The 288,358-nt window shown below is 38.7% G+C and overlaps 1 protein-coding gene across 1 annotated transcript; it reads left to right on the forward strand.

Annotated features, from left to right (window-relative positions):
- The first annotated feature begins 28,523 nt into the window (after nt 1–28,523).
- LOC139036963 (uncharacterized) lies at nt 28,524–186,857 on the forward strand. Its single transcript, XM_070472811.1, has 4 exons — nt 28,524–28,910; nt 29,009–29,112; nt 59,251–59,803; nt 186,019–186,857. Exons 1-4 carry the CDS (start codon nt 28,524–28,526, stop codon nt 186,097–186,099), a joined length of 1,125 nt encoding a protein of 374 aa, XP_070328912.1. The 3' UTR covers nt 186,100–186,857.
- The last annotated feature ends 101,501 nt before the right edge of the window (nt 186,858–288,358 follow it).

Raw genomic sequence — 288,358 nt, forward strand, 5'->3', positions numbered from 1 at the left:
ATAAGGATATTTATTCTGCTCTATACCAGTGGCAGCACCTTGACTAAAGGTGAGTTTTTACACTCACATGAATCAGCTGTTAGCTGCTGGCTTTTCCCGGTGGGGTATTGTGGATAGGTCTCCTGGGGAAAAAATGTCTCCTGCTCAGCAGAGGACAACCCTCTGTAGAAGAAACAGCCATGAGTCTCAGCTGCTGTCTTTTAGCAGTAACAGCAACTGTGGTATATTGGTGCACTGGTGAAGGGGATCTAGGGGTGGCAAAATGACTAACCCTGGGCAACAACTTGTATTGCCTGGTTCTACTTCTTCAGTTAGTTTTCAGTAACCAGGCACAGCTTCTCTAGGACTCTAATTCATCACAATCTCTTAAAAACTTCTCAAAGTTAATGGCACGAATTACTGCTCCCACTGGTATAGATGGGCCTGAGACTATAACTGATGCTTATTATCTCCCTCCTTCACTACCCATATTGGATTCCCCTCCATCTTGGCTAGTACTTCTGCTAGTTTATGTGGTTGACCTAGTGGGACGACCCAGATCCTCTATCCTCATAGTCCAGGCCCAAAGATCTGGTTCTTTCCAGATCATAGTTACTGTACCTTTCCATTAACAGGTAAAAAAAAATCCCAGTAGAACTTTGAAGTCCTAACCGTACTCCTCTATGCTTCAGTATGCAGTAGCAGCAGTTCCCCTTCTTCATGATAATCATATTTAACTACTTTTGTTTAGTGGTCTTCTAACACAATGATACCAAAGTAACTGGTTGTAACTATGTCTTTAGGTTTTATTGGCCTCTCGCTATATCCTGAGGAATGTGAACCCTCAGTGTACTCTAGGTCTTCAAGGGACACAAAGTTACAGGAATAAAAACCACAAAGTTTCTCTGATGAGTCACTGGAAATCATGGCCAATGGAACCACTTTTATTTCAATTCCTTCATTACTGGATTTGTGAACTGGAGACACATTACCATACAATGGTCTAAGAATTAGGTGTATCCCATATTCTGAAAGAGAACATCAGATTCTCATTGCTGTGCCTTTAAAAAGCCCTTCTAGATATTGTGTTAAGTGGAAGGACCAGCAATTTCCTTGGCCACATGCTCACTACCATAACTCCTTTGCTGTAAAATGATTCCTTGAGCTGAGACAATGTTAAATAGCATATCACTATAGACATTTTGTGAGGCATCAGATAGTAACATTGGGCTGAGGCCTTCCAGGAGGAAGGCAAACTCATACCCAAAATGTGTGTCAGTCTAAATCAAAATAAAACATCTTCCTTTCTAAGGAAGTTGACTTTAAGTTGCTATATGGTCTCCTTAAGGTATGGTATTGTATCAAGGAGGTCACTTTCTGTTACTGGAAGGCCAGAATACTATATAACAGCAGAATTTAGGTCAGCCCTAGTGAGAAGAGGCCCATGCAAGGCTTCTCTATCTCACACCTTACCTACTTCATTTGTGAACCTATTGTGCAAACACAGGAAATTCCGGGGACAGATGCTGGTTGACATCTACTGTGTATATCATCCTGTTCACTTGATTGTTTAGGGGTCTTCTGCAGGAAATGTTTTCTGGTGAACATTAACATACAATACAAAGATCCTCATAGATTGTGTCCACTCCTATAGGTCACTCTATATCTTTCTTCCCCAGACCTTTTTGTCTCTGAACTTCCTGTCTTGCTCCTCTTCCAGGATTCTGATCAGCCGACCAAGACATTCATCACAGTCAAAGAGTTTAGGCATCTTTATCCTGGGCCACTTCTCTCTCCACACAAAGTAGATTATCAAATACACTGCTCAACATTTCACCCACTGGGGTAATGTCCCTTCCACTGTCTGTTATGATACCCCCAGGTAAGACCACAGGGCTGCAGCTGTCCATTTTACCCTGGATCACTATACATAAGACTACTCCTCTCTCCTTTAGTCAATTTGGTCCATCATATCTTTTAATAATCCCTTGAAACTATGCTTGTTTGTAATCATTTCCATTTCTTTAGTCCAAGCCCTCATATTCCTTACTTGGGCTATTAAATAAGGTCTTAATGTGATCGCTATCTTGTCTTTCTCTTCTAATTTGAACTACAGTTTCTTAAAAAACAAAACAGCAAATATTGTCATATTATTTCATCAACTGAAATCACTTAATAATTCCTCATTACATATTGAATGAAATCTATACATGTTCAGTTCAGTTCAGTAGCTCAGTCATGTCCAACTCTTTGTGACTCAATGGACTGCTGAATGCCCAGCCTCCCTGTCCATCACCAACTCCCAGAATTTACTCAAACTCATGTCCATTGAGTCAGTGATGCCATCCAACCATCCCATCCTCTGTCATCCCCTTCTCCTACCTTCTATCTTTCCCAGCATCAAGGATTTTTCAAATGAGTGAGTTCTTTGCATCAGGTAGCCAAAGTATTGGAATTTCAGCTTCAGCATCAGTTCTTCCAAACATGTTAGGGCAATATATAAGATCCTTCACATTCTGTATAACATTCTCCTTATTTAATTGTAACTATTATTCCCATGAACATGATGTCATAATTACAGTCAATTTGTTGTTACACAATTAGGCTACACACTTTAATACATTCAACTTTTCTCATGTATTGAAAATGCCCTTTGATGCCTAGTTCCTTAGAAAATGTCTATAATTTCAAGACACACTTCGGAAGTTGCACACTCTGTTGAAGATGTCATTCTTTATTCTTTACCTGTTTATACCTCTTATGTTGCATGGTATAAATTTTTATATAATTATATCCTTACCAGTTTGTGAGCTTCTGGAGGCTAAGAACAATGCCTTCAATATAACTCTGTCCTCTGCACCTAGCAAAGTCTAGCCTTTACTGAGATTAATCAGTTGTATGATTATACTATCCCCTATGGAGGTGAAGCCTAGAATCATCAGGCAATGAAATCACTGGGTCCTGGGGTGAAATTATAATGGATTGTGGAGACTTTAATCAGAAATTCAAGTTCAAATGTCTTCAGGGATCAGGAAGGTCACAGAATGGTGTGAACCAGCTATAAGTGATGATCAGAGAAAAATGAGACCAGGGACAAATTTATGAGAATATCTGTCCTGCCTAACAGTAATTTCAAAACTAGCTAAAGCAAACATAAGCACACCATATTGATCAATTAAAGCACCACCATAGCCCTGATGTCTCTTGAGAACCTCAAATATGAGATCCCCAGTCTATAAACTGCTAGGACTTTTTTTTCCATTTATTTTTATTAGTTGGAGGCTAATTACTTTTAGTAATATTGTAGTAGTTTTTGTCATACATTGATATGAATCAGCCATGGAGTTACATGTATTCCCCATCCGGATCCCCCCTCCCACCTCCCTCTCTACCCGATCCCTCTGGGTCTTCCCAGTACACCAGGCCCAAGCACTTGTCTCATGCACCCAACCTGGGCTGGTGATCTGTTTCACCATAGATAATATACATGTTCTGATGCTGTTCTCGGGAAACATCCCACCCTCGCCTTCTCCCACAGAGTCCAAAAGTCTGTTCTGTATGTCTGTGTCTCATTTTCTGTTTTGCATATAGGGTTATCATTACCATCTTTCTAAATTCCATATATATGTGTTAGTATACTGTAATGGAAGGAAGCTGTGGTACATATACACCATGGAATATTACTCAGCCATTAAAAAGAATTCATTTGAATCAGTTTTAATGAGATGGATGAAACTGGAGCCCATTATACAGAGTGAAGTAAGCCAGAAAGATAAAGACCATTGCTAGGATATTTTTATGTGCAGTTATGGGCAACTGTCATTTGAAAAGACCCTGATGCTGGGAAAGTTTGAAGAAAAAGGGGGAAAGCGGCAGCAGAGGATGAGATGGTTAGATAACTTTACTGACTCAATTAAAATGAACTTGAGCAAATTCCAGGAGATAGTTAAAGAGGAGTCTGTCATGCTGCTGTCTGTGGGGTCACAAAGAGTCGGGCACAACTTAGTGACTAAACAATACCAAATGGGCAACTGTGTGAGTTCACATGCTCTGAAAGATTCTCTATCAAATTCCAGTCACCTTGTGTGACTTAAAATTACATGATTCAAACCCCTGCTTCATTCACATGAGAAACAGAGCGGTAGAACATCATACTCACTTTATTTCAAGTGGTTGTTGGTTTACAGCTGGAAGAGAACTTGAATTTCATAGGATTTGGCATGCTTGCAAGACTTTCTCTAGGATAGCATGAAACAAATAATGAGACTTGAAGTCAAATAACATGCGTCTTCATCCAGGAATCAGATTCTTACTAGATATCTTTGACAAACTGCATAACTTTTCTGAGTATCAATGCTGTTTCTGTAAAATGGGAATATTAATATCTACTTCACAATGTTGCTGAAAAAAATTACATGAAAGTCACAACTGTAAAATCAGCACAGTGTCTAGTTCGTGGAAGGTGTTAGACAAATTTTATTTAAGTCTGAATATGGACCTTGTTTGTTTACACTCCCAATCTGAGAACAAGCCCACAACACATGATTCTTCTGCCAAAAAGACTCAGTAAATGTGACAGCATATGCAAAATTCTTGGAGATCTTTAGAGAATGTTTGGCACTGAATACTAAGGTTGATACTAGAGAAAATATTGCAGAATGCATCTCTATGCTACAGTGTTGAAATCCAAAGACTTTTTCACTTCCAGACATCTCCCAGGATATCTTCATTTCCTTGGCTATTATCAGAGGAATCAGGACATTCAATATTATTTCTGATATTCACTATTGGTTGGTGGACTTGGGTGGATAGCCAGCACTCACCAGCAGAAACTGGTTTCCCCTCAGCCTTCTCTTCTGAGAGCCAGCACAAGCTTTTCTGAATCCAACACTGAATCACTCCTAAGGTAAGTTGCTTAGCAAAAGTAGGCAACTGTCATCCACTGTGCTCAGCTTGAGTTTACCTTTCTAACCTTCAAACATTAAAACTCACCCACACAGAAAATGATTCTAGGTGCCTAATCAGAATTTCTGCTTCCTGTTCTGAGACAGGCTCTTTATCCTCATCATGCCTGTTCTTTTCAGTAGACATTGACCCCAAGAGTAATTGGATTCCAATAATACTTCCACTTATTTTTCCTCTTTTAAAAAGAAAAAGGGATTCCAAAATGATTACAAAAGAACAGTCCTAAACATTTACAAGAGAGAAATTTCTTTTAATAGAAACATTTAAATCTTCTCTGTAATGGGATATTTTTTAAATATAACTTCAACAAGATGAAAAGATAATACAGTTTTTTTATGTTTGTTAAATAATTCTCATTTTATTTCTATGAGTTCAAAACAAGACAATGAGGTTTAACACTAAAAGAAGGGAGTATGCAAAGGTATAAGGAAAAACTTTCTGGGAAAAAATGACTGAAAGAGATTGCTCTTTTCTAGAAGGTTTTTTTTTTTTTTTTTCCATTTATTTTTATTAGTTGGAGGCTAATTACTTTACAGCATTGCAGTGGTTTTTGTCATACACTGAAATGAATTAGCCATGGATTTACATGTATTCCCCATCCTGGTCCCCCCTCCCACCTCCCTCTCCGCCCCATCCCTCTGGGTCTTCCCAGTGCACCAGGCCTGAGCACTTGTCTCATGCATCCAACCTGGGCTGCTGATCTGTTTCACCTTGGATATACATGTTTCGATGCTGTTCTCTGAAACATCCCACCCTCGCCTTCTCCCACAGAGTCCACAAGTCTGTCCTATAGGGTCCTAAGGGAGAGGTATCAGATTAGGGAGAGCTATAGAAACTGGACTGAAGTATCTAAACAGAGAAAAATTTAGGGTTCAATTTTTAGCTATTGAGTAAAGGAATAATGAATATGGAGATTTGAAATCACTGACAGGTTTTCAGGAAGACATCTGTGTGTATATATATACACTAGAAGGGAAAGAGAGAAAGACTGGAACCAGAGCCAGGGATGAGTAGTAAGAAGGCTGATGGTATAATTCAAGCATGAAGTGGGAGAGTCAGTGCAAGAGGAAAATGGGGAAATTTTGGAAGATTTTTAAATAGAAGAAATAAACTTGTACAGAGAATTTAGAGGAAAGAAGGAAAAGGAAAGATCCAAGAGTTTCTGAACTTCCAATGATTTCCAAGAGTTTTGAACTTGGGAAGAGAAGAATGATGATGGAAGGAAATGAAGATGTCAAGCATGATTTTTAGCTTTCTGGTTTAAGGCACTGGATGAATATATTATTAGAAGACTGGAACTAAAAAGTAAATTGACCAGGATTGAAAAGGTAAGTTACATTCAATTTTGACATGGTGAATTTGAGATGTCTTTGAAACATCCAAGTGGAAATGTTGATTAGGTGGTTGGAAATGCAATCAAGTATCAGACGAGAGGTCAGAGTAGGGCAGTGATTCTCAACTAGGAGTGACTTTGCCCCCCAGGGGACAGTTGAAAATGTTTACAAAAATTCCAGTTATTACAGTTGGGATAGAATTCTTGCTACTGGTAAGTAGAGGCCACAGATGCTGCTAAATATCCTACAATGCCTAGGACAGCTGCTCCCTTCCACAGCAGAGAATGATCAGATATCAATGCCAAGGCTTAGAAATGCTGGGGCAGTTTTAGGAAACACCAGCATCTATATGGAACTTAAAGCTGTGAGCATAATGAGACGAAAGGGGGAGAAAAACTTAGGTTGGAGTCTTGAGAAATTTCGAATGGCCAGGTGGAAGAAGATGAGCCTGCAAAAAAAAAAAAAAAAAAAAAAAACCCTAAAATAGGAGATGCCATTGAAATAAAAGGAAAACCAGTAGGTGGGGGTCACAGCAACCATGTTAAGAATTGTTTCTGAAGGAGGGAGATATTAATCCAGAAAAAGATGAAAATATATCCATTGGATTTAGAAAAATGACAGTAGCTAGTAGTCTTAGGGAAGGCAGTTTCTCTGACATGTGAGTGATAAATGCTAAATTTAAGTGAAAGGAAGAGAAAGGAAACGGATCTCCTTTGGCCTATGATGAGACTAGAGATTAGGGGAAGAGGGGTTGAAAGATTTGTTTGTTGTTCATACTGCCTCTTTTAAGATTGGAGAGTTATGCTTAAATAAAGACTAAAAGATCTGGTTAGAAATAAAAGTTTTAATATATAGAAGAAAGCAGGTTTTTCAAGACTGAGTAATACAATATTAGTAAGTCATGAAATCATTTTAGTGATTTGTAAGTTGCATTTTTGGAAACATGAAATACAACAGAGACTATCCCATAGAGTGGAGTATTACTTCATGAAACTATTGTTTCAGTTGTGGTTTGCAAGTATGTGTCTTTAGCTGGCAATTTGGGTAACTAAGTGAACATGGAGAATGAAACTGTAAGCTGGATGCATAAGACAAGTGCTCGGGCCTGGTGCGCTGGGAAGACCCAGAGGAATCAGGTGGAGAGGGAGGTGGAAGCGGGGATCAGGATGGGGAATACATGTAACTCCATGGCTGATTCATGTCAATGTATGACAAAAACCACTACAATAATGTAAAGTAATTAGCCTCCAACTAATAAAAATAAATGAAAAAAAAAAAAAACCATAAGCACACCACTTTTTCCTAGGACAAAAATATTGATAAGACAGCTATTTTGGTTTATTTTGGGCCCTTGGATTAGTATAAAAATCATGATGCTAATAATTATCAATATTAAACAATACAGTTATTAAAAAAAAAAAGAATTATCCTCCAGGTGAAGGTCTAGGTGACCTGGAGAATAATGGTATTATAATGCAAATATAATAATAAGGAAATCAAGTAATGGGGCAGAAGATAGAAATAAGACAAAAATAGAATATTCAACTGCAATATTTATAGCAGTATTATTTACAATAGCCAAGACATGTACACAACCTAAAAGTCCATTGGCATATAAATGGATTAAAAAGATGTTTAAAATATGTGATATATATATGCATATACATATATGCAATAGAATATTACTCAGCCATAAAAAGGAATGAAATAATGCCATTTGCAGCAACATGGATGGACTTAGAGATGATTGTACTAAGTGAAGTAACTCAAGCACAGACAGATACAATTTGCTATCACTTATATTTGAAATTTAAAATGTGACATAAATAAGACATAAATGGATTTATTTATAAAACAGAAATGGGCTGACAGGCATAGAAAACAAGAACAGGGGAGAGATAAGTCAGGAGTTTGGGATTAATAAATACACACTACTATGTATAAAATAGGTAAACAAAAAGGCATGCTGTATAGCGCAGGAAACTATTTCAATATCTTTTAATAACGTATGTGAAAGTCACTCAGTCATGTCCGACTCTTTGCGACCCCATGATAGTCCATGGAATTTTCCAGGCATGAACACTGGGGTGGGTTGCCAGACCCTCCTCCAGGGGACCTTCCCAACCCAGGGATCAAACTCAGGTCTCCTGCATTGCAGGCAGATTCTTTACCAGCTGAGCCACGAGGGAAGCTTATAATGGAAAATAATATGAAAAGGAATATGTATGTATATATGTATAACTGAATGACTTTGCTGTATACCTAAAACATTATAAATCAGCTAGACCTCAATTAAAAAAAAGTAGAACATTCAAGTAAGATACATTATATGCAGCTACCCAGTTCCTTAGAAAGATTAGATAGATGATATTGCATGGGTGCTAAGTTATTTCAATCATGTCCAACTCTTGGCGACCCTATGGACTGTAGCCTGCCAGGCTCCTCTGTCCATGGGATTCTCCAGTCAAGATTACTGGAGTGGGTTGCCATGCCTTCTTCCAGGGGAATCTTCCTGATCAAGAAATGAACCTGCATCTCCTGCATTGGCAGGTGGGTTCTTTATCACTAGTGCCACCTGGAAAGCCCAGATGATCTTAGGTGTTCATAAAGCCCACTGTCCTTACACAATAGCTCTAATGTAACTGCTCATTTTTTTTTGTCCATCTCCCTTTTCACACAGTGAGCATGATGAGACGAGGAGCTACCAGTTATCCCAGCTTCTAGTATAGTATCTGCATGTAATAGGTGTTCATTTAATGTTGATTTTGTGAATAGCTTAAAGATGTGACATTCAAATCACAGAGTTTAAAAGATTATGATGATGAGCTACTTATAATGTATCTATAGACTTTTTCAGAGATAAATTATATGTAGAAAAACCACAGGCCACAAACTTGATTCCAGAAAGCAATTACCATCAGAAACCTGAGTATGCATCGTGTATCAGTCAGCTTTATAGAAACCAACTCTGGCTGACATAAGCAGAAAACAAATTTCTTGAAAGGCTACTGAGTAGTTCATAATTGCCAGGGAGGCCAGGTTTGGCAAACAGTCAAGAACAAGAGAAGTTAATGTATTAACCTAAATTACAGCCAAAATCCCCAGACCACAATACCAGTCCACTGAGGATACTGCCACATCCCAACCTCAGACTCTCCAATACAAACACCACCACCGAGGGCACCAACCAGTGGATACAGCCATTGTGCTGCTTTTGCTGTTGCTCTTGAAAATCTGCGTTACTGTTCCTCATGTTCCTCCTTCCCAGCCAGTTAGCACTTCTATTAATAGTATATGACACAGTTGCAAGGTGGCGAAGCCTAAATTATGTGCATGCATTCTAACTGAAAGGGAGCCTGGGAAGCTAAAACATCTCAACATCTTACATTTTAAACTTTCATAAAGAAAGACAGGCTCATAAGGCATTTCTAAACAGAAGATTTTAAGCTGTCAAAATAAGTGACAAAAGTTTATTGCATAATGAATGACATATAATCCAATAGAGTCCAAAATTACTGCCAGTCACTAGCCCCTAATGCCACAAAGTTGAGTGCAACAGAAAGTTGTTAACTGAAAATGTGAAAGGCACAGTTTTTGTACCATATCTGATTAGATTTCCTGAATGATGAATACGTGCTAGATCACCCTGAAATGATAGGTGGATGTCACCTTAAATAGGAATCACTGACCCTGAGATTTATGTCTTCTTTCCTCAAAAATGGAGCTGTCACAATTTTAGGTTATTGGTAGATGATTCTGGTCTCTTAATTTAAACAGAACTAGTCACTTCAGTAATTGTCTTGGAGTCAATGCTGAGCATTTCCAGCCATCTGTACCTGACACTTGTAGTAACCCTCATGAAGATGTCCTGCCTCTCTGGCATACACTTGAAATGCTCCTGCTCATGTCAACCCTGCCTTCATCTCTGCTAGTTTTCTGGTAACACGTTTGTAACCAGGCTGCTGGCTGCACACTTCACTAGGCATTCTTATTTATTTCATTTAGGATAAGAATGGATTTTCACCACAAAGACATACATCCATTTACCTTTCCTAAACCATCTTTTAAAAATCTACATGAGTAGGAAACTACTTGGCAAATCTCAGCATGCATATAAAATGATTCAATTACAGTTCTGCCTTATTTGTACCCTCTAAATTCACCATTCCTCAGTAATCCTCATCAAAAATGGGACATATGATAAAATCTTTAAAGGACTTCATCAAATGAATGGTTATTAGAACTTATTCAGGAAAAGAATGATGTGTTTTGCATTAATAAATCCCAGGTACAAATAATTATTCTGTTCCAAATAATTTTACTCTAATAAAAATTATGGACTTCTTCCTTACAGTCAACTTAAACTTCAATTCATTTAGATTTCTAGATACATAAAAGTTTCCACATATTAGAAACACATCTGACCAAAAAAAAAAAAGAGAGAGAGAAAGAAACACATCTGATAAAGCAACTATATATCCATTAAGGGGCATCAATGTGATATTTTCATATGTATTTTTAGAATTTGTGATAAACATAGGATATTTCAGCCTTAAAGCCATCAATCCACTGCAGACATCCTGGACAGTGGACGCTGAAGGGAAGTGGGATGGAAGAAATAGGATATTGGCCCCAGACAGTTAGGGCATGTCTTGAAAGAATAAATAAGCACAGAAAACTCTCACATCTTCCCATATAGAGAAAAGTGCTAAAATCATTAACTTGAGATCTCTGTTTTTGTGATTAACAGTAATCTTTTGGTGTTTGACTGCATGGAGTTTTGTTTTTAGAAAAAAGCCTAAGTATCTAGGCTTATCCCTTACCTCTACAAAGAGGCAACTGTCCCTCAGAGCTATCTGAGAAGCAGTATCCCATGCATAAGTCCTCAGTAAGTCCAGCAAATAAATACACTTCTCAACTTTCAGGCTGTGCATTTTTTTTTCAGTTGATAAATTTAAACCTCAAAAATTGGAAATGCTAGATGTTAAAAACCACATCCATTTGCTTCTTTTAAAAAGATTTTTGGGTAGGGATTTAGCAAGATGGATTTCCAAGGTGGCTCAGCCAGTAAAGCATCTGCCTACAATGTGGGAGACCCGGGTTCAATCCCTGGGTCGGGAAGATCTCCTGGAGAAGGAAATGGCAACCCACTCCAGTATTCTTGCCTGGAAAATCCCATGGATAAAGGAGCCTGGTGGGCTACAATCCAAGGGGTCGCAGAGTCAGACATGCCTGAGTGATTTCATTTCTTTACCAAGATGGCAACATAGGCTCCTGAATTCCCTTCCTCCACAGACACAGCAAATATACAACTACACAGAGAGCAATTACCTCTGAAATAAATTCAGAAAAGAGCTAAATGACTCATACACATCAGGTGAGTGAGAACATACCCACACTGAAATAGCTAGGAAAGGCTGAGACACACTATTGTCAGAAAGCCCACATTGGTTCAGCATCATACAATCAAGGAAGAAGTCCAAAATCCCAACTTCTCCTTGAACAATTTGAAAAGTTTGGACTCCACATTTAGCACTCCAACTTTTAAGACTTCCACCCAAATGGTGAGTCCCCAAACAAAGCTCCTAACTTTGAAAGCCAGCAAAACTTGCATCCACAAAACCACAAAACCATAGCAAAGAGAGAAGCAGCTGTTAATGGAGGGGTGGGGGAGGAATAACCACAGAAGAGGGCCCAGTGCCCTGGGAGTAGGAAAGAGTGCCCACCTCCCAGTCTTTCCCTGAAACATATCTATCTCAATACTTCTGAAAGCTGCTTCCTGAGAGTCACGCTTCTCATTTATTAGCACACATACAAAGACAGGTCTTAATCATTTCAGAGCCAAGGAAAACCAACAGATATTTCCCCTGCCATTTCTCTCCTAAGTCGACAGTATCTCCCTGAGAGGAGCCTATAAACATGTATGCACCCACTCACCAGTAGACATATTGTCTAAAGCCATAATGAGCTCACAACCACCTCTAAACACACCACTTGATGTGTCTCTGCCCACTAGATGGACAAGATCTAGCTCCACCTAGCAAGGGGCAGGCAGCAGCCCCTTCTACCAGGAACCCTGCACAAGGCCCAGGATGAACCTCACCCAGCAGAGGGCAGATCCCAGAAGCTAGAGAGACTGTGACCCTCCAGCCAGCAAAAAGAGACCAAAAACACAGAAAGTTAGACAAAATGAGATGGCAGAGAAGCATGTTTCAGGCAAACATGATAACGCACAAGAACAAGTAAATGAATTAGACAGGAAATTTACCTGAAAAAGAACTTAGAGTCATGATAGTGAAGATGATGTAAGATCTTGGAATAAGATTGGAAGCATAGACCAAGAAGTTACAAAAGATGTTCACCAGAGAGTGAGAAAATTTAAAGAACAAACTGACATGGCCAGTATAATAACTAAAATGAAAAATGCACTAGAAGGAAGCAATAGCAGAAAAACTAAGGGAGAAGAACAGATAAGTGATCTGGCAGACAGAATGGTAGAAATCACTGTCATGGAACAAAAAAAAGAATGAAAAGAAATGAGGACATTTAGTTTGAGAGAATTCTGGGACATTAAATATACCAACATGCACATGATAGCGGTCCCAGGAGTAGACTAGAAAGAAAAAGGGCTTAAGAACATATTTGAAGATGTTCTAACCAAAAACTTCCTTAACATGAGAAAGGAGACACTCAGGTGCAAGAAGCACAAAGAGTTCCAAGCAAAATAAATCCAAGGGGGAACAATTGCTGAGACACATATTACTCAAACTGAAAACAGTTAAAGACAAAGAAAAAATATTAAAAGCAGCAAGGGAAAAGCAACAAATAACATACAAGAAAATCTCTGTAAGGTTATTAGTTGACTTTTCAGCAGAACTCTGCAAGAACTAAAGGAGTGGCAGGTTATATTTAAAGTGATAAAAGAACCTACAATCAAGAAGGCTCCCATTCAGGTTTGACAACAAAGTAAAAAGTCTACAGACAAGCAAAACTTACGAGAATTCAGTACCACCAAACTAGATTTACAATAAATACTAAAGGAACTGCTCTATGTGGACCAGGAAAAGCAACAGCTAAAATCAAGAAAATTACAAGTGGGAAAGCTTAACAGTAAGACCAAGCATACAGCAAAGGTAGGAAATGATCCATATAAAAATGTGATATAAAACTCAGCAATCATGAAAAGAAGAGAGCACAAATGCAGGATATTGGAAATGCACAGGAAATTAAGAGATGCATAACTTAAAACAACTTTGTATACTCAAACTCTTCCAGAAAATTGCAGAAGAAGGTAAACTTCCAAACTCATTCTATGAGGCCACAATTACCCTAATTCCAAAACCAGACAAAGATGCCACAAAAAAGAAAACTACAGGCCAATATCACTGATGAACATAGAGGCAAAAATCCTTAACAAAATTCTAGCAAACAGAATCCAACAACATATTAAAAAAAATCATACACCATGACCAAGTGGGCTTTATCCCAGGAATGCAAGGATTCTTTAATATCTGCAAATCAATCAATGTAATACACTACATTAACAAATTGAAAGATAAAAACCATATGATTATCTCAATAGATGCAGAAAAAGCCTTTGACAAAATTCACCATCCATTTATGATTAAAACTCTCCAGAAAGCAGGAATAGAAGGAACATACCTCAACATAATAAAATATATATATGACAAACCCACAGCAAGCATTACCCTCAATGATGAAAAATTGAAAGCATTTCCCCTGAAATCAGGAACAAGACAAGGGTGTCCACTCTCACCACTCCTATTCAACATAGTTTTGGAAGTGTTGGCCACAGCAATCAGAGCAGGAAAAGAAGTAAAAGGAATCCAGATAGGAAAAGAAGAAGTGAAACTCTCTGTTTGCAGATGACATGATCCTCTACATAGAAAACCCTAAAGACTCTACCAGAAAACTGCTAGAGCTAATCAACGAAGGCAATAAAGATGCAGGATATAAAATTAACACACAGAAATCCCTTGCATTCCTATACACTAACAATGAGAAAACAGAAAGAGAAATTAAGGAAATGATACCATTCACCATGGCAACACAAAGAATAAAATACTTAGGAGTATAACTACCTAAAGAAACAAAAGACCTATACATAGAAAACTATAAAACACTGATGAAAGAAATTAAAGAGGACACAAACAGATGAAGAAATATACCATGTTCATGGATTGGAAGAATCAATATTGTCAAAATGGCTATACTACCCAAAGCAATCTATAGATTCAATGCAATCTCTATCAAGCTACCAACGGTATTTTTCACAGAACTAGAACAAATAATTTCACAATTTGTATGGAAATACAAAAAAACCTCGAATAGCCAAAGTAATCTTGAGAAAGAAGAATGGAACTGGAGGAATCAACCTGCCTGACTTCAGACTATACTACAAAGCCACAGTCATCAAGACAGTATGGTACTGGCACAAAGACAGAAATATAGATCAATGGAACAGAATAGAAAGCCCAGAGATAAATCCACGAACCTATGGTCACCTTATCTTCGACAAAGGAGGCAAGGCTATACAATGGAAAAAAGACAACCTCTTTAACAAGTGGTGCTGGGAAAACTGGTCAACCACCTATAAAAGAATGAAACTAGAACAGTTTCTAACACCATACACAAAAACAAACTCAAAATGGATTAAAGATCTAAATGTAAGACCAGAAACTATAAAACTCCTAGAGGAGAACATAGGCAAAACACTCTCCGACATAAATCACAGCAGGATTCTCTGTGACCCACATCCCAGAATTTTAGAAACAAAAGCAAACATAAACAAATTGGACCTAGTGAAACTTAAAAGCTTTTGCACAACAAAGGAAACTATAAGCAAGGTGAAAAGACAGCCCTCAGATTGGGAGAAAATAATAGCAAACGAAGCAACAGACAAAGGATTAATCTCAAAAATATACAAGCAAATCCTCCAGCTCAAGTCCAGAAAAATAAATGACGCAATCAAAAAATGAGCCAAAGAACTCAACAGACATTTCTCCAAGGAAGACATACAGATGGCAAAAAAACACATGAAAAGATGCTCAACATCACTCATTATCAGAGAAATGCAAATCAAAACCACAATGAGGTACCATTACACGCCAGTCAGGATGGCTGCTATCCAAAAGTCTACAAGCAATAAATGCTGGAGAGGGTGTGGAGAAAAGGGAACCCTCTTACACTGTTGGTGGGAATGCAAATTAGTACAGCCACTATGGAAAACAGTGTGGAGATTTCTTAAAAAGCTGGAAATAGAACTGCCATATGACCCAGCAATCCCACTTCTGGGCATACACACCGAGGAAAGCACATCTGAAAGAGACACGTGCACCTCAATGTTCATCGCAGCACTGTTTATAACAACCAGGACATGGAAGCAACCTGGATGCCCATCAGCAGAGGAATGGATGAGGAAGCTGTGGTACATATACATCATGGAATATTATTCAGCCATTAAAAAGAATGCATTTGAATCAGTTCTAATGAGATGGATGAAACTGGAGCCCATTATACAGAGTGAAGTAAGCCAGAAAGATAAAGACCATTACAGTATACTAACACATATATATGGAATTTAGAAAGATGGTAACGATAACCCTATATGCAAAATAGAAAAAGAGACACAGATGTACAGAACAGACTTTGGGACTCTGTGGGAGAAGGCGAGGGTGGAATATTTTAAGAGAATAGCATCGAAACATGTATATTATCTAGAGTGAAACAGATCACCAGACCAGGTTGGATGCATGAGACAAGTGTTGGGACCTGGTGCACTAGGAAGACCCAGAGGGATCGGGTAGAGAGGGAGGTGGGAGAGGGGATCGGGATGGGGAATACATGTAAATCCATGGCTGGTTCGTGTCGGTGTATGACGGGAACCACTACAATATTGTGGAGTGCTTAGCCTCCAACTAATGGAAATAAATTTAAAAAAAACAAAACAAAAAACTTTGTGTATGTGTATAAAGTGCTATATCAAAACCTCATGGGAACCACAAAACAATAAATCTACAATAGGTAAACAAACAAAAAAAGAAAGGGCAATGTAAACACAACTCTAAAGATAGATATCAAGTCACAAGTGAACAGAGCAAAAGAAGGAAGGGAAGACCTTCAAAAAATCCAAAACAATTAACAAAATGCCAATAGGAACATTCATATTGATAATTACCCTAAATGCAAATGGATTAAATGTTCAACCAAAAAAATAATACACTGGCTGAATGGATACAAAAGCAAGACCCACATAAACACTGTGTACAAGAGACCCACATACAGACTGTAAGTGAGGGGATGAAGAAAGGTATTCCATGCAAATGAAAATCAAAAGAAAGCTGGAGTACCAATACTCCTATCAGACAAAATAGACTTTAAAATAAAGACTGTTATAAGAAATAAGGAAAAGCATTTCATAATGATCCAAGAAGAATATATAATCATTGTAAATATATATGAACCCAACATAGGAGTACATCAATATGGAAGGCAAATGGTAACAGTCATAAAGGGGAAGATCCACAGTAAGACAATTATAGTGGGGGAATTTAACACCCTACTTACACCAAGGGACAGATTATCCAGACAGAAAATTAATAAGGAAACAAAAGCATTCAACAAAAGTCAACACAGTAGAGCACTTGATTTTAGCTGAGATTTATAGAGCATACCATTCTAAAGCTGCAGAATACACTTTCTTCTCAAGTGTACACAGGACATTCTTCAAGACAGAGTACATCTTGGATCACAAATAAGCCTCAGTAAAGTTAAGGAAATTGAAATCATATCAAGCACATTTTCTGACCACAACACTGTGAAATTAGTTACGAGGAAAAATCCTACCAAAAAAATAAATAAATAAACACATAGAGGCTAAACAATATGCTGGTAACCAATCAAAGTATCACTGAAGAGATCAAAGAGAAAATTTAAAAAAATAAAAATAAAACCTACTGACAAATGATAATGAAAACAAAACACTCCAAAACCTATGGGATACAAAAAGAGTTTGTATACAGCAAAAAGAGTTCTAAGAGGGACGTTTATAGCAATACAATTATACCTATGGAAACAAGTGGAGAAGGAAATGGCAACCCACTCTTGCCTAGAGAACCCTGTGGACGGAGGAGCCTGGTGGGCTGCTGTTCATAGGGTTGCACAGAGTCGGACATGACTAAAGCAACTGACCATGCATGCATGCATTGGAGAAGGAAATGGCAGCTCACTCCAGTATTCTTGCATGGAGAATCCCAAGGACGGAGGAGCTTGGTGGGCTGCCCTCTATGGGGTCACACAGAGTCGGACATGACTGAAGCAACTTAGCAGCAGCAGCAACATGAAAACAAGAGAAACCTCAAACAACCTAACCTTACACCTAAAGCTACTAGATAAAGAACAAACAAAGTCCAAAGTTAGTAAAAGGTAAAAAATCTTAAAAATCAGAGGAGAAATAAATGTAACAAAGAAAACAATAGAAAAGAGCAATGAAACTAAGTTGGTTCTTTGAAATGATAAAAATTGATAAAACTTTAGCCAAAAAAATTGCAGAGGAAATAACACTCCCAAGCTTATTCTATGAGGCCTCCATCACCTTGATACCAAAGCCAAAAATATCACAAAAAGAAAATTACAGTTCAATATTGCTGATTAACATAGATGCAAAAATCCTCAATAAAATACCAGGAAACCAAATTAAACAACACATGAGGAGAATTCTATACCCTGATCAACTGAGATTTATCCTAGTGATACAAGGATTCTTCAATAAATAAAAATATATCAATTTGTTACACCATATTAACAAATTGAAAATAAAAAACGTGTGATCACATAGATGGAAGAAAAGTTTTTGACAAAATTCAATAACATTTATGATAATAACTCTTGAGAAAGTGGGCATATAGGGAAACTACCTCAACTTAATAAAGGCCATATACAGCAAACACACAGCAAACACCATCCTCAATGGTAAAAAGCTTAAAGCATTTCATTTAAGATCAGGAACAATATAAAGGTGTTCACTTTCACAACTACCATTCAGCATAGTTTTGGAACTCCTAGACAAGGTAATCAGAAAAGAAAAAGAAATGATATGAATTCAAATTGGAAAAGAAAAAGTAAAACTGTCCTTGTTTGCAGATGACTGAGCACGGAAGAATTGATGCTTTCAAATTGTGCTGAAGAAGACTCTTGAGAGTTCCTTGGATTGCAAGGAGATCAAACCAGTCAATGCTAAAAGAAATCAACCTTGAATATTCATTGGAAGGACTGATACTGAAGACCCAATATTTGGCCACCTGATTCTAAAAGCTGACTCACTGGAAAAGAACTTGATGCTGGGAAAGACTGAAAGCAAAAGAAGAAGAGGGCAGTAGAGGATAAAATTATTAGATAGCATCACTGATGCAATGAATATGAATTTGAGCAAACTCTGGGAGATAGTGAAGGACAGGGAAGCCTGGTGTGCTGCAGTTCATGAGGTCACAAAACATCAAAAGTGACTTAGCAACTGAACAGCAACAACAACATACATTGAAAATCTTAAAGATGTCAGCAGAAAAATACTAGAGCTTATCAATGAATTTAATGAAATTAATACATTTAAAAAGGATACAAAATTAATACATAAAAATATTTTGCATTCCTATACACTAACAACAAAAGACCAGAAAGAGAAATTAAGGTAACAATCTCATGTACCATCTAATGGGGAAAATAGGCTAGGAGTAAACCTATCTAAGGAGGCAAAAGATCTGTATTCATAAAAGTATAAGATACTGAATAAGATTAGGAGACTGGGGCTTCTGCTTCAAGATGGCAGGATAGAAGGATGTGTATTCATCTCCTCCTGTGAGAGCATCACAATTGCAACTAGCTGCTGAACAATCATTGGCAAAAGAATGTTGCTACCCACCAAAAAAAGATTTCCAACATCCAAAGACAAAGAAGAAATTGCAACAAGATGGTAAGAGAGGTGCAATCATGATAAAATCAAATCCCATACTCTCTGCTTGGGTGACCCACAAACTGGAGAAAAATAATGCCAGAGAAGTTCTCCCAATGTTGTGGAGGTTCTGAACCCCACATCAGGCTTCCCATACTGAGGATCTAACAAAGGGACTGGGAATCCCCAGGAAATCTGAACTTGAAGGCCACCAGGACTTGATTACAGGACTTCCACAGGACTTGGGCAAACAGAGACTCCAGTCTTGGAGGGCACAAACAAATCTTGTGCACACCAAGTCCGAGAAGAAAGGAGCAGTGACCCCACAGAAGACTGAACCCAAACTATCTGCTGGTGTTGGAGGGTCTCCTGTGGAGGTGTGGGTTGGCAGGGGCTCACCACAGGGAGATAGCTTCCCTGGTGGCTCAGACAGTAGAGAATCTGCATCCAATGCAGGAGACCTGGTCCAGAAGGTTCTTTGGAGAAGGAAATGGCAAGTATTCTTGCCTGGAGAATTCTATGTAAAGAGGAGCAAGGCAGGCTACAGTCCATGGGGTCACACATAGTTGGATAAGACGGAACAATTCACACTTTCACTGTTCACCACAGGGGTGGAGGCACTGGCAGCAGCAGTCCTGGAAGGTCACTTGGAGGTCACTGTTAACCCTACCATAGAGCCCAAAGGCCCCAGGTCTGGGCCACCTCAAGCCAAACGACCGCCAGGGAGGGAGTGCCACCCTACCCGCCAGCAGTCAATTAGATTACAGCTTTACTGAGTAAGGCTCTGCCCACCAGAGCAAGGCCCAGGTTTTCCCACTGCCGATCCCCATCTTGAAGCTTACACAAGCTTGTTAGTCTCATCCATCAGAGGGCAGACAGAAGAAGCAAGAAAAAAACACAATCCCACAGTGGCTAGAACAAAAATCACATTACAGGAAGTTAATCAGGATGAAAAAAGCAGAAAGTTATCTCCCAGATGAAGGGACAAGATAAAATCCCAGAAAAACAACTAAATGAAGTGGAGATAGGCAACCTTCCAAAACAAATAATTCAGAATAATGAGTGAAGATGATCCAGGATCTCAGGAAAGAATGGAGGAGATGCACAAATTGTCTACCAAAGACTTACAAGAACTAAAGAACAATCAGAGATGAACAATACTCTAGAAGGAATCAATAGCAGAATAACAGAGGCAGAAGAATGGATAAGTGACCTAGATGACAGAATGGTGGAAATTACTGCTGCAGAACAGAATACAGAAAAAAATAATGAAAAAATGAAGACAGCCTAAGAAACCTCTGGGACATGAAATGCACCAGCATGTGCATAAGAAGGAGAAGAAAGAGGGAAAAGACCTGAGAAAATATCTGAAGAGATAATAGCTGATAAATATTTCATCACTTTAAATAGATTGTGCCCTTCTGGCTTGAGAGTTTCTGTTGAGAAATCAGCTGATAATCTGATGGGAGTCCCCTTGTATGTTATTTGGAGTTTTTTCCTTATTGCTTTACTATTTTGTCTTTAACTTTTGTCAATTTGAATATTATGTGTCTCAGTGTATTCCTGCCTGGGACTCTCTGTGCTTCCTGGGCTTGGTTGACTATTTCCTTTCCCATGTGAGGGGGGAGGGGAAATATGAAAATATGAAGGTGAAGTCACTCGACTTCTATTTAAAGTGATAAAATATATAGGGCACAATATATTTAAAGTGATGAAAAGGAAGACCCTACAGACAAGAATAGTCTACCCAACAACAGATTTGATGGAGAAATCAAAAGCTTTCCAGACAAGCAAAAGTTCAGAGAATTTAACACCTCTAAACCATCCTTACAACAAATGCTAAAGGAACTTCTCTAGGCAGGAAACAAAAGAGAAGGAAACAACCTACAGAAAATAAACCCAAAATTATTAAGAAAATAATAATAAGATCATATCTATAGATAATTACCTTGTAAATGGATTAAATGAACGAACCAAAAGACACAGACTGGCTGGGTGGATGGAAATATGTGCATATATGCATTTCCACTGATACAATCACTCTGAGACACCCCCAAAATTGCATGCAATTACTTTATATTATTGGGTTAATCATGATGTCATTATGGCTCGCAATTGTAACTATCTTCTATTTTCTGTCTGGATATTGATTGTGAAAACTGATAAAAATCTTTCCTTATTGTGATTATGTAACTATAACTTAATAGCATTGTAACATGATTGGTCAACAGAAAAATAATAGAATTCTATTTCATTAAAACTACCATTTAATAGAAAAACCTGTGGTCACCTTTCTTTTTTTTTTTTTTTCCATTTATTTTTATCAGTTGGAGGCTAATTACTTTACAACATTGCAGTGGTTTTTGTCATACATTGAAATGAATTAGCCATGAATTTACATGTATTCCCCATCCCGGTCCCCCCTCCCACCTCCCTCTCCACCCGATCCCTCTGGGTCTTCCCAGTGCACCAGGCCCAAGCACTTGTCTCATGCATCCAACCTGGGCTGGTGATCTGTTTCACCCTAGATAATATACATGTTTCGATGCTATTCTCTTAAAACATCCCACCCGCGCCTTCTCCAACAGAGTCCACAAGTCTGTTCTATACATCAAGTTGCTTTTTCTGTTTTGCATATAGGGTTATCATTACCATCTTTCTAAATTCCATATATATGTGTTAGTATACTGTAATGGTCTTTATCTTTCTGGCTTACTTCACTCTGTATAATGGGCTCCAGTTTCATCCATCTCATTAGAACTGATTCAAATGCATTCTTTTTAATGGCTGAGTAAGACTCCATGGTGTATATGTACCACAGCTTCCTCATCCATTCGTCTGCTGATGGGCATCTAGGTTGCTTCCATGTCCTGGCTGTTATAAACAGTGCTGCGATGAACATTGGGGTGCACGTGTCTCTTTCAGATCTGGTTTCCTCTGTGTGTATGCCCAGAAGTGGGATTGCTGGGTCATATGGCAGTTCTATTTCCAGCTTTTTAAGAAATCACCACACTGTTCTCCATAGCGGCTGTACTAATTTGCATTCCCACCAACAGTGTAAGAGGGTTCCCTTTTCTCCACACCCTCTCCAGCATTTATTGCTTGTAGACTTTTGGATAGCAGCCATCCTGACTGGCGTGTAGTGGTACCTCATTATGGTTTTGATTTGCATTTCTCTGATAATGAGTGATGTTGAGCATCTTTTCATGTGTTTGTTAGCCATCTGTATGTCTTCCTTGGAGAAATGTCTGTTGAGTTCTTTGGCCCATTTTTTGATTGGGTCATTTATTTTTCTGGAGTTGAGCTGGAGGAGTTGCTTGTATATTTTTGAGATTAATCCTTTGTCTGTTGCTTCGTTTGCTATTATTTTCTCCCAATCTGAGGGCTGTCTTTTCACCTTGCTTATAGTTTCCTTTGTTGTGCAAAAGCTTTTAAGTTTCATTAGATCCAATTTGTTTATGTTTGCTTTTGTTTCTAAAATTCTGGGATATGGGTCACAGAGGATCCTGCTGTGATTTATGTCGGAGAGTGTTTTGCCTATGTTCTCCTCTAGGAGTTTTATAGTTTCTAGTCTTACATTTAGATCTTTAATCCATTTTGAGTTTATTTTTGTGTATGGTGTTAGAAAGTGTTCTAGTTTCATTCTTTTACAGGTGGTTGACCAGTTTTCCCAGCACCACTTGTTAAAGAGGTTGTCTTTTTTCCATTGTATATCCTTGCCTCCTTTGTCGAAGATAAGGTGACCATAGGTTCGTGGATTTATCTCTGGGCTTTCTATTCTGTTCCATTGATCTATATTTCTGTCTTTGTGCCAGTACCATACTGTCTTGATGACTGTGGCTTTGTAGTAGAGTCTGAAGTAAGGCAGGTTGATTCCTCCAGTTCCATTCTTCTTTCTCAAGGTTACTTTGGCTATTCGAGGTTTTTTGTATTTCCATACAAATTGTGAAATTATTTGTTCTAGTTCTGTGAAAAATACCGTTGGTAGTTTGACAGGGATTGCACTGAATCTATAGATTTCTTTGGGTAGTATAGCCATTTTGACAATATTGATTCTTCCAATCCATGAACACGGTATATTTCTCCATCTGTTTGTGTCCTCTTTGATTTCTTTCATCAGCGTTTTATAGTTTTCTACGTATAGGTCTTTTGTTTCTTTAGGTAGATATACTCCTAAGTATTTTATTCTTTTTGTTGCCATGGTGAATGGTATCGTTTCCTTAATTTCTCTTTCTGTTTTCTCAATGTTAGTGTATAGGAATGCAAGGGATTTCTGTGTGTTAATTTTATATCCTGCAACTTTACTATATTTGTTGATTAGCTCTAGTAATTTTCTGGTAGAGGCTTTAGGGTTTTCTATGTAGAGGATCATGTCATCCACAAACAGAGAGAGTTTCACTTCTTCTTTTCCTATCTGGATTCCTTTTACTTCTTTTTCTGCCCTGATTGCTGTGGCCAACACTTCCAAAACTATGTTGAATAGGAGTGCTGAGAGTGGACACCCTTGTCTTGTTCCTGGTGTCAGGGAAAATGCTTTCAATTTTTCACCATTGAGGGTGATGCTTGCTGTGGGTTTGTCATATATATATATTTTATTATGTTGAGGTATGTTCCTTCTATTCCTTCTTTCTGGAGAGTTTTAATCATAAATGGATGTTGAATTTTGTCAAAGGCTTTTTCTGCATCTATTGAGATAATCATATGGTTTTTATCTTTCAATTTGTTAATGTGGTGTATTACATTGATTGATTTGCAGATATTAAAGAATCCTTGCATTCCTGGGATAAAGCCCACTTGGTCATGATGAGTGATTTTTTTAATATGTTGTTGGATTCTGTTTGCTAGAATTTTGTTAAGGATTTTTGCATCTATGTTCATCAGTGATATTGGCCTGTAGTTTTCTTTTTTTGTGGCATCTTTGTCTGGTTTTGGAATTAGGGTGATGGTGGTCTCATAAAATGAGCTTGGAAGTTTATCTTCTTCTGAAATTTTCTGGAATAGCTTGAGTAAGATAGGTGTTAGCTCCTCTCTACATTTTTCATAGAATTCAGCTGTGAAGCCATCTGGTCCTGGGCTTTTGTTTGATCGAAGATTTCTGATTACAGTTTCGATTTCCTTGCTTCTGATCGTTTTGTTAAGATCTTCTATTTCTTCCTGGTTCAGTTTTGGAAAGTTATACTTCTCTAAGAACTTGTCCATTTCTTCCAAGTTGTCCATTTTATTGGCATAGAGCTGCTGGTAGTCTCTTATGATCCTTTGTATTTCAGTGTTGTCTGCTGTGATCTCTTCATTTTCATTTCTAATTTTGTTAATTTGATTCTTCTCTCTTTGTTTCTTAGTGAGTCTTGCTAATGGTTTGTCAATTTTATTTTTTCAAAAAAACAGCTTTTAGCTTTGTTGATTTTTGCTATGGTCTCTTCAGTTTCTTTTGCATTTATTTCTGCCCTAATTTTTAAGAGTTCTTCCCTTCTAATAATCCTGGGGTTCTTAATTTCTTCCTTCTCTAGTTGCTTTAGGTGTACAGTTAGGTTATTTATTTGACTTTTTCTTGTTTCTTGAGGTAGGCCTGTAATGCTATGAATCTTCCCCTTAGCACTGCTTTTACAGCGTCCCATAGGTTTTGGGTTGTTGTGTTTTAATTTTCATTCATTTCTATGCATATTTGGATTTCTTTTTTTATTTCTTCTATGATTTGTTGGTTGTTTAGAAGCGTGTTGTTTAGCCTCCATATGTTTGAATTTTTAATAATTTTTTTCCTGTTATTGAGATCTAATCTTACTGCACTATGGTCAGAAAAGATGACTGGAATGATTTCAATTTTTTTGAATTTACCAAGAGTAGATTTATGGCCCAGGATGTGATCTATTCTGGAGAAGGTTCCGTGTGCACTTGAGAAAAAGGTGAAGTTGATTCTTTTGAGGTGAAACGTCCTATAGATGTCAGTTAGGTCTAGCTGGTCCATTGTGTCCTTTAAAGTTTGTGTTTCCTTGTTCATTTTCTGGTTACTTGATCTATCCATAGTTGTGAGTGGGGTATTAAAGTCTCCTACTTTTATTGTGTTACTATTAATTTCCTCTTTCATACTCGTTAGCGTTTGCCTTACATATTGCGGTGCTCCTATGTTGGGTGCATATATATTTATAATTGTTATATCTTCTTCTTGGATTGATCCTTTGATCATTATGTAGTGTCCATCTTTGTCTCTTTTCACACCCTTTATTTGAAGGTCTATTTTATCTGATATGAGTATTGTGACTCCTGCTTTCTTTTGGTCTCCGTTTGGGTGGAATATTTTTTTCCAGCCCTTCACTTTTAGTCTGTATGTGTCCCTTGTTTTGAGGTGGGTCTCTTGTAGACAGCATATATAGGGGTCTTTCTTTTGTATCCATTCAGCCAGCCTTTGTCTTTTGGTTGGGGCATTCAACCCATTTACATTTAAGGTAATTATTGATAGGTATGGTCCCGTTGCCATTTATTTTGTTGTTTGGGGTTCACGTTTATACCACCTTTCTGTGTTTCCTGTCTAGAGAAGATCCTTTAGTATTTGTTGAAGAGCTGGTTTGGTGGCACTGAATTGTCTCAGCTTTTGCTTGTCTGTAAAGCTTTAGTGTTCTCCTTCATATCTGAATGAGATCCTTGCTGGGTAGAGTAATCTAGGTTGTAGGTTATTCTCTTTCATTACTTTAAGTATGTCCTGCCATTCCCTTCTGGCCTGAAGGGTTTCTATTGATAGATCAGCTGTTATCCTTATGGGAATCCCTTTGTGTGTTATTTGTTGTTTCTCCCTTGCTGCTTTTAATATTTGTTCTTTGTGTTTGATCTTTGTTAACTTGATTAATATGTGTCTTGGGGTGTTTCGCCTTGGGTTTATCCTGTTTGGGACTCTCTGGGTTTCTTGGACTTGGGTGGCTATTTCCTTCCCCATTTTAGGGAAGTTTTCAGCTATTATCTCCTTGAGTAACTTCTCATGGCCTTTCTTTTTGTCTTCTTCTTCTGGGACTCCAATGATTCGAATGTTAGGGCGTTTCACATTATCCCAGAGGTCCCTGAGGTTGTCCTCATTTCTTTTGATTCTTTTTTCTTTTTTCCTCTCTGCTTCATTTATTTCCACCATTTTATCTTCTAACTCACTTATCCTATCTTCTGTCTCTGTTATTCTACTCATGGTTCCCTCCAGAGTGTTTTTGATCTCATTTATTTCATTATTAATTTTTAATTGACTTTTTAAAATGTCTTCTAGGTCCTTGTTAAACATTTCTTGCATCTTCTCAATCTTTGTCTCCAGGCTATTTATTTGTAACTCCATTTTGTTTTCAAGATTTTGGATCATCTTTATTACCATTAGTCTAAATTCTTTTTCAGGTAGATTTCTTATTTCCTCCTCTTTTGTTTGACTTGGTGGGCTTTTTTCATGTTCCTTTACCTGTTGGGTATTTCTCTGCCTTTTCATCATGTTTAGATTGCTGTGTCTAGAGTGGGCTTTCTGTATTCTTGTGGTCTGTGGTTCCTTTTTATTGTGGAGGTTTCACCCAGTGGGTGGGGTTGGACGATTGGTTTGTCAAGGTTTCCTGGGTAGGGAAGCTTGTGTCAGCGTTCTGGTGCGTGGAATTGGATTTCTTCTCTCTGGAGTGCAATGGAGTGTCCAGTGAGTTTTGCGATGGGTCTTTGTGTTAGGTGTGACTTTGGCCAGCCTGTATGTTGACACTCAGGTCTGTGTTCCTGCGTTGCTAAAGAATTTGCGTGGTATGTCTTGTACTGGAACTTATTGGCTCTTGGGTGGTGGTTGGTTTTGGCGTAGGTATGGAGGCTTTTGGATGGTCTCTTATTCCTTAATGTTCCGTGTAGTCAGGAGTTTTCTGGTTTTCTCAGGTTTGGGGCTTAAGTCTCCTGCCTCTGGATTTCAGTTTTATTCTTCCAATAGTCTCAAGACTTCTCCAACTATACAGCACTGATAATAAAACTTCTAGGTTGATGGTGAAAAGATTCTCCACTGTGAGAGACAACCAGATAGGTTCACAGAGTTACATGAAGAATAGGAGAGGGAGGAAGGAGATAGAGGTGAGCAGGTGGAGAAAAAGGCGACTCAAGAGGAGAGAGACAGATCTACGCAGTTATCTGTTCCCAAAGTGTTTTCCGTAGCCCAGACACCCACAAAGATTAACAGAGTTGGATTGGGAAGAGAAGGGGAAAGGAGGAAATAGAGGTGTTCTGAGGTAGAAAACAGAGTCAAAAGTGGGAGAGTAATCACCACACTCCTGAATAGAAATGGGAACTGAATATTGGATTCTTAAATGTCCAAAATCTATATCACATACTGAAAAACAAAGATTAAAAATCTAGTGTAGAGGTTGGACTCCTTGAAATACAATATTTAAAAACAAAAACACACAAAAAATTTAGAAATGTATATGAAGTTTGGTTTAAAAATAGGGTTTCTCTCTCTCTCTCTCTTTTTTTTGGCAAGGTTATAGTGAAATGAAAATGAAAATTAAGGAATAATAGAGGCGTATTAGAGGACTTTAAAATGAAATAGGAGAGAAAAACAAGAAAAAGAAAAAAAAATTTTTTTTCTCTAATTAAAAAAATCTTAAAAATATATGAAAATGAAAGTTGAGGAGTAATGGGGGAGTAATAGGGAATTTTAAAAGAAAATAAAAGAGAAAAAATAAAAAATTAAAAAAGGAAAGAAAAAAAAATTTTTTTAATTAAAAAAAATATATACATATATATCTAGGAATTTCTCTGGAGTTGTTGCGGTCAGTGTAGGTTCAGTTCAATTTCAGATAGCTCCTCTTCCCAGCTTACACTTCTCGATATCTATAGGCCCCTTCCGGTGTAGTTGGTGTTACCTTCAGGGATTTTAATTCGTTGCACCGGTCCTTTCTGAAGTGGTTCCCTTTGTTTATTTGGCTTCTGTTTGCCGTCTCTTCAGTGCCTAATTTCCGCCCCGACAGAGGCGGGCGGAGGTGATCTCTTATTTAGGTTCGCTAGTTCAGTTCAGTCCTGCTATGGGGAGGGCGGGGCGCTGCAGACAGATACTGCTCTGTGTGGATAGCACTCACCGGCCACACTGGGTTTGCCCAGCTCACGGGTGTCAATGCTTTCCCCGTCTACACTGCTCAGGCTCCCGGCTGCTCTATGTGGAGCGGGCCCTGCGTTGAGTGTGGTTCCAGTTTTCAGGTACTCCACAAAAGCGCGGATTCGGTTGCGCCTGCGTTTTGTGCCTTTCCCGGCCTGAGCGGTTCAGGCAGCCAGGGTCTTGGGTGTACTCTCCCCGGATGCAGCCCGGCTTTTCTCTCTGCGTCGAGCGGCCCAGGCAGCCAGAGGCTTGGGCGCACTCTCCCCGGATGTGGCGTGCCTTTTCCCTCCGCGGCGAGTGGCTCCGCGTCGAGCGGCCCAGGCAGCCAGAAACTTGGGCGCACTCTCCCCTATGCGGCGCGCCTTTTTCCCTCTGCCGTGAGCGGCTCAGGCAGCCAGAGGCTTGGGCGCACTCTCCCCGGGTACGGCGTCCTTTTTCCCTCCGCGGCCCCAGCACGTGCCACCAGTCGGGTCTCAGGAAGTCTTTAGATAGAACCCGGATGCCTGTTTATAGTGTGGGAGGGGTGGCTTCTCAGGGGCTGAGTTTGCCCTTTTCCCCTCCCCCCTGCCTCCTACCTCCAGCGGGGGTGGGCCTGCTCTTCTCAGGAGTTTCTCAGTCCCTTTGTTTTGCAAACTGCTGACAGTGTGTTCCAGCCGGTTAATTTTGTCCCTTGCTATCCCACAGTTTAAAAAAGCTCCCTCCGATTGCTCTCAGGGTCTTCGGGCCGGTCCTTACCCTAAGCAATGCCGCCTGCTCCTCTCCGTTCCGCCCCTGCTTGCTGCTGGAGGGTGCGGGCTTTTGGGGTACTTTTCTGCTGGGAGTTGCTTTTAGGCACGTAATCTGTGGGCCTTATTAAATTTTTCCTCCCAGTTAGATTGCCGAAAACTTCCCCCAGTCCCGCAAGTGCGAGGGTTTCCTGGTGATTGGAAACTTCCTCTATTAAGACTCCCTTCCCGGGACGGGTCTCCATCTGTAGCTCTTTTGTCTCCCTTTTATCTTTTATATTTTGTCCTACCTCCCTTCGAAGACAATGGGCTGCTTTTCTGGGGGCCTGATGTCCTCTGCTAGCGATCAGAAGTTGTTTTGTGAAATTTGCTCAGCGTTCAAATGTTCTTTCGATGAATGTGTAGGAGAGAAAGTGGTCTCTCCGTCCTATTCCTCCGCCATCTTGGCTCCTCCCTCTGTGGTCACCTTTCAAACTCCAGATGCATATCAGAATTATCATGGAATTTTTTGAAAAATATAAATACCCATTGCTCCAGATAAGTTTTTAATGATCAGCCATGATTAAAAATAATTGGATTATGTGATGATCTTTTACTACTACTAGTTTGTTTCACTTTTCTATTTCATATTTAGTACTCCCATTTCACTTAGTTTCTGTTTTCCAATTTCTCTCTCTCTTCCTCTTTTTATTGATAGTCTTTCTTAGTGTTTATCAAGCACAGCAGAAAAGTTTTTGTGTATGTATATATACTCCACTTTTTTTCCTTACTATGAATAGAATGCTAGATTTTCAATTTAAAAAATAGATATTCAACAAGTAACAAAGGTTTCAGTTCAGTTCAGTCGTTCAGTCATGTCTGATTCTTTGCAACCCCATGAATCACAGCACGCCAGGCCTCCCTGTCCATCAGCAACTTCCAGAGTTTACTCAAACTCATGTCCATTGAGTCAGTGATGCCATCCAGCCATCTCCTCCTCTGTCGTCGGCTTCTACTCCTGAGCCCAATCCCTCCCAGTATCAGGGTCTTTTCCAATGGGTTAGCTCTTCACATGAGGTGGCCAGCGTATTGGAGTTTCAGCTTCAGTATCAGTCCTTCCAATAAACATCCCGGACTGATCTCCTTCAGGATGGACTGGTTGGATCTGCTTGCAATCGAAAGGACTCTCAAGAGCCTTCTCCAACACCACAGTTCAAAAGAAGCCATTTTTTGGTGCTCAGCTTTCTTCACAGTCCAACTCTCACATTCATACATGACCACTGGAAAAACCATAGACTTGACCAGACAGACCTTTGTTGGCAAAGTAATGTCTCTGCTTTTTAATATACTATCTAGGTTGGTCATAACTTTCCTTCCAAGGAGTAAGCATCTTTTAATTTCATGGCTGCAATCACCATCTGCAGTGATTTTGGACCCCAAAAAAATAAAGTCTGACACTGTTTCCACTGTCTCCCATCTATTTGCCATGAAGTGATGGGATCAGATGCCATGATCTCCGTTTTCTGAATGTTAAGCTTTAAGCCAAATTTTTCACTCTCTTCTTTCACTTTCATCAAGAGGCTTTTTAGTTCCTCTTCACTTTCTGCCATAAGGGTGGTGTCATCTGCATATCTGAGGTCGTTGATATTTCTCCTGGAAATCTTGAGTACAGCTGTGCTTCTTCCAGCCCAGCATTTCTCATGATGTACTCTGCATATAAGTTAAATAAGCAGGGTGACACTATCCAGCCTTGACGTACTCCTTTTCCTATTTGGAACCAGTCTGTTGGTCCATGTCCAGATCTAACTGTTGCTTCCTGACCTATATACAGGTTTCTCAAGAGACAGGTAAGGTGGTCTGGTATTCCCACCTCTGTCAGAATTTTCCACAGTTTATTGTGATCCACACAGTCGAAGGCTTTGGCATAGTCAGTAGAGAAGAAATAGGTTTTTCTGGAACTCTCTTGCTTTTTTGATGATCCAGTGGATGTTGACAATTTGATCTCTGGCTCTTCTGCCTTTTCTAAAACCAGCTTGAACATCTGGAATTTCATTGCTCATGTGTTGCTGAAGCCTGACTTGGAGAATTTTGAGCATTACTTTACTAGTGTGGGAGATGAGTGCAATTGTGTGGTAGTTTGAGCATTCTTTGGGATTGCCTTTCTTAGAGATTGGAATGAAAACTGACCTTTTCCACACCTGCCGCCACTGCTGAGTTTTCCAAATTTGCTGGCATATTGAGTGCAGCACTTTCACAGCATCGTCTTTCAGGATTTGAAATAGCTCAACTGGAATTCCATTGCCTCCACTAGCTTTGTTCGTAGTGATGCTTTCTAAGACCCACTTGACTTCACATTCCAGGATGTCTGGTTCTAGGTGAGTGATCACACCATTGTGATTATCTGTGTCATGAAGATCTTTTTTGTACAGTTCTTCTGTGTCTTTTTGCTACCTCTTCTTAATATCTTCTGGTTCTGTTAGGTCCATACCATTTCTGTCCTTTATCAAACCCATCTTTGCTTGAAATGCTTACTATATGACAAAAGGAACTGTAGTCAATATCTTGTAATTAACTATAAGATAAAATAATCTCAAAAATAATATATGTGTATATATATAACTGAATCACTTTGCTGTTAACCTGAAATGATGCAAGTCAACCATACTTCAATAATATACATATTAAGAGAAAAAAACTTTAAGATACTGATTAAAAAAGATGACACAGATGAAGGCATATACCATGTTAGTGGATTTTAAGAATTAGTATTGTGAAAATGACTATACTAACCAAAGCAGTCTACAGATTCAATGCAATCCCAATCAATTATCAATGACATTTTCCATATTATTAGAATGAAAAGTTTTACAATTTTAAAACACAAATGACCCCAAATAGCCAGAGCAATTTTGAGAAAGAAAAGTAGAGCTGGAGGAATCAGACTTTCTGATTTCAGGCTCTACTACAAAGCTAGTCATCAAAATACTATGGTACTGGCACAGAAACAGAAATATAGTTCAGCAGAACAGGACAGAAAGCCCAGAGGTAAACTAGCACATCTGTGATCACACAGTCTGTGACAAAGGAGGCAAGAATGTACAATTAAGAAAAGACAATCTTTTCATTAAGTGATGCCGGAAAACTGGACAACTACATGTAAAAGAATGAAATTAGAACACTACCTAAAACCATACACAAAAATGAACCCAAAATGAATTAACTACTTAAATATTAAACAAGATACCATGAAACTTGTAGAGGAAAACATAGGAAAAACACTCTGACATAAAACACAGCAAGATCTTTTTTGACCTACATTTTAGAGTAATGAAAATAAAAACTGAAATAAACAAATGGGACCTAATTAAACATGAGCTTTTGTACAGCAAAGGAAACTATAAACAAAATGGAAAGACAGCCCTGAGAATGGGAGAAAATATTTGCAAATGAATCTATCAACAAGGGATTAATCTCCAAAATATACAAACAACTCATGTGGCTCAATATAAAAAAAAAATTCCAATCAAAAAATGGAGAGAAGATCTAAATAAACATTTTTCCAAAGAGGTTCAGTTCAGTTCAGTCGCTCAGTCATGTCCGATGCTTTGCGACCCCATGAATCGCAGCACGCCAGGCCTCCCCATCCATTACCAACTCCCGCAGTTTACTCAAACTCATGCCCATCAAGTCGGTGATGCTATCCATTCATCTCATTTTTTGTCGTCCCCTTCTCCTCCTGCCCCAAATCCCTCCCAGCATCAGGGTCTTTTCCAATGAGTTAACTCTTCACATGAGGTGGCCAAAGTATTGGAGTTTCAGCTTCCGCATCAGTCCTTCTAATGAACATCCAGAATTGATCTCCTTTAGGATGGACTAGTTGGACCTCCTTGCAGTCCAAGGGATTCTCAAGAGTCTTCTCCAACACCACAGTTCAAAAGCATCAATTCTTTGGTACTCAGTTTTCTTCACAGTCCAACTCTCACATCCATACATGACCACTGTAAAAACCATAGCCTTGACTAGATGGACTTTTATTGGCAAAATACTGTCTTTGCTTTTTAATATGCTATCTAGGTTGGTCATAACTTCCTTCCAAGGAGTAAGCATCTTTTAATTTCATGGCTGCAGTTACCACCTGCAGTGATTTTGGAGCCCAGAAAATAAAGTCTGACACTGTTTCCACTGTGTCCCCATCTATTTAAAAATGGTTAATAAGCATATGAAAAGATGCTCAACATTGCCAATTATTAGAGAAATGCAAATCAAAACCACAATGAAATATCACCTCACACTGGTCAGAATGGCCATCATTAAAAAGTCTACAAGCAATAATGCTGGAGAGAGTATGGAGAAATGTCAACCCTACTACACTATTGATAGAATGTGAATTGGTACAACCTCTATGGAAAACACTATGAAATTGCCTTAGAAAACTAAGAACTGAAATACTCTATGATCCAGCAATCCCACTACTGGGCATCTATCCAGAGAAAACCATAATTCAGAAAACTACACACATCCAAATGTTTATTTCAGCACTATTTACAATAGCCAAGACATGGAAGTGATCTAAATGTCCATTGACAGAGGAATGGATGAAAATGGTGTGGTACTTACACACAATGGAGTATTACCTAGGCATAAAAAAAGAATGAAATAATGCCATTTAAAGCAATATGGATGGACCTAGAGATTGTCATACTGACTGAAGTCAGTCAGAGAAAGACAAATGCAGAATATCATTTATATGTAGAATCTTTAAAAAAAGTGGTACAAATAGACCTATTTACAAAACAGACTTGCAAATACAAAAAAAAAAAAATGAAAAAGAAAAAAAAATGTATCACTGCTAAAGGGGAAAGGTGGTGCAGTGAGGGGTAAATCAAGGTCTTGGGACTAATATGCATACACTACTATATATAAAATAGATAACCAAAAGAACCTACTAAATAACACAAAGAACTCAACCCAATATTCTGTCATAATCTATATGAGAATAGAATTTGAAAAAGAATGAATATATCTGTATCACCCTAGTAATATACATGTTTCAATGCTGTTAACATATATAGCAGATTCATTTTGTTATATACTTGAAAACTAACACAATGTTGTAAATGAATTGTGATCCAATTTTTTTTTTTAATGGTGTTGGGAAACTTGACAACCCCATGCAAAAGAATAAACCTGGATCCCTGTCTTATGCCATTCACAAAAATCACCTCAAAATGAATTATAGACTTGAATTAAGACCTGAAACTATAAAACTCTTGGAGAAAAATACAGGGGAAAGCTCCTTGACATTTGTCTTGGCAGTGATTTTTTTTTTTTTTATCTGACACTGAAAGTAATGCAACAAAAGAAAAACATAAACAAGTGGGACTACATCAAACTGAAAAGCTTCTACATGGTGAAAGGAGCCATTACCAAAACAAACAGGCAATGTATTGAGTGGAAGCAATTAGTAGTAAACCACATATTCAATAAGAGGTTGATATCCAAAATATAGGGTTCCCCCGGTGATTCAGTGATAAAGGATTCGCCTGCAGTGCAGGAGATGCATGTTTGACCACTGGGTCTAGAAAATCCTCTGGAGAGAGAAGTGGCAACCCACTCCAGTATTCTTGCCCTGGAAATCCCATAGACAGAGGAGCCTGACAGGCTACAGTCACAAGAGCATGACACAACTTAGTAATTAAATGACAGCAGCACCCAACATATATGATACAAAGAACATATACAACTCAATACCTATAAAATATGCAACCCAATTAAAAAACAGGCAGATACCTGAATAGACACTTTTTCCCAAGGAAGATATACAAATGGCCAATAGCAAAAAAGTCTGAAATGCAGTACTTGGATGCAATCTCTAAAATGGCAGAATGATCTCTGATCATTTCCAAGGCAAACTATTCAATATCATGGTAATCCAAGTCTATGCCCCATTCATTAATGCTGAAGAAGCTGAACGATTCTATGAAGACCTACAAGACCTTTTAGAACTAACACCCCAAAAAGATGTCCTTTTCATTATAGGGGACTGAAATGCAAATGTAGGAAGTCAAGAAACACCTGGAGTAACAGGCAGATTTGGCCTTGGAGTATATAATGAAGCAGGGCAACAGCTAATAGAGTTTTGCCAAAAGAATTCACTGGTCATAGCAAACACCCTATTCCAACAACACAAGAGAAGACTCTACACATGGACATAATCAGACGGCCAACACCAAAATCAGGTTGATTATATTCTTTGCAACCAAATATGGGGAAACTCTATGCAGTCAGCAAAAACAAGACCAAGAACTGACTTTGGCTCAGATCATGAACTCCATATTGCCGAATTCAGAACTAAATTGAAGAAATTGGTGGAAACCACTAGACCATTCAGGTTTGACCTAAATCAAATCCCTTATCACTATACAGTGGAAGTGAGAAATAGATTTAAGGGACTAGATCTGATAGACAGAGTGCCTGATGAACTATGGACGGAGGTTCATGACATTGTACAGGAGACAGGGATCAAGACCATCCCCAAGAAAAAGGAATGCAAAAAGGCAAAATGGCTGTCTGAGGAGGCCTTAGAAATAGCTGAGAAAAGAAGAGAAGTGAAAAGCAAAGGAAAAAAGGAAAGATCTACCCATTTGAATGCAGAGTTCCAAAAAATAGCAAGGAGAGATAAGAAAGCCTTCCTCAGTGATCAGTGCAAAGAAATAGAGGAAAACAATAGAATGAGAAAGACTAGAGACCTCTTCAAGAAAATTAGATATACCAAGGGAACATTTCATGCAAAGTTGGGCACAATAAAGGACAGAAATGGTAGGGACCTAACAGAACCAGAAGATATTAAGAGGTGGCAAGAATACACAGAAGAACTGTACAAAAAAGATGTTCATAACACAAATAACCATGATGGTTTGATCAATCGCCTAGAGCCAGACATCCTGGAATGTGAAGTCAAGTGGGACTTAGGAAACATCGCTACAAACAAGGCTAGTGGAGGTGATGGAATTCCAGTTGAGCTATTTCAAATCCTAAAAGATGATTCTGTGAAAGTGCTGCACTCAATATGCCAGCAAATTTGGAAAACTCAGCAGTGGCGACAGGAGTGGAAAAGGTCAGTTTTCATTCCAATCTCTAAGAAAGGCAATCCCAAAGAATGCTCAAACTACCACACAATTGCACTCATCTCACACACTAGTAAAGTAATGCTCAAAATTCTCCAAGTCAGGCTTCAGCAACACATGAGCAATGAAATTCCAGATGTTCAAGCTTGTTTTAGAAAAGGCAGAGGAGCCAGAGATCAAATTGCCAACATCTGCTGGATCATCAGAAAAGCAAGAGAGTTCCAGAAAAACATCTATTTCTGCTTTATTGACTATGCCAAAACTTTGACTGTGTGGATCACAATAAACTGTGGAAAATTCTGACAGAGGTGGGAATACCAGACCACCTTACCTACCTCTTGAGAAATCTGTATGCAGGTCAAGAGGCAATAGTTAGAACTGGACATGGAACAACAGACTGGTTCCAAATAGAAAAAGGAGTACATCAAGGCTGGATATTGTCACCCTGCTTATTTAACTTATATGCAGAGAAATGCTGGGCGGGAAGAAGCACAAGCTGTAATCAAGATTTCCGGGAGAAATATCAAGAACCTCAGATATGCAGATGACACCACCCTTATGGTAGAAACTGAAGAAGAACAAAAGAGCCTCTTGATAAAAGTGAAAGAGGAGAGTGAAAAATTTGGCTTAAAGCTCAACATTCAAAAAAATAAGATCATGGCATCTGATCCCATCACTTGTAATGGCTAATTGATGGGGAAACAGTGGAAAGAGTGGCTGACTTTATTTTGGGGGGGCTCCAAAATCACTGCAGATGGTGACTGTAGCCATTAAATTAAAAGATGCTTACTCCTTGGAAGGAAAGTTATGACCAACCTAGACAGCATATTAAGAAGCAGAGACTTTACTTTGCCAACAAAGGTCCGTCCCGTCAAGGCTGTGGTTTTTCCAGTAGTCATGTATGGATGTGAGAGTTGGACTATAAAGTAAGTTGAGCACCGAAGAATTGATGCTTTTGAACTGGTGTTGGAGAAGACTCTTGAGATTCCCTTGGACTGCAAGGAGATCCAACTAGTCTATCCTAAAGGAGATCAGTTCTGAGTGTTCATTGGAAGGAATGATGTTGAAGCTGAAACTTCAATATTTTGGCCACCTCATGCGAAGAGCTGCCTCATTTTAAAAGACCCTGATGCTGGGGAAATTTAAGGTGGGAGGAGAAGGAGACAACAGAGGATGAGATGGCTGGATGGCATCACCGACTCGATGGACATGAGTCTGAGTAAACTCCGGGAGTTGCTGATGGACAGGGAAGTCTGGCATGCTGTGATCCATGGGGTCACGCAGAGTCAACATGACTGAGCAACAGAACTGAATAGTAGGATGAAAAGTTGCTCAATATCATTAATAATTGAGGAAATGCAAAGCAAAACCACAATGATATCATACTTGCTAGAGTGGCTATTGTCAAAAAGAGAAGAAATAACAAATTCTAATGTGAATGTAGAGGAAAAGGAACTCTTGGATACAGTTGGTGAGAAAGTAAACAGGCATAGCCACAATGGAAAGCAGTATGGAGGTTCCCCCCAAAATTAAAAATCCCATTTCTGGGTATGTATCCAAAGGAAATGAAATCATTATCACATTATACACACACACATACACACACACACACACACACACACACACACAAATCTGTACTTCCATGTTAATAGATGCATTAAGTATGGAAATGCTCTAAGCACAGCTAACATATGGAATAGCCAAGCTATGGAAACACTCTATCTATCAAAGGATGAAGAGTACAAGAAAATGTGATAGATTCAGCCTTTCAAAAGATGGAGATCCTGCCTTTCATGACAACATGAATGAACATGGAGAGCATTGATAAGTGAAATAAATCAGAGAAATACAAACACTGCATGGTATCACATATTTGGCATCTATTTGAAAAATCAAACTCATAGAAACAGAGTAAAAAGTAGTTGACAGTTGAACTCATAGAAACAGGGTTAGAAAACTGGGCTGGGGGAAAAGTAGGGATAGGTTGGTAATAGAGTTCAAGTTCGCAGCTGTAAGATGACTAAAATCTGAGATCCTGATGTATAATATGGTGACAGTTGTGGATAACAATGATCTCACCAGAAACAAAGACAAATATGATGTGATGGATGTGTTAATTAGCTAGATGGAGAGAATACTTTCACAATGCATACATATATGAAATCATCACATTGTACACTTTAAATATCTTACAAGTCATCAATTATACCTCAGTAAAGCTGAAAAAAACAATTCTTCTGGCAAAAACAGTTTTATCTTTAATTAACTTGAATATTGCACAACAGACCTTATTCTTTTTTTCACTCTAATCTCATTTTAAGATTTACCCATGTTGCTGTGTGCGTCTCACACTTAATTGCTACAGCACAGACATAGATAGCAGCCACAGCAAAGGTGCTCCAGCTCCTCATGATCAACTAAGTCCTCCTGTTGAATTACAAGAAGATATTCAAGGATATAGACCCAAGATTGCATTGCTGGATCATGGAGCAGGGAGAGACTTGTCTTCACCAAGGGCCACCAAATGGCTTCTCACAAAGCTTGTGTCACAGTTCTGCATAAGGGTCCTGCTTCCTGACAGCTTTGCTAACACTCCTTGTTATCCAATTTACACTCAGACTTAGTAAAACTGAAGAAAGTCTGTGTTTTAATTTACACATCTCTGATTATGAATGAGTTGGAGCCATCTCATCTATTTAGAGTTTGGGTTGTCTGTTGTTTGGGAAGCGTTGTTGGTTTCTGTCTTTTCCTATTAAATAAAGAAGTACCTGCTATAGTTTAGATAACAATTGTTTTTTAGTTCTAGATATCACAAAACATCTCTTCCCAGTGCATTATCTTATTTAATTCCCTCTGTGGTGCCCTTCCTTGAACATACTTTTTAGTGTTGATTTACTGGCCAGACAGTATGCATTTTGGCAACCTAATTTCTTTCAAAGTTAAGGTTGTTTTCTACTGGGCTCCCCTGGTGGCTCAGATAGTAAAGAATCTGCCTGAAATGCAGGAGAAGAGAGTTTGATCCTTGGTCAGGAAGATCCCCTAGAGGAGCGAATGGTTACCTATTCCAATATTCTTGCCTGAAGAATTCCATGGACAGAGGAACACAGTGGGCTACAGTCCATGGGTTTGCAATTTGGACAACCAAGCTTAATTATTTCTTTCACAACCAAAGAGGTTCTGATGCCACACCCTCTCATTCATTTAAAGTGGGATATATGAGTAGGTAGATGAGGGAAACAAATTAAATCTGGTGCCAAGTTTTGGATCTCCTATTTACTTCTTGTGTGGACTGAGGCAAATCACTTCTATTCTCTATTCCTTAGTTTTCCTACCTGGAAAGTATAGATCAATCATTCCTGGAGCAACAAAAACACCATAAACTTGTTCATTTGCTTATTGCTTTCCTTTATTTTGCCTGGTGCAACCCTAAACGTTTCTGAACAGTTGTCTTCAATCTTCCTTAAGGAAACATTCCTATGCTTAATTTCACTGAAATTATGTTAAACAAACATAACCTACTCTGATTATTTGTTTAAACATTGAAGAAACATTTTCTTGATGCCTGCTGTGTACCTATGTCTGAGCTATAAGGAAAAATCAGAAGAGTGAAAGAAGTAAAGCAGTAATGACAACATATTAGTTCCTACAGAGGTTATACCCAATTCAGCCTAGGGGCATTGGGTCACTCACGATGGGTACTCAGATTCTCCCTGTTTTCAGCATCCATAGAGTCAAAGCTTTGGTTTTTCCAATAGCCATGTACAGGTGTGAGATCTGGACAATAAAAAAGGCTGAGCACTGAAGAATTGATGCCTTCAAACTGTGGTGCTGCAGAAGACTCTTGAGAGTCCCTTGGAGAGCAAGGAGATCAAACCAGTCAATCCTAAAGGAAATCAACCGTGAATATTCATTGGAAGGACTGATGCTGAAGCTGAAGCTCCAATACTATGGCCACCTGATGCGAAGAGCCAACTCATTGGAAAGGACCCTGATGCCTGGAAAAATTGAAGGCAGGAGGAGAACGGGACGACAGAGGACGACATGGTTGGATGGCATCACCGACTCAATGGACATGAGTTTGAGCAAGTTCTGGGAGATGATGAAGGACAGGGAATCCTGGTGTGCTGCAGTTCATGGGGTCGCAAAGAGTCAGACATGACTGAGAGACTGAACAACAACTCAGCTTCTCCCTGGTTTCAACACAAGCTCAGAGAGTATTTGGTTTTAATGAATCAGGGAAGGGTAAGTTCTTACTTTTTCAGTGGGGCAAACAAGTCCTATTCCTAAAACTGATTTCTCTACTAAAGGTAATTCTCAAGCTTACATATCAGGGGATGATGTGAAAGTCCGGTTAAATGAAGCCAGGAGTCTCAGACACTTGACTGCTGGAGGGCTCCAGGGCATTATCAGTGTGATCAGCCTCAAGGAACCAAAGTTGCAACCAGTCTGTAGCCAGATAAAGATCTGCACACAGCTCCACATCAAGCAAAATAGGAGTGTGGAGAAAGAGAGACTAGGGAGTCCTGCAGTCAGCTGTGCACTCTCATGTAAGTCTCCAAAGGCAAAGACTGACACATGGGAGAAGCAGGAAGCCTCAGAGGGTGTTGTCAGTCCTATGTGACTCGCTGCTGCTTCTGGCTCTAACTTACCTTAGTGACTTGCAACCTTTTTATACTTTAATATACACAATGAAGGATGTTCCCATACCAAATATTACTCTCAAGTATGTTCTTTCCAGGTAACTAGCATTTAATCCACAACTTTCTCTCCTACTCAAGAAAACATATCAAAAGATAAGAAAATGAGAGTGACAGTCCAAAAATCACCCCAAATGTTAGTTATTTAACTGCTATTAGAGTAAAAATTGCTTGCAATTCATCTTGAAATTAACTTGACACCAGATTATCACTAGTTGGGAAATTTTAAGTTGAAAGAAACTAGTAAAAAGTAGTTGAAAACTACCGACATAATTCATATTCACTGAGCATTTTAGCCATTTCCAGCTCAACATTTCACTGATCCATAATAATAGCTGCCATTTGTTGATCCCATAGTATGAGCCAGACAGTTATATATAATACTGCCTATCCTCACAAAAACTCTTAAGACAAGTATTGCTATCTTTATTTTACAGCTAAGAAACCTAAGGCTCAAAAAGGTTGCTGTCTGCCTAGGGTGACACAGTAAGTGGTAAAGTCAAGATTTATATGTTAGTCTGTCTTGCTTCTGAATTCAGAATTCCAGCCTTCTCTCTTCAAAGTTAAATCAGTACCCAGCAGTAAGTCCTCATACCTACTAAAGGCCAACCCCTCATACCCACTAAAGATCTGCTAACTCTCAAACTAAGTCACTCAGAAATTCCTAGTATTCATTTTTGGAAAATCCCTGTAAAAATGGTACTTGTCTCATGAGAAACATGAGGCATCAACTCCTTACTATCCAAAATCACATCAGCATAGAATCAGCCCATCCATTAAGCTTATTCCCACAGAAGGCTCAAAAGAAATGGAAGAAATTTTCAAATGAAAGGGAGAAAGAGGAAGGCCGGAAAAAGAACTCCATCTACAATTTGGAGCATAGTCAATATCACAGGGACAGGCAAGAAATGAGAAAGCTCCCTGCTATCTACAGAAGGTTGGAAGAGGAAAGGAGAGAAAGTTACCATTTGTGGAACTCTTACCATGTTCCAAGCTGCATCAGGCTGGGAACCTTAGTGCTTCCTTAGCAAAGCTTTCGTCTACATTTTTCTAAACGAGGTCAGAGGGAGGTTGAGTACTGTTTCTGAGCTCACAGTGCTAGAAAATAGCAAAACAGGAGTTTGAAATCTGCTTGTGTGATGTCCATAGAACACCTTCTTCCACTGTAACCACCTTCTTCAACACTCAGTGAGGACACACGATCTTGACTCCTGGAGTGCCCTTCTTCCATCAGGAGATTCACCAGCTCTGAAAACATGTTTTGTTTCCTCATTGAACATGACATAAGGTTCCTCATCATTGAAAAAGTCTCTAAATATTCTTGTCATGTTTGGGAGCTGAAATTAATTAGAAAAGTAAATTCTTGTAGGAAACTAATTAGCATTCCCTTGACAAAATACAATGAATTTAAGCACTGCCCAGTGTTACCTCCCCTCTGATGTGAAGTATTGATGTGACTGCTTGGCCATGTTGATGCTCACTCTGGTGTTTGTAGATGGGGGTTATGGGGATACAATTTGGCTTCTCCTCATCCACATCCTAGGACACAATTTAGAAAAAATTTCAAAATCAGATGCGCCTTAGTTCAGTTCAGTCCCCCAGTTGTGTCTGACTCTTTGCGACCCCATGGATTGCAGTACGCCAGGCTTCCCTGCCCATCACTAACTCCTTGATCTTGCTCAAACTCATGTTCATTGAGTCAGTGATGCCATCCAACCATCTCATTCTGTCTTCCCCTTCTCCTATGCTGTCTAGGTTTATCAGTGCTTTTCTTCCAAGAAGCAAGCTTCTTTTAATTTCATGACTGCAATCACTGTCTGCAGTGATTTTGGAGCCCCCCAAAATAAAGTCTCTCACTTTTTCCATTATTTCCCTATCTATTTGCCATGAAGTGATGGGACAAGATGTCATGATATTAGTTTTTTAACTGTGCCTGGGATTCTCCAAACCCTCAAAGGCTTGACTGATAATACTAGTGTGATCATTCCCTTCCTGTTTCCTAGGCCTTCCCCTCATCCCTGGTTCACAACTCTAGTGAAAGATAAGAAAGGGCACATACAGGAATTGGGGCCAGGTCAGGAGAAAAGATTCTCAGAGCACTGGGTTTCACAGAAATTCTTCAGAAGATTTATTCATCTTAATATGATAAGCTGGTGGCTGTCCATAGCCTGTCAGCTCTGTGCCACCCAAGAGCATTTGTCTGAATCAGGGTTGCTCCACATTTACTCTTGGAACATTACCTGCATCAAAATTTGCTCAGTCTGCATCTCTGGGATTGTGGTCTGGGGTTTTCACTTTAACAGCCTCCTTCATGATCCTTAGGAGCAAAATAAGTGTGAGGACCACTGGGATAAGGACTGGGACTAGTTAAAAAACAAGATAGCAGTGGCCTCAAGGGAGAAGATTCTCTTAATATGCAGTTGATTATCATTACTCATGGTAGTTATGTATTATAAAGTTACCACAAACACTGAACTAGAAAGTACAGAACCATTGCTCTCACAGAGTCTCTGGTCACAACATTATCATCAACCAATCAATACACAATCTTATTTTATGTGTGCTTCTGTTTAAAGACACCCAATTTAATTATATATTGTTGGTACATTAACATTGAACTCATAATAATCAGTACTATAATTCATACCTGAGTAAAGCTTATCTCATACATGTAATTTCCTCATAAGACAAACCATAGCCTTCTTGCACTTGGGAACATGAGACAGCATTTCAGCACTATGCTCAAGGGACATTTTAAGCCATGAACCAACAAGCAAAACACATAAAAATGTAAAAAAACAACAACATGGCACTAGATACATTGTGATCTACATTGTGAAAATAACACTTGTTTACAGCATGACCTGAAACAAGAAGGCAGACTAACACTTTGTTCCCCCATGAATGAGAACATGCATGTTTAATCACTCAAGTTTTTCACAGCCCTGTGCACATCTGCAAATGACCATAAATGTGCCACAAGTATTTATTTTGAGGTTACAAATAAACTTTTGACAAATTTTCAAATACAGAATCCGCAAACAATAAGGAAAAACTGTATTTTGTATTCAAATAGCAAAGAACCTGCCTGCAATGCAGGAGTCCTGGGTTCAATCCCCAGTTCAGGAAGATCCCTGGAGAAGGGAATGGCAATCCACTCCAGTATTCTTTCCTGGAGAATCCCATGGACAGAGAAGCATGGCGGGCTAAAGTACATGGGGTTACAAAGAGTCCAACATGACTGAATGACTAACACAGACACAGTATTACATATGTTATGTATATTTGAAATTTTAAAAATACATCTCACATGCATTTATCTCATTTCATCCTACAGTTATAGTTGTGTAAATTAAACAGGACATAACCTATTTGATTCCCAACATTCAGATGAGAGGGACTCAAAGACCTGGAACACAAATCCAGGTCTTTTGATTCTAAGGCCCTTGTTTTTCTGCCATACAGTAAGAGGAGGACAAGGCTGTTCAGGTTGTGTCAGATACCAGGACTATTCAGCCATGTGGAGATGTCTCAAAGAAACAGGGTGTAGTGGGAAATTGACATAGTACTTTTCACTGGAAGAAATGAAGGCAAACCAAAGGAGGCCCATCCCTAGGCACAGAATGGAGCTTAATAACTATTTATACAAACTGGGCAAGTGTGCTGTTCATGTGCATTGAGGTTACCTTGGATGTATCTCAGTAAAAAGGAAAGCACTGATTGGGGCCCACTGGGTGACCTTTTTAGCAATGAGGTAGAAAGGAAAGAAGATGCAGTTCCTTATCTAAAGATTAGGGGTAAGTGGGGGAAATGTGATGTATAATAGATAATCCAGTAAATAGAGTCATTTTAAGCTTGAGCTGAGGGAGAAGACTTGAGGAGAAGGTATATCTTCTTGAAAATGGGGAAGATTTATGTAAGACAGTAGGAAAATTATTCTGCATAATTTTATATATTTAGAACAACTCAGGCAAGCCTTTTAGGCACTGACAGTCCTGAAATGTAGTCCTAGTTCATTTTCAGCCATGAGACCTGAATAAGTCATTGTAACCTTTCTCAGATTCAGCTGAAAGGTCAATAAAATGAGGATTCAGTCAGGTCTACATACTTTATTTAGTAAAGTTTAGCAGTGCTAAGATCTGAGGATTCAAAAGCTTCAAAGGTATATCTGATATAGTCTATGTACTTCAAGAGTAAATGTACTTTAAGAAGGCACATTACCAACATATCATTTCAATACAAACTGATGAATATTAGAATGTGGATGGACACATTAGAGGGGCATGATCTTGGAACAGGGATGTTGGAAGAGAAATTGCCTGGACAAGCTGGCCCCAACAATCATAAAGGATGAAAGGAATTAGAGAGGCAATGAAAGAAGATGGCAAGTGATACCCAGGAAGAGCAAGAGCAAAGATCAGAGGTGTGAGATGTGGTGAGTTCTGGAAACCACACTTAGCTCAACATTGCTGAGTCACATGGTAGAGAGAGGAGCATGAGGAGAAAGGGGCAGGAAGGGTGGAAAACAGCAAAATCTATGAGCACGAGGATCCACGGAAAAGTTGTAAGCAAGGGAGTGATATGGGTAGACTTATTCATTCTGATTAATTCCTTTGACTGCGCTGAGGAGGCAGAAATTGGGGTGGGCATGCCTGGAGGTAGAAAAATTGACCTTTGTTTATAATCATCCATGTAGATATTTCATAGATTTATAATGAGGTAAGGTATCTGAACGGAATAAGGTATCTGAAAACACATTATAAACTGTGAAGGAAACAAATGTAAATGGTTTTCACATGAAAGCAAAATTTTCAGCACAAAATAAAGTGGGAGGATAAGAAAACAAGCATACAAGTTTTACTATAAGGAGGAATGTGTTAGAAATCAAAGGTATCACACAAGAAACACAAACTCATACAGTTGGAAAACTCTGAAGGTAATCTGATGAAGTTGACACTTGATCTGAGAAGCCAGCAGACACTCCTGGGGGCTGAGGAAAAGCCTAGTGTACATAATGGGCAGTTCTAGGCATTCATGAGTCAGGAAAAGGCTAGAAGGCTAACAATCTATATATGAATCATTACACTTCTACTAGGATGAGAAATTCATAATCATTTAAAGTCCTGAACTCTAGCAATCCAATTCCCTGTGATAAGGAAAAAAAGAAAAGGAAAGAAAAGAAAAGCCAGTACTTTGAATAAAATTGTGGAGATTTGGGAAGACCCAGAGGGATCGGGTGGAGAGGGAGGTGGGAGGGGGGAGTGGGATGGGGAATACATGTAAATCCATGGCTAATTCATATCAATGTATAACAAAAACTACTGTAATGATGTAAAGTAATTAGCCTCCAACTAATAAAAATTTAAAAAAAAATAAATAAAAATAAAAATGAAACACTAAAAAAAAAAAAAAAAACTGGAAGAAACTCCAGAGGCAGTGTAACATAGTAAATAGAACAAGATCTGGAGCATATTTGCCTAGAGTTGACCTTAACTCTACCACCTCTAGCTGCATGGAAAAGTTGCTTACACTCTCTATACCTCAGTTTAGAGGCAAAATAGAGATAATAATAATAAAAATATTCACTTCTCAAGGCTGCCAGGATAATTAAATAAGTTCATAAATATGAAGTCCTTAAAATAGTGCCTGACATATATCAAGTGTTCAATAAGTATTAAACTTCATGAATGCTACCTGCCATTTTAGAAACAGGAACACTGAGGTGTAGAGAAATTGACTCAGTCAGTATCCTAGAATTATTCATAGCCTTTGTTAACCTGCATATTAATAGCAAAATCATGGTAACATTAATGTCTGGGAGGGCTAAACCTGAGAAGCATCAGCTTTTGTACTGGGGTTGAAAAAGATTCAAGAAAGAGGAGAGGGACTTTCCTCATGGTCCAGTCGTTAAGATGCTATACTTCCACTGTGGGGGCAGAGGGTGGAGGTGCCAGTTCCAGCCCTGGTTGGAGAACTAAGATCCCACATGCCACACTGTGCTGCCAAAATAAAAAATAAAAACTGATTTTCACTGATTTTTAAAGATTAGAGGTCAGAGAACTATAGGGTCAATGGTGACCCAATCTCTGTTTGGAAGACCTAAAGGTGTGCCGACTGGCAGCTAGGCATTGCTCATCATCTGAATGTTCACCAGGAAATGGCAGATTTGGAGGAAGCCAAGAGGCAGCTGTGGAGGTGTGGAGGGTCACCTCAGGGAAGGGAAATAAGAAAGCACCTGTGAGCTCTTCTATGTTCTGGAGTTTAAGCTGGAGTGGCCAGTACATTTCAAGTCTGTCCTCCTCTGTCCTCTCTCTCCAGCACCACATGCATATGATCATTTAGCAGATGACTTCAGTGGCAATGGTGACATCTGTGGCTGCTCTTTCACCTTCTAGCTTTGGCAGGAGCAATTGGCAGGACAAAGTGGCAAGGTCTGTCAGCACCAGCATCAATAGTGTCACTATGTCAAATGTTATGAAACAAATAAAATTAAATATAACCCTAAGGCAGAGAAAGTTCTGATGGCACTGGCTGCAATCCTTGAGGCCTGCTTGATTCAAGATTCTGCTTACACTGGCTCCTGTCATGAGATCAGAGGCTGGGAAGGAGGAGCACAGAAACATTTAATTTCACCCACCATCCAACTGTAAGAATGAGGACCTTTCTGAGTGGCAAATAAAGGAACCCAGCAAAGAGCAATAGGTCTTAGAGATGGAAGTTATGTTGAAAACCCAGAGGAACAATTGGAAGAAGCAAAGATTCATACTAATCCCTATTTTTCCCAGCTGCATTCTGCAGGATGAACCCATCTAGCCAGAGGCCATCCTCCCCAGGATTGGAGGTCTTTTCAGAGCTCCACCCACCTCACTGAGTGAGGTCTGGGTGAGCCCTGGCCAGCCACTGGCTGTCCCAGGCTATAACATTCTCTAGAGTTTGCCCAATCTTGGGAAGACAGTTGCTGTGGTTTTCTATTTTATATTTCCATGTCCTATAGAAGCAATATTTGTTCTCTGAACCCCAGACTATTTGACCTGAGCTCTAGGTTGCTGTTTAGACTTCTCAGATCCTTTCTCTGCAGCCTATCATCTATACCAGAGACTGACCAGAATGAGAATGAATCTATCCCCTTGATGATCACCACTGCGTAGAGGATTTTACTGCCATGTCTACATCAAATATCAGATACATTGTATAGTAAATCAAGCTTGAATTGAGCCCAATTTTACCGTGCTCTTCTGAGAATTTGCAAATTGAATGAAAGGTCCGTAGCTGTATAATTATCCCTACTCTTAACCTACACCTTCCCTACCATTTTATTGCCTCTATTAAATTACTACAGCAGGAATCCATGAGCCATAAATTACTTTCTCAGCCAACCTTGGGAATTGGAAATCTACAGCAGCAGAGGTTTGGGAGGCCAAGATTGAGCAAGAGGCCAGTATTTTCCCCATGACCAAGTACTTGTATCAAATGACAAACCACAGAGAATTGTGATACATTTTAAAGAAAGTGCTTGGATGAAAATACATTTACAAATAGAGGGAAATGCCATATTTAATGCAAATTACTCAAAAATTCATTTAGTGGCAAACTGGGGCATTATTCTAGGGGCTAGCTCTTTGACAGATTTAAAGCTTGTGGTGCCCAGGAAAAGAGGCAGAGACATAATCAGGAGGTGAGGGGAAAACACAGAAATTAAACTAATCTTGGAAGATACAGCATCTCTTGTCAGAGAGGAGCAATCAGAAAGCACATCTACATGCTGCTGCTGCTAATTCGCTTCAGTCGTGTCCGACTCTGTGCGGCTCCATAGATGGCAGCCCACCAGGCTCCCCTGTCCCTGGGCTTCTCCAGGCAAGAATACTGGAGTGGGGTGCCATTGCCTTCTCTGCACATCTACTTAACAAGAGTCAAATACAATCTAATTCTGAACAGACAATAAGATCAAACAGAAATACCTCTGTTTGGTGTAGCAATATGAGCACATATGTCTATCCACCTCCTCTCTCCAAAGATGCTGTCAAAATGACCAAAATCTCAATATATCTTTAAAGGAAAAAAGCATAATGGTACTAGAAAATAACAAAGAAAGCAATGGAATAGAAATGTGGACAAATTTATAGTATCTGGAAATCCCTGGAATCAGATAGAGAAATCATAGCAGACAAGGCATCTGTCCAACATACCTAAGAGGAATACAGTTCTCAAGGGGCTCTTTGGAGAAGCTCCAAATTCACAGGACTAAATTCAATAATCAGAGAAGTCAATAGGGGCAACGATCAAGGTAATTAAATTAAGAACTACATTTGAAGCAGCCAGGCCCATAAAGCCCCTCTTCATTACCTGCATATACAGAATTTCTGGCAGAACACCGTATGCCCCAAGCCTCAAGTTCTGATAGTGGTTCTCAAAAGAAAATGGGTGGTTTCCCTAGGAAGACTTCTTACAGGTTTGGAATCTTGACAGAAAGGAAACCTAGATGTTTTCTTTCTTACTTTAAAAGATAGTTTAGGATCTCTGCATTAACTGTAGCCTGAGAGTATAGCAATAACGATAATACAACAGCAACAATAGCAACGAAGAGAAGGAGAGGAAAGAGAGAAAGAGGAAACTAATTGCTAATTTACACACGAGGCTCTCCATATCTTCAGGTTTTACGTTCATATCATCTGCTAATTAACGGTTGGTTAAATCTGTGGATGCTGAACCTAAAGATACAGAGGGCTGACTGAACTATGTCATTATTCACAAGAGATCTGGTAACCCTAGGGAGTCCTGGAATCAGTCCCCCATGGATACTAAGGAACAACTGTATTGAGCTCTAATTTGTGTTGAGCCCTGATTCATTAGCACACTTGATCCTCATAACACTGTGAGGAAGTTACTATTATCATCTCCATTGTAGAAATAAGGAAACAGACACAAAAAGGTAAGCAGCCATCCCAAGCCATTAAGTTAGAAAACAAAGAAGCTAGGAAATAAACCAAGTACTCTGACTGGAGAGCAGTGATGTCCTTTATCCCCAGGGTTGCAAATAATATCTTTTGCTCTGTGATATGCCTTTCCATCCTCTTAGAAATGCCTTTCTTAGAACTCTTAATTTTAATCTAATCAAATTGTTTAATTTGATGATGAGAGGATTATATATGTTCTTACTCTTTGATCCAAGAATAGTATTATAGCTGCAATAATACAAAAAGATGTACACACATGACTATACACTGCAGCACTTTCTGTGGTAGTAACAGACTAGAAATGACACGGATGGAACTGGCTGAAGAAAGCATGGTGCCGTCACAGAATGTAGTACTATTAAATTATCAAAAAGAGACTGTGGAACATTGCCACATATTAGTATGTGTGTGTGTGTGCTCAGTCACTCAGTCATGTCTGACTCTGAAACACTATGAACTGTGGCCCGCTAAACATCTCTGTCCATGGGATTTTTCAGGCAAGAACACTGGAGTGATTGCCATTTTCTTCTCCAGGGAATAATCCTGACTCAAGGACTGAATCCATGTCTCCTATGTCTCCAGCACTGCAGGCAGATTCTTTACCTCTGAGTAATTGGGAAACCAAAGACCAACTCCTGGATCTTGCTAAAACTCTTGTCCATCCAGCTGGAGATGCCATCTAACCATTTCATCCTCTGTGGTCCCCTTCTCCTCCCACCTTCAATCTTTCCCAGCATCAGGGCCTTTTCCAATGAGTCAGCTCTTCCAATCAGGTGGCCAAAGTATTGGAGCATCAGATTCAACATTAGTCCTTCCAATGAGTATTCAGGACTGATTTCCTTTAGGATGGACTGCTTGGATCTCCTTGCAGTCCAAGGGACTCTCAAGAGTCTTATCCAACACCACAGTTCAAAAGCATCAATACTCTGGCACTTAATTTAAACTATGGTCCAATTGTCACATTCATACATGTCTACTGGAAAAAACACAGCTTTGACTAGATGGACCTTTGTCAGCAAAGTAATGTCTCTGCATTTTAATATGCTGTCTAGGTTTGTCACAGTTTTTCTTCCAAGGAGCAACTATCTTTTAATTTCATGACTGCAGCCATCATCTACAATGATTTTAGAGACTAAGAAAATAAAATCTGCTACGGTTTCCATTGCTTCCCCATCTATTTGCCATAAAGTGATGGGACCACATGCCATGATCTTGGTTTTTTGAATGCTGAGTTTTAAGCCAGCTTCTTCACTTTCCTCTTTCACTTTCATCACAGGGCTCTCCAGTTCCTTTTCAGTTTCTGCCATAAGGGTGGTATCATCTGCCTATCTGAGGTTATTGATATTTTTGCCAGCAATCTTGATTCCAGCTTGTGCTTCATCCAGCCCAGAATTTTGCATTCTGTACTCTCCATGTAAGTAAATAATCAGGGTGATAAAATACAGCCTTGATGTACTCCTCTCCCAATTTTGAACCAGTTCATTGTTTCATGTCTGGTTCTAACTGTTGCTTCTTGACCTGCATACAGATTTCTCAGGAGGCAGGTAAGGTGATATGGTATTCACATCTCTTGAAGAATTTTCCACAGTTTGTTGTGGTCCACACAGTGAAAGGTTTAGCAGAGTCAATGAAGCAGAAGTAGATGTCTTTCTGGAACTCTCTTGCTTTTTCTGTGATCGAATGGATGTTGGCAATTTGATCTCTGATTCCTCTGCCTTTTCCTGAATCCAGATTGAACATCTGGAAGTTCTCAGTTCACACAGTGTTGAAGCCTGGCTTGGAGAATTTTGAGCATTGCTTTGCTAGCATGTGAGTTGAGTGCAATTGTGCAGTAATTTGAACATTCTCTGGCATTGTGTTTCTTTGGGATTGGGATGAAAACTAATCTTTTCCAGTCCTGCAGCCATTGCTGAGTTTTCCAAATTTGTTGGCGTATCGAGTGTAGCACTTTCACAGCATCATCTTTTAGGATTTGAAATAGCTCAACTGGAACTCCATCCCTTCCACTTGCTTTGTTTGTAGTGATGCTTCCTAAGGCCCACTTGACTTCACTCCAGGATGTCTGGCTCTAGGTCAGTGATCGCACCATCGTGGTTATCTGGGTCACGAAGATCTCTTTTGTACAGTTCTGTGTATTCTTACCACCTCTTCTTAATATCTTCTGCTTCTGTTAGATCCCTACCATTTCTGTCCTTTATTGTGTCCATATTTGTATGAAATGTTACCTTTGTATCTCTAATTTTCTTGAAGAAATTTCTAGTCTTTCTCATTCGATTGTTTTCCTCTCTTTCTTGCATTGATCACTGAGGAAGACTTTCTTGTCTCTCCTTGCTATTCGTTGGAAATCTGCATTAGGATGGGTATACTTTTCCTTTTCTTCTATGACTTTCACTTTTCTTTTCTCAGCGATTTGTAAGGTCTCCTCAGACAACCATTTTGCCAGTTTTCTTTCTTTTTCTTGGGGATGGTTTTGGTTAGTGTCTCCTGTACAATGTTATGAACCTGTCTATAGTTATTCAGCACTCTATCAGATTTAATCCCTTTAATCTATTTGTCGCTTTCACTGTATAATCATGAGAGATTTTATTTAGGTTGTACCTGAATGGTCTAGTGGTCTTCCCTACTTTCTTTATTTTACGTCTGAGTTTTGCAATAAGGAGTTCAATATCTAAGCAGGTCTTGTTTTTGCTGACTGTATAGATCTTCTCCATCTTCAGCTGCAAAGAATAAACTCCATCTGATTTCAATACTGACTATCTGGTGGTATCCATGTGTGGAATTGTCTCTTGCATTGTTGGAAGAGGGTGTTTGCTATAACCAGTGCATTCTCTTGGCAAAACTCTGTGATCCTTTGTCCTGCTTCATTTTGTACTTCAAGGCCTAACTTGCCTCTTACTCCAGGTATCTCTTGACTTCCTACTTTTGCATTCCAATCCCCTATGTTGTAAAGGACATCTTTTCTTTTTTCTTTCTTTTTTTTTTTTTTTTTTTTTTGGCATTAGTACTAGAAGGTCTTGTAGGTCTTCATAGAACCATTCAACTTCAGCTTCTTCAGCATTCGTGGTTGGGGCATAGACTTGGATTAGTGTGATATGGAATGGTTTGCCTTGGAAATGAAGAGAGAGCATTCTGTCATTTTTGAGATTGCACCCAAGTGCTGCATTTCATACTGTTTTGTTGACTGTGAAGGCTACTCCATTTCTTCTAAAGGATTCTTGCCTACAGTAGTAGATATAATGGTCTTCTGAATTAAATGTGCCCATTCCAGTCCATTTTAGTTCACCGATTCCTGGATTGTTGATGTTCACTCTTGCCATTTCCTGCTTGACCACCTCCAATTTACCTTGATTCATGGACCTAACATTCCAAGTTCCTATGCAATATAGTTCTTTACAGCAATGGACTTTACTTCCATCACCAGTCACATCAGCAACTGGGTATTGTGGGGTTTTTTTTTAATTTATTTTTATTAGTTGGAGGCTAATTACTTTACAATATTGTAGTGGGTTTTGTCATACATTGACATGAATCAGCCATGGATTTACATGTATTCCCCATCCCGATCGCCCCTCCCACCTCCCTCTCTACCCAATCCCTCTGAGTCTTCCCAGTGCACCAGGCCCGAGCACTTGTCTCATGCATCCAACCTGGGCAGGTGATCTGTTTCACTATAGATAATATACATGTTTGTGCTTTGACACCATCTCTTCATTCTTTCTGGAGTTATTTCTCCACTCTTCTCCAGTAGCATATTGGGCACCTACTGACAGGGGTAGTTCATCTTTCAGTGTCATATCTTTTTACCTTCATATTGTTCATGGGGTTGTCAAGGCAAGAATACTGAAGTGGTTTGTCATTCCCTTCTTGGTGGACCACATCTTGTCAGAACTCACCACCGTGGCCATTCCTTCTTGGGAGACCCTACATGGCATGGCTCATAGTTTTATTGAGTTAGAGAAGGCTGTGATTAATATGATCAGTTTGATTCATTTTCTGTGATTGTGATTTTCATTTTGTCTACCCTCTGATGGATAAGGATAAGAGTCTTGGCAAGCTTTCTGGTTGGAGGGACTGGCTGTGGGTAAAATTGGGCCTTTCTCTGCTCTAGTGGGCAAGGCCATGCTCAACAAATCTTTAGTCCAATTTTCTGCTGGTGTGTGGGGCTGCATTTCCTCCCTGTAGTTTCACCTAATGGCAAACTCTTGTAGGGGCAATGGCAGCTTCTTCAAAAGGACTTATGCCAGCATGCTACAGCTCCCAGGATTGTTGTACTCAGTGTCCCTGACCCCGTGGCAGGCCACTGTCACCCCCACACCTCCACCAGAGACTCCTGGGCACTCACAGGAAAGTCTGGCTCAGTCTCTTGTGGGGTCATTGCTTCTGGGTCCTAGTGAGCTCAAGGTTTTGTTTGTGTTCTCCAAGAGTCTGTTTCCCAGTCCTGTGGAAATTTTGTGATCAAATCCACTGGCCTTCAAAGTCAAATTCCCTGGAGGTTTTCAGTCCCTGTGCTGGATCCCCAGGTTGGGAAATCTGCTGTGGGTCCTAGAACTTCCATAACAGTGTGAGAACATCTTTGAAATAATTGCTCTCCACTTTGTGGATCATCTGCTCAGTGGCTTTATGATGGGGCTAATGAATCTCTTCTAAGAAGACTTATGCTGCATGCCACACCTCCCAAGTCTGCTGCAGCTAGAGCCTCTGTCCCCACGGGAGGCCACTGCTGACCCGTGCCTCCGCAGGAGACACTCAAACACTCAGAGTCAGGTCTGACTCAGTCTCTGTGAGTGTTCTGGGTCCTGGTGCACACACGGTTTTGTTTGAGCCTTCTGAGTGTCTCTGGTGTGTATGGGGTTTGAGTCTTAATGCGATTTCGCCTCTCCTACGATCTTGTTGGGGCTTCACTTTGCCTTTTTACATGGGCTATCTTTTTCTGGTGGGATCCAACATTCTCCTTTTGATGGTTGTCCAGCAGTGAGTTGTAATTTTAGAGATGAGCACACATCCTTCTACTCTGCCATCTTGTGTATGTGTGTGTGTGCGTGTGTGTGTGTGACAGAGAGAGAGAGAGTGAATTTCCCAGGTGGTGCTCATGGTAAAGAACCTGCCTGCTAATGCAGGAGATATGAGAAACTTGGGTTCAGTCCCTGGGTTGGGAAGATCCCCCGAAGGAGGGCATGGCAACCCATTCCAGTATTCTTGCCTGGGGAATCCCATGGACAGAGGAGCTGACTGTCTACAGTCCACAGGGTCACACAGAGTCAGACATGACTGAAGTGACTTAGCACTTAGCACATATGTGTGCATACACTTATATTTTAACAAAGGGCATGATAAACTAAAAACTAATAAAAATTGATTACATGTTTACTTAGGGAGTGGGGTCAAGATGAGAGTAGAAAGGCCCTTAGTTCACCTCCATCTATGAATATTAGCATATCAAAACAACTGCAAATAGAGCTTCCCAGTTGGCACTAGTTGTAAAGAATCTGCCTGCAGATGCAGGAGATGTAGGTTCACTCCCTTGTTGGAAAGATCCCCTTGAGAAGGAAATGGAAACCCACTCCAGCATTCTTGTCTGAAAAATCCCATGAAAAGAGGAGCCTGGTGGGCTACAGTCCATGGAGTTGCAAGAGTAGGACATGACTGAGCAACTGAACTATCACCGCAAATAGAGCAGCTCTCACTGAGAACAACCTGAAGACTAGCATAAGGACACTTCTACAATGAGCATTGAATGGGAAGAACTGCACTGTGGTAGGAGGGGGAAAGAATCTAGTTAGGACCCACACCTCAATGGGTGACTAGAAGAAGAGGGAGAGATCACTGGCTTAGAGGTCTTCCATAAGAAGCGAGGGCACCCATGTTAGGCACCCCAGCCCTGGGGTCTGACACCAGAAAGACAAGCCTCCTTAATTGGTTTGAGAACCAGTGAAGTTTACTAGGGGGCCAGAAAAAATCAACATTCTGCTCTTTTCCCCCTAGTTTTATTGAGATATAATTGATGTATAGCACTATAAGTTTAAGGTGTAAAATGTACTATTTGCCTTGTATGCATCATGAAATATTACCTCAGTAGGTTTAGTGAACTTCCATCACCTCATATAGATACAACATTAAAGAAAAAGAAAAAAAAATTTTTTCATTGTGAGGAGAACTCTTAAGATTTACTCTTTTAATTTGATATAAAACATACAGCCATGTTTATTATCATGTTTTATGTTATATCTCTAGTATTCTCATAACTGTAAGTTTGTACCTTTCAACCACTTAATCTAATTCCCCCACCTCTCACCACCTACCTGTGGTAACCACAAATCTGATGTCTTTTTCTATCAATTTGTTTCCTTTTGAAATAAAATTGAGCTACAGTACATTACTTCCTAGTACTCAATATAGTGCTTAAAAATTTCTATACATTTCAAACTGATCACCATGATAAGTCTAGTTACTGTCACCATATAAAGATATTGCTAATTATTTACTATGTACTGATGAAATATATTTCATACCTGTGATTTTGTAAGCAAAACTTTGTACCTCTTAATTTCCCTCACTTATTTCTCATCTCACCTCGTCCCTCTTCCCTCTTATAACTCCCTGTTTGTTCTCTGTATCTTACTATTTCTTTTTAGTTATGCTTGCTCATATTCAACATATAAGTAAAATCATGCAATGTCTGTCTCTCCCTATCTGACTTATTTCACTTAGCATAATATCCTCTAAGGTCCATCCATCCAGATCACAAAAGGCAAGGTTTCATTCACTTTTACATCTGAATAATATACCCACAAACTGGAGAAAAATTATACCGAAGAAGTTCTTGCACTGTTGAAAAAGTTCTAGGCCCCAATACAAACTTCCAAACATGGGGAATGAGACTGAGAATCCCTAGGGAATCTGCTGTTGAACATCAGCGGGATTTGATTACAGACTTCCACAGGATGGGGGAAACAGAGACTCTTGGAGAGCATAGACAAAACCTAAATACACCAGCACCCAGAAAGAAAGGAGCAGTTATCCCAAAAGAGACGGAGCCAGACTTGCGTGAGAGTGTTTGGGAGTCTCCAGCGGAGGCATGGGTCAACAGCGGCCTGCCATGGGGTCAGAAACACTAAAAACAGCAGTCCTCAGAGGTGTGGCATGCTAGCATAAGTATTTTTGGAGGAGTTCACCATTACTCCTGGGCTTTCCTGGTGGCTCAGACGGTAGAAGCATCTGCCCACAAAGAGGGAGACCCAGGTTCGATCCCTGGGTCAGGAAGATACCCTGAAGGAAATGGCAACCCACTCAGTACTCTTGCCTGGAAAATTCCATGGATGGAGGAGCCTGGTGGGCTACAGTCCATGGGGTCACAAAGAGTCGGACACGACTGAGCGACTTCATTTTCTTTCTTTTCACCATTACTCCTACCATTGTTTGGCCTCACACCAAACAACAAGAAAGGAACACAGCCCCAACCAGCAGCAAAAAATTGAATTAAAGATTTACTGAGCATGGCCTTGCTGACCATAGCAAGAACCAGTTTTCCCCACAGCCAGTCCCTCCCATCAGGATGCTTCCACAAGCCTCTTATCCTCATCCATCAGAGGACAGAGAGAATGAAAATCACAATTTCAGAAGACTAAGCAAAATGATCACACAGATCACAGCTTTGTGTAAGTTAATGAAACTGAACCATGCCTTTAGGACAACCCAAGACATAGAGGTGATGGTGGAGAGTTCTGACAAAATGTGGTACGCTGGAGAAGGGAATGGCAAACCATTCAGCATTCTTGACTTAGGAACCCCATGAACATTATGAAAGGCAAAAAATTATGACACTGAAAGATGAACCTTCTAGGTTGTAGGTGTCCAACATGCTACTGGAGAAGAGTAGTGAAATCATTCCAAAAGTATTGAAGAGGCTGAGTCAAAGTGGAAAAATGACCAGCTGTGGATGTATCTGGTGGTAAAGTAAAGTCCAATATTGTAAAGAACATTATTGTATAACAATCTGGAATGTTAGGTCAATGAATCAAGGTAAATTGGAAGTGGTCAAACAAGAGATGGCAAGAGTGAACATTGACAACTTAGAAATCAGTGATTTAAAATGGAAGGGAATGGGTGAATTTAACTGAGATGATCATTATACCTATTACTATAAAGAAGAATCCGTTAGAATAAATGGAGTAGCCCTCATAGTCAACAAAAGAATATGAAATGCAGTACTTGGGTGCAATCTCAAAAATAACAGAATGATCTCTGTTTTCAAGGCAAACCATTCAATACCAAAGTAATCCAAGTCTATACCCCAACCACTAATGCTGAAGAAGCTGAAGTTGAACAGTTATGTGAAGACCTATATGAACTTCTAGCACTAACACCAAAAAAAGACTTCCTTTTCCTCATAGGGCACTGGAATGCAAAAGTAGGGAGATGAGAGATATCTGGTGTAACAGGCAAGTTTGGCCTTGGAGTACAAAATGAACCAGGGCAAAGGGTAAGAGAGTTTTGCTAAGAGATTGTACTGGACATAGCAAACACCCTCTTCCAACAACAGAAGAGATGACTCTACACATGGACATCACCAGATGGTCAGTACTGAAATAAGATTGATTATATTCTTTGCAGCCAAAGATGGAGAAGCTCTAAACAGTCAGCAAAAACAAGACCAGGAGCTGACTGTGGCTCAGATCATGAGCTTCTTATTGCAAAATTCATATTTAAATGCAATAAAGTAGGGAAAGCCACTAGGCCATTCAGTTGTGGCCTAAATCAAATTCCTTACAATTATACAGTGCAAGTGACAAATAGATTCAAAAGATTAGATCTGATAGATAGAGTGCCTGAAAATGTATGGATGGAGGTTTATAAAATTATATGGGAGGCAGTGATCAAAACCTTTCCAAAGAAAAAGAAATCAAAAAGTTAAAACAGTTGTCTGAAGAAACCTTACAAATAGCTGAAAAAAGAAGAGAAGTGAAAGGCAAAGGAGAAAAGAAAATGTATACCCATCTGAATGCTGAGTTCCAAAGAATAGCAAAGTGAGATAAGAAAGCCTTCCTCCGTAATCAGTGCAAAGTAATAGAGGAAACCAATAGAACAGGAAAGATAAGAGATCTCTTCAAGAAAATTAGAGATACCAAGGGAACATTTCATGCAAAGATGGACACAATAAAGGATAGAAATGGTATGGACCTAACAGAACCAGAAGATATTAAGAAGAGGTGGCCGTGTTGCAAGTGAAATGACCCTGACTCGTGCCACTTGGAGAACTACGGGAGCAGGTCCCCCAAAGCAGTTTTTTAGGCCTTGACACTCTCCACGAGGAGAGTTCTGGGGTGAGGGACAGGAACCCCGCAGGCACGTGAAGAACAGGAAGTAGCCCAGGATGCTGGGCGGGGGTGGGTGAAGCTCTGTGGTTGGGAGATTGCTCGTGGAGTCAGTGCGATGCAAGCAGTGAAGAAGGTCCCCACTCCAAACGCTGTGTCCTCGCCTCGAAGCAGACTGCAGTCCCAGGCGGCAGAGCTTGTGGCAGGGTAAGCAGACGGGACAGTGTGGTACCGAGACGTGTCCCTCCGCCCCTGAGACCCGGCTCCTCAGCCTCCCCGGCAGTCATGGGCCACAGCTGGACTTCTCAGCTGACCCGGCCTGTCTGCCAGCCCTCCACTCCTTCGAGAGGCCGCCTCCTGGTTTGCCCCCGAGCTGCTGGGGAGGGATTTTGCTTCACGATTGGGACCCCTCTCCTGAAGAGGCAGAGCCTGTCCCTCCACCGCAGTGTCCCTCGGGGCCCGTTTTGAGCTCTGCCGAACGGGATGAGCGGAGGTTGCCCTGCAGTCCCCTGTCCGCCGCTGCAGCCTGTCTCTGTAACGTCAGCGGGCACCTCACAAAGGGCACGGCAAGCGCGCACACACCCGGGACTCTTGCTGGTCAGAGATTCCCTGAGTGCCTGCCCTCGCCCGAGCCTGTTTCCTGTGTCTGCCTTGCGAACCTTGGGACTGGAGAGAAGGGGAGGGGGGTAAGTGTTGCCCTGAGAAAACTTACCATTCTTTTGTTGTTGGGATCTGTTCTTGGGGAGGGTGGGGGGCAGGGGAAGCTTGACTTTGTCTTCGTCAATAAACTCTCATTTACACACACACACAAAAAAAGAAGAGGTGGCATGAATACACAGAACTATACAAAAGAGATCTTCATGACCCAGATAACCACGGTGGTGTGATCAATCACCTAGAGCCAGACATTCTGAAGTGTGAAGTCAAGTAGGCCTTAGGAAGCATCACTACAAACAAAGCTAGTGGAGGTGATGGAATTCCAGCTGAGTATTTCATATCCTAAAAGATGCTGCTGCTAAAGTGCTGAACTCATTGGGCAAACAAATTGGGAAAACTCAGCAATGACTGCAGGACTGGAAAAGATTAGTTTTCATCCCAATCCCAAAGAAAGACAATGCCAGAGAATGTTCAAACTACTGCACAATTGCACTCAACTCACATGTGAGCAAAGTAATCCTCAAATTTCTCCAAACTCAGCTTTAACAGTACATAAGCTGAGAATCTCCAGATGTACATGCTGAATTAAAAAAAAAAAAAAAAAAAAAGAGGAACAACAGATCACATTGCCAACATCCATTGGATCATAGAAAAAGCAAGAGAGCTTCAGAAAAACATCTGCTTCTGCTTTATTGACTTCGCTAAAACCTTTGACTGTGTGGACCACAACAAACTCTGAAGAATTCTTAAAGAGATGGAAATAGCAGACCACCTGACCTGCCTCTTGAGAAATCTGTACGCAGGTCAGGAAGCAACAGTTAGAAGTGGACAACAGTTAGAAATGGAACAACAGACTGGTTCCAAATTGGGAAAGAAATACATCAAGGTTGTATATTTTCACCCTCCTTATTTAACTTATATACAGAATGCGTCATCAGAAACGCTAGATTGGATGAATCACAAGCTGGAAACATTGCCGGGAGTAATATCAATAACCTCAGATATGCAGGTGACACCACCCTTAAGGCAGAAAGTGAAGGAGAACTAAAGAGCCTCTTGATTAAAGTGAAAGAGGAGAGTGAGAAAGTTGGCTTAAAACTCAACATTCAGAAAACTAAGATCATGTCATCTGGTCCCTTCACTCCATGGCAAATAGATGGGGAAACAGTGGAAACAGTGTCAGACTTTATTTTTCTGGGCTCCAAAATCACTGCAGATGGTGACTGCAGCCATGAAATTAAAAGACACTTGCTCCTTGGAAGAAAAGCTGTGACCAATCTTGACAGCATATTAAAAAGCAAAACATTACTTTGCCAAGAAACGTCCATCTAGTCAAAGCTATGGTTTTTCCAGTAGCCATGTATGGATGGGATAGTTGGACTATAAACAAAGCTGAGTGCCGAAAAATTGATGTTTTTGAACTGTGTTGTTGGAGACCCTTGAGAGTCTCTTGAACTGCAAGGAGATCCAACAGTCCATCCTAAAGGATATGAAACCTGAATATTCATTGGAAGGATTGATGTTGAAGCTGAAACTCCAATACTTTGGCCTCCTGATAGGAAGAGCTGACTCATTTGAAAAGACCCTGATGTTGGGAAAGATTAAAAGCAGGAGGAGAGGGATCTTGGACTTTAGAAAGATGGTAACGATAACCCTATATGCAAAACAGAAAAAGAGACTCAGATGTATAGAACAGACTTGTGGACTCTGGGAGAAGGCGAGGGTGGGATGTTTCAAGAGAACAGCATGGAAACATGTATATTATCTAGGGTGAAACAGATCACCAGCCCAGGTTGGATACATGAGACAAGTGCTCGGGCCTGGTGCACTGGGAAGACCCAGAGGGATCGGGTGGAGAGGGAGGTGGGAGGGGGGACTGGGATGGGGAATACATGTAAATCCATGGCTAATTCATTTCAATGGATGACAAAAACTACTGTAATGATGTAAAGTAATTAGCCTCCAACTAATAAAAAGAAATGGAAAAAAAAAAAGCAGGAGGAGAAGGGGATGACAGAGGATGAGATCGTTGGATGACATTGCCAACTCAAAGGAGATGAGTTTGAGTAAACTCCGGGAATTGGTGATGGACAGGGAGGCCTGACGTGCTGTGGTCCATGGGCTCACAAAGAGTCAGACACGACTGAGAAACTGACTGACTGACCCTTTCTTTCTATCTTCTCCATCCAGATCCCCTATAATGAGTGTTAATATGCTTGTTGTTGTCCCACAGTTTTCTCAATGTGTCCTCATTTTTTAAAAATTATTTCATTTTTCTGTTTAGCTTCAATGATTTCCACTCCTTTTTCGTCTAGTTTGCTGATCCATTATTCCTCTGTATGATCTAATCTGGTAATTTCTTCTAATGTATTTTTTATTTGTTATTGTGTTTTTCATATCTGCTTGGTTATTTTTCTTTTTTTTTTTTTCATTTATTTTTATTAGTTGGAGGCTAATTACCTAACAATATTGTAGTGGTTTTTGCCATACATTGACATGAATCAGCCATGGATTTACATGTGTTCCCCATCCCGATCCCCCCTCCCACCTCCCTCTCCACCCTATCCCTCTGGGTCTTCCCAGTGCACCAGCCCTGAGCACTTGTCTCATGCATCCAACCTGAGCTGGTGATCTGTTTCACCCTTGATAGTATACTTGTTTCAATGCTATTCTCTTATTTTCTAACTTTTTTAAAAAACCTCTTACTTCTCATTCTGTACATAAATTCTTCTCCTGAGTTATCTGAGCACATTTGTGAGCATTACTTTAAATTCTTTACTGGGTAAATTGCTTATCTCCACTTAACTTAGCTCTGTTCTGAGGATTTATATTGTTGCTTACCTTTAAACATGTTTCTGTATCACCTTGTTTTGCCTAATTCACTTTTTTTTCTCTGTATTTGATAGGTTGGTTATATTTCCCGAGGTTGGAGAAATGGTTGGGTCTTTGGTGGGGCCCAGAAACATTCCTCTGATAACCAGGGCTATGTGCTTTAGGGGTGTCCCCTATGTGGGTCCTTGTGGTAGGCTGATTACTGTGAATGTGCTGGTAGGCATGACTGCCCAGTCTGGTAGGCTGCCAGGCCTTGCCTTCTGAGGAAGTTGCTGGTAGGCCAGGCCAGATCTTGCTGCAGCTAAATTCATGATCAGGGGACTACTGGTCCTGGTATCAGACCATAATTGGGCAGTACAGGTCATGAGTCAACTGGCTACAGACCACAAGGGGCCCCAGGACAAGTGTTGGCCCAATGGTTGGCAGAGCTAGCTCTTGGGGTGGCTGGCTGTAGTATGGGGATCCTGGAGCTATTAATACCATCAGCCTGCTGATGAGTGGGACCATGGACTAGGGGTGTCCTAGGGCTTGTCTGGCCTATTAGTGGGCAGAACCACTTCCTGACACTACTGGGTACATAGTCTGGGTTGACCTAGAGCTGATGACAGCCCACTGGTGGGTGGAGGTTGATCCTAACATGCCTGATTCAGAGACACAAAGTGTTCTGGAACTAATTTTGGCTGACTGTTGGATGTGGCTTGGGTGCAAGTGTGTCCAGGGGCTGATGCCTGCCTACATGTGTGTGAGGCCAGGTACCAGGGATAGTGTCAGTCCATTGATGGCCCGAACCACATCCTGGGGGCTCTGGCTGTGGGGCCCCAGATGTTATGGAGATGGTGTCAGCCTCATGTGGGCAGAATCATGGCCAAGGAAGTCCCTGGCTTGGTACCTCCTCCTTGGTAGGTTAGACTGGGTCCCAAGGCTACTGGCACCTCACTATGGTTTGGGCTCTTGAGTGATCTGGGCAAGCCCTAGGGCTGCTGGAAACTCAAGAGATCCTACTGCAGCTTGCCTGCTTGTGGGCCAGGCCATGTACCTGCCCAGCTAGATGCCTGACCTGGGGAATCCAAGGACTGCTGCCAGCCAGCTGGTGGGCAGAGTCAGATTCCAGCATTAATAAGCTAGTGGGAGTACTCTAAAATGGTGCTTATCTAAAATGGTGCTTATTCCACCACCAATGTCCTGGTGGTGGAATAAGCTCCCAAAATTGGCTGTTTCCAGTATCTATGTCCCCATCTAAGGGTGAGTTTCAATTGCCTTCTACCTCTGTGGGAGGCTTTCCAAGATCAGCAGGTGACTCTGACCTGGGCTTCTTTTAAATTACTGTTACTGCCAATCATAATTATTTGAGATTTTGTGTGTATCCTTTGAGGGTTTTTACTCCCCCAAATCCTCCAGTTCTCCCAAAAGTAAGCCTAACTGGCCATCAAAACCAAAAGTTCTGGGGTCCATCTTCCTATTGCAGAACACTCTGTGACTGGGGAGCCTAATGTGGGGCTCAGATGCCTCACTTCTTGGGATGAGAATCTATGCAATTATAATTATATTCCCACTTGTTTTTCAAGATAAATAAAGTTGATAAGACTTCAGCTAGGCTCATTAAGTGGAGAAGGCGATGGCACCCCACTCCAGTACTCTTGCCTGGAAAATCTCATGGACGGAGGAGCCTGGTAGGCTGCAGTCCACGGGGTCGTTAAGAGTCAGACATGACTGAGCGACTTCACTTTCACTTCTCACTTTCATGCATTAGAGAAGGAACTGGCAACCCACTCCAGTGTTCCTGCCTGGAGAATCCCAGGGGCGGGGGAGCCTGGTGGGCTGCAGTCTATGCGGTCACACAGAGTCGGACACGACTGAAGTGACTTAGCAACAGCAGCAGCAGCAGGCTCATTAAGAAAGAGAGAAAGGGTCCCAATAAATAAAATTATAAATTTTACAAGAGGAGAACTTATAATCAGTATTGGAGAATACAACCAATCAAAAGGGAATACTATGAAGTGGTATGCACTAAAAATTGGACAACTTAGAAGAAATGAAAAATTTCTTAGAAACATGTAAACTTTCAAGAATAAATCAGGAAGAAATAGAAAAATCTGAACAAATTGATTGCTAGTATTGAAATCAAATTAGTAATGAAAAATTCCCAACAGATGAAAATCCGGGGCTAGATGGCATCACAGGGAAGTTCTATAAACATTTAAGGAAGAGCTATCTTTCTCAAACTACTCAAAAAAATTAAAGAGAAAACACTCCCAAACTCATTCTATAAGGCCAGCATTGTCAATAAAGATACTTCAATGTTGATGCCAATAGATAAAAACACTACAAAAAAAAAAAGAAAGAAAGAAAAGAAATTTACAAGCCAATATCACTGATACAATAATCCTCAACAAAAATTTTGGTAAACCAAATTTAGCAATACATTTTTTTTTATTAGTTGGAGGCTAATTACTTTACAATATTGTAGTGGGTTTTGTCATACACTGACATGAATCAGCCATGGATTTACATGTGTTCCCCATCCTGATCCCCCCCTCCCACCTCCCTCTCCTCCAGATCCCTCTGGTTCTTCCCAGTGCACCAGGTCCGAGCACTTGTCTCAGGCATCCAACCTGGGCTGGTGATCTGTTTCACCCTAGATAATATACATGTTTCGATGTTGTTCTCTTGAAACATCCCACCCTCGCCTTCTCCCACAGAGTCCAAAAGTCTGTTCTATACAGAACTGCCATATGACCCAGCAATCCCACTTCTGGGCATACACACCGAGGAAACTAGATCTGAAAGAGACACGTGCACCCCAGTGTTCATCGCAGCACTGTTTATCATAGCCAGGACATGGAAGCAACCTAGATGCTCATCAGCAGATGAATGGATAAGGAAGCTGTGGTACATATACACCATGGAATATTACTCAGCTATTAAAAAGAATTCATTTGAATCAGTTCTAATGAGATGGATGAAACTGGAGCCCATTATACAGTGATGTAAGCCAGAAAGATAAAGACCATTACAGTATACTAACACATATATATGGAATTTAGAAAGATGGTAACGATAACCCTATATGCAAAACATTAGCAATCCATTTTTTAAAAGTACACCATGATTAAGTGGGGTTTATCCTAGGGATATAAAGATGGTTCAGCATCCATAAATAAATCGATGTGATACACCATCTGAACAAAAGAAAGGAAAAAACCATATGATCATCTCAATAAATGCAGAAAAAAAATTTGGCAAAATTCAACACTCATTAATGAGAAGGACTCTCAACAGTCAATATAAAGGAAACATTTTAACATAATAAGGCCACTTAGGACAAACCCACAGCAAGCATTATACTCAATGGTAAAAAGCCGAAAGCTTTTCCTTTAAGATCAGGAACAAGATAAGTATGCTCACTCATGCCGTGACCACTTAACATGGTATTGGAAGTCCTAGCCACAGTATATTTCTACTGTCTATTTTTTCTACTGGGTTTTGTTCACATTGTTTTATCCCAGATTTCTAGGTATTTTTGGTTATGTGCTATAAATATTGTGCCTTTCAAAAAATAGAAATAATTAAGGACAGGAATAATGGGGTTTTTTTCTCCCCAGAAGCTTACACTTGTTTTTGGCAGTTTTATGCATGAGATAATTGAAATGTGAGCAGTAATTCTTGTGAAACCCTATGTATTTCTAATTCACTTAGCTCACCCTTACCTATAGATTTTAGCATTTCCACATTTAATCTAAAACAATAGGCATTCATGGGGCCCGTATGCTTGGTGGTCTGTGCTTTCCAATGTCTGTCCCACAAGACAAAATTCCAAAGCCAGACTTTCAAAATTCTTGTCAGTTTTTCAGCCTATTATCAGGCTTCTCAGGAGTTAGTAGATGAATGTAGGGGTTTTTAAAAAATTGCCTTTTTCCGGTTCTTCACCCAGGAATTTTTCACTGCCTTTTAGATCACTTATTTCTTTGGGTTTCCCTGGTGGCTCAGACAGTATAATCCACCTGCAATATTGGAGATGTGGGCTCAATCCCTGGGTTGGGAAGATCCCCTGGAGAAGGTCATGGCAACCCACTCCAATATTCTTGCCTGGAGAATCCCCATGGACAAGAAGAGCCTGGCTGGTTACAGTCTATGGGGTCCAAAGAGTCAAGCCCACTTATTTTTTTTAGGTAGACTTTCTTCTGGCTTCTCTAATTATTCTCAGTGGAAAATTTGGTTCAAAGTGCTGACTGTGTAAGTATGTGGCTCTTTAGTCTTTAAATTTTATATTTTAACTATAACAAGAAAAGAGAAAATGCAGCCCTACACTTATGGTTATCATCCACCCAATTTAACCATTAAGATAGAACATTATGACAAAGTCAGGGGAATGTGGGGAAGTTATGCACTAGAAATCTCACATGAGGGATGTATAATGAGAAATTATGATACTACTCTGGGGAGATAAAATACTCTGAAAAGAAAAGGGTAAATACTTGAGGGTCTTTCTTTGGAAAACTGATTGGCAGCTTAACTTTGCTGAAATTGACAAGAAATAAAAATGTTTATTGAATAGTACTATGAAGTCACTATTGGAGATCTGTTTTCACAGAAAGTGTCTTCAAAAACAAACCTTTAAAATAATCTCCATACTGTTTTCCATAAAGGCTATATCAATTTACATTCCCAGCAGCAATGCAAAAGGGTTTTCTCCACTGCCTCTCCAGCACTTGCTTTTAGATGATTTTTTTGATGATGGCCATTCTAACCAGTATCAGGTGATATCTCATTGTAATTTTGTTTTGCATGTCTCTAATAATGAGTGATGTTGAGCATCTCTTCATGTATTTATTAGCCATCCATGTGTCTTCTTTAGAGAAATGTCTGTTTAGGTTTTTTACCCACTTTTTGACTGGGTTGTTTTGTTTTTCTGGTGTTGAGTTATATGAGTTGCTTTAATATTTTGGAAATTAATCCTTGTCAGTTGTATCATTTGCCATTATTTTCTCCCATTCTGAGAGCTGTCTTTTCATCTTGTTTATAGTTTTCTTTGCTGTGCAAAATCTTTTAAGTTTAATTAGGCATCATTTTTTTTTTTTTCATTTCCATTACTTCTTTTGTTTTTATTTCCTTTATGAGGTGGGTCATAAAGGATCTTGCTATGATTTATGTCATACAGTGTTCTGCCTGTGTTTTCTTAGTTTTATAGTTTCTTGTCTTACATTTAGGTCTTTAATCCATTTCAAGTTTATCTTTGAGTAGGGTATTAGAAAGTGTTCTAATTCCATTCTTTTACATGTAGTTGTTCAGTTCTTCCAGCTCTAGTTATTGAAGAGACTATCTTTTTTCCACTATATATTCTTGCCTACTTTGTCAAAGATAACATGCTCAGAAGATGTGTGGGTTTATCTCTGGGCTTTCTGTCTTGTTCCACTGGTCAACACTTCTGTTCTTGTGCCAGTACCATACTGTCTTGATGACTTTAACTTTGTAGCAAAGTCTGAAATCAGGTAATTAATTCCTCCAACTAAAGCCACCATACAGCCCAGCAATACCACTTCTAGGCATATACCCTGAAGAAACCAAGAATGAAAAAAGACACATTAATCCAATGTAAATTGCAGCACTATTTACAAGAGCTAGGACATGGAAGCGACCAAGATGTCCATCAACAGATGAATGGATAAAGAAGTTGTAGTACATATATACAACTGAATACTATTTAACCATATAAAGGAATGCATTTTAGTCAGTTATAATGAGGTGGATGAACCTAGAGCCTATTATATAGAGTGAAGTAAGTCAGAAAGCAAGGCCAAAGGTGGCAGCTGAGAGGAGCTACCCCACTCCCGAGGTCAGGGGCAGATGCTGAGAGGAGCTACCCCAAGCCCGAGGTCAGGGGCTGAGAACTAGAGGAGCAACCCCACGTCACATCCACAAGTGGGTACTTTTTTTTGCTTTGGCTCCATCCCTTCATTCTTTCTGGAGTTATTTCTTCACTGATCTCCAGTGCATATTGGGCACCTACTGACCTGGGGAGTTCCTCTTTCAGTATCCTATCATTTTGCCTTTTCATGCTGTTCATAGGGTTCTCAATGCAAGAACACTGAAGTGGTTTGCCATTCCCTTCTCCAGTGGACCACATTCTGTCAGACCTCTCCACCATGACCTGTGCGTCTTGGGTGACGCCACACGGCATGGCTTAGTCTCACTGAGTTAGACAAGGCTGTGGGCCTGCAATCAGATTGGCTAGTTTCTGTGATTATGGTTTCAGTGTTTCTGCCCTCTGGTGCCCTCTCGCAACACCTACCATCTTACTTGGGTTTCTCAAAGCAAAAACGATATCCAGTTATGGATGTGACTGGTGATAGAAGCAAGGTCCAATGCTGAAGAGAGCAACATTGCATAGGGACCTGGAATGTTAGGTCCATGAATCAAGGCAAATTGGAAGTGGTCAAACAGGAGATGGCAAGAGTGAATGTTGACATTCTAGGAATCAGTGAACTAAAATGGACAGGAATGGGTGAATTTAACTCAGATGACCATTATATCTACTACTGTGGGCAGGAATCCCTTAGAAGAAATGGAGTAGCCATCATGGTCAACAAAAGAGTGCAAAATGCAGTACTTGGATGCAATCTCAAAAATCAAAGAATGATCTCTGTTCATTACCAAGGCAAACCATTCAATATCACTGTCTATGCCACAACCAGTAAGGCTGAAGAAGCTGAAGTTGAACAGTTCTATGAAGACCTACAAGACCTTCTAGAACTAACACCCCCAAAAAGATGTCCTTTTCATTATAGGGGACTGGAATGCAAAAGTAGGAAGTCAAGAAACACCCAGAGTAACAGGCAAATCGGGCCTTGGAGTATGGAATGAGGCAGGGCAAAGGCTAATAGAGTTTTTGCCAATAGAACGCACTGGTCATAGCAAACACCCTCTTTCAACAACACAAGAGAAGACTCTACCCATGGACATCACTACATGGTCAACATTGAAATCAGATTATAGTCTTTGTAGCCAAAGATGGAGAAGCTCTATACACTCAGCAAAAACAAGACTGGGAGCTGACTGTGGCTCAGATCATGAACTCCTTATTGCCAAATTCAGACTTAAATTGAAGAAAGTAGGGAAAACCACTAGACCATTCAGGTATGATCTAAATCAAATCCCTTATGAGTATACAGTGGAAGTGAGAAATAGATTTAAGGGACTAGATCTGATAGACAGAGTGCCTGATGAACTATGGATGGAGGTTCATGACATTGTACAGGAGACAGGGACCAAGATCATCCCCATGGAAAAGAAATGCAAAAATGCAAAATGGTTGTCTGAGGAGGCCTTACAAATAGCTGTGAAGAGAAGCAAAAAGCAAAGGAGTAAAGGAAAGATATTCCCATTTGAATGCAGAGTTCCAAAGAATAGCAAGGAGAGATAAGAAAGCCTTCTTCAGCGATCAATGCAAAGAAAGAGAGGAAAACAACAGGATGGAAAAAGACTAGAGATCTCTTCAAGAAAATTACAGATACCAAGGGAACATTCCAGGCAAAGATGGGTTCGAAAAAGGACAGAAATGTGCAGGGACCTAACAGAACCAGAAGATATTAAGAAGAGGTGGCAAGAATACACAGAAGAACTGTAGAAAAAAGATCTTCATTACCCAGATAATCATGATGGTGTGATCACTCACCTAGAGCCAGACATGCTGGAACGTGAAGTCAAGTGGACCTTAGAAAGCATTTCTACGAACAAAGCTAGTGGAGGTGATGGAATTCCAGTTGAGCTATCTCAAATCCCAAAAGATGATGCTGTGAAGATGCTGCACTCAATATGCCAGCAAATTTGGAAAACACAGCAGTGGCCACAGGACTGGAAAAGGTCAGTTTTCATTCCAATGCCTAAGAAAGGCAATCCCAAAGAATGCTCAAACTACCGCACAATTGTGCTCATCTCAGACACTAGTAAAGTAATGCTCAAAATTCTCCAAGCCAGGCTTCAGCAATCATGAACTGCAAACTTGCAGATGTTCAAGCTGGTTTTAGAAAATGCAGAGGAACCAGAGATCAAATTGCCAACATCCACTGGATCATCGAAAAAGCAAGAGAGTTCCAGAAAAACATCTATTTCTGCTTTATTGACTATGCCAAAACCTTTGACTGTGTGGATCATGACAAAAATCACTGTCGAAAATTCTGAAAGAGATGGGGATACCAGGCCACCTGACCTGCCTCTTGAGAAACCTGTATGCAGGTCAGGAAGCAGCAGTTAGACCTGGACATGGACCAACAGACTGGTTCCAAATAGGAAAAGGAGTACATCAAGGCTGTATATTGTCACCCTGCTTGTTTAACTTACATGCAGAGTACATCACGAGAAACGCTGGGCTGGAAGAAGCACAAGCTGGAATCAAGATTGCTGGGAGAAGTATCAATAACCTCAGATATGCAGATGACACCACCCTTATGGCAGAAAGTGAAGAGGAACTAAAAAGCCTCTTGATGAAAGTGAAAGAAGAGAGTGAAAAAGTTGGTTTAAAGCTCAACATTCAGAAAACTTAGATCACGGCATCCAGTCCCATCACTTCATGGCAAATAGATGGGGAAACAGTGGAAACAGTATCAGACTTTTTATTTTAGGGGGGCTCCAAAATCACTGCAGATGGTGATCACAGCCATGAAATTAAAAGACACTTGCTCCTTGGAAGGAAAGTTATGACCAACTTAGATAGCATATTAAAAAGCAGAGACACTACTTTGCCAACAAAGGTCCATCTAGTCAAGGCTATGGTTTTTCTAGTGGTCATGTATGGATGTGATGGACTGTGAAGAAAGCTGAGTGCCAAAAAATTGATGCTTTTGAGCTGTGGTGTTGGAGAAGACTCTGGAGAGTCCCATGGATCGCAAGGAGATCCAACCAGTCCATCCTAAAGGAGATAAGTCCTGGGTGTTCATTGAAGGACTGATGCTGAAGCTGAAACTCCAATTCTTTGGAAACCTTGTGCGAAGAGTTGACTCGTTGGAAAAGACCCTGATGCTGGGAGGGATTGGGGGCAGGAGGAGAAGGGGATGACAGCGGATGAGATGGCTGGATGGCATCACCGACTGGATGGACATGAGTTTGAGTAAACTCCGGGAGTTTGTGATGGACAGGGAGGCCTGGCGTGCTTCGATTCATGGGGTCTCAAAGAGTCCGACAAGAGTGAGAGACTGAACTAACTAACTAAGTCAGAAAGAGAAAAACAAGTATCATACATATGGACTCTAGAAAGATTGTAGTGATAAACCTATTTACTGAGCACCAATGGAGAGACAGGAATAGAGAACAGGCTTACGGACAAGGATTGGGGAGATGAGGGTGAGGGTGAGATGAGTGGAGAGAGTAGCATGGAAGCATATACACTAACATATGTAAATAGATGGCCAGTGGAAATTTTCTATATGACTCAAATAACTCAAATTGGGCTCTGTAATAAACTAGAGGGCTGAGAATGAGTGGAAGATAGGAGGGAGATTTATGAGGGAGGGGATACATGTACACCCATGGTTAATTCATGTTGAATGTACGACAGAAATCAAACCAATATTGTAAAGAAGTCATTAATCAATTTAAAATAAATATTAAAAAGCAAATAAAACAAGCATTTTAAGCAGTACCTTGATTTTATGGGAGAAAAATCAGGGATCCTAGATTTATAGTCATTCTTTGTAAACTTTATATAATCTCTTTCCTGAGTTTACCCTATATATATTATAAATCTTTGATATGAGAGGAGAGTGGTCAAAAACACACAGAAAAACTTCTATATTACAATATGACATAAATCAAAAACTAAATTTCCAACTACTGGAAAACAGAAAAATATATTAATTACAGTTGGTATGATAGACTTTTAAAAATAGGCTTGTAGACCTGATAAGAGTTTAGAAAAGTAACAGAATATAAATGAATATATAATTTTTAAGGTTTCATGAGAGGAGGGCGTGGCAGCCCACTCCAGTATTCTTGCCTGGGAAACCCATAGACAGAGGAGTCTGGCAGGCTACCGTCCATATGGTTACAGAGTCAGACACGAATGAAGCGAATTAGCACAAGTACACACACGCATGCTAAGTTTCATGAATAGCATCAGTAGTTAGCTAAAAGAAAACAAAGATGTTCTTTCTTAGTAGCAACTAGAAAGATTAAATATATAAAAATAAGTCCAATAAGAAATGTGAAAACATAATGCTAGGGATATTATTTTTAAATCTGGTACTGGATTATGGACAGAGCTATTTTTATTTGGGGAAATTATTTTGTTGAGTCAATGCGGGAAAGGGGCAAACCATGAGGAACAAGAGGAGTTAGGAAAAACAAACAAAATTATCGTATATAATAAATAAATGTGCATTCGTGGATGGGAAATGGCTTGATGAAAAAATCTGAGTAGACAAATGGCTTTCAACATTTTGGTGTTTAAGTTTCAATTTTATATACCCTCAATCTTTTAGCCAAGTCTCCCTAATCTACAAATACCTTTTGAAAGTAGATTGTGTATGAGTGAGAACATGAATTTGAGTTGAGTGAGTGTGTGTGTGTGTGTGTGTGTGTGTGTGTGTGTGTGTAAATCAGGAGCTGAGACCAAATTCCACTTCATGGTCAATGCGTATAGAATATGGACAGTCAATATATGATGGCAATGATCCAAAAACTGAATTTATTCAGTTAAGTTAGGCTTGAGCTCAGAGCCAGAGGTGACCATAAATACAACAATGTTGCACAATATTTGAGAAGACATTGACATCCATAAATTGTAGAATTGGAATCTAAGTAATGACTTACTTAGGGTTTTAAGGAAAAGAGGTAAAGACTAGAAAGAAAAAGCTAAGTAAATTCAGGATTATTTGTGCATGGGGGGGAAAATTTACTAAACTACAGAGATGTTATAAAAGAGCCTTAAGTAAGTAGACAAGCCAGATCCCTGGATAAGAGGGCAAACTACTAGAAAATTTCAATTTTTTCCTAGTTAGCTTGAAGACTTAATGTGCTCCCAATAAAAACTCCAACTGTGTTCTTCAGTATTTTGACAGATTGATTCCAAAGTTCATCTGGAACAGCTAAGAAAATATTTGGAAAAAAGTAATGAGCTCACTAAAAAACAATGACCTCACTAGATATTAAAACACTATAAAGCTATTCAGTGTAACACTGACATGAAGATTGATGGGGAAGTCTATGAAGTGATATATAACCAGGAAAGAGAAGCAAGTACATACAGGAAATTAACATATAATCACAAATCAGAGAATAAAGGAAGAGAAACAATAAGCAGTACTGGGACCATTTTTAACCTATCTGGGAAATAATTTGTTCATCTCTCCTGCCATGTTATCAAAATAAAATTCCAGATGGGTTAAAATTTTTAGATATCAGAATGAACTTATAAAGTCAGAAGGAAATATAGCTGATTATCTGTCCCCTCCAAAATCTTAAAATATTGACATATTTGATGGCTAACAATATTAAATGTCTGTATTTTAAATAAACCTATTTGGATTTTAGATAAGCCTATGGTCAAAAAACTATATTTATATTAAATATAATAAAGTGGTAATATATCTAAAACCCATATAATTCAGTAAGAAAATACTAATATTGACCCATCTGCTCCCTCATCTCCAAATAGAAAAGGTATAAAGGATATAAGCATATAGGTTACAAGACAAAATGCTAATGGATATCTGAAAGAGATTTAAATGAATTGTTAAGATGACAAACCTTAAACTTTTAGTTAAGTGCCGTTTTTTGCCTACTGAAAAAAAAGAAAATTTTAAAATTGAGAATATTTTTAACAGGTGAGGCTACAGTGAAATAGGCACCAAATAAAATAGCTTGAGAAATGTATGTAGGTTTAATATTTTCAGAAAATAATTTTGCATTGCATTATGAAGAAGTTTTATATTATAACAACGTTTAACTGAGTGAATTTCACATTAATGGAATTTATATTAAAAGAAATAAATAACATACAAAGATTAATGTTACAAATATTAGCCATATACTAACACATATATATGGAATTTAGAAAGATGGTAACGATAACCCTATATGCAAAACAGAAAAAGAGACTCAGATGTATAGAACAGACTTGTGGACTCTGGGAGAAGGCGAGGGTGGGATGTTTCAAGAGAACAGCATTGAAACATGTATATTATCTAGGGTGAAACAGATCACCAGCCCAGGTTGGGTGCATGAGACAAGAGCTCGGGCCTGGTGCACTGGGAAGACCCAGAGGGGTCGGGTGCAGAGGGAGGTGGGAGGGGGGACCGGGATGGGGAATACATGTAAATCCATGGCGAATTCATTTCAATGTATGACAAAAACCACTGTAATGATGTAAAGTAATTAGCCTCCAACTAATAAAAATAAATGGGAAAAAATAAATAACTAAATAATACCTAAACACCAGAAAGCAGATAACTCTAGACCCTATAGATACACACATATTCTGGAATATGCAGAGTTCAATAAGAATTTTTTTAAAGATAGTTTCGTGACACTGAAAAAAATGTTAAGAGAAACATAAAAATTGTATGTATAGTCTGATCACAGCTGCTGCTGCTGCTAAGTCGCATCAGTCGTGTCCGACTCTGTGTGACCCCATAGACGGCAGGCTTCTCCAGGCTCCTCCGTCCGTGGTTTTCCAGGCGAGAGTACTGGAGTGGGTTGCCATTGCCTTCTCCACTGATCACAGCTAGATAAAATAACACTCATGGAAGAAGGAAAGTATAAAACATTAACAATGATTATCTTCATATGAAAGTATCATAGATGATTATTTTACTTTCTTAATGTAGACTGCAAGTTTTTTTCCTAGTTTTGTATAATAGACCAGCATTGCTTTTATAATACTTCATATTTTTGAAGAGAGGTATTATGTTTTCTCAATGTTATTATATGCCATTTGTTTAGGTACCCTAGTCAGAAATGTCTTTTTGGTACATAGAATGCCAGGCAGAACACCCTGAAAGAGGCACCACAGACATTTACTCCAACAAGAAGCTGGTGATGCCTCAGACTTCTGGTTGTCTAGCCAAGCTGTTTCCTCTCTCTGGACTGTCTGTTGAGGCTCCTTATCTTCCTGGAAAACTACTGCATGCTTGAACGCACCCAGCTAGGAAGAGTTGGGGGTTACCTCTTCGGCACTCCCTTTGGCATAACCGTCTTATTCATGCCACATTTCTCCTAATAATTAGGCTTTCTCAGAGAAGAGACAGGGCTTTCTCTGTACTTAGACTCTAACCCATTGTAAGAGCTCTGGAAATAGTTTTTGAATGCTTGAGAACTTGAAGAAAGTTATAGGGTTTAAAGCCTAAATCTAGTCTTCCAATATTGTTTCTGCAAATGCATTTATTAATTTAATAAACCAGTGTCAACCCCCTATTATGAAGTGATTCAAAGGTTAATAAAGCTCATTTTTTTGTCCTAGAGGTGCCAGTAACCTGAGAGAACTCAGATTTGTAAATAGTTAATTAAATCATGTATGTGCAGGATTCTTCCAGTCTGCAAAATGCACCCTTCTGGAATTTTTTAAATATCTTTTGCTGCTAATGAACTCAGGAACAGTATCTGAATAAAACACACGAAACAGTCTAAAGCCAGCTTCCTTTTCTGAACAGAATGCTTAAGAGCAGCCATGAAAATAAAGGGTAGAACCTTTTCAAAAAATTCCTCCTGGTTAATCAAGAAAGAATTTGAAGCTGAAAAGAGATTCACATGCACTGAGTTTTTGGAATGCTTTTGAAGATTTTTACTTAAAAAAAAAAAAAATTTACAATTTGACCTAACCACTGAGAAGTAATGCTTTGGTCTCTATCCCTAGAAAAAATCCCTAGGGAAAAATCAGCAGTTTTTCCTCAGAAGGGTAGAATATATTAAAGTCAATTCATATGTCCAGGCAGTAGTGAGCCATATGATAAAAAAAAAAAAAAAAGAAAAGTACCTTAGTTGTCAAGCTTAACCCTCTGAACAAGCCTATGAGGAAAGCTGGCACATAATATTAGAGACTTATCCCCTTTGCAGGCACAAAACCAAAGCATTAACTTGCTTGCCTGAGTCCACACCTAAGTGAAAGTCAGGGGAATGATGGGGATGGAGTATATCTCTGACACCAAGCCCCAATTTTTTTAACCTTGTGGTGCTGTGGTCCCATGAGGGTGTCGCTGGAGGGGGGCCATGACAAGTACAAAGGACAAAACAAGCATTAAGAGCCCAGTCTTATTTCAACAAAAACAAAAGACAAACAACCCAATCAAAATGTTGACAGAAGACCTAAATAGGTCTAAATAGACACTATTTAGTGCAGCCACTGTGGAAAACAGTGTGGAAATTCCTCAGAAAACTACAAATTACTGTTTGATCCAGAAATTTCACCCCTGGGCATATATCAAGACAAAAGTAAAATTCAAAAAGATATATGTACCCTTATGTTCATAGCAGCGCTATTTACAATAACCAAGTCATGAAAACAACCTAAATGTCCATCAACAGATGAATGGATGAAAGGAGATGTGGTACATATATGTAATACAGTGGACTACTACTTAGCCATAAAAAAGAATGAAATAATGCTATTTGCAGAAACCTCAATACACCTGAAGATTATCATACTAAGTGAAGTAAGTCAGAAAGAGAAAGATAAATACCATAAGATATATCAGTTATACGAGGAATCTAAAATATGACACAAATGAACCTATCTACAAAGCAGAAACAGACTCACAGGCATTGAGAACAGACTTGTAGTTGCCAAGAGGGAGGTGGGGATGGGGGATGGATTGGGAGTTTGGGGTTAGGAGATGTAAACTATTATGTATAAAATGGGTGGACAACAAGGTCTCACTGTATAGCAAAGAGAATTATATTCAATGTCCAGGGATAAATGAAAAGGGAACAGAACATAAAAAAGAATGTTTATGTGTATATATATATATATGCATATCTTTCCAGTCATCATGAACTGATATGAGAGCTAGACCATAAAGAAGGCAGAACACTGAAAAATTGATGATTTTGAACTGGAGTGCTAGAGAAGACTCTTAAGAGTCCCTTGGACAGCAAAGAGATCAAACCAGTCAATCTTTAAGGAAATCAACCTGAATACTCATTGGAAGGACTGATGCTGAAGTTGAAGCTCCAATACTTTGGCCACCTAATGCAAACATCTGACCCTGATGCTGGAGAAAATTGAAGGCAGAATAAGAGGGCTACAGAGGATGAGATGGTTGGATCATACGAACGCAATGGACATGAACTTGGACAAACTCTGGGAGATGGTGAGAGACAGGAAGGTCTGGCATGCTGCAGTCCATAAGGTGGTAGAGCCAGACACAACTTGGCAACTGAGCAACACAAAATATATAAGCTGAGTCACTTTGCTGTATAGCAGAAATTAGCACAATATTATAAATCAACTATACCTCAATTTTTTTAAAGGTGAGAGAGAATACAAACCTTTAATAGCACTGGGCAACCTCAGAAAAGTGGTAGTCAGCTGAACCCAGATGCCAAGATACTTAGAAGTCTATGAGGCAAATCAAAGCATAATGAAAAGAAAAGAAATGGTGATGGTGATCACTAGGAGATTGGACATTCATTAAGACCCATTGTGTCACCCATTGTGACAATGTCTGCTCCAACTATGTTGTCAACAGAAACAATAATTGTTTCTCTCTCCAGTTTCCCTCCCCAACACTCCTCTTGGTCTCATGATGCTTGTCAGGAGACTGAAGATAGTGATAGACTTTCAAAGTGAATGTTAATGAACAATTTTATGTGTTGGCTTGGCTACATGGGTAATCTGTGGTAATCTGTGGAAAGGGTTGGGTACTATGTCTGTGAAGGTATTATGTCTGCTAAAGACTTACACCCATGTCTTCATGAATCTGCACTGGGGAAAGTTGGTAAACATTTCTCTAAGAACTCACGGCCAATATAGGTCGCTACTAATTTTTAGCTAGTTGCTACAGATACAGTTGGTTATCAGAGGTAACTTGCATTCTCTCTCTCTCTCATACACATACACACACACACACACACACACACACACACATGCACACCAGACACAGATCTACACACCTCCATCATTAATATTCACAACTTCTTTAGCTACAAATGTTAATCAATTCCTGTATAACAGTACATCTCAAGAGAACCCTTTGGAGGATATATGTGGTGGAAATTTAGGATCAGAAATATAGTACTGAAATATCAACATTCATAACCATCTGGCAACTCTCCTGAGAGTTCTAGAACCAAGGATCCATTTCTTCTTTAGTCCTATTCTTCCTGAGAATCTGCCATGGGGCAGGCACCATGCCAGATGCTGAGAAAGCAGAGAAGGATCTCTCTGACCTCAAAGAGAGCTAACTCTGGAAAGAGGAGATGTTAGTATCTCAATACAATGCACTAAGAGCTTGGAAAAATAATAGCATACATTTACTGAGCTCCAATTACATGCCAAACTGTATTAAGTTCTGCGCATATATTATCATACTGATTATTTAAGAAATTCCTATCCTATTTTACAGAAGACACTGAGGCACAGAAAGGTTAATTAGTCTGTCCATGACCACACAGCTTGCCACTCATGGAGCCTTGGTTTGAGTTTGAATAATGTGGCTCTATAGCCCGTTTTTACCTGTTAACTACAATATAATAGAATAAATACACGCTAATAAGAATGCACATATACAAACCCACAAAGATTAGAAAGCCAAAAAAGTTCTCCCAGAGTTGCTGTGATGGATAAGAAGGAATTAGGCAGAATGGGGAGAAAGGGAATTCTGGAGAGACAGAAGCATGGGCAAAGATCCAGATGTAGTGTGGAGCCTCTAGGAACTTACTCTCTGAATCACTTTTTTTTTTTTTTTTTTAATTTTTATTTATTTATTTATTTTTTTTTTTTATTAGTTGGAGGCTTTAAAATTTAAGTATATCCAAACAAAAAACATTCTCTTATCCTTGGAAATTTTAGGTGGGTAGAAATATATTTAGTCTCAATAAGTTGAAAATTTTGTAAGAAATTTCAGTCAAGAGGCAGAGTCAAAAGAAGAGATTCTATCCAGAGAGGCTTCAGAAACAAATCTAAGAAGCATCCTTGTATGTGTAATACTTTGCATGTCTCTTTTTACTAATTACTAGTGGGCACGAATTTATTCATGAGAATAGTATCCATTTGTCACCTTCTCTTCCAAAAGCATCATCCTACAAAAGAAAGCAAACATTTATAATTACATAATAGACATAGGAATGTGTAAATATAAAATGGCAAGGTAGTGAGCACTGAGCAGAAAGAGACATTTAAAACCCTATGTTATGCCAGAATCAAAGTATTTCAAGTGCCAGGGAGGTAAGTCAAAAATAGACTGCTTGTAACCCCATAGATGAGCATAGCCAAAGCACAGATCAAAGGCCATAAAAAGACAGGCTTGGCCCATTGCTGAGAAAGTTTCTTGGCTATCTTCTTTTAAATATTCACTTGAAACCATGTCTAACTGTGCTCGTTTTCATCCAAATCCCTTTTATGAGTTACACTTTAGAGATAAAATTTATGTAGTACAAAAATGACCTGAGTCATATTAATATTAACCAGAGCTATGCAACCCAGTGCTGGTCTAACAACCCAGGACATGAAAGTAGTTTTAAAATCCCCAAATGTTTTGCCAAAAAAATCTCTAAGTAGTAAAATTGACAACCAGACCCAGCTCTCCAGAGAGCTCCCAAGTCACATACTTTCTATATGATAACAACTACAGCAAATATTGTACTTATTAGGGATCCCCTTCATTCAATAGGCAACTCCCCACAAAATAAGCAATACCAAGGATATTTTTGCTAAAATCCTCCTGTTATATAACAACAAAATGTTAGCTGATTCATTAAAAACATATTGTAAAGATGTTCTACATCTGGTAATAGGTTATTGGCATCAACACTTCTGCTAATATACTTATATAATCTTAAAAAGTGTTAAATTGCTAGCAGGCTCTGGAGACTCCCAGGCCCTGTTGAGAAGAGAGGTGGAACCCTGAGAAGGAAACTGAATACCTAAGAAGCACTAAACTGCTTAATCTGGAAGACATGCATATACCTAGAAAGTGGGCTACAGGTGTGACTTCAAAAGACCAAGGTGACAGAAGTCAAGGATAGGTCCAAACAGAGATGAAAAGTCTTATCAAACTATCCCACTTTAATTTGGGCCCCAAAATAGCTATAACATCTGAATAGTTATGAAACAGAATTAAATCCATAGTGCCTTCTTCCAAATTCCCACCTCAGAGAACTAGAGGGAAAGTTGCTTTGGAATCAATCAGAGCTCAGAAAGAAGAAAGAAAAGAAGAGCAAAGGAGAGAATGAGGAAGGAAGAGAGGGAGGGAGGGAAAGAAGAGTGGGAAGGGAAAGGGAAAAAGGAGAGAAAGACAAAGAACCAAAGGAAGAAAAGGTGGGGGGAATGTGTGCCTAAGAAATTGTGCACACAGATTGACAAAAATTTTAATAAAATATTAGCAAACCAAAGCCCAAGGGTATATAAATGACAATACCATAATTGAATTGGGTTTAAAATAGAAATGGTGGCTTAATGTTAACTTTAGAAAATTAATCAATGCAAATCACCATATTTGCATTGACAGATAAAAGGAGAAAAAGCATATGATCCTCTCAATAAATGCAAGAAAAACTCCAAAATGTTCAACATTCTCTCAGTACAGAAATTCTTAACAAATAGACAAAAAGAAATTTTCCCAATCAAATATTTTCATGCAACAAATATGCAACAAGTAAGTTAAAAAATAAAAGATAAAACATTGAGAACTTGCCTTTGAGGTTAGAAACTAGGCATAGATTTTCATTATCACCAGTTCTATTCAATATCACAACTGGGACTTCTCAGCAATATGGTAATTCAATAAAATAAATAGAAGACAAGAGTTAGAAAGGATAGCAGATAACATTTTCAGAGTACATGGCTATATGTCTAAGGTATCTAAATGAATCTATAAATAGGTTATAGCAATTAATAAATCCTAAAGGAGATCAGTCCTGGGTGTTCATTGGAAGGACTGATGTTGAAACTGAAACTCCACCTGATGGCCACCTGATGAGATGAGCTGACTCATTAGAAAAGACCCTGACGCTAGGAAAGATTGAGGGCAGGAGGAGAAGGGGACGACAGAGGATGAGATGGTTGGATGGCATCATGGACTCGATGGACATGAGTTTGAGTAAATTCCAGGAGTTTGTGATGGACAGGGAGCCTGGTATGCTGCAGTTCATGGGGTCGCAAAGAGTTGGACACAACTGAGTTACTGAACTGAACTGAATTAATAAAAGAGTGGCAAGTTTGCTTTATGTGAAGCCAGCATATAAAAATCTGAAATTTTATTTCTGTGCTATAGGAACAGAAATTTATAAAATAAAATTTGAATGTATCATTTATAATGTTTTAAAATATCTGGTACATGAGTATATTTTTTAAAAATATGAAATAGCTACAAGGAAAAATTCTGAAATCTAATACTGAAATATTTTTTAAAAGACTTCAATAACCCTATATGCAAAACCGAAAAAGAGACTCAGATGTATAGAACAGACTTGTGGACTCTGTGGGAGAAGGCGAGGGTGGGATGTTTTAAGAGAACAGCATCGAAACATGTATATTATCTAGGGTGAAACAGATTACCAACCCAGGTTGGATGCATGAGACAAGTGCTCGGGCCTGGTGCACTGGGAAGACCCAGAGGGATCGGGTGGAGAGGGAGGTGGGAGGGGGGACCGGGAGGGGGAATACATGTAAATCCATCGCTAATCCATTTCAATGTATGACAAAAACTACTGCAATGTTGTAAAGTAATTAGCCTCCAACTAATAAAAATAAATGGAAAAAAAAAAGACTTCAATAAATGAAGAAACAAATCTTCTTTGTTAACAGAAAAATACTCAAAATTATGAATATGTCATTTTTGTAACAATTTTCTTTATTATGATTACATATGTAATAAATATGTAAAAAAATTTATAATTTTCTCCAAATGGATTAATGACTTCTCTGCAGCTATAATTAAAATCCTTCCCTACAGTGAAGCTCACAGTTAGCAACATTGCTTTCCACATACGCATACACATACACATATCTACACATGCCTGCACACAAAAATACACAAAGTAAGAGTTTTGTGTCATGTTCCCTGGGTTATTAAGAATTGTGGGCAGATAAGGACTTCAAAAATGAAGAATCATAGAATAATAAAAGAAAACTTTTCAGATATAATGAACATGATGTCCCAAGTTTCCTTAAGTGCCCAGAGCAATGAATAAAAAATAAACCCACACCAAGCCAAATCATGATGTGACTGAGAATAAAAACATTATAACCATCTCATTAGAACTGATTCAAATGTATTCTTTTTAATGGCTGAGTAATATTCCATTGTGTAAAACTGGAGCCCATTATATAGAGTGATGTAAGCCAGAAAGATAAACACCAATATAGTAAACTGATGCATATATATGGAATTTAGAAAGATGGTAATGATAACCCTATATGCAAGACAGAAAAAGAGACACAGATGTACAGAACAGACTCTGGGGCTCTGTGGGAGAAGGTGAGGGTGGGATGTTCTGAGAGAATAGCGTTGAAGCAAGTATACTATCAAGGGTGAAACAGATCACCAGCCCAGGTTGGATGCATGAGACAAGTGCTCAGGGCTGGTGCACTGGCAAGATCCAGAGGGATGGGATGGGGAGGGAGGTGGGAGGGGGATCGGGATGGGGAACACATGTAAATCCATGGCTGATTCATGTCAATGTATGGCAAAAACCACTACAATATTATAAAGTAGTTAGCCTCCAACTAATAAAAATAAATGGAAAAAAAAAAAATTTAAAATTTAAAAAAGATTATAACATCTTCTGGAGTGGGAGGTGAAGGAATACACTGTTCACACATAGGATCAAGGGTTAGATGCGTTCTGCATCATCAATAGGCGTAGTAGATACTAAAGAGTGCGACAGTGCCTTTGAAGGATCTAACAGGGATTTATTACACACTAGTTCAAACTATCACTTAAATGTGAGATAAAGAGTAATTAATATAGAACTTTAGTAATTTATACAATTGATAAAGACATAGACAAACTGATGAATGAAACAGAATACAGACCCCACATGTTATGAGCTTCTGTATCCAGAACAAAGCCTGGCACGTGTCCTGTTCAGTCGCTCGGTCGTGTCCAACTCTTGGCGACCCCATGAATCACAGCATGCCAGGCCTCCCTGTCCATCACCAACTCCCGGAGTTTACTCAAACTCAGGTTCATCGAGTCGGTGATGCCATCCAGCCATCTCATCCTCTGTCGTCCCCTTCTCCTCCTGCCCCAATCCCTTCCAGCATCAGGGTCTTTTCCAACGAGTCAGCTCTTCGCATCAGGTGGCCAAAGTATTGGAGTTTCAGCTTCAACATCAGTCCTTCCAATGAACACCCAGGATTGATCTCCTTTGGGATGGACTGGTTGGATCTCCTTGCAGTCCAAGGGACTCTCAAGAGTCTTCTCCAACACCACAGTTCAAAACCATCAATTTTTCGGCGCTCAGGTTTCCTCATGGCACATGTTAGTCATTCAATAAAACCTTCTGAATGTTTACTAAATGTGCAAACCTGGTGCAGGGGAGAAATAGCACACAGATCAGTGGGCAAAGATGAGCTGTTCAACAAGTGGTTGTAGAAAGTTGATATCCATACAGAAAAACATTAATCCAGGTCAATTACCTATATTAGACAAAAAATTTTAAACTCAAAGTTCAGTAAAGGTAAATCTGAAAGATAAAACTTTTAGAGAAAAACAATATATTTTTTCACCTCACTTCCATAAAAATTTCTTAAACAAAACATGAAAGTGTGGCCCATAAAGAAAAGATGGTTAAGTCTGGCTACATTAAAATTATGAACTTCTGTTTGCTAAATATATCTTATAGAAAGCATGAAGGCAAGCCAGAATACATGGAAGGTTTATATATATATATATATATATATATAAACAACAAAGGGTTAGTATCCAGGAAAACAACTCTTAAAAATAAGAAAAATGACAATTCTTAGAAGAATGGGCAAAACATACAAGAAATTTAATAAAATAAATATGAATGAAAAACATATTTCAACTTTATTACTAATCAGAGAATACAAATTTAAACCAGAATGAAATTGGCAGAGCATTGTGATGTATTCCTGGCAGTAATGCAGAAAAAATGAATTCTTACATCTTGTAAAAGCATATATTGAAACAAATACTTGGGTAAACAGTCTGACATTTTCTAGGAAATATGAACATTTATATAATCTAGGAAGCAGTGATTCTGCTCCCAGATTTAAACTGTAGAAAAAATTTTGCATAACAAATGGACTTTGTTCTTTTTTAATCACCAAGTTGTGTCTGACTCTTTCAGGATGCTATGGACTGTAGCCCACCTGGCTCCTCTATCCGTGAGATCTTCCAGGCAATAATACTGGAGTGGGTTTCCATTTCCTTCTACAGGGGTTTTTCCTGACCCAGGAACCAAACCTTCATATTCTGCATTGTAGGTGGATTCTTTACCACTGAGCCACTAGGGAAGTCCTTTAAAAAAGGACTTGGAATTTTATTTCTCTAATAGTGATGTTGGGCATGCTTTCATGTGTTTATTAGCCATCTGTATGTCTTCTATGGAGAAATTCCTGTTTAAGTTTTCTGTCCACTTTTTGACTGGGTTTTTTTGGGGGTTGAGCTTCATGAGCTGTTTGTATATTTTGGTGATTACTTCTTTGTCATTTGTTTCACTTGCTATTATTTTCTCCCATTCTTGGTGTTGTCTTTTCACCTTGCTTATAGTTTCTTCTGTTGTGCAAAAGATTTTAAGTTTAATTAGATCCCATTTGTCTGTTTTTATTTCCATTACTCTAGGAGATAGGTCATAGCAAATCTTGCTGTGGTTTATGTCAAAGAGTGTTTTGCTTGTGTTTTCCTATAAGAATTTTATAGTTTCTGGTGAGGTATCGTCTCACACCTATAACAGTGACCACCATCAAAATGTTTACAAACAATAAATGCTGGAAAGGGTGTGGAGAAAAGGGAACCCTCTTGCACTGTTGGAGGGAAGGCAAATTGACACAGCCACTATAGAGAACAGCATGGAGATTCCTTAAAAAAACTAAGAATAAAACTACTATATGACCCAGAAATCCCACTACTGGGCATATATTCTGAGGAAACCAGAATTGAAAAAGACACATATACCCCAATGTTCATTGCAGCGCAATTTACAACAGCTAGGACATGGAAGCAACCTAGATATCCATCAACAGATGAACAGATAAAGAAGTTGTTGTACATATACACAATGAAATATTACTCAGCTATAAAAAGCAATGTGTTTGTGTCAATTCTAATGAGATAGATGAACCTAGAGCCTATTAGACAAAGTGAAGTAAGTCAGAAAAAGACAGATATCATACATTAACACATATATATGAAAGAAAGATGGTACAGATGAACTTATCTACATGGCAATGGAGATGCAGACATAGAGAACAGACTTTTGGACACAGTGTGGGAAAGAAAAGGTGAGATGATTAGAGAGTAGCCTTGAAACGGATACATTACTGTGCGTGAAACAGATAGCCAGTGGGAACTTGCTGCCTGACACAGGAAACCCAAAGCTGGTGCTCTCTGACAACCTAGAGGGGTGGTTTGGGGAGTGAGGTGGGAGGAAGGTTGTATCACTGATCCTGTTTGTGATGCCACTTGCCTTGCTGTATCCCACTGTGCTCACTGTTCACTGAACCCATGGTAGGCAAGGTGCAAGGCAAGAGGCCAGAAGAAGACTTGAGAGGCTGTAAGAACTACAGACACATGTATTCTCTCCTGGCCGATGCAGCAACCACAGAAGGAGCCGTAGCATAAGCTAACACAACACAAGCTCTCTCCTGGATGATGCAGCAGCCATCGCAGTAGACGCGCTATATTCTCTCCTCTTGGGGCTGACTAAGGGACACGGCCATGATGCAGCACTAAACACCACCACTCTCTAAGTGGAGTTCACACATGTTTACTGCACAAAGTAGCCCACAACCCAGCAAGTACCTCGTGACATGCATGCACAGTGCTGCAAATGACCTCAGCTGTCACATGGTCATTATTTACAAAATGTGGGGCGAGAGAGGCTGAATGCTCCATCTTGACTAATTTGCTCTCTCCCCACACTCTACCCCTTCGGGATCTCTAGGCTAACATTTTATGTGCAGTCCATCTTCTGTGATGTTCCCTTGGTGAATAACACTGACCCTTAGGTTCACATCTTGCCACAGGAATAGCTAAAACAACAGAGTTACATCCCCAATACTTAGCAAAACCCAGCAGGTATCACCTGGAACTCATGTTGCAGTCCTTGCCTTCATGGAGCTAGAGAAATCACCCACCAACCACATGTGGAGTGCCTTTATCTTCCCTGGCCAAGTCCAGTCCACAGTCTGTCCTTATGAGATGGCAGGAAAGCCTCCACAGAAGCAACTCCAGTCCTGCGGAATTTTATTAAGAACCTGCAAACTCCCCTCACAGGGGTCAGGCCCACTCCTTCATGGGAGTGATCTTTGCAGCATTCACAGCCCATCCATGATTATATTTTTCTAAATCTGAGGACACAGCCTTTACAATACATAGCCTCGATCTACACCACGGGACCCAGACATACCTCACATACCATCCTTCTACCTCTCTCAATAAGGACCATCAAAACCCTCACAGGTGACAGGCCCACCCCCATGTCCCTAAACCGCAAAAGCCAAGCTGCACCCAGGTCCCCACTGCTGTTGCTAAAACTTCTTACACAAGCCAACCAACTCCGTCTGAATATCTGGTCGATATGTTACAAACTCAGTCACGCTGGGGGCCGTTTGGGTATTCCTCCCCTGGGTAAGCTGCTCATGTTTCACTTTCTGCTGAACAACAGGCCTTGCTGCCAAGTGGGGACCTGCAGTCTTGTAACGTTTATCATCACTGTCACTTACCACCTTGCTGCCAGAGGTGTTGGGTTCTTCAGGGCCATGGAGTTCTTGCTGTAATGCCAATATACATTGTTTTAGCTCTTCCTGAATATTGCACACCAGTGCAGCATCGTAGAGAGCACTATTCATGTTCACCTTCAAGGCCGTCAAGAAAACCCACCCCACATTGCCAGCAGTAGTCTGTGCTGCCTTGTTCAGCAAATGGGAACTCTTCACGTATAACACCTTTTCAGTACTATCTGGTGAACCATCCACTGCCTCCCAGTCTTCCACCAGAGCCTACACCAAGAGGATTGCAGCCACACAGTACCACATGCTATCTGCTGGCCACTGGCTTTCTCTATCTAGTGCAGCCTCAGGCTCCCCTACCTACTGAATATCCTGCCAACTATGCCAGTTGTTTCACTGATCCTGTTCATGACACCAATTGTCTCACTGTATCTCACTGTGTGCACTGTTCACTGAAACCAGGGTAGGCAAGGTACAAGCTAAGAACCTGGAAGAAGACTCGAGGAGCTATAGGATCTGCAGATATGTTATTCTCTCCTGGATGACGCAGCAGCCAAAGCAGCAGCCATGGCATAACCTACCAGCACAACCTCTCTCCTGGCTGACACAGTAGCCATAACAGTATTCTCTCGGGATGATGCAGCAGCTATAGCAGTAGACACACTATTCTTCTCTCCTCTCATGGCTGACCCAGTGGACACAGCCATGATGCAGCAGTAAATCCTGCCACTTTCTAGGTGGAGCTCATATATCTCTACAGCACAAAATAGTCCATGGCCAAGTGAATATTTCATGATGTGCATGCACAGTGTTATAAATGACCTCAGCTGTTACATAGCCATTATTTACAAAATATGGGGCAAGAGAGCCTGAGCATGCCACCTTGGCTAATTTGCTCTCACCCCACAGAGGTTTAAGATGTAGGGGACATATGTGTACCTATGGTTGATTCACATTGATGTCTGGCAGAAACCATCACAACATTATAAAGTAATTATTTTCCAATTAAAAATAAATAAAAAATTTAAAAATCATGGACTTGGAAACATGTAAATAATGTTTGTAAGAGCGACATTCATAATAGCATGCATGCATGTGTGCTAAGTCACTTCATTGTGTCTGACTCTCTGAGACCTGTAGCCTGCCAGTCTCCTCTATCCATGGGATTCTCCAGGCAAGAATACTGGAGTGGGTTGCCATGGCCTCCTCCAGGGGATTTTCCTGATCCAGACATCTCTTATGTCTTCTGAATCGGCAGGTGGGTTCTTTACCACTAGCACCACCGGGGAAGCCCCATAATAGCATAGAAAAGCCTAGATGCTTATCGACAGTAGAATGCATAAATAAATTACGGTTCATTCATACAAAGTTATTTTACACAACAGTGAAAAAATGAATTCCATTCACATGCAACAACATGGATGAATCTTATAAATGATATTATGAACTGAAAACAACAGAAGAATTTATAGTGTAAGATACTATTGATTTCAAGTTCAAAAACACTCAAGCTAAAAGTTACACTGTGTTGAAATTCATACATATGAAAAAAAAACATAAAAAGTCAGAAAACACTAAACTAGAAATTTAGATTAGTAGGGGGGGAAAGTAGAAGATGTGTTACAGAGGGTACACAAGGGTCTTAATAATTGGAAATATTCTATGTCTTTAATATTAGTAACACTCTATTCTCAAACTAGAGGGCAGATATAAAAATGAAACTTTGTACCATTTTTATATCTTTCCTATATTTTATATATATGTATATATTTGGCTATACAAAACATTTTGTAATTTTTAATTTTAAAAAGTGTGGGAAAGGTAAGACTGTGGAACTGACCTCAAAGTTAAGTATCTTACAGAACTGAGAACCTTCCACATTGTATAATTCAGAAATAATACTGCAGAAACTTGTCAAGATACTACCAAGTCTAACCCAACAAATGGGAGCATTCTTAATTGGCCAGTCTGGTATATTTAACCTGTACTAGTTGGATTCATGTGAAAAGCTTTGACTTGAGTATCGCAGCCTTAGGTTTGCAATTTCTGAAATTGAGTGAGGCTGTTTGATGTGTATTGATGTTGTATTGAGGATTGCTAGAAAGGATTGTTTAAAGATCAAATGAGATCATGGATCATAAGTACCTGGCATATTTCAGTCCCCCCAAAATGCTTTTACTTCCAGAAAAGGTTATTTTCCTTTTCCATACAGAGTCTTTGCCCCTCTTTCTTATTAAACTCTCTAGTTCTTTAACTATACCAAGTAAGAATTTTCAGTAGTGGAATTTTAAGTTTCCTCAGTATGTTATTTATTTGAAAGTTCTTACAAATATCATTGCAGTTGATCTTCAAGTTTATATTTTAGAGGTAAGAAAGAGCTGTGCCAATTTGAACATTGATGTTTGTAGAGATGAAAGACAACAGCAATAGTGTCCATAATTCTAGATAAGTCCCAGTTGTAACTACTACATTTATTAGTCCCCAAAATATTTGTTTAAGTTCACAGAAAGCTCTCTAATATTGACATATTGAGACATATTGACAAACTCTCTAGATGACATCTAAGTGGCAACTCCCAGATCACTCCAGGGTTAAAATGGAGTGAAAAATTATATCTTATAAAATGTTCTTGGTTATGAATTTAATTATATGGTCATTAGATTGCTAAAGACTCAAAATTACAGAATTAAAGACAGAATAACCTCAAGTTTATTACCAAAATTTCAAAAAAAAAAAAAAATAGAAATATACTTAAATATATTTCAGATATACCCAAACCTTTAAGGAAAAAATCTTCACCTGGAAGTAATGTCATTTTACCTCTGAGGCCTATTTTAGATACATTCCCTCAGGAAGAGCAGCCTCATAATTATCAGTCCTGTAGATTAAAAGGAATGTTCCAGTCAGGCATCAGCCCCAGAGCTGCAGGCTTGAGAGTTTAGAAGGAAATACTGACACATGTGACAAGAATGCTTTTCCAACATAACCTCCCTCTCCAATGTCTTGCCACCCCCCAGACCTAATCAATTTTGCTTAACTTTTATTCTCTGACTTTACTACATTGAGAACAAGTCACCAGCAACTTCAGATGTTAATCCTGCAACTCACGGGACAGCCAGGAATGAAGTTTGCCACAGAGGCAGTATCTGCTTTTATCTTTTGTATTGAACAGTGTTTTTGAGAGCAAATCCTATAAAAATCTATGTATCTCCATTGACATCACTGTAAACAGCCCCATTCCTACAGGACTCAAAGGACTCTCTCAGAAATTTTATAGAGCCATGATGACCCATCAAGAGACAGTCCCTTTCCTAATTGGCAGTAAAAAGCAAGCTCCATCAAAGTCCCATACTGAGACCATACAGTGATGAGTAGCTATGGGACTGGCCATAAAATGTAGGAAATCATGGTGACCTGAAGTGGCTTTAATGGCCACTCACAATCCATTCACTTCCATTGATGTATTTCATTTATCACGCTCCTGCAAGAAATGAGAAAAAGGAAGTTGCCTATCACGCCTATTATTCTCCTATTTTTGGCCCTCTTTGAGGCCTTAGTTGTTCCAAGAAAATCACTTCCTTGTCACACAAGATGTTCTGAGTTTTCATTAGCAGAAAAAGCCTCTTGAAAATGTCAGGACTCCTATCAATTTGTAAATGAGAATAAATCAGCTTTTATTGAACTTTGAGTACCTCATGCTGAGTAAGGTACAAGGCACATGTTGTCTCACTGGTTCTTCCCACTAACCAATGGAAGATGAATCAAAATTATCCACAACTCATCATATGGGCAGAGAAATCAACATTTTTGTGTCATGTAAATATTCCCCTCTTGCCTTTAAGTTCCCAGTTCCAATGATGGCAGAAATTGCAGGAGGAGGGGACAAAAACAAAACAAAAACAAACAAAAATCCCTCTATCTTGATGATTCAATGTAGCTCCCTTTTGAGTGATTAATTAGCTCTTCTGCATTTTGCCTCATTCTGAAGTGTTCTCCTCTTCCACTCTTCCTCCCTGAAGATGATCAGAAGATGCAGAGAAAAGCCTGCCCATTCTATTGGCCTTCAGAGGGGCACCTGCTCTTCTTGCTGTTGGTGGTGGCTCACATAGGCCTTTTTATGTACACAGACAAGAGGGCTTTGCTGAGGCAGTGTTAGGAATCTACTAGAATCTACAGGGCTGGTCTGGAAGGCTTTTGGGAGGATCATAGCATGTTTGAGCTAAATAGGATCTTTAGGGTAAATCATATATTAAGCTTCTCCAGAGAAAGGGGAAAAAAAGTGGTTTAACTATAAAGGCAAAGGAAAAAATGCCAGGTTATGACCAGAGCAATATTTACAGTGGCTTAAAGGTAAGAGAGGAGCAGGTGTAAGAGAGAGCAAGTATGCCTGACTGATCGAAACTGAAGACTGGACTCCATGGGGTGAGGACAACGAGAACCATAGGCTAAGAGGTAGCCCTGATTAGAAGACTTTAAGCCAAAGAGTTAGCATCAGTGCAGGATGATGCAGGAGAAGGAAAATGATGCCATTAAAGTGAGACATTAGGTCAATAGCTGTAGATGTGTTTAGCCCTTGTGTTCTATCAACTATTCTAGTCAACACAAGGAGACAGCACAAGGCCTTCACAAATCAAAGCTTGGAGAGAAAGTCTGTTGAGTGTAGATAGGCATTCTCAAAGAAGAAACATGAATAGGATGAGTGAGCAAACTGGTACCTACCTGGAGCAACCAAGGAAACTGACCCTGACTGAGAAAATCTGAGCAAGTCCAATTCAGACCATGACACCATGTTTTCTTTCTCAGAATTTAGCTCAATTTGAGGGAGAACTGAGAGCTGGATATTCTTCCTTTACAAACACTAGAGGGGAAAACATGGAGACCCACTGTTAAAAGGAGCTTGGGAGTTACCAGAGATTAAAGCAAAATCTCCTCTGATGAGGGCAAAAAGTTCATTAAAGGTTTGCAACTATGGGGAGAGAAAGTCAGGCTAAGTTAAAAGAAGAGAAACTTGAGTAAGGAATTAATGCTAAATATACCTTACATTCAGAAAAGAATCTTGTCTGGGCTGAGGAGTATATTCTTTTAACTAGTACAGTAAACCCCTTACATAAGAATGAGTTCCATTCTGAGAGTGTGTTCATAAGTTCAATTTGTTCATAAGTCCAACATAGTTGGCCTAGGTACCCAACGAACACAATCAGTTATATAGTATTGCTATGCTGTAAAAGGTTTATAACACATTTCACACAAATAATACATAAAAAACAAACAAATGTGCTAGGCTGCATTCTGAGCAGCTGCTGCAATCTTTGCCTTCCACTTTATTAATACCTTTGGGTCCTGTGCCTCAAAACCTAGCAGTGCCACCTCAAATAAAGAAAATCCCCTTGACACTGAAAATCTCATTGGTCTTCAGTTGCTCCTTCCTCTTGTCTCCCTTCATCCTTTCTCTGGGCTCCAGTTCCATCAGGTCTTCCTTAGTAAGTTTCTCGTGTTGCACAGCAAGGAGTTCAGTGAAGTCACACTTTTGCAGACCTTGCTGCAGCAATGTTTCCATTCCTATTATTTGGTGCTTCTTAGCAGTACCAGCTACATCACTGCTGCTTTTATATTTGCTTCTGGAGATATTGGGCTTGAAATAAAGATATTGTACTACAGTACTCTATACGGTAGTATACAGTAAACTACACAAATGCACAACCACTTGGACAGGATGCACGTACATGACAATGTACACCAGACACGTGAACTAACTTATATGATGGGACACGTGAACATACATTCACATCTTTGAAAGTCTGCATGCAACTTGAAGTTTCATATGGATGGGATCTAATTTTAAGTACTTTTAACTTAACTGTAGCTACTAGTAACAGAAATATGTCTCTGTGATTATATTTAGAGAGATCTATAGACTTTGAGTTTGGCAAGTTTTTGTTGTATTTATAAGGAATTTAATTTTGTAGAAAAAATAATACAGACTAGTCATGAAGAGCTTGGTCTCTGGGGCTTAGATTTTATTTCTGGCTATCCATTTAGTGCCTGTGTGCTGTAGGTCATTTAAGCTATCAAATTTTCCATTTCTATCACCTAGAAAATTAGATTATTTCCACATAGCACTCCATTATCTGTAATGAAAATGAATTCTCCTGTTTATTGTGTCTGCTGATTTTCTGTCATTTGTGCTTTGTAATTCTCAGCTTAGCTCATCTTCAGCAAGTTATTTCCTTTGGGAGTTCCATGCAACCTCAGCTGTGGAGGAGGCCCCATGGGACACCTTTGTGTTTGCCCCTTTTCACTAAACTAATTTTTTTTTTCTCCTCACCTTGCTTTTATTTTTTTTTTACTAAACTAATTTATCTCCTAAAGTCATTATCAAGATTAAATAAGTTAATATTTGTGAAGAACTTAGAATAGTATGTGGCCGTATTTAAGAGCATAAATTCTCAACAAATGAGCATTTGTTGAAAAAAAATTTTTGGTTCAATTTCCGCATCTCCAGAAGCAGCTCAGTATTCCATTTCCTCACAGATGACTTTCTCTGTGCATTAGGAAGATTCCTGTTGTGGCTGTTGTGTCCCTAGTCTAATGGAAAGAATTATTCTAGGCCCTGATTAAGTCTTTCCCAGTTTTGAGGGTAGGCATGGGATAGAGGGTTCTTGGTTCTTGGCCTCAACTTCCACCCATGCTCTGCCCCCATTATTGAAACTATAACCCTTTTAGGCTTGTATCAGGTTCAATAGCTCTGTCAGCCTTTCAGATTTGATCCACTCTTGGGCTCTAACTTTGCTTCCTCTTAGTTTCTGGCTGCTCAGAATTTCTCTATTTTGCTTTTGAGCTGGACTGTACAAAAACCATTGTTACAACCCAGGTAATCACAATGGTGTGGTCACTCACCTAGAGCCAGACATCCTGGAATGTGAAGTCAAGTGGGCCTTAGAAAGTATCACTACAAACAAAGCTAGTGGAGGTGATGGAATTCCAGTTGAGCTATTTCAAATCCTCAAAGATGATGCTGTGAAAGTGCTGCACTCAATATGCCAGCAAATTTGGAAAACTCAGCAGTGGCCACAGGACTGGAAAAGGTCAGTTTTCATTCCAATCCTTAAGAAAGGCAATCCCAGTTCAAACTACAGCACAATTGCACTCATCTCATACGCTAGTAAAGTAATGTTCAAAATTCCCCAAGCCAGGCTTCAGCAATATGTGAACTGTGAACTTCCAGATGTTCAAGCTGGTTTTAGAAAAGGCAGAGGAACCAGAGATCAAATTGCCAACATCCACTGGATCATCGAAAAAGCAAAAGAGTTCCAGAAAAACATCTATTTCTGCTTTATTGACTACGCCAAAGCCTTCAACTGTGTGGATCACAATAAGCTGTCGGAAATTCTGAAAGAGCTGGGAATACCAGACCACCTGACCTGCCTCTTGAAAAACCTGGATGCAGGTCAGGAAGCAATGGTTAGAACTGGACGTGGAACAACAGACTGGTTCCAAATAGGAAAAGGAGTATGTCAAGGCTGTATATTGTCACCCTGTTTATTTAACTTATATGCAGAGTACATAATAAGAGACATTGGGCTGGAAGAAGCACAGCTGAAATCAAAATTGCAGAGAGAAATATCAATAACCTCAGATATGCAGATGACACCACCCTCATGGCAGAAATTGAAGAGGAACTAAAGAGCCTCTTGATGAAAGTGAAGGAGGAGAGTGAAAAAGTTGGCTTAAAGCTTAACATTAAGAAAACTAAGATCATGGTATCTGGTCCCATCACCTCATGAGAAATAGATGGGGAAACAGTGGAAACAGTGTAAGACTTTTTTTTCTGTGCTCCAAAATCACTGCAGATGGTGATTGCAGCCATGAACTTAAAAGATGCTTACTCCTTGGAAGGAAAGTTATGACCAATCTAGACAGCATATTAAAAAACAGAGACATTACTTTGCCAACAAAGGTCCGTCTGGTCAAGGCTATGGTTTTTCCAGTGGTCATGTATGGATGTGAGAGCTGGACTGTGAAGAAAGCTGAGGGCCAAAAAATTGATGCTTTTGAACTGTGGTGTTGGAGAAGACTCTGGAGAGTCCCTTGGACTGCAAGGAGATCCAACCAGTCCATCCTAAAGGAGACCAGTCCTGGGTATTCATTGGAAGGACTGATGCTGAGGCTGAAACTCCAATACTTTGGCCTCCTCATGCAAAGAGTTGACTCATTGGAAAAGACCCTGATACTGGGAGGGATTGAGGGCAGGAGCAGAAGGGGACGACAGAGGATGAGATGGCTGGATGGCATCACCGACTCAATGGGCATGAATTTGAGTAAACTCCGAGAGTTGGTGATGGACAGGGAAGCCTGGCATGCTGTGATTCATGGGGTCGCAAAGAGTCGGACACGGCTGAGTGACTGAACTGAACTGATGGTCTTCCTAACTTGATCACACTGGAACAATTCCATGAGTTAGGTGTGTACTCTCCACACTTCCCACATCAATTCAGTCTGCGTATTGACTGGAGGTTTCCTGTGCTGTGCTTAGTCGCTCAGTTGTGTCCAACTCTTTGTGATCCCATGGACCGTAGCCTGCCAGGCTTCTCTGTCCATGGGGGTTTTCCAGACATGAATACTGGAGTGGGTTGCCATGCCCTCCTCCAGGGGATCTTCCCAACCCAGAGATCAAAACCAGGTCTCTCACACTGAGGGAAGACTCTTTACCATCTGAGCCACCAGGGAAACCCAAGAACATGGGAGTGGGTAAACTATGCCTTCTCCAAGGGAATTTCCTAACCCAGAAATTGAACTAGGGTCTCCATTGCAGGCAGATTCTTTACTGGCTGAGCTGCCAGGGAAGTCTGGAGAGTTCCTACTCTGCAGATTGAACCAGTGATAAAAATACAGAAGTATATATCACCAGCCCAAACAAAAACCAGAGTACCCCAAATGCTTTGATGAACAATACTTTTGAATTTTTACATTCAAATAGTTGTTTTAACATATATCATCATAAAGTTATTTTATGAAGTGATATCTGATTATGTTTGTGCTATTATCTGAAAATAAAATTTATTCATTTTTGTAATATATTTCCATTGTTAGTTTAAAAATTCAGGAAATAGCACTGTACTCTTGGGGCTGAAATCACACTTTTATTTAGGTGTTTTGGGATTGTCAAAATTATATCCATATAGTTTTCTCTTTTTTTGACTATTTATTTTTCCATTAAGATTTCATGCTGTCACAAGTGAATACCTCATAAGCATGCTGCAAATGCTGTGTGAAAAATCTCATTCATCCGATCTACTTTTACCTTTTTAAACTAGCCAGATGTCATATTATTTTAAATGCATTTATTTTTTAGCTGAAGGATAATTGCTTTACAGAATGTTGTTTTCTGTCAAACCTCAACATGAATCAGCCATAGGTGTATATATATATAATCTCCCTCTTGAAACTCGCTCTCATCTCCCTTCCCATCCCACCCCTCTATGTTGATACAGAGCCTCTGCTTGAGTTTTCTGAGACTAACAGCAGATTTCCATTTGCTATCTATTTTACATATGCTAATGTAAGTTTCCATGTTACTCTCTCCATACATTTCACTCTCTCCCCATGTTCATAAGTCTGCTTTCTATGTCTGTTTCTCCATTCAGTTCAGTTTAGTTCAGTCGCTCAGTCATGTCCCACTCTTTGCGACCCCATGAACCACAGAACGCCAGGCCTCTCTGTCCATCACCAACTCCCGGAGCTTACCCAAACACATGTCCATTGAGTCAGTGATGCCATCCAACCACCTCATCCTCTGTTGTCCCCTTCTCCTCCTGCCCTCAATCTTTCCCAGCATCAGGGTCTTTTCAAGTGAGTCAGCTCTTCACATGAGGTGGCCAAAGTATTGGAGTTTCAGCCTCAGCATCAGTCCTTCCAATGAACACCCAGGACTGATCTCCTTCAGGATGGACTGGTTGGATCTCCTTGCAGTCCAAGGGACTTTCAAGAGTCTTTTCCAACACCACAGTTCAAAAGCATCAATTCTTCGGCACTCAGCTTTCTTTATAATCCAACTCTCACATCCATACATTACTACTGGAAAAACCATAGCCTTGACTAGATGGACCTTTGTTGACAAAGTAATGTCTCTGCTTTTTTCTCCATTGCTGTCCTGTAAATAAATTCATCGCTACCATCTTTCTAGATTCCATGTATATGCATTAGTATATGATATTTATCTTTCTCTTTCTGACTTACTTCATTCTGTTTAACAGATTCTAGGGACATCCACCTCATTAGAACTGACTCAAAGATGTTTCTTTTTATGGCTGAGTAATATTCCATTGTGTATATGTACCACAACTTCTTTATCCATTCATTTGTTGATAGATATCTAGGTTGCTTCCATGTCTTAGCTATTATAAGTAGTGCTGCTATGAACACTAGGGTAAAGTTGTCTTTTTCGATCTTGGTTTCCACAGGGTCGATGCCTAGGAGTGGGATTGCTGGATCATATAGTGGCTTTATTACTAGTTTTTTAAGGAATCTCCATGCTGTGTTTCACTGTGGCTGTATCAATTTGCATTCCCATCAACAGTGCCAGAGCATTCCCTTTTCTCCACACCCTCTCCAGCATTTATTATTTGTAGACTTTTTGATGATGCCCATTCTGACTGGTGTGATGTGATATCTCATTGTAGTTTTGATTTGCATTTCTCTAATAATGAGCAACATTGCACATCTTTTCATGTGTTTGTTAGCCATCTGTATGTCTTCTTAGGAAAAATGTCTGTTTATCTGTTTTCCCCACTTTTTGATTGGGTTGTTTGTTTTTCTGGTGTTGAGCTATATGAGCTGCTTGTGTATTTTGGAAATTACTCTTTTGTCAGTTGTTTCATTTTCTCCCATTCTGAGGGTTGACTTTTCACCTTGCTTATAGTTTCCTTTGCTGTTTAAAAGCTTTTAAGTTTAATTAGGACCCACTTATTTATTTTTCTTTTTATTTCCATTACTCTAGGAGGTGGATCATAGAGGATATTGCTTTGATTTATGTCATTGAGTGTTGTGCCTATGTTTTCATCTAAGAGTTATATAGCTTCTTGTCTTACATTTAAGTCTTTAATCCATTTTGAGTTTATCTTTGTGTATGGTGTTAGGAAGTGTTCTAATTTCATTCTATTACATGTAGCTGTCCAGTTTTCTCAGCAGCACTTATTGAAGAGGCTGTGTTTGCTCCATTGTATATTCTTGACTCCTTTGCCAAAAATAAGGTAGCCATAGGTCCATGGGCTTTTTTCTGAGCTTTCTATCTTATTTCATTGGTCTATATTTCTGTTTTGTGCCAGTACCATACTACAGTCTTTATAACTGTAGCTTTTCAGTAGAATCTGAAGTCAGGAAGGTTGATTACTCCAGCTCCATTCTTCTTTCTCAAGACTGCTTTGGCTGTTCAAGGTCTTTTGTGTTTCCATAGGAATAGTGAAATTTTTTGTTCTAGTTCTGTGACAAATGCCATTGATAATTTGACAGGGATCACACTGAATCTGTAGATTGTGTTTGGTAGTATAGTCATTTTCACAAAATTGATTCTTCCTACCCAAGAACATTGAATATCTCTCCATCTGTTTATGTTGTCCTTGATTTCTTCCATCATATAGTTTTCTGTATAGAGTTATTTTGTCTCCTTAGGTAGGTTTAATCCTAGATATTTAATTCTTTTCATTCCAATGGTAAATGGGATTGATCCCTTAATTTCTCTTTCTGATTTTTCATTGTTAGTATATAGGAATGCAAGTGATTTATGTGTATTGATTTTGTATCCTGTGACTGACTGCTAAATTCACTGATTAGCTCTAGTAATGTTCTAATAGTATCTTTTGAGTTTTCTGTGTATTGCATCATGTCATCTGCAAACAGTAAGAGCTCTACTTCTTCTTTTCTGATCTGGATTGCTTTTATTTCTTTTTGTTCTCTGATTGCTGTAGCTAGGACTTCCAGAACTATGTTGAATAATAGTGGTGAGAGTGGACACCCTTGTCTTGTTCCTGATCTTAGGGGGAATGCTTTCATTTTTCCACCATTAAGAATCATTTTCTCTGTGGGTTTATCATATAAGACCTTTACTATGTTGAGGTAGGTTACTTCTATGCCCATTTTTTGAAGATTTTTAATCATAAATGGGTACTAAATTTTGTCAAAGGCTTTTTCTGCATCTATTGAGATTAGCATATAGTTTTTAACTTTCAATTTGATAATATGGTGTATCACATTGATTGATTTGCCCATATTGAAGAATCCTGGCATCCCTGGAATAAATCCAACTTGATCATGTTGTAAGAGCTTTTTAGTATGTTGTTGAATTCTGTTTGCTATAACTTTACTGAGGATTTTTGCATCTATGGTCATCAGCGATATTGGCCAGTTTTTTGTTTTTGTTTTTTTGCTTTCTTTGTCTGGTTTTGGTATCAGGGTGATGGTGGTCTTATAGAATGAATTTGGACGTGTTCCTTCCTCTGCAGTTTTTTAAAGAATTTTAGAAGGGTAGGTATTAGCTCTTCTCTAAATGTTTGACAGAATTCACCTATGAAGCCATCTGTTCCTGAGCTTTTGATTTGGGGGGAAGTTTTTAATCACAGCTTTGATTTCAGTGCTTGTAATTGTGTTGTTCATACTTTCTATTTCTTCCTGGTCCAATCTTGGAAGACTGAACTTTTCTAAGAATCTGTCCATTTCTTCCAGGTTATCCATTTGATTGCCATATTGTTGTTCATAATAGTCTCTTATAATCCTTTGTATTTCTGCATTGTCTGTTGTAACCTCTCCTTTTTCATTTCTAATTTTGCTGATTTGATTCTTCTCTCTTTTTTCCTTGATAAGTCTGGTTAAAAGTTTGTCAATTTTCTTTATCTTCTCAAAGAACAAGCTTTTAGTTTCATTAATCTTTCAAACAATACTAATACTAAATACTAATAGTATTTAGTAATACTATAACTAGTATATAGTAAATAGTATATATAATATAGTATATATTATATATTGTATATATAGTATATATATAGATATATGTATATATAGTATACTATATATACTATACTATATACTATATATACTATACATATATACTATATAATTTAGTAATACTATAAATAGTATATAGTAAATACTATTTATATATATATATTATATATAAAATATATTAATATAGAATATAGTGAATACTAAATACTAAATTTACTAAATACTAAGAAATAATAGTATATTGTTTCTTTCATTTCTCTTTCATTTATTTCTGCTCGGATCTTTATGATTTCTTTCCTTCTGCTAATTTTGGTGTTTTCTTTGTTCTACTTTTTCCAGTTGTTTTAGGTGTAAAGTTAGGTTGTCTAGTCGATGTTTTTCTTTTTCTTGAGGTAGGATTGTATCGACATAAACTTCCTTCCTAGAAATGTTTTTGTTGCATCCCATAGGTTTTGAGTTGTCATATTTTTATTGTCATTTGTTTCTAGAAATTTTTGATTTCCCTTTGGATTTCTTCAGTAACCTGTTCATTATTTAGAAATGTATTGTTTAATCTCCATGTGTTTGTGTTTCATACAGTTTTTTTCCTGTAATTGATATCTAGTCTCATAGTGTTGTGATCAGAAAATATGCTTAATATAATTTCAATTTTCTTAAGAGGTTTGACTTGTGACCCAAGATGTGGTCTATCCTGGAGAATGTTCCATGTGCACATGAGAAGGTGTATTCTGCATTTGGAGGGAATGTCCTGAAGATATCAATGAGTTCCACTTCATCTAATGTATCATTTAAGACTTGTGTTTCCTTATTAATTTTCTGTTTTGATGATCTGTCCATTAGTGTGAGTGGGGTGTCAAAGTCTCTATTATTATTGTGTTACTCTCAATTTCTCCTTTTATGTCTGTTAGTATTTGTCTTATGTTTTGAGGTGCTCCTATGTTGGGTGCATTGATATTTACAATTGTAGTGTGTTCCACTTGGGTTGATCCCTTTATCATTATGTAGTGTTTTTCCTAACCTCTTGTAATATTCTTTATTTTAGGTCTACTTTGTCTGATATGAGGATTGCTACTCCAGCTTTCTTTTGCTTCTTATTTGCATGGAATATATTTTTCTCTCCTCTCACTTTCAGTCTATATGTGTCTTTAGGTCTGAAGTGGATTTCTTGTAGACAGCATATATACAGGTCTTGTTTTTGTATCCATTCAGCCAGTCTGTGTCTTTTGATTGGAGCATTTAATCCATTTACATTTAAAGTAATTATTGATATATATGTTCCTATTGCCATTTTATTAATTGTTTGGTGTTTGATTTTGCAGATCTTTCTCTTCTCTTGTATTTCCTAACTATATAGTCCTTTTAACATTTGTTGTAAAGCTGGTTTGGTGGTACTGAATTCTCTTAATTTTTGCTTGCTGAAAAGCGTTTGATTTCTCCATCAATTTTGAATGCACTCCTTGCTGGTTACAGTAATCTTGCTTGTAGATTTTTTTCCCTTTCAATGCTTTAAATGTATCCTGCCATTCCCTTCTGGCCTACAGAGTTTCTGCTGAAAGCTCAGCTGTTAAACCTATGGGGTTTCCCTCGTATGTTACTTGTTGCTTTTCCCTTGCTGCTTTTAATATTCTTTCTTTGTGTTTAATCTTTGTTAGTTTGACTGGCATGTGTCTTGGTGCATTTCCCCTTGGGTTTATTCTGTATGGGACTCTTTGTGGCTCTTGGAATTGATTGACTGTTTCCTTTTCCATATCAGGGGAATTTTCAACTATAATCTCTTCAAAAGTTTTCTCACACACTTTCTTTTTCTCTTCTTCTTCTGGGACACCTATAATTCGAACATTGGTGCATTTAATATTGTCCCAGAAGGATCTGAGACTATCGTCAGTTCTTTTCATTCTTTCTACTTTATTCTGCTCTTTAGCAGTTATTTCCACCATTTTCTCTTCCAGTTCACTGATCTGTTCTTCTGTTTCAGATATTCTGCTATTTATTCCTTTTAGAGTATTTTTAATTTCAGGAATTGTGTTGTTTGTCTCTGCATGTTTATTCTTTAATTCTTCTTGGTCTTTTTAAATTTATTCTTGCATTTTCTCCTTTCTATTTTCAAGGTTTTTTTTATCATCTTTACTATGATTATTCTGAATTATTTTTCAGATAGTTTACCTATTTCCTCTTCACTTATTTGGACTTCTGTGTTTTTAGTTTGTTCCTTCATTTGTGCAGTATTTCTCTGCCTTTTCATTATTTTTTTTAAACTTATTTTATCTGAGGTCTCCTTTTCCCAGTCTTCAAAGTTGAATTCTTTCTTCCTTTTGGTTTCTGCCTTCCTAAGGTTGGTCCAGTGGTTTATGTAAGCTTCATATGGGATGAGATTCATTCTCAGTTTTTTGTTTTTTAGTTTTTGTTTTCTTGTTTGTTTGTTTGTTTGTTTTTCTGCCTCTGATGGGCAGGGCTGAGTGAGGTGGTAATCCTGTTTGCTGATGACAGGGTCTGTATTTTTGTCTTGTTTGTTGTTTGGATGAGGCATCCTGCACAGGGTGCTATTGGTAGTTGGGTGATGCCAGGTCTTGTATTCACGTGGTTTTCTTTGTAGGAGTTCTCAGTATTTGATAGTCTCTACGGTTAGCAGTTCTCTGGTAGTCTGGAGCCTTGGAGTCAGTGCTCCCACTCCAAAGGCTCAGGGCTTGATCTCTGGCCAGGAATGGTGATTTCACAGGTGGTTTGTTATGGCATTCTGTAAGATTAAAACAATTACCCAAAAATGAGAAACCAAAGATGAACCCCAGACAAATGGCAGGTACAAAATCAGGAAAATAATAATTAAAGTAGTGGAATACACACATATACATATATATCCATAAGCAAAATCAAAATAGTCCAATGAAAATGAAGTACAATAGGTTGACCCAATGAACAAAGGAAACCAAAAATGATATCCACTATTTGAAATGAAACTAAAGTGCCATCTGGAAAACAAAACTAAAGCAAAGTGCCAACTGATGAATAAAGCAATGAAAACAAAACTAACAAATATAGTGAGAAAAATAAAAGAGAGAATAGCTATGGAAGTTAAATAGAGGTAGAAGTCCATGGAATTCTCCAGGCCAGAATACTGGAGTGGGTAGCCATTCCATTCTCCAGGGGATCTTCCCAACGCAGGGATAGAATCCGGGTCTCTCACATCGTAAGAGCATTCTTTACCAGCTGAGCCACCAGGAAAGCCCAAGAATACTGGAGTGGGTAGCCCATCTGTTCTGAAACAGATCTTCCTAACACAGGAATTGAACCAGGATCTCCTGCATTGCAAGTGGATTCCTTACCAACTGAGCTATCAGAAAAGTATAGCCTAGCATGAGGGAGCATGATCCTCCAGCTTCATTCTTCTTGCCCAAACTTGTTTTTGCCATTCAGGGTCTTTTGTATTTCCATACAAATTTTTGTTGCTGTTGTTCTAATGCTGTGGAAGATGCCATTGGTATTTTGAAAGGGATTTCATTGAATCTGTAGATTGCCTTGGGTAGCATGATCATTTTAACAATACTGATTCTTCCAATCCAAGAACACACTAAATATTTCCATGTTTGTATCATCTTCAATTTCTTTCATGGGAGTCTTATAGTTTTCAGAATACAAGTCTTTTGCCTCCTTAGGCAAGTTTATTACTAGGTATTTTATTCTTTTTGAAGTGATATGTCCCTTCTAGTGAGAAAATCCACAGGGTGAATTTAATGAGGACCAAACACAAGTAGAAAAAATTGATCCTCAGCCTTAATGTCTCATATAAGCTATGACCAACCTAGACAGCATATCAAAAAGCAGAGACATTACTTTGTCAACAAAAGTCCATCTAGTCAAAGCTATTGTTTTTCCAGTAGTCATATATGGATGTGAGAGTTGGATTATAAAGAAAGCTGAATGATGAAGAATTGATGCTTTTGAACTGTAGTGTTGGAGAAGAATTTTGAGAGTCCCTTGGACTGCAAGGAGGTCAAACCAGACAATCCTAAAGGAAATCAACCCTGAATAGTCTTTGGAAGGACTTATGATGAAGCTGAAACTCCAATATTTTGGCCACCTGATGCGAAGAGCTGATTCATTTGAAAAGACCCTGATGCTGGGAAAGACTGAAGGCAGGAGGACAAGAGGATGACCAAGGATGAGGTGGTGGGATGGCATCACCGACTTGATGGACATGAGTTTGTGTAAACTCCAAGAGTTGGTGGTGGACAGGGAAGCCTGACTAGCTGCAGTCCACAGGGTCGCAGAGTCAGACATGGCTGAGCAGCTGAACTGACTGATTGATGGTCATTTAATTAAACACTTATTATAATTAAACACACATATGTACAAACATATGGCAAAAGAAAGCATCCCACAAAATATTATTGCAAACTTTTCAGCAGTATGAAAAGATACTGATAATATTTTAGGATATAAAAGTCAATAGAAATATAACCCTATTTTTCATAAAATGGAACTTACTTGTAAATAATCTGGAAATAAGGGTGGATCTTGATTTTGTATAGTCTATACCATGTGAGGAAGAGACCATTTTAGGAAAAGAATACAAAATGATGAACACAAAATTTCCTGGGCTCCTATCAAGGACTGGAAGGGGACCTATGGAAGTTTTATTAGCTCCATATAAATCTGTCCTTGTCTAAAAGTTCTCACCACGCAATGTTAACAGGTATATATCCAGGTAGCAAGGCTAACAGTGATATTTTTTATTTCCTCTGTCCACTATTATTTTCTTAACTTTTATAACGAAACAAATAATTACTCATTTAATAAACTTTTAAAAAGTTTTGACAAAGTAAACTTCAGAGGAAGATTTGCACAGCCTGAGCAAAAGAATATTGATTTCAAATGTCAGATAGGATAGATTCAGGTCAAGTATATGCTTATAACAGTATCTGAAGAGATTGATTGACAGTATTTCTTAAGACAACAAACAGTTAAGAATGACTCAGTCTACCCTATAATGAGAACTAGGGATTTTAGTTTATGGTAACTGTAATAAATATGAAAAAATTCAAGAGATACAAAGTATTTCTGATGTAAAATAGTTAGTTGTTCTTTAGTTCACTTTTCTTCACATCCTATATGGAATCACAAAATGATATTAGTTCTATCTAGTATTTTGAAGTCCAAACTCTTTCTTCTCTCTTCCACTTCTCTAGTCCAAGGCACTGTGAGCTCTGGCCAGGACTACTGTGTCAGTCTAGCAGTTAGTTTTGGCTTCTACACTCCCCCTCAGTCCATTATCCCTGGCAGGTATAGTCATCTTCTAGAAACATACACTAGATGGTGTTGCTCCTGCTTTAAACAACCCTGTGTGGTTCCCTGGGGACAAGGAAGGAGAGGCAAGTCTAGTCACATGGCCTTCATGGGTCTGCACGATTGGGCTCCTGCCTTCCTCACCAAGCTCACTTAGACTTCTCCCTTTACATTCCAACCAAACTCATTCCCTTCCTCTGCTTTAAGCAACAAACTTCCTACTTCATTGTCTTTACATTTACTATTCTTTCCATTTAGGAAGTTTAAGCCGCAGTTTTTCAATTGCCCAACTGCTCCATATCCTGCAAGTTTCCACTTACCTTTCATTGCCTCTGAAAGGTCTTCCCTGTTAACCTCCTAAAACTGCAGTTCCACTCATCAAGACTTCTTAAATTCTAATGCATCCCCCAAATCCCTCTGATTCTCAGAGGCAGAATCACAGATTCTTTCTTCTCTGTACCTTTTTGATTTACTGAATTTTTTGAAAACAGTAGAATAGGAAAGACTAGAGATCTCTTTAAGAAAATTGCAGATACCAAGGGAATATTTTATGCAAAGATAGGCAAAATAGTGGACAAAAATGGCAAGGACCAAGTAAAAGAGATTAAGAAAAGATGGCAAGAATACACAGAAGAACTTAATGACCCAGATAACCACGATGGTGCAGTCACTCACCTAGAGCCAGATATCCTGGAGTTTAAAGTCAAGGAGGCATTAGGAAACATTACCACAAACAAAGCTAGTGGAGGGGATGGATTTCCAGATGAGCTATTTCAAATCCTAAAAGATGATGTTAAAGTGCTGCACCCAATAGGCCAGCAAATTTGGAAAACTCAGCAGTGGCCACAGAACTGGAAAAGGTCAGTTTTCATTCCAATCCCAAAGAAAGGTAATGCCTAAGAATGTTCAAGTTATCATACAATGGCACTCATTTCACATGATAGCAAGGTAAGGCTCAAAATCCTTCAAGCCGGGCTTCAGCAGTACGTGAACCAAGAACTTCCAGATGTTCAAGCTGGGTTGAAAAAAGGCAGAAGAGCCAGAGAACAAACTGCCAACATCTGTTGACTCAAAAATTAGAGAATTCCAGAAAAAATTCTGCTTCTTTAGCTATGCTAAAGCTTTTGACTGTGTGGATCACAACAAACTGTGGGAAATTCTTCAAGAGGTGGGAATAACAAACCACCTTACCTGTATCCTGAGAAACCTGAATGGAGATCAAGAAACAACTGTTGCAATGGACCAGCTAGACCTAATTGACATCTATAGGACGTTTCACCCCAAAATAATCAACATCACCTTTTTCTCAAGTGCACACGGAACCTTCTCCAGAATAGATCACATCCTGGGCCATAAATCTAGTCTTGGTAAATTCAAAAAAATTGAAATAATTCCAGTCATCTTTTCTGACCACAGTGCAGGAAGATTAGATCTCAATTACAGGAAAAAAAATTATTAAAAATTCAAACATATGGAGGTTAAACAACACACTTCTGAATAACCAGCAAACCATAGAAGAAATCAAAAAAGAAATCAAAATATGCATAGAAATGAAAGAAAATGACAACACAGCAACCCAAAACCTATGGGACACTGTAAAAGCAGTGCTAAGGGGAAGATTCATAGCATTATAGGCCTACCTCAAAAAGCAAGAAAAAAGTCAAATAAATAACCTAACTCTACACCTAAAGCAACTAGAGAAGGAAGAAATGAATCCCAGGGTTAGTAGAAGGAAAGAAATCTAAAAATTAGGGCAGAAATAAATGCAAAAGAAACTAAAGAGACCATAGCAAAAATCAACAAAGCTAAAAGCTGGTTTTTTGAAAAAATAAACAAAATTGACAAACCATTAGCAAGACTCATTAAGAAACAAAGAGAGAAGAACCGAATTAACAAACTTAGAAACGAAAATGGAGAGATCACAACAGAAAACAATGAAATACAAAGGATCATAAGATACTACAACCAGCAGCTCTATGCCAATAAAATGGACAACTTGGAAGAAATGGACAAGTGCTTAGAGAAGTATAACTTTCCAAAACTGAACCAGGAAGAAATAGAAGATCATAACAAACCAACCACAAGCAAGGAAATCGAAAATGTAATCAGAGACCTTCCAGCAAACAAAAGCCCAGGACCAGATGGCTTCACAGCTGAATTCTACCAAAAATTTAGAGAAGAGCTAACACCCATCTTACTCAAACTCTTCCAGAAAATTGCAGAAGAAGGTAAACTTCCAAACTCATTCTATGAGGCCACCATCACCCTAATTCCAAAACCAGACAAAGATGTCACAAAAAAAAAGAAAACTACAGGCCAATATCACTGATGAACATAGATGCAAAAATCGTTAACAAAATTCTAGCAAACAGAATCCAACAACATATTAAAAAAATCATACACCATGACCAAGTGGGCTTTATCCCAGGAATGCAAGGATTCTTTAATATCCACAAATCAATCAATGTGATACACCACATTAACAAATTGAAAGATAAAAACCATATGATTATCTCAATAGATGCAGAAAAAGCCTTTAACAAAATTTAACGTCCATTTATGATTAAAACTCTCCAGAAAGCAGGAATAGAAGGAACATACCTCAACATAATAAAAGCTATATATGACAAACCCACAGCAAGCATTACCCTCAGTGGTGAAAAATTGAAAGCATTTCCGCTAAAATCAGGAACAAGACAAGGGTGCCCACTCTCACCACTCCTATTCAACACAGTTTTGGAAATGTTGGCCACAGCAATCAGGGCAGAAAATGAAGTAAAAGGAATCCAGATAGGAAAAGAAGAAGTGAAACTCTCGCTGTTTGCAGATGACACGATCCTCTACATAGAAAACCCTAAAGACTCTACCAGAAAATTACTAGAGCTCATCAACAAAGGCAGTAAAGTTGCAGGATATAAAATTAACACACAGAAATCCCTTGCATTCCTATACACTAACAATGAGAAAACAGAAAGAGAAATTAAGGAAATAATACCATTCATCATGGCAACAAAAAGAATAAAATGCTTAGGAGTATATCTACCTAAAGAAACAAAAGACTTATGCATAGAAAACTATAAATCACCTATGAAAGAAATCAAAGAGGACACAGACAGATGGAGAAATATACCATGTTCATGGATTGGAAGAATCAATATTGTCAAAATGGCTATACTACCCAAAGCAATCTATAGATTCAATGCAATCCCTATCAAGCTACCAGAGCTTTTTCACAGAACTAGAACAAATAATTTCACAATTTGTATGGAAATACAAAAAACCTCGAATAGCCAAAGTAATCTTGAGAAAGAAGAATGGAACTGGAGGAATCAACCTGCCTGACTTCAGGCTCTACTACAAAGCCACAGTCATCAAGACAGTATGCTATTGGCACAAAGACAGAAATATAGATCAATGGAACAGAATAGAAAGCCCAGAGATAAATCCACGAACCTATGGTCACCTTATCTTTGACAAAGGAGGCAAGGATATACAATGGAAAAAAGACAACCTCTTTAACAAGTGGTGCTGGGAAAACTGGTCAACCACTTGTAAAAGAATGAAACTAGAACACTTTCTAACACCATACACAAAAATAAACTCAAAATGGATTAAAGATCTAAATGTAAGACCAGAAACTGTAAAACTCCTAGAGGAGAACATAGGCAAAACACTCTCCGACATAAATCACAGCAGGATCCTCTATGACCCACATCCCAGAATATTAGAAACAAAAGCAAACATAAACAAATGGGACCTAATGAAACTTAAAAGCTTTTGCACAACAAAGGAAACTATAAGCAAGGTGAAAAGACAGCCCTCAGATTGGGAGAAAATAATAGCAAACGAAGCAACAGACAAAGGATTAATCTCAAAAATATACAAGCAACTCCTCCAGCTCAACTCCAGAAAAATAAATGACCCAATCAAAAAATGGGCTAAAGAACTAAACAGACATTTCTCCAAAGAAAACATACAGATGGCTAACAAACACATGAAAAGATGCTCAACATCACTCATTATCAGAGAAATGCAAATCAAAACCACAATGAGGTACCATTACACGCCAGTCAGGATGGCTGCTATCCAAAAGTCTACAAGCAATAAATGCTGGAGAGGGTGTGGAGAAAAGGGAACCCTCTTACACTGTTGGTGGGAATGCAAACTAGTACAGCCACTATGGAAAACAGTGTGGAGATTTCTTAAAAAACTGAAATAGAACTGCCATATGACCCAGCAATCCCACTTCTGGGCATACACACCGAGGAAACCAGATCTGAAAGAGACACGTGCACCCCAATGTTCATCGCAGCACTGTTTATCATAGCCAGGACATGGAAGCAACCTAGATGCCCATCAGCAGACGAATGGATGAGGAAGCTGTGGTACATATACACCATGGAATATTACTCAGCCATTAAAAAGAATGTAAAGTAATTAGCCTCCAACTAATAAAATAAATAAATAAATGGGAAAAAATAATTTTTAAATCATGTTGGAATCTTAAAAAAAACAAACAAACAAACAAAAAGAATTCATTTGAATCAGTTCTAATGAGATGGATGAAACTGGAGCCCATTACACAGAGTGAAGTAAGCCAGAAAGATAAAGACCATTACAGTATACTAACATATATATATGGAAATAGAAAGATGGTAACGATAACCCTTTATGCAAAACAGAAAAAGAGACTCAGATGTATAGAACAGACCTTTGGACTCTGTGGGAGAAGGCAAGGGTGGGATATTTTAAGAGAACAGCATTGAAACATGTATATTATCTAGGATGAAACAGATCACCAGCCCAGGTTGGATGCATGAGACAAGTGCTCGTACCTGGTGCACTGGGAAGACCCAGAGGGATCGGGTGGAGAGGGAGGTGGGAGGGGGGATCTGGATGGGGAATACATGTATATCCATGGCTGATTCATGTCAATGTATGATGAGAACCACTGCAATATTGTGGAGTGATTGGCCTCCAACTAATAAAAAATAAATTAAATAAAATGAAATTTAAAAAAAAACATCAAAAAAAAAAAAAAAAGAAGAAGAAGCAGCAACTGTTAGAACTGGTCATGGAACAAAGGACTGGTTCCAAACTGGGAAAAGAGTATGTGAAAGCTATATATTGTCACCCTGGTTATTTAACCTGTATACAGAGTACATTATGCGAAATGCCAGACTGGATGAAGCACAAGCTGAGTTCAAGATTGCTGAGAGAAATATCAATAACTTCATATGTGCAGATGGCAACACCCTTATGGCTGAAAGCAAAGAGGAACTAAAGAGCCTCTTGATGAAGGTGAAAGAGGAGAGTGAAAAGGCTGGCTTGACATTCAACATTCAGAAAACTTAAGATCATGGCATCTGTCCCATCACGTCAAGGCAAATAGATGGGCGGAAAATGGAAATAGTAACAGATTTTATTTTCTGGGCCCTAAAATCACTGTAGATGGGGACTGCAGCCATGATATTAAAAGATGCTTTCTCCTTGGAAGAAAAGCTATGACCAACCTAGACAGCATATTAAAAATCAGAGACATCACTTTGCCAATAAAAGCCCATATAGCCAAAGTTATGGTTTTCCAGTAGTCATGTGAAAGCTGGACCATAAAGAAAACTGAGCGCTGAATAATTGATGCTTTACAACTGTGATCTTGGAGAAAACTCTTGAGAGTCCCTTGGGCTGCGAGGAGATAAAACCAATCAATCCTAAGGAAATAAACCCTGAATATTCACTGGAAGGACTGATGCTGAAGCTGAAGCTCCAGTATTTTGGCCAGCTTATGCAAACAGCCAACCCATTGTAAAAGACCCTAATGCTGGGGAAAATAGAAGGGAAGAGGAAAAGGGACTGACAGAGGACAAGATGTGTATATAGCACCACCGATTCAATGGACATGAGTCTGAACAAGTTCCAGGAGATGGTGAAAGACAGTGAAGTCTGGTGTGCTGCAGCCCACAGAGTCACAAAATGTTGGGCACAACTGAGCGCCTAAACAACAAGCAGACTACATCATGCGAAATACCAGGCTGGATGAAGCACAAGCTTGAATCAAGATTGCCAGGAAAAATATCAACAATCAGATATGCAGGTGATACCACTTTAATGGCAGAAAGGGAAGAGGAACTAAAGAGCCTCTTGATGAAAGTGAAAGAGGAGACTAAAAATGCTGGCTTAAATCTCAACATTCAAAAAACGAAAAGCATGGCATCCTGTCCTATCATTTCATGGGAAATATATGGGCAAATGTGGAAACAAGTGTCCAATTTCATTTTCTTGGGCTCCAAAATCACTTTGGATGGTGACTGCACCCACAAAATTAAAAGACACTTGCTCCTTTGAAGAATGAAAGTGTTAGTCACTCAGTTGTGTGTGACTCTTTGTGGACCCATAATCTGTACATCTAATTCTCCAGGTAAGAATACTGGAATGGGTTGCCATTCCTTTCTGCAGGGGATCTTCCCGATTCAGGGATCAAACCTGGGTCTCCTGCATTGCATGCAGATTCTTTACCATTTGAACTACCAGGGAAGCCTTAGAAAAATAGCTATGACACACCTAGTGAAGTGAAAGTCGCTCAGTCATGTCCGACTCTTTACGACCCCATGGACTATAGTCCATGGGGATTCTCCAGGCCAGAACCCTGATGTGGGTAGCCTTTCCCTTCTCCAGGGATGACAAACCTATAGAGTGTATTAAAAAGCAGAGACATCACTATGCCAACAAAGGTCCATACAGTCCATACAGAAAGAAATACTGGTCTTTCCAGTATTCATATAGGGATGTAAGTGCTGGACTATAAAGAAGGCTGAGCACCAAAGATTTGATGCTTTCAAACTGTGGTGCTGGAAAAGACTCCTGAGAGTCCCTTGGTCTGCTGAGGAGATCAAACAAGTCAATCCTAAAAGAAATCAACCCTGAATATTCATTGGAAGGACTGCTGCTGAAGCTGAAGCTCCAATACTTTGGGTACCTGATGCAATGAGCCACCACATTGGAAAAGACCCTGATGCTGAGAAAGTTTGAGGGCCAGAAGAGAAAGTGACTACAGAGGATAATATGGCTTAATGGCATGACTGACTCAAAGGACATGAGTCTGAGCAAACTCCAGGAGATAGTGAAGGACGAGGAAGCCTGGTGTGCTGCAGTTCATAGGGTCACAAAGTGTTGGACATGACTTAGCAACTAAACAACCACAGCAATAACAAATTGGTGCAGCCACCTTGAAAAACAGTATGAAAACTCCTCAAATATTGAAAATTGAATTGCCATATGATCCAGCAATTTCACTTCTGAGTATTCACCCAAAGAAAATGAAAATACTAATTCAATAAGATATATGTCTACACACATTCATTGTAGCATTATTAACAATAGCCAAGATGTGGAAACAACCTAGGTGTCTATTAGTTGGTGAATAGATAAAGATACACACATACACAAACACTGGAATATTCTCATCCATAAAAAAATTAAATCTTAACATTTGCAACAACATGGATGGATCTAGAATATATTTTGCTAAGTGAAATAAGTCACAGAAAGGAAGACAAATACTGTATAATCTCTCATATGTGGAATCTAAAAAGCAAAAGAAACAAAACAAAAATGAACTCATAGGTAAAGAGAACAAAAGAGTGGTTGGCAAAGGGTGGGATATGAGAAATAGGTAAAGGGGATTAAGAAGTACAAACCTTCAGTAATAAATAAGCCAGAGAAATATAATATACTGCATAAGAAATAGTAATGTTACTTTAATAACTTTGCATGGGGACAGTTGCTTAATAGACTTATGGTGGTCGTTTCATAACATATACAAATCACAAAGCAGTGTACCTGAAATGACATAATATTGTATATAATGCTATTTCAATTTTTTTATTTATTAAGGAATTAAAATCAGTAACATACAAACAGTAGTTTGAGTATAGGAAAGAAAAGAATGTAGTCACACATGAAACCAAGGTTTAAGCCCAAATGACTGAGAAATGGTAACTATCCCTTTAACAACACTACACATGCCAGAGAGCTGACCTGATTTGTGAGAAGAGATGCAAACGGGGCATCTAGGAGGTCACTGGAGAAGAGGAAGCTGGCTGTGAGGAACCAGAGCTTAGGAGGGAAATGAAGGTTGCAGCCAAAGGAAAGTTGAAGTGGATCCTGTTATTGAGGAAAAAATCACAGAGAAGTAAAAGACAGCTTCCTAACTTGACAAAGCTCTCTAGAAGGATACCAGAAGCTTGAAGAAGGCAGCACAGGAGATTGAAGGGAATCCTCTAAAAGCACACATCCATCCTCCCCTTTCAGAAGTGCAAATTACCAATGAGAAAGAACAGCAAGTTCAACATTAGATTTTTGTCTTCACCATTCTTCTCTTCCCGCAATATTTATGAGGCACCTGTCATTACTATACAGCCTTAAATGGCATCTGATTTTCAACATATTGACCGTAGAAATGGCTGTCATCTTGCATCCAGTTAAGAGGGTCACTGGCAGTAGACTTCATGTGCAGTAACCCACCCAGTTCACAGGGTAAAGCAAGCACCATGGCTTTAATCTGGAGCATACTGGAAATTGTTTTTTGTTTTTTTTTTTTTTCATTTATTTTTATTAGTTGGAGGCTAATTACTTTACAATATTGTAGTGGGTTTTGTCATACATTGACATGAATCAGCCATGGAGTTACATGTATTCCCCATCCCGATCCCCACTCCCACCTCCCTCTCTACTGGAAGTTTTTTATAACATATTGTTTCTACAAACTCATAGGAGGTATGGCATAACTTTTTTTTGTTTTTATGTTTTCCACTGAGACCCAGTTTCAGCCTGAAATACCAGCTTCTACTCACTCGAAGAAGCATTTAATCTGATAATGCTGGAACACTGTAGGCATGATTTGCATGGTAGCATTTTATGAAATGTAAGTGAAAGATAGCAGGGCCCAGTCAATAATTGTGTTTGTCCTATTCAATCAATGACAGATTTAAAAAACTATTATGCTAACTACAGAAAGGAATGTATTTCTTCATATAACTCAAATCACATGAATTATCAGTGGAGACAAATAGTCTGACATATATATATACCTTCCTGCACACATGCACACACACACACAATACAAATCACACAATCAAGACTAATTGCGGAAGAAAAATATCTGTATTTCTAGGGAGGCATGCCCAAACCTGACATTTTACACCTCAAGAGGAAATCATGGCAGTTTCCACTTATATTATTTCTTCAACAGCCATATATGCACATACATACAAGAAGCAACATGGCCCTAGGGGTTTGCCCTGGTTGTAACTGACCCATACAGTACTTTTGAAATGGATTCAGATAAAAGCAACTACTAAATCAAGTGAAGACACACACACAAACACAAACAAAGTGTTAATGGAAAGAGATCATAAGGGATTGCAATATCAGCAGAGAGTCTCACCAAGAAACCCACAGAATAAATGAACATTTCTGAAGCAGCAGTTAGCCTAGATTTGGTTTCCATGGCAATAAATTCAAAAGAGAGGGCTACAACTGCCTGTTAAAGAGAAGGGTCAGAAATCAGCAAAATACTCTTTTAAAAATTGCCAAAACCAATCACAATGGCACTCACCACTGTCAAAAATAACTGTTTAATGAGATTGTGGCTTTCAATCCTGATTAAAAACAACAAGAGGAGAATTTTACAAAGTCTCCAAATTGTATGGTGATTTTATGCTAAACCCCAATAGTGAAAGAAAGTGTTAGTTTCTCAGTTGTGTCCAACTTTTTGTGACCCCATGGACTGTAGCCTGTCAGGCTCCTCTGTCCCTGGGATTCTTCAGGCAAGAATACTGGAGTGGGTTACCATGCCCTTCTCCAGGGGATCTTACCAACCCAGGGATCGAATATGCATCTCCTATGTCTCCCGCATATGCAGATTCTTTACCATCTGAGCACCCAGGGTAGTCCAGTAGATCTACATGAATAACCATCAGACGATTCAGGGCCTATTCCAAGTAGTGTGCCTTAATTTGGACACTTCGAACAGTGTTTAGCAAGCACCAGAGGGGTTGCAACAATAGGGTCACCTATGGATGTGGCCTTTAGAATGTCAATATCTTACTGTAAACTCTAACATAACTACGTGTGCGAAGTAAGCCTGCATTCAGAGAAAGTGGTGATAATTATTTGTTATTAACTGTGCCATTCATTCAGGCTTCAGTGATTCACTTCACACTGGTCTGTGTCAGGCAAACTGTTGGGCACTAAGTACTTAAAGCTGGAAAAGAAATAGCCTTTCTCTCAAGGATTTTAGCATCTACCAGGGAGGCACACCCATAAACCAATGACTAAAATAAGACAAATGCCTAAAAGAGAGGTAAGAATCTTTCAGTGGCTTACAAGAAAGTCACCATACTTATTGCTCAGTCTCTCAGTCATATCTGACTCTTTGCAACCCCATGGACTTGGCACATCAGGCTTCCCTATCTTTTACTACTTCCCAGAGTTTGCTCAACCTCATGTCCACTGAGTCAATGATGGCATCCAACCAACTCATCCTCTGTTGCCCACTTCTCCTCTTGCCCTCAATCTTACCCAGTGTCAAGGTCTTTTTCAAAGACTTGGCTTTTTGTATCAGATGGTCAAAGTATTGGAGCTTCAGCATTAGTTCCTTCAATGAATACTCAGAGTTGATTACCTTTAGGATTGACTGGTTTGATTTCCTTGCTGTCCAAGAGACTCAAGAGTCTTCTCCAACACCACAGTTCGAAAGCATCAATTCTTCAGCACTCAGCCTACTTAATGGTTCAACTCTCACATCCATACATAACTACTGGAAAAACCATAGTTTTGACTATACGGACTTTTGTTGGCAAACTGATGTCAATGCTTTGTAATACACCGTCTAGGTTTGTCATAACTTTTCTTCCAAGGAGAGAGTATATTTTAATATCATGGTTGCAGTCACCATCCACGGTGATTTTGGAGCCCAAGAAAATAAGATCTATCACTGTCTCCATTTTTCTTCATATATCTGCCATGAAGTCATAGGACTGGATGCCATGACCTTAGATTTTTGAACGTTGAATGTCAAACCAGCCTTTTCACTTTTCTCTTTTACCTTCATCAAGAGGCACTTTAGTTCTTCTTCACTTTCTTCCATAAGGGTGGTGTTATCTGCATATCTGGAACCTTCAGTTCAGTTCAGTTCAGTCGCTCAGTAACGTCCGACTCTTTGCGACCCCATGAATCACAGAAAACCAGGCCTCCCTGTCCATCACTAACTCCCAGAGTTTACTCAAACTCATGCCCATCGAGTTGGTGATGTCATCCAGCCATCTCATCCTCTGTCGTCCCCTTCTCCTCCTGCCCCAAATACCTCCCAGCATCAGGGTTTTTTCCAATGAGTCAACTCTTCCCATGAGGTGGCCAAAGTACTGGAGTTTCAGCCTCAGCATCAGTCCTTCCAATGAACACCCAGGACTGATCTCCTTTAGGATGGACTGGTTGGATCTCCTTGCAGTCCAAGGGATTCTCAAGAGTCTTCTCCAACACCACAGTTCAAAAGCATTAATTTTTTGGCGCTCAGCTTTCTTCACAGTCCAACTTTCACATCCATACATGACCACTGGAAAAACCATAGGCTTGATTAGATGGACCTTTGTTGGCAAAGTAATGTCTCTGCTTTTCAATATGCTATCTAGGCTGGTTATAACTTTCCTTCCAAGGAGTAAGCGTCTTTCAATTTCATGGCTGCAGTCACCATCTGCAGTGATTTTGGAGCCCAAAAAAATAAAGTCTGACACTGTTTCCACTGTTTCCCACCTATTTCCCATGAGGTGATGGGACCAGATGCCATGATCTTAGTTTTCTGAATGTTAAGCTTTAAGTCAACTTTTTCACTCTCCTCTTTCACTTTCATCAAGAGGCTCTTTTGTTCCTCTTCACTCTCTGCCATAAGGGTGGTGTCATCTGTGTATCTGAGGTTATTGATATTTCTGGCAATCTTGATTCCAGCTTGTGATTCATCCAGCCCAGCATTCAGCACATGCTCTGCATATAAGTTAAATAAACATGGTGACAACATGCAACCTTGATGCACTCCTTTCCTCATTTGGAACCAGTTCATTGTTCCATTTCAGTTTTAACTGTTGCTTCTTGAACTGCATTCAGGTTTCTCAGAAGCAGGTAGGTGGTCTGGTATTTTCTTCAAGAATTTTCTAGTTTGTTTTGAGCCACACAGTCAAATACTTTAGCATAGTGAATGAAACAGAAGTATCTGTTTTTCTGGAGCTCTCTTGCTTTTTCTATGATCCAACGGACATTGGGAATTTGATCTCTGGTTCCTCTGCATTTTCTCAATCCAACTTGTCCATCTGGAAGCTTTCACTTCACGTATTGCTGAAGCCTAGCTTGAAGGATTTTGAGCATTACCTTGCTAGTATGTGAAATAAGTGTCATTGTGTGGTAATTTGAACATTCGTTGGCATTGCCCTTATTTGGGATTGGAATGAAAACTGATCTTTTCCAGTTCTGATAAAGGACCTTAGGATAAAGTCAGAACTTTCCATGGCTTCATTGCCCTCTGCCAGCTCTTGAGTCTCATCTGCCCTAACTCACTCAACTATCTGTTCCAGCCATTACTGGTCTTCCTGAGGTCTCCGTTGCCTCCAGTTTTTCTACATGTTTTCCCTCTACCTAGTGATCTTTCCCTGTCCCTTCATCTGGCTACTCCTAGTGATCCTTCAGGTATCAGTGTAAGCCTCACTTCCAAGAACTGCTTTTATCATATCTTTTTATCACATTTTCTCATGGTCCCATGTTCTCCCTCTGGACTTTCCTGAAGGCTCAGATGGTAAAGAAGCTGCCTACAGTGTGAGAGACCTGAATTCAATCTCTGGATCAGAGAGATCTCCTGGAGAAGGAAATGGCAACCACTCCAGTATTCTTGCCTGGAGAATCCCATGGACAGAGGAGCCAGGTGGGCTACAGTCCATGGGGTCACAAAGTGTCACACATGAGTGAATGACTGACATACAAACGTTCTTCATCATCATAATTTGTACTTGGGTAGGTTTAGTTTCTGACTATCCATCGATCTCAATGATAGATGTGATCAGTTCTTACAGGTTACTTCACATCCCCGGTTGTAATTGTAAGCACTCAGTGTGGCACATTAAAAAACTCAAATACTTATTGAATGAATGAAATTGCTCAGGAATAGATGATTACAGAAGAGCTAATTCATATAACTGGCCTGACCCTAAGTGTGGGTATTTACTGTGATCTAGCAGTATAACTAAATAGATTACAAATTAATATGAAAACTTTTTTATAGAATTCTGAAATTTTTACAGATCTTGTTCAGTGTTTGATTAATTCATACCTTATCCAGCAAAAGAGTACCTGAAACATCAAACTGACTTAGTAAGAACCAGAGTAAAAACATATACATTTAGATGCAAACATTTGGAATTCAGCTCATTGGGTTGAAGCTTGCATGCTCTCTCTAATTATTAATAGAAAGGTTTGCTAAGCAGATGGTGGGTATGTTGAGTGAGTCACTCATGAGGTGTAAGTAGAACACAGTAGGTATAAGCAGAACACACTAGGTGTTTTTTGAAGTGTGGTAGACAGAACACTCAACCAAGAGTCAGAAGAACCCATTCTTTGACAAAATCTGACACTAACAAGCTTTCATCGACCTCTCTGGACCCCAAACTCATTATCTATAAGATGAGGTCTGACTCTATGGCCTTCACAGTACATCCAATCTGACACTTCCCTGAGTCTATGGAAACACAGCCAATTCCATACAAATAATCAATAGGTTAATTATTTCAGCAAACCACATCTTCAAGGGCTTTTAACACAATGAATATGTTCTGAAAGGGTATTGTTGCAAAACTACTACATTTCATTAAAAATGAAATATTAATTATGTAAATATTCACTGATATTCACTACAGCTCCCTAGACTAGCTCAGATTAGGAACTTTTGTTGAATATGATGACTGGAATAAATTCATGAACCTTATAAAAGTTGGGCACAAGGCAAGGGACTCATGCTTACAAATATACTACATCTCATCTCTGCAGGTTCAGGGGTGGATGGAAAAAAATAGACACAATAGGATCAGTTTAAGCAGCAACATCAAGAATGAAAGCTTCTACTATTTGTCTTCTGAAAATAAACTGGTTCATTTTGGTCCTTTAATGAACCGGAACCTGGTGGTCCGGAGAGTAAGAGAGAGAAAGAGGCTGACATCCCCTGGTTTATTTGGAAAGCCAATAGAGTCCTGTTCTTAGGGCTCGAGTGCTGCACGTAGGCACCGGGCGCCCTCTCGAGTGGGTGAAAGCACAGTGCGCCTTCTCAAGAGGGTCTTAGAAGCCCAGCCAAGAAAGTGAGCTCAGCAGGCCTCCGCGCTCCAAGGAATTAGTCAGAAATACAGAGATAGAGAGAGAAAGACAGAAAGAATAGAAAGAAAGACAGAGAGAAAGAAAGACACAGGGACCAAAGCTCTGATGGAGCAAAGGCGTTTTAATCAACATGGCGTGGGCATATATACTGTAGTTATTCTCAGCAAAGATAAAGATTAAAATTCCAGACTTACAAAACCTAAGATGATCCCTATCAAAGAGAGTTACAAACAATCACCTCTTAATAAGAAGGAAGAGGGTACTTATCACTGTAATGAGAAACGCCTGGATTCCTCAGCCCCAGGAAAGGTGTGCCTCTCCTCTTAATTCCTGAATATTCAGGAATCAATAAGGGCCAGAGGGTTCCTGACAGATCCAAGACAGCACACAGGAAGCCTCTTGTTAAATGATTCCTGACAGGTTCACCACCACAGAACCCCATGCCGAGACAGACAATAGCTTTTAAAATGATTTAATCTACCCAAGAAACTAATTTTAATAAAAATAAAGAATATCTTCACCAAAACAAATAATAAAAATATTAAGTACATCATCTCAAAAATGAACAGCTACTAAAATATAAATGCAATAAAAGGCAGAGACATTATTTTGACAACAAAGGTCCATCTAGTCAAAGTTATACTTTTGCACAACAAATGAAACTATAAGCAAGGTGAAAAGACAGCCCTCAGAATGGGAGAAAATAATAGCAAATGAAGAAACAGACAAAGGATTAATCTCAAAAATATACAAGCAACTCCTCCAGCTCAACTCCAGAAAAATAAATGACCCAATCAAAAAATGGGCCAAAGAACTCAACTGACATTTCTCCAAGGAAGACATACAGATGGCTGACAAACACATGAAAAGATGCTCAACATCACTCATTATCAGAGAAATGCAAATCAAAACCACAATGAAGTACCATTACACGCCAGTCAGGATGGCTGCTATCCAAAAGTCTACAATCAATAAATGCTGGAGAGGGTGTGGAGAAAAGGGAACCCTCTTACACTGTTGGTGGGAATGCAAACTAGCACAGCCACTATGGAGAACAGTGTGGAGATTCCTTAAAAAACTGGAAATAGAACTGCCATATGACTCAACAATCCCACTTCTGGGCATACACACCGAGGAAACTTGATCTGAAAGAGACACGCGCACCCAATGTTCATCACAGCACTGTTTATAATAGCCAGGACATGGAAGCAACCTAGATGCCCATCAGTAGTCAAATGGATAAGAAAGCTGTGGTATGTATACACAATGGAATATTACTCAGCCATTAAAAAGAATGCATTTGAATCAGTTCTAATGAGATGGATGAAATTGGAGCCCATTATACAGAGTGAAGTAAGCCAGAAAGATAAAGACCAATACAGTATACTAACATATATATATGGAATTTAGAAAGATGGTAATGATAACCCTATATGCAAAACAGAAAAAGAGACAAAGATGTACAGAACAGACTTTGGGACTCTGTGGGAGAAGGTGAGGGTAGGATGTTCTGAGAGAATAGCATTGAAGCAAGTATACTATCAAGGGTGAAACAGATCACCAGCCCAGGTTGGATGCATGAGACAAGTGCTCAGGGCTGGTGCACTGGAAAGATCCAGAGGGATGGGATGGGGAGGGAGGTGGGAGGGGGATCAGGATGGGGAACACATGTAAATCCATGGCTGATTCATGTCAATGTGTGGCAAAAATCACTACAATATTGTAAAGTAATTAGCCTCCAACTAATAAAAATAAATGAGAAAAAAAACAAAGTTATGATTTTTCTAGTAGTCATGTATGGATGTGAGAGTTGAACTATAAAGTAAGTTGGGGGTAAAAAAAGAAAACTGAGTGTCAAAAAATTAATGCTTTTGAACTGTGGTGTTGGAGAAGGCTCTTGAGAGTTTCTTGGACTGCAAGGAGATCCAACCAGTCAATACTAAAGGAAATCAGTCCTGAATATTCATTGGAAGGACTGATGCTGAAGCTGAAACTCCAATACTTTGGCAACCTGATGCAAAGAACTGACTCCTTGGAAAAGACACTGATGCTGGGAAAGATTGAAGGCAGGAGAAGAAGGGAATGACAGGATGGCATCACCAACTCGATGGACATGAGTTTGAGCAAGCTCCAAGATATGGTGATGGACAGGGAAACCTGGAGTACTGCAGACCATGGGGTCACAAAGAGTCGGACACAACTGGGCAACTGAACTGAATAAAATTGCTTCAATTATGAATAAAAAGAATAAATCAGCCCATCAGTTAGGCAACTGAGATCATTAAGCGTTCCTTGATGAGGTCATTCAGTTTTTGTTTTTCCTTTTTCTACATCATTAGTATAGGGACACATACAATTCTCACCGTTTTCTCCTCCTAGTCTAATTACCCTCGAATACACAGCTCTGTTTTCAGTCAGCATATATATTGAAAAATATAGAACAAAAGCACATTTCTAGAGAGAATATTTCCTCCCTTTCTTCCTTCTCTCTCTTCCTTCTTTCGTTTCTTCATAAAAACAGCACTATTTGGCATTGATTGTATAAGTAAAAGAGATTAAGTTTCCAAGGGGGAGCTTATTCTTTTTAGGTAGAAAACAGGTCCTGACTTTGAAATACAATCTGTTTCAGAGATAAATCAAATACAAGAAACAACTAGAAAGTACAAGGGTAAGCAAGAATGAGAATTCAGTGCAATCTGTACATCAGTGTGGTAAAAAATAAAGTTATCTTTGAGAGTAGAGTCAGTTTTGGTGGTTGCCCTGAAAAAGATGATATTTGAACTAGATCTTAAAGAATTGTTTGGAATTGCTATGCTAGAACATAAGGAAGTGCTAAAAAAAAAAAAAAAAAAAAGGAAGAGGTGGAGGGAAGTGATGGATATCACAAGGATGTACAGAGATACTGAGTGAAAGAAAAGAGTGAAAAAGTTAAAGCTCAACATTCAAAAACTAAGATCATGGCATCCAGTCCCTTCACTTCATGGCAAATAGATGAGGAAAAGTGGAAACAGTGACAGATTTTATTTTCTTGGGCTCCAAAATCACTGCAGACCATGATTGCAACCATGAAATTAAAAGACACATGCTCCTTGGAAGAAAAGCTATGACAAATCTAGACAGCATATTAAAAAGCAAAGACATCACTTGGCTGACAAAGATCTGTAGAGTCAAAGCTATGGTTTTCCCAGTAGTCATGTGCAGATGTGAGAGCTGGCCATAAAGAAGGGTGAGTGCCAAAGAATTGATGCTTTCAAATTGTGGTCCTATAGAAGACTACTGAGAGTCCTTTGGACAGCAAGGAGATCAAACTAGTCAATCCTAAAGGAAATCAACCTTTAATATTCACTGAAAGGACTGACGCTGAGGCTGAAACTACAATACTTTGGCCACCTAATGTGAAGAGTCAACTCTCTGGAAAAGACCCTCATGCTAGGAAAGATTGAGGGCAGGAGGAGAAGGAAGTGACAGAGGATGAAATGGTTGGATGGCATCACTGACTCAATGGAAATTAGTTTGAGCAAACTCAAGGAGATAGGGAAAGACAGGGAAGTCTGGTGTGTTAAAATCTGGTATGCTATAGTCTGTGGGTTGCAAAGAGTAGGACATGACTTAACAATTGGACAACAGCAACAATACAGGGATACTATAGCCAGCTTGAAGGAACTTCCACTGGTCAAATCCAGACAATTTCAGCTTCAAAAAAATTAAGTTCAGTAATAAATAATAAACAATTGAAAAATAGAAATTCATGAGCCTATACAGCTAGTAATTAGATAAATACTTACAGTAGAATGGCAAGGGCCAACTGGTAAATGTGCAAAGAATGTTATTACTATAGTGAAAAAATCATTATTTTGTAGTTGTTGTGGTAAAGACTAGATCAGGCAAAAATTATCAATGTATTCTAGTTCAAGCCCCTTCATGGCTCTCTGCCTTGTCATGGTGAATGGGTTTGCATAACTGATGAAGCTATGAGCCATGCTGCGTATGGCCACCCAAGACAGAGGGGTCATAGTGGAGAATTCTGACAAAATGTGATCCACTGGAGGAGGAAATGGCAAACCATCCCTGTATACTTGCCATGAGAACCTAATGAAATGTATAAAGACAAAAAAATCTTTTACACCTGAAGATGAGCCCCCCAGATCTGAAGATGTCCAATATGCTACTGGGGAAGAACAGAGGGGAACTATTAATAGCTACAGAAAGCATGAAGAGAGTGGGCCAAAGTGGAAATGATGCTCAGTTGTGGATGTGTCTGATAATGAAAGTAAAATCTGATTCTTCAAGGAACAGTATTGCATAGGAACCTGGAATGCTAGAACCATGAATCAAGGGAAATTTGACATGGTCAAACAGATGATAAAAATAAACATCAACACCTTAGGAATCAGTGAACTAAAATGGATGGGAATGGGTGAATTTAATTCAAATAACCATATGTCTACTACTGTGGGCAAGAATCCCTTAGAAGAAATGGAGCAGTTCTCAAAAGGGAACAAAAGAGTCCAAAATGCAGTACTTGAGTGCAACCTCAAAAATGGCAGAATGATCTCGGTTTGTTTCCAAGGGAAGCCATTCAACACCACAATAACCCAAGTCTATGCCCCAACCATCCATACTGAAGAAGCTGAAGTTGATCAGTTCTATAAAGACCTAGAATACTTCCTGGAACTAAGACCAAATGTGTGTGTGTGTGTGTGTGTGTGTGTGTGTGTGTGTGTGTGTGTGTATTCATCTTTGGGGATTAGAATGGAAAGTAGAAAATAAAGAGATACCTGGAGTAACAGGCAAGTTTGGCCTTGGAGAACAAAATTAAGCAGGGCAAAGGCTAACTGAATTATGCAAGAGAGTGCATTGGTCACAGCAAATACATTTTTTAACAGCACAAGAGATGACTTTACACGTGGACATCACCAAATTGCCAATACCCAAATCAAATTGGTTACATTATTTGTAGCCAAAGATGGAGAAGCTGTATACAGTCAGGAAAAACAAGACCTGGAGCTGACTGTGGCTCAGATCATCAGTTTCAGAAAGCAAAATTCAGGCTTAAACTAAAGAAAGTGGGGGAAACCACTAGGCCAGACAGGTACAACTGAAGTCAAATCCCCTATGAATATGCAGTGGTGGTAACAAATAAATTCAAGGGATTAGAACTTGTAAGTAGTGTGCCTGAAGAACTTTGTACAGAGGTCCATAATATTGTACAGAGGCAGCAAACAAACCCTCCCAAAGGAAAAGAAAAACAAGAAGGCAAAGTGGTTGTCTGAAGAAGTCTTACAAATTAAAGAAAGAAAGAAGTGAAAAGCAAGGAAGAAAGGGAAAGGTATATCCAACTATATTCAGATTTTAGATTTACAAAGAACAGCACAGAGAGACAAGAAGGCCTTTTTCAATGAACAGTGTGTAAAACTAGAAGGACACAGCAGAAGGGGAAAGCCTAGAGATCTCTTCAGGAAAATTGGAAATATCAAGGGAGCATTTTGCCCAAAGATGAGCACAATTAAAGACATAAATGGTAGAGACCTACTAGATGCTGAAGAGATCAAGAAAATATGGAAAGAAGACATGAAAGAACTGTACAAAAAAGATCCAAATGAGCCAGATTACTATGATGGTGTGGTCAGCCACCCAGAGCTAGACATCTAGAGAGTGAAGTCAAGTGTGCCTTAAGAAGCACTTATATTAATAAAGCTAGTGGATGTGATGAAATTCTAGTAGAACTATTCAAAACCCTAAAGGATGATGCCATCAAGGTGTTGTTTTCAATATGTCAGCAAATATGGAAGACCCAACAGTGGCCATAGGACTGGAAAAGGTCAATTCTCATCCCAATTCCCAAGAAGGGTAGTACTGAAGAATGTGCTAACCATTGGACAGTTGCACTCATCTCTCATGCTAGTAAGGTCATGCTTAAAATCTTGCATGCTAGACTTCAGCATTATGTGAACCAAGAGCTTCCAGATGTTCAAGTTGGGTTTAGAAAAGGAAGAGGAACCAGAGACCAATTTTCCAATTTTCAATGGATAATAGAGAAAGATAGGGAATCCAGAAAAATATCTACTTCTCTTTCATCGACTGTGCCAAAGCCTTTGACTGTGTGGATCATAATAAACTGTGGGAAGCTCTTAAAGAGATGGGAACACCATACCATCTTACCTATCTTCTGAGAAACCTGTATGTGGGTCAAGAAGCAACAGTTATAACCCTGTATGGAACAACTGATTGATTCAAGATTGAGAAAGGAGTATGACAGCTGTCAACTATCACCGTGTCTGTTCAATCTATATGTGGAGCACATCATGAGAAATGCTGGTCTTGATGAGTTACAAGCTGGAATCAAGATAGGCAGAAGAAACATCAACAACTACTCTGAGAGCAGAAAACTAAGAGGAACTGAAGAGTCTATTGATGAGGGTGAAGGAGGAGAGTGAAAGAACTGACTTAAAACTAAATATTAAAAATACTAAGATCATGACTTCTGGCCTCATTACTTCATGACAAGTAGAGGGGGGAAAGTGGAAGTAGTGACAGATATCCTCTTAAGCTTTAAAATCACTGCAGATGGTGACTGCAGCCATGAAATCAGAAGACGTTTGCTTCTTGGCAGGAAAGCTATGACAAACCTAGACAGTGTGTTGAAAGGCAGAGACGTTACTCTACCAACAAAGGTCCAATAGTCAAGGCTATGGACTTCCCTGTGGTCAGGTACGGTTGTGAGACCTGGACCATAAAGAAGGCAAAGTGCCAAAGAATTGATGCCTTCAAACTGTGGTGTTGGAGGAGACTTCTGAGAGTCCCTTGGACAGTAAGGATATCAAACCAGTCAATCTTAAGGGAAATCAACCCTGAATACTTGTTGGAAGGACTGATGTTGAAGCTGAAAATCCAGGATTTTTGGTCATCTGATGTGCCCAGTTGACTCACTGAAAAAGTCCGTGATGCTGGAAAAGATTGAGGGCAGAAGGATAAGAGGGCATCAGAGGATGAGATAGTTGGATGGCATCACCAATGCAGTGAATGCAAACTTGGGCAAACTTTAGGAGATGGTGAGGGACAGAGAGGCCTAGTGTGCTGAGTCCATGGGGTCGCAAAGAGCTGGATGTGACTGGGCAACTGAATAACAGCAACAACTAATTCAAGGGGAAACTTCATAACAGTGTATTTGAATATCTCTACAAACTGCTTTGGAGAAGGAAATGGCAACCCACTCCAGTATTCTTGCCTGGAAAATCCCAAGAACAGAGGAGCCTGGCAGGCTATAGTTGATGGGGTCACAAAGAGTCAGACATGACTGAGAGACTTCACTTCTTCACAAACTGCTTATTAGTTAAAAGGAGAAAAATAAACAATAATATTCAGTAGAGAAATCAAACAACAGTTAACTAAGTGATCAAGATTAACATGACCAGTGAAGAACAGATGGACATCTTGTGCCTCCAAATGTGATACCTTGAGAAGGACCTATCATCTGTGCAGTACATATATACATCAGAAAAGACAGAAAAGCTATAGAAATGTTTCGGCTTAAAAGAGGCTAAAGAGACTTGACAACTAAAGGTAATATCTGACCTTAGAGGGGGAGACTACTGTAAAGGACATTATTAGAATAATTGATAAAATTTAAATATGAATAGTAAATTAATTAGTGGATCAATGCAAATATACACACACATACATAGGTAAAGGAGGAGCATATGGGACCTCTGTAATCTGGTAAAGCTCTATTTCTTAAACTTGGTGCCTGTTACAAGTATATTTCTGTGTATTTTTCTCATACCTCACCATTTTAAAAGTTTAAATAAAAGATGAAAAGTATATATACACACACATAGAGAAAATATCACTGATGTATATTTTACAAACACCAATTGAAATTCATCTCTGTTGTTGGCAATAGAAGTAGAGAAATGAAGAGCAAGTGGGCTTCTACTGGGAATTCTGAATGAAAGAAAATTGAGAACTTTCCCCTAACCTCTGTGGTGTTCACTTTTGGTTTTGTTTTTGTTTTTGTTTCTGTTTTGTTTTGTTGGTTTTTTGTTTGTTTGTTTTACTTAATTTTCCCCCAGTTTTGTTTATTTATTTACTTTACAATATTGTGTTGGTTTTGCCATACGTTGACATGAATCTGCCACGGGTGTACATGTGTTCCCCATCCTGAACCCCCCTCCCACCTCCCTCCCTATCCCATCCCTCTGGGTCATTCCAGTGCACCAGCCCCGAGCACCCTGTATCATACATTGAACCTGGACTGGTGATTCGTTTCACACACATCACTACAGCATGTGTAACTGGCCTCATTAGCCACACACAACAGGTAGTCCTCTCTCAGAACAAAGTGGAGCCATTAAGATTTTTTAAAGGGATCTGGTGACATATAAATATAACTCAGGTTAGGGAAGGACAAGGATTGCGGTGTAGATGTTCCTTTGGTTAGATACATGAGGATAAGTTACTTGAGTAGCTATTTCACTGTTGATGTTTTATTGAATTATAATGCACATAGAGTAAAAAGAACAAATCCTAAGTTGCCAGCTCTGTAAATTTGCTCAAAGTTAACCTGCTCATTTATCTGTTCCTTAAAAATCAGAAACAACAACAAAAAAAATCAGAAACAAAATATTATCAGAAGTTTTTCCTGATAACTGTGTCTGTTCTCTAAGAGTAAATGTTATTATAATTCCTAGTAATATAGACTAATTTTGTCTATTTTTGAATTTTATGTTAATAAACGAAACCATATAGCATATGTTGTTTTGTTCTGACTTCTTTCTGTCAACATTATTTATGAGATTCATATAGGTTATTGCAATTAGCAATAGTTTGTTCATTTTCATTACCTTAGTATACTTCTTTCATTCAATCATTAATGTAAAATTTGGTTTTCCAAAATGAGGAATTATGAGTAAGAGTAGTATGAAAGTCTAACACATAATTTTAGTATGAATTATATATGTTTTATTTCTGAGCATAAAGATGAAAGTATAATTGTCAAGTTATAAGGTCTGTATATATTCAGTTTTCTTTGTTGCTGTTCAGCCGCTAAGTCATGTCTGACTCTGCAACTTCATGGACTATTGCATGCCAGGCTCCTTTATACTCCACTATCTCCCAGATTTCACTCAAATTCATGTCCATTAAATTGAAGATGCTCTCTAAGCAGCATAGATACTGCCAAACAGTTTTCCTAATTAGTTATGCCAAGCTATAGTCACACCTCAGTGTATACAATTCCAGTTGCTTTACATCCTATCCCATCCTTAGAATTGTCATTTATTTTTGCCCTTTTGGTACATTTTAAAGTGATTCACTGTCTTGTCATGGCAAGGGGGCTTGGTTAGCTCAATAAAGCTATGGATTCTGTTGTACAAGGCTATCCAAGGCAAATGTTACATATGAACCTGGAATGTTAGGTCTACGAATCAAGGTAAATTGGATGTGAAGGGGAGAATTTAATTCAAATAACCTATTTACTACTGCAAGCAAGAATCCCCTAGAATAACTCTCTAATAGCCCTCTTAGTTAATAAAAAGTCCAAAATGCAGTACTTGGGTACAATCTCAAAAACAACAGAATGATCTCAATTCATACCCAAAGCAAACTATAAAACAACACATTAATCCAAGTCTATCCCCCAACCACTGATGCCAAAGAAGCTGAAGTTGATCAGTTCTATGAAGACTGTAAGACCGTCTAAAACTAACAGCTAAAAAGATGTCCTTTTCATCATAGGAGATTAGAATGCGAAAGTATAAAGTCAAGAGATACCCAGAATAACCAGCTAGATTGCCCTTGGAGTACAAAACAAAGCAGGGAAAAGACTAACAAAGTTTTGCCAAGAGAACGCACTGGTCATGGCAAATATCCTATCCCAAACACCCAAGAGACAACTCTACACGTGGACATCACCAGATGGTCAACACTAAAGTCAGATTGATTATTCTCTTTGCAGCCAAAGATGGAGGAGCTCTATACAGTCAGTAAAAACAAGACCTGGAGCTGACTGAGGCTCAGATCATGAGCTCCTTATTGCCAAATTCAGATTTAGATTGAGGAAAGCTGGGAAAACCACTAAGCCATTCAGGTATGACCTAAATCAAATCCCTTATTATAAAGAAAGCTGAGCACTGAAGAATTGATGCTTTTGAATTGTGGTGTTGGAGAAGACTCTTTTTTTTTTTTTTTTTAATTTTTATTAGTTGGAGGCTAATTACTTTACATCATTACAGTAGTTTTTGTTATACATTGAAATGAATTAGCCATGGATTTACATGTACTCCCCATCCCAGTCCCCCCTCCCACCTCCCTCTCCACCCGATCCCTCTGGGTCTTCCCAGTGCACTAGGCCCGAGTTGGAGAAGATTCTTGAGAGTCCCTTGGACTGCAAGGAGATCCAACCAGTCCATCCTAGGGGAGATCAGTCCTGGGTGTTCATTGGAAGGACTGATGTTGAAGCTGAAACTCAAACACTTTGGTCACCTGATGCAAAAAGCTGACTCATTTGAAAAGACTCTGATGCTGGGAAAGATTGAAGGAGGAGGAGAAGGGGATGACAGAAGATGAGGTGGTTGGATGGCATCACTGACTCAATGGAGATGAGTTTGAGTAAACTCTGGGTGTTGGTGATGGACAGGGAGGCCTGGAGTGCTGTGGTCTATGGGATCACAAAGAGTTGGACCCAATTGAGTGACTGAACTGAACTGAACTGATGATTATACAGTGGAGATTAGGAATAGATTCAAGGAATTAGGTCTGGTAGACAGTGCCTGAAGACTATGTACAGAAGTTCATAACATTGTACAGGAAGTGCTGATCAAAACCATCCCCAAGAGAAAGAAATGCAAGAAGACAAAGTGGTTATCTTAGGAGGTTTTACAAATAGCTGAGGAAAGAAGAGAAATGAAAGGCAAGGGAGAAAGAAAAAGATATATCCAACTGAATGAAGAGTTCCAGAGAAAAGCAAGGAGAGAGAGGAATGTCTTCTTAAATGAACAATGCAAAGAAATAAAGGAAAACAACAGAATGGCAAAGACTAGAGATCTCTTCAAGAAATGTGGAAATACTAAAAGGACTTTTTCATGCAAGAATGGGCACATTATAGGGCAGAAACAGTAAGGACCTAACAGAAACAAAAGAGATTAAGAAGAAGTGGCAAGAATACACAGAATTATACAAAACAAAAAAAAAAGTCTTAATGAAACAGATAACTATGATTGTGTGGTCACTCACCTAGAGTTAGACATCCTGAAGGGTGAAATCAAGTGGGCCTTAGGAAGCATTATTATGAACAAAGCTGATGGAGAGGTGGAATGTCAGCTGAGCTATTTCAAATTCTAAAAGATGATGCTGTTAAAGCACTGCACTCTATATGGCAGCAAATTTGGAAAATTCAGAGGTGGCCAAAAGGCTGGAAAAGGTCAGTTTTCATTTCAGTCCCAAAGTGAAAGTGAAAGTCACTCAGTCATTTCTGACCCTTTGCCATCCCATGGACTATGCAGTCCATGGAATTCTCCAGGCCAGAATACTGGAGTGGATAACCTTTCCCTTCTCCAGGGATCTACCCAACCCAGGGGTCAAGACCAGGTCTCCCACATTGCAGGCAGATTCTTTACCAGCTGAGCAACACGGGAAACCCAAGAACACTGGAGTTGCTAGCCTATCCCTTCTCCAGCGGATCTTCCTGACCCAGGAATTGAACCAGGGTCTCCTGCATTGCAGGTGGATTGTTTACCAACTGAGCTATCAGGGAAGCCCTGTCCCAAAGAAGGACAATGGCAAAGAATGTTCCAGCTACTGTACAATTGTGCCCATTTCACAAGCTAGCAACGTTATACTCAAAATTCTTCAAGCTAGGCTTCAGCTCTATGTGAACCAAGAACTTACAGTTATACAAACTGGGTTTGAATGAGGCAGAGGAACAAGAGATCAAATTGCCAACCTTTGTTGGAGAACAGAAAAAGTAAGGGAGTTCCAGAAAAAAAAATTGCTGCTGCTTTATTGACTATACTAAAGTCTTTCTTGGTGGTGCAGAAGCACAGCCAAGAGGAGCTACCCCACGTCCAAGGTAAGGAGCAGCAGCTGAGCTTTGCTGGAGCAGCCATGAAGAGATACCCCACAATTTTTCTGGGCTCCAAAATCACTGCAGATGGTGATTGCAGCCATGAAATTAAAAGACACTTAGTCCTTGGAAGGAAAGTTATGACCAACATAGACAGCATATTAAAAAGCAGAGGCATTACTTTGTCAACAAAGGTCCGTCTAGTCAAGGCTATGGTTTTTCCAGTAGTCGTGTATGGATGTGAGAGTTGGACTGTGAAGAAAGCTGAGTGCTGAAGAACTGATGCTTCTGAACTGTGGTGTTGGAGAAGACTCTTGAGAGCCCCTTGGACTGCAAGGAGATCCAACCAGTCCATCCTAAAGGAGATAAGTCCTGTGTGTTCATTGAAGGGACTGATGCTGAAGCTGAAACTCCAAAACTTTGGCCGCCTGATGCGATGAGCTGACTCATTTGAAAAGACCCTGATGCTGGGAAAGACTGAGGGCAGGAGTAGAAGGAGATGACAGAGAATGAGACGCTTGGATGGCATCACCAACTCAATGGACATGGGTTTGGGCGGACTCCAGGAGTTGGTGATGGACAGGGAGGCCTGGCGTGCTACAGTTCATGGGGTTGCAAAGAGTCAGACACGACTGAGCGACTGAACTGAATTGAAAGCCATCTCTGTGTGGATCACGGTAAACTGTGGAAAATTATTTCAGAGATGGGAATACCAGACTACATTACCTGTCCCTTGATAAACCTGTATCCAGATCAAGAAGCGACATTTACAACTGGACATGAAACAATGGGCTGGTTAAATATGGGAAAGGAGTATGTCAAGGCTGTATATTGTCACCCTGGTTATTTAACTTATATGCAAAGTGCATCATGTGAAATGCCCGGCTGGATGACTCACAATCTAGAATCAAGATTGCTGGGAGAAATACCAACAACATCAGATATGCAGGTGATACCAGTAGGCAGAAAATGAAGCGGAACTAAAGAGCCTCTTGATGAGAATGAAAGACAAGAGTGAAAAATCTGCTTGACCCTCAACATTAAAAAGTGTAAGATCATGTCATCTGATCTTATCAGTTCATGGCAAATAGAAAGAGAAAAAATGGAAGCAGTGACAGATTTTATTTTCTTGGGATTCAAAATCACTGTGGACAATGACTGCAACCAGGAAATTAGGAGATGCTTTCTCCTTGGAAGGAAAGTTATGACAAATCTAAACCAAGTGTTAAAAGTAGAGACATCACTTTGCTGAAAAATATCCATATAGTCAAAGCCATAGTTTTCTCAGAAGTCATATACAGGTTTGAGTGTTGCACCATAGAGAATGCTGAGCACTGAAGAATTGATGCTTTCAAATTGTGGTATTGGAGAAGACTCTTGAGACTCCCTTGGACAGCAAGGAGATCAAACAAGCCAATCATAGAGGAAATCAACCCTGAACATTTATTGGAAGGACTCCTGCTGAAACTGAAACTCCAGTACTTTGGCCTCCTGATGGGGAGAGCAGACCCTTTGGAAATGACCCTGATGCTGGGAAAGATTGAAGACAAAAGAAGAAAGTAACAGAGGAGGAGATGGCTAGATCACAACTGAATGAACATGAATTTGAGCAAACTCCAGGAGATAGTGGAGGACAGTAGCGCATGATGTGCTGCATTTTATAGGATCACAAAGAGTCAGACACAACTTAGTGATTGAAAAACAACAACAACAGCAAAGTGATTGTAACTTGCATTTCCCTATTGGCCAATAAACTGAAACACCTTTTCTATACTTTTTGGCTATTTGGATATTCTATTCTGTGAAGGGCTTTTCACATCTTTGCCTGCTTTTCTTTTGGAATGACTCTTTCTCATTAATTCCTATGAGTTTGTCGCATAGTCAAATAATTCTTTTGATGGATATATGTACTGAAAATATCTTCTTATCTTTGGCTTATTATTTTACCCTCCTAGCAGTATCTTTTTGTGATTAGAAATTCATAATATTGAAATCTGAACTGTCAATCTTTCCCTCATGTTTAGTGCTTTCTGTTTTTGTTTAAGAAATATTTATGTATCAAAAAGGCATGAAGACATACCATCATGTTTCTTTTAGAAGCTTTACTGTTAGGTCTTTCATATTTCTACCTAAATTCAACCTGAAATTGATTTTTAGTTTGGCATGAAGCTAGAGGTTATGATTCATTTTTCTATGTGACTTTCCAGTTGATCCAATAACATTTGTTGATAAGTCATCCTTTCCACAGAGCACAGCAGTCTGTTGTAAGTTTAGGTCTGTCTCTGGACTTCTATTATTCTTTGGTTTAATTCTCTACCTTTGTGCCAATACCACACACACACCTTTAATTACTATTGTTTTAAAATAAGTCTTGACAATTCTAGTGTAATGTTTTCAACTTTGTTCAACTTCTTCAAGATTAGTTTGCTATTCTAGGCCCTTTGGCTTCCCTGGTGTCTCAGTAGGAAAGAATTCACCTGCCTAGTAGGAGATGTGGGTTCAATTCCTGGGTCGGGAAGATCCCCTGGAGATAGAGATGGCATCCCGCTCCAATATTCTTGTCTGGAAAATTTCATGGACAGAGGAGTCTGGTGGGCTACAGTCCATGGGGTCACAAAGAGTTGGACATGACTGAGTGACTAAATAGCAACAGTGACAGTTGGGCCTTTTGCACTCACATAATTTGCATAATCAAATAACTTACTGGGACTTTGGTGGTGATTGAGTTGAATGTATAAGTCAATTTCGGAAAATCAACATCATTACAATATGGAGTATTCCAATCTATGTCCAAGGAATATCTTTCCAAAAACTCAGTTCTTTTTTACTTTCTTTCAACAATGCTATGCATTTTTCTCTGTAGAGATTTTGTGGATATTCTGATAGATTTATTCCTAGGTATTTAGTGTTATTGACACAATCTTAAATGTTGGCTCAGATGGTAAAGAATCTGCGTGTAATGCAGTAGATGTGAGTTTGGTCCTTGGGTCAAGAAGATTCCCTGCAGAAAGGAATGGCAACCCAGTCCAGTATTCTTGCCTGGAGAATTCCATGGACAGAAGAGCCTGGTGGGATACAGTCCATGAGGCTGCAAAGAGTCGGACACAACTGAATGATTAATGTTTTCACTATAAATGTTATTATTTCTAAATTTTATTTTCTAAATTTCATCTATAAAAACAACTTTTTCCAGCCCTTATACTTTATATACCCTATACTGTTAAATTTCATTCCCTCCTGAATTTCCATGTTTCTATGAAGAACTGGTTTAATGATTCTTTTACTTTAGGTCTTCTAGCAATAAATTACCTCAAGGGTTTTGTTTTTTGTTGTTTTTTTTTTTCTTTCCTCAGAAATATATTTATTTCACCTCCTTTTTAAAAACTTATTTTAAAATAAGATATACATATAAAAATTGGTCATATAATTTTATATGTGGATGAATTGTCACAAACTGAACTAACCAATCCTTGAACAATCAAGTACCTCCTCAATATTAATTTTGGGGGACTTCTAATAGTGTGTTTTTGTTGTTTGAATTTGCATTTAAAAACTTAAGTATGCATTAAGTTTGTGTTCTTTGTGTTGACTTCTTTTACTCAACATTATGTTTGAGAGATTCACCCATGCTGCTGCATATTATGAATACTATTCTCATAGTATTTACATTTGGGAGTTACCAGGTTTTTGTCTCTTTGAATAGTGCTTCTTTGAATAATAGTGTACATTTTGTAAATGATATGCTTCTGGTGGGTAAAAGCAGTATTTCTGGATCATAGAGTATGCATTATTTCATTGTCCTAAATTTTCAAAGTAAAAATATTAATTTATACTGCTAGGAGAAGATTATGAGAGTTCCATTTTTTTTGACATCTTTGTCAACTCCTGTTGTTTGACATCTTTTCCATCTTATTCTGGTGGTTGTGTAATGGTACAAGATAACAGTTTTAATTTGCACTTCCCTGGTGAGAAATGAATTCAAAATCTTTTCTTATATTTCTTGGCCACTGTATGTGTTTACATTATCTGTTTTTACCTATTTTTAAAATTTTGTCTTTTTAAAACTTAAATCACCCCCTTATATAGTCTAGATACAGTCTTTTATCAGATGTGTATATAACAAATGCATTCTCTTACACTATAGGTTTGTTTACACTCTTTTAACGGTATCATTTAACAAACAGAAAATCCTAATTTTAATAATGTTCAATTTTCCATTTTTTTCTTTGTGATTAGTATAAAGGACACATCGTTGCTAGTATGCTGAAATAGGCTTGATTTTTGTACATTGTTCTCATATCCTGTATTCATACTGACCTAAGTATTTCTAGAAACTTTTGTAGATTTGATTGGATTTTCTACTGGAAAATAATGGGAAATTGGGCCATCTGCAAATAAAGACATTTTTATTCATTTCCAATCTGTATATCTCTTGTTTCATTTTCTTGTCTTAATGCACTTATTTGGAACATCTAAAACAATTTCGAATGAAAGCTGTTTGAAAAAAATATCTTTGTCCTGATCCTAGAGAGAAAGCATGCAATCTGTTTCCATTAAGTATAGTGTTAGCTATACATCTTCAATTTTGAGCTTTCCCACAAACAGCGGGGGGCGAATTGGGATAGGATGGATATAAAATACTGAGAAAAACTGGAATGATGCATTGAAGGTGGGGCTATACTTAGAGGCATTGTCACTTGGGCATTCATGCTAATGCTGCAACCTTTGTACATACAAGTTGTTGAAGATATTCTGAGACTGTGGAATAAGTTATCAGGCAAATACATCCCTTGTTTTTGAATTCAGAAAGAGAATCCAGAAGTGTGTCATGGACACTGGGTGTTGACTAGAATTGCTATTCACTAGCCAAAGGCAGCAAAACAAAATTGGTGGGTAGGTTCAAGTGGAGCAAATAATTACCAAGGGAAAAGATTCTGTGAATCTAGCAAGGATCACCATCCAACATATGTGTATTTCAGGTAACCAAGGGAATATAAAAAGAGAATGCAGAATACACATGTATATCCACAACCTCGAGTTTCTTGGGGAAGAATACCCTAATGCAGGCAGAGTTTTAGGAAGAATCCTCGGGTACCAATAACTCTCTTATACCTTGCACTCTGGGTGCCATCACTATGTGAGTTATACTTGCAATTCCACAAAGACATTCAACCTGAGTCAATTTTAGGCTGATATTTCCTACCTTACCTCCCTGTGAGCATCATCATTTTATTCTCCTTCATCCTATTCTATAAAACTTCAGCTTGAAAAGAGCTTTAACTCACACTGTATTTTAATCTTGAAATGCTCAACAGCACTACTGTATAGGTTAGGTAGTGTTATTATCTCTTCTCTAGCTATGTGAGAATGGACCAGGAAAGTTAAGTGTTTTGTTAAGGCTAATACATAGATACACCAGAATTAAAACACAGATAATCTGATTTTAAACCCCCTTCTCTTTTCACTACATTGTACTCCTTAATCCCCATCAAGAAAAGAAATAGAAACAAGTTTATCCAAGGATTTTTCAATAATACTTAAACCTACTTTGCCCAAAATAATATCTACTATTTACTAGCTTACTAAGTCCCAGGAAACATGTCAAGCATTTTAGATACATTGTATCATTTTATTACTTCAGCAATTTCATAGGCTAGACATTATACCAAAAAAAGGGGGGGCGCTTAATGACCTGGAGAACGATGATGGTGTGATCACTCGCCTAGAGCCAGACATCTTGGAGTGTGAAGTACAGTAGTTCTTAGGAAGCATTACTACAAACAAGGCTAGTAGAAGGGATGGGATTCCAACTGAGCTGTTTAAAATCCTAGAAAAACAATGCTGCTAATTTCTAAACTCAATATACCAGCAAATTTGGAAAACTCAGCAGTGGCCAGAGTTTTCATTCCAATCAATTTTCATTCCAATCACAAAGGGCAATGCCAAAGAATGTTCAAACTACCACACAATTGTGCTTGTTTCACATCCTAGCAGAGTAATCCTTCAAGTTAGGCTTCAAAAACATGTAAACCAAGAACTTCCAGATGTACAAGCTGGATTTAGATATGGCAGAGTAACCAGAGATCAAAATTGCCAACATCTATTGGATCATACAAAAGCAAGGGAGTTCCAGAAAAACTACTGCTTCATTGACTATGCTAAAGACTTTGACTGTGTGGATCAAAGCAAACTGTGGGAAATTCTTCAAGAAAATTCCAAACCACCTTACCTGCCTTCTGAAAAACCTGTATGGGTGTCAAGAAGCAACAGTTAGAATCAGACAGGAAACAATGGACTGGTTCAAAATTAGGAAAAGAGAGGATCAAGGCTGTATATTGCCACCCTGCTTATGTAACTTGTATGCAGATTACATCACGCAAAATGCTAGGTTGGATGAAGCACAAGCTGGAATCAAGACTGCCAGGAGAAATATCAGTAACTTCAGACAGGCAGATAACACCATCCTAATGGCAGAAAGTGAAGAGGAACTCACGAGTCTCTTGATGAAGGTGAAAGAAGACAGTGAAAAAGCTGGCTTAAAACTCAACATTCAAAAAACTAAGACCTTGGCTTCCAGTCTCATCACTTCATGGCAAACAGATGGGGAAACAATGGAAACAGTGACAGACTTTATTTTCTTGGGCTCCAAAATCACTGAGGACAGTTACTGCAGCCAAGAAATTAAAAGGTACCTGTTCCTTGGTAGAAAAGTTATGACAAAACCAAATAGAGTATTAAAACACAAAGACATCACTTTGCTGACAGAGGTCCATATAATCAAAGCTATGTAGCCATATATGGATGTGAGAGTTGGACCGAAGAATTGATGCTTTTAAACTGCAATGCTGGAGAAGACTCTTGAGAGTCCATTGGACTGCAAGGAAATCAAACCAGTGAATCCTAAAAGAAGTCAACCCTGGCCCTGACTACTCATTGGAAAGACTGATGCTGAAACTGAAACCCCAATGCTTTGGCCACCTCGTGCGAAGAGTCAACTCATTGGAAAAGATCTTGATGCTGGGAAAGATTGAAGACAGAAGGAACAAGAGGCAACAGAGGATTGGATGGTTGGATGGTATCACTGACTCACTGGACATGAGTTTGAGCAAACTTGGAGAGACAGGGAAGGACAGCGAAGCCTGTCATGCTGCAGTTCACAGGGTCACAAAGAGTCAGACATGACTGAATGACTGAACAACACTAACAACATTGTCTTCATTTTACAGATGAGGACACTGCAGCTTAGGGAGGCACAGAAACTTTCTCAAAATCACACATTTAATGCATGGAAATCTGTATGCTTCAACTTACCAGGCTTCCTAAATAAGTAAATACATTGACTTATGTTCTGGAATTATGTCAGAATATGTGATTCTTACTGTGTTCTGAAGCCTTTATGTTAACCTATTCAATTCTCAAATACTTGAAGACTGTCAAGGAAAAGAGAAGCCAAGTTGAATGTGAATATTCCAGAGGGAAAAATAGGACCAAAATTAAGAATTTATAAAGAGATAGTTTGTACTTCAGCATAAATAATTTTTCAATAATCACATCTGTTTAAAAAGTGAAATAATGTTCTATCTTTTGTTTAGAGTAGTGGCTGCACAGGTATGTACACTTGTTAAACTCATTTAATAATAGCTTCAGATATGTGTATAAATTTAATATAAATTTAATATAATTTTTTAAATAAAGAGGCTATTTCATGAGATAATGAGCTTCAGTCAGGGGCCTAAGGATAACCTGCTAGCGATAAAGAGGATTCCTAAGTTAACCTCAAGGTTCTTTCAACTTCAGTCTTTATAGTATTTTCATTGACATATATAAAAGATAATATGAAGTCATTTCCAAACCTGAAGCAGTTTTTTAATTGGTTACTTTTTATACTCATATTGTCTTTTCAAATATGTAAAGAATTTCCAAGTCATCTTGCAAGTGTGTTTCAAGTAGGCAAAGAGCTAGTGACTAGCTTAGAGTTTTGCTGGTCAAACAAGCAAATAACCTCACTAAAAATCTCCCATTATGGACTTCTCACATGAATTGCATTGGTCAATAGTCTAGTTCTTAGCCTTAAAATCTCAGAAACTTAATTTTATTTGTATATCAAGAGTGCAGCACAATAATAAATATTAGAAAACAAAGAGCAAATTTTATTATTTCCAAATAAGAAATAATTTTTTAAGAGGAGCAGACCCATTGGATCTTCCAGATAGCACATTGTTCTTGAAGCATGCCACAGATGAAAATAAACTATAATCAGAGTGATTATTCATAATCACGTATTCAAAATAAAAGGGATCAGGTCAAGAGAGAGGTGGGAGGGGGATCGGAATGGGGAATACATGTAAATCCATGGCTAATTCATGTCAGTGTATGACAAAAACCACTACAATATTGTAAAGTAATTAGACTCCAACTAATAAAAATAAATGAAAAAAAAAGTACTATGTGACTCACAATTTTATTGACATCTTTAGGCAGCTTAGGGGCTTCCCTCATAGCTCAGATAGTAAAGAATCTACCTGGAGTGCAGGAGACATGGGTTTGATCCCTGAGTCGGGAAGATCTTCTGGAGAAGGAAATGGCAACATACTCCAGTATCCTTGCCTGGAAAATCCCATGAAAGAGGAGCCTGGTGGGCTGCAGTCCATGGGGTCACAAAGAGTCAGGCACAACTGAGCAAGTAACACATGACTTGTGACTTATGCAGCTTAGCCTTCAATCAGGTTATGGTATCTAAGAGCAGTCTTGACTCAAATAAAGAATTATATATGCTCATCCTGGTCAATTGTGGATTGATATATTGATATATTACCCCAGTAAATTTTCTTTCCTTCTTAAACAAATTCCTGAAAAACACTGTGGTCTTTATCCACTACAAAGGCAAAGAATTGGTGCTTTCAAATTGTGGTGCTGGAGAAGATTCTTGAGAGTTCCTTGGACTGCAAGGAATTTAAATCAGTCAATCCTAAAGGAAATTAATCCTGAATATACAATGGAGGGATTGATGCTGAGGCTGAAGTTCCAACACTGTGGCCACCTGATGCAAAGAGCTGACTTATTGGAAAATATCTGGATGCTGGGAAAGATTGAAGGCAGGAGGAGAAGGGGACCACAGAGGACAAGATGGTTGGATGGCATCACCAACTTAATGGACATGAGCTTGAGCAAGCTCTGGGAGATTGTGAAGGACAGGGAGGCCTGGCATGCTGCAGTCCATGGGTCCCAAAGTCCCCATGTGACTGAAGGACTGAATGACAATGCACTACAAATGATGAGAGCAAATGGAAATATTACCTATAAAATTCAGTAGGTTCTTTGTCTTCCATGAAGCTGGTCTCTGGTGCCAAAAAGTTTGGAGAACACAGATGCAACATTAAATAACTTTCTAGAGGTAGGAATTGAGCTAAGAGAGATTACCTGACTAACTAATAGTTGCATAACTATTGAGCAGGTGGGCTAGAATCTGAACCCAATCTGTCTGATATGAATGCCTGGTTTCTATCCATATGCTAATCTTTTCTTGCTACCCTGACACTTGACATCTTCTAATGGTAAAATACTTTGTTTTATAAGAGGAAAGAAGATGTTGCCCCTTGAGCTCCCTGAAAGCTTTCTCTAACACACCCTGAAGAACTACACACACAAAAGTGACCAAAATCATCATTGCCCACCATTCAACTCCAACCAACCAAAGTGCTGCATAATGAGATGTTAAAGCTCTAAAACATAATTACACAGTACTGAAAAATATTCTGAAATGTAATTATACAACATTGGGTAAAATTTTTTGAACATTCTCAGGTATGCCATGAAAACTTTACAGTGCAAAAGAAGAGACAGATCGCAAGTGCCAACTGCTGCCTTTTGGGAAGGCCGCCTGCCATGGCCACTTCTCCAGAGAGCTTCCCAAGCAAGGATGCCAATCTTGCAGAAGCCAATCAAAGTTGTTTCAGAAACATGTCTAATAGGGTTCCCAATGTCTGCAAATGGATCATCCAGGAAATGCATCTATTCATTCTACAGACATTACTCTATACCTACCCAAAGCTAGTGTTTTTTTAATGGGCTTTAAGCCAGAGATGAATGAGAGACATTCAAACAAGGATGCAGTCAGTATTAAAACTCTTCTACTACAGGTGTATACTGGTTCCATCATACTCCCTATTAAATGCCCCAGAGTGAGTGAAATAGACACAAATTCCTGCACTTACAAAGTTGACAGTCTATGGGGGCAGAACAGATGAATAAATAAAGTAAAATGTGTATTATGTCAATGGGATTAGGATTTACACCTCACTTTCAGCAAATGATAGAACTAGATAGAAAATCAGCCAAGATATAGAACTGTACAATTCAGTTAACCAATTGGATTTTATTGAACTATAGAGAACACTTCATCCAACAATAGCAAAGTACATATTTTTCCCAAGTATCAATAATTATGAAACATTCACCAAGATAGACAATGTCCTCATTCATAAAACAAATCTTAACAAATTTTAAAATGTTGAATTCAAATAAAGCTCTCTGACTATAATGGAATAAGTTAATAGCAAAGAACCAGGGAAATTTCTAAACACCTGGAAATACAATAACAAACTTCTTGATGATACATCAGTCAAATAAAAGAATCTCAAATTTTGAAATAAGAACCTTCTACACTGTTGGTAGCATGTCCTGCAGCCACTGCTAGGTTCTCCAAATTTGCTGATATATTGAGTGCACCTCTTTGATAGTACCATCTTTTAGAATTTTAAATAGCTCAGCTGGAATTCCATTGCCTTCACTAGCTTTATTGACAGCAGTGCTTCCTAAAGCCTACTTGACTTTGGAGTGGTCAAGCAGGAAATGGCAAGAGCAAACATCAACATCTTAGGAATTGGTGAACTAAAATGGATGGGAATGTGTGAATTTAATTCAGATGACCATTACATCTACACTATGGTCAAGAATCCCATAGAAGAAATAGAGTAGCCTTCATAATCAACAAAAGAGTCCAAAATGCATTATGTGGGTGAAACCTCAAAATGACAGAATGATCTCAATTCATGTCCAAGGCAAACCATTCAATATCAGAGTAATCCAAGTCTATGCCCCAACCACCCATGCTGAAAAAGCTGAACTTGATCAGTTCTGTTAAGACCTAGAAGACCTCCTAGAATTAACACCAAGAGAAAAAAAAAAAATGTCCTATTCATCATAGAGGATTGGAATGCACATGTAGGAAGTCAAGAGATTCCTGGAGTAACAGGAAAATTTGGCCTTGGAGAACAAAATAAAGCAGGGCAAAGTCTAACAGAATTCTGCCAGAGAACACACTGGTCATAGCAAACACCCTTTTCTTTTTTTCATTTATTTTTATTAGTTGGAGGCTAATTACTTTACAATATTGTAGTAGTTTTTGCCATATATTGACATGAATCAGCCATGGATTTACATGTGTTCCCCATCCTGAACCCCCTTCCCACCTCCCTCCCATCAAACACCCTTTTCAACAACATGAGACAACTTTATCCAAGGACATCACCAAATGATCAATACCAAAATCAGATTGATTACAAGAAAAGACAAGCACATGGATAGAAACCAGACATTAATATCAGACTGGGTTCAAATTTTAGCCCTGCTGCTCTATAGTATTATGAAACCATTAGTTAGACAGGCAATCTCTCTTATCTCAGGAAATGAAGTAAGCTCTATTCCTACCTCTAGAAAGTTATTTGGCATGTTAAATCAGTGTTCTCCAAACTTTTTGGCAGGGGAGACCAGCTTCACGTAAAACAAAGAAACCACTGAAATTTACAAGCTATATTTCCATTTGTTCTCATCATTTGTAGTGCATGAAGACCACAATGTCTTTGAGGAACTTGCAGATGAAGGAAAGAAAAGATTTCATTCCTTGTAGTTGAAGATGGAAAGCTGTATACAGTCAGCAAAAACACGACCTGGAACTGACTGTGGCCCAGATTACCAGCTTCTCATAGGAAAATTCAGACTTAAACTAAAGAAAGTGGGAAAACTCACTAGGTCAGTCAGGTACAACTTAAATCCACTATTAATGTACAGTGGAAGGACAAATAGATTCAAGGGATTAGATCTAGTAAACAGAGTGCCTGAAGAACTATGGACAGAGGTTTGTAATATTGTTCAGGAGGCAGTGAACAAGACCACTCCAAAGAAAAAGTAAAGCAACAATGCAAAGTGGTGGTCTGAGGAGGCTTTACAAATTGCTGGGGAAAGAAGAGAAGAGAAAATCAAGGGAACAAGGGAAAGGTACATACAACTAAGTGCAGAGTTCCAGAGAATAGCAAGAGAGACAAGAAGGCCTTCTTCAATGAACAATGCCAAGAAATGGAGGAAAACAACAGAAGGGGAAAGACGAGATCTCTTCAAGAAAACTGGAAATATCAAAGGAAAATTTCACCCAAAGATGGGCACAATAAAGTGCAGAAATGGTAAAGACCTAAGAGAAGCAGAAGAGATCCAGAAGGGATGGAAGGAATACACAGAAGAGCTGTACAAAAAAGATCTTAATGACCCAGATAACCATCATGCTGTGGTCACTCTCTCAGAGCCAGACATTCTGGAGTGTGAAGTCAAGTGGAATACTATTCAACCATTAAAAAGAATTAAATAATGCCATTTGCAGAAGCATGGATGTTACTAGAGATTATCATACTCAGTGATATAAGTCATAAAGAGGACAAATACCATATGATATCACTTATACATGGAGTTTAAAATATGACACAAGTGAACTTATCTACAAAACAGAAACAGACTTACATATACAGAGACAGACTTGCAGTTGCCAAGAAAGAGGGACTGGGGGAGAAGTGGACTGGAAGTGTGGGATTAGCAGATGAAAATAGTTATATGTATGTGTACATATATATACATATTATATATATAATACATATATATAACAGCAAGGAGAATATATATATGCATTATATATAATACATATGTATAAAATAGCAAGGAGAATATGCCTCACTTCCCTGAATATTAGCTTAAGAATGCTGGCAGTTTCAAAGAAGATAAAAGAGTAGACAGATGGTACTATGGGGAAAAAATTCATAGAACTAAATATGTAAAACCTGGCAAGGAAAGAATGTCACTAACCAAAACCAGAATTGTGTTTTAATGAAATTAAAGATTTATTTTGCCTAGCACATATGAAAGATTACCTAGGAATTATGAAACTATTCCATGAAAATTAAACATTTAGTTTAATTTCCTCAAAAAAAAAAAGAAAAAAGTAAGGGAAAAAAACATAGTACTGGTGTGATACATAATTCAGTAAATATCTAAACCCAAGACCTATGAAGAATATTTTAAATATATAAAATTCTCAATGAAATTACAAGTGTTTTAATAACTTCATGTAGTTTCAAAATAGGTTAAGCATATATAATTATGTTTAAAAGCAAAGATCAATAGAAAACAGCATTTTACATATTTTTAACATAACACATTAAAACAAAAACAGTCATGATACATCAAAATGTTATGAATATGAGAACTTTTATATTGGTATAATTTTAGCTTTGTGTATAATTTTCAATATTTCAATTACAACATTCTGGGTTCATTCCAAGTGAATATAAAATTTTAAAAATAATAATAAAAGATTAGAGATAAAAAAGGTAGGACATGCTACTTATTTTTCCTTTATCTTTTATATATGTTTTTTAACCTAATGATAATACAATAGATTAAAACCTCAAATTTTTAATCTATGAGTCAAATCCAGGGAGACTCCACTGAGATATTTCCCTAGATCTTAAAGATTTGCATCATTAAAATTTATAAATATTAAAATGTCATTGGGATATGTGTCCTAATTTACCTTTGACAAGTACCGATTTGAAATGCTAATTGCTGTTATGCTGAGCTGTTAGACGAATGATTCATAGCTTTTCATTTCCTATAAGAAAGATAACAGCTTGTAGTAAAAAGTGTGAAAAGACATTAATAGAAAAAACACTTTATATTGACAACTATGACACCTTTTTTAAGTTTTAAAGAAAGCTATGAGTAAAGTATCCACTTTGAAATCATGCTTATTCAATTCTGTTTCCTGGCAAATAATACAAACATTTGTGAACATAAACATGAAAGCTCATTAAAGTAAGATATAACAATAATTTGAAACAAATGTTTAGTAAGTAAACAAATTAAACCTATAAATTTTATCTCAATTTTGCTTAAATGGCTCTAGAAAAAAAGTTTTAAAACTCCATATAAATTGACCACTTACAGTAAAAAGAACCAACATTAATCAGAGATGTAATAAAAAAATTTCCTATAAAATTTTTTTGCAAATTTTGAAACATTTTTTAATTAAAGGATTAATGCTTTACAATATTCTGTTGGTTTCTGCCGTACAATGCAAATCAGCCATAACTGTAAATACACCCTCCCACTTTAGCCTCCCTCCCAACCCCAAACCAACCCCTCCAGGTAGTTACACAGTGCCAGGCTGAGCTTCCTGTGTTATAGAGCAGTTTCCCACAAGCTATCTGTTTTACACTTTAGTGTCTATATGTCAGCGTTACTCTCTCAATTGTCCCACCCTCTCCAACTCCCACTGTGTCCATAAGTCCATTCTCTGTATCTGCATCTCTATTTCTACCCTGCAGATAGGCTTATCAGTACCATTCTTCTAAGTTCCATATATGTGTATATATGTTAATATATGATATTTGTTTTCCTCTTTCTGAAATACTTCACCCTGTATCACAAGCTCTAGGTCATCCACCTCACTAAAACTGACTCAAATTTGTTCCTTTTAAAGGCTGCATAATATTTCATTGTATATATGTATCACAACTTCTTTATCCATTCATCTGTTAATGGACATCTAATTTTTTCCAAGTCTTGGCTATTATAAATAGTGCTGCAATGAACACTGGGGTACATGTGGCTTTTTGAATTGTGGTTTTTTTCAGGGTATATGCCCAGTAGTGGAATTACTAGTTTTTTTAAGGAATTTCCATACTATTTTAGAAAGAGGCTGTGCCAACTCATGTTCCCACCAACAGTACAAGAAAGTTTTCTTTTCTCCACAACCTCCCAGCATTTATTGTTTGGAGATTTTTTTGATAATGCTATTTCTGATCATTGTAAATGACAATCTTATTATAGCTTTGATTTGCATCTCTCCCGTAATGAGCGATGTTGAGCTTCTTTTCATATGTTTGTTGGCTATCAGCATGTCTTCTTTGGAGAAATGTCAGTTTAGATATTCTGCCCATGTATTGATTGGCTTGTTTGTTTTTCTGATACTGAGCTGCATTATCCACTTGTATATTTTTGAGATTAATCCTTTGTCAGTTTTTTCATTTGTAATTATTTTCTCCCATCCTGAGGGTTGTCTTTTCATCTTATTTATAGTTTCTCTTGCTGTGCAAAAACTTTTAACTTTAATTAGGTTCAAGTTGTTTATTTTTGTTTTAATTTCCATCACTCTTGGGGGTGGGCCAAGGAGATCTAGCTGCAGTTTATGTCAAAGAGTGTTCTGCCTATGTTTTCTTCTAAGAGTTTTATAGTTTCTGGCTTTATATTTAGGTATTCATTTATTTTGAGTTTATTTTTGTATATGGTGTTAGAAAGTGTTAGAAAATTTCATTCTTTTACTTGGAGCTGTCCAGTTTTCTGAGAACCACTTATTGAAGAGACTGTCTTTTTTTCCATTGTACTTTCTTGCCTCCTTTGTCAAAGATAAGGTGCCCGTAGATGCATGGGTTTATCTCTGGGTTTTCTCTCTTGTTCCATTTGTTTATATTTCTGTTTTGTGCCAGTACCATACTCTCTTGATTATAGTAGTTTTGTAGTAAAATCTGAAGTCAAGAAAGTTGATTCCTCCAGCTCTCTTTTTCTTTCTCATGATTCATTTGCCTCTTCTGGGTCTTTTGTGTGTCCATATAAATTGTAAAATTTTAGTTCTATTCCCGAGGGGAAGAAAATGCCATTGGTAATTTGATAGGGATTGAATTGATTTGTTTGATTGTTCTGAGTAATATAATCATTTTCACAATATTGATGCTTCCAACTCAAACTCCGGTTTATTTCTCCATCTGTGTCATCTTTGATTTCTTTCATCAGTGTCTTATAGTTTTTTGAATATAAGTCTTTTATCTCTCTAAGTAGGCTAACTCCAAGGTATTTTATTCATTTTTATTGTAATGGTGAATAAGATTGTTTCCTTAATTTCTCTTTCTGAGTTTTCATTGTTAGTGTATGGGACTTCATAGGTGGTTCAGTGTTAAGGAATCCACCTGCCATGGAGGAGATGCAGGAGTTGTGGATTCAATCCCTGGTTCAGGAAGATCCCCTAGAGGAGGACTTGGCAACCCACCCCGGTATTCTTGCTGAGAGAATCCCCTGGACAGAGGAGCCTGGCAGGATACAGTCTCTGGGGTTACAAACAGATAGACATGACTGAATCGACTGAGTACACATGCAAGTAAACAAATAGAAGAGATTTCTGCATATTCGGTATCCTGCAACTTTACTAAATTCATTGTTTAGCTCTAGTAATTTTCCAGTGGCATCTTTAGGGTTTTCTATATATAGTATCATGCCATCTGCAAACAGTAAGAATTTTCTTCTTTTCCAATCAGGATTTCCTTATTTCTTTTTCTTCTCTGAGTGTCATGGCTAGAACTTTCAAAATTATATTGAATGATAGTGGAAAGAGTGGGTACCCTTGTCTTGCTCCTGGTCTTAGAGGAAATATTTCCAGTTTTTCACCACTGAAAATAGTGTTTGCTATGGGTTTGTAATATATGGCCTTTACTTGTTGAGGTAGGTTCCTTCTACACTGATTTTCTAGAGAGTTTTTTATCATAAGTAAGTGTTGAATTCTGTTGAAAGTTTTCTCTGCATCTGTTGAGATGATTATAACATTTTTATCTTTCAACTTACTAATATAGTGTATCACACTGATTTGTGTATATTAAAGAATACTTGTATCTCTGGGATAAACTCCACTAGATCATGGCATATGATCCTTTCAATATGTTACTGGATCCTGTTTGCTAGAATTTTGTTGAGGATTTTTGCATCTATACTCATCAGCAATATTGGCCTGTAATTTTCTTTTTCTTGTGGCATCTTTGTCGATTTTGGTATCAGGATGATGGTGGCCTTGTGGAATGAGTGTGGGAGTGTTCATCCCCCCTCAATTTTTGGAAGAGTTTGAGCAAGATAGGTGTTAATTCTTCTGTAAACTTTTGATACAATTCACCTGTGAAGCCATATGACACTAAGCTTTTGTTTTTTGGAAGGTTTTTGATCACAGTTTCAATTTAAGTGCTTATGGTTGGTCTGTTCATATTTCCTATTTCTTCCTGTTTCAGACTTGGAAGGTTGTTCTTTTCTAGTACTTGTCCATTTCTTCCAGGTTGTTCATTTTATTAGCATATAGTTCATCACAGTAGTTCCTAATGATCCTTTCTATTTCTCTGTTGTCTGTTGCAACTTCTCCTTTCTATTTCTAATTATATTGATTTGAGTCCTCACTCTTTTTTTAGGGAGTCTACCTGATGGTTTGTCAATTTTGTTTATCTTCACAAAGAACCAGGTTTTAGTTTTATTGATCTTTGCTATTGTTTTCTTCATTTCTTTTTCACTTCTCTCTGCCCTGATCTTTTTTATTTCTTTCCTTCTATTAACTTTGGGGGGCTTTTTGGTTCTTCATTTTCTAGTTTCTTTAGGTGTAAGATTAGGTTTCTTATTTGATGTTTTTCTTGTTTGTTGAGGTAGGCTTGTGTTGCTATAAACTTCCCTCTTTGAACTGCTTTTCCTGCATCATAGATTTTGGATTGTCATATTTTTGTTGTCATTTGTTTCTAGATTTTTTATTTCCTCTTTGATAATTTTCAGTGACCTCTTGGTTATTTAGAAGTGTATTGTTTAGCCTCCATGTGTTTGTGTTTTTTACAGATTTTTTCCATAATTTATATCAAATTCTATACAGTTGTGGTCAGAAAAGAATATGGACACAATTTCAGTTGTCTTAAATTAATCACAGTTTTGATTTGTGACCCAAGATGTGATCTATCCTGGAGAATATCTTATGTGCACTTGAGAAAAAGATGTATTCTGCTGCTTTTAGATGAAATATCCAACAGATATCAGTTAGATCCTCTGTTCTAATGTGCCATTTAAGTCTTGTGTTTCCTTATTAATTTTCTTTCTGGATGATCTGCCGTTGGTGTGAGTGGGATGTTAAAGTTCCCCACTATTATTGAGTTACTGTTGATTTCACATTTTATAGCTGTTAGCATTTCCTTTATGTAGTCATGTGATTCTATGTTCAGCTTATAAATATCTACAATTTTATATCTTCTTCTTGGGTTGGTCTCTTGATCATTATGTAATGTCTTGCCTTGCCTCTTGTAACAGTCTTTATTTTAAAGTCTATTTCACTTGATGGCTTTCCTGATAGCTCAGTTGGTAAAGAATCCACCTGCAATGCAGGAGACCCTGGTTTAATTCCTGGGTCAGGAAGATCCGCTGGAGAATAGATAGGCTACCCACTACAGTATTTTTGGGCTTCCCTTGTGGCTCAACTGGTAAAGAGCCCACCTGCAATGTGGGAGAGCTGGGTTCAAACCCTGGGTTTGGAAGATGCCCTGGAGAAGGGAAAGACTACCCAATCCAGTATTCTGGTCTGGAGAATTCCATAGACCATTTAGTCCGTGGGGTTGCAAAGAGTCAGAAACAACTGAGCAGCTTTCACTTTATTTTGTTTGGTAGGATTATTGCTACTCTAGCTTTTTTTTATTTCCATTTGCATGGAATATCTTTTTCCATGCCCTCACATTCAGTCTGTATGAGTTTTACTTTTATATCCATTCAACTAGTTTCTTTATTCTGGTTAGAGCATTTAATCTCTTTACATTTAAGGTATTAATTGATATGTAAGATTACCGTTTGCTTTATTGTTTTGGGTTTATTCTCGTAGGTCTTTACCTTCACTTGTGTTTCCTGCCTAGGAAAGTTCCTTAAACATTTGTTAAAAGGCTGGTTTGGTGATGATGAATTTTCTTATCTTTTGCTTCTCTGTAAAGCTTTTGATGTCTCCAACTAATCTGAATGAGATCCTTGGTGGGTGGAGTGTTCTTGGCTGTAGGTTTTTCCTTTCATCACTTTCAATATATCCTGCCACTCCCTCTGGCCTGCATATTTTCTGCTGAAAAATCAATAAATAAACTTATGGTGATTCCTTTGTATGTTATTTGTTGCTTTTCCCTTGCTGCTTTTATTTTTTCCTTTTTTCATTTCACACAGTATTTTATTATTTTATTGTTATAATTGACATATATTTGTTTCAGTGTACAACATAATGATTTGATATTTCTTTTTGTTTTTTTGTTTTAATATAAATATATTTATTTTAATTGGAGGCTATTTACAATATTGTAGTGGTTTTGCCATACATTGACATGAGTCCGCCATGGGTGTATATGTGTTCCCCATCTTGAACCCCCCTCCCACCTTCCTCCCCATCCCATCCCTCTGGGTCATCCCAGTGCACCAGCCCTGAGCACCCTGTCTCATGCATCAAACCTGGACTGGCGATCCATTTCACATATGATAATATACATGTTTCACTGCCATTCTCCCAAATTATCCCATCCTTGCCCTCTCCCACAGAGTCCAAAAGAGTGTTCTATACATCTGTGTCTCTTTTTCTGTCTCATATATAGTGTTATCATTACCATCTTTCTAAATTCCATATGTATGCATTAGTATACTGTATTGATCTTTATCTTTCTGGCTTACTTCACTCTGTATAATGGGCTCCCATTTCATCCACCTCATTAGAACTGATTCAAATAAATTCTTTTTAATGGCTGAGTAATATTCCATTGTGTATGTGTACCACAGCTTTCTTATCCATTAATCTGCTGATGGGCATCTAGGTTGCTTCCATGTCCTGGCTATTATAAACAGTGCTGCGATGAACATTGGGGTACACGTGTCTCTTTCAGATCTGGTTTCCTCTGTGTGTATGCCCAGGAGTGGGATTGCTGGGTCATATGGCAGTTCTATTTCAAGTTTTTTAAGGAATCTCCACATTGTTCTCCATAGTGTATGCCCATAATTGAATGAAATGTTCCCTTGGTATCTCTAATTTTCTTGAAGAGAACTCTAGTCTTTCCCATTCTATTGTTTTCCTCTATTCTTTTTCACTTAGGAAGGCTTTCTTATCTCACCTTGCTACTCTTTGGTACTCTGCAATCAGATAGATATATCTTTTCTTTCCTCCTTTGCCTTTAATTTCTCTTCTTTTCTCAGCTATTTATAAGGCCTTCTCAGACAACCATTTTGCCTTTTGCATTTCTTTTCCTTTGGAATGATTTTGATCAAAGCCTCCTGTACAATGTCATCACCTTTCGTACAGTGGTACAAACCTCTGTTCATAGTTCTTCATGCACTCTATCAGATCTATTCCCTTGAATCTAAATGTCACTTCCACTGTATAATCATAACAGATTTAATTTAGGTCAAACCTGAATAGCCTAGTAGTTTTCCCTACTTTCTTCAATTTAAGTCTGAATTTTGCAATAAGGAGTTCATGATCTGAGCCACAGTCAGCTCCCAGTCTTGTTTTTGCTGACTGTATAAAGCTTCTGCATCTTTAACTACAAAGAATATAATCAATCTGATTTTGGTATTGACAATCTGGTGATTTCCATGTATAGAGTCCTCTCTTGTTTTGTTGGAAGAGTGTGTTTACTATGACCAGTGTGCTCTCTTGCTAACAGATTTTTTTTGCCCTGCTTCATTTTGTACTCCATGGCCAAACTTGCTTATTACTCCAGGTATCTCTTGACTTACTACTTTTGTATTCCAGTCCCCTATGACGAAAAGGACATCTTTTTTGGCATTAGTTCTAGAAGGTCTTATAGGTCTTCATAAAGCCACTCAGCTTCAGCTTCTTTGGTCTTAGTGGTTGGGACATAGACTTGGATTACTGTGATATTGAATGGTTTGCCTTGGAAATGAACAGAGATCATTCTGTCATTTTTGAGATTGCACCCACGTACTGCATTTCAGACTCTTTTGTTGACTATGATGGCTATTCCATTTCTTCTAAGGGATTCTTGCCCACAGTCAGTTCAGTTCAGTCGCTCAGTCATGTCCGACTCTTTGTGACCCCATGGACTGCAACACACCAGGCCTCCCTGTCCATCACCAATTCCCAGAGTCTACTCAAACTCATCTCCATTGAGTCAGTGATGCCATCCAACCATGTCATCCCCTGTCTTCCCCTTCTCCTCCTGCCTTCAATCTTTCCCAGCATCAGGGTCTTTTCAAATGAGTCAGTTCTTCACATCAGGTGGCCAAAGTATTGTAGTTTCAGCTTCAGCATAAGTCCTTCCAATGAATACTCAAGTAGATATATTGGTCATCTGAATTAAATTCTCCCATTCTGGTCCATTTTAGTTCACTGATTCCTAAAATGTCAATGTTCACTCTTGCCATCTCCCATTTGATCACTTTCAATTTACCTTCATTCATGAATTTAAGCCAACTAGGAGATAAATGAAAAAAAATTGATAGTAAACACTAAATTAGAGAACAAGTAAGTATCTTGCTTCTCAAGAGTGATTGTATCAATCTCTTACATATATCTTAACAGTACTCTGTAAATAATTCATAAAAGTTTTGAGGAGCTAGTATAATATTAACCTTGAAAACATACACAAAAATCTACAGGCCAATGTTAATCATGAAACATTGATGCAATAATCTTAAATATAGCATTATTAAATAGAACACATGGCACACTATTAATGAATAAATTACCATATCTAAGTGGAGTTAACTTAAAAAAATTAGAAATGTACAATATTATAAATCTCTTGATATAAATCATCATAGTAATAAATCAAAGGAGAAAAATCATATCTGCATAGACAAAAAGAAGGCATTTGATACAGTCTTAAATCTATTTCTGATAAAAAAGAAAAATATCTTAATACACAAGCACTGCCTTGTTGCACTGATCCATTAATGTAAGTCAGTTTTTAAATTATATATTTATTTAACTGGGAAACAATAATTTATTGAAAATTTATTAAAAACAATAGCTTAATTCAACTAATTTAATACAAAACTAACTGCAAAAGTTAATGATCACTCTACTTTCAAAATAATAAATCATTTAGGAAAGATCCTATTAAAGTAGAAGCTAAAATAATTAAAGATCTAAAAATAAACTTTACAGGAATTGTATGAGATTGTACTATATGAACTTAAATTCTGTGAAGATACCAAAAAGAATATGTGAATAAATAAAAGAGCATAACTTGTTCTTATCTTATAAGACCGTTAGGCAAATTAAATAGTCTTGTGTAGGCTTCAGAGACAAAGCAGAGCAGACCTTGCTTCTAACCTGTCTGGACACTGCCCTGACTGTGAGTGACTGGGAGTGACTGTCTGCAGTGAGTGCAAGACTTGCAATACCACAGATAAAATTGGGGGGACACTTTGAGGTTGTTGAGCCCCTGGAGGGGGCCTGGCTAGCCAAGGCCCAGGCTTAACAATATTCCAAGTTTTACAAGGCAAAACAAACAGCATTAACTTGAAACCAGGCTTGCAATTTGGTCACAGATTGATGATGATATCAGATTGCATCCATCCTGTGATTAAAAGTGGGAACCCCAAACTGCAATGTGTGAAGTCTCACCCATAGAACGGATGTTCTGCCTGAGACTCTTTCCCAATTGGGACTCCAGATGTGCTGTAACACAGGACTTCCCGGCATTGCTTAAGTCTGAATGTTGGTAAAACCCAATTTGGTGATGTATTCTTTGCTCTTTCTGTTTCTCTTTTCTTTTAATGTTAGTATGTGGAAAGTAAGCTAGATAATTCTTTAATAAATATTTGTATTATTTATTTGTATAGAACAAGTGACTTATTTTGTTAACAAATGCTTTGAACCTGATTCAACAGTGAAAACTTTCATCAGAGCAAAGACTCAATATCAAAATGAAATCAATTTACTAGAAAGTAGTTATAAGTCTTATGAAACTTCAATCCCAGTAGATGATTTTAGTAACTAAACAAAAGTGTTTCTAAAGTTCATCTGGAATAATAAATATCTAGGAATAAAACAAAAAAGTTCTAGAAAAAGAGAAGTATTAAGTGAAGACTATTATTGCGTACTATTTATAATAATTAGAAAAGTATTATTTTGCTACATAAGGGAACAGATGAATAATAAAACAAAATAGTGAGTCCAGAAGTAGACACAAATATGTACTCGATTTAGCAAAGCCATATTGTATGGTATAAGTAATCAAATGGCAAGAGTTCAATTCATGAAGAATTTCATTTAGTACTACTGCTTTGGCTTACAAGGCTTTACTTGCATTAAGAAAATCAATTAAGGTTCCCCTGAGCAAAAAATTGCTGTGAAATCAGAGCCCACAGGTAGACTTTTGTAGAGTTGGTACATGTTCTATTTGGTTTTCCTCTAAAATACTTCAGTACATAGTAGCAACAAGCTTTTCATTTAGAATTATTTTGACTTTTTTAACCTAAAAATTCAGTTACTTAAATACTGAGGATTATATGAATGCTTTGTCTGTGAGGATTACTTTAAGATTACAACAATATCTAATGGCTGTCAAAGAGATCAATGTGTACAGGTATATAAACATTTTATAGAGAAATTAACAAACTTGCTTTTGTCGGGTTATAATAGGTAAATATTAAATATTGAAGCTATTGAATAGATTTCAATGGGGTGTGGGATTGTTTTAACATAAAATCTTTTTGTTTTGAGGGTCAAGAAATCAGTTTTTTGCCATTGAAATAGCACAAATAATATTTTCTACTTAAAACAAATTGCCATCAGAACGCAAGGGAAGAAATCTGCCATAATAAATGGATATTGCTCATGGAGAAAGAGGGATGATTTATTCAAAAAATGGACAAGTGAATCACTATCTAGAAAATGATGAAAAATCATATTCTTATTTCATACCTTATATCTAAATCAATTCGAGGTTAATTAATGATTTAATGTTTCACTAACTTAAAATAATTATTAAAGTATAGTTTCCACATAAAAATAAAATTTTAAAAGCTCCAGAAGAACACAAGATAATCTCAGAGAACATATTCCATGTCTGTCTTCACAGTGCAATCCCAGAAATCCAGCCCCTTAAAACCCAGTTGTTATATTTGAATGAATTGAATTGAATACCAGCTCTTAAAAGGAATAAGAGTTACGTTCTATGAAATGCCTGTGAATATACAAATTGAGTATTGTCACAGAGTCTTTGGGGAAATACGGCATTGCCTCTAGTAGTAAGAGCTTAAATAAATTTGGGAAAGAGACACACTCAGTTCCCCACCTGAGAGAAGTCAAGGGTTTCCTGGTAGCAGAATGAGCCCTCAGTCAAAAATCCACAGGACAGTTCCTGCCCTCTCCGGCAGCAGAGAGCTCCTCCATTCACCACATCTGTCATCCACAGCACCTGCCCAGCTGAGTTGTAGCAAATATACTTCCCATCCTGCTCCCCAGCAAGACTCTAAAAGTGTTGCTTTTGGTGACTCCATCCGCCAGTAGATGTAGAGTCTGTCACACAGACAGAATTGCCCATGGCTCACTAGGGAAAGCAGGCAAATACTTTATGGATGACCTGGTACAAAGCTTCAAGTGGTGTGGCAAAGCATTGGGCCAAAGAGAAGCAGCAGCTGCAGCCAGACCAGCTCTGCAGTAAGATATTAGGATTCCAGAAGCTCCTTTTGAGCAAAGGAATCTGTCCAATCGAGGGTGAAGCAGCCTTAGCAACAGGGGTAGGCTTTGTTCAAGACATGCTATATCCAGTAAGCAAAGGTGAGCTCTAGGTGGTGTCAAGAGGGAAGGATCACAAGTCCCAAATCCACAAGCAAAGGATCATCATCAATTAGTGCTAACAACCTGAAAATGAAAAACTATACAAAAAATGTCTGTGGCGGGATTCTAAAGGCAGTGAAGGTCTGCTTGGTCTGAAACTTGGAACTTCTTCAAGAGGAAACTCTGCTAAAAATTTTCCCAAAATGCCAAACTGCTCTCATCCAATGTTTAGCTCATCTTTTCTTTAAAAAAAAAAAGGGGGCAAGCAGATTTTATTTGTTTGTTTGTTTGTTTGTTTGTTTGGCTGCACTAGGTCTTAGTTGCAGCATGTAGGATCTTTACTTACAGCATGCAAGATTTTTAGTTGCAGTATGCAAACTCTTAGTTGCAGCATGTGGGAGCTGACCTGACCAGGGGTCAAATCTGTGCACTGGGAGCATGGAGTCTTAGCCATTGCATCACCAAGAAAGTCCCCTTCTTTTCTAACATTGGTTCTGTAGATTTACCAGACTCAGGATTTTATAAAGCCTTTGACTGTGTGGATCACAACAAACTGTGGAAAATTCTTTGAGATATGGGAATACCAGACCACCTTATCTGCCTCCTGAGAATTCTGTATGCAGGCCAAGAAGTGAAAGTTAGAACTGGACATGGAGCAGTGGACTGCCTCAAAATTGGGAAAGGTGTACATCAAGGCTATTTATTGTCACCTTGTTTGTTTAACTTATGTGCAGAGTACATCATGTGAAATGTCTGACTAGATGAAACACAAGCTAGAATCAAGATTGCAGGGAGAAATACCAATAACCTTAGATATGCAGATGACACCATCCTTATGTTAGAAAATTAAGAGGAACTAAAGAGGCTCTTGATGAAGGTGAAAGAGGAGAGTTAAAAAGCTGGCTTAGAATTCAACATTCAAAAAACTAAGATTATGGCACCCAGTCCCATCACTTCATTGCAAATAGATGGGGAAACAATGGAAACATTATTTTCTTGAGCTCAAAAATAACTGCAGATTGTGACTGCAGCCATGAAATTCAGAGACATTTGCTTCTTGGAAGAATAGCTATGAAAAGCCTAGACAGCATATTAAAAAACAGAGACATTACTTTACCAACAAATGTCCATCTAGTCAAAGCTATGGTTTTTCCAGTAATCATGTATGGATGTGAGAGTTGGACCATAAACAAGGCTGAGCTCCGAAGACCTGATGCTTTTGAAATGGGGTGTTGGAGAAGACTCTTGAGAGTCCCTTGGTCTGCAAGGTGACCAAACTAGTCAATCCTGAAGGAAATAAATTAAGAATATTCACTGGAAGGACTGATGCTCAAGCTGAAACTCCAATACTTTGGCCACCTGATGCAAAGAACTGACTCACTGGAAAAGACCCTGATGCTGGGAAAGATTGAAGGCCAGAGGAGAAGGGAACAGAGGATGAAGTGGTTGGATGACATCACTGAGTTGAATGACATGAGTTTGACCAAGCCCCAGGAGTTGGTGATAGACAGGGAAGCCTGGCATGCTGGAATTCATGGAGTCACAAAGAGTTGGACGTGACTGAGCAACTGAACAGAACTGAAGGACTTTATAAAGAGCCACTATGACCCCAAAACAGTGCTTGTGCCTGAGGAAGTCTTGAGTATTTTAAAGGTGCATACCTCAGGCTCCTATGAGCTTAAAAATTTTCATCACAAAGTAAATTTAAGTCACATGAAATGTTTGGGGAATAATTGAATATGGAAGTGTGGTATTATTATAATTCCAGTAAACAGAAACACAGAAAAAAGATAAATACAAATAGGGGAAGTAGGATGTGATTGAGAAGGGTATAGTTAGTAGGCAGAGGGAAAGGAAGATTGTGGGTGGGAGGAACAGAATGAATTGGGACACAAAAGTGAAGGAGAATGGGCATGAAATTAAGGTCATAACATCTGGCAATAGTTCATGAATCTGCAGCCACAAGGAAGACATCTGGTGCCTAATTTTGTCCTGAGTTTTCTTTACATTGCCAGGCCAATTGTACCAGGCTAACTTCAAACTATCCCACATTATTTGAAATAGCTTCTTGAAAATGGCTAGGTGAACTAGAATAAAGTGTTAGAGCTATGAGGATTCGTTGCACTTATCTAGACCACCATTTCATCTCACAGATTGAGAAAGATTGTCCTTCAAGGTCATGGCTATTAATAGTGAGATCCACAAGATATCCCAACAACTTCATGATTCTTTTCCTCTAAGACACATTTCACATTCTAAGCTCAGAAGATTTTACCTCTGATCTCACTATTTCATCAAATACTATGCTTCTTAAGAACAGGGAGATTCATCAGCTTTAGCTAGCACAGAATAATAATTAAACATGAGCCATGTGCAAAGCATTTTGGTTTATAATATAAATTATATAAAAACAGGAGAAATGTAACAACAATGTCCTTGCTAGTATCCTTAAGTGCTAAATCCAAACGGGAAGTTTTGTTCAGTAGCATGTATATTATTATAAATGACTCTATGTGGTATGTGTTAGTGTTAGTCACTCAGCTCACCCATGTTCGACTCTTTGTGACCCCATGGACTGTAGCCCACCAGGCTTGACTGTCCATGTTACTCCTCAGGCAAGAATACTAGAGTGGATGACAATTTCCTTCTCCAGGGGAACTTCCGGACTCTGGAATGAAACCCACATCTCTGTAGGTGAATTCTTTACCACCTGAGCTACCATGGGAACCTAAAAGATCTGGGTGGGGCAAGTAGAGGCAAAAATACATAGAGTTTATTGCAATATAGTGTGTTAGTGAAATGGCATCAATGAGCTATGGCTGATGAGCAACGCTGAAGAGGGGGATTTAATCCAGTTTAGATTTTGGGAAACAGATGGCAAGATATCAGAGAGTCTACATGAAAGAGTTAATATCTGAATTTGGCCCTTAATAATAAATAGAAGTCACCCAACTAAAGAAAAGATGATGGGAATAGCAAGAGCAAAGACAAGATGACCTGGTGTGCTCAGAGAGCTAATGCAATTCAGTATTGGTGAAATATATTGCTATAGTATTGGAGAGGAAGGGGAAGAAACTGTTGAGAGAGCTTTAGACCAGATTTGACTTTTATTTTGAAGTTAACAGGGATCCACAAAAACTTTAAAGCAGGCCAGTGACATGATCATGCTGGAAATTGAGGGAGACAAGACTAGAAACTAGGAAATCAGTTAGTATCACATCAGGAAAGGAACAACACAGTAGGAATTTTTTAAAAAGAAGTCGCCAATTTAAAGAGTATTTTTGGAAGTAAATTTTATAGCATTTGGTGTATGAGTAAATGGAGATGATTGGATGAGAAACATAATCAAGGATGATTTCTGGTTTTCTAATTTGTATGACTGCCACCCCCAAGATGCAGAACCCTAGAGAATGAAGACAATTTCCTTTTAAGGTGAATGGAGTTTGAGCAATCTTTGCAATGTTTGTTTGGGCATGTTTAGCACACATGCTAACAACTTGGATGTTCAGAGGAGAAAATTTGGCAGGAGGTACAACTTTAGAAGTCCCCAGCCTATGAATAGTAGTTAAAGTTGAGAAAGTAGATGAGACCACCAAAAGGAAAATGTAGAATGAGGAAACACTTGATCTAGAAATGGAGCCCTAAGAAACAGGAATATTAAAGCATGGGGAATACAAGAGGCTTCAGTGAAGAAGTGGAGAAGGAACAGCCAGAGAGAATTTATAGGTACCCGCAAGGGAGTACAGGAGGGCATAATTAGCAGTTTCAATAGAGTAATGAGGTCAAATAAGGTAAATCTAGAGCTGTCCGTTAGATTTTTCAAATAGTAACTCATTGATGACAATAACAAGATTTATTTTGAGAACAGTGGTGAAAAAAAGGCAGTTTGCAATGAGTTACAGTAACTGGGATCTGAGGAAAATACTACTAATCATTAATTTGGGAATAAGCGGGAGAGAGTTTGGATGGTATCCTGTATTGTGTCATTAGAAAGATTTGCTTTTGAAGATGATCATGTTTATGAGAAAAGGAGAAGATGTCAGGAAAGAGCAAGACTAATGGTAAAGCAAAGAGTGAAGGATGGCTGACAGAGTGATCTTCCACAAGTAGCGAGAGGAGAGGTAACCGAAGCTTGCCCTTGGTAATACCTAGAACATTCTTCTGAGTCTGAAGGAAGGATGATAAGGATAAATCTGGATATAGATACATCTGCATATGGGGTAAGTAGGCAGGAAGTTTAGAGACAAAATAAGAAACAAGGTCACTCAATAAGAAGTAGGGAAGACCACATGATCTTGTGAGAGTACAGTTTCTGAGACTATATTGTAGAAGTTTCTGAGACTGTATATGTAGTTTCTGAGACTATATATGTAGAAGATACAACCCCATCAGTTCACCCGTGACTAAGGGGAGAAAGTCTACAGGAGCCTTTATCAACAAAACTTCATAACAGAGAATTGCCACAGACCCAAGATATGAATGTGCTACAAAACTACTAACTTCGACCTCGCCCAAAAGAAAAAACATCAACATTATTTGACAACAATATTTCATACTAGTAAGCTGTAGCACATTTAACATACTCAAAGAAAAAAAACTGCAAATTAGGGTTTCAAATTTATCCAAAATTGTATTCAGATAAAGGTCACAGACACGCGTGAACTTAGAGAATATTGTTTCCATGAGCCTATTCTGACAAATTTACCAAGAATAAGCTTCAGATGGCTACAAAATAATTGGAAGTTTCTAACACAATGTTCTAGGAGTGAGCACTAAATATATATTTACCTACTTAAATAAGATTAAAAGATGAAGCTAAATGTACTATAATAGTATGAACTGGTATGTGCTCTAAAAATATACAGAAGTCACACTTAAATGATTATTGTGTAGGTATTAACTGGGATATGTGTATATGTGGTTTGAAGCTTGCAAACCAAGTAGTCAGGACTCAGTATACTTAAGACTACACACACACACACACACACACACACACACAAATTAATATGATCTAATGTCTAATATTGGAATATAGGAGAGTTACAGTAGAGAAAAGAAGAAATGATTACTACTTAACCTCAGTACTGGTCAATAAGAGATGACTAAAAGTATTAAACAAAGACATAAATGTGTTTGTTTTAACAAAAATTAAAACACTCATATAACAAAAGAAACACCAGTAGAGAGCAAAGAAAACATGAAGTTAAAATAAAAACACCAAATAATATCCATTATATCAATAAATATATATATTTGGTAGGAGGAGAAGGGGATGACAGAGGATGAGATGGTTGGATAGCATCCCTGACTCAATGGACTTGAGTTTGAGCAAACTTTGGGAGATAATGAAGGACAGGGAAGCCTGGCATGCTGTTGTCCATAGGGTCACAAAGAGTCAGACACGATTGAGCTACTGAACAAACGGCAACATGTTGATAAATGTAAATGGGCTTTACTTGACTAGTAGAAATAAGTTAATCTCATATTGGATTCTTTTAGATTCAGATAGAGCAACTGGACAAAATCAATTAGTAAAGATATGGAAGATCTAAATGACCAGTAAGGTAGGTCTTATGGATATATATTGAGCCCTGTTTTCCAATAATGAAGCATGCACCTTCTTTAAGAGTACCCATAGAATATTTACAAAAGATAACATATTAGAAAGTTAAAGTATTCTTTTTTAAATGCAGAACAGTATATTCTGACCAAAGTACACTAAAGTGAGAAATTAATAATAAGATATTTTAAAAGTCTTTCTACTTGAAAATGTAAACTAACAAACATACACAGACACACACACATACAACTCATTTAAATCTTGTGTCAAGGAGGAAATATGAAAATTAATTGCAGAATTTCCAGAAGGCAACAGTAAATCAAATGCAATATAGTCTATCCAGGTGATAGTCAAACTAAACACTCCAAAATTTATCACTTTCTCACCCATATCAATAAAAATGAAAAGTTAAACATTCAAATTTAAAAGTGAAAAAAAAGAACAACAAAGAATACCGAAAGAAAACAAAAGTATTACTAAAAAGCAGACCTAAATGAGTTAGAAAACCAGAAAAAGATAGCATTAATAAATAAATAATTGTGTCTTTTGAAAAACATAAATAAAATGGACAAATAAGTGCCTAATACTTTTAGTAAACAGAGGTAGGAAGCAAAAATACACACAATAAATATGACAAAGGAAAATAACCATCAAAATACAGGATTTTTTAATCTATGTAATTATGTTGGCATAATTGCATGAAAATAATTTAAAAACCTTAGATGAAGTAGATAATCTCAGTCAAAATTAAACGTTCAGATTAAAAGTCTAGATAAACTGATTATTATCATTCAAGTAACTAAAGGGTTTTTCAAAAAGGTACCCTTCAAAACAGCACCAGGATCATATGGTTTCATTGTGAAACACTACCAAACAACTAAGAAAACAGATAGTCTAGTTGCTATTTAAATAGTTCCAGATTATGAAAGAAGGAAAGAAAATTATTCAATTTTTAATGTCAAATGTAAAATATTTATTGACATAAAAAGTTAATACAAAAAAGAAAGTTTACTTGCAAAAACTGTGTAAAAGTTATAAGCAAAATATTAAAAATTTCATATGTAACTAAAATAAATCACAATCAAATAGAGTTTATTCTGGGAATACAAGATGATTTCGTATAAGAAAATCCATTATAACTGTTAATCATATCAATAGGTCAAGGGAGAAATCATATGACAATCTCCAACAGTGCCAAAAAATCCCTTGAAAAAATTAAGCATTTGTGTTTGATCATACATATACATTCACACATATACACTCATTTATTAAAATAGAGATCAATTAAACATACATTTTACTTACAGGCACTTAAGAAACATTTAACAGCATCCACATTAACTAATTAAGAAATGACACAAAGTTGCCTATCATTGCCACTCCTATTTGACATGATATTGAAAGAATTAGCCAATGGGATTAGACAAAATAGAGCAATTGGAATGTAAAGCTAGTTCTTATTTTAGGTATTATTATATTAAGAAAAATCAAGAGAATCAATGAAAAAAAACTATTACATAAATCAGTGAATGCAATATATTGTTGTTTACTTGAAACATCCCACCCTCGCCTTCTCCCAGAGTCCACAAGTCTGTTCTATACATCTGAGTCTCTTTTTCTGTGTGGAGAGGGAGGTGGGAGGGGGGACCGGGATGGGGAATACATGTAAATCCATGGCTAATTTATTTCAATGTATGACAAAAACTACTGTAATGATGTAAAGTAATTAGCCTCCAACTAATAAAAATAAATGGAAAAAAATTCATATAAAATAAAATATATATATATATTGTTGTTTAGTTCCTAAGTCATGTCTGATTCTTTGGGACATCATAGATCATCAAAAAAGCAAGAGATTTCCATAAAAACATCTATTTTTGCTTCATTGACTATGCTAAAGCTTTTGACTGTATGGATCACAATAAACTGTGGGAAAATCATCAACAGACAGGAAAATCAGACCATCTACCTACCTCCTGAGAAATCTGTATGCAGGTCAAGAAGCAACAATTAGAACAAGCATGGAACAATGGAATGGTTCCAAATTGGTAAAGGAGGACGTCAAGGCTGTATATTGTCACCCTGATTATTTAACTTTTATATAGGGTACATCATGCAAAATGCTGGACTTAATAAAGTACAAGCTGGAATCAAGCTTGCCTGGAGAAATATCAATAACCTGAGATATGCAGATGACACGACCCTTAAGGCAGAAGGTGGAGAAAACTAAAGAGCTTCTTGATGAAAGTAAAAGAGGAGGGTGAAAAGGCTAGCTTAAACTCAACATTCAAAAACCAAAGATCATGGCATCTAGTCCCATCACTTCATTGCAAATAGAAAGGGGAAAATGGAAACACTGACAGACATTATTTTCCTGGGTTCCAAAATCACTGCAGATGGTGACTGCAAATATGTAATTATAAAAGACACTTGCTCCTTGGAAGAAAAGCTATAACCAATCAAGACAGCATATTAAAAAGCAGAGACATTAACTTTGCCATCAACGGTCCATCTAGTCAAAGCTATGGTTTTTGCAGTAGTCAAGTATGGATGTTAGAGTTTGACCAAAAAGAAAGCTGAGCCCCGAGGAACTGATGATTTTGAACTGTGGTGTTGGAGAAGACTCTTGAGAGTCCCTTGGACTGCAAGGAGATCAAACCAGTCAATCCTAAAGGAAATTAGTTCTGAATATTCATTGGAAGGACTGATGCTGAGGCTGAAACTCCAATACTTTGGCCACCTGATGTGGAGAATTGCCTCCTTGGAAAAGACCCTGATCCTGGGAAAGATTGAAGGCAGGAGGAGAAGGGGATGACAGAGGATGAGATGGTTGGATGGCATCACTGACTCAATGGACATGAGTTTGAGCAAGCTCTAGGAGTTGGTGATGGACAGGGAAGCCTAGAATGCTGCAGATATGGGGTTGCTAATATTTGGACACAACTGAAGGACTGAACTAAACTAAACTGAACTGAAACTACATAGAGATACTCCCACACAAGAACACCAAATCAAGACTGGGACAACGGCTTCACCTAATTTCACAGAGATAGAGACAGTTATGCAAAATGAGAAAAGAGAAAATGATTTGAAACAAAATGACAACATCACCTGAAAAACAGCTAATGATACAGAAATAATTTACAACTGATTATGCAGAGCTAATTTATCACATAAAGTTTTCAAAGCATTATTTACAAGAAAGGAAAGGACTGGGGAAAAGAATAGATGAACAAAGTGAGGATTTTAATAAGGAACTAAGAAGTATAAAAAAAGAACCAATCAGAGCTAAAGAATACAATAAATGAAATGAAAAGCACACTTGAAGGAATTAACAACAGACTAGCTGATATGACCAACCTAGTTCAGTTCAGTTCAGTCACTCTGTCATGTCCAACCAACACTTTGAGACCCCAGGAATTGCAGCACGCCAGGTCTCCCTGTCCATCACCAACTCCCGAAGTTTACTCAAACTCATGTCCATCAAGTCGGAGATGCCATCCAGCCATCTCATCCTCTGTCAACCCCTTCTCCTCCTGCCCCCAATCCCTCCAAGCAGCAGGGTCTTTTTCAGTGAGTCAACTCTTCACGTGAGGTGGCCAAAGTATTGGAGTTTCAGCTTCAGCATCAGTCCTTCCAATGAACACCCAGGACTGACCTCATTTAGGATGGACTGGTTGAATCTCCTTGCAGTCCAAGGGACTCTCAAGAGTCTTTTCCAACACCACATTTCAAAAGCATCAATTCGTAGGCCCTCAGCTTTCTTCACAGTCCAACTCTCACATCCATACATGACCACTGGAAAAACCATAGCCTTGACCAGACGGACCTTTGTTGGCAAACTAATGTCTCTGCTTTTCAATATGCTGTCTAGGCTGGTCATAACTTTCCTTCCAAAGAGTAAGTGTCTTTTAATTTCATGGCTGCAGTCACCATCTGCAGTGATTTTGGAGCCCCAAAAAATAAAGTCTGACACTGTTTCCACTCTTTCCCATCTATTTCCCATGAGGTGATGGGACCAGATGCCATGATCTTAGTTTTCTGAATGTTAAGCTTTAAGCCAACTTTTTCACTCTCCTCTTTCACTTTCATCAAGAGGCTTTTTAGTTCCTCTTCATTTTCTGCCATAAGGGTGGTGTCATCTGCATATCTGAGGTTATTGACATTTCTCCTGGCAATCTTGATTACAGCTTGTGCTTCTTCCAGCCCAGCGTTTCTTATGATGTACTCTGCATATAAGTTAAATAGGCAGGGTGACAATATACAGCTTTGACGTACTCCTTTTCCTATTTGGAACCAAAAAGCGGAGACATTACTTTGTCAACAAATGTCCAGGCTATGGTTTTTCCAGTAGCCATGTATGGATGTTAGAGTTGGACCATAAAGAAAGCTGAGTACCGAAGAATTGGTGCTTTTGAACTGTTGTGTTGGAGAAGACTCTTGAGAGTCCCTTGGACTGCAAGGAGATCCAACCAGTCCATCCTAAAGGAGGTCAGTCCTGGGTGTTCATTGGAAGGATGCTGAAGCTGAAACTCCAATACTTTGGCCACCTGATGCAAAAAGCTGACTCATTTGAAAAGACCCTGATGCTGGGAAAGATTGAGGGCAGGAGGAGAAGGGGACGTCAGAGGATGAGATGGTTGGATGGCATCACCGACTCAATGGACCTGAGTTTGAGTAAACTTCAGGAGTTGGTGATGGACAGGGAGGCCTGGCATGCTGCAGTCCATGAGGTCACAAAGAGACGGACGCGACTGAGCAACTGAACTGAACTGAACTGAGGTGATATGGAAGAATTCATAAGTGATCTGGAAAATAGAATAATGGAAATTACACAATCAAAATAGCAAAAAGGAAACAAATAATGAGATAATTTTAAGGGCCCTGTGAAACAATATCAAAGCAAATTAACTTTCATGTTACAGGGGTCTCACAAGGAGAAGAAAGCAGTCAAAACATATATTTGATGAAGGGACAGATGAAAACTTCCCGAACCTGAAGATGGAAACAGATATCCAGGTCCAGGAAGCATAGAAAATCCCAATCAAGATGAACCTAAACAGACCAACATCAAGACATAGCATAATTAAATGGCAAAAAAAGATTTAAAAGAGAGAGAGAGAGAGAGAATTCTAAAGGCAGAAAGAGGAAAAGAATGTCAACTATAAGGAAATCCTCATAAGTTATCAGCAGGTTTTTCCACAAAAATTCTGCAGACCACATGAGAGTGGCATGATATAGTTAAAGTACTGAAAGGAAAAACCTACACTCTAGGCTACTCTACTCAGCAAGTTTATCCTTCACAATTAAAGAAGAGATAAAGAATTTCTCAGAGAATAAAAATTAAGAGTTTATCAATACTAAACTGACCCGAAAAGAAATGTTAAAGAGTTGTCTCTAAATGGAAAGAAAAGGCTACAGCAAGAAGTAAGAATGTATAGGGAAGGAAAATTACACTACTAAAGGCAAATATATAGTAAAGGTTGTAAACTTCCTTCTTAGATAAGCTAGTATGATGATTAAAAGACAAAAATTATAAAATCAACTATTACTACAAAAAATAGTGAAGGGATAAACATGAAGATGTAAAATACAAAATGAAAAAACATAAATTGGAGAGGTGATTAAAAATCTAGACATTTTAGAATGTTTGAATTTAAGTGACTATCTGTTCAAACAAGTGGATATAGTTATATGTCAGTGTACACAAATATCAATGTAACCACAAGTCAAAAACCTACAATAGAAACAAAAAAATAAATAAATAAATAAATAAAGAGAAATGAATGCAAGCATGTCACTACAGAAAACCATCAAATCACAAGGGAAAAAGCTAAAAGAAGAAAAGAACAGAGAAGAACTACAAAAACAATGAGAAAACAAGTAACAAAATGGCAATAAGTACATAGCAGTTAATATTCATTTTAAATGTCAATAGAATAAATACTTCAATCAAAAGACAAAGGGTGACTGGTTGGATATGAAAACAAAAAACCCATCTATATAGTTCTTAAAAAACACTTAATTCAGAGCTAAAGACACAAATTCAAAGTGAGGGGATAGAAAAAGATACTTCATGAAAACGGAAGTGACAAGAAAAATATTCAAGCAATATTCATCTCAAGCAAAACATACTTTTTAAAAGGTCTATAACAAAAGACAAATAAGTATTATATAATGATAAGGTACTAATATAAGAGAATATAACATTTGTTAACATATGTAGCTAATATAGGAGCACCTAAACATAAAAAGCAAGTGTAACAGACATAAAGGAAAAAACTGACAATAAGACAACAGTCGGAGGAGACTTTAATGTCTTAGTCGCAACAATAGACAGATCATCCAGACATAAAATCAATAAAGAAACAGTAACCTTAAATTACACATTAGATCAGTTGGACTTAACAGATTTCTACAAAACATTCTGTCCAAAAGCAATAGAAGGATGGGGAATACATGTAAATCCATGGCTAATTCATTTCAGTATATGACAAAAACTACTGTAATGATGTAAAGTAATTAGCCTCCAACTAATAAAAATAAATGGGAAAAAAACAATTAACAAATTTAATAGGACAGAAATTAAATCAAGCATTTTTTTTCCTAAACATGACAGTGAGAAACTTGAAATCAATTATAGGAAGAAAAATGGAAAAAACACAAACACATAGAGACTAAACAACATACCACTAAAAACCAAGGATCAAAGAAGAAATCAAAGATAAAATCAGAAAACACCTTGAGACAAATGTGAGTGAAACACAAATTTACAAAATCTATGAGATGCAGGAAAAACAATTATAAAAGAGAAGTTTATAGCAATACAGGCCTATCTTAAGAAACAAAGAAAGTCTCAAATAAACAACCTAAGCTTCCATCTGAAGGAATTTGTTTTTTAAAAAAAGGAAAGGCCAAGCTCAACAGAAGGAAGGAAATAATAAAGATCAGAGAGAAAATAAAGCAAAGACTAAATAAAAAAGCAGAAAAAGTCAATGAAACCAAGAGAAATTTTTTTCAAAAGATAAGCACATGAATCAGCCATGGATTTACATGTATGCCCCATCCCGATCCCCCCTCCCACCTCCCTCCCCACCCATCCCTCTGGGTCTTCCCAGTGCACCAGCCCCGAGCACTTGTCTCATGCATTCAACCTGGGCTGGTGATCTGTTTCACCCTTGATAGTATATTTGTTTCAATGCTATTCTCTCAGAACATCCCACCCTCACCTTCTCCCACAGAATCCAAAAGTCTGTTCTGTACATTTCTGTCTCTTTTTCTGTCTTGCATATAGGGTTATCATTACCATCTTTCTAAATTCCATATAGATGCATTAGTATACTGTATTGGTGTTTATCTTTCTGGCTTACTTCACTCTGTATAATGGGCTCCAGTTTTATCCATCCCATTAGAACTGATTCAAATGTATTCTTTTTAATGGCTGAGTAATATTCCATGGTGTATATGTACCATAGCTTTCTAATCCATTCATCTGCTGATGGGCATCTAGGTTGCTTCCATGTCCTGGCTATTATAAACAGTGCTGCGATGAACATTGGGGTGCACGTGCCTCTTTCAGATCTGGTTTCCTCAGTGTGTATGCACAGGAGTGGAATTGCTGGGTCATATGGCAGTTCTATTTCCAGTTTTTTAAGGAATCTCCACACTGTTCTCCATAGTGGCTGTACTAGTTTGCATTCCCACCAGCAGTGTAAGAGGGTTCCCTTTTCTCCACACCCTCTCCAGCATTTATTGCTTGTAGACTTTTGGATAGCAGCCATTCTGGCTGGCGTGTAATGGTACCACATTGTGGTTTTGATTTGCATTTCTCTGATAATGAGTGATGTTGAGCATCTTTTCATGTGTTTGCTAGCCATCTGTATGTCTTCTTTGGAGAAATGTAATAATTCTTCTTAAGGTCCACTTGACTTTATACCCCAGGATGTATGGCTCTAGGCAAGTGACCACACAGTCATGGTTATCCAGGTTATTAAGATCTTTTTTGTAGAGTTCTTCTGTGTATTCTTGCCACCACTTCTTAATCTCTCCTGTGTCTGTTGGGTCCTTATCGCTTCTGTACTTTGGCATGTGTCCATCTTTGCATGAACTTTCCCTTGGTATCTCTAACTTTCGTGAAGAGATCTCTAACCTTTTTCATTCTATTTTTTCCTTTATTTCTTTGTATTGTTCATTTAAGAAGGATTTCTTATCTCACCCTGCTACTCTTTGGAACTCTGCATTCAGTCAGGTATAGTTTTCCCTTTTTCCTTTGCCTTTCCTTTCTCTTTTTTCTCAGCTATTTTTTTTTTTTTTGAGAAATCTTTTTTTTTTTTTTGGATGCTAATTACTTTACATCATTACATGTAATTCTCAGCTATTTTTAAGACCTCCTCAGATAATTATTTTGCTTCCTTTCTTTTTCTTTGGAATGGTTTTGGTTGCTGCTTCCTGTACAATGTTACAAAGCTCCATTCATAGCTCTTTGGGCATTCTGTCTATCAGATCTAATCCCTTGAATCTATTTGTCACTTCTACTTTATAATCATAAGGGATTTTATTTAGGTCATACCTGAATGACATAGTGATTTTCCCTACTTTCTACAATGTAAGTCTGAATTTGCAATAGGAAGCTCATACCTGAGCCACAAGTCAGCTCCAGGTCTTTTTTTTTTTTTTTTTTTTTCCCACTGTATAGAACTTCTCCTTCTTCAGCTGCAAAGAATATAATCAATCTGAATTCGGTATTCACCATCTGGTGATGTCCATGTGTAGAGCCATCTCTTGCATTGTTGGAAGAGAGTGCTTGCTATAAGAAGTGCCTTCTCTAGGCAAAACCCTGTTACCCTTTGCCCTGCTTCATTTTGTACTCCAAAGCCAAATTTGCCTGTCACTCCAGGTATCTCTCTACTTCCTACTTTTACATTCCAGTCCCTTATGATTAAAAAAAATATATATATCTTTTTTAGATGCTAGCTCTAGAAGGTCTTGTAGGTCTTCATAGAACTTTTCAACTTCAACTTCTTTGGCATTAGTGGTTGGGGTATAAATTTGGATTACTGTGACTTTGAGTTGTTTGTGACTTTTAAGTTGTTTGAGTTGTCTCTCATTTTTTATATTGCACCCACACTGTTCATAGAAAACACTCTTTTCCAACAACTTAAGAGAAAACTCTGCACATGTACACTACCAGATGGTCAATACCAAAATCGGATTGATTAAGTTCTTTGCAGTCAAAAATGGAGAGCACAATGCAGTCAGTAAAAATGAGACCTGAAGCTGATTGTGACTCAGATCATGAACTCCTTATTGCAAAACTCAGGCTTAAGTTGAAGAAAGTAGGGGAAATGATTAGGCCATTCAGTTATGAAAGAAATAAAACCGCTCATGATTATACAGTGGAGTAATAAATTGGTTCAAGGGGTTAGATTTGATAGACTGAGTGCCTGAAGAGCTATGAAAAAAGATTCAAAACATTTTACAGAAGGCAGTGACCAAAACCATCCTAATGAAAAAGAAATTCAAGAAGGGAAAATGCTTGCCTGAGGGGGATTTACAAATAGCTGAGGAAAGAAGAGAAGCAAAAGGCAAATGAGAAAGAGAGAAAGATACCCAAGAGAATGCAAAGTTCCAGAGAATAGCAAGGAGAGGTAAAAAGGCTTTGTTAAATGAATAAGGGAAAAATAGAGAAACACAATAGAATGGGAAAAACTAGACATCTCTTCAAGAAAATGTGAGATATCAATGGAATATTTCATGTAAGAATGGGCATGATAAAGGACAGAAATGACTAGGACCTAATAGAAGTAGAAGAGATTAAGAAGAAGTGACAAGAATGCTCATAAGAACTGTACAAAAGAAAGGTCTTAAGACCCATATAACCAAGATGGTGCAGTCACTCACCTAGAGCTGGATAAGCTGGAATGTGAAGTCAAGTGGGTCTTAGGAAGTATTACTACCAACAAAGTTGGTGGAGGTGATGGAATTCCAGCTAAGTTATTTCAAATCCTAAGCTAGCAAGATACACTCAAAATCCTTCAATCCAGGAGTCAGCAGTATGTGAACTGAGAACTTCAACATGTACAAGCTGGAGTCTGAAGAGGCAGTGGAACCAGAGATCAAACTGTCAACATTTGCTAGATCAGGGAAAAAGCAAAGGAGCTCCAGAAAAACATCTACTTCTGCTTCATCAACTATGCTAAAGCCTTTGACTGTGTGGATCACAACTGTGAAAATTCAAGAGGTTGGGAGTATCAGAGCACCTTACCTGTCTCCTGAGAAACCTGTATGCAGGCCAAGAAGCAACAGTTAGAACCAGACATGAAAGAATGGACTGGTTCCAAATTGGGAAAGGAGTACATTAAAGCTGTTTACTGTCACCTTGTTTATTTAAATGTGCAGAATACATCATTCAAAATGCTGGGCTGGATGAATCACAAGCTGGAATTAAGATTGCTGGGAGACAGACGAATGGATGAGGAAGCTGTGGTACATATACACCATGGAATATTACTCAGCCATTAAAAAGAATTCATTTGAATCAGTTCTAATGAGATGGATGAAACTGGAGCCCATTATACAGATCGAAGTAAGCCAGAAAGATAAAGACCATTACAGTATACTAACACATATATATGGACTTTAGAAAGATGGTAACGATAACCCTATATGCAAAACAGAAAAAGAGACTCAGATGTATGGAACAGACTTGTGTACTCTGGGAGAAGGTGAGGGTGGGATGTTTCAGGAGAACAGCATTGAAACATGTATATTATCTAGGGTGAAACAGATCACCAGCCTTGGTTGGGTGCATGAGACAAGTGCTCGGGCCTGGTGCACTGGGAAGACCCAGAGGGATCGGGTGGAGAGGGAGGTGGGAGGGGGGACTGGGATGGGGAGTACATGTAAATCCATGGCTAATTCATATCAATGTATAACAAAAACTACTGTAATGATGTAAAGTAATTAGCCTCCAACTAATAAAAATTAAAAAAAAAAAAAAAAAAGATTGCTGGGAGAAATACAACAACCTCAGATATGCAGATGATAACGCTCAAATGACAGAAATGGAAGAGGAACTAAAGAACCTCTTGATGAAGGTGAAAGAGGAGAGTGAAAAAGCTGGCTTAAAACTCAACATTCAAAAAACTAAGTTAATGGCATCAGATCCCATCACTTCATGGCAAATAGATGGGGGGAGAGTGTGAACAGTGGCAGATTTTATTTTCTTAGGCTCCAAAATCATTGGAGATAGTGACTGTAGCCACAAAATTAAAAGATACTTGTTTCTTAGAAGGAAAACTATGACAAGGCAGAGACAACACTTTGCTGACAATCTTTCTTTTTTTTTTTTTTTTTTAATTTTTAATTTTTTTTATTAGTTGGAGGCTAATTACTTTACATCATTACAGTAGTTTTTGTTATACATTGATATGAATTAGCCATGGATTTACATGTACTCCCCATCCCAGTCCCCCCTCCCACCTCCCTCTCCACCCGATCCCTCTGGGTCTTCCCAGTGCACCAGGCCCGAGCACTTGTCTCATGTACCCAACCTGAGCTGGTGATCTGTTTCACCCTAGATAATATACATGTTTCAATGCTGTTCTCCTGAAACATCCCACCCTCGCCTTCTCCCAGAGTCCACAAGTCTGTTCCATACATCTCAGTCTCTTTTTCTGTTTTGCATATAGGGTTATCGTTACCATCTTTCTAAAGTCCATATATATGTGTTAGTATACTGTAATGGTCTTTATCTTTCTGGCTTACTTCGCTCTGTATAATGGGCTCCAGTTTCATCCATTTCATTAGAACTGATTCAAATGAATTCTTTTTAATGGCTGAGTAATATTCCCTTGCTTTGAGGTGGGTCTCTTGTAGACAGCATATATAGGGGTCTTGCTTTTGTATCCATTCAGCCAGCCTTTGTCTTTTGGTTGGGGCATTCAACCCATTTACATTTAAGGTAATTATTGATAGGTATGGTCCCATTGCCATTTATTTTGTTGTTTGGGGTTCACTTTTATACCACCTTTCTGCGTTTCCTGTTTAGAGAAGATCCTTTAGTATTTGTTGAAGAGCTGGTTTGGTGGTGCTGAATTCTCTCAGCTTTTGCTTGTCTGTAAAGCTTTTGAGTTCTCCTTCATATCTGAATGAGATTCTTGCTGGGTAGAGTAATCTAGGTTGTAGGTTATTCTCTTTCATTACTTTAAGTATGTCCTGCCATTCCCTTCTGGCCTGAAGGGTTTCTATTGATAGATCAGCTGTTATCCTTATGGGAATCCCTTTGTGTGTTATTTGTTGTTTCTCCCTTGCTGCTTTTAATATTTGTTCTTTGTGTTTTATCTTTGTTAATTTGATTAATATGTGTCTTGGGGTGTTTCACCTTGGGTTTATCCTGTTTGGGACTCTCTGGGTTTCTTGAACTTGGTTGGCTATTTCCTTCCCCATTTTAGGGAAGTTTTCAGCAATTATCTCCTCGAGTATCTTCTCATGGCCTTTCTTTTTGTCTTCTTCTTCTGGGACTCCTATGATTCGAATGTTGGGGCGTTTCACATAGTCCCAGAGGTCCCTGAGGTTGTCCTCATTTTTTTTTATTCTTTTTTCTTTTTTCCTCTCTGCTTCATTTATTTCCACCATTTTATCTTCTAACTCACTTATCCTATCTTCTGTCTCTGTTATTCTACTCATGGTTCCCTCCAGAGTGTTTTTGATCTCATTTATTTCATTATTAATTTTTACTTGATTTTTTTTTATTTCTTCTAGGTCCTTGTTAAACATTTCTTGCATCTTCTCAATCTTTGTCTCCAGGCTATTTATTTGTAACTCCATTTTGTTTTCAAGATTTTGGATCATTTTTATTACCATTATTCTAAATTCTTTTTCAGGTAGATTCCCTATTTCCTCCTCTTTTGTTTGACTTGGTGGGCTTTTTTCATGTTCCTTTAGCTGTTGGGTATTTCTCTGCCTTTTCATCATGTTTAGATTGCTGTGTCTGGAGTGGGCTTTCTGTATTCTTGTGGTTTGAGGTTCCTTTTTATTGTGGAGGTTTCACCCAGTGGGTGGGGTTGGGCGATTGGTTTGTCAAGGTTTCCTGGTTAGGGAAGCTTGTGTCAGCGTTCTGGTGCGTGGAATTGGATTTCTTCTCTCTGGAGTGCAATGGAGTGTCCAGTAATGAGCTTTGCGATGGGTCTCTGTGTTAGGTGTGACTTTGGAGAGCCTGTATGTTGACACTCAGGTCTATGTTCCTGCGTTGCTAAAGAATTTGCGTGGTATGTCTTGTACTGGAGCTTATTGGCTCTTGGGTGGTGGTTGGTTTTGGTGTAGGTATGGAAGCTTTTGGATGGTCTCATTCCTTAATGTTCCGTGTGGTCAGGAGTTTTCTGGTTTTCTCAGGATTTGGGCTCAAGTCTCCTGCCTCTGGATTTCAGTTTTATTCTTCTAATAGTCTCAAGGCTTCTCCAGCTATACAGTACTGATAATAAAACTTCTAGGTTAATGGTGAAAAGATTCTCCACCGTGAGAGACAACCAGAGAGGTTCACAGAGTTACATGAAGAATAGGAGAGGGAGGAAGGAGATAGAGGTGAGCAGGAGGAGAAAAAGGGGACTCAAGAGGAGAGAGACAGATCTACGCAGTTATCTGTTCCCAAAGTGTTCTCTGTAGCCCAGACACCCACAAAGATTCACAGAGTTGGATTGGGAAGAGAAGGGGAATGGAGGAAGTAGAGGTGTTCTGAGGGAGAATAACAAAGATTGAAAATCTAGTGTAGAGGTTAGACTCTTTGAAATACAGTATTTAAAAAAAAAAACACAAAAAAAAATTTAGAACTGTATATGAAGTTCAGTTTAAAAATAGGGTTTCTCTCTCTTTTTTTTGTGGCTATAGTAAAATGAAAGTGAAAGTTAAGGAATAATAGAGGAGTATTAGAGGACTCTAAAAGGAAATAGGAGAGAAAAACAAGAAAAAGAAAAAGAAAAAAAAAAGAAAAGAAAAAAAAAATTTTTTTTTCCCAAATAAAAAAATCGTAAAAATATATGAAAATGAAAGTTGAGGAGTAATGGGGGAGTAATAGGGAATTATAAAAGAAAATGAAAGAGAAAAAATAAAAAATTTAAAAAAAAAAAGGCAAGGGAAAGAAAAAAAAATTTTTTTTTTTAAATTAAAAAAAAAAAAAAAAAGTACATATATATCTAGGAATTTCTCTGAGGTTGTTGCGGTCAGCGTAGGTTCAGTTCAATTTCAGATAGCTCCTCTTTCCAGCTTACACTTCTCGATATCTGTAGGCCCCTTCCCGGGTATTCGGTGTTACCTTTAGGGATTTAAATCTGTTGCACCGGTCCTTTCTGAAGCGGTTCCCTTTGTTTATTTGGCTTCTGTTTGCTGTCTCTTTGGTGTCTAATTTCCGCCCTGACACAGGCGGGCGGAGGTGATCTCTTATTTAGGTTCTCTAGTTCAGTTCAGTCCTGCTACGGGGAGGGCGGGGCGCTGCAGACAGACACCGCTCTGTGTGGATAGCGCTCACCGTGTTCCGGCCACACTGGGTTTGCCCCGCTCACGGGTGTCTGTGCTTTCGCCGTCTACACTGCTCAGGCTCGCGGCTGCTCTATATGGAGCGGGCCCTGCGTTGAGTGCGGTTCCAGTTTTCGGGTACTCCACAAAAGCGCAGATTCGGTTGCTCCTGCGTTTTGTGCCTTCCCCGGCCTGAGCGGTTCAGGCAGCCAGAGGCTTGGGCGTACTCTCCCGGGTGCAGCACGCCTTTTCTCTCCACGGCGAGCGGCCCAGGCAGCCAGAGGCTTGGGCGTATTCTCCCTAGGTGCGGCGCGCCTTTTCCCTCCGCGGCGAGCGGCCCAGGCAGCCAGAGGCTTGGGCGTATTCTCCCTAGGTGCGGCGCGCCTTTTCCCTCTGCGGCGAGCGGCCCAGGCAGCCAGAGGCTTGGGCGCCCTCTCTCCCCGGGTACGGCGCGCTTTTTCCCTCTGCGGCCCCAGCACGCACCGCCAGTCGGGTCTCAGGAAGTCTTTAGCTAGAACCCGGAGGCCTGTTTGCAGTGTGGGAGGGGGTGGCTTCTCAGGGGCTGAGTTTGCCCTTTTCCCCTCCCCCCTGCTTCCTACCTCCAGCGGGGATGGGCCGGCTCTTCTCTGGAGATTCTCAGTCCCTTTGTTTTGCGAACCGCCGGCAGTGTGTTCGGGCCGGTTAATTTTGTCCCTTGCTATCCCACAGTTTAAAAAAGCTCCCTCCGATTGCTCTCAGGGTCTTCGGGCCGGTCCTCACCCTAAGCAATGCCGCCCGCTCCTCTCCGTTCCGCCCCGCTTGTTGCTGGCGGGTACGGGCGTCTGGGGCACTTTTCTGCTGGGAGTTGCTTTTAGGCACGTAATCTGTGGGCCTTGTTTAACTTTTCCTCCCAGTTACAGTGCCGAAAACTTCCCCCAGTCCCGCCAGTGAGAGGGTTTCCTGGTGATTGGAAACTTCCTCTATTAAGACTCCCTTCCCGGGACGGGTCTCTGTCCGTAGCTCTTTTGACTCCCTTATTATCGTTTATATTTTGTCCTACCTCCCTTCGAAGACAATGGGCTGCTTTTCTGGGCGCCTGATGTCCTCTGCTAGCGATCAGAAGTTCTTTTGTGAAATTTGCTCAGCATTCAAATGTTCCCTCGATGAATTTGTAGGAGAGAAAGTGGTCACAATCTTTCATATAATCAAAGCTATGGCTTTTCCAGTAGTCATGTACAAGTGTGAGAGTTGAACAATAAAGAAGGCTGAGCATGAAGAATTGATGCTTTTGAATTGTGGTGCTGGAGAAGACTGTTGAGATTCCCTTGGGCTGAAAGGAGATCAAACCAGGAAATCAACCCTGAATATTCATTGGAAGGACTTTTGCTTAAGCTGAAAATCTAATATTTTGGCCACCTGATGTGAAGCGCCCACTCTTTGAAAAAGTCTCTAATGTTGGGGATGATTGAGGGTGAAAGGATAAGGGGGTGGTAGAGGAAGAGATTGTTAGATAGCACCACTGACTCAATGAACAGAAGTTGAGCAAACTTGGAAATAAGTGTAGGACGGAGGAACCTGGTGTGCTACAGTCCTTGAGTTTGCAAAGAGTCAGACATGACTTAGTGACTGAACAACAACAGAGTTTTAGAGTTCTCTTTCAAATCTGAACATGAGTCTTGTTGGGTAGGTTACTCTTGGTTGTAGGTTTTCCCTTAATCACTTTAAATATATATATTCTGCCACTCCACTGACCTGCAGAGTTTCTGCTGAAAAATCAGCTGCTAACCTTGTGGGGATTCCCATGTATGTTATTTATTCCTTTTCCCTTGCTGCTTTTAATATTTTTCCTTTGCATTCAGATTTTGTTAGTTTGACAAACGTGTCTCATTGTGCTTCTCCTTGCGTGTATCCTATATGAGACTGTGCTTCCCAGGTTTGGGTGGCTATTTCCTTTCCCATGTTAGGGAGGTTTTCATTTATAATCTCTTGAAATATTTTCTCAGGCCCTTATCTTCTTTTTCTATGACCCTATAATTCAAACATTGTTGCATTTAGTGTTATCCCAGAGGTCTCTGAGATTGTTCTAGTATCTTTTCATTCTTTTTTCTTTATTTTGCTCTTCAGCAGTTATTTACACCATTCGGTCTTCTAACTCACTTATCTCTTCTTCTGACTCAGTTATTCTGCTATTGATTCCTTCTAGTGTATTTTTTTTACTTCATTTATTGTATTGTTCTTTACTTCTTCTAAGTCCTTTTTAAACATTTCTTGCATTTTCTCCATCTGTGCCTTCACTCTATTTCTAAGATTTTGGATCATCTTTACTATCATTACTCTCAATGCTCTTTCAGGTAGATTGCCTACTTCCTCTTCATTTATTTGACCTTATGTGTTTTTACCTTGCTCCTTCATCTGCAACATACTTCTCTGTAATCTTATTTTCTCTAACTTACTGTATTTATGGTCTCCTTTCTGCAGGCTGCAGAGTCATAGTTCCTCTTGCTTCTGTTGTCTGACCCATGGTGAGTGAGTAGGTTCAGAGGCTTGTGTAGGCTTCCTGATGGTTGGGACTGGTGTCTCTGCTCTGGTGGGTGGAGCTGAGTCTTTTCCCTCTAACTGATAGGGCCATATCAGAGAGTGTGTTTTGGGGTGTCTGTGACCTTGGTACTATTTTAGGCATTCTGTCTGATGATGGGCAGAGCTGTGTTCCTGTTTCACTGTTTGGCATGAGATATCTAGCATGGAAGCCTGCAGAAAGTTGGGTGGAGCTGTGTCTAGGTGTTAGGATGGATACTCACTCAGGTAAGGGAGGAGTATGGTGGATTTGTGGCTAAAGTTTTTCTTTTCAGCCAAGCATGATCTTAGAATTGGCTCTATTGTCCAGTTTCCCAGTCAAACTCCTATATTTCAATTTTTTAAATAATAAAGATAATTCAACACAGAAAAAGCAAAAAGGGATGAAAAGTGAATGTGTTGGTTTCTCAGTAGTGTGTCCAACACTTTGAGACCCCATGGACCATAGCCAACCAGACTGCTCTGTCCATGGAGTTCTCCAGGCAAGAATACTGAAATGGGTTTCCATTCACTTCTCCAGGGAATCTCTCTGGCCCAGGGATTGAACCTGTGTCTCCTGAATTGCAGGCAGACTACTTACTGTCTGAAAGTGAAACTGTTAGTCGCTCAGTCACATCTGACTCTTTGTAACACCATGGACTTCAGCCCACCAGGCTCCTCTGTCCATGGAATTATCCAGGCGAGAATATTGGAGTGATTGCCATTTCCTTCTTCAGGGGATCTTCCCAAACCAGGAATCAAACCTGGGTCTCCTGCATTGGAGACAGATTACAGTCTCTTCCTGGCCCAGGGAGTGAACCTGTGTCTCCTGCATTGTAGGCATTCTTTACTGTCTAAGCCACCAGTAAACAAATAGGGAAGAATCTTCAAAATTATTGAAAATTAATATATCTGTGGAGCTTCTTATTACTCTTTACTTTTTGTTTTTAAGATACTTATAATGAAATATTTTTTTTTAAATGAGTGTAAGTAGTTGTCTTAAGGGAAGTGATGATTTGAAAAATTACAGACAGAAATGTAACTGGGTTGACTAACAAAGAAATAGCTTGAGGAATAGGGCAAAAGTCCAACATAGGGTGAGGGTCCTGGCTTGGGAAGGGCCAGTCTGCTCTGATGGAGGAATGTAAATGATATATAGGAACTTGTTTGTATGAGAAAAAGAAGAAAAGAATCAAGGGATGACACACTTTCCCAAAGCCAAACCACCCAATCATGTAAGGATCAGCCAAACTCCAAGGACATCAAATAGAAAATTGAGGACTGGCTTGTCAGTAATGGACAAAACAGGAAGTGAGGCATAGCATGGGGACTGGCACTAGAGCAGCGAAAGTGCAATGAATGCTTCTTCTTAACCTGCACCATTCTTGCAGGGGTCCTGTTCTTAGGCCCTCCTTCTTTACTGAAGCCAGCAGTGCTTGCTCTCTTTTCTGGTCTCTTAGAATAATAACTGCACACTCAGCACCATACATATTTAATAATGGCTGGCATTTATCTAGTGGTTGACTCCTGGTAAGGTGAGCACACTGCTCAGGGATTCTCTCCTTGAATCCTCATGGCAAACCAAGGAGTCTGAATGATGTTAGGTCAAAGTGAGGGAACTGGGATTTGAGTGACTGCAGGGCCAGAACTCCTAAATAAAAAGCAATACTATAATTACAGTTTGCTAGCTTCAACTTCTCTGGTTTTCTCTTCTTTAAGAAAATATTTCTTGAAGAAATATTCTTGAAGTAATGTTTAGAAGTTACATTGAATCCACCCTAATTATATACAAAATAAATAACTCACAAATTTTAGGTCTTTGGTTATTATTACTAATAAATTACCTGCAATAAATCTCACAACCAACTGTGACACATGTGTGTAATCATAAATGCTATAGCTGAAAACTGAATTCCTAATATGCGTATTCTTCAAAATGTTTTTCTAATTTCTTCTGTGGTTAGGCACTTAATTTCTCTGTTTTGTTCATGAATACCAGATATTTATGCCTGATATTCCAAGTAAATTATAATCTCCTTGAGAGGAAAAATTAAGTCCTGTGATTTAAAAAAAAAAAAAAAAAAACACTCCCCAAAGCATTCATAATATGCCAAGCATATAGAAATCACTTAACAAATATTCTCTGAATAGAATCAAATTACTGAACTAATAGTAGAAGTAGTAACAGATGATAATAAAGTGGGGCTTTCTTATTTACAAAACCCTTCCATCTAGTCATCAGACTTCTTTTGAAAGTACAGAAAATAATCAGAGACTCCAATCCAAAATGGGTATTTCTGTTGTGATAGAGTTGCCTTTCTCATCCTATGTCCTTAGGAAAGGCATGGATGGAGCAGTTTTCTAGAATTGTGAGTGTATAATGATATAGCTGGATCTCTCTTGTTTTAACTCTGAACCCTCGTGCATTCTAGCATAGCCTCAACAAGCCTATGCTTGCCTAAATAAGATCTTATATGGGCACCCAAAACTCAATCTATTAGCAAATAAATAAAATTGATTTTTCTATACAAAGAAATGAATGCTCACCTGACAATATAACTCATTGCTTTTCAAAATATTCATATACATATATAACTACTGCAAATTCCTTAGTATGGATTTCTAACACAAAAAATAAAGTAATATCTACCAAACTGGGCAGTTTAAAAAGTTAAGAGTCAAAAAAAGAAGAGTCAGGTTATATTACAATTAAAGACATTCTGCAAGTTTAAAAGGTAAGGCAAAAAGAAAACATCAGAATATGCAACAACTAGGATACTTTTCACAAAGAGGGGCTCATGCTCTTGTATTTTAGGTCTGAAGAGTAGCCACTTCTTCCTTTTTGGTACTTTCTAGCAGGGAACTTAAGAACATGATATTTTAACCAGGAAAGACTGCCTGAGGACGCTTGGTAAATGTTAGCTACCATCTCCTTGCCTCCAGGGATGAAGGAGTTGTAAGGTCTACACTGGTTCATGTCTTCCTAAGGATGGGGGGCCCTCTGTGCTCTGTGACCTCTCTTCCTAGACACACCTTGCTAGGTGAATATACTGCCCAGAGAGATGGTCCTGCAGTCTTCTCAAGCTTTTCTGCTCCCCCACAGATAAGAGATGGGTGGTGAACTGAGTCCAAGACCAGTTCTGACTACCAACTAGCTTGCTGTTTCACTTTTTATTCACTTCCTTTGTATTGCTAATAAGAGGGTTAAAGATCCCAAGACTTGTAAGGAAGTCAGAGCTAATTAGGCATCAAACTCAGAATGGATGCCAGGCAGCATTGAAGCATGGCTGAATCAGAATCACATCATTTCATAATATCAGAATCCTACTATAACCCAAATTGTCATTGTTATCATGCTTCATTGCTGTTATTACTGACTTTGAAGTGTGGAGGTCAATTGGGTGATCAGTTGACTTACAGAGGCTTCCCATTGTCTGCATGCTTCAGTCCTATCTTACCCACGTAGTTCACTTTCTGGCTAATTTTTCCTATTATTTGTAGGTATCCTTTATTGGGTGCCAGTCACTTTAGTCATGTTTACACAATTCTTTCTGTCTTAATATTAATTAGTCTTTGTTATTCATTCTGAAATAATTCTCTCCTCTTTATATAAGAGGACATGGACAGAGAGTGTTAACTTGTCTAGAACCATGCAGCTTATAAGTGGGAGACCCAGATCTGAAATACAGATCCATCTGACACCCATGAGCATACTTCATGCTAATGTCCCTACTTTACCATTTCCACTTAAAACCCCTTGAGAACTTCAGTTGCCTAAGTTTCATAGAAATGGAATCCAGGTTTGATGCATGAGACAAGTGCTCAGGGCTGGTGCTTTAGGATGACCCAGAGAGATGGGATGGGGAAGGAGGTGGGAGGGGGTTCAGGATGGGGAACACATGTAAATCCATGACTGATTCATATCAATGTATGGCAAAAACCACTACAATATTGTAAAGTAATTAGCCTCCAACTAATATAAATAAATGAAAAAATAAATAAATAAATAAATTAAAAAAAAAAAAAAAGAAATGGAATCAAGGTCATGGATTCAATGCCCATATAAGCTTGGAATTCTCTCCTCTGTTGACTCAATTTCCTTCTCCAACCACCACAATGCATATCATCTGCTACCCCTGACCCACTCAGGGGGTTAAAATGTTCTCTCTGATCAAGAATGTTTCTTCCATTCTTATCATAAGGCATCTTTGTTTAAAATCAGGACCTCTGAACTTTTAGAGTAGGCATCAATTAGGACACAAGTCACCCACTCTTGTCATTCAGTGTTTACCCCCAAACCTCAAAGAGACATATGGCTCAGGTGTGGGAGGAGTGTACTTGCCCATCACTGAGATCCTAGATTGTTGGAGTTGGCAGTGCTCAAACCTCAGGCCTCCGTTTTTCCTTATGTCAAAAAAGAGGGGGGAAAATACCCAAATACTTTCACGTAACATTAGAAAAGTTCCCTTTACCTTTGGAAATTTCTCCAACAGTCAGAAAGAGCATCTGTTACATTTAAATAATACCTGCAGCCCTCTCAGTCATCATGAGAAAGCCAGAAATGAAAACAAAAGCTTGCAGCTGAACAAAAGGAGGAACGGCATGTTTGAGAGCAGAATAAATGATAAGACCCTGTATATTGTGACTCACTGTCAGTTCAGTGGGAAAAGATCAAAGTTGGGCCTTCATGTCAAAGAATGGTGCCAGGCCATTATTTAACTCACTTTGTCAAACATTTCTTTAACAATTTCTTTCAGCCACTTTTGTAAAGTGTCATCTCTTGACTTCAGGTTTCACCATTAATTACAAATCTTAGCAGGAAATCCCAAAGACTATTCAAGCTTTTATCAGTTAGAAGTAGCTCAGCTGGTAAAGAATCTATCTGCAATGCAGGAGACCCCAGTTTGATTCCTGAGTTGGGAAAATCCCCTGGAGAAGGGATAAGCTACCCACTCTAGTACTCTTGCCTGGAGATTTCAATGGACAGAGGAGCCTGGCAGGCTACAGTCCCTGGGATAGCAATGAGTCAGATACAACTGAGCAACCAACTTTCACTTTCAGGGATTATTTTAATTAGACCAATTTCTTTATGAAGTTGTTGTGAGTTCCTAAAAAAGAAAAGCAGAATCTCCAGAAGGCGCAATATCTCAGTCTTCCCTGAAATCAATTGAGCAGTGGCTTCCATGTACTTTCCTTAGAATTAAACAATTGCTAGAGCAAAAAAGGCTCAGAGTCCTCAGGTGAATTCAGTGAGCATACAAGAATCTTGACACCAGGCAGTATTAAGTCTCTTCCAGTTAAATGAAGATAGAGTAAGAATGTTTTGAAAAAGAGTCTTCAACCAGATGGTAGAACACGTCCCACTGCCCAGAAGGCCCTCTCCTTCCTCTTCAACATCTGTTGAGAACCCTTCTCATCTGTTAAGACTCACCTAAGGCCTCGTTTCTCAGCTAACATGGGACACCCCTCTCCAGCATCACCATGCTTGCTTATAGAGCAACCTACTTTATGCTATAATCACTGATCTGTCTGTATCTCTCCTGTTACAATGAGAAGGGGAAACTGACTCTTTTCTCCATATCAAAAGTGTCTAGCTCAACACATAAGTGTTGAATGACTATTTCTTGAATAAATAGATGGATAAATAAGATGATGCAATGGATGGATGAATGGATGAGTGGACAAGGGAATGAATGAAGGAATAGCACAACCTCAAGATACAGGTTAGGAATTCTGCTCTGGTCTAGATCAGTCCAGATGACAGTGGTCCTATCTGAAGCAGAAATAATAGACCAAGATGATAATGTCCACTTACTAGCTTTATTATAAAAAAAAAAAAAAAAGTCACTCAGTCATGTCTGACTTTTTGCCACTCCATGGACTGTAGCCAGTCAGGCTCCTCTGTCCATGGAATTCTCCAGGCAATAATAGTGACATGGGTAGCCATTCCTTTCTCCAGGGGATCTTCTGAACTCAGGGATCGAACCCAAGTCTCCCACATTTCAGGCAGATTCTCTACCATCTAAGCCACCAGTGTACTAGTTTCATTATATAAGGATATAAATCCCACCTTTCTTCCTCAAACACCAGTATTAATGCTTTTTTCTTCTCTTATTGACATGTATCTAGGCACAAGCTACATACCTGAAGACACTAAATTTGCCCAAAGAATCTCACTTCCTTCTGGGTAGAACTCATCTGATGCAATAGTTCTTCAACCTCACCTAGCAAAGACCCAAAGGACCATACCGTCCACAAAAGTTTTAGCTTCAGAAACCAGGAGACAAAGACCAGAGGAATGACTAGAAATACCTCAACCAAAAGCTGTGAGACACTCATTCCCTCAGGCCAGAATGGGCCATGGGGACTACAACCCTGAGTGACATGTTCCAGGACCAAGCAACCATTGTTTGTCTTCAGACCTCAAAGCCAGAGCTCACTTAGAACATGTGCACACCTTTGTGTGTTATTTGCCTAATGCACTGAAAATCCCCTTGCTTTTTATTTCTCCCAAAGTTCCCCATTTATGCTTTCACCCAGGCCACATAAACTAGCCCAGCATGCAGGGGAGATACAAAGGAAAGAAGAAAGAAAGAAGAATAACCACCACCATTTACTGAGAACCTTTAGTGGCACAATCTCTGGCAAAAGTTGTGAAGATGTTGATTACTGAGGTCCAGAGGTCACCAACAAATAATATAAACATATAACCTAACTTCTTCAGCCAAAAACCCAGCTGCCAAACCATTCCTCTGCAGCTGGCCCTAAAGAGAAAGGCTACATGAGAAGTAACAGAGAATGAGTATTGCTAACCATTCAGCAGGGATTTTACATCATTACCACTTCTGCCAGTATGCTGGAAGCTTCTGAAATTCTTTTAAGATAATCTCAGTTTGTGTATTTTATCCACATAACCATCAGAACTGAAATATACAGTAAGAAGTATGGGGCTCTTTTCAATCTGATGAAACAAGGTTAAGAGGATTGGTTTGACCCATAGCTACCAAAAGAGATTGCATTTAATAAAACTTGGTTTTTCTCACCATTTATATTGTCAATGTTTCTGAGTAATTCTTATGGGTGCCTGTTTAGAAGTAAAAGAAAGGAAGATTCAGAATTGCATCCTTCCACTTTGGAATTATTACATTTATTGAAAGTTGTGTTGTTTTTCTTCTTTAACTGCAGTACTTGAGGCAAGTCCATATACAGCATAGTAATATTCCCAAATATCACAGCAGAGATTTCAGAAAATGTCCCTTGGCTCAAATAGAGTCATCACTATGCTCTAATGCAGTATAACAATACACAAGATAGTCATGCACATGACATTACAACAAACTTGGTCATTGTAATCACTCACCCAATGCTCAGATAAAAAGACTGTTTTCATAAAGGATCTAGGGAAGAGATGGGTTGATGAAGTCCCTGAGCAGAGTATATACTGAACAGAGAAAGAAACTGCCTAGGACTTGGAGGATGACTAGTGTACACTTTAGGAAGGTTTGTGTCCTCCCTTCAATCAGAAAGGCGAGAAGCAATAGTAATGAACACTGGGGGACCTGGCCATGAACTGTGCCCAGAAATGCTCTAGGTGCCTGTCTTCCAGTTTTGACTTCTGGAATGTAGGCACTGCCTCTGCTCCACTAATTCCCCACAAACTGTTTCTCTTTATATTTGCTGAGTGACATAGGATTTCAAAGGAGAATTCAGATAATGTGAAACTCAGCTTATTCTGCTTTCCAGAAAATAAAGACTAGCTCATGTTGATGATTTTTAGATAAAATAACACAAGCATAGATAACAAAAAGAAAAATAGACAAGTGGAACTGCATCAAATTAAGGTCTCTGTATAGCAGAGGAAACAACCAACAGATTAAAAATGCAACCTGTGGAATGGGAGAAAATTTTTGCAAACTATATATCTGATAATGGGTTAATACTCATAATAGGGATGCATACAACTTACTAGCAAAAAAACTAATAACCCAAATTTTAAAAATAGGCAAAAGACCTGAATAGACATTTTTCAAAAAATGATATATTAATGGTCAATATGTATATGAAAAGGTGTTCCACTAGGGAAATACAAATCAAAGCCACAATATTATATCATCTCATAGCTCTTAAAATGCTATTATCGGTGTCAACTACAAATTGTCACTTGCCATTTACATCTGCAAGGATTAAATCACGTGCTCCTGTAACTACTGACCTTCAAGACCCCCTGAAAGGAGTTCAGGGTGGAGAGCAGAAATGAAGCACTTTGTGCTCAGGTGAAAAAACTGGCAAGATAGGTCTTCAGATGGTTAGATATTTTCAGGAGCCAGTTTTATGAGCCCAATTCTTATATCTCCTCATATTTAGAAAAGCACTAATATCCTTCATGGTGAAAACTGTGACCTCTTGACTAATGGAAAACTTCATGAGAGTAGTAGAAACTTTCTAAAAAACTATGTGCTTGATTGCAGATCTTCCCCCTTCACCAAAATCACATATATCCTGATTTTTCTCCTTGCATCTTTGGAGCAGTTTCTTGGAGCTCTCTGAGGTGCTGTCTCCCAAGCTGCAGTCCTCATTTTGCCCCAAACAAAACTTAACTTGCAAATTTCATGTTGTGCAACTTTTTAAAGTTGACATCAGAAAGAAAAAAGATAAAAGTATTGGTGAAGATATGGAGAAAAGAGAACCCTTATACATTGTTGGTAGGAATATAAATTGTTATAATCATCATGGAACAGAATGGAGGATCCTCAAAAAGTTAAAAGTAAAACTACTTCATAATCCAGTAATTTCAATTCTGGGAATATATCCAAAGGGAAAGAAGTCAAGATCTTGAAGAGATATCTGTACTGGGGCTTCCCTGGTGGCTCATTGGTAAAGAATCCACTTGCCAATGCAGGAGACGTGAGTTTGATCCCTGATCCAGGAAGATCCCACATGCCTCAGAGTAACTAAGCCTGTGTGCTATTGAGCCTGTGCTCTAAAGCCCACGAGCCACAAGTACTGAGCCCTTGCGCTGCACCTACTGAAGACTACATGCCCTAGAGCCTGTGCCCTGCTACAAGAGAAACCCATGCACCACACCTAGAAAGTGACCCATGCTCACCACAGAGAAAAGCCTGTGCAGCAATGAAGACCCAGTGCAGCCAGAAACAAACACATAAATAATTATTAAAAAGAAACAGCAAGAAGGCCAGTATGTCTGGAGTGAATGGGATATGAGTTCAGAGAAATAATGGAGGATCATATTAAGTAGGGGGCTTCCCCGGTGGCTCAGTGGTAAAGGATCCACTTGCAATTTAAGAGATATGGGAGACACAGGTTCAATACCTGGGTCAGGAAGATCCCATGGAGTAGGAAATGGCAACCCACTCCAGTATTCTTACCTGGAGAATCCTATAGACAGAGGAACCTGGCAGGCAACAGTCTATAGGATCACACAGGGTCAGACACAACTGAAGCAATTTATCACGCAAGCACATATCTTAAGTAGAGGGGCTCTGTAGGCCTTTTTGAAGACACTGACTTTTACTATAAGTGAAATGTAATTTTAAACAGGAAGTACAACGACCCACATTCCTCACATTTTAATAGAATAACTCTGACTTCTCCACTGATCATAGATGGTGGGAGAGGGAATGAAAATTAGGCAAATACCACAGGAATCCAGATAACAGGAAAAGGAGACTGACACCAAGGTGGAAGTTAGGGAAGTGGTGAGAAATGGAATTCTGAATCGATACTGAGGATAGACCCAACAAAACTAGCTGATAGATTAGATGTGAAATGTGAGAATCAAAGAATTCCAGGTTTGGAGCCTGAGCAAATTTGAGTTCAAGCTCAAAGTTTGAAGAGTTTGGAAAAGAGCTCAATCTCTTTTCTTTGAGAGCTTAATCAGTCCTCAACTATATGCAGCAGTTTAGGAATATGCACTGGGAACTGGGGGATGGTGGAGTAGGAAGGAAAACCATAGTATACAGCTCCTGTGCTTTCAACCACATTTTGTTTCTGGGTCACTAATTGAGGGATCTCTAAACTTGAAATCTTCCAGGAAATGGTCATCCTCTGTTCAACAACAATAGAATTTCTGCTTCAGAAGTCCCTGGCTCTTGTTTCAAAAGACAGTCACACTCAGGGTGGAAATATGTTCCCTACAGTCTCCGTGGCCTTTGCAGTCTATTTGGGCAATATTCTGAAATATGAAATCACTGATCGTGCTGCCTCCTCAACCCTGGCAAGGGTCTTGGTAACTATTTCAATTGGGTGAGAGTTCCCCCTCTTCTCTTGAAGCCCATGAGAAGCCCAGAGAAGCAAAACACTGTTCAGGTTGCTGCTGTAGCCTGAACCTGCACCAAACCCTGCATTAAGACTTCTCTGCAATGAGTTTTGAACTAACTGCTTCCTTCTAGCCACAGCCTCTGTTACAGTGGCCATGGTTCAGCCAAGGAGTGCTTTGTTTAAACAAAGTCATAAGCAGTGGCCCAATATTCAGAGCCAAGCCACTATGGTTGAAGTGTAGGTAAGAGACCTTGAATCCCAACCCTTGGCCTCCCTCCCCACCCATCACATTTTCTCACTGTCTCATTCCACTGTGGAGGGTGGGGTGGGCGGTCCTCTAAGTAGACACTGAGGAAAATTCAGGGCTCTGTGGAACATATTTTGAAAATGAATGAACAATGGCTTTCTGTAAGAACAACAACACAAATAAGAAAAGTGTTCATTTGTTCATTCTCTTCCAGTTCGTCAAGCTTAAGAAACTTGCACTGCCCTACAACTTCCCATATTTGAATAACTGTTAAATATAACCAAGTTCTCCATCACAGCATTCTGCCAGAGCAGTTGGATAAACTCCAGCAAAGAGTCATGCAAACTATCAACATCCTTATTTTAATTCTTTCTAGAGCCTACCTCTCAGAAGGCATGTTTCAGTCAAAGTTCAAAGGTTTTTATTAAGGCTGAAAAAGAACCCTCCAAGGAAACTGTCCATTTTCTGACTTCATTCTTTTTATTAATACAAGAGGCTGTCAAATTTCCTCACCATTTTACCCACTACAACAATTTATTACTCTGGTGGCATGCCAAACCTTGAGACTGTATGAGTGACACTGTAGCCAGGAACTCTAGCCAGGGTTGATATAGTCTAAGTTTTTCCTTGGAAAGTATCATTTTTTTAAATACTCAGTGCCCAATGTATGGAGCTAAAGGTCTCTTCCCAACCCCACTTTTCCCACTACCTCTCTTAAAGGACAACCAACTTTACCAAACCTGGAAAGGCTTTAGCTGGAATTCTCCTCACTTCTGAACTGCCAGCAAATGGAAGAGAATGACCTTCTGTCTACTTCTGGGTTGTACTCAGCCAACTGAGCCTCCAAGGACATTCACCTATGCTTAGAGGCTTATCATGACCTTCCCCAAAATAATATCTTCAGCTTCTGCTTATAACTTCTCTTGTTCTGGGCACTCAGAATGAACCCAAATGATCTTCCCCTTCACTATCTTATTCTTTTCTGGTGTTGCCCTTGTGCCTCCACAGAAATGTCCTTTTTTTCTCTTCTGATGAAGAAGGGAGAGAAGCTCTTGTGACTGTTATTTTATGAGAATATGCTCAGTGGAAGATGAGCTTGGGCTGCTAGGACACCCAGCCCAATCTATGCTTAAGCTGAGTCAAGTGCCACCACGGCAGCTACATACAGATGAGGAAACTAACCCCTACTCATCATTAGGAAGACTTACTTGAGATCACAGAGGTCATTAAAGACAAAGCTGGCTTTCTAAGTGATGTACCTTAATTCCCTATCTAAAGGGCATCAACTCTCTGGATAAAGGTAGCAGATTTTTCAAAAATCAAAATATTTTATTATTTTTAAAATTTAAGTATAACTCATAAAAAGTGTTGTTATTTATCACAGGGGAAAAAAGTTATTCTGGAGAAATTCTTTTTTTCAGCCTTCTAGTGACTAATTTTCATCCTTTGTTATGAATTAGCTCAAAGGCATGAGCCTGCACCTAAAATGCCATTAGCCATAAAAGTGGGAGGGAAGTGGGCTGAATGTCTGACAGAATCCCTCCCAAACCCTCAACTGCACAGGTAAAGGGGTGGATAGGCTCTGTGTGCCTACAGTAAAAAGGAAAAGAGTGGAAAACAGCACACTGGAAAGGCTTATATATCAGCTTCTCAATGATTAAAAACTGCCCGTAGCGGTGGCATTTTCTGAACTCGTATAGTCAGCTGCTGTGGCTGTGCTTTCACTCATTACAGGGGTCCTGAAAAGGAGTTGGTTATTATTCCCTGTTCTTCAGAGCTAAATTATCTTGCAGGGCACACAAGTCAGCAAAGCTGTTTCCCAGCAAATTGTGAACAGTCACTTCCCACAGTAATTGTTCTGTGAATTCCTCTGTCTGCATAGACAAAAGGTTCCAACTTTAACTTTATGCATAAGTATGGCAGTTACTGTGAGAATAGACCAGCTCTCAGTCTGGAAGTCAGGAAAGCACTAATATGGAGGGTATTGTGCTGGCCAAATTCAGGGGGGAAAGTGACAGCCTGAAATGACAACAGAATAAAGCATGGAGAATGACTATGGGTCTTTTAATAGAGGGCATATCAGAGGTCTCTATAATTTAAATTAATTTTTAGAGAAGGAATGGATAAGGAGGGGCTGAAAGTGGAAGGGAAGTGAGATAAAGACTGGGATAGAAAGGAGTGGATCCTTTTGTTTTCTTTTCTTTGTGTGGTCTTAATCCATAGGAGAAAGAAAAATTCTGGATGCTGAGCATGACCAAAATAATTTACCTTCATATAATGTGACCACTTGCTTACTCAGTGAGACTTGTCTTTGAAAAATGAAGGTGAAAGCGTTAGTAGCTCAGTTGTATCTGACTCTTTGCGAGCCTGTGGACTGTAGCCTGCCAGGCTCCTCTGTCCATGGAATTCTCCAGGCAAGAATACTGGAGTGGGTTGCCATTTCCTTCGCCAGGGGCTCTCCCTGACTCTGGGATCAAACTGAAGTCTCCTGCATTGCAGGCACATTCTTTACCATCTGAGCCACCAAGGATTCAAGGCCAAAGTTAGGCTTGCTCTTAAAACAATAATAATAATAACAATAACAACAGTAGTAATAATAACACAATGTCAAATTACTGACTCACTGTCAGCTAACCTCTACTCACTATGATCCCGTGCCTTTTTTTTTTTTTACCTAAAAGCACCAACCACTCTCTTCCCACCTTTCTCAGTCTCTAGAAGCTCAACCTTTCAATACTTCATTGCCTAGAATGTAAACAACAGACTTAGATATGTGTAGAACCCCAAAAGCACTTGCTTTTCTCAATACCTACATCAGGCTGTATCTGCTTCTGCTCACCACCATACTCTCAGCTCCTAGAGGGTGCTTAACAAAAATTTGTTGAAAGAATAAATGAATCACTCCCTCCCGATCTATCTACCTTGTATCAGGAAATAGGCACTGCCTTGTTTTCTAAATTTTTTAAATTTTATTATTTTTTAATTTATTTTTGGCTGTGCTCTGTCTTTGTTGCTGCAAATAGACTTCCTCTAATTGTAGTGAGCAGGGTCTACTCTCCAGTTGTGGTGTCCGGATTTCTCATTGCGGTGGCTCCTTTTGTGGAGCATGGGCTCTAGAGCATGGGCTTCCATTGGGCTTCAGTAATTGTGGTGCACAGGTTTAGTTGCCCTGTGCCATGTGAGATCTGCATTGGCAGGTGGATTCTTAACCACTGGGCCACCAGGGAAGTCCAGCACTCCTTTCTTAGACTTGGCTTTTTCTGTTTCTAGACTTTTCTCTAACTCATCAAGGCCATTTTGAACCACACACTTTTTCTTCAGAGTGTGGCAAACACACTGATGCTGTCAGGGTCATCTTAATATTCTAAATGAACTTCAGATCTAGCTTGTGTTCTGCCTAGTTCATGAAGCCTCTGCTGCCCATATCAGCTCAAAGTGACCTTTCTACTCTGATCTTACCAAGCACACAGCTCATTTGTCATTTATTTGGTTTCATTTTATTTTGTAGATTTTCAGACATGTTTGCCAATTATAAATACATTGCAGAAAAGAACTGCACTTTGCATTTCCCTTACCTCCTAATCAGTGCACAAACTTTAGCAGGAAGTCAGTAACTAAATGTTGATGTGAATCATTTAGAACACTTCTTATTTCAGCATTCCTGCTAGAGTTTTTAAATGCTGAACTTAGTTTTGACTGAATTCTAAGTAACAGTACTGATAGAGACTTAAAAGCAGGAATAAAACTGTTCTCTGTTTATTCTAACAGTGGTGTGATGTAGCTAAAATGATATTCATGAAAAATATCACCAGTCAATACATATCCACAAAAACCCAGAGCCTGAAGGAAACCAAGTTGCAAGCAAGAAAAATTACTAGTAAATATCAGCTATGGGGCCTTCAAGATTAGTTTGTATTTCTACCTAAATAACTGACCCTTCAACTATTAGGCACTGATATATAGAGGAAAGAGAAGGTTCTTTTTTATTATTTATATTTTAATCTCTGGTTATATATTTATTGACTGAAAGATTCATTTATCTGTCTTTAATCAAAAGTTCTTAAATGATATCATCATCATCAAGTTCCTCATCATTCCTGGCATGGAGCTGAGAGATAAAAAGAGAAAATAAGGCATACCTGATTCCTGACACCTTGAAAGATCTCAAAAACAGGCACACTTGTGGGAACACCCCTTATAGGATACACCGGTAGCTGAATCTTGACCAAAATCTTTCTTGTGACTGAAACAAGGGTAGAGTCGTGAGACAGTTAAATAGAAGTAGTACTGATAGAAAATATGGGTTCTGATTTAAACTTTGCCTCTACTCAATGGAGGGATGTTATACAAGTCACTTAGAAGCCCTGGCTCAGATTCTTAACTTCCAAAATGTAAGAATCTGTACCAGATAATCTCTAAGATCCCTTCGAGCTCTAAAATTTAAACAACGGCACTTTTTGTCATGTGCCAGTCCATTGCCACCCTTAACAAAAGAATGTACTATTGACAAGAGTACACCAAGTGGATGCAGACGAACCTGGGCTCAAACTCTGACTGCGTCACTCACTGGTTTGAGGCAAATCATTAACCTCAGTGAGCCTCACTCTGCAAATATAAAATGAGTCCAGTGATATTCTGATAATACCATAGGAATGAAAAGAAATGTAAGTTACCCAGAACATTCTTGGTATTCAATAAATATAAGCATTAGTGAAATTATTTCCCCTCTAACATTTAATGCATAAAATAGACTATCAGAATCCTTTTATAGTAAACATACAAAAATCTGTTTGACTCTAAGATTTGAAAGATTCTCAGATCCCTGGATGTTTGACCCGTCAGTCAGAGGACTAAGAATTCACCTTGATGCCTGCTCTGGGGCTTAAGTGCTAGGACAATTTGTCACTACACTGGGCCTCCTCATATTTCTTTCAAGATATCCAACACCCATCAAGATCAGGACATGGCTTGCCTTAAATCAGTTTTTCATTTGATAAAAACCAAAGACCACCAGAAAGTTTCTACTTCCTAGAATACATTCCAAAAGTCTCTGCAGTGTTTGAAGTTTCACTATCAGAGATTTGCTTCTTGGATAAAAGCTCAAAAAGAGTCCTCACCAGATTTCTTCTTTCAAATTTCAAGTTCTTTAGAGAGTGGTAAGTAAGCTGTTAGTGGTTAAGCAGACAGAGGGCATCATAGGAATGAAAAGGTTCTGAGGGAGGAAAGATGCTAATGAATTCTAATGATAAACTTTTTTACTAATTTCACAGCTCTGAGAAGCACTGTACTTGGATGGAGGTACTTTGTGGAGAAACGGTGTCCCACTGGTGATATCCATGGGAGGTGATTTGTGCCAAAGGACATGTCATACACAATATCGTCCACTTTTCACCTGACTGGTCCCCAGTGTTCAGGCTATATATCCATGGGTATCTGCACCCCTAACTACTGTGGAAATGCCTCCCTGGCCTTCTGCTTCAGAGAACTTCCAGCTTTCTCTGTATCTAGGCTGAGCTCTGGGCCATCTACTGACACAGCACATCCAGCATCTCTGCCCAATCTCTCTAAAGAAAGTGAGAGGGGTCTAGGAGGATGGCTGAAACGGGAGACTGACGGCCCAGCCCAGAGGGCCAAATTCTCACCAGAGGATTCTGAATGCCACAGCTGATTAGGAAAGGCCAAAATTTCCTCTACTGAAAGAGCATAGTTTACAACTCTGATAATTTATACACGGGCTCACTTTCCCTGAATAATTACAGGTTATTATCCAGCTAATTACAGTACATGGTATTAAAAGATCTGGAATTCATTACTTCAATCTAGAAAATTACTTTGGCACGTGTTTTGAAAAGAAAAGTGCTAGAAAAGGAGTTTAATTCTTGCCAGGGTGATATACTGCAATGGCTTCATGCTCTCTTTCCAGCATGAGACAGGCTTATATTTCCATGTATCCTGCAGATGTCCTATAAAGTGAACTTTAGCATCTCAGTCCCAAGCGACTTTTCTCTCTAAGTAGCAAATAAAAACACAGAATGCCCAGTTAAATTAAGATTTTACACAAACTTAGTGCAAGTATATGGGCTCCCCTGGTGGTTCAGATGGTAAAGAATCTGCCTGCTGGGTTGGGAAGATCCCCTGGAGGAGGGCATGGTGACCCACTTCAGTATATTTGCCTAGAGAATACCCAAGGACAGAGATGCCTGGTGGGCTACAGTCCATGGGGTCACAAAGCCTCAGACACAGCTGAGCAACTAAGCACAGCACAGTGCAAATATATACAGAATGTTGCACAGGACATATTTACACTAAAAAAAATTATTCATTGTTTATCTGAAATTCAAAGCTATATCAGCATCCTACATTTTATCTGACAATCTTATCCCCAAGGAGATTTGAAACAGCAAATAATGCTGAGGAGCCAGTAAAAGGTTAGGTTCAATGGACAGTGTCCTAGTGTCAAAAACTGGAGGGTCAAACTTCATCCAAAAATATGAATCTTCAACAGTAAGGGGAAAATATCCATCAGTTCAGTTCAGTCGCTCAGTGGTGTCTGACTCTTTGTGACCCCATGAACCACAGCACGCCAGGCCTCCCTGTCCATCACCAACTCCCGGAGTCCACCCAAACCCATGTCCATTGAGTCAGTGATACCATCCAACCATCTCATCCTCTGTCGTCCCCTTCTCCTCCCACCCTCAATTTTTCCCAGCATCAGGGTCTTTTCAAATGAGTCAGCTCTTCGCATCAGGTGGCCAAAGTGTTGGAGTTTCAGCTGCAACATCAGTCCTTTCAATGAACACCCAGGACTGATCTCCTTTAGGATGGACTGGTTGGATTTCCTTGCAGTCCAAGGGACTCTCAAGAGTCTTCTGCAACACCACAGTTCAAAAGCATCAATTCTTCTGCACTCAGCTTTCTTTATAGTTCAACTCTCACATCCATACATGACCACTGGAAAAACCATAGCCTTGATTAGATGGACCTTTGTTGACAAAGTGTCTCTGCTTTTTAATATGCTGTCTTGGTTGGTCATAATTTTCCTTCCAAGAAGTAAGCATCTTTTAATTTCATGGCTGCAATCATGGGAATTCTCAAATGAGTCTTCACCCCCAGATCAAAATGTTTAAGGTGTTAACTATTCCATTCCTATGTGGATCTGATCCTTGTGGAGGGTGCCTGGCTATCTCTAGCTACTGAGAATCTTCTCAATCAACATTTCAGTCATCATCATCATCTTTCTCTCTCTGTCTGTCTCTCTCTTCCAAACACACACACACACACACACACACACACACACACACACACTTACACATACTCAAAGCCTTTGTGTGTGTGTGTATGTAATGGAGTTCACTGAGGGTTTGTGAGAGGCACATAAAGACAGTTAACTTCACCACAACACAAAAACTTAAAGTTGAATGTTACACATTCCTGTTATAAACCATCTTGGGGCCCTCTATCTATCATATTGCTTCCACTTTCTGGGCATCCTCATTCCAACATTCTCTTCACGTCTAATGATAACTTTTTACTTTTTGTGTTAATTTACCTTCTACTAAACCACCATGTCAGTGTGTCGCCTTTTGTTCAGCTTATCAAGGTATTTCTCTAAAGAGTTCCTTTCTTAAAGAGAAATTCTGGTAGCAGTTTTAAGATAATAATTTGTTTCAAGTAGTTACACATAATAGGCAGAAATCTACATTTTTCTCTGTTGTCTGAGTATGCAAATTATCAAAATCCCTTGATTTTGTGGTAACAGAAAATTTGAATAAAATCAACACTATTTCTTCTTGCAGTCAGTTTTCCAGATCTTTTTTGTATCCATAGACTATATGTCTGGTGCACAATACGTTCTTAATAAATGTTTAATGAGTTTAATTCAATGCAATACAACCTGCTTGTGCACCATGGAGAGCACAGAGCAGATGTATGAGACTGAGCCAACAGCAACAAAAGCAGCCAGTTTATTAGCGATAATTTGCCACTACCTGCCCTTAGGAGTAAGTTACTATTCATGATGCTTAGTATTCTTATAATTAAAATATACTTAAAAGGTACATTTTGAAGCAAGCTCAGGAAGAATATATCTCTGTCCTTTGAGATTTCACATTTAAAGATGTGTCACTCAGAAGGTCTCAAGAGGATACTGAAAATAGAAGTGATTAAACCAGCATCAGTTGGATTCACCCATTACTCACATCTATTCAATGTATCGAAATTTTACTATTTAAACAAAACTGAGCAACATCCTAATTGCCCTAGAATTTTTCAGAGTTACTTTATGATGCATTCTTTCCTTAATAGGATTTGTTGTTGTTCAGTTGCTAAATCATGTCCGACTTTTTACGGCCCAAGGACTGTAGCATGCCAGGCTCCTCCGTCCTCCACTATCTCCAGGAAGAGAGTGTCCACTGAATCAGTGATGCTATCTAGCCACCTCATCCCCTACCACCCACTTCTCCTTTTGTATTTCAATTTTTCCCAACATCAGATTCTTTTTGAAAGAGCCTTCTCTTCCCATCAGGTGGGTCAAAATATTGGAGCTTCAGCTTTAGCATCAGTCCTTCCAGTAAATAGTCAAGGTTGATTTCCTGTAAAACTGACTAGTTTGATATCCTTGCAGTCCAAGGGACTCTCAAGAATCTTCTCCACACCACAGTTCAAAACCATCAATTCTTTGGTGCTCAGTCTTTTTTATGGTCCAACTCTCACATCCATACATGACTACTAGAAAAACCATAGCTTTGACTATACAGATCTTTGTTGGCAAAGCAATGTCTCTGCTTTTTAATAAGCTGTCTAGGTTTGTGATAGCTTTTCTTCCAAGGAGCAAGCATCTTTTAATTTCATGGCAGTCACCATCTGCAGTGATTTTGGAACCCAGGAAAAAAGAAGTCTGCCACTACTTCCATTTTTCCTTATCCTTTTGCCATGAAGTGATGGGACTGGATGCCCTGGTCTTAGTTTTTTGAATGCTGAGTTTTAAGCCAGCGTTTTCACTCTCCTCTTTCACCTTCATCAAGGGGCTCTTTAGTTCCTCTTTCCTTTCTGCCATTAAAGTGGTATATTCTGTATATCTGAGGTTGTTGCTATTTCTCCTGGCAATCTTGATTCCAGATTGTGAGTCATCCAGCCCAGAATTTCGCATTATGTACTCTACATATAAGTTAAATAAGCAGGGTGGCAATATACAGCCTTGACGTGCTCTTTCCCCAATTTTGAACCAGTCATTGTTTTAAGTCTGGGTCTAGCTGTTGCTTCTTGACCTGCATACAGGTTTTTCAGGAGACAGGTAATGTGGTCTGGTATTCTCATATCTTTAAGAATTTTCCACATTTTTTTGTAATTCACACAGTCAAAGGCTTTAGTGTAGTCAATGAAGTAGATTTTTTTTTAATCCCCTTGCTTTTTCTATGACCCAGCAGATGTTGCTAATTTGATCTCTGGTTCCTCTGCCTCTTCTAAATCCAGCTTGCACATCTGAAAGTTCCCCCTTCACATACTGCTGAAGCCAAATTTGAAGGATTTTTAGGCTAATTTTGCTAGCATGTGAAATTAGTGCAATTATCCAGTCGTTTGAACATTCTCTGTCATTGCCTTTCTTTGGGACTGGAATGAAAACTGACCTTTTCCAATCCATTCAGGTATGATCTATATAACCTAAATCAAATTCCCTTTGATTATACAGTGGAGGTGATGAATAGATTCAAGGGATTAGATCTTGTAGACAGAGTGCTTGAAGAACTATGGATGGAGGTTTGTAACATTGTATAAGAGGCAGTGAACGAAATCATCCCAAAGAAAAGAAATGCAAGAAGGCAAAGTTGTTGTCTGAAGAACCCTTACAAATAGGTGAGAAAAGAAGAGAATTGAAAGGCAAAGGAGAAAGGGAAAGATATGCTCAACTGAATGCAGAGTTCCAGAGAACAGCAAGGAAAGATAAGAAAATCTTCTTAAGTGAACAATGCAAAGAAATAGAGGAAAGCAATAGAATGGGAAAGACTAGAGATCTCTTCGAGAAAATTGGAGACACCAAGGGAACACTTCATGCAAAGACGGGCACAATAAATGACAGAAATGGCAGGAATTAACAGAAATAGAAGAGATTATGAAGAGTTGGAAAGAATAAACAGAAAAACTGTACCAAAAAAAAAAAAAAATGTCTTAATGACACAGGTGAACATGATGGTGTGAACACTCACCTAAAGCCAGACATCCTGGAGTGTGAAGTCAAGTGGGCTTTAGGAAGGATTACTATGAACAAAGCTAGTGGAGGTGATGGAATTTCAGCTGAGCTATTTCAAATCTTAAAAGATAATGCTGTTAAAGTGCTGCAAAAATATGCCAACAAATTTGGAAAACTCAGCAGTGGCCACAGAACTGGAAGAGGACATTTATCATTCCAAGGAATGCATGCATGTGCTAAGTTGCTTAGGTCATGTTCAACTCTGTAGGATCCCATGGACTGTAGCCTGCCAAGCACCTCTATCCATGGGATTCTCCAAGCAAGAATACTGGAGTGAGCTGCCATTTCCTTCTTCAGGGGATCTTCCTAACCCAGGGATCGAACCCTTGTCTCTTCTGTCTCTTGCATTGGCAAGTGGGTTATTTACCTCTAGTGTCACTACTGATGAGTGGTATAAGTGTCTTCAAATTTTATGCTGCAGTCATCATCTGCAGTGATTTTGGAGCACAAGAAATTAAAGTCTGTCCCTAATTCCACATTTTCCCTTTCTATTTGCCATGAAGTAAAGGGGCTGGATGCCATAATCTTAGTTTCTTGAATGTTGAATGTCAAGCCAGCTTTTTCACTGTTTTTTCACCCTCATCAAGAGGCTCTTTAGTTCCTCTTCACTTTCTGCCATTAGAGTGGTATCATCTGCATATCTGAGGTTGTTGATATTTCTCCCTGCAATCTTGATTCCAGCTTATGATTCATCCAGCCCAGCATTTTGCATGATGTATTCTGCATAGAAGTTAAATAATCAGAGTGACAGTAAACAGCCTTGTTGTACTTCTTACCCAGTTTTGAACTAGTCAATTGTTTCATGTCCAGTTCTAACTGTTGCTTCCTGACCTGCATACAGTTCTCTCAGGAGACAGATAAGTTGGTCTGATGTTCTCTTCTATTTTAGAATTTTCCACAGTTGGCTTTGTTTTGAAGGGGCAGAGGATTCAGAGGTCAAATTGCCAACATTTGATGGAGAAAGCAAGATAGTTTCAGAAAACATTTACTTTGCTTCATTGACTATGCTAAAGCCTTTGACTATGTGGATCACAACAAACTGGAAAATTCATAGGGTTAGCTTAAAACAGGTTTGTTTTTTTGTTTTTTTTTTTTTTTTTTTGCAATTGTTCTCATCCAGAGTTATTTTACTTAGTCAATATTGACTCTAGAAAACACTCCTACTAGAATCTTGCTATAGTCTGAATGTCTGTGCCATCCTGAAGTGCATGTGCTAAAATTCTAGCCCCCAACATAATGATATTTGAAGGTAAGACCTTTGGTGAGTGATTAGGTCATGATGGTAAAGCCCTTATGTATGAGATTAGTGACTTTATAAAACAGACCCCAGAGAGCTCCCTTACTCCTTCCAACATTTGAGGAGACAGAAGATGAACCATCAAACAGGCCCTGAATCTGCTGCTGTCTTGATCTTGGAATTCCCAGGCTCCAGAAGTGTGATAAATAAATTTCTGTTGTTTATAAACCGACTTTATAATACTTTGTTACTTTGCACCCAAACAGACTAAAACAAACCTTGAACTCCCAGCAAGTCATATATAGTTCAGTCTCTCAGCTATTGATTACCATGAATCTACTTGACATTTTGTCAACCACCTCTCACCCCCAAAGGTGCTCATTCCCCTTTTTGCTCTCCAAATCTTTATTATATATTCATCTTAGCATTATGAAATTATATTGTAAGTACTGTAGCTAGCTTCTCTCACTGGATTATGAAGTTTCTGAGAGTAGGTATAATACTCTTTTTTTTTTGTAGCTTTATCCCCTAATACAATGCTTGAAAGAGGTGTTGCAGTTGCTTAACAAGTCCTTGTTGATTAAATAATCTCTTGCCTAGCAACTTATGGAAGAGCTGAAAGGACTGTAGAATTACATTGGAAAGAATTAAACAAAAATTTTTCATTTCTATTTAACATCTATTGCATAAAAGACTTTAAGTATTCTGTTAATCTGCCCTAATCTTTCATCCAAATTGGAATTCAGGGCACTCTGCTCCACACATGAATTGCCCAGTTTATGAGAATAAAGTAAATTTTTTAAATTTAAAATTTTTACAATAAAATTGGTTGTTCAACAGTAAGTGTTCTGGGCTCTTCTTGGTCCTCCTGAGTTCTAAACAGCTCTCTGTAATGAAGGAGAGGAGCTGGAGATGTGATAAGCAAGAAGGCTGACAGTGGTCTAGCTTTGATCTGCCCATGGATCCTATTTATGAAAATATACCTAAGTCCTGGTAAAGCTGAGAGTCAAAAGAGGAACCCTTAATGGAGGACCCTATAGGGAATCCCATCCTCTTCCAGAATCCAAAATATTTTAGAAGGAAAGGGGGACATAAGCCAGGGCTATCTGGTAGAGGGTATAGGAGAGTAGATATTCTGCATTTTTCAAACACATCAGAAATATTCCAAGTCAGTCATTTCTTCATGGAGGAGATATATTCCTAACAGTCTGGGGAAACGATACCAGCAAAGAGAAGATATTTTTAATCAGTTGAACTTGAAGGTGGTCATCATATGAATTTCTTTAAATAGATATCCATAATCAACAACAAAAAACAGTAGAAGATGACTGAAAATTCTTCTAATCATCAAGGGAACATTAAGATATTTAGTCAGCTTCCATTATGACTACATCTCTGCCTCCTTTTTGGCCATCCAAATCCTACCTACTTGTCCAGTTCTAGTGTGTTTCATATCTTCTATCTGAACCCCCACAAAATTCATCTGATATCATACAAACATCACTAGGTTCTGATTTCGACGAGTCTGGGTTATTATTCTAGCTGCCCACTCTATTTTAAAGTTGAACATTTTGAATCTATACACATCAAGTCGTCTGTATTGTACACAGTCACAGTACCAAGTGTTCCCTTCAACTAATTTAATGAGTGAACTTGATGTTCTAAGGATGCTCCTCCATCTGCAAGTAAGACTGTCACGTTTGCATCTTTGGGTAACCTATTTCTCGGAATCTTACTTTTCTCAGTTGTTAAATGGAAATAATTTTATCTACCACAAAGTTTTTGTCTATGTTTAAATAGGATATAACACAAGAAAAATACCTGGCATTTAATAACAGCTCAATAAAAACATTCTAATTTGATAAAAATTAATAATTTCTCTAATTTTTTAGGAAGCCTTCTTCTTTATGCTCAGTTCAGTTCAGTTCAGTCACGCAATTGTGTCTGACTCTTTGTGACCCCATGAATCTCAGCATGCCAGGCCTCCCTGTCCGTCACCAACTCCAGGAGTTTACTCAAACTCATGTCCATCGAGTCGATGATGCCATCCAGTCATCTCATCCTCTGTCAACCCCTTCTCCTCCTACCCCCAATCCCTCCAAGCACCAGGGTCTTTTTCAATGAGTCAACTCTTCACATGAGGTGACCAAAGTACTGGAGTTTCAGGTTCAGCATCAGTCCTTCCAATGAACACCAGGACTGATCTCCTTTAGGATGGACTGATTGGATCTCCTTGCAGTCCAAGGGACTCTCAAGAGTCTTCTCCAACACCACAAGTTCAAAAGCATCAATTTTTTGGTGCTCAGCATTCTTCACAGTCCAACTCTCACATCCATACATGACCACTGGAAAAACCATAGCCTTGACTAGACGGACCTTTGTTGGCAAAGTAATGTCTCTGCTTTTTAATATGCTGTCTTGGTTGGTCAAAACTTTCCTTCCAAAGAGTAAGCATCTTTTAATTTCATGGCTACAATCACCATCTGCAATGATTTTGGAACCCCAAAAAATAAAGTCTGACACTGTTTCCACTGTTTCCCCATCTATTTCCCATGAAGTCATAGGACCAGATGCCATGATCTTAGTTTTCTGAATGTTAAGCTTTAAGTCAACTTTTCCACTCTCCTCTTTCACTTTCTTCAAGAGGATTTTCAGTTCCTCTTCACTTTCTTCCATAAGAGTGGTATCATCTCCATATCTGAGGTTATTTATTGACATTTCTCCTGGCTATCTTGATTCCAGCTTGTGCTTCTTCCAGCCCAGCGTTTCTCATGATGTACTCTGCATGTAAGTTAAATAAGCAGGGTGACAATATTCAGCCTTGACGTACTCCTTTTCCTATTCGAAACCAGTCTGTTGTTCCATGTTCAGTTCTAGCTGTTGCTTCCTGACCTGCATACAGGTTTTTCAACAGGCAGGTCAGGTGGTCTGGTATGCCCATCTCTTTTAGAATTTTCCAGTTTATTGTGATACACAGTCAAAGGCTTTGGCATAGTCAATAAAACAGAAATAAATGTTTTTCTGGAACTCTCTTGCTTTTTCGATGATCCATCGGATGTTGGCAATGTGATCTCTGATTCCTCTGCCTTTTCTAAAACCAAGTTGAACATCTGGAAGTTCACGGTTCACATTGCTGAAGCCTGGCTTGGAGAATTTTGAGCATTACTTTACTAGTGTGGGAGATGAGTGCAATTGTGTGGTAGTTTGAGCATTCTTTGGGATTGCCTTTCTTAGAGATTGGAATGAAAACTGACCTTTTCCAGTCCTGTCACCACTGCTGAGTTTTCCAAATTTGCTGGCATATTGAGTGCAGCACTTTCACAGCATCATCTTTTAGGATTTGAAATAGCTCAACTGGAATTCCATCACATCCACTAGCTTTGTTCGTAGTGATGCTTTCTAAGGCCCACTTGACTTCACATTCCAGGATGTCTGGCTCTAGGTGAGTGATCACACCATTGTAATTATCTGGGTCATGAAGATCTTTTTTGTACAGTTCTTCTGTGTATTCTTGCCACCTCTTCTTAATATCTTCTGCTTCTGTTAGGTCCATACCATTTCTGTCCTTTATTGAACCCATCTTTGGGTTTGTTTGTTTGTTTGTTTGTTTCATTTATTTTTATTAGTTGGAGGCTAATTACTTCTCAGCATTGCGGTGGGTTTTGTCATACATTGACATGAATCAGCCATGGAGTTACATGTATTCCACATCCCGATCCCCCCTCCCACCTCCCTCTCCACCCGATTCCTCTGGGTCTTCCCAGTGCACCAGGCCCGAGCACTTGTCTCATGCATCCCACCTGGGCTGGTGATCTGCTTCACTATAGATAATATACATGCTGTTCTCTCAAAACACCCCACCTTCGCCTTCTCCCACAGAGTCCAAAAGTCTGTTCTGTACATCTGTGTCTCTTTTTCTGTTTTGCATATAAGGTTATCATTACCATCTTTCTAAATTCCATATATATGTGTTAGTATGCTGTAATGTTCTTTATCTTTCTGACTTACTTCACTCTGTACAATGGGCTCCAGTTTCATCCATCTCATTAGAACTGATTCAAACCCATCTTTGAATGAAATGTTCCCTTGGTATCTCTAATTTTCTTAAAGAGATCTCTAGTCTTCCCCATTCTGTTGTTTTTCTCTATCTTTGTATTGATCGCTGAGGAATGCTATTTTATCTCTCCTTGCTATTCTTTGGAACTCTGCATTCAAATGGTAATATCTTTCCTTTTCTCCTTTGCTTTTAATTTCTCTACTTTTCACAGCTATTTGTAAGGCCTTCTCAGACAACCATTTTGCCTTTTTGCATTTCTTTTCCAAGGGGATGGTCTTGATCCCTGTCTCCCTGTACAATGTCCTGAACCATAGTGACATAGTTCATCTGGCACTCTGTCTATCAGATCTAGTCCCTTAAATCTATTTCTCACTTTACTGTAGAGTCATAAGGGATTTGATTTAGGTTATACCTGAATGGTCTAGTGGTTTTCCCTACTTTCTTCAATTTAAGTCTGAATTTGGCAATAAGGGATTCATGATCTGAGCCACAGTCAACTCCCGGTCGTATTTTTACTGACTCTATAGAGATTCTCCATCTTTGGCTGCAAAGACTATAATCAATCTGATTTCGGTGTTGACCATCTGGTGATGTCCATGTGTAGTGTCTTCTCTTGTGTTGTTGGAAGAGGGTGTTTGCTATGACCAGTGCCTTCTCTTGGCAAAACTCTATTAGCCTTTGCTCTGCTTTATTCCATACTCCAAGGCCAAATTTGCCTGTTACTCCAGGTGTTTCTTGACTTCCTACTTTTGCATTCCAATCCACTATAATGAAAAGGACATCTTTTGGGGGTGTTAGTTCTAAAAGGTCTTGTAGGTCTTCATAGAACCATTCAACTTCAGCTTCCTCAGCGTTACTGGTTGGGGAATAGGCTTGTATTACTCTGATACTGAGTGGTTTGCCCTGGAAATGAACAGAGATCATTCTGTGTCTTTTATTTCTTTTTTTTTTTTTCTCATTTATTTTTATTAGTTGGAGGCTAATTACTTTAAATACTGTAGTGGGTTTTGCCGTACATTGACATGAATCAGTAATGGATTTCCATGTGTTCCCCATCCCTATCCCGCCTCCCGCCTCCCTCTCTATCCCATCCCTCTGGGTCTTGCCAGTGCACCAGCCCTGAGCACTTGTCTCATGCATCCAACCTGGACTGGCAATCTGTTTCACACTTGGTAATATACATGTTTTGATGCTATTCTCTCAGAACAGCCCACCCTCGCCTTCTCCCACAGAGTCCAAAGACTGTTCTGTACAATTGTGTCTCTTTTTCTGTCTTGCATATAGAGTTATTGTTACCATCTTTCTAAATTCCATATAGATGCGTTAGTATACTGTATTGGTCTTTATCTTTCTGGCTTACTTCACTCTGTATAATGGGTTCCAGTTTCATCCATCTCATTAGAACTGATTCAAATGAGTTCTTTTTAATAGCTGAGTAATATTCCATTGTGTATATGTACCACAGCTTCCTTATCCATTCTTCTGCTGATGGGCATCTAGATTGCTTCCATGTCCTGGCTATTATAAACAGTGCTGTGATGAACATTATGGTGCACATGTCTCTTTAAGATCTGGTTTCCTTGCTATGTATGCCCAGGAGTGGGATTGCTGGGTCATATGGCAGTTCTATTTCCAGTTTTTTAAGAAATCTCCACACTGTTCTCCATAGCGGCTGTACTGCTTTGCATTCCCACCAACAGTGTAAGAGGTTTCCCTTTTCTCCACACCCTCTCCAGCATTTATTGCTTATAGACTTTTGGATAACAGCCATCCTAACTGGTGTGTAATGGTACTTCATTGTGTTTTTGATTTGCATTTATCTGATAATGAGTGATGTTGAGCATCTTTTCATGTGTTTGTTAGCCATCTGTATGTCTTCTTTGGAGAAATGTCTGTTTAGTTCTTTGGCCCATTTTTTGACTGGGTCATTTATTTTTTTGGAATTGAGCTGGAGGAGTTGCTTGTATATTTTTGAGATTAATCCTTTGTCTGTTGCGTCATCTGCTATTATTTTCTCCCATTCTGAAGGCTGCCTTTTCACCTTACTTATAGTTTCCTTTGTTGTGCAAAAGCTTTTAAGTTTCATTAGGTCCCATTTATTTATTTTTGCTTTTATTTCCAATATTCTGGGAGGTGGGTCATAGAGGATCCTGCTGTGATTTATGTCAGAGAGTGTTTTGCCTATGTTCTCCCCTAGGAGTTTTATAGTTTCTGGTCTTACATTTAGATCTTTAATCCATTTTGAGTTTATTTTTGTGTATGGTGTTAGAAAGTGTTCTAGTTTCATTCTTTCACAAGTGGTTGACCAGTTTTTCCAGCACCACTTGTTAAAGAGGTTATCTTTTTTCCATTGTATATCATTGCCTCCTTTGTCAAAGATAAGGTGACCATAGGTATGTGGATTTATCTCTGGGCTTTCTATTCTGTTCCATTGATCTATATTTCTGTCTTTGTGCCAGTACCATACTGTCTTGATGACTGTGGCTTTGTAGTAGAGCCTGAAGTCAAGCAGGTTGATTTCTCCAGTTCCATTCTTCTTTCTCAAGATTGCTTTGGCTATTCGAGGTTTTTTGTATTTCCATACAAATTGTGAAATTATTGTTCTAGTTCTGTGAAAAATACCGTTGATAGCTTGATAGGGATTGAATCTATAGATTGCTTTGGGTAGTATACTCATTTTCACAATATTGATTCTTCCAATTCACGAACATGGTATATTTCTCCATCTATTTGTGTCCTCTTTGATTTCTTTCATCAGTGTTTTATAGTTTTCTATGTATAGGTCTTTCTTTCGGTAGACATACCCCTAAGTATTTTATTCTTTTTGTTGCAATGGTGAATGTTATTGTTTCCTTAATTTCTCTTTCTGTTTTCTCGTTGTTAGTGTATAGGAATGCAAGGGATTTCTGTGCATTAATTTTATATCCTTCAACATTACTGTATTCATTGATTAGCTCTAGTAATTTTCTGGTAGAGTCTTTAGGGTTTTCTATATAGAGGATCATGTCATCTGCAAACAGTGAGAGTTTTACTTCTTCGTTTCCTACCTGGATTCCTTTTATTTCTTTTTCTGCTCTGATTGCTGTGGCCAACACTTCCAAATCTATGTTGAATAGTAGTGGTGAGAGCGGGCACCCTTGTCTTGTTCCTGACTTTAAGGGAAATGCTTTCAGTTTTTCACCATTGAGGATAATATTTGCTGTGGGTTTGTCATATGTAGCTTTTATTATGTTGAGGTATGTTCCCTCTATTCCTGCTTTCTGGAGAGTTTTTATCATAGATGGATGTTGAATTTTGTCAAAGGCTTTTTCTGCATCTTTTGAGATAATTATATGGTTTTTATTTTTTAATTTGTTAATGTGGTGTATTACATTGATTTGCCGTATTAAAGAATCCTTGCATTCCTGGGATAAAGCCCACTTGGTCATGATGTATGATCTTTTTAATATGTTGTTGAATTCTGTTTGTTAGAATTTTGTTAAGGATTTTTGCATCTATGTTTATCAGTAATATTGGCCTGTAGTTTTCTTTTTTTGTGGCATCTTTGTCTGGTTTTGGTACGAGTGATGGTGGCCTCATAGAGTGAGTTTGGGGTTTACCTTCTTCTGCAATTTTCTGGAAGAGTTTGAGTAAGATAGGTGTTAGCTCTTCTCTCAATTTTTGGTAGAATTCAGCTGTGAGGACATCTGGTCCTGGGCTTTTGTTTGCTGGAAGATTTCTGATTACAGTTTCGATTTCCTTGCTTGTGATGGGTCTGTTAAGATCTTCTATTTCTTCCTGGTTCATTGTTGGAAAGTTATACTTTTCTAAGAATTTGTCCATTTCTTCCAAGTTGTCCATTTTATTGGCATAGAGCTGCTGGTAGTAATCTCTTATGATCCTTTATATTTCAGAGTTGTCTGTTCTTATCTCCATTTTCATTTCTAATTTTGTTGATTTGGTTCTTCTCCCTTTGTTTCTTGATGAGTCTGGCTAACGGTTTGTCAATTTTATTTACCTTTTCATAAAACCAGCTTTTAGGTTTGTTACATTTTGCTATGGTCTCTTTTGTTTCTTTTGCATTTATTTCTGCCCTAATTTTAAGATTTCTTTCCTTCTACTAGCCCTGGGGTTCTTCATTTCTTCCTTCTCTAGTTGCTTTAGGTGTAGAGTTAGGTTATTTATTTGACTTTTTTCTTGTTTCTTGAGGTAAGCCTGTATTGCTATGAACCTTCCCCCTTATCACTGATTTTACAGTGTCCCATAGGTTTTGGGTTGTTGTGTTTTCATTTTCATTCGTTTCTATGCATATTTTGATTTCCTCTATGATTTGTTGGTTATTCAGAAGCGTGTTATTTAGCCTCCATATGTTTGAATTTTTAATAGTTTTTTTCCCTATAATTGAGATCTAATCTTAGTGCATTGTGGTCAGAAAAAATGACTGGAATGATTTCAATTTTTTTGAATTTACCAAGGCTAGATTTATGGCCTAGAATGTGATCTATTCTGGAGAAGGTTCCATGTGCACTTGAGAAAAAGGTGAAGTTGATTGTTTTCACGTGAAATGTCCTATAGATATCAATTAGGTCTAGCTGGTCCATTGTGTCATTTAAAGTTTGTGTTTCCTTGTTCATTGTCTGTTTAGTTGATCTATCCATAGTTGTGAGTGGGGTATTAAAGTCTCCCACTATTATTGTGTTTTTGTTAATTTCCCCTTCATACTTGTTAGCATTTGCCTTACATATTGTGGTGCTCCTATGTTGGGTGCATATATATTTATAATTGTTATATCTTCTTCTTGCATTGATCCTTTGGTCATTATGTAGTGTCCTTCTTTGTCTCTTTTCACAGCCTTTATTTTAAAGTCTATTTTATCTGACATGAGTATTGCAACTCCTGCTTTCTTTTGGTCTCCGTTTGCATGAAATATTTTTTTCCAGCCCTTCACTTTCAGTCTGTATGTGTCCCTTGTTTTGAGGTGGGTCTCTTGTAGACAGCAAATATAGGGGTCTTGCTTTTGTATCCATTCAGCCAGTCTTTGTCTTTTGGTGGGGCATTCAACCCATTTACATTTAAGGTAATTATTGATAAGATTGGTCCCATTGCCATTTGCTTTGTTGTTTTGGGTTCATGTTCATACAACCTTTCTGTGTTTCCTGTCTAGAGAAGATCCTTTAGCATTTGTTGAAGAGCTGGTTTGGTGGTGCTGAATTCTCTCAGCTTTTGCTTGTCTGTAAAGCTTTTGAATTCTCCTTCATATCTGAATGAGATCCTTGCTGGGTACAGTAATCTGGGTTGTAGATTCTTCTCTTTCATTACTTTAAGTATGTCCTGCCATTCCCTTCTGGCCTGGAGGCTTTCTATTGAAAGATCAGCTGTTATCCTTATGGGAATCCCTTTGTGTGTTATTTGTTGTTTCTCCCTTGCTGCTTTTAATATTTATTCTTTGTGTTTGATCTTTGTTAATTTGATTAATATGAGTCTTGGGGTGTGTTGCCTTGGGTTTATCCTGTTTGGAACTTTCTGGGTTTCTTGGACTTATGTGACTATTTCCTTCCCCATTTTAGGGAAGTTTTCAGCTATTATCTCCTCGAGTATTTTCTCATGGCCTTTCTTTTTGTCTTCTTCTTCTGGGACTTCTATGATTCAAATGTTGGGGTGTTTCACATTGTCCCAGAGGTCCCTGAGGTTGTCCTCATTTCTTTTATTTCTTTTTTCTTTTTTCTCTCTGCTTCATTTATTTCCACCATTTTATCTTCCACCTCACTTATCCTTTCTTCTGCCTCTGTTATTCTACTGTTGGTTCCCTCCAGAGTATTTTTTATCTCATTTATTGCATTACTCATTTTTAATTGACTCTTTTTAATTTCTTCTATGTCCTTGTTAAACGTTTCTTGCATCTTCTCAATCCTTGTCTCCAGGTTATCTGTAACTCCATTTTGTTTTCAAGATTTTGGATCATTTTTATTATCACTATTCTAAATTCTTTTTCAGGTAGATTCCCTATCTCCTCCTCTTTTGTTTGGCTTGGTGGGCATTTTTCATGTTCCTTTACCTGCTGGGTATTTCTCTGCCTTTTCATCTTATTTAGATTGCTGTTTGGCATGGCCTTTCTGTATTCTGGTAGTCTGTGGTTCCTTTTTAATGTGGTGATTTCTCCCAGTGGGTGGGGCTGGATATTTGGCTTGTCGAGGTTTGCTGGTTAGGGAAGCTTGCGTCTGTGTTCTGGTGGGTGGAGCTGGATTTCTTCTCTCTGGAGTGCAATGGAATGTCCAGTAGTGAATTTTGAGATGGGTCTATGGGTTTGGTGTGACTTTGGGCAGCCTGTGTATTGACGCTCAGGGCTATGTTCCTGCATTGCTGGAGTATTTGTGTGGTATGCCTTGCTCTGGAACTTATTGGCTCGTGGGTGGTGGTTGGTTTCAGTGTAGGTATGGAAGCTTTTGGATGATCTCTTATTAATGAATGTTCCCTGTAGTCATGAGTGCTCTGGTGTTCTCAGGTTTTGGGCTTAAGCCTCTTGCCTCTGGATTTCAGTCTTATTCTTCCAGTAGCCTCAGGACTTCTCCATCCATACAGCACTGATAATAAAACTTCTAGATTAATGGTGAAAGGATTCTCCACAGTGAGGGACACCCAGAGAGGTTCACAGAGTCACATGAAGAAGAGGAGAGGTAGGAAGGATATAGAGATGAGAAGGAGGAGAAAAGGGGGGATTCAAGATAGAGAGAGATCTAGGTTGTACTCTGTTCCCTAAGTGTTCTCCACAGCCCAGAACACCCACAGAGATTCACAGAATTGGATTGAGAAGAGAAGAGGGAGGGAGGAAATAGAGGTGATCTGGGGGAGAAAAAGGAGAGTCAAAAGGGGGAGAGAGTGATCAAACCAGTAATCACACTCCTGAGTAAAAATGGGTACTGAAGGTTGTATTCTTAAATGTCCAAAATTGATATCAAATACTGAAAAACAAAGATTAAAAATCTAGAGTAGAGGTTAGACTCTTAAAAATACAATATTAAAAAACAACAAAAACACAAAAAAATTAAGAAATATATATGAAGTTTGCTTTAAAACTAGGGTCCTTCCCCCCCCAAGGTTATAGTGGGTTATAAAAATGAAAATTAAGGAGCAAAAGAGGAGTAATAGAGGGCTTTTGGAGAAGGCAATGGCACCCCACTCCAGTGCTCTTGTCTGGAAAATCCCATGGACGGAGGAGCCTGGTAGGCTACAGTCCATGGGGTTGCTAAGAGTCAGGACATGACTGAGCGACTTCATTTTCACTTTTCACTTGCATGCATTGGAGGAGGAAATGGCAACCCACTCCAGTGTTCTTGCCTGGAGAATCCCTGGGATGGGGGAGCCTGGTGGGCTGCTGTCTCTGGGGTCACACAGAGTTGGACACAACTGAAGTGACAGCAGCAGCAGCAGCAATAGAAGGCTTTAAAAAAAAAGAGAGAGAGAGAAAATTTTAATTAAAAAAATAATAATTATTATAGTAAATATATATCTAGGAGTTTCTCTGGAGCTGTTGCGGGCAGTGTGGGTTTGGTCAATTTCAGATAGCTCCTTGTTCAAGCTTACACTTCTTGATATCTGTAGGCCCCTTCCAGTGTAGTTGGTGTTAACTACAGGGATTTTAATCTGTTGCACCTGTCACTTCTAAAGCGGTTCCCTTTGTTTATTTGGCTTCTGTTTGCAGGTCTCTTCAGTGTCTAATTTCTGCCCTGACACAGGCGGGCAGAGGTGGTCTCTTGTTTAGGTTCGCTTGTTCAGTCGTGCTGTGGGGAGGGAGGGGCCCTGCAGACAAATGTCACTGGCCTGTGTGGGGAGCACTCGCAGTGTTCCGGCCACACTGGGTTTGCCCCCACTCACGGTGTGTGTGCTTTCCCCGTCTACACTGCTTAGGCTCCAGGCTGCTCTATAGGGAGTGGGCCCTGAGTTGCGTGCACTTCCCAGGCCTAAGCCGCTCTGGTTCAGGTTTTCAGGTACTCCACAAAGATGCAGACTCGGTTGGGCCTGCGTTTTGTGCCTTCCCCAGTCGGAGCAGCTCAGGCAGCCAGGAGCTTGATGAGCACAATCTCCCCAGGTGCAGTGCGCCTTATCCCCTCCGCAGTCCCAGCCTCGGTTTCTGCGCGTGCCGGTTGGGTGCGCCTTTTGTCTCTTCTGGGGAGCTGATTTCTGGCTGCGACCCTCATGGCGGATGTCAACCATCCAGAATCTCAGGAAGTCTTTGGTTAGAAGCTGGAAGCCTATTTGCCATTTGGTAGGGGGTGCCATCTCTGGGGCCGAGTTTGCCCCTTTCCCCTCCCTCCTGCCTCCAGCCTCCAGCCGGGGATGGGCCAGTCCGCAGCCAGCTAGCTCTTCTCTGGTATTCACTCAGTCCTTTGTTCTGGGAATGGGCGGGTAGTGCCTAAATTAAGGGCTTTTCCCAAGTTAATACTCTCTCTCTCTTGCTATCCTACAGTTTAAGTTGCTGTCTCTTGTTAGCTCTGTCAGATTGCCCTCAGGGCTTTCAAGGCCTGGTCCTTACCCTAAGCAAAATCACCCACTCCTCTCTGTTCAGCCCCCGCTTGCTGGTGGTGGATGCAAGAGTCTGGGGTACTTTTCTGATGGGAATTGTTTTTAGGCATGTAATCTGTGGTTTTATTTATTTTTCCTCCCAGTTGGGTTGCCCTCCGAGATTCGAAAACTTCCCCCAGACCCGCCAGTGAGAGGGTTTCCTGGTGTTTGGAAACTTCCTCTATTCAGACTCCCTTGCTGGGACGGATCTCCATCCCTAACTCTGTTGTTTCTCTTTTTATCTTTTTTATTTTGTCCTACCTCCTTTTGAAGACAATGGGCTGATTTTCTGGGTATCTGATGTCCTCTGCTAGTGATCAGAAGTTGTTTTGTGGAGTTTGCTCAGGGTTCAGATGATCCTTTGATGAATTTGTGGGGGAGAAAGTGGTCTCCCCATCCTATTCCTCAGCCATCATAGCTCCCTCCCATTCTGTAATTTTTGAGATTGCATCTAAGTACTGCATTTCAGACTGTTTTGTTGACCATGATGGCTACTCCATTTCTTCTAAGAGATTCCTGCTCACAGTAGTAGATATATGGTCATCTGAGTTAAATTCACCCATTCCAGTCCATTTTAGTTTGCTTGATTCCTAGAATGTTGACATTCACTCTTGCCATCTCCTGTTTGACCACTTCCAATTTGCCTTGATTCATGGACCTAACGTTCCAGGTTCCTATGCAATATTGCTCTTTACTGCATCAGACCTTGCTTCTATCACCAGTCACATCCACAACTGGGTATTGTTTTTGCTTTGGCTCTATCCCTTCATTCTTTCTGGAGTTATTTCTCCACTGAACTCCAGTAGCATATTGGGCACCTACTGACCTGGGGAGTTCCTCTTTCAGTATCCTATCATTTTGCCTTTTCATACTGTTCATGGGGTTCTCGAGGCAAGAATACTGAAGTGGTTTGCCATTCCTTTCTCCAGTGGACCACATTCTGTCAGACCTCTCCACCATGACCCATCCATCTTGGGTGACGCCACACGGCATGGCTTAGTTTCACTGAGTTAGACAAGGCTGTGGTCCTGTGATCAGATTGGCTAGTTTTCTGTGATTATGGTTTCAGTGTGTCTGCCCTCTGATGCCCTATCGCAGCACCTACTGTCTTACTCGGGTTTCTCTTACCTTGGATGTGGGGTATAAAGCTCAATGTTTATACACTTCATATAGGACAGATTGAAAATTATGTAAGTAATGGGAAAGAGTAAATTCTCTTTAAGAGTGCAAAAATACTCTACCTTAGAAGAGAAATTTGCTGTAGAAGCTACACAAAAAGCAAACAATCAAACAACCTTATGGATTCCTTCTGTCAAACTAAGTTATGCAAGAGCCTAAGGCAAGATACTTCTTGTAGAAAGCAATAGTAAACTTTAAATGTAGCAGACTTCCAAACCCCTAACATTTTAGTCTTTATCACAGGAAACAAAATGGAATCTGACTTTTTAATATAATATCATCTTTAAACACTTAGAGAATTCCTATATTTTAAAATCAGTCAAATTACATGTAGTGTACCTGAGTCTAATAGGGGAGAATAGCCTGCCAGTTTATGAAATAAAATCTGAGTTACACTTCATTTCTCATGGCTCGATTACAAAGGTTTGTAAGGAAGAAGCTGCATCACTATTGTGATTACTTCCCTCTGAGACTGATATGTGTGAATTTTCATCAAGTTTCTTTATCAGTGATACAGATTTGCTTATGAGGAAACTTCCCTTGAACAAATAAGCTATTATTATTATAAGAAAGTGTTTTGAAAAGTGTAGAACTAAGATCAAATGTACCAAAAAATCTCCTTATGCACATGTTGAAAATGAATAACCCTAGACACCATCTCATACCCAAATGAACCTATAGTTTTGAAAAGATGATTCCTTTGCACATCAAAGTTTGAGAACCACTAAAATATAGGCAAAACTCTGATGATCTTCATCCTTACCTAAAATGTGTGAGTGTGAGAGCATGGAGACCAGTAAATGATATTGGCAAATGGTTCAAAGCCCCAGAGAAAATTATTATGTATTTATATAATGCAGTAGCAGTTGCTTCTGCATAAGATAGAATAGCTAGTAAAACTAGATTTATTCTCCTGTCATAAACAATTATAAAACTGGAAAAAATATATATAAGACAGTTGTTGTCATGCATTAAATGATGAGAAGCACAGGGCCAGAGTTCTTGAGCAAAGGAATACTCAGGTAAAACCTATATTCACCTGGGCTTTCTGCCTGGGGGCACTTTTCAGAGCAGAAAATATAGTGAGGTAGAGACAAAGTACAGAGGAACTGTCTCACTGAGCTGCAGAAGCAGACATCAGGATTTATACTAGCTGAAGTGACTATTTTGTGGGACAAGCTATTAGAATATATGTCTAGGGAGGAGCCAAGATGGTGGAGGAATAGGATGGGGAGACCACTTTCTCCCCTACAAATTCATCGAAAGAACATTTGAACGCTGAGCAAATTTCACAAACAACTTCTGATCGCTAGCAGAGGACATCAGGTGCCCAGAAAACCTGCCCATTGTCTTTGAAGGGAGGTAGGACAAAATATAAAAGATAAAAAGGAAGACAAAAGAGCTACAGATGGAGACCCGTCCCGGGAAGGGAGTCTTAATAGAGGAAGTTTCCAGTCACCAGGAAACCCTCGCATTGGCGGGACTGGGGGAAGCTTTCAGCAATCTAACTGGGAGGAAAAATTAAATAAGGCCCACAGATTACGTGCCTAAAAGCAACTCCCAGCAGAAAAGTACCCCAGAAGCCCTCACCCGCCAGCAACAAGCGGGGGCGTAACGGAGAGGAGCAGGCGGCATTGCTTAGGGTGAGGACCGGCCCGAAGACCCTAAGAGCAATCGGAGGGTCTTCTATAACGTGTGGGATAGCAAGGGACAAAATTAACCGGCTGGAACACACTGTCAGCAGTTTGCAAAACAAAGGGACTGAGAAACTCCTGAGAAGAGCAGGCCCACCCCCGCTGGAGGTAGGAGGCAGGGGGGAGGGGAAAAGGGCAAACTCAGCCCCTGAGAAGCCACCCCCTCCCACACTGCAAACAGGCCTCCAGGTTCCTATCTAAAGACTTCCTGAGACCCGACTGGCGGCGCGCGCTGGGGCCGCGGAGGGAAAAAGCGCGCCGTAAAAGAGGAGAGTGCGCCCAAGCCGCTGGCTGCCTGGGCCGCTCAGGCCGGAAAAGGCACAAAACGCAGGCGCAACCGAATCCGCGCTTTTGTGGAGTACCTGAAAACTGGAACCGCACTCAACACAGGGCCCACTTCACATAGAGCAGCCGGGAGCCTGAGCAGTGTAGACGGGGAAAGCACAGACACCCGTGAGCGGGGCAAGCCAAGTGTGGCTGGAACACGGTGAGCGCTATCCACACAGAGCGGTATCTGTCTGCATGGCCCCACCCTCCCCGTAGCAGGACTGAACTGAACTAGCGAACCTAAATAAGAGATCACCTCCACCAGCCTGTGTCAGGGCGGAAATTAGACACCGAAGAGACGGCAAATAGAAGCCAAATAAACAAAGGCAACTGCTTCAGAAAGGACCGGTGCAACAGATTAAAATCCCTGAAGGTAACACCGACTACACGGGAAGGGGCCTATAGATATCGAGAAGTGTAAGCTGGAAAGAGGAGCTATCTGAAATTGAACTGAACGTACACTGACCGTAACAACTCCAGAGAAATTCCTAGATATATATGTATATTTTTTTTAATTAAAAAAAATTTTTTTCTTTCCTTTTTTTATTTTTTCTCTTTTATTTTCTTTTAAAATTCCCTATTACTTCCCCATTACTCCTCAACTTTCATTTTCATATATTTTTATGATTTTTTAATTAGGGAAAAAATTTTTTTTCTTTTTCTTGTTTTTCTATCCTATTTCCTTTTAAAGTCCTCTAATACTCCTCTATTATTCCTTAATTTTCATTTTCATTTCACTACAACCTTGCCAAAAAAAAAGAGAGAGAGAGAGAGAAACCCAATTTTTAAACCAAACTTCATGTACATTTCTAAATTTTTTGTGTGTTTTTGTTTTTAAAGATTGTATTTCAAAGAGTCTAACCTCTACACTAGATTTTTAATCTTTGTTTTTCAGTATGTGATATAAATTTTGGACATTTAAGAATCCAATATTCAGTTCCCATTTCTATTCAGGAGTGTGGTGATTACTCTTCCACTTTTGACTCTCTGTTTTCTACCTCAGAACACCTCTATTTCCTCCTTTCCCCTTCTCTTCCCAATTCAATTCTGTGAATCTTTGTGGGTGTCTGGGCCACAGAGAACACTTTGGGAACAGATAACTGTGTAGATCTGTCTCTCTCCTCTTGAGTCCCCCTTTTTCTCCTCCTGCTCACCTCTATCTCCTTCCTCCCTCTCCTATTCTTCATGTAACTCTGTGAATCTCTCTGGTTGTCTCTCACAGTGGAGAATCTTTTCACCATTAACCTAGAAGTTTTATTATCAGTGCTGTATAGTTGGAGAAGTCTTGAGACTATTGGAAGAATAAAACTGAAATCCAGAGGCAGGAGACTTAAGCCCAAATCCTGAGAAAACCAGAAAACTCCTGACTACACGGAACATTAAGGAATAAGAGACCATCCAAAAGCCTCCATACCTACACCAAAACCAACCACCACCCAAGAGCCAATAAGCTCCAGTACAAGACATACCACGCAAATTCTTTAGCAACGCAGGAACATAGACCTGAGTGTCAACATAAAGGCTGTCCAAAGTCACACCTAACACATAGACCCATCGCAAAACTGATTACTGGACACTACATTGCACTCCAGAGAGAAGAAATCCAATTCCACACACCAGAACGCTGACACAAGCTTCCCTAACCAGGAAACCTTGACAAACCAACCGTCCAACCCCAACCACTGGGTGAAACCTCCACAATAAAAAGGAACCACAGACCACAAGAATACAGAAAGCCCACTCTAGACACAGCAGTCTAAACAAGATGAAAAGGCAGAGAAATACCCAACAGGTAAAGGAACATGAAAAAAGCCCACCAAGTCAAACAAAAGAGGAGGAAATAGGGAATCTACCTGAAAAAGAATTTAGAATAATGATAATAAAAATGATCCAAAATCTTGAAAACAAAATGGAGTTACAAATAAATAGCCTGGAGACAAAGATTGAGAAGATGCAAGAAATGTTTAACAAGGACCTAGAAGAAATTTTAAAAAGTCAATTAAAAATTAATAATGAAATAAATGAGATCAAAAACACTCTGGAGGGAACCATGAGTAGAATAACAGAGACAGAAGATAGGATAAGTGAGTTAGAAGATAAAATGGTGCAAATAAATGAAGCAGAGAGGAAAAAAGAAAAAAGAATCAAAGGAAATGAGGACAACCTCAGGGACCTCTGGGACAATGTGAAACGCCCCAACATTCGAATCATAGGAGTCCCAGAAGAAGAAGACAAAAAGAAAGGCCATGAAAAGTTGCTCGAGGAGATAATAGCTGAAAACTTCCCTAAAATGGGGAAGGAAATAGCCACCCAAGTCTAAGAAACCCAGAGAGTCCCAAACAGGATAAACCCAAGGTGAAACACCCCAAGACACATATTAATCAAATTAACAAAGATCAAACACAAAGAACAAATATTAAAAGCAGCAAGGGAGAAACAACAAATAACACACAAAGGGATTCCCATAAGGATAACAGCTGATCTATCAATAGAAACCCTTCAGGCCAGAAGGGAATGGCAGGACATACTTAGAGTAATGAAAGAGAATAACCTACAACCTAGATTACTCTACCCAGCAAGGATCTCATTCAGATATGAAGGAGAACACAAAAGCTTTACAGACAAGCAAAAGCTGAGAGAATTCAGCACCACCAAACCAGCTCTTCAACAAATACCAAAGGATCTTCTCTAGACAGGAAACACAGAGAGGTGGTATAAACCTGAACCCCAAACAACAAAATAAATGGCAATGGGACCATACCTATCAATAATTACCTTAAATGTAAATGGGTTGAATTCCCCAACCAAAAGACAAAGGCTGGCTGAATCGATACAAAAGAAAGACCCCTATATATGCTGTCTACAAGAGACCCACGTCAAAACAAGGGACACATACAGACTAAAAGTGAAGGGCTGGAAAAAAATATTCCACGCAAACGGAGACCAAAAGAAAGCAGGAGTCGCAATACTCATATCAGATAAAATAGACTTTCAAATAAAGGGTGTGAAAAGAGACAAAGATGGACACTACATAATGATCAAAGGATCAATCCAAGAAGAAGATATAACAATTATAAATATATATGCACCCAACATAGGAGCACCGCAATATGTAAGGCAAACACTAACGAGTATGAAAGAGGAAATTAATAGTAACACAATAATAGTAGGAGACTTTAATACCCCACTCACAACTATGGATAGATAAACTAAACAGAAAATGAACAAAGAAACACAAACTTTAAAGGACACAATGGACCAGCTAGACCTTATTGACATCTATAGGACGTTTCACCCCAAAACAATCAACTTCACCTTTTTCTCAAGTGCACACGGAACCTTCTCCAGAATAGATCACATCCTGGGCCATAAATCTAGTCTTGGTAAATTCAAAAAAAATGGAATCATTCCAGTCATCTTTTCTGACCACAGTGCAGTAAGATTAGATCTCAATTACAGGAAAAAAATTATCAAAAATTCAAACATATGTAGGCTAAACAACACACTTCTGAATAACCAACAAATCATAGAAGAAATTAAAAAAAATCAAAATATGCATAGAAATGAATGAAAATGAAAACACAACAACCCTAAACCTATGGGACACTGTAAAATCACTGCTAAGGGGAAGATTCATAGCATTACAGGCCTACCTCAAGAAACAAGAAAAAAGTCAAATAAATAACCTAACTCTACACCTAAAGGAACTAGAGAAGGAAGAAATGAAGAACCCCAGGGATAGTACAAGGAAAGAAATCTTAAAAATTAGGACAGAAAAAAATGCAAAAGAAACTAAAGAGCCCATAGCAAAAATCAACAAAGCTAAAAGCTGTTTTTTGAAAAAATAAACAAAATTGACAAACCATTAGCAAGACTCATTAAGAAACAAAGGGAGAAGAACCAAATTAACAAAATTAGAAATGAAAATGGAGAGATCACAACAGACAACATTGAAATACAAAGGATCGTAAGAGACTACTACCAGCAGCTCTATGCCAATAAAATGGACAACTTGGAAGAAATGGACAAGTTCTTAGAGAAGTATAACTTTCCAAAACTGAATCAGGAAGAAATAGAAGATCTTAACAAACCCATCACAAGCAAGGAAATCGAAACTGTAATCAGAAATCTTCCAGCAAACAAAAGCCCAGGACCAGATGGCTTCACAGCTGAATTCTACCAAAAATTTAGGGAAGAGCTAACACCTATCTTACTCAAACTCTTCCCGAAAATTGCAGAAGAAGGTAAACTTCCAAACTCATTCTATGAGGCCACCATCACCCTAATTCCAAAACCAGACAAAGATGCCACAAAAAAAGAGAACTACAGGCCAATATCACTGATGAACATAGATGCAAAAATCCTTAACAAAATTCTAGCAAACAGAATCCAACAACATATTAAAAAAATCATACACCATGACCAAGTGGGCTTTATCCCAGGAATGCAAGGATTCTTTAATATCCGCAAATCAATCAATGTAATACACCACATTAACAAATTGAAAGATAAAAACCATATGATTATCTCAATAGATGCAGAAAAAGCCTCTGACAAACTTCAACATCGATTTATGATTAAAACTCTCCAGAAAGCAGGAATAGAAGGAACATACCTCAACATAATAAAAGCTATATATGACAAACCCACAGCAAGCATCACCCTCAATGGTGAAAAATTGAAAGCATTTCCCCTGAAATCAGGAACAAGACAAGGGTGCCCACTCTCACCACTACTATTCAACATAGTTTTGGAAGTGTTGGCCACAGCAATCAGGGCAGAAAAAGAACTAAAAGGAATCCAGATAGGAAAAGAAGAAGTGAAACTCTCTCTGTTTGCAGATGACACGATCCTCTACATAGAAAACCCTAAAGACTCTACTCGAAAATTACTAGAGCTAATCAATGAATACAGTAAAGTTGCAGGATATAAAATTAACACACAGAAAGCTCTTGCATTTCTATACACTAACAATGAGAAAACAGAAAGAGAAATTAAGGAAATGATACCATTCACCATTGCAACAAAAAGAATAAAATACTTAGGAGTATATCTACCTAAAGAAACAAAAGACCTATACATAGAAAACTATAAAACACTGATGAAAGAAATCAAAGAGGACACAAACATATGGAGAAATATACCGTGTTCATGGATTGGAAGAATCAATATTGTCAAAATGGCTATACTACCCAAAGCAATCTATAGGTTCAATGCAATCCCTATCAAACTACCAAGGATATTTTTCACAGAACTAGAACAAATAATTTCACAATTTGTATGGAAATACAAAAAACCTCGAACAGCCAAAGTAACTTTGAGAAAGAAGAATGGAACTGGAGGAATCAACCTGCCTGACTTCAGACTATACTACAAAGCCACAGTCATCAAGACAGTATGGTACTGGCACAAAGACAGAAATATAGATCAATGGAACAGAATAGAAAGCCCAGAGATAAATCCATGAACCTATGGTCACCTTATCTTTGACAAAGGAGGCAAGGATATACAATGGGAAAAAGACAACCTCTTTAACAAGTGGTCCTGGGGAAACTGGTCAACCACCTGTAAAACAATGAAACTAGAACACTTTCTAACACCATACACAAAAATAAACTCAAAATGGATTAAAGATCTTAATGTAAGACCAGAAACTGTAAAACTCCTAGAGGAGACCATAGGCAAAACACGCACCGACATAAATCACAGCAGGATCCTCTATGACCCACATCCCAGAATTTCAGAAATAAAAGCAAAAATAAACAAATGGGACCTAATGAAACTTAAAAGCTTTTGCACAACAAAGGAAACTATAAGCAAGGTGAAAAGACAGCCCTCAGATTGGGAGAAAATAATAGCAGATGACGCAACAGACAAAGGATTAATCTCAAAAATATACAAGCAACTCCTCCAGCTCAACTCCAGAAAAATAAATGACCCAATCAAAAAATGGGCCAAAGAACTAAACAGACATTTCTCCAAAGAAGACATACAGATGGCAAAAAAACACATGAAAAGATGCTCAACATCACTCATTATCAGAGAAATGCAAATCAAAACCACAATGAGGTACCATTACACGCCTTTCAGGATGGCTGCTATCCAAAAGTCTACAAGCAATAAATGCTGGAGAGAGTGTGGAGAAAAGGGAACCCTCTTACACTGTTGGTGGGAATGCAAAGTAGTACAGCCACTATGGAAAACAGTGTGGAGATTTCTTAAAAAGCTGGAAATAGAACTGCCATATGACCCAGCAATCCCACTTCTGGGCATACACGCCGAGGAAATCAGATCTGAAAGAGACACGTGCACCCCAATGTTCATCGCAGCACTGTTTATAATAGCCAGGACATGGAAGCAACCCAGATGCCCATCAGCAGACGAATGGATGAGGAAGCTGTGGTACATATACACCATGGAATATTACTCAGCCATTAAAAAGAATTCATTTGAATCAGTTCTAATGAGATGGATGAAACTGGAGCCCATTATACAGAGCGAAGTAAGCCAGAAAGATAAAGACCATTACAGTATACTAACACATATATATGGAATTTAGAAAGATGGTAACGATAACCCTATATGCAAAACAGAAAAAAAAGACTCAGATGTATAGAACAGACTTGTGGACACTGGGAGAAGGCGAGGGTGGGATGTTTCAAGAGAACAGCATCGAAACATGTATATTATCTAGGGTGAAACAGATCACCAGCCCAGGTTGGATGCATGAGACAAGTGCTCGGGCCTGGTGCACTGGGAAGACCCAGAGGGATCGGGTGGAGAGGGAGGTGGGAGGGGGGACTGGGATGGGGAATACATGTAAATCCATGGCTAATTCATTTCAATGTATGACAAAAACCACTGCAATGTTGTAAAGTAATTAGCCTCCAACTAATAAAAAATAAATGGAAAAAAAAAGTTAATCAACAATATATATTAAATAAAGTGTAATAACACAGAAATACCCATAAAAAATAGAATATATGTCTAGATATCAATATATCTAGAAAGTTTGACCAATCTCAAACACAATAAATAGAAATCAAGATCATTCCTAGTTATTTAATAGCCAAGCTGCTGAAAACCAAAGCTAAAGAGAAAAGTAACTTAAATGTCCATCAACAGAAGCATGGATAAAGAAGTTTAGTACACATATATAGAAAAATGGTGCTGATGAACCTATTTGCAGGGGGAAATAAAGATGCTGACATAGAAAACAGTCTTGTGGCTACAATAGGAGAAGGAGAGGTTGGCGCAAATTGAGAGAGTAACATTGAAACATATACCTTACCGTATGTAAAATAAATAGCTAATGGGAGGTTGCTATATAACACAGGGAGCTCAACTTTGTCCTCTATGACAACCTAGAAGGATGGCATGGGGTGGAGGTAGGAAAGAGGTTCAAAAGGGAGGAGACATAAATATACTTATGGTTGATTCTCTTTGTTATATGGCAGAAACCAACAAAATATTGTAATTATTCTCCAACTAAAAACAAATTTTAAAATAAAAATAAAAACTAAAAAACTGTGTAATTAAGTTAATGATACACATTGTAATCTATAGAAAACTCATCTTCAAAAATACAATGGGATATAGCTAAAATATTAATAAAAGGAAAAATATAACACTAAGAAATGTTTAATGTATGGATATGAGAGTTGGGCCACAAAGAAAGTTGAGCACTGAAGAACTGATGTTTTGAACTGTGGTATTGGGGAAGATTTTTGAGAGTCCCTTGGACTGCAAGGAGATCAAGCCAGTCAACCCTAAAGGAAATCAGTCCTGAATATTATCATTTTGGGGATGAAAAAGAGGCCAGAGCCACAGATGCTATAGACCAGTGGGCATACTACGGCCCATGGGCTGAATCGGCCCCCACCTGGTTTTCTATAGCTTGCAAGCTAAGAATGGTTTTTGCATTTTTTAATGGTTGAGAAAAAAATCAAAAGAAGGACAATATTTTATGACACATGAAAATTATGTGATGTTTACATTTTAGTGCCTAGCAATTATTTTATTAGAATACAGCCATGTTCATTCATTCATGTATTATCTATGGCTGCTTTCACACCACAATAGCAGAACTGAGTGCTTGTGGAAGAGACTGCCTGGCTCATAAAGCCTAAAAGATTTACTATGTGGCCCTTTACAGAAAAAACTTTCCAAACCCTATAAACAGTAAAAGGATAATAAAGAAATAGTACTTAAAACTTTATGGTAACAAATTCAACAATCAAGGTGAAATAAACACATCCCTGAAAAACATAACTAACCAAAACTGACCAAAAAAATAAATAAAATGTGAATATCTATTAGATGTTGAATTTGTAATCAAAAACCTTTCCATAAAAGTAAATTCCAGGTCCAAAGGTGTCCATGTACTAAATTTAATTTCAGATGGATTGCAGCCCTAAATGTAGAGAGTAAAATAATAAATGTATAACATCAGAGGATAGCTTGTGTTGGAATATAGTTTTTAACCAGGATTGCAAAAGTACTAACCATAAAGAATAACATTGATAAATTGGACTTTACTCAAATTCAGAACTTAAGTTCATCAGAAAATTAAAAGAATGAAAAGGCAAGCCACAGATGGGAGAAGATATTTTCAAAATGCATCACTGGCAAAAAGAACTACAAACCAATTTTTTTTTTTAAGAAACACTTCTTTTACTGAGCAAAAGAATTGAACAGTCCCTCTACAAAAGAGGAAAAGCCAATAAGAATTAAAATTGCTCATTATCATTAATTATCAGAGAAAAGCAAATTAAAAATACAGTGATAAAAATCTGTTGTTTGCAACTTAACACCTTGCATCAAACTGAATCAAATTTTCTTTATACAACTTCTACTTCTCCATTCTCAGCTATGTAGATTGGATAGGAACCAACTCAACCTTAACTCTAAGGCTAGAACTTGATTAAGCCTAGCCAATTAACATACCCCATTTTCTGGCTGCAATATTTGGTATGAGCATGAAACCCAATCAGAACCAGTGAAATATGAAACTACAATTTGAAGTTACAGTTTCAAGCAAAGGAATTTTTCTTTCCAATTAGAAATAATCAGCAGAGATTATTTTCTTTTTTTTCCCTGAGGGATAGCCAGTGACCTGAGATCTAGAACTAGTACAGTCAAAAAAGGAGAGCCTAGAAAATCAAAGAGAAAAAGAGGGTTGATTGTAAAGGTGAGTGGGATAGGATAGATGAAGAGAAAGTTTCCTTGTTGTTGTTGCACATAGTTATTAGGAAGGTGGATAAAATCTCATCTGAAGCTAATCCCACCCATGATATTTTTATATATGTCAGCCAGCAAATTTCCTTTATTATATAAGCCACTTTGAGTTGAATTTTCAATGGCTACAACATGTAGTTCTAATATTGATATTGTTACCATATTTTAGTGCTTGCTAATGTAGCAGAAAACATGCTCAGGGCTCTGCGTCAGGGGTCCCTAAACCCCAGAGCTGTACCTGCCGCACTAGCAGGAACTGAGTGGCTGGCAAACAAGTGAAACTTCATCTGCTGCTCCCAATCACTCCCCATTCCTCACACTACCACCTGAACCACCCCCTACCCAGCCTTGTCCATGGAAAAATTGTCTTCCATGAAACCTGCCCCTGGTGCCAAAAAGACTGGGGAGCTCTGCTTCACACACACAATCCCTAAACTCCAACATACTGAGACAGGCATTATGACCTCCATTTTGCAGAGAAGTCAACCAAGAAACAGAGATGCTGAGTGGTCAAGAGATTGACACTCAAACATACAGCTGCCTCTTCCTCCATAAAACCTGTGTCTCAGGAGAGCCCTACCAAGCAATGACTGAAACTACATCAGCATTTGAGCTACACATGGACCTGGAGAGCTGAGTCACATAAGGAAGAACCTACTAGCATTTTATTATTATTTCAAAGTAAACAACAAAAAATTATGTATTTACCTTTTTAGTGGCTGGGACACAGACTTGGATTACTGTAATACTGAAAATACCTTGAAAATGAACAGAGATCATTCTGTCATTTTTGAGATTGCACTCAAGTACTGCATTTTGGACCCTTTTTTTTTTTTTTTTTTTTTTTTTACTATGAGGGCTACTCCATTTCTTCTAAGGGATTCTTGCCCACAGTAGTAGATGTACTAGTCATCTGAATTAAATTCACTCATTTCAGCCCATTTTAGTTCACTGATTCCTAAAATGTCAATGTTCACTCTTGCCATCTCATTTGACCATTTCCAATTTACCTTGATTCATGGACCTAACATTCCAGGTTCCTATGCAATACTGTTCTTTACAGCATCAAACTTTACTTTCATCACCAGACACATCCACACTGGGCGTTGTTTCCACTTTGGCTCAGCCTCTTCTTCCCTTTTGGAGCTATTTCTCCACTCTTCTCCTGTAGCATATTGGGCACCTACCAACCTGGGGAGTTCATCTTCCAGTTCATATCTTTTTGCCTTTTCAGTGTTCATGGGGTTCTCAAGAGAAGAATGCTGAAGTGGCTTGCCATTCTCTTCCCCAATGGACCTCGTTTTGTCAGAACTCTCCATCTGACCCATCTGCCTTGGGTAGCCCTACATGGTATGGCTCATACTTTCATTGAGTTAAACAAGGTTGTGGTCCATGTGATCAGTTTGGTTAGTTTTCTGTGATTGTGGTTTTCATTCTGTCTGCCCTCTGATAGATGCGGATAAGAGACCTGTGGAAGTTTTCTAGTGGGAGGAATTAGCTGTGGGTAAAACTGGGGCTTGCTCTACTCTGGTGGGCAGGGCCATGCTCAGTAAATATTTAATCCAATTTTCTGCTGATGGGTGGGGCTGTGTTCCCTCCCTGTAGTTGGCTAAACTATGGTAGGGGTAATGGTGGTAATGGCGACATCCTTCAAAAGGACTTATGCCTGCATGATGCTGCTCCCAGGCCTGTTTTAGTCAGTACCCCTGACCCTCTGGCAAGCCACTATTGACCCACACCTCTGCCAGAGACTCCTGGACACTCACAGCAAGTCTGGCTCAGTCTATTGTGGGGTCACTGCTCCTTTGTCCTGGGTCCTGATGCACACAAGATTTTGTTGTGCCCTCCAAGAGTCTGTTTTCCTGAGAACTCTCAATCCTTTTGCCAGATTCCCAGGTTGGGAAATCTATTGTGGGACCTAGAACTTTTGCAACAGTGTGAGAACTTCTTTGGTGTAATTGTTCTCCAATTCGTGTGTTATCTGTTTGGTGGCTCTATAATGGCACTAATGGTGACCTTCCCCCAGAGGACTTATGCCACACACTGTGCCTACCAGGTCCTGCTGCAGCCAGAGCCCCTGTCCCCAAGGCAGGCCTCTGCTGACCCCTGCCTCTGCAGGAGACACTCAAACACTCAAAGGCAGGTCTGACTCCAACTCCTGTGGAGGCCACTTCTCCTTTCTCTGGGTCCTGGTGCACAAAAGGTTTTGTTTGCGCCCTCCGAGCATCTCTGGAAAGTCTGAGGTTTGATTCCAAACATGATTTTTGCCCCTCCTACCAACTTGTTGGGACTTTGCCCTTGGACATGGGGTATCTTTTTTTTGGTAGGATACAACATTCTCCTGTCAATGATTGTTCAGCAGCTAGTCACGATCTTGGTGTTCTCAAAGGATAAGATGAACGCACATCCTTCTACTCTGCCATCTTATAGGAGAAGGAGAGGAAAAGTGTTTAACAGACAGTTTGAGGGAGTTCATTTTTTTTTCTTTATTTTAAACTCTTTAATATTAAACAACCTAGGGGAAGAAGCAGACTAGAATTGTCCTGCTTTTGTGGCCCAAGGAGAGGCATGACCTACTCCGCGATACACTCAATGTAAAGGACACAGATAGCTGAGACATAAATTACAAATCATAGACTTCTACTGGCTGCCTAACCACAAGACAGAGACACAAAAGACCCCAGTGGCTCCTGCCAATCCCAGAATTGCCCCACATTATTTGTTTAATCATCTCCAGATCCTTTCAAGCCTCCTCATTGCACTGCATCTAATTCCTCCTAAGTTACTTCCCAAGTATAATGTTCTGAGAGTGTCTAGTACAAACTATGCAAAAGCTGGTTCTGTTACTCAGAGGCAGAAAAAAAGAAATGTCAGCTTTCCAGCTTCCCTCAAAGATTCTGACAAACAGCAAAGGAGGTGGCATTTGTTTAGTAGGAATCAAGCAATTTCCTAGGAATTTCTTATTACTTAATTTATTTTTTAATTATAAAAATAATATATTTTCTGTAGAAAAAATTGAGAATATAAATAAGCAATTTAAAGTAAAAATGTAAATCCCTATAATATCACTATTAGAGATAAGTACTGTTATCTCCAGACATTTTGTGTATGTATGGTTTTCCTTGTTTTTTTTTTACCAAAAAGCATGGAATAATTCAGTATTTCAAACTCTTTGCATTACTGGGCATCCTTCATACCAATAAATAGGCTCTCACAACATGATACTATGGCCAGGTAGTCCATTACACATGTATTATGACAATCGATTTAACCAATCTCATTCTGTTGATGTTCAAATCATCTCCAAATTTTAAACCTGCTATGTTGAACATTTTGCAGTGTAATATCTCTACCCTTGTCAAATTATCTCCATGCGCTAAATGCTTAGAAGTCAAATTTCTGAGCAAAAATTAACATTTTTAAAGCTTTTGACATATATTCACTCTCTGCAAAATTTGTACAAATTTATATTTATAGACTCAAACTTGAAAGTTCACCTAGCCACTGATTGCCTTAAATACTTGTTCTCCATCAGTGCTCTTCTGTAGTTTGCCTTCATTCTCAGTAGAAGAGAAGTTGCTCTCTATAAATCCTTTCTTAGTTTATTGATAAACTTAACTGTCAAACCCACACATGCCAAAGATTGTCTTTATACTCCTTCTTCAGAAAATAGAAACCCACATTTCTTGGATGTTTAAAAATATGAAAGAGACATATTAGATGCAATAGATTTTCAATAAATATTTCTAATGAGTAAATGAATGAATGGAGAATAGCTGGGTTTAACCCAGATCTATCTAACTCCAAGGACATTGTTGTAGACACGTGATGCCTGCTTGACTCATACTGAGTGCTGCTTCTGGAAATGAACTTTGATGCACAAGAATAACCCCATGTCTAACTAATCTGATCAGATTCTCTCCTGGAAATCTGAATGGGAGAGAGTTCAGTCCTCAGAACCGGACTGCATTGATTTCCAAACTCTGGAGAGATCCAACAAGTCCTGGGGGTGGGATCCCCAGAGATGCCCTCATTTATCAACTTTTTTTGCTCTTCCTCCAGTCTTATGAAATACCCCAAGAACTTTTCATTATTTTTCTATGTTTTTATCTTAAGCTAGCCAGTGTCTGCTTTTATTGCCTCACAACAAGCAACCTGAAATAACAACCAGAACTTAGACTGTAACTCCAAGTGATGGCAAGGTCTTAAGAAAAAAATTAATACTTCACAAAACCCTGGGAGCCTCTGTTATTCAGACCTGCCTCAGAGATAAGAACCAGTTGCTGGTAGCAGACTGCTGATAGCCAACTTCCAGATGTCTTGTTACCAGAAATTGCGTGAAAATGTGGGCATAAAAGTGCATAAATTTCAGACATCACAGAGGGCTTGTGCTTTCATTGTTCTTTTCCCATATGTTACAAAAGAACAGGCTGTGTAGCTCTGGGTGTGTGGCAAGCTGCAACGGTGGCTAAGTGAATTTTCCTATTAAAGAGCCTGGAGAAAGTTAAACTGTTTCTTTGAAACACTGCAGGTATAGCTCATACCTTCTGGAAACTAATTATGAGAACTAAATGTCCTTGAATAAACCTGCCAAAAGTGAAAAGACTTGGGCTATTACTTCTTTTTAATGTTTTATGAATTTTTCAAACAGCTGTAGGTGTGTGAAGATTGCAGTTGAAACCATTGGAAAGTGGGGAGGGAAATCATTTAGACTAAAAGAAGAAAAAGAAAGTATCTCTTCTATCAGATCCATCTTATGTGGCTTCTCCCTTCAAGACATTTTCTTGGGTATATCCTCAGAAAGTATGCAATAATGATGCTTTACTTTCCTCTCTCTAATAAGCTCTTCAGCACCAGCTCTTTCCAGCCCACTGAGGTTCTTCATAATCTGACTCTACACTTCATGTCCAATCATGTGTCCCCTTGAATAAATCTTATACTACAACTAGGCTCCCACCCCTCTTCACCTCTATTTCTCTCTCTCTCCCCTTAATGTTAGTCACTTCAGTCATGTCTGACCTTTTGCAACCCCACACCAGGCCCTGTCCATGGGTTTTCCCAGATAAGAATACTGGAGTCAGTTGCCATTTCCTTCTCCAAAATATCTTCCCCACTCAGGGATCGAACACTGAAGGCAGATTCTTTACCATCTGAGCCACCAAGGAAGCCCTCTCTCCATTTCCTCATGCTCTATATTAATCCTCCCTCATTATACTCTCACCTGTCCTGAAAATCCATTAAGATCCAGCTCAAGCCCTCACCCTCCAACCTCCTTAATCACAAAGCTTTCACTTGTTTTAGAATTTTGTGGTGGATACAAACTCTCCAGGCCCAAAACTCAGACATCTAGAAATAGAACTCATTTTACTTTTCTGTAATTAAATGTGATTTCTAGCTTAAGCTCCCAGTCTAACCAGAGGTAGTAATTTGATTGTAATCACATTTGTTTCTTCTTATTCAGATCATTTCTGCATTTTCAGATTCTTCTTCTTCCTAGGATTGCATCTAAATTCCAAGCAGCCTTGCCTAATACTTGGGTTGAAGTATAGGTGAGGAAAATCTTATTGCCTTGGCATTGTCCACTCTTTATTTATTCTGGCACCTGCTGAGATGGCCATCTCCCCACTGACCTAACATCAGAGTCTTTCCCTACCTACATCTTCTTTGGGGCTTGAGTTTCCAGGTGGTCTCTGGTTCTACAGACGAACTCAGCATCCTATGCTGCATCTTGTCTTTGGATCTATGCTGCCACAAAACCTGGTCGGATCTGCTGGTTCATATTCTCAGTCTCTCTAGAGTGATAGACAATTGAGTTGTGTCAGGCCTCTTTGACTAGACATCCCCCACAGCCACCTCTTCACTAATGCCTCTTGCCCAGAGACAAGAGAACTCTGCTAAAACTGATGACCCCTGAGACTCCAAACAGAGAAGCAAGATTCACCCCATTTCTGCTCACTGACCTTCCAACATACATGATGTTTCTATTGTCCTTACCCAGACAAGGCTCAGACCAATGCAGGCTACACTACCCCTTATCAGATAACTGCACCAGTTTCTAACACTATTGTTCTTCTCCAAGGAAGAGTTTATTTCTTCTCACTTGGAAGAATGGGCTTTCACAGATTCTCAGTCTTCCAAATCAAAATTCTATGTCTGAGTCCTTCAGGGTTTTGATTTTTGAGATGGAAATAATTTTTGTGTTTTTATCTACTGTCTCTACCATGAAGTTTACAAGTCTGCTGTGGAACACAAAAGCTGAGTATTGACCCATTCCCTCCCTGAAAGCTCAGGTTGCCTTAGCTGCCACCTGAAATAAATGGATAGGTTTAAGTACACAGGGAAATATCAGGAACAAAACACAAAGAAAACAAATATTTCAGAGCAGAAAAAAAATATCAGGAACAAAAAGAACATTGGCTGAGATCAAATATCACCCTCACTATACTGGTTAATATAGCGTAGGATGGAGAAGCATGGTGTGCTGCAGTCCATGGGTTCACAAAGAGTTAGACACGACTTAGCAACTGAATAACAACACACTGGTCAGGAACCCTCTCTTCCCCATTTTCATTTTGACTCTTTTCCACCTCCCTAATTCCTATAAATTCTTTAGCTCTCTGCTTAGATATCACTGTCTTTCAAAAGCTTTCTCTTGTGCTACCTACTCCCATTCCAATCCCAAAATTAGGAGAAGTGCTCACCTTATATATCCACAGGCAGAATTCCAAAATGACCCGCAATGACACTTTCCCATATATGACCCCTTTCCCCTGTAAATATGATAAGACATAACCGCTATGATCATGTTATGTTGCATGAATGGCAAAAGAGATATTGCCAATGTAATTAAAGTTATTAATATATCTACTTCCCAGATAACTCAGCAGATAAAGAATCTGCTTGCAATACAGGAGACACAGGAGTTGTGGGTCCAATCCTTGGGTCAGGAAGATCCCGTGGAGAAGGAAATGGCAACCCACTCCAGTATTTCTTGCCTGAAAAATCCCATGGACAGAGAAGCCTGGTGGGCTACAGTCCATGAGGGTCACAAATAGTCAGACATGACTGAGTGACTAATACATTGACTTTGAGTTAATCAGAAGAGAGGTGATATGGACCTAACCCAGTCTCATGAGCTCTTCAAAAATAGAGTTTTCTCTGACTGGTTGCAGGAGAGGAAGTAAGACATTTAAACTGTGAAGGAGTTTTGCTGTGCCATTATTGGCTTAAAGGTGGAGGGAGCCACCAGGAAAGAATTTTGGGAAGGACACCAGAAGATTAAACAGAATCATAATTGACAACCACCAAAACAATGGGGACTTCAGATCTAGAATCACAAGAAAATGAATTCTGCCAACAATAGTGATCTTGCAAGAGAATGCTGAGCCCCGGATGATACACAACCTAACTAACATCTTGATTTAGCCCAGTAAGACCACAAGCAAAGAAAACAGCAACGTCATACTCCTGACCTACAAAACTGTGAGATAATAGCTTTGTGTTGTTTTGAGCCACCACATCTGTGGCAATTCGTTGTTGCTGTTGCTACTTAATCACTAAGTCATGTTCAACTCTTCTGTGCCCCTATGGACTGTAGTCCTCCAGGTTTCTCCATCCATGGGATTTCCCAGCCAAGAATATTAGACTGGGCTGCCATTTGCTTCTCCAAGGGATCTTCCTGACCCAGGGATCAAACTTGTATCTCCTGCATTGGCAGGCAGATTCTTTACCACTGAGCCACCAGAAAAGCCTATTACACAGCAATATAAAGCCAATACCATACCATATGCAATCCCATAGAACCCTGTGACTAACCCTGACTAACCAAACTACATCATGGTTATCTTTACCTTTCTGTCTCTCCCAATAAGACTGTGAGTCTCATGAGAGTAGAATGTGTTTACATGTTTCTGATTGTGGTGCTGGAGAAGATGTTTGAGAGTCCCTTGAACAGCAAGGAGATCAAACCAGTCAATCCTAAAGGAAATTAACCCTGAATGTTCACTGGAAGGACTGACGCTGAACTGAAGCTCCAATACTTTGGCCACTTGATGCAAAGAGTCGACTCATTGGAAAAGACCCTGATGCTGGGAAAGATTGAGAGCAAAAGGAGAAAAGGAGAAGGTGGAAACAGAGGATAAATGGCTGGATAGCATCATTGACTCAGTGGACATGAATGTGAGCAAACTCTGGGAGATAGTGAAGGACAGAGAATCCTGGCATGCTGCAGTTCATGGGGTCACAGAATCAGACACGACTTAGTGACTGAACAACAACAACATCCTTTGAGTTAAATTACTTAAGTGGATTAAATGAGCAATTATATGTAAAACACTAGAAGAGTCCCTGACACATACTTTTATTTTTTTTTATTTTTTTTTTTATTTTTTTTTGGTCTCTCTCAGATTTTATTTCAGCTTGTTACTTAGTCAGCCAAAGGAGCTATTGCCTCTATATACTCAGAATACATAAGAGTTATAATAATGGCTACCTGTTCCTGTTATCTTTTTTTAGGCTGAAAATTTCCCACTGATATTTTCTTGTCAGTCATGGGGTCACAGAGTTGGACATGACCGAGTGACTAAGCATAGCACATATAATATATGACAACAAGAGTTTTCCTTTTCTTGTAAGTTCCAAGTATGAATTCTTACTATTTCTAATACTTTAATGTCAAGTTAAATGAAACATTTTTGTAACTAATTTAAAAGAATTCTTTACATTTTTCTAGCAATTGCTACTTTTAGTAATTGAATAACTTGTACTCTAACATATAGCATATACAAGTCAGGGTTTAACCTTCTAGGTTTGATAAATAGATCCTCAATTATGATTGTAACATTTAACAATAATTTAAAGTAGATATCACTTTTGTTCTTTATTGTTATTATTATTTTTGTAAAAGATTAGACACCAGTGTATATGTAAATATTTATTTTAAAATTGGTGTATAGTTGCTTTTTACAATGTGTGTTACTTTCTGCCTTACAGCAAAGTGAATCGGTTATATATGCTAGGCTCCAATATATTTTTTTTTCTATTTAAAAATTCTTGTTATTTATTTCAGACTTTCTTTTCTTTTTTTTTTTTTTCTGTGCTAAACTTTTATTTTTTATTTATTTTTTTTTTTTATTAGTTGGAGGCTAATTACTTTACATCATTACAGTAGTTTTTGTTATACATTGATATGAATTAGCCATGGATTTACATGTACTCCCCATCCCAGTCCCCCCTCCCACCTCCCTCTCCACCCGATCCCTCTGGGTCTTCCCAGTGCACCAGGCCCGAGCACTTGTCTCATGCACCCAACCTAGGCTGGTGATCTGTTTCACCCTAGATAATATACATGTTTCAATGCTGTTCTCCTGAAACATCCCACCCTCACCTTCTCCCAGAGTCCACAAGTCTGTTCCATACATCTGAGTCTCTTTTTCTGTTTTGCATATAGGGTTATCGTTACCATCTTTCTAATCTGACACATACTTTTAAACTATCATTATTGTTGCTATCTAAGAGTACCTAAAACATTGGCTAACACATAGTACACACAATAAATGTTGGTTGAGTGGCTCACTGGATTTCCCTCAAGTGAACTCTTATTGCATTTATAGCTCACGTACAGTCATTGCCACAAAGTTTCATTAATGTGCATTAGTTTCAGAAAGCAGAAAATAAGAGAAGTAATAGGTTTCTATTACAAACATAGTGACCATAAATAATGAGATAGAGGTAAGGAAGTACAAGTCCTGAACCAATGACAGTCAAAAGAACAATTTGGCTGGAAAAGTAAATTCCTAAAAATGATAAATGGAAAATTAGGCCAAGAATATATTGGTTGCAACATGGAAGACATTGATTGACACACTCTGAACTCTAGATATTGTCATTTAGGGATCAGAGATCTCCAGTGATAGTTTTTGCACAAAGGAATGGCATGGCAAGCAAAATATCTTAGAGCAGTTACTAAATAATAAGCTTTAGGATGGCCTAGCGAAGGCAGATTTTAGAGAAAAGGGTATTTTTTAGAAGCATGCATGATGGGAAGAGATATTAGATATATGTCCAGCATTTTTATGTGGATCAGAGAGAGCAGCATCAAAATGGGATCCTGTGGAAAGGCGCATCATTAGTGAAGAAAGAGCAGCCATCAAAAACTTGCTATTAACTCTACAAACATTTATTGACTATCCCTTCTGAACCAGTCTTCAAGAGCTCACCATTTAGTGAGAGAAACGGACTTCTTGTCTTGGGCTGAAATAACTGTGATGCCTCCAAGACTATGAATTAAAGTCAACAGAATGCCTCCTTACAAAGCATGGATTCTTTATAACAGAAATGTCATTTTTCCAACTTCTAGAGTTTGGAAGTAAATTGGAATAAAATGTATCTGAATATAACTTGACTTCCTCAGAAAACATATCTTTTCACCAATGGGGGAAAAATGGTTAACTCATCAAAATTTGATACATTTCTGATGGCAGATGGTTCATGGCTGATGATGCTTAATACATGAAGGCAAGATCCTGGGAACTTCCAAATGACTGTTCACACACTGGCTAGAATCCCCTCTAGAGCAGGGTCTACTGAGGCCTCAGCAGATGTCTCTCAGAAACATGAGTACTCCAAACCAAGCTGGGGAGTCTGGAAACAGAGCAATTCTATCTTTTGCACGGGTTGGACTAGGATTTGTATGAAGTGGTGCTCTCTCTCAGGCCCTATTTGGAAACTGAAATGGAGGCACATCTTCCAGCAGGAGCTCTGAGTCCCTGACTCCATCTGGGACCTCAGCCCCCTCAGCACTGAAACAACCTCAGTGGGTCCTTTATCTGAAAAACATGCCAAGCTCTGTGTCCTTCCCATCCTTGATTCCTGCCCAAAATGCCAGTCCGTCACCATTTATCCCCTCATACCTTCATTCTCTGTGCTTTCTTCATTCCAGTTGCAACCCTAATACTCCAACCCTCCATTAATCTTTTCTTCTACATCCCACAGTTTTCTCAGCTTCTTCTCAAAACACTCCTCCTCCCTCATGCCTTGACTGAAGTCTGACTCCTCCACAGGCATGCTGCTGCCCCTTCAGTCTCCACACCTCAGCTATCTAACAGGATCACTCCCAGGACCTCTTCCTCCTATTGTGCTCCTGAACACCAACATTTATCCCTTCTACTCCTGACTTTGACTCATTAAGACATCCAGACAAAGGAATCTCCACTTTCTACCATGCTGTCAGTTTCACATTCTTCCATAGCCAACCTGGACATTGTGATCCATTATTTAAAACACTCTGTGGCATAACCCCCTATCCAGGTTCAACCCAGCATGGGCCTTTTCTGCTAGAAAATAAGAGTATCATTCCAACCCTGGAAGGTACTTAGGCTGCTAGGCAATACGCTTTAGTCCACAGCTGGCTCTATCTTTTAATCCCCAACAGTTACGTTACAGTACATCTTTCTACTGGTCTGTTTCTCAATGAGCCTTTGAGTTCATTATGAGTAGAAACTGATTTTTAGTTCTGTATCCTCAGAGCCTCCCAGAACCTAGTTCATTGTTGTTACTTAAAACATTTCAACTGAATGAATTATGAAATTTCTAAAGCTTTTTCAGCTATAAGATCCAGTGACTATGAAATCCTATCTTTAGGCACTGGCTTTGCCCAGACTAAACTCTTTCTTCCAATCATAAGCTCTACATTCAGAAAAAGCTCTGCTTACAGCCATCTCAAATATTCAGAAATTTCAGGGGCCCTCCTGCCAGAGGGAGAACTCACAATGTGGTATGATGATCAAATGAAATACGCTTGCAAACAGAAGCATATTCCTTATAAAGAAATGTGCTATTTTCTATCCCACAAATTCCAAGACTATCATAACCAAACTGTCTGCAGAGGACATGTCCCTTATTTGCCTCTGTCTGATAAAAACAGTCAAGTTTAAACCAATCAAGTTGATTAAGTACATACAATTTATATTATCATAAATATATACTTATAGAGCCAGGAAGGAATTTGCCTGCAATGCAGGAGACTCAAGAGATGCGGGTTTGATCCCTGGGTCAGGAAGATCCGCTGGAGCAGGAAATGGTGACCCACTGAAGTATTCATATCTGAAAAATCCCAAGGGCAGTGGGCTTGGTAGGCTACCTTCCAAGGGTCACAAAAAAGTCAGACTCGACTGAGTGAGAAGCACATATATTAAATTATTTGTTGAGAAATAACCCATGTAAAAATTTTGAGAGAAAAATGCAAAATCAATAGACCTAACATTTCCAGTTCCACTCACTGAAAGATAGCGCAGTACTGTAACACAAAATACAACTTCGAGTCGAAGACTTGGGTTTGTGTCTTCCTGGGACTCTAGACATCCCACTTAATCTCTTTGAGCTTTAATTCTCCCCTCCCCAGTGCAGGGTGATACTCAAATATTTACTGACCAGTAGGGCAGAGGTACCGACTGATTGGAACCGACACTGGCTGCCATTCTGAGCCAGAGACAGCACCCTCCTGCTGTGCTAGGCATAGTCCAGTTAATTATTAAATCCTAGGAAGGATTTGGAGGCAAGGGACCAGAGGAGTTGGATGGGGATGCTTGAGAAGCTCCAGGCAGTGGCTATTTCTAGAGATTTAGAAATGTTTTGATGTTTTAACAGAAAGTATAACCATGTTGGTATGCACCTGCTAAATATCAGCTCTGCTTCTATCCTTCCTAGCCTGGGATAGTGCTTTATCTTCTTGAGGCTTCTCATGTGGAAAAAGGAAACTCTGATAACTCCTTTCAAGGTGTCTTGAGAATTAAATGAAGCAATTTATATGAAAGAAAAAGCCTATTCCTGTTTTAAACATGATAAAGTTAAAGTGTTAGTCACCCAGTTATGTCTGACTCTTTGCAACCCCATAGGTAGGTGTTTGATAAATGACAGCTAAATGGATGAATGAATGAATGAAAAAAAATCTGTTCTGCCTTCTTCACAAAGTTTTGGGTTCTTTTGTTTATTTGGTTGGTTGGTTTGCTTTTGCATTTGTAGCGGCAGGTTTAATGAGCAAGGGAACTTGTGTTCAAGGCTTGTCTTGAGCAGCTGCAAAATGCATAGATTCCCAAAGCTACCACCAGAATCTTAAAAGTTTATGTAGAGGCCTTAATTAGGTTCAGTCACCCTTACCTGAATCCTTATCTGGCTTCAGTGCTTCAATACATCTCCACAACACATTGCTATCTCGAGGCAGTGCCTTTGAAAATGGCTCCCATAGTTGGAATGATGGGCAGAATGTACATCCATGGACAGGGGAGGGGTGAGGAGCCTTCGATTGCTTGGGTCCCACCGCTGTGGGTCAACCAGCCATCGTGTCCTCGTGATGACCTCCCCAAACACTCCACCCTCATCGTGAACAGCTCTTATAATCCCACATGCTCCCCTCTCCTGTAATGTGCCCTGAGTGGTCAGCAAGGGGTTTCATCAGCATGGAGGTGACTCCTTCGAAGGCTACCTGTCTGCATGGGAGACAGAGGCCACAGCAACAATATAGGCACATGCCATAGAAAACACTGACTCATTGGAAAAGACCCTGATGCTGGGAAAGACTGAAGGCAGGAGAAGTGGATGACAGAGAATGAGATGGTTGGATGGCATCACCGACTCAATGGACATGAGTTTGAGCAAGCTCCAGGAGTTGGTGCTGGACAGGGAAGCCTGGTGTGCAGCAGTCTATGGTCACAAAGAGTCGGACACGACTGAGCAACTGAACAGAACTGAATTGAAGAGAAAACACAGGGTAAGATAATGATTCCTGATGTAACATTTTTTCTACCAAGAACAGCATGATCTGAACCACTGATTTAGTAAGATCCCTAGACTGGGGTCAGGCCACTCAGAGCATCCCTTGTGTCCTAGTGTGATTTAATAAAGATGACACATAAGCAGTCTCTTCAGGTGTGAACACACAGCATTTATGTAGATAATGGCACAGGTGCTTGCTTGCCAGGCAGTAATAATGTCCAAGGTCATTTATTTCAAAAGACTGTTTCATTTTACTAGTTATCATTGAAGGCTTATTGGTTCTCAAAGGTTTTTAGAAAGGATAATTGAAAAATGTTAAGCAGGTCTGTGGGCCCTGATTATTATTTGTTGTCCCCTGGAAATGCATTGTTCTTCCCAGAAGCTCTACAATATTAACTGAGACTCTCACTACATACACCCTACACATCAAACTATAGAAAATCAGACAATACCTTCCAAGCAAGGTATCTAAGTTTCCAGTGCTTTTGGATTCACCATACCATTTAGTAGGCAGCATTTTGAGAGCGTTTTTTTTTTTTTTTATTATAGTTTGGATCCTCTGTATCTTCTCCCAATTTCTGTGTCCAGTAACAGGATTGACAACTCCCTCAAGAGCCAGAAATAGTGTCTGACAAGAAGAAAACTGAGTAAGCAATCATCAAAATTAGTATGTCTGCCAGCCGAGTGCCTCCATTAAGGGAGAACGCTCAGAATGTGCCTGAATATCTTACCCTATGTCCGTGGTGAATTAAGGTAATTTGACACTACCCACATCCAGGAGTTATTCAGGGTTAGCTGAATGGAAGTAAGAGGGATTTACCATCAAGAAGAAACTATAGCCATTTTACAGGTGAGTAAGCTGAGACCCAGAAAGGCATCATTTGCCTGAAGCCATATGGCCATGAAGCAGTGAGTGAGTTTAACCTCAGAGAGCCTGCACTGGTTTCAGAATGCCCAAACTGTCTCTCACTAGACATCTCAGCAAGCACAGGCAGCAAATAGATAATTAAAGAGTAGAGAGACTATCTGCTGCTACAGCCAGTAATCTATACAAACAAAGCCATGCACTTCCAAGTAAAAGGTAATATTGCTTAAAATAGGATTCTAGAGACTCCTGAGTCTGAGCCTTCAGCAGATATGTGAAATTAAGCAGCCTATTTAGACAAAAACTGGCTCATGTGTTCCAAAGAGACATGGTCCTAATGTGTGTGTGTGTGTGTGTGTGTGTGTGTGTGTGTGTGTGAAATGATAAAAAAAATTCCCAGGCCCCAGTATCCACTTTTCCATTTCTGTTTCAGAGTAGGCAATTCTGTACCTACATTTGGGAAGCTGAAGAGGTCTCAGCTGGTAAATGATAGCAGTTACAGACCTTCTGAGCCCAGATCCCATCCCTGGAGCATTTAAAGCATAGTCCCAAGAAGAGGATGAAAATGCATGCAATGCTTTTAGGATCTTTGCACTTGTCTTTTTCTGAAATACTATTCTACTAGATATTTTCATGGCCTGCTCATTACTCAGTTCAATTCTCAACTCAAATGTCACCTCCTCAGAAAGACCGTTTGGGATAGTCATATGTGACAGAATCCCTGTCACATTTTACATCCTTACTCCGCTTTCTTTTTCCTTGGGAAGATCTATACCATCTAACACTGTTTTATGTATTTGTGCATTTGTACTATTTACTTACTGACCTTCCCCATGGTTGTATAAGCTCTAGTAGGGTGGAGATGCTGGTTCTGTTCATGGTTGTATCGCCTGTGCTAGAACAGTACCTGACACACAGTGGACACTCAGGAAGTATTTGTTGAACAAGAAAAGCAAAGTTGGCAATGCCTGCATCTGTGACTACACAGGTAAAAGTACAGATGTCATAAAGGCCAAAGAAAACCAAATGCCTAAAAACAGGAGCCAAATCTTTTCACATTTATGATCCTTTTCACAAAATGATACTGTCAAGGGAATTTTTGCTATGTTCAGATTCGTCAAGTAAAAACATTTGGGGAGCCAACCACCTCTTACCCTGTCAACCCACTCATCACATAAAGAGCATGCAGGATGAGTGAGCCCATTGTGACCACCTTGAAGAATACAATCTGCTACAACAGTTTTCTACCTATAGTACATTTTTAGGGTTAAAGAGCGGAGGAAGTGCCAGTTTCAAAACAAATGAGTAGTGTCTAGGTTGTGATTGAAAGACCACTGGACTGAGATGACAGATCCCTGTGAAATCAATGAGACTCAGGTCTTATCTCACACTGTTTCCCCACTTCAGATGTCACTTCCTTTTCTTTACCACATGCAGTTGAGAAAACTTCCCTGACTCCACCATGCCTACACTTAACCCTCACAGGATGTATTCGAAGTTCTGTTACAATATTTCATAAATATTGGATGATGGATGGATGGATGGATGGATGGATAGACAGATGAATGGACAAATAAGCAATTAAGGGCTTGAGCAAATTGGTTAACCACTATGTACTTCAGTTTCTTTATCTGTAATACAGCTAGATTATATGACCCTTTTACCCAAGTATCCTACGCAATAACAAATTTTGAAAATAGCTGGGCAGCCTTTAGCTGTTTTTAGCATATGTTTTGTATCATTATTCAGTTTTTAACTTTATGTCGTATTTGTCCAGCTAAATTCAAGTTTCTTAGACTAGGGCTCTATATGCATGCTCAGTCCTGTCTAATTCTGTGATGCCATGGACTGTAGCCTACCAGGTTCCTCTGTCCATGGAATCTTCCAGGCAAGAATACTGGAGTGGGTTGCCATTTCCTACTCCAGGGGATCTTCCCAACCTAGGGATTGAACCCGCCTCTCCTAAATTGGCAAGTAGATTCTTTATCAATGATTCACCTGGAAAGTCTCTGTATAAAGCACATACTTTAACTGTTGAAGTCTAGCAGAGCACTGTATAGTAGCTGTGGTTTTATTTTACATTGTTTATTTATTTATTTTCTGTTGTTGTTGTGCTGGGTGTCTGTTGCTGCACATGGGCTTTCTCTAGTGGTGGCAGGTCGGGGCTATCCTTCCTTGCAGTGCACGGGCTTCTCATTATGGTGGCACCTCCCGCTGTGGAACACAGGCTCTAGGCATGACAGTTTTAGAGTCACAGCATGAAGGCTCACTGGTTGTGGTGCACCAGCTTATGCTCCATGGCATGTGGAATCTTTCCAGACCAGGGATTGAACCCGTGTCCTCTGCACTAGCGGAGAGACTCCTATCCACTATCAGTTCAGTTCAATTTAGTCGCTCAGCCATGTCTGACAGTTGAGACCCTATGGCAGCACACCAGGCATCCCTGTCCATCACTAACTCGAGGAGTTTGCCCAAACTCATATCCATTGAGTTGGTGATAACAGCCAACCATCTCATCCTCTGTCGTCCCCTTCTCCTCCCACCTTCCATCTTTCCCAGCATCAGGGTCTTTTCCAATGAGTCAGTTCTTTTTATCAGATGGCCAAAGTATTGGAGTTTCAGCTTCAGCATCAGTCCTTCCAATGAATTTTCAGGACTGACTTCCTTTAGGATTGACTGGTTTGATGGGACCAGATGCTATGATCTTAGCTTTTTGAATGTTGAGTTTTAAGCCAGATTTTTCACTTTCCTCTTCCACTTTCATCAAGAGGCTCTGTAGTTCTTCATTTTTTTCATAAGGGTGGTATTATCTGCATATCTGATGTTGTTGATATTTATCCTGACAATCTTGATTCCAGCTTGTATTTCATCCAGCCCAGCATTTCATATGATGTACTCTGCATATAAGTTAAATAAGCAGAGTGACAATATACAGTCTTGACATACTCCTTTTCCTATTTGGAACCATCCACGTCCAGTTGTTCCATGTCCAGTTCTAACTGTTGCTTCTTGACCTGCATATAGATTAGTCAGGATGCAGGTAAGGTGGTCTGTATTTCTATCTCTTTAAGAATTTTCCACAGTTTGCCATGGGCCACACAGTCAAAGGTTTTGGTGTAGTTAATAAAGCTGAACCAGATGTTTTTCTGGAGCTCTCTTGCTTTTTCCATGATCTAGCAGATGTTGGCAATATGATCTCTGGTTCCTCTGACTTTTCTAAATCCAGATTGAACAACTGGAAATTCATGGCCCATGTACTGTTGAAACCTGGCTTGGAGAATTTTAAGCATTACTTTGCTAGTGTGTGAGCGAGTGCAATTGTACAGAGTTTCAGCATTCTTTGGCATTGTCTTTTTGGGATTGGAATGAAAACTGACATTTTCCAGTCCTGTGGCCACTGCTGAGTTTTCCAAATTTGCTGGCATATTGAGTGCAGCACTCACAGCATTGTCTTGCAGGATTTGAAATAGCTCAACTGGAATTCCATCACCTCCACCTGCTTTGTTCACAGTGATGCTTCCTAAGGCCCACTTAACTTAGCATTCCAGGATTCCAACAGTGGCTCTAGGTGAGTGATCACACCATCGTGGTTATCTGGGTCATGAAGATATTTTTTGTACAGTTCTTCTGTGTATTCTTGCCACCTCGTCTTAATATCTTCTGCTTCTGTTAGTTCCCTATCATTTCTGTCCTTTATTGTGCCCATGTTTGCATGGAATGTTCCCTTGGTATCTCTAATTTTCTTGAAGAGATCTCTAGTCTTTCCCATTCTATTGTTTTCCTCTATTCCTTAGCTTTGATCACTGAGGAAGGCTTTCTTATCTCTCCTTGCTATTCTTTGGAACTCTGCATTCAAATGAGTATATCTTTCCTTTTCTCCTTTGCCTTTCTCTTCTTTTCTTTTCTCAGCTATTTTTAATGCCTTCTCAGACAACCATTTTGCCTTTTTGCATTTATTTTTCTTGGAGAGGGTTTTGATCCCTGCCTCCTATACAGTGTCATAAACCTCTGTCCATAGTTCTTCAGGCACTCTGTCTATCAGACCTACTTGTCACTTCTACTGTATAATCGTATGGGATTTGTTTTAGGTCACACCTGAATGGTCTAGTGCTTTTCCCTACTTTCTTCAATTTAAGTCTGAATTTGGCAATAAGGAGTTCATGATCTGAGCCACAGTCAACTCCCAGTCTAGTTTTTGCTGACTGTATAGAGCTTCTCCATCTTTGGCTGCAAAGAATATAATCAATCTGACTTCAGGATCTGGTGATATCCACACGTAGTCTTATCCAATATACCACCAGAGAAATCCAGAGTATCTGTGTTTGCTGAAAATACTGATGCAGAAAACTGGTGGTAAACAATGCTAGTTCCATCATTATTCCTCTTGTCAACCTAATAATTTAGAAAAAGAATATGAGAGATTATGTCATGTAAGGGCATGGGCTCTGGTGCACACTGCCTGGTTGGATCCCTTCTTTGACAAGTTAGTTCCTATAATCTGGTCACATTCTTATTCTTCTGTATCACAGTTTCCATATCTGTTAACAGAGACAATAATAATGCCTATCTTACAAGGTTTGTTATGAAAGAACAAATGCTTGACATACAACAATTACTGCTATCATTACCATGGACATGAGGATATATTCACAGGTGTGACACTTTTCCTTGCTACCATCAAGATCTATTCTCTCAGGACCCCACTAGAACAGTGGAATAATGTTGCGAGTCAAAGATTTTAAAAGAGATTATGCATGTGCAGTGATATGACAGCATTCCCTAGACAGCTTCTGCTGAACCCAGCATCTGTCTGACTGCCTCTATGAGCTCACAAGGATTGCTCACTTGAGGGCTTATTTGCCTTTACAGTGCTGGTTTGTCTAACCTCTGAAAAGTTTAGTTCTTTCTGCCTTCTCTCAATCCCCCATAACTCCATAAATAAAGCATCACTATGCATCCATCAGGTTCTAGGTACTAAAGACATGAAAATGAGAAATACATGATCCCTGCTCTTAACTAGCTCGCAGACAAGTTGAGATGGCAGATATGTACTTAACTCATTAGTGGAATGTGATGAGACACAATGAGGGAATGAAGAGTATTTGGGGAACAGGGAGGAAGAAGTAAAAAATCATCAACTCAGCCTTACTTTTTAGGTTCTAAAGATCACAATTTTATGGCTTTTAGGTATAGTAGGAGGACAATAAAATATGCAATATCAAAATATGCTAAAAATTCCAAATCCTAATTATAGCAAGTCAGTGGCATAAATCTGTATAAGCTTCCTATAGATCATTGGCCAAAGATGGGCTGCACACATACATGGCAAGACTCCACGAAGCCTGCCAAAGAATGGCCATTACAGATTTAAAAGCAGAACAAAGATACTAGAGGCTACACAGTTCTGGAAGACATTGGTACTCTGGCCCACTCAGAATGGAGACTCACCAACATCCCATTCACTGAGATTCCAGAAAGGTCTAGGAGTAAGGAACCTACCCTAGAGTTAGATTTAACCTAGACCTGCACTGACCAATGCAGTAGCCACAAACCACACATAGCAACTTAAATTTCAACTAATTAAAATTAAATAACATTTAAATTTTATTTTGTCAGTCTTACTATCACATTTCAAATGCTCAAGATTTAAATGTGACTAGTGGCAACCATAGCAGACAGCAGAGATATAGAACATTCCCATCATCACAGAAATGTTCATTGGATAGCCCTCCTCTAACAAAGTTGAAAACTAAGCCTGAAAGATGAAGGAAAAATACTCAAAAATTATCTACCACAACAAGCTTTGAAGGACAGCAACATAACCCTGACTCTTTATAATGTATGACCCACAATATATAGCAAACAATAAATAATCTTAGACATACAAAGAAGCAAGAAAAGGTGAACCATAATCAAGAAAAGAATACAAAGATAAAACAGAAGTTGGAATCTTCAGACAATGGCTTTAAGGTAGCTATAAATATCTTCAAACACTTAAAGAAAATATGGTCTTAATTAGTAAATGAATGGAGATTATATTTTTTTAAAAAGAATAAAAATAAATTTAGAATTCTAAATTATAATATCTGAAATGAAATGTACACTCAATGAGATAAACAACAGTTTGGAAATAACAAGAAAATGGATCAGCAAACTTGAAGAAGATCCTTAGAATTAACTCAAACTGAATAGAGTCGGGAGGAGAAAAAGATTATAACAAATGTGGGTATTCATGCTTCCTGTCCTTCTCTAAGATTTATCATTAATTATTCTTTGCTAAACTTGTCAAATTTTCAACATCCACCAAGTGTCTTTTCATATATTCAAATGCTCCATCATATTACTGCCAACTCTTAATGACTAAGAAGCTAATTTGCTGAACAAAGTGAAATCTCAGCCAATTTATAAAGTTTTACATTACCAATCTATACCATCAGTTCAGTTCAGTTGCTCAGTCATGTCCGACTCTTTGCAACCCCATGAATCGCAGCATACCAGGCCTCCCTGTCCATCACCAACTCCCGGAGTTTACCCAAACCCATGCCCATCAAGTCAGTGATGCCATCCAGCCATCTCATCCTCTGTCATCCCCTTCTCCTCCCGCCCCCAATCCCTCCCAGCATCAGGGTCTTTTCCAATGAGTCAACTCTTCGAATGAGGTGGCCAAAGTATTGGAGTTTCAGCTTCAGCATCAGTCCTTCCAATGAACACCCAGGACTGATCTCCTTTAGGATGGACTGGTTGGATCTCGTTGCAGTCCAAGGCACTCTCAAGAGTCCACAAGTTCAAAAGCATCAATTCTTCAGTGCTCAGCTTTTTTCACAGTCCAACTCTCACATCCATACATGACCTCTGGAAAAACCATAGCCTTGACCAGATGGACCTTTGTTGGTATAGTAATGTCTTTGCTTCTTAATATGCTATCTAGGTTGGTCATAACTTTCCTTCCAAGGAGTAAGCGTCTTTTAATTTCATGGCTGCAGTCACCATCCGCAGTGATTTTGGAGCCCAAAAAAATAAAGTCTGACACTGTTTCCACTGTCTGCCCATCTATTTCCCATGAGGTGATGGGACCAGATGCTGTGATCTTAGTTTTCTGAATTTTAAGCTTTAAGCCAACTTTTTCACTCTCCTCTTTCACTTTCATCAAGAGGCTTTTCAGTTCCTCTTCACTCTCTGCCATAAGGGTGGTGTCATCCACATATCTGAGGTTATTGATATTTCTCCTGGCAATCTTGATTCCAGCTTGTGCTTCTTCCAGCCCAGCGTTTCTCATGATGTACTCTGCATAGAAGTTAAACAAGCAGGGTGACAATATATAACCTTGACGTACTCCTTTTCCTATTTGGAACCAGTCTGTTGTTCCATGTCTAGTTCTAACTGTTGCTTCCTGACCTGCATACAGGTTTCTCAAGAGGCAGGTCAGTGGGTCTGGTGCTCCCATCTCTTTCAGAATTTTCCACAGTTTATTGTGATCCACACAGTCGAAGGCTTTGGTGTAGTCAATAAAGCAGTCACACTAAAACAATGTTGGATTTTTATCTAATTAGGAACCTTTTTAAAGATTATCAGCACTACTGATTTGATTCACTCTGCAATTTAAAACAAGATAAGGGACTTTCCTGTGGCTCAGTAGTTAAGACTCCATGCTTCCAATGCCAGAGGCAAGGGTTTGATCCCTAGTCAGGGAACTAAGTTAAACAAAGCTGCACAATTGCACTCATTTCACATGCTAGCAAGGTAATGCCCAAAATCATTCAAGCCAAACCAGAGTACATGAACGGAGAACTTTACAGATGTACAAGTTGGATTCAGAAAAGGCAGAGGAACCAGAAAACAAATTGCTAACGTCGATTGGATCATAGAAAAAGCAAGGGAATTTCAGAAAAACATCTACTCCTGTTTTATTGATTATGCCAAAGCCTTTGACTATATGGATCACAACAAACTGGGAAATTCTTCAAGTGCTGGGAATACCAGACCACCTTACATGCCTCCTGAGAAATCTGCATGCAGGTCAAGAACCACAGTTAGAACTGGATATGGAACAATAGACTGGTTCCAAATTGGGAAAGGATTACGTCAGGGCTGTATATTGTCACCCTGCTTATTTAACTTCTATGCACAGGACATCATGCAAAATGCTGGACTGGATGAAGCACAAGCTAGAATCAAGACTGCTGGGGAAAATATCAATAATCTCAGATATGCAGATGACACCACCCTTAAGGCAGAAAACAAAGAAGAACTAAAGAGCCGCTTGATGAAATTGAATGAGGAATCACTTCTCGGCCTTTTGGCTAAGATCAAGTGAAATTGAATGAGGAGAGTGAAAAAGTTGGCTTAAAACTCAACATTCAAAAACCAAAGATCATGGCATCTAGTCCCATCACTTCATGGCAAATACACGGGGAAACAATGGAAACAGTGACAGACTTTATTTTCTTGGGCTCCAAAATCACTGCAGATAGAGACTACAGCCATGAAATTATAAAAGATGTTTGCTCCTTAGAAGAAAAGCTATGACCAATCTAGAGAGCATATTAAAAAGCAGAGACATTACTTTACCAACAAAGGTCCATCTTGTCAAAACTATGGTTTTTCCAGTAGTCATGTATGGATGTGACAATTGGACTATAAGGAAAGCTGAGTGCCAAAGAATTGATGATTTTGAATTGTGGTGTTGGAGAAGACTCTTGAGAGTCCCTTGGACTACAAGAAATCAAACCAGTCAATCCTAAAGGAAATCAGTCCTGAATATTCATTGGAAGGACTGATGCTGAAGCTTAAACTCCAGTACTTTGGCCATCTGATACAAAGAACCGACTCATTGAAAAGAACCTGATGCCGGAAAGATTGAAGTCAGGAGGAGAGGGGATAACAGAGTGTGAGATGGTTGGATGGCATCACTGACTCAATGAACATGAGTTTGAGTAAGCTCCGAGAGTTGGTGATGGACAGGGAGGCCTGGCGTGCTGCAGTCCATGAGGGTCTCAAAGAGTTTGACATGACTGAGCAACTGAACTGAACTGAAAGGGAAATAATTGACTTTATTTTTACCTCAACCCTGCACTAATTTGCTCTAAGAATCCTAGATATGTACTGCTTTGACTTCATTTATAAAGTCAAAAATCATCACATTTATATAAACATCTGTGTTTGTGCTCGGTCACTCAGGTGTGTTCGACTCTTTCCAGCCCCATGCACTGTAGCCCACCAGGCTCCTCTGCCCATGGAATTTTCCAGGCGAGAATACTGGAGTGGGTTGCCATTCCCTACTCCAAGGGATCTTCCCAACCCAAGGGATTTAACTTGCATTGGCAGGCAGATTCTTTACCATAGTGCCACAGGGGAGGCACTGATATTAATATCTCATCATCAGAATTCACATCGCATTTTCCTTCCTGGTGAACCCTCAAGACCTTTCATTAAAAGGCATGCACACAAGCCCTAGCCTACCACTTCTAACCACGATCATCAGAGCTCACTGTTTTATTGTATAATCCAACACCACTGACTTAAAGCCTAGCCTCAATCTGGCATCTTGGCAGGCAGTCTTCTCTTGCATCCTGGCCAGTCCCAGATCAACGGAGGAGCCAGAGAGCCAGGTGCCCAGTCTGATCAGTTGGCAAGGGACACAAAATCATAGGGAATATATAGACACTGCGATATCAGCTTCCACAGGAACAGTATAGTTCATCTTACATTGAATAAGGCAGTATCCTCAAGTTAAAATTTCAAAGGTACTGCTGGCTGGTGCTGACTTCCCTGCCTTGACTATTTCCACAAGGTACGTATACACATTACTTGATGTGACTGCAGTAATCTGAAGCTGGAAGTCCCATCAGCATTATGTAATACTTTTTGCCACAAATGAGTTATTTACTATTAACTATATTATAAACCTTGTGGTATGATTTTGAAGAAGTTGTCTGGTTCAGGAAGTTCCAAAAGAAAAATAAAGACAAAATAGGAACAACTAACCAGTGAGAAATAATTTGGCTACATAAAGGCCAAGGAAAAAAAACTTTCAAAATATTTTGAATAAGATTTAGCAAGAATTTCTATGTAAATTACTTCCATGCTTAGTGAGTCCAAGTGACTAAAGCTATCATGAGTGATATGAAAACCTAGAAATTGGGACTTCCATGGTGGTCCAGTGGTTAAGACTCTGTGCTTCCAATGCAAGGGGCATTGATCTTATCTCTGGTCAGGGACCTAAGATCCCACATGCTGTGTGGCACAGCCAAAAACTTTAAAAAAAATTTTTTAATAAAATTTTAAAAATTAAAAAACCAATCAATGAAAGGTAAACCAAGTTAAAATATTATGTCCCATTTGGTGCAATACATGCAATTTTGGACATAAAAGAACATGCATAAAATTTTTCTTAGCAAAATGTAAGTGTACCCCTCTCCCTGATAAAAATGTTGAACAAGTATTTTTAAAATAGTGATTTAAAGCATTATCAAATTTTTAGCCTGCGTTTGGCATCCAAGTGGATTAGTCTACCCTGGGTCCTGGCTTATTCTGTTCCTCTCTTAAAGTCAGAACAAACTGAGAGGAAAAACATAGAAGTCAGGCAGATGAAGGAAAAAACACTGACTTTTTTATTTTAACTGATAAAGCTGCTCAGATAACACTGGAATCAAGTTGTCTTTCTCATATCTCAGCCCAGAATTAATTCTATGCACCCAGTTATTGGCAGAGACAGACCAACACAAACTTCACTTAAAAAGCAAAAGGCTTTTATTAACATTAAGTTTATCTCTTAATCAGAGGAGAGCAAACACTTCTTCCAGTAGGAAGATCCAAACACAAGAAAGAAGAGGAAATGTATGCTCTGTTATTCTCTCAAATTCCTGTCAGCATTTTGTTCTACTACCTTGAGGGGCACTTAGAGAGATCAGTAAAGATTCTGATTTAGTAAGCCTGAGAAGCAGCCTGACTGGGATTTTAAGAACTTTCCAGAAGGCTCTAATAAGCAGCCATAGTCAAGAACCACTGCATTCATCTCAGTTTCAAACAAATGAGTGGGGAGGAGCTCAGAAGTCCATCCCATCTCCATGAGATCAATCTCCCACAATTGCTTTGTGGGTTCTTCACAGGCCACTCAGTTTAATTTCACTTTCCAAAAACTCTGAAATGGGTTTTTTAATCTGATAATAAATTAAATATTATTTAATAAATTAAATGTTTTATTTATTATTTTATTAAATACTGTTTAATATTTATAAATTTATTATTTAATTAATTTAATAAATTAAATATGCATTTAATAAATTGGAATGCAATTTATTAATCTGATTCATTTCAAAGCTAAATAATTCATTCTCTGTTCCATACCCATCCCAAATTTGCCCAGCTGTAAAACCTAATACAGCACATCAGAGGTTCTACAATGTTATTATTAACAGCATAAAATACTATAGTCCGTTCAGAGAAATAAGTGTCCCCAAGTTTGAGTAGAAATCATCTCCAAGTATGAATTCTGTAAGGAGAATTTAATGTTCAAAATATATTTCTTCATAAGTTAAAGACCAAACTTAAATTATCTTGCCTTTTAAAATTTGAAATGAACTCTGTGGGAGAAGGCGAGAGTGGGATGATCTGAGAGAACAGCATCGAAACATGTATATTATCAAGTGTGAAACAGATCGCCAGCCCAGGTTGGATGCATGAGACAAGTGCTCAGGGCTGGTGCACTAGGAAGACCCAGAGGGATGGGATGGGGAGGGAGGTTGGAGGGGGGTTCAGGATGGGGAACACATGTAAATTCATGGCTGATTCATGTCAATGTATGGCAAAAACCACTACAATATTGTAAAGTAACTAGCCTCCAGCTAATAAAAATAAATAAAAAATAAATATTTTTTTAATTTGAAATAAAAATAATTTTAAATCTGTATTATTATTATATTATAATCTCTATGAATTTTTAATGTTGCTCAATCTCAAATTGGATATTGGATTTTTCAATAACATTGCCTTGGCTCTTGCCCACTGTATGAATTTAATTTTCTCAGAGCCTCCCAAGTTGAATTAAGTGGCAAGCCCTCATGTGTTATAAGTAGAGTCCAAACAGTCAGTAAGACACATAAAATTATCACAGCGCTAGTTTCAAAATATAACCCCTAATATGGTTAATCTGCATTTCTGTATCTCTGGATCTGAGTACTTAGTGTTACCACAGTCCATAGCAAAGTCTGTGCTAAAAGGTGGAAACAGTAGACAACAAAAGTCTCTGCATGCAGCCTTACCAGGATACCATTTAAAGCCTCCCATTGGGAGGCTAATTTGGAGCCTATGTATTTACATACCTAAGGGGAAATCCCACCTCCTGCATATACTGTCTTTTCACTTGAAGAGTGGCATTCGAGATATCGTGCAAGGAATGACTGTCACTGCAAAGTTTCAGATATCTACAATGATGGCACTAACAGTGAACAGATCTTGTTTAAGGTATTTTGTTGTTGTTGTTTTTCTGCATCATGAAGGAGCTCTAAATTTTCATTTTTCTTTTGAGCACTGTGTTTGAGGATTTGTGGACAGGGAAAGTGACTGTCCCCAGTGGCTCAGTGGTAAATAATCCTCCTGACAATGCAGAAGTCGCAGGTTCAAGCCCTGGGTTGGGAAGATCCCCTGGAGAAAGAAAATGGCAAAGCACTCCAGTATTCTTCCATGGAAAATCCCAATCCAGGGATCACAAAAGAGTCAGATATGACTGGGCAGCCAAACAACAGCAAAGTTAACCTACAAAGGAAGCATCCAGGGAAGATATTGCCAGCCCAGGCTGAAGGGGTGAGAGAAGGGAGCAGTGAGAGGAGCTGCCGAACAGGGAAACGCAGCCACTGCCAAACTGTAACTGGGCAGGCAGGGAGTCGGCGAATAAGTGCCTCAGCCCCTCTCTTCCTCTCTAATCCTGCTGGGCCTTCCATTGGCTGGACTCAACCTGATCCCCAGGGTAAAGCAGTCTGAGTGATAGAGGTTGTCCTTTAGAAGCACAGAGCAGGTCTGGAGGATGGACAGTGGGTCTGAAGTAGTAAGCAGAGGACAGTGAGTGCCCCTCTATATTCTATTGCCATCTGTTATTCCCCTATCCTTTTCAGGAAGGCTCAGCTGAGCTCCTAAATGTTCAAGTTACATTTTTAAGGACATCCTTTCCTGTTTTAACACAGGTAGTGCTAAAATGTTCCTAGAATCTGCCTCCTCTCTCCTTTCCTTCTACTTTCCCTTTGACGTCTGGCTCAGACATATGATTTTGGAAAATACTCCTTCAGATTCTGTCTTGCACATTTTCCTATAGCAAGAAATAAGAAATCAAAACAATCTGGGTCTGTTACAATCATCCGCTGTTCAAACCTTCCCACCTTCAAAGCATCACTGTGTGGCATAATCTCATTCACAAAGGACAGATTCTCTCATCAGGTCAACCCAGGCCCGAACTTCATCTATTATTATCTGCTTGCTCCCATTTAATATTCCCTTTTATTTTTTCTGTGACTTCTCTTAATGTATTAGTCTCTTACACTTCTTGGGTATGTCCCCTCAAGGTGCAAGGAATATCCATGGCATTTTGAAAGTTTCCAAATCATTCTTCTTCTTAGTAATAGTCTCTCGAATAGGGTTTTCTATAATCTCTTTGGAACAGCTATCCCAATGTGCAAGGATGGTTACACATTTCTCTTATGTTGGAGTCTGTATTTCTACCTCTGTTTTTTCCATCATGTTCTGGATTCTGGCATCTTCTGAAGAGTCATTCCAGTTTTCTTTGAAAAACATTGTTTCTCTTACCTTTGTTGTACCTGGCACTGTTTCTGATTTAGTAACATTTGAAATATCTCCCTCTTTTCTAAAACCCGGTTTAAGGGAAATTATCCCCAGGCTTATTTGTTCTTTTCCCTTTCATATCTGCCTCTCCTGGCTTTCAAATATCTGATTTTCTATGTCATTTCTTCTAGCTTGGAATCTACATTTTAAAACATATGCTGAGGAAATCTCTCCTTTACCTAGCTTAAACATATTGTCCTCTATTATTTTACTTTATCATTTCCCTTGCTTCTGTTCTGATAATTAAAATGTAATATATTTCTCCAACTACTCTTATTCCTCCTTGATTTCATGAGTCAATCTGATTTCTGGACAGCCCAGAAAACTAGATTAAAGCCTTTTCAGATTTTGCATCTGAAGTCATTTCATTGAGATAATATCCTAATTTCTACATACTTTTTGTATTTGTTTATTCTAAAAATCTGTTGCTATTATATGAGTCTCAGAAATTTGAAGCCGTGGCTCCTGGGAGATCCAGTAAGATAGGGAGACAAAGAGGTGCTGGCTGCTAAAGGCTATTGTGATTAAAACCACATCCATACAGCAGCTCATCCCATGGCAGGGGACTGTCCAAGTCAGGTTCTACATACCTTCCAATCACAGTCAGGTAACAAGCCTGGAAGAATAGAACAAAGGGGAAAAATAACCTAAACAGTTTGTCTCTAACTGTTGAAGAACAGTGGAGTCAGTCAGTTTAGAACCTAAATATCCAAAGCAGCTTAATGATCAGATCACTTGACTACCATCCTGCTCATATGGAACTATCCTGAGACATGACTTTCACAGCCCTGTGCTGTGCTTAGCTGCTCAGTCATGCCTGACTCTTTGTGACCTCATGGACGGCAGCCCGCCAGGCTCCTCTGTCCATGGGGATTCTCCAGGCAAGAATACTGGAGTGGATTACCATGCCCTCCTCCAGGGGATCTTCCCAATCCAGGGATCGAACTCATGTCTCCTGCCTTGCAGGCAAAATCTTTCACTGTCTGAGACACAGTGTAGAGGATAGTCCATCTCTCACTATAGGAAACTGGGCCAGGGAGAGAAAACAGAGAGGTAAATCCCTTTTCACATTGGCTCCTCCCTAAGGCAGCAGGAATGCAGCGAACTAATCCCTCAGCAGCAGTAGCTGCATCAGCGTGGACCCAGAGGGGTTCACGGGGTCTCAGCCTGGTCACATGAAAGCTCTGTGGGGCAGAGGAGGGGTCTTGTTCCTTGGAAAATGATAGCTATTGTTCACCCTGAGCCAATAGCAGCTGCAAAACAGCCCCCTTAGCCCTTAGAACCAGATACTTGTCTTAGTCTACAGGAAGGCTTGCTGCCTCCCCAAGGCTCCCCAATCCCACAGAGGCTCAAAGTGGCCCTCAAAGTGTGGGCCTCAAGGAGCAGCAGCACTACCTCCTGGGATTCCCAGTGAACCTAAATCTGCATTCTAGCAAGACTCCTTAGGGGCTCTGCTTCCTAGGCTGAGGTTGATAAATGCGGGGGATGGAAGGAAGGGAAGGACAGAAAGAGAACCAGAGGCAGAAGTGCCCAGATGTGAAATCAGACTGCTTTTCAGTGGCTCAGGTCAAGCCTGCAGAATGCTATGAACACACAAAACTTGCTTTCAATCCATGCCGCATCTCTGAAATTTCCATTTTCGAGAGTGTGTTCCCAAATCTTTGTGTTAATTTGATAAGCTAGGATTTTTAAGCAATAATCAAAATATTCCACTACATTCCAGGAAGCAAACAGGAGGCAGTGAACAGTTACAGGAAATCAATAAACAAACTAGAAATCGGATTTCTATCCCAGGAAGCCTACCATTTTCATTTTGCCAATTCGGGAAGCTTTCTCACACCCTCCCCTGCCTCACTGACTCTGAGTGAGTCCCCAGCCCTGATTCCTTCCTGTCTGAGATGGGGACATATAAATAGATCTCTGCCCTCCAAAGATCAATAAATCACAATACAGAGCTTATCACTCCCCATTCAGCACCTCACTATCTAGTTTAATTATAAAGATGCTTATTTCATCAGTGAGACAACTTCCTGAAGACATTCTTGATCACTCAACATAAGCTTTAAAAGGCAGAAGCAATTTTAAGGGAGGTGAACAGTATGGTGTTTTTTTTTTTTTTTTATCTCTTTACCCAAGGCAACTCCTGATACCTTCAAGTGAGCATAAACCATGGAAGTCTTGGTTAACCACCAAGATAGGACATTTATGATGGGACAGTCATCACTTATCCTTTACAGCCCTGGGAGGAAGCTGGCCTTCAGAGGCAAGCAAGAAGGCTGATGAAGCAGTTAGGATGCACAGTCAAATCTGTGAAGATGCTAGTAAGGGTCACACAGAGAAAATGTGAATAATTCATGTACATCCTTCTCAGGGCTGTGCCCAGACCAGCCATGCAATGGCTGGGTGTGTCGTGTCCCAGAGGAGAGGGATCACCTTGCATAGGATTAGCAAAAGTATCCATCCTACAGATGTAAACAGATTGGAAAACATAGAATCTTTAGAAGTCAGATTTATGTGTGATTTTCTATTTATTTCCTGTGGGGATTTTTCCCATAAGAGAAATATAAGTTAGAGAGTTTTCAAGATGGCAGAGGATGAGGAGGATATGGAATTCATCTCTCCCCCACAAACTCATCAAGAATACATCTACATATGGAAAAATTCTCACAGAGCACCTGCTGAACACTAGCAGAGGACCTCAGGCACCTATTAATAAAAGGACAAGAAAGATCCCCATAAAACCAGGTAAGATGAGAAAAAGAAAAGGGAGAAAAGAAGAGGATAAGAAGAATGATGGGACCTGAGCCCCTAGCATGGAGTGAAGGTGAGGAGAGGTTCCTGGATCTATGGAAGCCCCCTCACCGGTGGAGAGTTCAGCTAGAACAGAAAGGAACTTCAGGGGCTCAGAGGAGAGTAGTCTGTGGCAGGTGGGTCTGAGGCCTATGCAGATGGTTCATGCTACAACCCTGCATGCCCCAGCCTGAGGTGGGTGTCCACTGGTGGTCGTGGAAGCTGCATACTGCAACGTGGGGGTTGGAGAGCACACGGGAGGGGACTACTGTTGACTGTGATGAGACAGTCTGTGGGGATGGGAGTAAGAAGTTCTGCAACTGGGAATGCTTGTGAAGGAAGCTCAGGCCATCAGAGAAGAAAAGCACCATTGTTGAGTGGTGCACAAAAGACAGGGCCACCATTGTAGCCTCTCTCCCCCCTCGCCACCCCCTGCCTCCATAGGCACTAAGCAGGGCTCCTGTTGGAGCTGGCTTGCATACCCCCAGCTGCTGCCTCCTCTCACTCCCTTCCCCCAGCCTGGATGACATGCTCACCCAGGTCACCACTTGATGAGCACTTGTGTTTCAATCCCTACCTCAACACCGTCCTGCCTGGGCAGTCTGTTTGCCTCAATCGCCACTTCAGCTCCTTTCAGCCTGATAGGTCTGTGGGCTCTGGTAACCTCCAGAGCAGATTCTGGTATGAGGAACACATGCAGAGATGGGGCTGAAACCACCACTGAGCCCCAGAGATGTATGACTAAGGAAGAAGAGCTGAAATTTCTCCTCCTGGTTGCACCAACCACAGAGTCACACCTCTGCAGACAGATTCCTAAATTCAGAACCTGTGAAACATCCAAAAGTGTAAGTGCTTCTGCAGCTGAGATGGGTCTGGCTTTAGCAGCTTTGTAGACATGAATGCTCAGGGGTACAACTGAACAACAGGTGAAAGGGGACACAAATAGCACATTTCACAGATGAACATTTCCAGAGGAGGAATATTCAGTGGCTGTTATTCCAGTAGGAATGCTCCAATTCCACCCATCCCACATTGCAGATAAGAAACACAGATAGGAAACAGATCAACAATTAGGGAGCAGACTCTGTCCCTGACAGGGCAGGGGCAACCACCGGGAAAAGAGGAGGTCCTGCTCAACATCCAAGCAGGCTCTGGCCACACAACACCAATCAAACACCCTCTCAAAGGGGCAACAGCACAAGTCTCTGGAATAACCTCACGCCACCAGGAGGCAAACACCAGAAGCAAGAGGAACTATGATCCTTCAGCCTGTGGAAAGGAGACCACAAAATAGTAAGTGTGACAAAATGAGAAGACAGATAAATACTAGCAGATGAAGAAACAAGATAAAACCCTACAACAACAACTAAATGAAGAGAAGATGGGCAATCTATATGAAAAAGAACTCAGAGTCATGAGAGTAAAGATGATCCAAAGTCTTGGAAAAAGAATGGAGACACAGATCAAGAATATACAAGAAATGTTTAACAAAGACCTAGAAGAACTAAAGAACAAACAGAGATGAACAATACAATAACTGAAATCAAAAATATACTATGAGAAATCAGTAATAGAATAACTGAGGCAGAAGAATCAATAATTGGCCTCAAGACAGAAAGACAGAAATCTCTATCATGGAGCTGAATAAAGAAAAAAGAATGAAAATAAATGAGGTCAGTCCCAGAGACCTCTAGAAATACATTAAATGCATCAACATTCAAATTATAGGGATCCCAAAAGAAGAACAGAAGGAGAAAGGGCCTGAGAAGGTATTTGAAGAGATTATAGTCAAGGGCACATGCAACATTCTCCAGGATAATCACATCTTGGGTCACGAATCAAGCCTCAGTAAATTTAAGAAAACTGAAACCATATTAAGTATCTTTTTTAAACACAACACTATGAGATTAGAAATCAATTGTGGGGGGTGGGGGGAAGGCTGTAAAAAACACAAACACCTTGAGGCTAAATAGACTGTTACTAAATGACCAATGAATCACTGAACAAGTCAAAGAAAGAATCAAAATCTATCTAACAATAAACAACAATGAAAACACAATGACCCCAAACCTATGGGATGTGACAAAAACAGTTCTAAGAAGAAACTATAGAGCAATACAATCTTACCTCAAGAAACAAGAAAAACTTCAAATAAACAACTTAATCTTATACCTAAAGCAAATAGAGAAAGAAGGACAAACAAAATCTAAAGTCAGTAGAAGGAAAGAAAGCATAAAGATCAGTGTACAATATTGGGGTACATATGTCCTTTTGAATTATGTTTTTTTCAGAGTATATCCAGGAATGAGATTGCTGGGTCATATGGTAGTTCTTAGTTTTTTAAGGAACCTCCATACTATTCTCCATAGTGGTTGTATCAATTTACATTCCCACCAACAGTGCAAGAGAGTTCCCTTTTTCCACACCCTCTTTAACATTCATTGTTTGTAGATTTTTTAATGATGGCCATTCTGACTGGTGTAAGGTGTTGTCTCTTTGTAGTTTGATTTGCTTTTCTCTAATAATTTGTGATGTTGAATGTATTTTCATGTGCCTCTTGGCCATTAATATGGCTTATTTGGAGAAGTGTCTATTTAGGACTTCTTCCCACTTTTTGACTGTTTGTTTTTGTTGTTGTTGTTTGTTTGTTTTTCCTTATTGAGCTGCAGGAACCATTTGTTCATTGCAGCACTATTTACAATAGCCAGAACTTGGAAGTAACCTAAATGTCCATCAGCAGATGAATGAATAAAGAAGATGTCATACATATATACAATGGAATATTAGTCTTAAAAAGGAATAAAACTGAGTCATTTGTAGAGACATGGATGAACCTAGAGTCTGTCATACAGAGTGAAGTAAGTCAGAAAGAGAAAAATAAATGTCATATATTAATGCATATATGTGGAATCTAGAAAAATGGTACAGATGGACCTATTTGCAGGACAGGAATAGAGACGCAGATATAGAGATGGATGTGTGGACATGGAAGGGGAGGTTTGTGCTGAATCGGGGGATTGAGACTGACGTATACACACCATCGTGTGTAAGATTGACAGCTGGTGGAAACCTGCTGTGTAGCACAGGGAGCTTAGCTTGGTGCTCTGTGGTCACCTAGATGGGTGAGATGGGCGGTTGGGAGGGAGGTATTAGAAGAGGGGGTGTGTGTATACTTGTGGCTGGTTCAGTTTGTTGTAGAGTAGAAACTAATGCAACACTGTAAGGCAACAATACCACACTAAAAAAAAAATCAGAGCAGAAATAAATGAAACAGAGACAAAGAATCAATAGCAAAGATCAATGAAACTAAAGCTGGTCCTTTGAGAAGATAAACAAAATTGATAAACCTCTAGACAGACTCATCAGGAAAAAAACGTAGAGGACTCAAATCAACAAAATGACAAATGACAAGTTACAATGGACACCACAGAACTACAAAGGATCATAAGTTACTACTGCAAGCAGCTATAAGTCAATAAAATGAACAACCTAGAAAAAATGGACAAATTCTTAGAAAGGCACAACTTTCCAAGACTGAACCAGGAAGAAACAGAAAATGTAAACAGACCAATCAAGGTACTGAAATTGAAACTGTGATTGAAAATCTTCAAACCAACAAAAGTACAGGACCAGATGGTTTCACAAGTGAATTCTTTCAGAGAAGAGTTAACACCTATCCTTCTGAAACTCTTTAAAACATTGCAGAGGAAGGAACACTCTCAAGCTCATTCTATGAGGCCACCATTACCTGGATACTGGTGAAAATTACAGGCCAGTATCACTGATGTACATAGACACAAATATCCTCAACAAAATGCTAGCAAACTGAATCCAACAGTGTATTAAAATGATCAAGCCTCATGATCAAGTGGGATTCATCTCAAGGATGCAAGGATTTTTCAACCTCCACAAATCAATCAGTGTGATATACCACATCAATAAACTAAAAAATGAAAGCCATATGATCATCTCAATAGATTCAGAAAAATATTTGACAAAATTCAATGCCAACTGATGAAAAACACTCTATGGAAAGTGAGCTTAGAGGGAACCTACTTCAACATAACAAAGCCCATATATGACAAACTTACAAGAAATGTCATCCTCAAAGGTTAAAAATGTAAAGCATTTCCTATAAGATCAGGAACAAGACAAGGATATCCACTCTTGTCACTATTATTCAGCATCATTTTGGAAGTCCTAGTCACATCAATTAGAGACGAAAAAGCAGTGAAAGGAATATAGAATGTAAAAGAAGACTTAAAACTGTTACTGTTTGCAGATGACATGATACTATACATAGAAAATCCTAAACATGCTACCAGAAAACTACTAGAGCTAACCAGTGAATTTGGTGAAGTTGCACAATACAAAATTAACACAGAGAAATCTCTTGCACACAAAGACTCTAAGTAGCCAAAGCAATCCTGAGAAGGAAAAAAACAGAACTGGATGAATCAAGCTCTTTGTCTCTATACTACAAAGTTAGTCATCAAAACAATATGGTATTGTAATATAGATTAACGTAATATAGATCAAAACTGTAATATAGATCAATGGAACAAGGATACAAAGTCCATAGATAAACTCAAACACGTAGGGCACCTTATCTTTGACAGAGGAAGCAAGAATATGCAATGGAGAAAAGAAAGCCTGCCCAATAAGTGTAAAGCCTCTGCAGGCTTTACATTTCTCACATGTAAATGAATGAAATGAGAACACTACCTAAATCATATACCAAAAATATTCAAAATAGATTAATGACCTAAATGTAAGGTGGATACTGTAAAACTCATAGAGGAAAGCATAGTCAGAACACTTATGTTGCATCAAGGTCTCTTTCAATCCACCTCTTAGAGCAATAAAAATACAAATCTAGCCTTGGTAAATTTTTAAAAATTGAAATCATTCCAAGCATCTTTTCTGATCAAAATGCAGTAAAATTAAGTATCAGTTACGGGGGTAGATGGCTACAAAAACCACAAACATATGAAGGTTAAACAACATGCTTCCAAATAACCAACAGATCATGGAAGAAATCAAAATGTGCATAGAAACAAATGATAATGAAAACACGACAGTCCAAAACCTCTGGAATTCAGTAAAAGCAATGCCAAGAGGGAAGTTCATAGTAATACAAGCCTACCTCAAGAAACAAGAGAAGCATCAAATAAACAATCTAACTTTACACCTGAAGCAACTAGAAAAAGAAAAACAAAAAAGCCCCAAAGTTAGTAGAAGGAAAGAAACCATAAGCATCAGAGCAGAAATAAATTAAAAAGAAACAAAGGAAACTATAACAAAGAGAAACAAAATTAAAAGCTATTTCTTTGAGAAGATAAGCAAAATAGACAAACTGTTAGCCAGACTCCAAGGAAAAAAATTAAAAGAATCTACTCAATAAAATTAGAAATGAAAATGGAGAAATCACAACAGACAACACAAAAATACAAAGGATCCTAAGAGACTACTATGAGCAAATATATGCCAATAAACTGGACAACTTGAAAGAAATGGGCAAATTCTTAGAAAAGTATAACCTTCCAAAACTGAAGCAGGAAGAAATAGAAAATCTGAACAGACCCATCACAAGCACAGAAATTGAAACTGTAATCAAAAATCTGCCAACAAACAAAATCCCAGGACCAGATGACTTCACAGGTGAATTCTACCAAAAATTTAGAGAAGAGTTACCATCTATCCTATTTCAAACTCTTCCAGAAAAATTGCAGAGTAAGGCAAACTCCCAAACTCATTCTATGAGGCCACCATCACCCTGATACCAAAACCAAAAATGCCACAAAAAAAAAAAAAAAAAACTACAGCCCTATATCACTGATGGACATAGATTCAAAAATACTCAACAAAATTCTAGGAAACAGAATCTAACAACATATTTAAAAGATCGTGCATCATGACCAAGTGGGTTTTATTCCAGGGTTGCAAGGATTCTTCAATATTCACAAATCAATCAATGTGATACACCATATTAAAAGATTGAAAGATAAAAGCCATATGATTATCTCAATACAGAGAAAGCCTTTGACAAAATTCAACACTCATTTATGATTTAAAAAAAAAAAAAAACTTCAGAAAGCAGGCATAGACAAAACATACCTCAACATAATTGAAGTGATATATGACAAACCCACAGCAAACATTATCCTCAATGGCAAAATATTGAAAGCATTTCCCCTAACTCAGGAACAAGACAAGGATGCCCATTCTCACCACTACCATTCAACATAGTTTTGGAAGTCTTAGTCACAGCAATCAAAGAAGAAAAAGAAATAAAAGGAATCCAGATTGGAAAAGAAGTTAAACTCTCACTGTTTACAGATAACATATCCTCTACACAGAAAATCCTAAAGATACCACCAGAAAATTACTAGAAAAAGACTATAGCTAATCAATGAGTATAGTAAAGTTACAGGATATAAAATAAATACACAGAAATCCCTATACACTAACAATGAAAAATCAGAAAAAGAAATTAAGGAAACAATACCATTCACCATTGAGATGGAAAGAATAAAATACTTAAGAATAAATTAACCTAAAGAAAAAAGACCTGTATATAGAAAACTATAAAGCACTGATGAAAGAAATCAAAGATGACACAAATATATGGAGAAATATACCATGTTTATAGATTGGAAGAATCAATGTAGTGAAAATGAGTATACTATCCAAAGCAATCTATAGATTCAGTGCAATAACTACCAAGCTACCAATGGTATTTTTCATAGAACTAAAACAATTTCACAATATGTATGAAAATACAAAAAAAAAAAAAAAAAAACTTGAATAGCCAAAGCAATCCTGTGAAAGAAGAATGGAACTTGAAGAATCAACCTTCCTGGCTTCAGACTATACTACAAAGCTACAGTCATCAAGACAGTATGGTACTGGCACAAACACAGAAATATAGGCCAATGAACAAAATAGAAAGCCCAGAGATAAATACATGCACCTATGGACACTTTATCTTTGACAAGGGAGGCAAAAATATACAATGGAGAAAATACAGTCTCTTTAACAAGTGGTGCTGGGAAAACTGGTCAACCAGATGTAAAAGAATGAAACTAGAAAAATTTCCTAACACTATACACAAAAATAAACTCAAAATGGATTAAAGATCTAATGTAAGACCAGAAACAATAAAAACTCTTAGAGGAAAACATAGGCAGAACACTCTCTGACATAAATCACAGCAAGATCCTTTATGACCCACCTCCCAGAGTAATGGAAATAAAAACAAAAATAAACAAATAGGACCTAATTAAACTTAAAAGCTTTTGCACAATGAAGGAAACTACAAGCAATGTGAAAAGGCAGCCTTCAGAATGAGAGAAAATAATAGCAAATAAAACAACTGACAAAGAATTAATCTCAAAAATATACATGCAGTTCATGCAGCTCAATACCAGAAAAATGAACAACCCCATCAAATAGTGAGCAAAAGAACTAAAAAGACATTTCTCCAAAGAAGACAAGCAGATGGCTAATAAACACATGAAAAGATGCTCAATATCACACATTATTACAGAAATGCAAATCAAAACCACTACGAGGCATGATCTCACACAAGTCAGAATGGCTGTTATCAAAAAGTTTACAAAAAATAAATGCTAGAGAGGGTGTGGAGAAAAGGGAATCCTTTTACACTGTTGGTGGGAAGGCAACCTGGTACAGCCACTATGGAGAACAGTGTGGAGATTCCTCAAAAACTAGGAATAGGACTGCCATAGGACCCAGTGATCCCATTGCTGGGCACACACTCTGAGGAAATCGGAATTGAAAGAGACACATTAAACCCAATGTTCATTGCAGCACTGTTTACAATAGCTAGGACATAGAAGCAACCTAGAAATGTCCATTGGCAGACTAATGGATAAGGAAGTTGTGGTACATATACAGGATGGAATATTACTCAGCTATAAAAAGGAGTGCATTGAGTCAGTTCTAGTTTGAGGTGTACAAAACTGGAGTCTGTTATACAGAGTTAAGTAAGTCAGAAAGAGAAACACCAATACAGTATATTAGCACATTTATATATGGAATTTAGAAAGACGGTAATGATGATCTTGTATGCAACACAGCAAAAGAGACAAAGATGTAAAGAACAAACTTTTGGACTATGTGGGAGAAGGTGAGGGTGGGATGATTTGAGAGAACAACATTGAAACATGTATATTACCATATGTAAAATAGATGACCAGTGCAAGCTAGATGCATGAAGCAGGGTACCCAAAGTTGGTGTTCTGGGAAAACCCAGAGGGATGGGGTGGGGAGGGAGGTGGGAGGAGGCTTCAGGATTGGGGAACACATACGTACCCATGGCTGATTCATGTCGATGTATGGTAAGTTCAGTTCAGTCACTCAGTTGTGTCCAAGTCTTTGAGACCCCACAGACTGCAGCAAACCAGCTTCCCTGTCCATCACCAACTCCCGGAGTATGCTCAAACTCATGTCCATCGAGTCAGTGATGCCATCCAACCATCTCATCCTCTGTCATGCCCTTCTTCTCTTACCATCAATCTTTCCCAGCATCAGGGTCATTTCCAATTAGTCAGTTCGTCGTATTAGGTGGCCAAAGTATTGGAGTTTCAGCTTCAAGGACAGAATATTGGATATCCATCCTAGTGAGTAAAATGTCATTTACCACCCTGGTTGCTTATCCCTTACAGAAATGCCTTCACTGATTTATATTTCAGTTCACTTACACAGGGACTTTGCAAATGAAAACATGCAATAAACATATCCCTCTCCTTTAGGTCAAGGGCAGAAAGTCAGCTGTGTCAGTTAATGTCTTTCAGTGTCTTTCCCTCAGCTAGAAAGACAAGTCATCACAGTTTGCAAGCTTTCCTTGTCTTCTGTGCTTTGGAGGGATTTAGTTATGGGGCTCTTAACGAGATCAAGCCAAATCACGTAGCTTCAGCCTGTCAAAAGGCATTGAAAATCTTTCCTGGGTGATTTATCGTGGAAATACACATGGCAGGAAAGAAGAAGGAGAATTAGAGGAAGCAGAAAAAGCCCCACTCAGCCTGCAGTGCTCAGCTGGCAGGATGCCTGCAGCAGCCACAGCAGCTGGTGGACAAGGCTGCCTCGACATGGGGATGGATAGGCTCCTGTGAGAAGGCCACCTCCTGAAAATAAATAATCACTAGGACATTCCCACTCCAAGAAGTGCATTAACACAGAGCAGTCACAGCCAGTAAATCGTGGCCAACAAGTATGGCAGAATGGAGGGGGGGGCGGGTGAATTAATTCGCAGCTGCTGGCAACACCTTACAGATCAGATAAAATATGGAGTTGCTTAGATTTCCTCCCAAAAGTCAATAGCAGCACCATCACTAATTTAAAGCCAGGGCATCCATAGTTAACCAAAGTCACTGCCAGAGAGAGACTTGCATAGAAGAACATAAATAACCAGAAATTTCAGCATCCCTCCTGTATCCTCAATGTACCTGTAAATATTTTGCTTCTTCTCTCTTGCACCTCCCTCCCTGGGCTCAGGGCTTATCTCAGGATAAACTCTGCTTTGTGTAGCTGACTTTGTTTTCTTTTTATGGGGGAGTATATGCCAATATAACAAGGGGACACATTTTGTTGAAAGCAGCACTAGCAAATGTAGGCTCAAATAGAAAGCTGTTGCCATTTGTCAATGTTGCTATGCAAAAGAGGTTCCAGATTGCACTCTGGGACCCTTGAGGGCAGATACTCTCTCTTCCAAGGCTGAAAGCCTGCTCTTTGCCAGACTGGATGCTGAAAACAAAGAATAGAAAGATGGAATGCAAACAGCACCCTGCCCCAGGCCCTTAGAGTCTAGTGGGAGAGAGAAACCAGGAACAGAGAGAAAATAAGCTATAAGACCATTGCAGTAAAATGTGGTGCTTGAAAGAGGCAAGCCCAGAATGTCCTGTACAGAGAGGGGGAGTTATTGCAGGGCTTGGACTGGGAACAGCCTATAGGAAGAAGAAAGGAGTCATTAGCACACAGGCCAGCTCTGTATTACCCAAAAGACATCTACTCAGAAACTCACAGCATGTACCCATTATTTTACTTAACAACATTTGAAACTCTGCAAGCTTTTCTTTTTCTATTTATTACTGTTCACAAGGGGAGAGGCACCAGAAACAAGCAGGAGTGGGGACGGGGGTAGTTTTCAATTTATCAAAATAAGAATAAAAGTGCCCACTGTTTATTTTTAAGGGTTAATTTTTAATAATAATAAAAGTAAAAAGACAAAGAAAGTAAATGTAGCTGCAACCCAAAAAGCCCTGTGGGCCTTGAGGAATATAGTAACTGGCCTTCTGGGTTTTAGGATAAGCAAAAAAAGTAAATAAAACAAAGAATCATTGAAGTTCTGTCATTTGTGACTTGAAATCTTGCCATTTGCAACAACATAGATGGAACTTGAGGGCATTATGCTAAGTGAAATAAGTCAGACAGAGAAAGACAAATACTGTATGATCTCACTCACTCATACGTGTAATCTGAAGAGGTCAGGGATGGGTGGTGGGCAAAATGAGTGAATGAGCAAAGGTGGTCAAAAGGTATAAACTTCAAATTATAAAACAAATAAGGCATGGGAATGTAATACAAGGTGACTATATTAATAATATTATATTATGTATTTGAAAGTTGCTTAGAGAGTAGATTTTAAAAGTTCTCTACAAGAGGAAAAATATGTAATTACACATAGTGATGGATGTTAAGTAGGTTCGGTGGTAAACATTTTGCTATATGTACATATATTGAATCACTATATTACACACCTGAAATTAATACAATGCTATAGGTCAATTATATCATAATTTTTAAAAGGTAGAAACTTTCCAGAATTTGGAAAGAGTCAAGATCTAACTTATTTCACTGTTCAATGTGCATGCTAATTTATACTAATAAATAACAACAATTTTTTTCACTCATTGAACTCCAGAAAGCACTTTACTGGTGACTAATACTGAATTAGTTTCCTAGGGCTGCCCTGACAAAGTACTGAGTGATTAAACTGAGTGACTTAAAACAACAGACATTTATTCTCAGAGTTCTGGAGTCTGGAAGTCAGAAATCAAGATGTCAGCATAGCTGGTTCCATTTTTAGAGGTTCTAAAGGAGAATCTGTTCCTGTCTCCCAGCATCTGGTAGTTGCTGGCAATCCTTGGTGCTGCTTAGCTTATGGATGCATCATTCTAGTCTCTGCCTCCATCTTCACATGATTTTCTCCCTCATGTCTATGTGTCTAAATTTCACTCTTCTTGTAAGGATACAAGTCATTGAGTTAGGGTCTTTGCTAATTCATCATGACCTCACCTTACTTAAAGATCTCATTACATCTTTAAGACTATTTATAAATAAAGTCAAATTCACAGGTACCCCCTAAGAACTTCAACGTATTTTAAAGGGACACAATTCATCATACAATATATACCCACTAACCCTGCCCCTTTTCAACCATTAATCATTTACCAAAGATCAATTATGCACCTCTCCAAATTCAATCCAGGGAAATGTTGCCAGCTAACCTGCTTTATCTTCTTTTTTTATCCTGAATATTCCCTGAGTAACTCCCACAAAGTGGAAGAACTATGTGTTCGGCAATAAACAGTAAAGAAAAGGTTCTTTTCTGACATTTTAGCTGAAGGGATGTGTGAGCTATCCATTGTTGTGCACTCTGAAATAGATGTGTATGTGCGTATCCAAGTGTGTTATGCTTGAACATAAAAAATCTGAAACAGCTCTATTGTGCTTTCTCCATTTGCACTCTCGTTTTTCATCTTTCTATAGACACTTGGCATTCTAGAACACTGAACATTCTGAACAAAATGTCCTTTTCTTATTCAGTACCACATTTTAGTAGATAAAAGGTGAATGAAATGCTAAAAGTAATACATAATTTGCTACTAACAAATAGCAGGGAAGCAATGGAGCAATGATGCTTTATAAAGCAGAGACTAATTACAGTGGGAGCCAAGCAGAGCAAGAACTCAATTTCAATCTTTCATAACAGAAAATGTCACTAACACATCTGGGTGTTTTTGCTTGTTCTTTATAGTAGCTTGAAATAATGACAGTTGAGGAAACTTAGGTTTCTACTAAAGTTGTCCCAAAGTTTGATTTATAGTCAGTTATCTTCCATTTGGCAGCAGCTTAGAAGGAAGCAGCAGTAGTGAGAGTCTGGCAGATTTTGCCCTTGAGGTTAAGATATTAAACAAAAATGAAAACTAATGTATCTTCAGATGGAAGTGTGGTACTTAAAGTTGAGACAATCTTGTAAAATATTTCTCCTTAAAAATTATTTTATTAGAGCAATTAAAAATGTAGAAAGTGGTATAATCTTTTTTAAGTTGTGTAAGAGCTCTTTTCTAATATCCCTTGCTCTCTGGAGCTAGATAAATCTATATATAGCTGTCCCTGGTATATGCTTCACTCATTATCTCTATATATAGAGACCTGTAGATAGAAAATTCACTGTGAACCTAGGTCACACTGCATTCACAGGAGAATTGCATCTTCAAATGTTGAAACTATAAAATTCTTTGAATAGTTCACAGAGTTAGCCCTGGGAAGTGAGAAGTCAGAAGTGATCTTTAAGTCCCATAGTCATGCATTTATTTATTTACCCATTCAACAAATATTTACATGTAGTATCCATTACATGTAAACATTTTCTCCATTGTTGTAGGTTCAACAACAACAAAAAGAAAAAGATTTCTGTCTTCTAAGATCTTATAAAAGATGAGAAACCTGTAATTCTACTCTTTGCTGTGTGGCCAATGATACCACATCTTTATAATAAAAAGAGTTTTTCTAATATAATACAAATGGCTCCTACAGAAGTAAAAAGAGCAAAATTTGAACATATTGTTTATCTCTAAGAAAGTAAGAGAATCTTTATATAGGGGGAAAAGGAAAATGAGGTTTAAACTACATTTTGGCCAGTCATGATCTGTAAGACAGAACCCAGGAGTAATTGGGAAGAAAGTGCCAAAATCAGAAGCCTAGATTTCTGAGACTAGCCAGAAGGAAACAAGAAGTCAGCCCTTTCCAGGCGTTCTAAACCTGGGTCTGTGGGTTCTCCAAGCATTCATGACAGAAGTCAAAATATTTATGGACTTGTTGTCATTGTTCAATCATTAAGTCATGTCAACTTTTTGTGATCTCATGTACTGCAGCACACCAGGCTTTCCCATCTTTCACTGTCTCCTGGACTTTACTCATACTCATGTCCATTGAGTCAGTGGTGTCATCCAAGCATTTCATCTTCTATTGTGCCTTTCTCCTCCCACCCTCAATCTTTCCCAGCATCAGGGTCTTTTCCAATGAGTCAACTCTTTGCATCAGGTGGCCAAAGTATCAGACCTTCAACTTCAGCATCAGTCCTTCCAATGAATATTCAAGGCTGATTGCCTTTAGAATTGACGGTTTGATGCCCTTGCTGTCCAAGGGACTCTCAAGAGTCTTTCCAGCCCCACAGTTCAAAAGCATCAATTCTTCAGCACTCAGACTTCTTTATGGTCCGACTCTCACATCCGCAAGTGACTACTGGTAAAACCATAGCTTTGAGTATATGGACCTTTGTCAGCAAAGTGATTCTGCTTTTTAACATGCTGTCTTAACTTAAGTTTGTCATAACTTTTCACCCAAGGAACAAGTGTCTTTTAATTTCATGGCTGCAGTCACTGTCCACAGTAACTTTGGAGGCCAAGAAAATGAAATCTGTCACTGCTTCCACTTTTTCCCCATCTGTTTGCCTTGAGGTGATGGGACTGGATGCCATGATATTAGCTTTTTTTATAATATTGAGTCTTCCCTAATGGTTCAGATTGTGAAGAATTCACCTACAATTCAAGAGACCTGGGTTCAATCTCTGGGTTAGGAAGACCCCCTGGAGAAGGGAATGATGGCCCATTCTAGTATTCTTGCCTATACAATTCCATGGGCAGAGGAACCTGGCAGACTACAATCTAAGGAATCACAAAGAATCAGACATGAATGAGTGGCTAACACTTTCTTGTTCATGCGCTTGGATAGGGGAAAAAATTATGTGTTTATTTTCATAAATCTCTATTTATGAGATTTCCTTTCATTATAAAATGTAAGGAACAAATCACAGTAGTTTGAGCAATAACTATCTTTGCCTCTAATATAAATCATAGATATTTCATATCATATTAGAGTACTACAGATCATTTGAAATGATGTTTATGTTCATTATAACTGTTAACTGATTATGGTAGTTAACTGGACAAATCACTAGATTTCATTATTTAATGAACGAATAAAGAAGCACATACATAAATATGTCACATTTGTTTACGTATTTTGATAATTGTTGCTTCAGTCCATTCAGGCTGCTACAGTACAACATTAAAGACTGAGTGGCTTATAAGCCACAGAATCAAATTTCTTACAATTCTGGAAGCTAGGAAGTACAAAAATAAGGCACCAGTAGTTCTGGTCTTTGGCAAGAACCTGCTTCCTGGTTCACAGATGGCCATCTTCATGCTGTGTCCTTACATAGAAGAAGGAGGCAAAGAAACTCCCTGGGGTCTCTTTAATAAGAACATTAATACCAATGCAAAGAAGTAGAGGAAAACAATAAAATGGGGAAAACTAGAGATCCCTTCAAGAAAATTGGATACATCAAGGGAATATTTCATGCAAGGATGGGCACAATGAAAGAAATGAAAAGGATCTAACTGAAGCAAATAAGATTAAGAAGAGGTGACAAGAATACATAAAAGAGTATACAAAAAATGTCTTAATGAACCAGATAACCATGATGGTGTGGTCATTCACCTAGAGCCAGAAATCTTGGAGTGTGAAGTCAAGTGGGCCTTAAGAAACATTGCTACAAACATAGTTAGTGGAGGTGATGGAATTCCAGCTGAGCTATTTCAAATCCTAAAAGATGATGCTGTTAAAGTGCCACACTCAATATGTCAGCAAATTTGGAAAACTCAGCAACAGTCACAGGACTAGAAAAATCAGTTTCCATTCCAATCCAAAACAGGGCAATGCCAAAGAATGTTCAAACTAGCATTGAATTGCACTTATTTCACATGCTAGTAAGACTGTGGTCAAAATCCTTCAAGCAGTACATGAACCGAGAACTTCCAGAATTAGAAAAGGCAGAGGAAGTGTTCTGGTTCCAGCTGGAGGAGTAGAGAATGTGTGCTCGTTTCCTCCTGTGAGAGCACCAAAGTCACAATAAGCTCTTAAGCAACCATTGTTCCAGGAGGACACTGGAACCTACCAAAAAAAGGTAGCCATGTCCAAAGACAAAGAAGTCTTAGCAAGATGGTAGGAGGGGCACAATCACAATAAAATGAAATCCCATTCCCACCAGGTGGGTGACCCACAAACTGTAGAAAAATAATACCAAAGAAGTTCTCCACTGTTTTGAAGGTTCTGAACTTCACATCAGGCTTCCCAGCCTGGGGATCTGACAAAGGCACTGGGAATCCCCAGGGAATCTGACCTTGAAGGCCAGAGGGATTTGATCATAGGACTTCCACAGGACTGGGGGAAACAGAGACTCCAGGCTTGGAGGGCACACACAAAAAAAATATTGTGTGCCCCAAGACTTAGAGAAAAGGATCAGTAACCCCACAGGAGACTGATCCCAAAGTACCTGTTAGGGTTGGAGAATCTCCTGTGGAAGCCTGGGTCAACAAGGGCTCACCACAGGAAGAGGGGAACTGGCAGCAGGAGACTGGGAAAGTCCCACTGGGTCTGGGCCCTCTTGGAGGTCACCATTAACTCTACAATTGAGTGCATAGACCCAACGCCAAAAATCTACCAAGAAGGGAACTCAGCCCCACCCATAAACAGATAATTGGATTAAAGCTTTACTGTAAGTCCCAGCAGATTCCAAATATGAAACGGAGTACAACAAGGCTGGATATTGTCACCCTGCTTATTTAACTTATATGCAGAGTACATCATGAGAAATGCTAGGCTGGAAGAAGCACAAGCTGGAATCAAAATTGCCGGGAGAAATATCAGTAACTTCAGATATGCAGATGACACCACCCTTATGGCAGAAAGTGAAAAGGAACTAAAAAGCCTCCGGATGAAAGTGAAAGAGGAGAGTGAAAAAGTTGGCTTAAAGCTCAACATTCAGAAAACTAAGATCATGGCATCTGGTCCCATCTCTTCATGGGAAATAGATGGGGAGACAGTGGAAACAGTGTCAGACTTTATTTTGGGGGGCTCCAAAATCACTGCAGATGGTGATTGCAGCCATGAAATTAAAAGACGCTTACTCCTTGGAAGGAAATTTATGACCAATCTAGATAGCATATTAAAAAACAGAGACATTACTTTGCCAACAAAGGTCCATCTAATCAAGCCTATGGTTTTTCCAGTGGTCATGTATGGATGTGAGAGTTCGACTGTGAAGAAAGCTGAGCGCCAAAAAACTGATGCTTTTGAACTGTGGTATTGGAGAAGACTCTTGAGAGTCCCTTGGACTGCAAGGAGATCCAACCAGTCCATCCTAAGGGAGATCAGTCCTGGGTGTTCACTGGAAGGACTGATGGTGAAGCTGAAACTCCAATACTTTGGCCACCTCATGCAGAGAGTTAACTCATTGGAAAAGACCCTGATGCTGGGAAGGATTGGGGGCAGGAGGAGAAGAGGACGACAGAGGATGAGATGGGCTGGATGGCATCACTGACTCGATGGACATGGGTTTGAGTAAACTCTGGGAGTCGGTGATGGACAGGGATGCCTGGCATGCTGATTCACGGGGTCACAAAGAGTCAGACACAACTGAGTGACTGAACTGAACTGAACTGAACTAAGTCCCTGCCCACCAGAGCAAGATCCAGTTTTCCCCACCACTAGTCTCTTCCATCAGGAAGCTTCCACATGCCTCTTATCCTCCTCCATGAGAGAGAAGACAAAAGAAGCAAGAAGAACCACAGTCCCACAGGAACTAAAATGAAAACCACATTACAGAAAGTTAATCAGCATGAAAAAGCAAAAACTATGTCCCAGATGAAGGGACAAGATAAAACCAAAAAAAAAAAAAAACTAAATGAAGTAGAGATAGGCAACATTCCAGAAAAAGAATTCAAAATAATGATAGTAAAGATGATTCAGGATCCTGGGAAAAGATTAGAGGCAAAGATTAAGAAAATGCTAGAAATGCTTACCAAAGACCTAGAAGAACTAAAGAACAAACAAACAGAGATGAATAATACACTAGAAAGATCCATAGCAGAATAACTGAGGCAGAAGAATGCATAAATAACCTGGAGGACAGAATGGTGGAAATCACTGCTGCAGAACAGAATAGAGAAAAAAAATGAAAAGAAATGAAGACAGCCTAAGAGACCTCTGGGACAACATTAAATGCACCAGCATTCACATTATAGGGGCCCCAGGAGGAGAAAAGAGAGAGAAAGGACTCAGGAAAATATTTGAAGAGATACAGCTGAAAACTTCCCTAATATGGGAAAGGGAATAGTCAACCAAGTCCAGGAAGCACAGAGAGTCCCAGGAAGGATAAATCCAAGGAGGAACACACCAAGACTAGCAATCAAACTTACAAAAGTTAAAGACAGAGTTAAAATATTAAAAGCAACAAGGGGAAAATGTCAAATAACGTACAAGGGAACTCCCAAATCAGGCTATCAGCTGATTTCTCAACAGAAACTCTACAAGCCAGACTAGAATGGCATGATATATTTAAAATGATGAAACAGAAGAACCTACAACAAAGAATACTCTACCCAGCAAGACTCTTCTTCAGATTTGATGGGGAAATCAAAAGCTATCCAGACAAGCAAAAGTTCAGAGAATTTAGCACCACCAAACCACCTTTACAACAAATGGCCAAAGGAACTTCTCTAGGCAGGAAACAAGAGGAGAAAAAGACCTACCTATAGAAAGCAAACCCAAAACAATTAGGAAAATGGTAATAGGATCATATATATCTATAATCACCATAAATGTAAATGAATTAAATACACCAACCAAAATACATAGACTGACTGAGCAGATGAAAACTTGTGTGTGTATGCATTTCCAATTACCACATCACTCTGCTTGACCCACCAAATTTTGTGTAATTATTTTATATTGTTAGGTTAATCATGTTCCCATTATGGCTTGCAATTGTAATTATCTTTTATTTTTTGTCTGGCTATTGATTGTGAAAACTGATAAACATCTTTCACTACTGTGATTACGTAACTATTATTCCCTCAATACTATTGTATCATGACTGGAAACAGAAAAGTAAAAGAACTCTATATTACAAAAACTATGATTTAATACATAAACCTGTAACCACTTCTTAAAATCCAAATGCATATCAGAATTATCTTGGAGCTTTTTGAAAGATACAAATGCCCAGGTATTGCTTTTCTTTCACCAGAGCTCCAGATATGTTTCTAATGAGCAGCCATGTTTAAAAACAACTGTACCATATGAGGATATTTTACTTTTGTTTAATTTGTGTCACTTTTTCTACGTCATATTCACTACTCCCAATTCATTTTGTTTATATTTTGCAATTTCTCCACCTCTTTCTTTCTTTTTTTTTTTTTGAAGTTATTTCTCAAGCCTTATCAAGCATAGTAGAAAAATTTTGTATAAATATGTATAAATAATATGCATAATAAATATATTTTAGAAAACATGAATTTTGCCTAACTAAAAAATTTGTGACATTTTGATTCCACTTGATTGACTTACTATAAGTAGAATGCTAGATTTCTAATTTTAAAAAATGGATATGCAATAAGCAACAAAGGTTAATGTATAACAAAAGGAACTATAGTCAATATCTTATAATAACCTATGATGGAAAATAATTTCAAAAATAATATATGTGTATATGTATAACTAAATCACAGTAAAAGAATTCTAATTTTTGAGATTTAGCAATGTTTATCTTTTAGACAGTTTTTCTAAACTAAAAACTGGAAATACTCTGAAAGTCTAGTGAGTATATATGAGATACAAAATGTTAAATATATTTGTGTAGGATATAAGATTAATATAAATATAAACCTATTATATTTTAATTATTAATGACAGCATTCAAGATGTTACTATTCTTATTTTTTCTGAACTTGATAAAATATTTTCATAGAAATGTTAATATGTCTCACTCTGATTATATATATTTTTTTCTTTTCCCTGATATTTCTTCTGAATTTTGCTTTCTGTATTTTACTCTTTGTTGTTAGGTGTCTAATGTTTTATGATGTCTGCCTCCTTTGTGGATTGTACCTTTTATAATTAAAATATTCATCTTTGCTTCATTTTAAAATTAATTTTCAAAAAGTAAAGTCAGGGGAATCAGGCCAAATTGCCAACTTTCACTGGATCATAGAGAAAGCAAGGGAATTCCAGAAATACATCTACTGCATTGACTACATGAAAGCCTTTGACTATATGGATCAAAATAGACTGTGGGAAATTCTTAAAGGGATGAGAATACCAGACAACCTTACTGCCTCCTGAGAAATCTGTATGCAGGTCAAGAAGCAACAGTTAGAACTAGACATGGAACAATGGATTGGTTCAAACTTTGGAAAGGAATACAACAAGGCTGTATATAGCCACCCTGCTTATTTAATAAATATGTAGAGTACATCATGAAAAATCCCAGACTACATGAATCACAAGCTGAAATAAAGATTGCTGGCAGAAATATCAACAGTCTCAGATATGCAGACAATACCACTCTAATGCCAGAAAGTGAAGAGTAACTAAAGAGTCTCTTGATGAAGGTGAAAGAGGAGAGTGAAAAAACTGGTTTGAAAATGAACATTCAAAAAACTAAGATCATATAATCAAGAAATACAAGAGAAGATAAAGATCTACAAAATCAACCCCAAACAATGAAGAAAATGGCAATAGGAACATATATATTATTGATACCAGTAATTACTTTAAATGTAAATGGATTATATGCTCCAATCAAAAGACACAGACTGGCTGAATGGATACAAAAACAAGACCCATATATATGCTGTCTACAAGAAACTCACTTCAGACCTAAAAACACAAATAAACTGAAAGTGAGGATATGGAAAAATATATTCCATGCAAATAGCAAGCAAAATAAAGCTGGAGTAGCAATCCTCACATAAAAAAAAAAAAAGATGTTAAAATAAAGAATATTACAAGAAATAAGGAAGGATATTACATAATGATCAAGGGATCAATCCAAGAGGAAGACATACCAATTGTAAATATCTATGCACCCAACATAGGAGCACCTCAATACATAAGACAAACACTAACAGACATGAAAGGAGAAATTGACAGTAACACAATAATAGTGTGTTAACAATATTTAACACCCCACTCACACCAATGGACAGATCATCAAATCAGAAAATTAGTAAGGAAACACAAGTCTTAAATGATACATTAGATGAGACGGATCTCATTGATATCGTCAGGACATTCCATCCAAATGCAGAATACATCTTCTTCTCAAGTGCACATGGAACATTCTCCAGGATAGACCACATCTTGGGTAACAAATCAAACCTCAGTAAATTTAAGAAAGTTGAAATCATATCAAGCATCTTCTCTGACCACAATGATAGGAGACTAGATATCAATTACAAGAAAAAAACTGTTAAAACACACACACACACACACAAACACATGGACATTAAACAATATGTTTCTAAATAACCAACAGGTTACTGAAGAAATCAAAATGTAAATTAAAAAAATTTCTAGAAACAAATGACTATGAAAACATGACAACTCAAAACCTATGGGATGCAACAAAAGCAGTTCTCAGAGGGAAGTTTATAGCAATACAATCATACCTCAATAAACAAGAAAAACATCGAATAAACAACCTAACTTTACACGTAAAACAACTGGAAAAATTAGTAGAAGGAAAGAAATCATAAAGATCCAAGCAGAAATAAACGAAAAAGAAATGAAAGAAACAATAGTAAAGATTAATAAAACTAAAAGCTAGTTCTTTGAGAAGATAAACAAAATTGACAAACTTTTAGCCAAAGTCTTCAAGAAAAAAAGATGAGTCAAAAAAAGAAGAGTCAAATCAACAAAATTAGAAATGAAAAAAGAGAAATTGCCAACAGACAATGCAGAAATACAAAGGATTATAAGAGTCTATTATGAGCAACTATATGGCAATAAAATGGATAACCTGGAAGAAATGGACAGATTCTTAGAAAAGTTCAATCTTCCAATACTAAACCAGGAAGAAATAGAAATTATGCACAACCCAATTACAAGCACGGAAATTGAAACACTGATCAAAAATCTCCCCAAAATCAAAAGTTCAAGACCAGATGACCTCACAGGAGAATTCTACCAAATATTTAGAGAAGAACTAACGCCTCTCCCTCTAAAACTCTTTCAAAAAATTGCAGAGGAAGGGACACTTCCAAACTCATTCTATGAGGCCACCATTACCCTAATACCAAAACCAGACAAAGACAACACATGAAAAAGAAAACTACAGGCCAATATCATTGATGAGGATAAATGCAAATATCCTCAACAGAATTTTAGCAGAGAGAATTCAGCAACACATCAAAAAGCTCATACACCTTGATCAAGTTGGGTTTATTCCAGGATGCAAGGATTCTTCAATATACACAAATCTAACAATGTGATATACTATATTAACAAACTGAAATATGAAAACCATATGATAATCACAATAGATGCAGAAAAAGCCTTTGACAAAATTCAGCACCCATTTATGGTTAAAACTCTTCAAAAAATGGGTGTAGAAATAACCTACCTCAACATGGTAAAGGCCATATATGATAAGCCTATAGCAAACATCATTCTCAGTAATAAGAAATTGAAAGCTTTCCCTCTAAGACAATGAACAAGACAAGGGTGTCCAGTTTCACCACTATTATTCAACAAAGCTCTGGAAGGTGTAGCTACAACAATCAGAGAAGGAAAAGAAATAAAAGGAATCCAGATCGGAAAAGAAGAAGTAAAGCTGTTGCTGTATGCAGATGACATGATACTGTACATGGAAGACCCCAACAATACTATCAGAAAATTACTAGAGATAAACAGTGAATTTAGCAAAATTGCAGGATACAAAGTCAAAACACAGAAATCACCAGCGTTTCTATGTACTAACAATGAAAAATCAGAAAGAGAAATGAAGGAATCAATCACATTCACCATTGCAACAAAAAGAGTTAAATATCTAGGAATAAATTTACCTAAGGAGACAAAAGAACTCTACACAGAAAATTATAAGACACTAATGAAAGACATCAAAGATGACATAAACAGAGGGAGAGATATCCCATACTCCTGGGTGGGAAGAATCAATATTGTGAAAATGACTATACTACCAAATGCAATCTACAGATTCAATGCAATCCCTATCAAATTACCAATGACGTTTTTCAAAGAACTAGAACAAAAAATTTCACAATTCATGTGGAAACACAAAAGACCCCAAATAGCCAAAGCAGTCTTGAGAAAGAAGAATGAAGTTGGAGGAATCAACCTTCCTGACTTCAGATTATACTACAAAGCTACAGTCATCAAGACAGTATGGTACTAGCACAAAAACAGAAATATAGACCAATGGAACAAGATAAAAGCCCAGAAATAAACCCATGCACCTATGGGTATCTTATTTTTTACAAAGGAGGCAAGAATATACAATGGGACAAAAAGAGCCTCTTCACAAATGGTGCTGGGAAAACTGGACAGCTACATGTAAAAGAATGAAATTAGAACACTTCCTAACACCATACACAAAGATAAACTCAAAATGGATTAAAGACCAGAATTTAAGACTAGAAACTCTAAAATTTTAGAGGAAAACATAGGCAGAACACTCAATGACATAAATCAAAGCAAGATCCTCTATGACCCACCTCTCAGAGTAATGGAAATAAAAACAAAGTAAATAAGTGGGACCTGGTTAAACTTAAAATCTTTTGCACAGCAAAGGAAACTATAAGCAAGGTGAAAAGACAACCCTCAGAGTGGGAGAAAATAATAGCAAATGAAACAACTGACAAAGGATTAATTTCCAAAATATACAAGCAGCTCATACAACTCAATACCAGAAAAACAAACAACCCAATCAAAAAAATGGGGAAAAGACCTAAACAGACATTTCTCCAAAAAGACGTACAGATGGCTAACAAACACATGAAAAGATGCTCAACATTGCTCATTATTAGAGAAATGCAAATCAAAACTACAATGAGATATCACCTCACATTGATATCACATATCAGAATGGCCATCATCAAAGAGCTTACAATCAATAAACACTAGAGAGGGTGTGAAGAAAAAGGAATACTCATGTAAGGGAATGCTTACATTCCCACTTTTGGTGGGAATGTAAGTTGATACAACCACTATGGTAGATGGTATGGAGATTCCTTAAAAAAAACAGTAATAAAACCACCATATGATCCAGCAATCCCACTCCTAGGCATATACCCTGAGGAAACCAAAATTGAAAGAGACACTTGTATCCCATTGTTCATTGCAGCACTATTTACAATAGCTAGAACATGGAAACATCCTAGATGTTCATCAACAGATGAATGGATAAACAAGTTGTGGTACATATACACAACGGAATATTACTCAGCTGTAAAAAGGAATGCATTTGAGTCAGTTCCAATGATGTGTATGAACCTATAACCTATTATACTGAGTGAAATAAGTCAGAAATACAAAGATAAATATAATATTTTAACGTGTATATATAGGATCAAGAAAAATGGTACTGAAGAATTTAATTAGAGGGCAGCAATGGAGATGCAGATACAGAGAATGGACTTATGGATATGGGGAGAGGGGAGGAAAGGGTGAGACATATGGAAGGAGTAACATGGAAATTTACATTACCATATGTAAAATACACAGCCAATGGGAATTTGCTGTATGGCTCAGGAAACTCAAACAGGAGCTCTGTATCAACCTAGAGGGGTGTGATGGGGAGGGAGATGGGAGGGAGTTTAAAAAGGAAGTGGATATATGTATACCTATGGCTGATTCATGTTGAGGTTTGACAGAAAACAGCAAAATCTGTAAAGCAATTATCCTTAAATTAAAAAAATAGTTTTTTTTTTAAGCACAAATTCAGAATTAAAAGAAAAAAACAAAAACAAAAAAGCTAAGACCATGCATCAGTCCTACCACTTCATGGAAAGTAAAAGGAAAAAAAGTGCAAACATTGACAGATTTTATTTTCTTGAGCTCCAAAATAATTGAGGATTTTATTTCCAGATGAAGGAGCAAGATAGAAATCCACAAGACCAAATAAACAAAGAGCAAATAGAAAAATTATCTGAAAAAGAATTCAGAGTAATCATAGTAAAGATGATTCAAAATCTCAAAAATTGAATGGAGAAAATGCAAGAAACATTTAACAAGGATCTAGAAGAAATAAAGAATAAGGAAACAGTGATGAACAATACAATTACTGAAATTAAAAATATTCTAGAAGGAATAAATAGCCTAATAATGGTGGCAGAAAAATGGATAAATGAACTGGAAGGTAGAATGGTGGAAATAACTACTGAAGAGCAGAATAAAGAAAAAAGAATGAAAAAAATTAAGGACAGTTTAAGAGACATCTGGGACAATGTGAAATGCTACAAAATTCAAATTATAAAGGTTCCAGAAGCAGAAGAGGGAGAGAAAATATCTAAGAAAATATTTGAAGAGCTTATAGTCAAAAATTTCTCTAACATGGGAAAGGAAATAGTCAAGTAGAAGAAGTGCAAAGAGACCCGTATAAGATAAACTCAAGGAGAAACAAGCCAAGACACATTTTAGTCAAACTAACAACAACAACAAAAATGAACACAAAGAAAAATATTAAAAGCAGTATGGGAAAAGTAATTACTAACATACAAGGGAATCCCCATAAGATTAAGAGCCAATATTTCAGTAGAAATTCTGCAGGCCACAGGGGAGTGGCAGGATATACTTAAAGAAACAAAAAGAAAAACTACATCCAGTATTATTCTAACTAGCAAGGATTTTATTCCAGTTGATGGAGAAATCAAAAGTTTTACCAACAAGCATATATAAGTGGATTTAGCACCACAAAACCAGCTTTAGAAGAAATGATAAAGGGACTTCTCTAGGCAAGAAACACAAGAAAAGGAAAAGACCTACAAAAACAAAACCAAACGAATTATGAAAATGCTAAAAGAAACAACTATATCAATAATTACTTTAAATGTAAATGAATTAAGTGTTCCAACCAAAAGACATAGATTAGCGGATGGAAGATACAAAAACAAGAACCTGCATATATGCTGTCTACAATAGATTCACTTCAGACCTAGGGACACATCCAGACTGAAAGTGAAGGGATGGAAAAAGATACTCATGCAAATGGAAGTCAGAATAAAGTTGGAGTAGCAATTCTCATATCAGAGAAAGTAGACTTCAAAATAAAGACTATTACAAGAGACAAGGAAGGACACTATATAATGATTAAGGAATCAATCCAGGAATATGTAACAATTGCAAATATTTATGCACCTAAAATAAGTGCATCTCAATAGATAAGGCAAATGTTAACAGACATAAAAAATGGGAAATTGATAGTAACACAATAATAGTGTAGGACTTTAACACCACACTTACACCAATGGTCAGATTATTGAGACAAAAAATCAAGGAAATGCAAGCCCTAAATAACACTTTATACCACATGGACCTAATGGATATTTATAGGACATTCCATCTAAAAGTAGCAGGATATAAGTCTTTCTCAAGTACAAATGGAACATTGTCCAGGACAGATCACATCTTGGGTCCCAAATCAAGACAAATTTAACCAAATTGAAATCATATCAAGTATAAAGCATCTTTTCTGACTACAACACTATGAGATTACAAATCAATAACAGGAAAGTAAACTCTAGAATACAAACACTTAGAAGCTAAACATTATGTTACTAAATAACCAGTGGATCACTGAAGAGGTCAAAGAAGGAATCAAAAAATACCTAGAGACAAATAACAATGAAAAAATGATGCTGATGACCCAAACATATGGGATACAGCAAAGCAGTTCTAAGAGGGCAGTTTATAGCAATAGAATCCTACCTCAAGATACAGAAAAGACATAAAAGAAACCTAACTTTATACCTAAAGCAACTAGCAAAAGAGCAAAAAACTCAAAGATAGTAGGGGGAAAGAAATCTAAAGATCAAAGCAGAAATAAATGAAAAATAAATGAAGAAAAATAAATAAATAAATGAAAATAAATCAATAAAACTAAAAGCTAACACTTTGAAAAGATATTAAGAAACAAAATTGATAAACCATTAGTGAGACTCATCAAGAAAAAAAATGGAAAAGACTCAAATCAATAAAATTAGAAAATAAAAAGTAGTTACAAGAGACAATGCAGAAACTATGAAACTCTTAGAGGAAAACATAGACAGAAAACTCTGACATAAAGTCGTGGCAAGATCCTCTTTGACCCATCTCCTAGACTTATGAAAATAAAAGCAAAAAATTAACAAATTGGAATTAATTAAATTTAACAGCTTTTCATAGCAAAGGAAACCATAAAAAGTTGAAAAGACAGCCTTTAGAATGGGAGGAAATATTTGAAAATGAAGCAACTGGCAAAGGATTAATCTCCAAAATATACAAACAGCTCATGCAGCTCAAGATCAAAAACCACTCACCCAATCAAAAATTGCGTGGAAAATCTAAATAGACATTTCTCTAAAGAAAACACATAGATGGCCAGTAAACACATGAGAAGATGCTCAACATTACTAATTACTAATTGTGTTAGTCGTTCAGTCATGTCCAACTCTTTGCAACCTCATGGACTGTAGCCCACCAGGCTTTTCTGTCCTTGGAATTCTCCAGGCAAGAATACTGGAGTGGATTGCCATTCCCTTCTCCAGTTACTAACAAATGCTAATTATTGGAACACTCTTCCACTGTTGGAAGGAAAGTAACCTGATTCAGCCACTATGGAGAACAGGATGGAGTTTCCTTAAAAAACTAAACACAGAACTATTCTGTAACCCAGCAATCTCGCTCTTTGGCATATACTCAGTGAAAATGATAATTCAAAAAGACATATGCACCCCGATGTTCATTGTAGCACTATTTACAATAGCCAGGACATAGAAACAACCTAAACATCTATCAGCAAAGGAATGGACAAAGATGTGGTACATATAAACAATGGAATATAATTTAGCCAAAAACAGAAACAAAATTGGGTTATTGTACAGAAGTGGATAGACCTAGATGCTGTCATACAGAGTGAAGTAAGTCCAAATGAGAAAACAATTAACCAATATATATGTAATCTGAGAAAATTGGTATAAACAATTTTATCTACAAAACAGAATTAGAGCCACAATATAAAAAATAAATGCATGACTAATAATGGAGTAAGGAGGGTGGGATGAATTGGAAGATTTGGATTTACATATGTAAATCCTTATGTAAATACACTGTTGCTACTATGTATAATATAGGTAATTAACAAGACCCTACTGTATAGCACAGAGAATTCTGCTCTGTGGTGACCTATATGTGAAGGAAATCCAAAAAAGAAGGGATATGTATATATATATATATACATATAGCTGATTCACTTTGCTGTAGAGTAGAAACTAACACAGCATTGTAAAGAAACTATACGCCAATAAAATTTTTAAAAAGAAAAACAAATCTATAGGAAACGAAAATACCACTACTAAAGACAAGTATATAGTAATGGTTAATAGCTGTGGATCTACCATTTAACTAAGAAAGTACAAAAATTAGAAGATACAACACTGTAAAATCAAGTATAACTACAATAAACAATGAAAGGATAACTATTAAAATGTAAATATGACATCAGAAACATAAAACAGGTGGATAGGAATAAAAAATGTACATCTTTCAGAATATGTTTGAAATTAAACTCTGACTACCAGGTTAAAAATAAGCATATATAATTATACATCAACATATATAAACCACATGGAAACCACAAATCAAATCATTTGTGGTATCTTAAATAAACAAATGAATATAACAAAACAGAAACAGACTCACAGATATAGGAACAAACTATGTTTTATTATATATATATATATATATATATATATATATATATGTTTATATATGTATAAGACGGTAACGACAACCCTATATGCAAGACAGCAAAAGAAACACAGATGTAAAGAACAGACTTTCGGACAGTGTGGGAGAAGGCGAGGATGGGACGATATGAGAGAATAGCATTGAAACATGTATATTACCATATGTAAAATAGATGATCAGTGCAAGTTCGATGCATGAAATAGAGCACTCAGTTGGTGCTCTGGGACAACCCAGGGGGATGGGGTGGAGAGGGAAATGGGAAGGGGGCTCAGGATGGTGGGACACGTGTACATCCATGGCTGATTCATGTTGATGTATGGCAAAAGCCACCAGAACAGGGTAAAGTAATTACCCTCCAATTACAATAAATAAATTAATTTTTTTAATGTTTAAATAATAAAAAATAAAATGAATGAATATAACAAAACAGAAACAGACTCACAGACAGAAGAACAAACTAGTGGTTTCCAGTGGGGAGATGGAAGGTGGGAGAGCCAAGATAGGGTAGGGGGTTAACAAGCACACACTATTATGTACAACATAAGCAACAAAGATATACTGTACAGTACAGAGAATAAAGGCAATATTTTGTAATAACTTTAAATGGAGTATAATCTATAAAAATATTTAATCACTGTGTGGTACATCTGAAAGTAACATGATAAACAGCTATATTTCAGTAAAAACATACAAATATGGAAGGAATAAAAATATAATAAATATACTAGTAATCAAAAGAAAGTCATAATTTTCTGATAGAAAATCAGAAAGCCAAATTTTAAGACAAAATGCAGACAAAAGACAGATGGTCATTGATTAATGATAAAAATTTTCAATCAATAAGGATCATATGTACCCAAAAAAATAGCTTCAAAAGATATAAAAATTAATAAAGTGGCAATAAATGTATAAATTTATGGTCATACAAGGAGGTTTCAGCATTCTTCTCTCATTTATTAGTAGTCAGACAAAAATTAAAGTTTGGTTTGAAGGATATTTACAGTGTTACATCTAAAAATAAAAAAATATATTATCCTCAAGGTCTATTGACCATTGAAAAAATTGTGTCAAGTAAGTAAAGTCTCAACTCAAATAAAATAGGTCTCAACAAATTCCAAATTATCCATATCACACAGAGCATGTCCTCTGGCCAAAATTGTTAAAGTCAATGTTAAAATAATTTAAGCCTCTGATGAATGGACATGAGTTTCAGTAGATTCCAGGAGTTGATGATGGTCAGGGAAGCCTGGCATGCTGCAGTCCATCAGGTCACAAAGAGTTGGACACAACTGAGTGACTGAACTGAACTGAACTGGTATGACCTAATCTCTCACAATTACACAGTGGAAGTAACAAAGAGATTTAAGGAATCAGATCTGATAGAGTGCCTGAAGAACTATGGATGAAGTTTCATAACATTGTACAGGAGGCAGTAATCAAAACCATCCCCAAGAAAAAGAAAGGCAAAATGGTTACCTGAGGAAGTTTTACAAATAGCTGAGAAAAGAAGCAAAAGGCAAAGGAGAAAAGGAACAATATACCCACATGAACAGAGTTCCAAAGAACAGCAAGGAGAGACAAGAAAGCCTTCCTAAGTGAACAATGCAAAGAAATAGAGAAAAAAATAGAATGGGAAAGACTAGTGATTTCCTCAAGAAAATTAGAGATACTAAGGGAACATTTCATGCAAAGACGGCCACAAAAGAAGGATGGAAATAGTATGGACCTAACAGAAGCAGAAGATAAAAAGAAGAGGTGGCAAGAATACACAGAAGAACTATACAAAAAAGATCTTCATGACCCAGATAACCATGATGGTGTGATCACTCACCTAGAGCCAGACATCCTGGAATGTGAAACCAAGTGGGCCTTAGGATGCACCACTACGAAAAAAGCTAGTGGAGGTGATGGAATTCCAGTTGAGCTATTTTAAATCCTAAAAGATGATGCTGTTAAACTGCTGCATTCAATATGCCAGAAAATTTTGAAAACTCAGCAGTGGCCACAGGACTGGAAAAGTTCACTTTTCAATCCAATTCCAAAGAATGGCAATGCCAAAGA

Source organism: Odocoileus virginianus, chromosome 10 (assembly GCF_023699985.2).
Source record: "Odocoileus virginianus isolate 20LAN1187 ecotype Illinois chromosome 10, Ovbor_1.2, whole genome shotgun sequence".
In the NCBI taxonomy this organism is placed as follows: domain Eukaryota; kingdom Metazoa; phylum Chordata; class Mammalia; order Artiodactyla; family Cervidae; genus Odocoileus; species Odocoileus virginianus.

Excerpts from the sequence above, each read along its gene's own strand:
- LOC139036963 (XM_070472811.1), top strand. The coding sequence starts at position 28,524 with ATGCAGCCCGGCTTTTCTCTCTGCGTCGAGCGGCCCAGGCAGCCAGAG. Across the intron at positions 28,911-29,008 it reads GCCTCCTACCTCCAGCGGGG|TTTAAAAAAGCTCCCTCCGA; the intron begins GTGGGCCTGCTC and ends GCTATCCCACAG. Across the intron at positions 59,804-186,018 it reads CTGGAGAGAAGGGGAGGGGG|GCACAAGCTACATACCTGAA; the intron begins GTAAGTGTTGCC and ends ACATGTATCTAG.